This window comes from Oryctolagus cuniculus, chromosome 3 (genome assembly GCF_964237555.1).
Source record: "Oryctolagus cuniculus chromosome 3, mOryCun1.1, whole genome shotgun sequence".
Taxonomy (NCBI): Eukaryota; Metazoa; Chordata; class Mammalia; order Lagomorpha; family Leporidae; genus Oryctolagus; species Oryctolagus cuniculus.
In genome coordinates this window covers 29,133,140-29,386,923 of record NC_091434.1, presented here as the reverse complement: position 1 = coordinate 29,386,923, position 253,784 = coordinate 29,133,140, and the positions used below count along the sequence as shown (strand labels likewise).

The window sequence follows — 253,784 nt, the reverse complement described above, 5'->3', positions numbered from 1 at the left end:
TTTATATGAGTAGAATTGAGAAAGCCAGTGACTCAGAGAAAGTGAAGCATCACAAGGTCAGTCTAACAGGAAAATTGTGCTGGAGCAGAATGGAAGAAGATGATGCAGGGGAAGGAAGTAGGGGGAGAGCAAAGGAAAAGTACATCATGATAGGCGAGAGAGGCAGCCTTCCAAAGAAATATCTACTGCATGGGTAATGTGAGGAGGTAATAAAGGGCTTCTCAGCCTCAGCTCTGTTGACGTTGGAAGAGATTCTTTTTGTTCCAGGAAGCATCCTATTCACTGCAGTATGTTTAGTAGCATCCTTGGCCTCTGCCCACCTGAAGCCAACAGTATCTTGACTCTCCAGCTGGTGACAACCATAAGCTTCTAGATATTGCCATTTGTCCCTTGGGAGGTGAGAGTGGGGCACAATTGCCTCTGGTTGTGAACTACTGAGATAATGTAAACAAAATCATTTAATAAGGTTAGAAGATTTTACTCCAGTATTCCCGTTACATAAATGGCTTGCTGACTCATTAAAATGAATTTGGGAGAAATTTGAGGAGGCAGTGCATGTGTGTGTGTGTGTGTGTGTGTGTGTGTGTTTAAATCTCAGGCACAGAGTTGTGCTAGTTGTACTCCTACTTGTAGTGTAGCACCATCAGTGCATGAAAAGCCCTATTGTATTTTTCCCTGTAAATATTCATTTTTTATCTATTCCTCTCCTCCAGCAGGTAGCAACCACATTGGATTTAATTCATATAGCCTTTGGGAAATAGGTCATACTTACTGTGGGTATGGATTTTAATGGGATGATGCTAGAAATATCCAACAACATGTGCTTTCCATTTGTTTATGTTGCTCTACGTACAGTTTGCTATTTAAGATAATTAAAGAGTATTTTTATAGTATGCTTGCACCTCATGTCACCAATGCTTTCTGCTAATGATGAAAATTCATTTTAAATTCTGTACCACATGAAATACAACCAGAGTCGCTAGGTACCTCTTTTCTTATGGATCTGTGTGTGATTATCTCTGAGATGCATACCTAGAAGTCAACTGATGGATCATAGGTTACTCTAATAATCCCAATTCTTTTAAATTTCTTACCAGAACCACTGTCTCTCCAACAATAACTAAGTTTCTCATCTCCTCTCCAACACTTGATATTATCTAGTTTTCTAAATTTTTTAAAAGATTTTATTTATTTATTTGAGAAGTAGAGCTCCAGACAGGGAAAGGGAGAGATAGGGAGAAAGGTATACCATGAGCTGGTTCACTCCCCAAATGGCCACATAGGCTGGAGCTGGGCCAATCTGAAGCCAGGAGCCAAGAGCCTCTTCGAGGTCTACCACATGGTTGCAGAGGCACTAGGACTTGGGCCATCTTGCACTGCTTTCCAAGGCAATAGCAGAGAGCTGAACTGGAAGAGAAACAGCTAGGATTAGAACCAGTGCCTATATGGGATGCTGGCGCCACAAATGGAGGCTTAGCCCACTATGCCACAGTGCCAGCTTCTAGTTTTCTTTTCTTTTTCTCTTTTTTTAAGTCCTCCCCCCACTGAAACATTTTATTTAAGGTATACAGACTTGCATACATTCCATAAATGTAACCTCAGGAACATATATGATAGTGATTCTTCCCACTGAACCCACTCTCCCACTCTTCTTCCTCTCCCTCTCCTATTCCCATTCTTATTTTTTACTAAGATCTATTTTCAATTAACTTTATACACACAAGATTATAATAAGTAAAGTGTTCAACAAATAGTATTAAAAAAACTGTTCCTTAACAGTTTTTTTTTATTTCTCTTTTGATTTCTTCTATGACCCACTGTTCATTCAGGAGCATGTTGTTCAGTTTCCATGTGTTTGCTTATGTTCTAGAGATTCTTGAGTTGTTGATTTCCAGATTCATTCCATGTGGTCAGAGAAGATGCATGGTATGATTTTGATTTTTTAAAATTTGGGGAGACTTGCTTTATGGCCTGGCCTGTGGTGTATACTAGAGAAAGTTCCATGCACTGGTAAGAAGAATGTGTATTCTGTAACTGTAGGATGAGAAGTTCTGTAGACATCCATTAGGTCCATTTGGTCTATAGTGTTGATTAACTGTTGTTTCTTTGCTGATTTTCTATCTGGTTGATCTGTTCATTGCTGAAAGTGGAGTATTGAAGACCCCCATTACTATTGTATGGTAGTCTATGTCTCCTTTTTTTTTTATTTTTTTTATTTTTTTTTTATCTTTTATTTAATGAATATAAATTTCCAAAGTACGTCTCATGGGTTACAATGGCTTTCCCCCCCATACCGTCCCTCCCACCCACCACCCTCCCCTTTCCCACTCCCTCTCCCCTTCCATTCACATCAAGATTCATTTTCGATTATCTTAGTATACAGAAGATCAGCTTAGTATACCTTAAGTAAGGATTTCAACAGTTTGTTCCCACACAGAAACATAAAGTGAAAAATAATAGATGATTTTTTTTTAAATAATGATGAAATCAGATCAGACCTATTGTCATGTTTAATCCCAGTGAGAGTCAAGTTGGGAATTGATAGTTTCTTTTTTTTTTTTTAACAGAAGATCAGTTTAGTGTACATTAAGTAAAGATTTCAACAGTTTGCACCCCCATAGAAACACAAAGTGAAATATACTGTTTGAGTACTCGTTATAGCATTAAGCCTCAGTGTACAGCACATTAAGGACAGAGATCCTACATGAGGAGTAAGTGCACAGTGACTCCTGTTGTTGACAGGCAGAGTGGACAGTGAGAGAGAGAGACAGAGAGAAATGTCTTCCTTTGCCATTGGTTCACCCTCCAATGGCCGCCTCCACTGGCACACTGCGGCCAGTGCACCACACTGATCTGATGGCAGGAGCCAGGTGCTTCTCCTGGTCTCCCATGCAGGTGCAGGGCCCAAGCACTTGGGCCATCCTCCACTGCTTTCCTGGGCCACAGCAGAGAGCTGGCCTGGAAGAGGGGCAACCGGGAAAGAATCCGGCGCCCCGACCGGGACTAGAACCCAGGGTGCTGGCACCGCAAGGCGGAGGATTAGCCTATTGAGCTGCGGCGCCGGCTATGTCTCCCTTTAGATCCATTAACATTGCTTTTAAATAGCCAGGTGCCTTGTAATTAGGTGCATATATATTTATTATAGTCACATCTTCCTGTTGAATTGATCCCTTAATCAGTAAATAGTGCCCTTCTGTGTCTCTTTTAACAGTTTTTGTGGTAAAGTCTATTTTGCCTAATATTAGGATGGCTATACTAGGTTTGTTTGTTTTTTTTTGGTTTTCATTAGCATAGAATATCTTTTTCCACCCTTTCACTTTTAGTCTGAATGTTTCTTTGTTGCTGAGATGTGTTTTTTATAGGCAGTAAACAGATGGTATTTTTTTCCCCATTCAGCCAATCTGTATCTTTTAACTGGAGAGTTAAGGCCATTTACATTCAAGGTGACTATTGATAAATAATGACTTATTCTGCCATTATCCATAAATATTCCTATTGTTTACTTTGGATTTCCTTTGTACTTTTACTGGGAGCTTTTCTCCCTTCACCTTTCATAGTGCTTACCCTGTTTCTGTGTCTGTGTGTAGCACATCCTTAAACATCTTTTGTAAGGCTGCATGAGTAGTGACAAATTCTTTCAATTTCTCTTTGTTATGGATGGTCTTTATTTCACCTTCATTCATAAATGAGAGCTTTCCTGGGTATGGTATTCTTGGTTGACAGTTTTTTCCTCGTAAGACTTGGACTATCTCTTGCCATTCTCTCCTATCCTATAGGATTTGAATGAGAAGTCAACTGTGAGTCTAATTGAAGATCCTCTGAAAGTAATCTGGCATTTGTCTCATGCACATTTTAGAATCTTTTCTTTATGTTTTACTGTGGAGCATTTGACTACAATGGTGTCTCATGAAGATCTTTTCTGGTCATGTCTATTAGGAATTCTCTGTGCTTCCTGTACTTAAATATCTTTTTCTTTCTCCAAGTTAGAGACGTTTTCTGTAATTATTTCACTAAAAAACCTTCTAATATTTTCTTTCCATGCCTTCAGGAACTCCTATGACCCATATGTTGGGTCATTTGATAGTATCATAAGATATCCAACAGTTTTTTAATTTTCTAATTCCTCCTCTTCCTCATCCTCCTTCTTCCTTCTTTCTACTTTCTTCTTTCCCTTTCCATTCCCCTTCCCCTTCTATTTCTTCTTCTTCTTCTTCTTCTTCTTCTTCTTCTTCTTCTTCTTCTTCTTCTTCTTCTTTTTTGTCTGATGGTAAAATTTTCAGATACTTGTCTTCTAACTCAGATATTCTTTCTTCTGCCTCACTGATTCTGTTGTTAAGGATTTCTACTACATTTTTATTTGTCCTATTGAATTCTTCATTTCCAATACTTTCCTTTGATTTCTCTTTAAAAATCTCAATTTCATGAGAAAAATTTTCTTTCATGTCATGTGCAAATTTCTTTTATTTCATGTATTTGCTTCTGATTTCTTCTAAGTAATCCTACAATCAATTTTTGAATTCAGTTTCTGGCATTTCATTAGTCTCTCCATTTTCACATTCTCGTATTGAAATGTTGTGTTCCTTTGGGGGTGTCATGTTGTCTTCCTTATTCTTGTTTCTTGAATTGCTTCATTTATTCTTAGGCATTTGTGGAGATACTTGTTGGTTTATTTTTTACCCCTGTGATAGCTTTTATCTGTGGACTGTGCTCCAGACACACTGTGGAGTGTCTGCTCTTTCAGTGAATACCCTGAGGCACATGCTGGGTTTGTCCGGGGAGCTCTGTTCACTGCTCCAGGGTGAGGGTAATATCCAAAGTGACTCCCATATTGGGCATGATAAATATCCTCTTTTTTTGTTTTAAATCAGAAGGGAGGTTTATTCAGCTCTGTTGGCATAGTTTCATGCTCACCTCCTCTCTTCTAAGGAGACCAGTGCCTGTGCACTATCCCCGGTGGGTACAGTATTCATCCACACTTCCACAAGAACTACACAAAGGATCTGTGCAGTCCTTGGTGTAAGCACAGATCCTGCAGCAATGACCCTCACCAGGGTATCTGGGAGCCCAGAGTGTGTGGAGCTGCTCACAGTGGCTTCCCAAAGACCCAGCCACATCCTGCACTCTCACACGCAGCCACAGTGTTTTCACATTCCCAGCACACAAGGCTCCCACAGTCACAAGCACCCAGCCCCCTGTCAGTTCTCCTAGCCAGACTCAGACGACTCCTCTTGGCTGGTTGCTGGGCTTGCAGACATGAGCTGGTGCAGCTATTATGTACATCTAAAATGGCACCTGCCTGGCTAGTTACAAGACAGTGGTGCTGGGTGGTCAGGGAGAGAGAAATGTGCCCCCCTTTTTTTCACCTCTAGGTTACAAGGTATATTGTCCCCCACAGGCTCCAATCCAGACTCACGCCAGGCTCTTCCCTCGGCTTTATTGCCAGTGGCTTGAGCTGCTGCAGTCTGGTCTCACCTCACTCTCCATAGCTGGTGCTGAGGCTCTCGGCTACTGGTGTCCTCAGCTGTGAGTGTCTATACCCTCCATGTTGATCCACAGCATCCCTCTAATTTGCTTGGCATTTCCTCTGCCATTTTCTCCCTAACTCTTCCCTGAGATTGCACTCTCTCCACCTTTGTTTTAGCTATCTTTCCCTACCTAGAGCAGTAAACTCCCTTCCTGTTTTGCCATCTTGATTCCTCTTGGAAGTTTTGTAATTTTTGCCATTCTGGTGGATAATGTAGAAAGTTGATGTTTAAACGTTCACTCTTTTGTCGCTAATGATAATAAACTTTATGTACTTGCTAGACAACTGAACTCTACCTGTTCATATTCTTTGCCTGTTTTTCTATTAGTTATTATATTATTTTCATATTAATTTGCAGGAGCTTTTTTTTTTTTCTGGGGGTTATAGTCTAGACATTATTCTTCCTTGGCTTTAGTAACACAAATAATTTCTCAATCTGTTAATTTTTTCTATAGTATTCTTAATTGAACCTCCATTTTGATGAAGATGAACCCATACACTTTTGACACTGATTTGAGGATTTAGCTTTATGTTCAAATGTCTTTGTCTAATCCTGGGCTTCAATGATGATGCCTACATTTTATTTTACTCATTTTCAACTTTTACATTTTAATCTGTTTGGAATTTATTTTGAATATAGTGTTAGATTCAAACTTATTTTGTGAAGACAGGTATAATTTTTATGAAAAATTCAAATATGGTCAAAGCATGAGCAACTGCTCTCTGTTCACTGTAAAAACCCAAAGATTTGAATTCCTGGAAATCATATAAACTTCACTGCCTCTCTTCCCTCCCTCCTTCCTTCTAGTTAGAGAACAAATGCAGATAATCTCTCCTTGACCCGAAAGGAAAGTGCTTGACATTTAGCAACTGTATTTGTTTGTTGGGCTTTCCATAACAGGGTTTCATAGACTGCATGGCTTAAACAGGAAATTTACTGTCTCACTAAAAGTTGGAGATCCAAATGTTGGCAGGATTGGTTTCTGCTGATGTCTGTCTCCTTGGCTTATAGATGGCTTTCTCTTCCTTCTTCCACATTCCTGTGCATCAGCTTGTATTGTCTATGTCCTCATTTCCTCCTCTTATAAGGACACCATCACATTGGATTAGAGCTCTCACAATGACATCATTTGACCTTAATTACCTCTTTACAAACCAGATCTCTAAATGCAGCTAATGCTAAGGTTCTGAGAGTTGGCACTTCAATATATGCATTTTGGGGACAACAATTTAGCCTATACTTGGTAATTATACCATTGTTTTTGCTTGTAGTTGTGGTAGCTGAACAAGCATATTTGTGGTTAACACAGATTTTACTGTAACAAGTTCTCAAGTGCTTTATGGCTTTGCATAAACTCACACACACACACATACACTCTCACATGTTATGGGGTTGCTGGGTCATGATGCCATTAGAGGGACCGGCTTTGTTTGAGTAGTGTGTTAAGCTGCTGCCTGTGGTGCTGGTATCCAGTTCCGGCTGCTCCATGTCTGATCCAGCACCCTGCTATTGCACCTGGGAAAGCAATGGAAGATGGCCCAAGTACCTAAGCTCCTGCACCCAAACGGGAGACCCAGATGAAGCTCTTGGTGTTTAGTTTCTGTCTGGCCTAACCCTGGGTTAGCCATCTGGGGAGCCAATGGAAAAATCTGTGTCTGTCTCTCCTTCCCTCTCTGTAACTTTGCTAAATAAATAAATAAATAAATAAATAAGATTATTGTTACAAGGACTGTCTCTACTGTTGAGGAACAGTGGTTTTTTTTTTTCCTCTTACTATTTGTTGAACACTTTGCTTGATGAAGGGTTAATCTTACGAGCATAAAATAAACTAAAAGTTGATCATTGTAAAAATTAAGAGAGGGAATAGGAGAGGAAGGAGGAGGAAGGGTGGGAGTGTGTGCGGTTGAGAGGGTAGGGCAAGGAGTATCACTATGTTCTTAAATCTATATACATGAAATTTGTATCCCTTAAATAAAATTTTAAAAATAAACAAATAAATAAATCTTCAAAGAAGATGTCATTAGATGTCTGAGTCCAGATTGTCTGTGATTCAAGAAAGAATTTGAGATTGAGACACAAAAGTTAGTAGAGGAACAAAATTTATTTGCATTCAAAGAAAAGTACACATTTGGGAGGGAGTGCAGGCATACTTGAGGGAGAGCAGCACTCCAGGAGGTTCAGGGTCAGCCCTGATCTGTAGTTATAGAGGGTGGTGTCTGGAATGAGGCTTACCTGAATATTCATATGGGTGGATGGAGTTTGGGGCACGGTTTGAGTACCGCTCATTTCCTTGCTTTGTATGGGAAATCTGGAAGTGTCATGGCATCAGGTGTTTGATGGGAGTAGGAACATCAGCCATGTAATTTTATTATAATAATATTATAATTACATAAAGGTCAGCACATGGACATAGTTGGCAGCCATGTAGGTTATTTTTGGCTGGCATCAATTCTAAATGGTGGCTTCCTGCAAATTATGATTTTCCACTGCAGGGAAAGCGTGAGGAGGAGGAAGGATGTTTGAGCAGGGCTCTAGGGAGAGGATGGCAACCTCACCTCCTCCTTGGAGCCATCTCTTTGCCAACAAATCATGTATACAGACACACACACACACATACATACGAGGTTTCGTCTCTTAATTTATGAAGCTGTCTTATGTAAGCTCATATAAAACAATCATTGTATTATTGTCTTTAAAACAAACATCACTTCTAGAAGGCTGATACTGAACAAAAATGTGTTATCTGAGGGCTCTTTTATTCATTTGTAAAATCTCAATTTCAAATATGTAATATGTGTTAGGATGAAAGCTAAGTTACAATGACAAAGAGGATCCAAAACAACTGCTGAAATGTATTTCTCTTAATTCAGATTAGTTTTGCTCCATGTGACCATTTAGGATCACAGATTCCTTCTATTTTGTTCTGATTCTCCCTCTCAGTGTTAATCTTTGTTTGCAAGGTCTATGCTGGTTCGAGATGTGCCTATACTCCAGGCTGTGAGAAGGGCAGGAAAATGGAAGGAGTACAGCCAGGAAGGGGAATCCATCGTTTTACTCATCGTACCACTGGTGAGAGTTTGATACGTGGCCACCTCTGGCTGCACAGGAGGCTGTGGAATAAATTCTTGTCCTGACAGCTCTGTGTCTAGCCACAGTGGAAGAAGGGTTGGTCCGAGTCTGATAGGCGGTTAGTGGTCTATAAGAACAAGTTCTGGTGACTGATACTATGAGATTACTAACAAAGGGACAACATGCTTTAATTTCTGCGGTGTTCCCTTTTCTTCTGACTTTGTAGCAGCCTCACCTTCTCTGTTTCTTCTGACATATTCCCTTAACCCTTGTTAGTAGCTGGATCATTGCCATGGTAGGAGATGGATTATGAACATACATATTAAACATATATGCACAGTTGCAATCATATAAATGCCTTTTACTTTTTCACTTTTCTCCTGAGCTTTCCTTATTCATCTTCTTGTGGAGAGAATGCTATTTCTTTTCCAGTTCAAAAGGAGGTATAAAATAAGAGTCACCCGCACTTAAGTTTAATATTGCCATTTGGTTTAATAACCAGCTGGGACTGTGTACTACTGAAGCAACCCTCTGTTTCATTCATAGTGCGGAATTCATGAGTTGACAGGAGCTATTGCCAGCAGAGGAAACAAGAACGTAAACAGACGTATCCCAGACACTCTACAGTATGTTTTCAATTCCCCAGAGACAGTATTTCCTATGGCCCCAGCAGCAATTCTTCCCTGCCTTGTCAGGACTGTTATTAGTGTGTTGACAGACTCCTTTCTCTCAGTGTACTTGCTGGGGGAGAGCTGCAATAATGTGAAACATAAGTGTGCTGCGTTTCCTGGGTAGATGAAAATGACTGTGAGTACAGAAAGCTGATAAAAGATGCACAAACATTTCAACTGCTTCTTCTTCTCTGCATCTAACACGTGAGCAGGGATCTTGGTCAACAAGGTTAGTTCATTTTTTTTATGAGCAAAAGGAAATGAAACTTTACCCTTTACTACTGCATTGTGAAAATTATGCAGTCCCACCCCCCGACATTTATACTTGAAGGTATAATGATGGTAAGGGCAGAAAGTGTCCCTTAACTGAAGGCCTTCCCACAGTGACACATCTTTAATCAGGTGGACTACATTCATTTACATCCTCACTCAACCGCACAAAACTTACCCATGGAGTGGGAGAGTGTATTACCAAAGGTTTGCATTGTCTGATTAATTTTTTAAAAGATTTATTATTTTATTTGAAAGTCAAAGTTACACAGAGATAGAAGAAGAGGCAGAGGCAGAGGCAGAGGCAGAGGGAGAGAGAGAGAGAGAGAGAGAGAGAGAGAGAGAGAGGTCCTCAATCTGCTGGTTCACTCCCCAGTTAGCCGCAGAGGCCAGAGTTGCGCTAATCCGAAGCCAGGAGCCAGGGGCTTCTTTCAGGTCTCCCACATGGGTGCAGGGGCCCAAAGACTTGGGCTATCTTCAACTGTTTTCTCATGCCATAGCAGAAAGCTGGATCAGAAGTGGAGCACCCAGGACTTGAACTGGTGCCCATATGGGACGCCGGCACTGCAAGTGGCATCTTCATCCACTACACCACAGCGCCGGCCCCTGATTAATTTTTGATTTGAAAGGAGAAAACACACACACACACACACACACACACACAGAGAGATTTTTCCATCTGCTGGTCCACTTCCTAAATGCCCACAACAGCCAAGGCTAGGTAGGCTAAAACCAGGAGCTAAATACTGAATCTGGGCCTCTCATGTGTATAGCAGGAATCCAAATACTGGAACCATCACTTCCCAGGTGACGTGCATTAGCAGGAAGCTGGAATTGGAAGTGGAGCCAGTGCTGAAATCCAGACACTCCCATATGGGATGTCGGTGTCTTAAGCAGTGTCTTAATCTCTATGCCAAATGCCACCTCCACTATCTTGTTGTAAAGTGTTCATTGGCATATCTGATAGTTTTACTCCAGGCAAGAAAAAGTAGCCAACAGAGACACCGTGCCCCATATAGTCCTTTTTTCAAGATTTATTTTACTAGGGGCTGGCGCTGTGGCACAGTGGGTTAACGCCCTGGCTTGAAGCGCCAGCATCCCATATGGGCACCAGTTCTAGTCCCGGCTGCTCCTCTTCCAATTCAGCTCTCTGCTATGGTCTGGGAAAGCAGTAGAAGATGGCACAAGTCCTTGGGTTCCTGCACCCACGTGGGAGACCCTGAAGAAGCTCCTGGCTTCAGATCGGGGCAGCTCCGGCCATTGCAGCCATCTGGGGAGTGAACCATCGGATGGAAGACCTCTTTCTCTGCCTCTCCTCTCTCTGTGTAACTCTGACTTTCAAATAAATATTTCTAAAAAAGATTTATTTTATTTATTTGAAAGGTAGAGTTAGAGAGAGTGAGAGAGAGAGAGAGAGAGGAGAGAAAGAGGTCTTCCATCCACTGGTCACTCCCCAAATGGCTGCAATGGCCAAAGCTGGGTCAGGCTGAAGCCAGGAGCCAGGAGCTTCTTCTGCTTCTCCCATGTAGGTACAGGAGCTCAAGGATTCGGACTATCTTCTGCTGCTTTCCCAGTGCATGAGCAGGGTGCTGGATAGGAAGCGAAGCGACTGGAACTCGAACCGGTGTCCATATGGGATGCTGGCGCTGTAGGCCAGGGCTTTAACTCACTGAGCCACAGTGCTAACCCCCAGCCCCCCACATTTAGTTCTTTTTAGTGTTGAAATTGCTTCCCAGTAGGAATTTATCAATCATTCCAAAGATAAACCTCAAACTTTTCTGACTTGCCTGGTAGCCAAGTTCTTTGTCTCTCATTTTTCTTTCTATGTTCCACGAGAGGCAAGAATTCAAAGGTAAAGGAGAATAGCTGTGCTTAGATTGTGGCTTATGATAAGAGTTGGGAGATGCTGTTGCTTCAGAGCAGTGTGGAATTTATAGACCTTGAAGGACACTTTAAGAATTGAGCTGGGGTTGGCACTGTGGCACAGCGGGTAACGCCCTGGCCTAAAGCGCCGGCATCCCATATGGGCGTCGGTTCTAGTCCCGGCTGCTCCTCTTCTGATCCAGCTCTCTGCTGTGGCCTGGGATAGCAGTAGGAGATGGCCCAAGTTCTTGGGCTCCTGCACCCATATGAGAGACTGGGAGGAAGCTCCTGGCTTTGGATCAGCACAGCTCCAGCTGTTGCCGCTAATTGGGGAGTGAACCATTGGATGGAAGACCTCTCTCTCTCTCTCTGCCTCTCCTCTCTCTCTCTCTGTGTAACTCAGACTTTCAAATAAATAAATAAATCTTTTTTTTTAAAGAATTGTGCTGGTTCAGCTTGCTACCACCGTGTAGGGTCATCCTGCACAGACCTGTGAACCCTCAGCCGTGGGCTGTGGTGCAGGGAGGGGCTGCAATAGGCAGGTCTATCATTAAAAGGAGGTGCTGGATCTCTTGCTGTAATCACAACACCTGGGCCAAGTGTCAAAATCTGGCTTTGTGAAGTCTGCATCAAGCAAATGGTGACACCAGACCTTTTGATCCTAGAGTCTATATACGTAACCTCCTATTACGTCCCTGCTCTGCCTAGGCAGCTCTGGCCTCAGTTTCCTCTCCCTCTTTGGCCCCTACTGGACATCAGGCTCTTTCACTGCCCTGGCTGAGAGACTCTTCCTCAACTCCTTCCCTCTATTATAAATTCCTAGTTTATTCTCAGTATCAAGTTGGCATTTCCCTCACTCTGAATGTAAGGGGAATGTTCAAATAAGTTGATGGACATGTTTATGATAGCCTGCAAAAATCACATTTTGCATTTTTCAGTGCATCCTTTTTATACCGAAGTTTGGGGCTGCCTGGGTATGTAAGGATTGGGCATTTAATGCCTCCAAATTATTTTTTAGGATTAATTTGTTGGTTCTTTTGTTCATTTACTTAACTGCTTGCTAATTCTTCAAATAAGTGTTTCAAATAGATATCTATTGTTAGATTGTATGTTAGGTTTTGAAAATACATAAAGGAAGAGTGTCGTTTTGATCTTCCAGTCAGAAAATGAAGAAGCAAACAAATTATTACAATGTACATAAAGATCATGCTGTAAGACACTAAGGAAACTATGAAAAGTCACAGGAGGGGAACTGAACTGCCCTTGAGACACTCAGGAAGGTTTCCTGGAATGTGATCTTTGGGCTGAGCTTGGAGGGAAATACAGTAATGAGTCAAGTAGAGGTGAGAAGTGGGGTGCGAATCATCTGCACAGAAGGATCAAGGGAGCCAGGCAAAGTCCCACCACTTTCAGAGAAATGCCAATAGCCCAGCTATAGTGCAGAGAGACAGAGTGGAGGCCTGGAAGGAAGGGAAGTTGCGGAGAAACACTGGCCCTGAGAGATCTCACAAAACATGGCGAGAAGATTACACTTTGCCCTAAAGACAATGGAGAGCAGTAGAATAGTTTTTAAAGTACAGTACATGAGATATAATCGGCATAAAACTAATAGTATCTTTTTAAAAATATTTATTTATTTATTTATTTGACAGGCAGAGACATAGAGGGAGACATACACACACACAAAGAGAGAGAGAGGGACTGAGTGAGAGAGAGAGGGAGACAGAGAGAATCTTGCATCCCCTTGTTCACTTCCCATTTGGCTGCGATGGCAGAAGTTGGGCCACTAGGATGCCAGGAGCCAGGAGCTCCTGGATCTCTCACAAGGGTAGCAGGGATCCAAACACTGGGCCATTTTCCATTGCTTTCTAAGGCACATTAGCAGGGAGCTGGATTGGAAGTGGAGCATCCAAGACACAGACCGGCTCCCACATGGGACACTAGTATCGCAGGTGGCAGCTTTACCTGCTAGGCCACAACACCAGCCCTGAATAGTATCTTAAGTATACCATTTGGTAAGTTTTGACTTACATACACACTCATGAAACTATCACAACTGTGAGTGATTACATTCATCATCTCCCAATTTCCTCATGATGCCTTATTGTCCTTCCTTCCCATTCCTACTGACAATCTATGTTCCTCAGCCCTGGGCAATCACTGGTGTGTTATTGTACATATAGAATTTCTGAATTTTGTAGACTGTTACATAAACAGAATTTTATAGTATATACTCTGGCTTTATTCACTTAGCATGATTATTTGATCCTTGTTCATATTACAGGTATCAATACCTCATCCCTTTTTTACTGTTCAGTTGCATTCCATTGCATGGATGTACCACAAATTTGCTTATCCATTCACCTGTTAATGAATGCTTTGATTATTTCCAGTCATTTGCTATTGAATATAAGGCTACTATAATGTGTACAAGTCTTTGTATGAACATATACTTGTATTTATCTTGGATAAAATACCTAGGAATTGAATGACATAGTAGTATGCTAAGCATGTTTAGGAGACTAATAATCAGCTTACCAAAATTGTTGTGCATGACACATTTCCATCAGCAGTATATGAGAGTTCCAATTTTTCCACATACTCACCAACATTTGGTATATTCAGTCTTTTTAATTTTAGCTACCCTAGTGGTTTGTGGCAATACCTCATTGTGGTTTTATTTGTCATTCCCCAAATTAATAATGCTGTTAAACACTTTTTAATGCTTATTTGTCTACAGCCATGCATATTTTTTTGTTTGTTCAAATCTTTTGCTTCCTCCCCCACTTTTTAAAAAATTAGAATGTTTGGATGTTTGTTTTCTTAACATATTTGAACATTCTTTGTATATTCTGAGCAGATGTCCTCTATGTGATATGTGATCTAAAGGTTTTTTCTCCAAATTGTAGCTTGTCTTTTCATTTTCTTAACAATATCTTTGAAGAGTATCCAATGAATGGTCACTTATGGAAATGCAAATGCTGAGTCCCTTTGCAATCTGTGTCCACTGTGAAGGGATATATTAGGTCCAAAGCTTCCATGGCCTGGGCTGGGGGCCTCTTTTGGAAACACATTGTGGGTCACCTTCTCCCTCTGCTCTGTCTCCCTCACCTCCTGCCTCTCCACAGCTCTCATTCCAGAGGGTACACCACCATAAACATGCAAATCTTCATCTTGAGTCAATGTCCAAGAATCAAGCCTAAAACCTGGACCTGTGGCTGGTTTTTCCTGCTTAAAAATCCCTGTTCTGTAAACAAATTGCATCCTCTACACACAGAAAAATGTATATTGAAGCACATGTATGTTTATCCCTAATTACCATTTTTGGAAATAAAGATTAACTCGGGGCTATTCTGAACCTCTCACCATCTTATTTTTTTCTAAGCTACAAGTAACTTTTTCAGAAGGGTCTGCTGACCCACATGCTAGCACGTTTTCTTTTCATGTGTCTAGCTGTGGAGCTCCCCTCATCAATCTCCTGGCAGTCTTCTATCAACTCTCTGCCTCACTGTGACCATAGTGATTTAGATATTCAGTAGGAGGAGCCACTCACTGTTGTGTTACATCTAGACCATGAATTGTCAGATGGAGCTTGACATGTAAATGATTCCAGCTGAGCCTTCTGAATTTTGTAGCAGCCTTGTGATTTACAAACAGGAGAGGCTCAGGCAGATGTCTAGTGGAATGGAGCACTCAATGGGGTCGTCTGAACCTGTATTTGCAAGATAATTTACTAAGACAGAATAGCATCAATAGCGCACATTAAGAAATGAAGGGTGGAGCCAGCATTGTGATATAGCAGGTAAGTCTCTGCCTGTGATGCCAGCATCCCATATGGATGCCAATTCAAGACCCAGCTGTTCCTCTTCCAATCCAGCTCCCTGTTAATGTGCCTGGGAAAGCAGCAGAAGATGACCCAAAGTCCTTGGGCCCTTGCACCCATGTTGGAGACCTGGAAAAAGCTCTTGTCTCCTTGCTTTGGCCTGGCCCAGCCCTGGCAATTGTGGCCATTTGAGAGTGAACCAGCAGATGGAAGATTCTCTCTCTCCCTCCCTCCCTCCCTCTTTCCCTCTCCCTCTCTCTCCTCCTCCTCCTCTTCCCCATCCTCCTTCTCGTTCTCCTCCTCCTCCTTCTGTAACTCTACCTTTAAAATAAATAAAAAATAAGTCCAGGAAAATCCCAAGAAATGAAGGCTGAGAGATTGATGGACATTACAGGAATATTCCACCATGCCATCCCTTGACTTTGGCATGCTTTGCTTTGAATGACTTGCTGTCCTCAGGTTTAAGATTATTTTAGGAGCTGTTGGATATATTGTGATGCCTTCTTTTTTAAGCTAAATAAGATTTCTTGTTTTTAGAATTCTTTCCCCTTCAGATTGGCTTTTCTCATTCAAGCGTTTGGATAGTAAATTTACCTTTACACGTGTTTGTGCTCCCAGCCATAGGTATCAATTTGTAAAAAGTGAAGTAGAGAACAGTTTAGCATCAGTGAAATGTCAGGGAAATGCCCAGAAGGCACCAATGCAATACTGGAGTTTCAAATTTTGAGAATGGAATTAGGCCACTAAATCAGTTTTCCTGCCTGTGTCATGGACCATGGGGATGTGTCCTACTTCTTAAAAAAAAGGGGGGGGGCATCTGAACCTCACTCAGTGCAACTAGAAAGTCTGTTAGAAACCTCTGGGAAACCTTGGGACCTGAAACTAATTGAATCTGCATTGAAATGGCCTTTTCCTTTCTTTATTAAATATCTGATTTGCTATACAACCTTTTTTTTCTTTAGCTTGCTTGCATTATTCTTTTGTAGCTGCATAAATTGGCTCTTCTCTAGGCTAAAAAAGAAGAAAGAAAAAAAAAGAAAAAATTGGGACTGAATCATATTTTTTGTTAGATCCTGGGTATAATTTTGCCTTTTGTATTGGGAGAAAAGGCACACTTCCTCTGGTCTAGAAGAGAGAAGAGCCATTCGTCAGTGAAAAGTATTATTACATCCCCTGTGCCACAGTTGAAGCTAAAACATCCTTTCTATTTGAAAAGTAAGGATGACCACCTATGTCTGGGCCCATGATTATCATTCAGACCCATGCCATGACAACGCTGCCTCTGATTTTAGGCTGAATTTGCTCATGACCACATTTCTTTTCCAGGGCTTGACAGACTGTGGTTTTTCAACTGTCTCCTTATTAGCATGCTGCCTGTTCCTTCTATCTACTTGGGCTGCACCTGCTGAGATAGTGATTGTTTTGTGTATATAGGTACCATTGCCTTCAAAGATTAAGGGCACATTGTGAGCAGAAATAAACCCACGGATTTATCAGTGGCTGTACAAATTCCACCCATCTTTTGGACAATAACAGAAAGATCTCTCCTGGGAAAGTAATTTTTTTTCTATGGGAATTGAGGGTTAAAAACTTATGTTTACAACTATACATATCTCCCTCTTCCCACTCCCTCATTCTTTCTACTTTTTGATTTGCAATAGCATTTCCAGGCCAGAAAAATGGTAAAGAGGTTATTTTTTTCAGTATTCTATAGAATCTTAAATAGGCTTATGGGTGTGGCCTGCAGATTCAGGCTTTTCACAAATATCTTCCTAATCCTTATTTTTACACAAACCTTGGAAATTAGAGATGGAGTATATTGTTTAGAATTATTCAAATTTGTTTACTGGTGAGCTTAGTAAGAGAATTACTTATTTTGACATTTGAAAAAGTATTTTGTCTAACTACACTGCAAATGTACATGATGGGTAACCTTATCTCTGAAGCCTGAATTAGTGCAAACAGCTCTGAAGAAGGAGATCTTAAGTCTGACCTACCTTTTAGTACTGACGGACAGATATTTCAGGTTCTAGAGGGCTAAGGGTCCTCCTTTCTATGTCCTAACACATGCTATTTTCATCCAGGGTCAGTTTGACTTGAGTGGTGAGGTGTTCTTCTGGCTCTGGCTTTGTTTTTAATTTCTGGCTACTGAGCTTTATAGAGAATGGGGCGGATCTCATTTTGTGTGAGGTACAGGGACAATGTATGTTGGTTCCTGCTCCAACAAATTTCATCACTGGCTATTTTCTTCCTGGTACAAGTATTAAGTATGAGTAGAAGATAATTTCTCTTTCCTGGCACATAGACCTGCTGGCACCCTGACATTTCCATTTTGGAGGTCATAGAAACATCTAAATACATACTAGTAAAGAAATCATCAAATATATGGAAACTTGAGCCAACAAGTCACAGAATGTTATTCATACTTGCTTTTCTATACTTTAGGAATGAAAGAAAGAGAGGAAAGTGGGAAGGGACAGGAAGAAGAGGAAGGAAAGAAACAAAAAGGAGGAGCAAATTTTTATATATAACTTCACTAAAAGGCAAGAATGATTCAATTATTGTCAACATTATCTGTGCATACGCAAGAGCACCATTTAGGAAAAGCTCATAGAACCAGAGCGTCATTGCTAATGGGAACAGTGTATAAGATTATGGAGACACATATATGCTACTAGACTTATTTCTATTAATATAGATTGTGAGTGTGCATCAGACCTTTTTCTGCTTCCACAGAGCCATTGTAGATTTCTCCATTTGGAGAAATACATGTATGCTACTTTCATAAATCAATCAAGAATTACGTTCTAAGTGATTTTATGATGACATTTTAATTGCAGAACTGAAATGATGCATATTAATATCTAAACTTAGTCATGACAACTTGAGCGCTTCTTTCAGCTGTACAGTGCATTGCATCTGTAGAGAAAGGATTCCAGAATACTTGAGGAAGATAATGGTCATATAGGAAAGGGCATTCAGCAGCCTAGTTAATGGTGGCAGGGCATATCAAAAATGAAAATAAAAGCGAAGCTCTCATCCTTCAGGGATGAGCCATGCTTATAATTAACAAAAGCAGGATTACTTGGAAAATGGGATGTGGGATTTTACAATTTCTGTACCATCAAACTCTCATCTAAAATTAGGGCAACACAATATACATGTGCACAATGAACTTGTTGATCTGATAATGTAATTCCTGTAAAGCTCAGTTTATGCTTTACATGTGTAAGATAAGAACGGTCTATACAGAGCCCTAACTTAGATGTCTGACTCTGTTCCTGCTTCAAAAGTCACTTATCTCAGAGAAGTCTCTTGAAACGCTATGGTGCTGTATTCTTCATCTGTAAGGTACACAGTGCTCTTGGGGCAACAGTGGAACATCTCCCCTGATGGCTTTGATGCTCCAGTCTGAGATACTTTACGATGCTTCCAGGATGCTAATTTATGAATACCATTAGTAGGTTTGTAAACAAATTCTTTTGAAGTGAAGGTTTGAATTGTGTATTGGCAGAAATTGTTTGAATAATTGACTTGAATTTAAGTTTAATTGGCTAAAAGAGAGTGTTTTGTTCTTTGGATGATGTAATTACTGCCTGTGTTGAGTTCCTGCAGGAATGATTTAAATGTTGGATATTTTGATGTAGGTTAGTTGCAAAAGCATGCATTTCATATCTGGAGAGGTGTCTCGTTCTCTTTGAGTGTCCTGTGACAATGGGAAGTTACTGTCTCACCAGCATTAAGGCACCAAATCACCACTTCTGCTGCCATAACAAGTGAATGCTGCAGATGCCTTTCTCTCACGAGGAATCCTATTCTAAGGATGTGGGGTGATGTCCAATGCCAGTTGGACAAGCAAACCTTGCTTTGAGTCTATTAATTTGGGAAACAGACACATCATTCCACTTTCTTAGTACCTCCTCCTTAACATAGCAGGGGCATAAGTAGAAATGTAGTGGAAGAAATAGTAAAGCCTGCGAGAGTGCCACAGAGGCACTGGCAGCCCTGAACACTGTTGTACAAGGAGTTGATGGAAACACCAAGAATTTGGTGACAAGACCAAAACCAACAAAAATGACTTCTATGAATTGAGGTTGAGGCTGACACAATATACCAGTAGAAAAGAGTGAGTTGAGTCTTCAGTATCCTTCCAGAATTGATTTTCTGTGATAGACCTTTTTATGATTATATAGCATTCATTGTTGGAAATCTCAAAGTATGTTATAAGCAATGGCAACATTTGATGGCTGGAGAATCTGTAGTCACAGTTATATAGTTTAATGACCCACAGCTTTATGTTTCTACATATAGGGAAGTAGAAGTTCCAAAAGGTTGAGTTAATTGCTATAGTCCTCAAGCAAGTCACTATTGACATCACAAATAGGATAGCTACTGCGAATAAGCACTAGGTAATTTCTTTTTTAAGAAAGGCAAGTGAAGATATTTCATGCCATTGAAGTAGATAATCTATAGAAAATAACTTCTATGTACTCTTTGGAATAAAGCATAGAGGATATCCATGTTTTACCTTACACTGAGACCCAGAGGGGTGCTGGCAGTACAGGATCTAATGGAAGACATTTTGTTTCTTGTCTGTCTTACTGGTATGAATTTTAGGATCTGCAAGTTTTTTCTTCTTTCTTTTTCTTTTTATGTTATTTATTTATTTCAAGTGCTTCCATCCACTGGTTCACTTTCTAAATGTCTGTAACAGCAGAGGCTGGGCAAAGCAGAGGCCAGGAGCCAAGAACTCAGACCAGGTGCATCACATGAGTGACAGGAATCCAAGTAGTTGGGTCATCCATCACCTGCTTTCTCCCAGGGTAGGCATAAGCTAGAAGCTGGATCAGAAATAGAGCTGAGACTTGAACCAAAGCACTCTGATACGGGATGTGGCTGAACCAAGTGGTATCTTGACTTAGGCCAATCAACTGCCCTAGCATCTGTGAGTTCTGTGAGAAACATTATGTACTTATGATATATAGAAAGAGTATACAAAAACCTAATTATCAAGAACTAGCCTGGAAAGAGAAATGTCTTTACTGACGGGGCTCTTAAACTTTTTTGTGTCATGACTGCTTTGGCAGTCTACTGAAGCCAATCAACCCCTCCCCAGAATGACATTTTAAAATATAGATTAGGAGGTCAGTGTTGTGGCTCAACAGGTAAAGATTCCTCTTGTGATGCAGACATCCCATATGGGTGCCAGTTCCTATCTCAGCTACTCCACTTCTGACTCAGCTTCTGCTAATGGCCTGGGAAAAGCAGTGGAAGATGAACCAACTGCGGGCCCCTATACCCACATGGGAGACCTGGATGAAGCTCCTGGCTTATGACTTTGGTCTGGCCCAGCCCTGGCCATTGCAGCCATTTGGGGAGTGAAGCAGCAGATGGAAGACTTTTCTCTCCTGCCTCTGTCTTTCCCTCTTTGTAACTCTGCTTTTTGAAAATGAATCCTTAAAAAATTACAAACTTTGTTGTATAGTAATTCATGTATTTCTAGTTTACATATTATATAACAACATCTGGTAGCTGACCAAATACTGCTCATAAAATCAAAGTAATGACATATACAGTTTTTCAAGATATGTGCAATAACTGTTGGATAAATAAAAATATCTGTAAATTCTGTCTGTGATATCATAGTCCCAGGACTTCTAACAGTGCTGTGGTTTGGTTTGGTTATATTTGAAAGAAACGCTTTCAGTTGGATGCTAGTGAAAAGAAAGTACAGACTTTTTTTTTTCATTTCAAGTACATGGGTCCTTTGAATTCCATTCCTGTACCCCTCCCTGTGTGTTCAATATTAAGAACTACTCCTCTGTTAGATTTCCAAATTACCTTTCATAACCTGCTTCTCCAGATGGTGTTCAAATAGGGATTTCAAATAGATTTTCAAGTAGGTTGCAAACTGATAGATTTGTTGGAAGAGAATTGAGTGGACTCAGTGGAAGTTTGCAATAAGAACACAATTCAAGTGAATCCTAGATCAAATGATAAAGTAATAGTTTTTCTTACATTCCATGTACCATCTTTTCTCCTTTCTGTATTATCTTCCTCCAGGTCAAGTGCTCAGTGCTTCTGATATGAAGTGAAGAGTTCAATGAGATGTCTCCATTAATGATACAATATTTTAACCTTCCTATGGATATATGAAATATGTATATTTACATGTTTACTAGAGGTAGATCTGACTTTGATTATTTGATCCAAAAAAAAATCTAGTGCTCAAGATGGATTTTTGGGTTTTCTGGCACCTTAGGAGTTGGGCAAAGGGCTAATTTTGTTTGTTATTGACACCTTTCACTTATCTCAGGATTGGCTATTTCTCTTTCCTACTCTTGAGTCAGTTGCAGATTTTATTTGGCAAACAGGGGTAGTAGTTCTTTTTCATTTTGCTCTTGGATTTCCTTATCCTGGCAGTAACCTTTTCCTAGAGGCAAGCAAATACTTCTTCAAGTTGAACATCTCATTTGCAGAACTGTCATTTGAGGTGATAGTCATTTGTTGTTTGCAGAGGAATGATTTCATTCATATGAGTGAACAGATGGGTTAATAAAGCTGTCTGAAGTTGTAAAATGGTTCACAGGCTGTTTCAAGGACATCCATCACGGTGTCATGATGTTGAACACCAAACTACCAATGATCTAATAGATTATAAGCACCTTGGAAACCAGGGTTAAATCTATTGTAAGCCAGGTCTGGGTTAACACAGGGTAGAGCTATGCTTCTAGACTATAAGCTGCAAGGTGGCTCAGTGTCTGCTGCTATCATGCATACATTAAACTGTCAAGGGAAAACATGTAAGCTGTAATGGAAGTTAATTTCACAAAAAGAGCTAAAATAAGTTTTGTGCTATTTTGTTCTAAGATGTATTTTATTTTCTCACTTTTCTAGTAACAAGATAACTTTGATTTCTTGGAAAAAATCACATAAATACAAACTTTTTAAAAGAATATGTGCAATTTTACATGTCAGCTCAAATAAAAAGATAATTTAAAAATTGCTTTGGATAATACATCCTTACAAAATACTATCATGCTAATAAATTATCTTATTACATATTGATATAAAGAATCTATGTTTGATCTTGTTAAAAGTCATCTTTTCATTTATGAAAAAAGTAAATTTTCCTTCTTATAAACCTTATCACTTGTCCTATGACAACACATTACATTTTTACATTTTTAATATTGAACCACCTTTATATACTTCTGGAATAAACCCTATTTAGCCATAAAAAAAGAATGAGCACTTTGTATATTTTAGGTGAAGGATTATTAGTCATTTTAATTACCCTATGTTTTCTACTTTTTGTTGTGAGCTCCGTTTTATTCTGTATTTCACTTCAGTGTGCAGTGAGATTTGTTTGGAAGCCACATAGAGAAGATAAGGAAGGCAGTGCGGGTGGCTGCCATGATTGCTGTTTCTACTAGATACAACTACCAAAGTGTACATAGGTGGTATGCAGCTTTAATGCTTCATAGTATAAGGCAACGGCTTCATCGCAGACTGCACATTAGAATAACTTGGTGAGTTTTAAAGCATACCAATTGAACCAAAAGCTCTTGGTGTGGGGTTCTGTGTTTAGTACACATTAAAAGCACACTAATAGATTGTAATTTTCAGTCCAGGATGAAAATTAGTAACATGGTTGTGAATATCAATCCGTGAATTCAAATGGGTAAGAAACAACTCAAAATTTTATTCTCAACCTCGATTTTGCTACCAATCAGATTCTTTCTTCTGATTCACAAAACCTAATAGTTAAAATTTCTCACACAATACAAAAATTTGGAGAGTAAGGAGCCTCTTCCTTGTTTGGTCATCTGTCCTCTGAGGTTGCCTTTGTGTCCATCACCCCATGGCACTTTATATCCAGGGGTGCACATGCTTGAGAGAACTGGCATGCTTTAGTGATCTGCCCCACCAGGGACTAGGACAAAAGGAGGTCACAGGTGATTACAACTCAGCGATCATGTGGTATGCTAATGTAACATTAACAACACCTTGTTAATGTAAAAAATCCACAATAAACAAAATAGCAAAAATTCGAGTAAAAGTAGGATTTGTACCCCTTCCATCACCAGGCTGTCTCTTTGTGTGAAAATACAGCCTCTCTAGCAACACGCAGACTGCTTTCTTCATGCCTGTCCCTTCCAGGTGATGAGAATCTCATTTAATATAGGAAAACCTTTCTCCTTCTGGGTTTCTGTCTTACGTACTTAATCTATTCAGGAGAATCTTCATATCCTGTTCCCAGATCAGTCTTATACTCATGGAAATAAAATTGATGAACATAAGTATTTAATAGCCAACTTCCATTTATTGCTTTGTCATACTTCTCTTTGTCACTGAGAACAGAATTCACCACCTGCCTAGGTATGCGTGAATATCTGTATAAGTTGGCATGTGAATGCATGTGAGTGCATGTGTGTGTTTGAGAGAGTATGTGTGTGTATGGTAGGACAGGGGACCAGAATCCCCTCCCTCCCTCCCTCTTTTATTTCCCTTCCCCAATCCCCTCTCCTTTTCTTTTTCTTCTCTTCTCTTCTTTTTCTCTTCCCCACCTCCCCCCTCCCCTCCCCCCTTCCCTTTCCTTCCTTTCTCTCCTTCCTCCCTTCCTTTATCTCTCTTTTTCTTCCCCCAGCCCCCCAAAACAAAGAAAAATTAATGAGAAACTCCAGATATATTTATTATTTCACAAATATTCAGAGCTTGTTGTCGCCAAAATGCCCTGTATCCTACACCAACAATTTTGGAATGGATGTAAAGAAGTTCAGTCCAGTAGAGCAATGACAGTACTCCAGAAGTGTCTATCGCATCTTCCCAGACACTGCGATTTGCATAATGGAATACTTGACTTTCCCACCTCACATTTGTTTTGATATCACAGGAGTCAGCATATATATGTCTCTGCATCTCTAGAGCCTGAGTGGAAATAAGTTCTTCCGGCTCTGCTCATTCAATCTCTCAAGAACTTCCTGGTCTAGGAAGAGCCACCATCTTGATCATGTTTCCTGCATGTGTTATTTGGATGTACTTTAATAAAATCTCCTTCTTCTGGCCACAACTAAGAATGAGTGTAGGAATTAACTCAGGCAAAATGAATCATCTCCAGGAGTCCCTCTGCAAAAATGTCTGAATGTCAGCCAGGACTTGGACTATTTCTGAAATTGGGATGTGAAGCTGTTGAGGGATTCTGGACAGAGAAATGACACAATCTAAGTAAAATAAAAGTAGTTGCAACTACTTTCTGGCTAGCTTCCCTGCTGTTCCTCCAACATGCCAGGCATGCTCCCCACTCAGGGCTGTGGTACTCGGTCTTCTATCTGATTGGGACATTTGCTCCTCAAAGAGCTGCATGGCTCTGTAGCTCACTTCCCAACATCATCATCCCTGGCTCCCCTGTCCAACAATGTAACTCCTAGCCTTCTTCCTGGCTTTATTATCCTTCATAGCACCTATCACCACATAATACTCCTTATTACTAGTCTTATTTTTGGTCAAAGAAAAATATTCTTATTCTGAGCAACTGTTTTTGATTTTTATCAAATAGGGAATGGAAATCTTGAAACGGATCATATCTTTCCTTTTTTGCCCCATTATATCGAATAGGTTTAGTAAGATTTGTGTGAGATGTAATTAAGAAATATGTTCCTCTAAATTAAGTCTTCCTGGCTTCAGCTTATTATCTGGTCATCATTACTTTTCACTCTAGTTTAAAATTTTAAAAAGTATTACTTTTTAGCTCTATTTTTCCACATTTTTATTTGAAGATTTATTTATTTACTTATTTATTTATTTGAAATGCATGTCAATAGAGAAAGCAAGAGACAGCTCTTATATCCATTGGTTCACCCCCAAAATGCCCACAACTACCAGGTCTTGGCCAGGAGCCAAGAACTCTAATCCAGTCTCCAAAGTTGTGGCAAAGACTCAAGGACTTGGGTCATTTTCAGCTGCCTTCCCAGGTGCATTAGCAGGAAGCTGGATTGGAAGCAGAGCAGCTGGGGTTCAAACCAGCACTCTGATGTGGGATGCCAGAAGTAGCAGCTTAAACTGTTACCTAATGCCAACCCCTCTTCATCTTTTTTGAAGTGAGCCAAATTTTAAAGAATTCATCTTTATTCTTTCAAAATTGGTACACATTGAACTTATTTTAAAAATCAACAAATCTAATATGTAGAATGTAATAAAATGTTAAAATACTTTCTTATTTTATGGGGGTTTAACACTTTTGATTATAAAAATTATCTTTTCAAGAATACAGCTTGCATGTGTTGATGTTGTTTGAATAATTTTGAGGTGGATTTTAGGAGAGAAGGGAGCTAAAAGAAAAGAGCAAAACAATTTCACTCTAAAAAGGAAGTCATTACTCCTGGGTCTGGATGGTGCTTCTTGCTCCTTGTTGATTCTTCAGTTTCATTATTTTCACTTGGGCCATAAAAAACATCACAATTTGAGTGAAGGCTTTGGATTCCATTTCTGCTCACTCAGCTTCTGAATGACAAGTGCAATTTCCCCCTCCTTCCTACACTGTAAAACAAAGAAGAATGGATTAGCTCTGTGTTTCTCAAGGCTCCATTCATGGAAAGTTTCTAGTTCTTTGGACCCAACTCCTAGAAACTTTGATTTTGATTTGGCCCAATACCCAAGAACTGATCTTGTGAGGGAGGGAAATCTCTCCATGAGATTTGAGATTTTCTTGTTCAGAGTAGAAACCATTAATATCCATAAGGTCTCTCTAGGGCTGATATCCTGTGAATAAATGGATAATTAAGTTTTCCCAGCTCTACTGAAAATGTTAGAAGCTAAGGCGATTCCGTGGATAACCTCTTGGAGGTTATATCACACGCTGCCACTAGATGGCGCAGGCAATTCTTGGGATGGAGGAGGTTTTGGTTATTTGGGATTTTCATTTTCCCTGCACAATATACTTGAGACACCCAGCTTAGGAAGCTTTGTGGAGACATGACACATTAGCTCCTTTCCCTGAGCAAAGGCCCAGAAGGTGCAGCTGTTTTGCTTGACAAGTTGATAGAGAGAGACTCATTAAATAAACGTTTCCGTGTCAGAAGGGAGAAAGTGAACCCCCTGCATAAATATTAGTTAACATTTTTCTTATTATTTCCAGCAGGTGTGTGCTCCTCCCCTCTCCTCTGTGTCTTTCTCTTATTCCTTATTAGTGGCTTCTTTTTTTTCTTTCTCTCTTCCCTTTTCTTATTTTTTTTTCTTTTATCCGCTAATCATTTAAGAACTTAATGATTGGTTAAATTTTATTTTGCTACTTTCACTGTTGTTAAATATTTCAGGAATTCACAAATGATCCCAACACAACATTCTTAGGTGGGTGAACATATTCAGTACAATGGAAAAATTCTTATTCAAGGGACCTCCTCAGCAAAGTTGTGTTTGTTTTTAGCAGCTGTGGCAGCAGCAGCCAAATCCAGGATGAAAGAAAGAATTTTATGCCCTATCAGGGAAAAACAGAATCCTTTCTTTTTCACAAGCACAATTGGGGTGAGGCCAAAGCTCTTAGTGTATACCTAAGGAGGGGTTTTGCACAAAAATAGGGTGTGCTTCTCTGCTGCTTTTGACTGGAAGATCTCAAAGCACATTTGCTGCTTTATTTTGTAAAGCTGCCCCTTTTCCCCAGCTTGTCCAAATAGGAAGATGTGCTGTGATTTTTTTTTTTTCCCAGAGAGATTCCATTTCTTCCCTGACTTTGTTCCAGCCCAGACGCATGTTGTTCCAGGAGATGCTGTGCTCTCAGTGCCTGGATATACCACTGTGCCTTCTTCTTCCCTGAGCGACTTGCACTGATTGGTCACTGCCTGAACAGGGGAGCAAAGCATGGTGTGTATCCACCGGTGAAGACCCCTGGTTTTCTCTTTCCTGGTTTGCATCAGGCAGTATCAGTTTCCAATACTCATTAAATAAAAAAACAAAAACCCCAAACAATACCAATAAACCAACAACACAAGAAAAGCCTTTCTTTATATTAATAGGTAACGTTTCTTGAATACTTACTAGGTGTTGTTTTAAGCACTTGATCCATGTCATGTCATTTCATCCTTACATCAATACTATGAACTAAGTCCTATTATTATCCTCATTTTACAGCTGAGAAAAATGAGCACAATTCAGGGTTAAGTGAATTTCTCAATGTCACATGGCTGGTAAGTAGCTGAGCCACATTCTGAGTCTACATGATCTAGTAGATCTAGTAGCAGAGCCCATGTTCTCTTAGTCATACATCTGAATCCAAAGGGTTATGTGTTAGAAGTCACATGCAAATAAAGACAGGTCTTCCTACTGGAGAATCATTAGGAAAGGGTATATTTCCTATGAATGTAGCTACATTTCTTTTGGTGTAAGATTGAAAACATGCTCTGAATCCAATTTATCTCTATTCCAGGGAACTTAAATCCATGTGGCAACTCATTTCTTATTGGTGAGGCAATCAAGAGGCAAGACACTTCTTTCCTGTGTTGTGATTGATATGGTGCTTAGGATCTATACAATCCTAAATAAGTTTAGGAAGCAAGACATTGGATGGATTATTCTAACTCCCTTTTATCTGAAAATGACCAGAGATAGGGACCAATATATATGAAACTCTAACAGGTGGCTTTGAAAGCTTTTCCTTCCTAGCCATACACTAAGGACTTTAGGCCAGAAAGAAGTCTAGGGGAAAGAGGCAACCACTCCATCTTCCTAGGAGAATGTGTTGTTATTGTTATTTATGTGATATTGGGCATGAAGAGAAAAGATAGTAATGGTCCTTTGCATGATCTGTTTCCAAGGAAGCATAGTAGTATTTTGTAAATAGGGAATCTGGATGGAAAAAACCATACTATCATTAGGGCTTTGAAATCCCATCAACTATATTTCTTGAAGAGACTGCAGCCATGAAAGAGAGAAGGAGTAGAGCCCTGGCTAGAGAGGAATGATAATATCAGTGGAGAAATCCAATAGCCAAAGGGCTCAGGTTGGAAACAGCAGACATCCATGGGAGTTGAAGAAATGAGACTCAGTGTTAAAAGATTTTCATGACTCTGTAAGCAAAGGCCAAGGCTTAGAAATAAGCTCACTTTACACTTCTGGTCAAACCTAGTGGCAGAAGGTCAACCGCGCCTGGAGCAACATAGAAGGGGCCATGCCTGGAACAAAATAGAAGGGCTCATGGAGAGGTTATTCCTGGAGCCACACTGGAGGAGAATCAATATTAATTCCTTAATGAGGGAAGACTAAACTAAAAACTGACTGATATATTTTACAGATTGGGGCATATATAATATCTTGTGTATGTTTTTTACTTATGTATTATAGTTTCATGACTTGATAAATTTATTCACAATGATATAATTCTTTATTTAAAGAATTTTTCCAGATCTTTCTGAGTCATTATATTATAAATTAAGCTGATTTTCAGAATCAGCAATCAATTGCTTCCAGATATCTGATAATTCACCAGAAGCCCAAATTGAACATTTTATTTTCTTTTTAAAGATTTATTTATTTATTTATTTGCAAGTCAGAGTTATACTGAGAAAGAGAGGGAGAGGGAGAGAAAGATATCTTTCATCTGCTGGTTCACTTCCTAGATGGCCACAATGACCAGCGCTGGGCCAGACTGAAGCCAGGAGCCAGGAGCAAGGAGCCTCATCTGGGTCTCTTATGTGGGTTCAAGAGCCCAAACACCTGTGCCATCTTCCTCTGCATTTCCCATTAGCAGGGAGCTGGATCAGAAGAGAAACATCCAGGACTTGAACTGCCTATATGGAATACCCATGTAACAGCCAGTGGCTTAACACACTGACAGTACCAGCAAACTGAACATTTTCTTTTTTTTTTTTTAAGATTTATTTATTTATTTGAAAAGCAGAGTTACAGACAGCAGAGGCAGGAGGAAAGAGAGAGAGAGAGAGAGAGAGAGAGAGAGAGAGAGAGAAAGGTCTTCCATCCGTCGGTTCACCCCCAGGTGGCTGCAATGGCCGGAGCTACGCAGATCGGAGCTACACCGATCTAAAGCCAGGAGCAAGGAGATTCCTCTGGGTCTCCCATGCAGGTGCAGGGACCCAAGGACTTGGGCCATCTTCTACTGCTTTCCCAGGCCACAGCAGAGAGCTGAATTGGAAGTGGAGCAGCCAGGAATTGAACCAGTGCCCATATGGGATGCAGGCATTGCAGGCAGCAGCTTTACCTGCTACGCCACAGCACCGGCCCCGCAAACTGAACATTTTCAAAGCTGAACTGACCATCTTTCCTGTAGGCTTCTGCGTTTTCCAGGAGATCACATTTCAGAGAACAGCAAATTTAGCTACTCTGTTGCTCAAAGGTGAGAAATGGATGGTGACGTCTTACACCACTTGTTTGCTCCCTTTATCATTGCCTCATCCGGTCAATCCGTCGAATCAGTCTACAAAATCACGGTTTTTATTTTCTAATGTCTCTTGAATCTACTTTCTCTCTTTCCAAATGTCTTTAGGTTCAAGAGCTTGCCACTTCTAATCTGTGTTATTGTCTTTCCATCTTGTCTGTGGCCACGTTCTTGTGTCTTTCTCTTTGGTTTAGTGATTTTTCCAAGATAAATTTCTGTTATCACTTCCCTGCTTAACCTCCTTCAGAAGTTCTCTAGAGCTTTCAGGATTAAGCTAAACTCTGCCTTAGTGCACAAAGCCCTTTACGATGTGAACCCTGCACTTCAGCCTCTGCATGCTGCTCTATGAAAGGGCTGGCACGTCCCATCTTACTATTTTAACATATGTATTTCTCCTGTTAACTTTCCAACTCAGCTTGAGCCACTTCCTCCAGAAAGCTTTAAATGATATGCCTCAGTTGTACGTTAAAAATTAGATTTTAACTTTGTTTCTCTAATAGATTTCCAATTTCTTTCTTTACCATTGTTTTAATGTTAGACTCTTCTTCTTCTTTATCAGCGATTCATTAAAATGTTGTCTTTTTTTGTAATGTCCTTTTTTCTCTACATTCTTTATCTTCATGAGTAAATTACTGTATGTCTATTGTCCCTGAGTTTTGCCCTTCTCTTCTATATTCCCTGCTTTATGTCTCTGCATATTTACTCTATAAATTTTGGTGAAGCAAATAATATTTCATAAAAATCTTGTAATCCTACATCATTAATTATACCAAGCTAAGGAAAACCTAGGGATAAGCACATAGAACTTTTCTACCTGTTTCCTCTCAGTTAGTCTTCTTGCTTTAATAACACTGTTCTCAGCAGTTAAAGGTTTGACTGTATCAAACATTAATATACTTTATTGATGCATAATCTTCAAAGAGAGTCTTAAGGTCTCCAAGCCAGAGAGCTAGCACAGGCATGGGTCAGAAGTCCAGGGCGCGCTCATGTGTATGACTTCATGTATGCTGAAAGTTTATATTTGTTGGTGATAAGACAGGTAGGACAAGAGCAGCCCCATTCATAAATTTGGTGTGGGTCAGATTCAATTCATAGATACCAACCAATAGAAGTGTGAGCTGCAATTGTTAGAGGCCTTGAACCGCCTCACCTTGGTCTTGGGAAATCAATGTGGCTTTGTTCAGCAGTGACTGCCTGAAAGGACCATAAATCAGGAGCTTCCATAGGAAACTTTTATTGTCAAGGTAATGGCAAAGAAAAATGATAGCAGTTATTCCATTTACACAGCTTAGCCTTTTTTCTTCCTCACTGATGTTTCTGCCAATTTTATTTTCTTTTCTTTTTGTATCTGACTAATAGGTTTTTTTCTAAAGTGACATAAAACAGCATTAAGTGCTTAAATAAGTTTATTTATTGAAATTTACACTGGTTATGCTGTGTTTTAATCTGGTCACTTAAGTGAGCATCCAAAATGAGAAGTTTTCATTCTTGACCATTGTAAGCCACCTTTTTGTTTGTTTGTTTTAAAAAGATTTCTTTATTTATTTGAAAGTCAGAGTTACACAGAAAGAGGAAGACACACACACACATACACATACACACACAGGGTGCGGGGGAGAGAGATAGAGAGAAAGAGACAGAGAAATCCTCCATCTACTGGTCCACTCCCCAATGGCCACAATGGCCAGGGCTGGACCAAGTTGAAGCCAGGAGCCAGAACCATCCTCTGGATCTCCGACATGGGTGCAGGGGCCCAAGCACTTGGGCCATCTTCCACTGCTCTCCAGGTGCATTAGCAGGGAGCTGGATCAGAAGTGGAGCAGCTACCTCTTGAACTGGCACCCATATGGAATGCCAGTGTCACAGGCAACTGCTTTACCTGCCACACCACAACGCCAGCCTCTAATTTTATATAATAATATATAATTTTATATATTTTATAATTTTATAAATATAAGTATTTACATAATTATAATTTTATATAATAATCAAATGTCAACCCCAGGACATTACACATGATAACCATATGACTGGGATTTTTTCATTTGCCCCCTATAACAGTGGTTAGTACCAACAGACTTCTGATACTTGTGCTATGATAATTTAACTGTTATTGATAAGATTCTCTGTACTCATTATGCCCCAACACTGATATCTTTTAATCTATGTGTCTTGCAAGTAATTTGATGATAATAATTATTAAGTACCAAAAATTATGAATAATTTTCTGTCTTATGAATTAGACTGAATTTAGAGTGATCACCATGATACTATCATTGTCACTTTCTTTAATGGGAGAGATAATACTGTTAAAGCCACTTGGCCTAGGTTTATGCTAAATAATAGCTATTAGCCAATATCTGTTCTTTTTTTTCCCATGGTAAAAGAAGTCATGATTTTTAGCTGGGTAGATGGATGGTGAGAATAAAGACTGTATTTCCCAACCTCTCGTGCAGATGAGCCTAGCCACGCACTAAGTTCTGGCCAATGGTATGAAGGTTAAAAGTAATGTGCAGTTTATGGGAAGTGTCTCTAAAGGGGGATGGGACATGCTATTTTTGCTTTTTTCTTTACTCCTTTTAATTAGAACATGGATAAGATGGCTAGGGCTCCAGCAGCACTCTTGGATCATGAGATAACTTTGGGACAGGAGGTTACGTAAGAAAAGAAACAGAGTCCCTGATTCTGCGAAGCCTCATAAGCAACTCAACTTCTGGACTTACAGGTTATGAAAAAAGACTAAATCTCTATGTTGTTTAATCACTGGCTACTTTTCTTTGATTCTCATGTTCATTGTTACAAGATCCAAACAAAATAAATGCTGAGAACTGAAACTAATGATTCGTGATTTCTAAATTCCAGTACAAAGTTTCTGATTGCTGAACCTTCCTATGTGGATGGATGTCTCAAAAGTCTTTCAAACTTTAATTTGATGAAACCATCTCATTAACTTACTCTCCATATTTGCTCCTATTTACTTTTAATTTCTGTTAATTTCAAACTTAATCTCTGAAAATGGTCCTCATCTCACCATTTATGTGGGAGAATCCACCACAGTCAAAATTTTATCCTGAAATGATTTTACAAAAATCAGAATACATCCTTTGTTTAAAATATTTTATGTTTTATTTATTTAAAATTTTTTGATTAACATGAAATTGTACATTTTTATAGGACACAATGCAATATTCCAACACATATACACAGTGTAAATCAATCAAGCCACATACATTACCTTATCGCTTCCTTTTCTTTTCTTTTCTTTCTTTCTTTTTTTTTTTTTTTTTTTTTTTTTTGAGCCTGCCAGCTCCTCCTCTCTTCCAGCTAGAATATATTTTTGATAGGTGGTCTGTTTCTGGAGAAAGTTAAATGAGGTTATCGAGTTGTTGTTCCAAGTTATCTTTTCTTCATCATTAATGATTAATTCTGCCCCTTCCAAGTTGCTACTTAATACTTTAATTCAATTTCTGGAGACCTGATTGTATTTTTTCCAGGTGTGACCACCACTTTCTGAAATCACAGATAGATTTCATTTTTTTAAAGCTGTATTTATTTGAAAGGCATAGTTACAGAGTGGAGGGGAGAGGTCTTACATCCATTGATTCACTCCTCAAATGGCTGAAATAGCCAGAGATGGGCCTGTCCAAAGCCAGGAGCCAGGAGTTTCATCCAGGTCTCCCATGTGGGAGCAGGGGCCCAAGCACTTGCGCCATCTTTGCTGCTGTCCAAGGTGCATTAGCAGGGAGCTGGATTAGAAGTGGAGCAGCTGGAGCTCAAACAGGAGCCCATGTGGCCACTATGCCATACACTGGCCCCCATAGATAAGTTTTGTAAAAATTCTTAGAAAATGTAAAGAGTGTGAGCATCTAAAATATTTGCAATATGCTGTATATTATTTTGATTCTTAAAGTAAATTCTGAAAGTAAAACTGTATAATTTGTTTCTTTGTCAGTAATAATATGCATTAAAGTAAGAAAAGTGGTATATCAAGTTTTAAGTCTTGAAGTTTACAGAATTTCCTTTCCTACATAGTTATGTTTAATAAAGACTTAGTTGTTTGGCATGAATCTAACCCCAAATATTGACTGTAGTGGAACATCTGTCATTATTTGTATGGACCTGTTTTGTTCTAAATGGCCTTTCTGTATGTGGAGATACTGATCCATCAAGCATGTGCTGACCTACGTGGGTATTGAACTTAAAACTTTCAGCCTTACTTAGAGCTACTTAGGGGCATGTGACCCAAAGCCAGACCAGTCAGACGAAGTGGAGTGAGGCTTCCATTCCAAAGTGGGCAGTATAAACCTCTGGCATCCTTTTTATTTTTCCACTTTCTTATTCTTTAGCATCATTTCTCCTCCCTGTCTGACAGAAGTTGCGACCAAGGGAAGGTGGTAGACACTGAAAACCTGCAGCAGAACTGCTCTGTACTTCACAACAAGGTGCCTCTGTCCCCCCAAGATTTTGCCCAAGCACTGACTATGGTAGACATTTGTTTCTGTAACCAAGATCTGATTTGTTTTTTCTTTAAACATAAAGATTCCCCCTCAGGCTGTGCTTTACTTTCACACAGCTCTAAAAGCATTCATTTGGGGAAAGGTCTCTGGGCAAGCAAGATTGCTTGCTTCCCTTTTCCACCAGGGAAATTGTAATCATAAAATCAAAGTAACAGCGAATTCCAGATCTCAAAAGCTATGTAGCCTGAACACAGCTGCAATCTAGCAGAGTTTTTCCTGTACAGCTCTAGAATGACTCTTACGTCTCCGTGTCTGTTCTGCTCTTGCTTCGGAACACGGGTAGAAGAATCCTCATTGGATGATGTTGATTATGGACTTCATGGGGAAAGGGATTTCAGTACCATGCTAGGTGCTATTGCTCCCTGATCTTTCCTTAACAATTCATTGTGTGAACTTCCCATCATCTAAAATGTTGCTGGCTTTTGCTTGGGATAAGTGCTCTCTGTTCGTGTCCTGTGGAGTCTCTGAACACACTCCTGTTGTGTTAAGACTTGAAAGATTGATAGATGTGTAATGTTCAAGCACAGGCTGCCCAGAGCTATGTTACCAGTCTTAGTTTGTAAATTGTCCTATTAATGCCATCTTTTTTTTTTTTTTTGGTAGGTATAAATAAAAACACTGTTGACAATAACAAAAAGTGGGCAGTATGTGGCATCAGCGGAGTTTGCATTTTTCTAATTCAAGAGTTGGCAGACATATTTGAGTTTAGGGAGGGGCAGTGATTTATGGAAAAGATGCTATTAAAATGGCATTGTTTCTGGTGATTTCTATAACATTCAGGTTTTTGTTACTATAGTGAAATACAGGAGGTATGTCAACTTTATAAGACAAAAACACTTATTTCGGTTTATGGTTCTTAAGGTTCATAGTTTACGGGGGTTCAGCCACTGGTAAAAGCATTCTTGCCTGCAGAGTCCTGAAGTGGCACAGAGCATCACATGACAAGTGACAGGGCTTATATGTGTTTGTCTATAGCTATTTGATCCCATGAAATGACCAGGATCAATCATGGGTGCTCCACCCTGATGACCTGTCCATTCTAATCACTTCCCAAAGGCCTGTACTCTAAACAGAGTAATTGAGTTGAGTTTCTAATCTCTGAGTAAATTCCTGAGTTCAGGGGACAAACCACAGTTTTAATGGTAGCATTAGAGATGACTTTCAGCAGATAGTACTCTGAGATAGCATGGGGTATGGTTTCTCTATTAGCTCACATCTGCTATGTTCCTAGAAATGCATCCATCTGCTTATTGTTGCATCCTTTAAAGTAGTTCACAGAAAAATAAGTTGTCATTATTTATTGGATTTTTCATACTTTATTAAATATATTCTTTATTTTTAAAAAATTTTTTATTTAGTAAATATAAATTTTCAAAGTACAGTTAATGGATTACAATGGCTTCCCCCCCACATAATTTCCCTCCCACTCACACCCCTCCCATCTCCTGCTCCCTCTCCCATTCCATTCACATCAAGATTCATTTTCAATTCTCTTTACATACAGAAGAACAATTCAGTATATATTAAGTAAAGATTTCATCAGTTTGCACCCACACAGAAACACAAAGTGTAAAATACTGTTTCAGTACTAGTTATAGCATTACTTCACATTGCACAACACACTAAGGACAGATCCATTTTTGTTTTTGTGTATCCTAGTTTATTTTAAGATGGTGATGTACACCTTGGTATTGATTTTTGTTTGAATGTATATAATTGTGATTATATATAAAACATTTTGACATATTTATAGAGCTATAATTGACATCCAATAAACTATACTTATAAAGTATTTAAATGAATGATTTTACATATATGATGTGCATCTGTGAAACTATCATAAAAGTCAAAAAAGATGTTGGATATATCCATTACCCTCCAAATTTTTTCACTCCTATGATCTCTCCCAACTATCTTTCCTGTCACTAGTTAGCTCTTAATCTATTTCTTTCACCATAGATAAGTTTGAATATCTAGTATTTTATATAAATGGAACCATACACTGTGGATTATTTTTTGTCTAGTTTCTTTCACTAAACATTTATCCATGATTCACTAAGATTCATCTGTGTTGTTATATATAGAATCACTTACTACAATTGTTTTCCCATTCCCCTGCATTAAAATCAGAGCATTTGAGTTTGTTTCTAGATTTTGCTATCACAAAAGTAAGTTTATAGGAATGTTTGTGTGCAAGCATTTTAAAAAACATTTATTAATTTATTTATCTGAAAGATAGAGTGACACACAGAGACAGAAGGAGGAACAGAAAGAACTTCTATCCCCTGACTCTCTTCTCAAAGGCCTACAAAAGTCAGATCTGGGCCAGGTAGAAGTCAGGAGCCACGAACTTTATCCTAGCCTCCCATGTGTGTGGCAGACACCTATATACTTGAGCCATCTTCTGCTGCCTTCCCAGGCACATTGGGAAGAAGTTGAAGCATTGGAAGTGGAGTAGTTGTTCCTTGAACTGGCACCCTGATATGGAATGCCAGCATTATAGGCAGTGACTTAACCAATTATGACACAACACTTGCTCCAGTGTACAAGATTTTTATGAATATATGTTTTCATTTCTCTTGAATAAAAATCAATAAAAGGAGTGGATGGATCACATAATAAATGTATATTAAATATTTTATAAAAATCATCGAACTATTTACAAATATGATTGTAATATTTTATGTTTATTAACCATACAAGAGTTCCAGCTTTTTCAAATCCTCACCAATATTTAGTGCAGCCGTCTTTTTAATTTTAGCAATTGTTATAGGTATTTAGTTGCATTTAATTATAGCTATAATTTGTACAATTTGTAGTGACTATTTCATTGGAAAGATTCCTTTGTTACAGAATTCTAGTTTAACAGATTTTTTTCTTTTAGAAGCTCCACTATCTTCTCTCTTACGATATTTGTCAAGAGAAATCTGCTGTTATCCTTTATTCCTTCCTACATAATGTTCCCTTTTTTGTCAGACTGTTTTTTTTTAAGTTTTTCCTTTTTTCATTGGTTTTGAGCAATTTGATTATTATTCTCTCTGGTGTAGATTTATTTATGTTTCCTGTGCTTAAGAATTATTGAAGTTATTTAAATTAAGGGTTTATAGTTTTTATCAAATTCAGAAAATAACCATGATTTACACATATTTTTCTGTTTTTGATAATTCTTTCTTTTGGAGATTCCAATTACTGATACTTCAGGCCACTTGGAGTTGTTTAACAATTCACTTATGCATGATTCATTTTTTCTATTTTTATTTTAGAGAGTTTCTGTTGCAATATTGTTGAGTTCACTGATCTTATTTGCTGTAATAGCTAGTTTGCTATTAATATTATTCAGTGGATTTTTAAATATCAGACATTGTTAATTATCATCTCCATGCAATAAATGTCTGTCTTTTTATATCTCACATGTATCTACTTAACTGTTTGAACATACAAAATAGTGTTGTAATTATTGCTTAAATTTCCTTGTTTGCTAATTCTTTTTTTTTAACTTTTATTTAATAAATATAAATTTCCAAAGTACAACTTTTGGATTACAGTAGCTTTTCCCCACTATAACCTCCCTCCCACCTGCAACCATCCCATCTCCTGCTCCCTCTCCCATTCCATTCACATCAAGATTCACTTTCAATTATATGCAGAAGATCAATTTAGTATATATTAAGTAAAGATTTCAACAGTTTGCACCCACACAGAAACACAAAGTGTAAAGTACTGGTTGAGTGCTAGTTATACTGTTAATTTACATAGTACAATACATTAAGGACAGAGATCCTACATGGGGAGTAAGTGCACAGTGACTCCTGTTGTTGATTTAACAATTGACACTCACTTATGGCATCAGTAATCACCCTAGGCTCTTGTCATGAGTTGCCAAGGCTATGGAAGCCTGTTGAGTTCGCAAACTCCGATCTAATTTAGACAAGGCCATAATCAAAGTGGAAGTTCTCCCTTCAGAGAAAGGTACCTCCTTCTTTGATAGCCCGTTCTTTCCGCTGGGATCTCACTCACAGAGATCATTCATTTAGTTGTTTTTGTTTTGCCACAGTGTCTTGGATTTCCATGCCTGAAATACTCTCATGGGCTTTTAAGCCAAATCCGAATGCCTCAAGGGCTGATTCTGAGGCCAGAGTGCTGTTTAGGACATCTGCCATTCTACGAGTCTGCTGTGTATCCTGCTTCCTATGTTGGATCATTCTCTCCTTTTTAATTCTATCAGTTAGTATTAGCAGACTCTAGTCTTGTTTATGTGATCCCTTTGACTCTTAATCCTATCATTATGATCAATTATGAACTGAAACTGATCACTTTTGACTAGTGAGATGGCATTGGTACATGCCACCTTGATGGGATTGAGTTGGAATCCCCTGGTATGTTTCTAACTCTATAGTTTGGGTCAATATCTAACTCAGTATTGGTTCACTTTTGATTGTCTGATTTTTCTCATCCTTATGAATTTTATTTTACATGCTTGGTCAGTTTTTCTTGGATACTGGATATTTTACTTTTTTTGGTGCTGAAAGTTTTTGTATTCCTGGAAATAGCTCTGACCTTTGTTCTAGGATACAGTTAAATTACTTTGTAGCAGAGTACTAATAAGTTGTGAAATAAATACCATAATTCCACTCACTTAAAATGCACTTTCCAATGAATTCCAATACATTCTGAGTTTTGCAGTATTACTATCATCCAGAAAGATATCATATCTATTCACAATCAATCTTTGTTTCTACCTCTGGCCCACAGAGCTACTGATTTACATTCTGTTTCAGAGAATTGTCTTTTCTGGGCATTTTATCTAAATGGAATCAGAAATATGTAGCTTTTTTTATCTGGCTTCTTTTAGTTAGGATGAGGTTTTAGAGGATTATCTACATGGTCACGTTCATCAGTGTTTTGCTTCTTTTTGTAACTGAGATTTATCCCTTGTTATCCTCCAGTTAATGGGCATTTGAATTGTTTTGACTTTTTGGCTATTATGAATAATCTTTCTATGAATATGTGAGTACAAGTCTTTGTGAAGAAATATGTTTTCATTCCATTTCTCTTTAGTAGATATCTAATAATACTGGAATTTTGGCATCATATAGTGAATTTGTATGTACATTTTTAAGAAACTGGCAAACTGGTTTCAAAGCAGCTGCACTGTTACACAGTCTCACCAGCAATGTATGATGTTCTCAATTTCTCTACATCCTCATCAACACTTACTATTACCCGTCTTTTTGATTGCAGCTTTTGTAGGGTGCATCAAATGGTATCTCATTGTTGCTTTAATTTGCATTTTCCTAGTGATTGCTGTTGTAAAGTATGTGCTTCTTAGCCATTTGTATGTATTATTTGGTGACATATTTATAAGACTTTGTTTCTCCATTTTAAATTGGGTTATTTGTCTTTTCATTGGATTGCAAGAGTTCCCGGTGTAATCTGGAGGTAAGTCCTTTATTAGTAACACAATTTGCAAATATTTTCTGCCACTATATGTCTTTTCTTTTCACTTTCTTAAAGTGAAAGATTTGATGACCAATTCATTTTTTTTTAAATTTTATGAATTATGTTTTGGTATTATCATTTTAAGGAATTTTTTTCCCACTTAAACTAGCAGAATGGAATGGATTTTTTTGGTTTGCAACTAAGAAACTTGACTGGAATGATAATTAATGTATGAAACCTAAAGCATTACATTTCCATTTTCTAGATTTTCTAATTCAAAATCGGAGCAAAATATTTTGGAATCACAGCAGTTTGTTCTATTATACTTTTCGTTGCTTACCTTTGCTTCTGTCAACCAGAGGGTGCTATTGACTCGGCTACTAAGGAATGTCTTTATCTGAATGGATGAAGTTGTTTTGATCAAAAAAAATCTCCATGGAATATATTGAGCATTTGATGCTACTTCTTCCATTCATGGACCTCATCGCCATGAGCTAAGAGGAGCAACCCATCATGTAGAAAGATCATATCATCATTAGGTGAGGGCACGAATAGAGAAATCACACCCTACAGTTAAAACTTCTTGTGACAAAGATATCATTTATATTGAAGGCTCTTTTTTAAAGAATTTTATTTGTTAATTTTTAGAGGTAGAGTTATAAAGAGAGAGGGGGAGACACAGAGAGAATGGTCTTCCATCTGCTGATTCACTCCCCACATGGCCACAATGGCCAGAGCTGGACTGATCTAAAGCCAGGAGCTCTTCCAGGTCTCCCTTGTGGATTCAGGGGCCCAAACACTTGGGCTGTCTTGTACTGCTTTTCCAGGCCATAAGCAGAGAGCTGGAGTAGAAGAGGAGCAGCTGAGACATGAACTGGTGCTCAGAAGGAATGACGGACTGCAGACAGAGACTTAGCCCACTATGCCACAGTGTCAACCCCTTGAAGGCTCTTATAAGAAGGTGAAGGGCTCTGTTGAATTAAGCATTGTTTGGGTTGAGGAAAATGTTCCAAAAGATACAGATGAATAAATAAATCAAATGAAAAATTATTACTTAATCCACAACTAACGTGATTAATGCATTACTTCTTATTGTGAGCCATGTTAAGCTACCAAGGAATCCCAACATCTGAGCAAATTCTGATGAATATGAAAAGGTCTGAATTAGAAAATGGGAGACTCAGGTTAAAGTCCTGGGTCTAAGAGTGACTAGCTGTGAGATATTGAGCAATTGTCGTTTCTTATCTGAGCTTCTGTTTTGACCTCTAAAATAAACATGGACAAGATATTGTAAAGCTCTTTCAGCCCCTTCTAGATCTGTCACTATAGAGAACTGTATAAAAATACCTTTTGTACTTCAAACTAGAAATAGTTTAGAACAATGAGGTGGATTATATGTTCTTTAGGGACTAGAGAGAAGGAATTTCCTGAAAGGATAAGCTGTTTGTAGTGTATGCACATGTTAAAGGAGAGAATGCTCACGTATGTACATATAAAGTGCTCAGTATTATTCGCTATAGAGGGTCTGCTTAAAGTGGTGCAGAGCTGGGTTGGAAAGATTTTGTTTCTCTGGCCAGCTGTGTTGACTTTTTGCTCTTTACCAGAATCAGTGGCCCCATTGTGCAAATGTAATATAAAGTACCTCAGGTTAAGGGCCTCCCAGCCACAATTATGAAGTCAATGAAGTCTGCATTCTCTGACAGTCATTCCTTTTTACATATTCTCTGATGTTTTGTGGTACCATGTTGATGCATCAGCATAGGCAAAAAGTGCTTATCACAGTAGCTGTTAGAATGCAGGCACTCAGTGAATATTACTTGTCTTACCCCATATTTCCTTGTGTTGCTTCCAACAGGTACTATGGTGTATACCTTTCACGAGCCTTTGGAACTTTCTGCAGGTCCTCTGTCCATTCGGGCATCTCAATTAGAGCATACTTCAGGCTTTGGTGTTTCCTAAATTTTTGCTTTTATTGAAAATTTACCAACAATATATATTTTCACTTCTTGGACCTACTACACATCTAGCTAGTGTAACCACAGGGCAATTCATTTAGAGACAAGGTGTTAAATTAATTTAACTAAATACTTATTGATGCTTACTTTATGCTGGTAATAGTTTGAAGGTACAGTAGAAAATGAAATTCTCAATGTTGAAAAGAACTACTGTTTATAAATATAGATTCTTAAAATTTGCTGCTCCCAAGTCCCCATTTTCTAATTTCTATACTCATATTTCTATGGGTAAGCTCATCTTCATTTGATTTGGGTTTTGTGGGACTGTAGTTCAAGTTACTGCAATGTCCTTTAGTCAACTGTGGACACATGACCAGGCTGGAACAATCAGATGCTCTGTTGAGTAACAAAAAAAACCTGAATTCAGCTCAGAGATGGCCTACTGACAAAGGCCATTGACCCCTGTTATCTGGAACCTCAGAGCTTTGGTAATGCTTCTTGGTTCCAAAGGCCTTATTCATTGGCTGCTCCATCTGTGTAAATCCTCCTTTAATATCTTTTTTAAATTATGGAGCTTAATTTCTTGTTACTTGGAACCCACTAATCCTAACTATACAAAATTTCATAAAGTGAAAAGTATCATTTTTTTTTCTCTTTTAACCTATTGAAGTTCAACTTTTTTTTTTTTCTTTTTGACAGGCAGAGTGGACAGTGAGAGAGAGAGAGACAGAGAGAAAGGTCTTCCTTTGCCGTTGGTTCACCCTCCAATGGCCGCTGCGGCCAGCACGCTGCAGCCGATGCACTGCGCTGATCCGATGGCAGGAGCCAGGTACTTCTCCTGGTCTCCCGTGGGGTGCAGGGCCCAAGCACTTGGGCCATCCTCCACTGCACTCCCTGGCCACAACAGAGAGCTGGCCTGGAAGAGGGGCAACCGGGACAGAATCCGGCGCCCCGACCGGGACTAGAACCCGGTGTGCCGGTGCCGCAAGGTGGAGGATTAGCCTACTGAGCCGCGGCGCCGGCCTTGAAGTTCAACTTTTAGCTCTTATTCACTGGGCTAGCAGATAGTGAAATCCGATTTTTATTGAGTGTCCTCTTTTCTTGTTAGGATAAGATATAAACAGTCTCCTTTTGCCATCAGTTATTTTTCTATGTGAGTTGTTGAAATACCCACTGTCACAGCTTTTGTGTCACATCAGGGACAAGGAAACCTTTAGTATGTGTGGACACTGCTGAGCTAGGATTCAGTTTCTACAGGTGCATCACATAAAGCTTGGTATATGTATATAATTATACAGTTTCTTTGAAACTTTGTACTCTCTAGCTAATTATTGTGATGCAAAACCTTCCTCAGACAGCTTATCTGAGAGTCCGTGCTATCTCTTAAGAACAGAGGGCAAACCAGCATGTCCATTCTGTCTTGTTCATTCACCTTCTTCTCAAATGACTCTGGATTCATATGCTGAACTCTAGGGAAAATTAATTTATTTATTCACTTGGCATGTTTATTAAAGTTTTGCTCTGTTCCAGGTCCTATATGTGACTTTGAAACTACAAAGAAGTTATACGGCGCCGTGGCTCACTAGGCTAATCCTCTGCCTTGCGGCGCCGGCACACTGGGTTCTAGTCCCGGTTGGGGCGCCGGATTCTGTCCCGGTTGCCCCCCTTCCAGGCCAGCTCTCTGCTGTGGCCAGGGAGTGCAGTGGAGGATGGCCCAAGTGCTTGGGCCCTGCACCCCACGGGAGACCAGGAGAAGTACCTGGCTCCTGCCATCGGATCAGCGCAGTGCGGCCATTGGAGGGTGAACCAACGGCAAAGGAAGACCTTTCTCTCTGTCTCTCTCTCACTGTCCACTCTGTCTGTCAAAAAGAGAAAAAAAAAGAAGTTATTATAGATTCTGTCTGACTATGACTCAGAGTTGTAGTGGGGAAAGGGAAGGATTAGGGAGCTATGGCTAAGGAATCAAATAATTATGGCAGTGATAAATGCTGAAATAGAGGTATAAAAACAGGAATAATAGGAGCACAGGGAAATAGAAGGAAAGGACAACTTGCAGAGGATAACTGTTCTGAGTCTTAGGGAGTAAATAAGAATTTGTTAATACGCAGAAGTATTACATAGCAAAGCAAGGTGGAGTGAGAGAGAGAGGAAAGAGTGGGGTGGGGGAGAAGAAGGAGGACGAGAATAGCAGCAGCTTACACAAAGGGAGATTGGGTGAGTAAGAGAAAATGGCCTGTACTAGAAAATACAAATAGATAGGAGGAATTGATATGACTGGAATAGAGAGCCCACTGGGGGACACAGAGTAGATGAGCATAAAAAAGTAGGCAAAACACTGGGTAAAAGATGAGTTTTCTAATTAGGCCATATTTACTGTAGGAAAATTCAGGCTCCAATCCTGTGGTGTTGTGAACTTCAGAAAGCTATTTAATTCAGTTTTCTTACCTGAAATAGGGAAAAGGAGCAATAGTTCCATTTGTTGAAAGGACTAAATTGATTTATGAATGAAAAGTACCTAGCACAGTGCCTGTTACAGACCAGAAGTCAAGAATGCTTCTTTCCCACCTTCTCTGCTGCCTCAGCCGAACACCCTGAAATCCATCACAAAGGCCATAAAGCTGATGGTTATTGATAAAAATTCCTTGGTGGTGCATCTGGGATTTAGTGGGAAATTTATAGAAGAGAGGAGATGAAATTGAATTAAAGAGAGCTGGGCAGCAGAGATTATGTTTAAAATCATATATTTAAGCATTGTTTAATTATAAATATGTTAAATGAAAATAGATATAAATGATTCATATCTTGTTACCTACCCAATGGATACTATCATTTAGCCATTGTATTTTTATTTGGTAAAGACCAAAGTTTCTATTATTTTTAATTTTGACAGATATACAGAAAGAGTATGAATGGGATATGTACCTTTGAATTTTTATTTAAAGCTAAACCTTGATATTTTTCAGTTTTTATAGATCCATTTTTCTCCTTGTATATTTCTTCCTACTTCTCTGTTTTTCTTATGAAACCATTTTTAATAGTTTAATGTGCTTTCCTACATGTATTTTTCTCTACTTATAAAACCCTATATTAAAAAAAACACCTATTTTATTTTCCTAAAAATATAATAAAATATATACACTTCTTTATTACTTACTTTTCTTACATAAAAACTCACCAGATATATCCTGCTAATTGAAGGACTACATAAAATATATATTGAAAAATAATTATAGAATCTTCAGAACTATATGAGTACTTAGAAATCACCTGGTCTAGTGGTTCCCAAAGAAAAATCTCTCCAGTTTAATTATTTTCCTAGTAAGTAAAGATTTTGAACACTTGAGCTGTGTTGAAAGTTCTATTAAATACAGTCTCTGTCAATTGGCAGAAAAAACATTTAGAGGAAATAATCTGGGATTATCTCTAAGATACCAACTACAGTATAATTAATTTCTTCAGGGAAGTGTTCCTTGATACCCCAACTAGGACAAGTCCCACCCTTAAGGTACTAAAGTAAGCATTGTATAGGTTCTTTCTTCATTAATAAATCATTAGTCACTAATAGACTAGTTATTTTTCATCTTGGAGCCCACTATACTTTAGTATCTATTGTGTGCTTGACAGATCATAACATTAAAAAGGTGAAAAATGATGAATGATCAGGGGATTTTTTGTGTGGGTAGAGCAGTGTTACCGACATTGAAATTTGCTACAGTGGAGTGGGAGTAGGGGATGAGAGTCCATGATAAGTTGCATCAGGACCTCAGAGACTGGTATTTTCCTTGTGAATTTGTGGCAGTTAATGTTCATTCCTCAGCATTTTAGGATCATACAGTAGCTTTTGTTGCTACTGTCAGTAATAATGAGACTCTTGGAAGAGATTCTCCATTACTTAAATGTATAGGGACATTTGTTACTTTAAAATAGGGGTTGTTCATTTGAAGTGCTTACATCCTCTGCACAGTTGAGGTATGGGGAGTCTTGCAGTTGTATTCAGTTGACTGTTTATTTTGCATATAGTCAAACAAAAAAGAGGGTGGTGGTCTTAAGGAATATTTCTTCTAGGTTGCTTTGTGATCAAATAAAACATATCTTTATCCTGCAGCAGAAATACAGTGACCCGATTGCAATCTCATCTCTAATATACACAGTACTACTTTAGCATCCCCTTAAAAATGTTTTAACATTGGATTCCACTAATATATACAATTTGTTTGTGTTACATGTAATAGTTAAGCTTTAGAAAAACATAGATCTAGATGTTTTTTATTATGTGTTGATTTAATTCTTTTAAATCTAAATATTATTTCTCCTTGAAATGTTCATATTTCTGTGTGAAATCATAGAAATCATTAACTTTAAACAAGGTGATTTATGGGAAATATACCAACATAGCTCAGAAAAGAAAAGGGCAAGTCAAAGAGAGGTGTCTAAGGAAAGGCAGGAACAGTGCACCCTGGGAATCTGTGTGAACTAGGAAACCATCTCAATGGTATCTACTACACTGTATGTAATTCATTTAATTTTCCAAGTACATGGATGTGGGTGAGACAGGTATCTGTCATTCCATTTTATTTCTAACTCTAGTAGATGAAAGAGATGAAAGTAATGGGAATTTGAAATAATGTGTAATTAGTAGTAGAAATTTAGGAGAAATATTTTTATGGGATAAATTCCTTAAGGAGATTTGATAGGATATCATGACTAACTAGATATGAGAAGGGAAACAATAGGTTGAATGAAGAAGATCTTAACTTTCAGATCCTAGGTTGATGGAAGAGCAGTCTTAATCCTATTGTGTTGGTGAATGAGTAACTTTGGAATGTAGAGTGCTTTTTCTGTGAGGGGTAGGAATGATTACCTGTCTGACTTCCAGCATGTTAGAATTTATCATGATGGTGAGATATCCAACTTAAGATTTTTAAAGGGAGTTATAGTAAAAATAGGAATGAAAATATAAAGTTGTTTATAGAACAGCTATAGGAACAGAATAACTTTTTCTGGAGTTAATTTTGTACATCTGCAATTCTTCTTGATTCCTTGAACATGGGAACCATGCCATAATTATCTTTCAGGCTGCTAAGGTTTAGCACTTAATTGGTGATATTGAAATGATGAGGCCTAGAGAAAAAAAAAATAGAGCACCAAGAATAATTTCTATCTTTCTCTTGGGACTAGTTCAAATGTTTGTCTTTAAAAAAATGTTTGTTTTTAAAAAAATTGTGTTTGTTTATTTGAAACTCAGAGAAACAGGGACAGAGCAAGAAAAAGACAGAGAGAATTTGCATCTTCTGGTTCACTCCCCAAATGCCCAGAAGAGCTGGGGCTGGCCAGGCTGAAGCCAAGAGTCTGGAAGTCAATTCAGATCCCCACATGGGTGGCAGGTACCCAAATACTTGAGGCATTACTTGCTGCCTCCCAGGCATGAATTAGCAGGAAGCTGGAATCAAAAGAGGAACAGAAGCTCAAGCCCAGGTGCTAATGTGGGATGTGGGCATCCAAGTGGCATCTTAACTTAACAAATGGTCACCCCTTTTCTTCATGTGTAAGTATCTACCAGAATAAATCTATTTTAGAGGTTACTTCTTTCTATAACCAGAGAATCCAAAAGTAACATTTGTTTTCTCCACTCAAATTTGTAGAACTTGGCAAGAAAATTTTGCTTGCTTTTTCTTGATTACTGGACATCAGATTACAGATGCTTAAGCACTAATTTTAGCATCTTGAGAGAAAAGAATGAGAGAGGTTTATTTATTTATTTATTTTCCCTAGATTTTCCTTGGCCTGTAACAAAAAGAATGAAGACTTGGATTACACAATCCCAGCATATTTTTGCTTACTCTTCACTACTTAGTAAATACTTCCAACACAGGGAAAGGCAGTGTCTTTGTTCACATTGGCAGTACAGACTAGTTAGTCATCTTGATGATATGCAGCAGTATTGAAGAGATGGGTGGTGATGGCTAACATATATACTCTATTTGGTTTTATCCTAACTGCATTTGTTGAATTCCATTTTTATTGTCCATTCATTGTTCCATGTCATTTCTTTTCTTTTCTTTTTTTTTTTTTTTTTTTTTGACAGGCAGAGTGGACAGTGAGAGAGAGAGACAGAGAGAAAGGTCTTCCTTTGCCATTGGTTCACCCTCCAATGGCCGCTGTGGCCAGTGCGCCGCTGCCGGCGCACCGCGCTGATCCGATGGCAGGAGCCAGGTACTTATCCTGGTCTCCCATGGGGTGCAGGGCCCAAGCACTTGGGCCATCCTCCACTGCCTTCCCGGGCCACAGCAGAGAGCTGGCCTGGAAGAGGGGCAACTGGGACAGAATCCGGCGCCCCGACCAGGACTAGAACCTGGTGTGCCGGCGCCGCAAGGCGGAGGATTAGCCTAGTGAGCCGCAGCGCCGGCTCCATGTCATTTCAATTCTACTCTAGCTCTGTTTCAACTTGAGATGTACACACAATGTAATGCTATATATTTTTAGTCAGAAGAAACATTTTCAGATCTTGTCATGAGCTGTCTTCTTTTCTTGTGCATCTCAAGTTTCCTGGAGTAAATTTTAGTGAATTTAAACTCTTAATCATTTTCAATGTATAGACTTTCAACTAGAAGTGTAATACTATAATATCTTGGTAAGGGTACCACTTAATAATTATTTCCATTGCTATGAAGGCTGATCCTGAAGACAATTTAGTGACCTACATAAAAACGTGAAGTGACTTAGCTAAAAGTTGAACAAAATGATCAAATCACAGTTCAAAATCAATTGTTGTATCATTAAGTGTAATACAATTTTTAATGTTTAGAGTTATTGGACTCTTCAAATAAACCAGAGTTTTCTGATTTGGAATCATACTTTGAAAAATGCCAGCAATTTAATTTTGTAAAATTTCATTCATCTTTAAAATAATTTATACCTTTTTTTATCCTCAACATTAAAATAAAACAATACATGCTTCTCCATCAAATCTACTCTCTATTGTTGCAATAATAGAAAACTGTTATGCGTTGCATAAACTTCTACTGATAATAGAAACACATATGTGCTAATTTGCTTAAATAAGTTGTACCATTAAGATGTACATTTAGATGATTTTACCACAGAATTTGCATTTTTAAAAGAGTTATTTGTTTATTTGAAAAAGCAGAGTTACATAAAGAGAGAGAGAGGTTTGCCATCTGTTGTTTCACTTCCCAAAAGGCCACAACAGCCAGAGCTGGACAGATGTGAAGCCAGGAGCCAGGAATTCTTCTGGGTCTCCCATGTGGGTGCAGGGTCCCAAGCACTTGGGCCATCTTCTGTTGCTTTCCCAGGCACATTAGTAGGGAGTTGGATCAGAAGTGGAGCAGCTAGGACTTGAACCTCTGTCCATGTGGGATGCCGGGACCACAGGTGGCAGCTTTACCAAGTATGTCACAGCACTGGCCTCTAGAATTTGCATTTTTAAAATAATATCAGGTAGATCTGGTTTGTGGCCTGAGAATCTGAATTTTAATAATCATTTCTTGCCATTGTTAAATAAAATAAGCTTGGACAACTGTTTTAGTCATTATCAGGAAAATGTTCATAAGAGAGATAATGACTTAACGCTTATTCCTATTTATGTACATTTTGAAAACTAGCTGGCAACATTGCCCTAAAAACCCTTGTCCTGTCATCAGTTGAGTGAAACTATGATGCTTGAAAGCTCTCCTGCACATGACTTAAAATTTCTGGTTTCTGATATAGGGAAAAAATGATGACAGAAGGAGCAACTTATCTGCAAGTTGAAAGACCATGGCCTTGGGGCTGAAAGCCCTGGGGAATCAATCTTAGCCATCACGGACAAAGACAGGGAAAAGAAAAAGTATGAACTCTGCAGAACAGATAATTTTCTGTTCAGTTTGTAATTTTGAACAGTGGTCTTCTGCCAGCCGTAAGCTCCTGTGGTTTCTATTTAGCACTGTGTAATGGTCGTTCAATTGTCAAATGATTTACTAGTTATTTTAGGATTTCTATTTCTTTGGTATTTATCATCGCATGCCTACTGAAAACATGAACAATAAAAATAATCAATTGGGAACATTTTAATGAGGCAATCCAACTCAAAGCTTTGCATTTGAGTATTTGTTCAAATTTGAGGAGGTTATGCCTACAAGCTCTGTTTTACTTGGACTAATTGATGGAAAAAATAAAAATATGATAAGTTTCTGATAACTTTATTTTCAGTTTTTATTTCAGAATAGTTTTCAGTTTACAAAACAAAAATTGTGAAGTAGTAATACAAAGAGTTCCCATATAACTCTCACTTTATTTCCCCTATTAACATTTCATATTAACATCTTTGTCACAATTAATGAACCACACCCAGCTTCCCCTTTTTTTTGGTTCAAACCCCTTTAATTCCTCCCATCCTTCCAGCCTCTGGTAATCAACGTTCTGTGTTCAGACTGATTTTTTTTTTTTTAAATTTTAGCTTCCACATATAAGGGAGAATATGTCGTATTTGTCTTTCCACGTATGACTTATATCCTTTGACATCATGGCCTCCAGTTTCATTCATTTTGCTGCAAATGACAGGATTTCATTTAAATAATATTCCATTGTATAAAAATATCACATTTTCTCCATCTGATGATGAACATCTTGGTTGAATACATATTTTGGCTATTGTGAACAATGCTGCTATAAACATGGTGGAGCAAGTATCACTTTTATACAAAAAGTTTATGTGTTCTGAACAGGTACCTAGTACTGGGATTGCTGTATCATAGGGCAGTTCTATTTCTGGTTTCTAAAGAAATCTCATTATATTAAAAAAATGGTTGCTTACAGGGAAGGGTTTATGATGGAATGCTGTTTGAACAATTAGTTTGCTTAAATTGTTTACAGTACACCAACAAAAAGGATTTGGGAACAATTATAATTTGATCATGATTCAAATTAAAACTAGCTATGTTGTAGAATGTCCTGGATGATAAAATTTAAGTGCAAATGGATAGTCATAACCATATTTTTCTGTTGCCCTGGTAGTAAACAGCTTTCTAGATTGCATTGTTATTGCAGTTTGACAGCTTGAATTTAATTTTGCTTATTATTTACTCAAAAAATGTACACCTCCACACTGAATTGGCATTCAAGGTCTTAAGGTCCATGAAAACAGTTCTCTGATTGGCTCACATGACACTCACTTCCAGGATGCAGATTTGCATTAATTCTGAAAATCCCACAGGTATTCTTCTGTAGTTAGGTTGCCTATTAACACTATTATTTCTGCATCATGTTTTTCATTGGGAATTCCTGAGGTGAAAGTTTAAGTATTTCATTAGTCTTGACTAGGTCACAAAGAATGATGAGGCATTTTCAAGAGTGTTGAAATAATTTTGGAGCGTGCTAAGATGGTTTCTAACTTCAAATGAGTCAATAAGGTCTGCATCATTACCAGATTTCAAGAGAAAAGGTTAATTAGTTTTTGACATTGTAGTCATTTGGAAGAGGATATATTACTTGGAAAATATTAGGATAAAACAATGTAAAGAATGGAGCAAGAAACAGATAACTAGAAAAAAATGGCTTTGGACTTAGTAGTCTTAAATTCTGAATTACTCTTTTGTTTTGAAATAACAATGTGTAAATCTGAAGTAGATGTAGATTTTGCTGTCATTTCCCATTGTTTCTGTTAGAACTAGGGAGGTGACTAGAAAGGGAAACTTGTACATAGGCAATAACTAGTATTCCTGTCTAATTTTTAAATTGAAGTTTGGTAGGTCAAGAAAGACACACAAAAGATTTATATTTTCATTTATTGGTATATACTTTAGTATTTTTAGTTCTAAACTATTCTACTAAATTGCTTAAGTTTAGCTTGAAATTATTTTAAAACTTTGGTTTAGAAGACAACTATTTCTAGATAAACATGGGTATGTATTTACCAGTGACTTTAGTACTAACAAAATGCTTGCTATTCATGGTTCTATCACGTAATTGAGGACTTATGTATAGCCTAAAATGGGAAGATTTTTTGGATGGGCACACTACTCAGTTTTAAAGATCACATTCTTTGGGTACGGGTGACCAAATCTTGTAGGTTAAACATGTCTTCAAGAAGGTAATGTTGCAAGTACTAATCTCAGTTATTATTAATGTGTGATAATCACTGGCCACATAAATTTAGAAAGGTAGGAAGAGCAAAGGGAATAGAGGAAGAAAGCCACTTTCAAGGTATCAGATTTTCTTGGGTAGTAGCATGGCCAAGAAAGACAGTTGAGGCTTGCCACCATCTTCCCTCCACTGTTTCTTATGGATGGAGTATTATGGACTCAAAGAAAATCCTAAGTCATGGGGAAGATTGTTGGTTTTCTGAATGCTTAAATTTAGGTAAGAGGTTTGGAAAACTATAATCTCATCAATAGAGAAGGGTCTTGAGAATGCAAAAAATAACAATATTAACAGCAATAAATAGTAGCTATAACTTCTATTATACTTACCGTAAGTTAGACACTGTTGTAAGTACTCTGCCTAGAAATCATACATTTAATCCTTAGTACAACCATATGATCTACGCAATGTCATTATTCCAAACGTACAGTTAGGAAACCAAGACAAAGAGAAGGCAATTAGGTAATTTTTCCAAGATTTAACATTTAATAAGTGGTGGAGCCAGGAAAAGGGAAAGATATTTAGACTCCAGAATCTGTGTTCTTTTCTACAAGTTTTAGTTTTCTAAGACATGTTTGTGTCCATTGAAGTACATGCCTTGGTACATAGAGTTGGACAGTAATAATAGAGTTTATGTCTAATTGCAAAATAATAAAAATTCTACTACCTGGAAACTAATCACTTTATTTCCTAGTTCACAATTTAGGGGCTTTTTGGATGATTTCTATCTCTGTTTCTGGAAAGAAATTAAGGGATCATGTACCAGATAGTGGCCAGCTGAGGGAAGTCAATCAAATGATCATTAATAAACACTGGGAGACAGTGTATTTCAGGGCAATCAAAAATGCTCATTTGTTCTTTTATCTCCTCGAAAGAAAATTGCTGGGGAACACGGTTAACAGCTTCTAGAACTGTCTCTGCCTGGTTTAATCAGAGAGTTCTTGAATTAGGACAGTGTCTTTAATTGTCCTTTTGTGGATGCTCCTTGATGAGTCAAAGTGTAATTTAAGTGATGGAGCCTTGTAGGGTGTTCCTGCCACATGTTCTGATGAGTTAGCACTCTGCAGCTGCTGTCACATAGATTCTTAAAAGAAGTGTTAGGATATCCTGTGGGGAAATAAGCAATGTTTTGATGGCAGAGACTGCTTGTGGAGGGGCTGCCCATGAATGCACATGTTGCTTAAGTGTGCAGCCAGCCTTGAAGTGATTGATGGATACTCTGCTCTCTTCAGGTGTATTGCTAGGAAAGGGATGAAGGGCACCTTTGAAAGAGGTGGGACCATAATAACCACTTCATCTTTCTTCTTTTTAATGCAAGCTCATTCTGGAAAGATAAATGACTGTTCACTCTCATATCAACTACCCAGCACCATTACTGTATATTGCTGTGGGGCAGATTTGTACATTTCTAGGATTGTTCCACTGTGAGAGTTATTGATTTCAGCATGTAACATTGATTGCATGTTTATGGTCACTTGAAAATATTTTAGAAGGAATAGGATGTGCAAAGAAGGAGGTACCTTTCTCTGAAGGGAGGAGAGAACTTCCACTTTGACTACAACCTTATCTAAATATGATCAGAGTCGGTGAGCTCAAAAGGCTTCCATAGCCTTGGCAACTCATGACAAGAGCCTAGGGTGATTACTGATGCCATAAACAAGAGTGTCAATTTGTTAAGTCAACAACAGGAGTCACTGTGCACTTACTCCTCATGTAGGATCTCTGTCCTTAATGTGCTGTACATTGTGATTTAATGCTATAACTAGTACTCAAACAGTATTTTTCACTTTGTGTTTCTGTGTGGGTGCAAACTGTTGAAATCTTTACTTAATATATGCTAAACTGATCTTCTGTATATAAAGAAAATGAATCTTGATGTGAATGGAAGGGGAGAGGGAGTGGGAAAGGGGAGGGTTGCTGGCGGGAGGGAAGTTAATGGGGGGGAAGCCATTGTAATCCATAAGCTGTACTTTGGCAATTTATATTCATTAAATAAAAGTTAAAAAAGTTATTTATAAAGATAAACCAAGGCTAAAACAATATATAGATTCTGAAAACAAAAGGTTGGAAAAACATTCACTTGGCAAATGAGAACAAAGATGCAAGGAGGCGGGAGTGGGTATCTGGGGCAGTGGTTAAGTTGCCATGTGGGATACCACATCCCATGTCATAGTACCTAGGTTCATGACCCAGCTGTCCTTCCAACTGGAGGCAGTAGGTGCTGGCTCAAGGGCTTGTGTTCCTGGATTCCAGGATCCTCGCTTTGACTGGCCCAACCCCAGTGATTGAGGGTATTTGGGGAGTGAACTGGAGGATAGAAGATCTCTTTATTTCTGTGTCTTTCTCTGCCTTTCAAATAAATTTAAATAAATAAATAACACTTTCAAAAGGTGTAAGGGGAGGCAGCAATATTAATACCATGTCATATGATATGAATAAAGCAACTCTTAGAACAGTGTGTATTATATCTGCTTATATTAAAAATTCATGGGTCTCAAAGAAGGATGTACTTTTCTCTGAAGGAAGGAGAGAACTTCTACTTTGCTTATGGCCTTGTCTAAATACTAACAGAGATTGTGGATTCAAAAGGCTTGCGTAGTCTAGGCAGCTCATGTCAAGAGCCGCAGGTAATCACTAACATCATATATAAGAGGGTTAATTGTTACATTAACAACAGGAGTCACTGTGCACTTACTTCCCCCCATGCAGGACCTCTGTCCTCAATGAGTTGTATTATTAGAATTAACTATAAAACTTGTTCTCAGTTTTGTGTGTGTGTGCATGTGTGTGTGTGCAAATTGTTGAAATCTTTACTTAATGTAGAGTTGGTCATCTGTGTATTAAGTTAATTGAAAATGAATCTTAATGGAGAATGGGACTGGGAATGGGAGAGGGAGGAGGAGGTGGGATGGGAGGGGTGGGTACAGTGGGAAGAATCACTGTATTCCTAAAGTTGTACTCCTTAAATAAAAGGTTTCTTTGAAAAAAATTATGCAGACTAATGATTCATTCATAATAAAATTTTCAAACATCAAAAAAAAAAAAAAAGAAGGAATAGGATGTGAAGTTTCCAAGAAGTCTCAGTGGGTCTGCTTTATATGGAAATGTGTAATTATAAGAGATATAGTAGGTTTAAAATTTACATTCATAACTCAGGTGTACAAAAGTGAAACTCTTTAGTTTTCTGCTACTGAACTTAGGCCAAGTCTTTATTTGCATGGGGCTTAAAGTTAATTCTCTCTTGCCAAGTTAGTTGAGTTACTCCCATTTTACTCCATAAAATTCAAAGTTTTCTTCCAGCCCTTTCATTGATAATCTCTAGAGATGATGTGAGCTGCTGAGTGACTTTCAGGCCATTCAGGCATTGGAGAACACCTTCATTCTTGGGTTGCGGCTAGGTCTCTGGACTGGATGTCCAGATTCTATACCTCATGCCTTAACTATGGCTTGTTTTAGGCATTTCCCTATTTTTTCCTTAGGGATATTGAGAACTCATGGTTTCTTTCTCTGAAAAAAGTAGATTCTGGAACTCTGGGAGGCTTCCTGTGGATCATCTGTCTGGAATCTTTCCCAGCTGCTGTGGCATCCCTTGTGCCATATTGCTTGGTTACCATGATGACAGAGTAGTTTTCCTGAGGGCTTGCAATGTTTTCTGAGTGTTTTGAGACACAAAGATTAGCACACCTATTCTAGATTTTTAGATCCATCTTGGATATTGATTACACAGGTTGAGAGGGTAAAGAACAAGTTAGGCATCTGCCCATGCCAGTATGCTGCAATACAGAATGCAGTCACCTCTCTCACCCCACTTCTTTGCCCCACTAAAATACTTTTATTATACTTTTTAAAAAGATTTATTTACTTATTTGAAAGGTAGAGAGACAGAGATGCAGAGAGAGAGAAAGAGAGAGAGAGAGAGATTGATTCTATCTGCAGATTGACTTCCCTAATTGTCACAATGGCCAGAGCTAGGCTGACCCAAAGCCAGGAGCCAGGAGATTCCTCCAGGTCTGCCACACAGGTGCAGGGGCCCAAGGACTTGGGCCCATCCTCTGCTGCTTTCTTAGGCACACTAGCAGAGAAATGGATCAGCAGAGAGCAGCCAGGATTCAAATTGGTGCCCACATGGGATGCCAGCACTGCAGGTGGTGGCTTCACCAGCTACGCTACAGTGCCAGCCACTTTATTAACCTTTTAAAGTTGGTCTTGAAAAGAGACTAAAGCAGTTTGTTTCATTCCTGCTTTAAGTTTTAAAATATAAATACTATGCTGAGTCATTTGATTTCTAGTCATTGGAACTCACAAATCTGTTTTCTCACAATAATACACGAAAACCTTGCTTTCCAGACTCTTATCTCAGCTGCTGGTTTTAAAAAAAGCCAGATTTGAATATTGAAGCTGAGGAATGACAGTGTGGTTCTCTGCTGTATTCATCCTCTGAGGGGAATAGGTGTGGTGTTGTTTGATTCAACAGGTAGGAGAAGAACCAGGAGGGCATCCTGTGAAAGACAATACAGCAGTTAATATTTGAAAAATGTCATTTCAGCTGTATTTCTTTCTATTTTTCCTGTATACTCGTGATAAAAAACAAACAAAACAAACAAACAAACAAACAAAAAAAAAACTAGAGCTGGGGCCTGCAGGAAAAATTGCTACCTGGTTCAAATCCCAGCTGCTACAGTTCCAATCCCACTCCCTGTTAACATGCCTGTAAAAAGCAGCAGAAGATGGCCCAAGTGCTGGGGCCCCTGCTCCCACAAGGGAGACCTAGAGGAAGCTTCTGGCTCCCAGCTTCAGCCTGTCATAGCCCTGGTCATTGCGGCTATCTAGGGAGTGAAGCAGATGGAAGATCTCACTCTTCCTCTCTCCTCTCTCTCTCTCTTTCTGTCGGTCTGCTTCTCTTTTTGTAATTCTTAATTTAAAAAAAATAAACTTTTAAAGAATAGATTAATCTTTCTTCCCCCCTTTCTTTCTCTATTCTTTGATAATAACATTGAAACTTTCTCATTTGGGGTAAATTTCTGTGGCACCCCTTCCTATACACCAAACCCCCTCTCCCAGGAATCATATTGCTATCCTATATAGATCACTCAGAGTGGGCACCAACTATGAGGAAGGCACTATTTTGATTTTCAATTATAGATGAGAAAATCGATTTGCAGAGATTATGTTCATGTTCCCTTTGCTAGTAAGTGACAAAGATGGGATTTAAATGCAGAGCTGTTGACCTTGTACTGTCACTTCCAATGCAAATCTGTTTCAGACTTATCACACGTATGAGCTAAATCTATTTTAATATGCTACCAGAAGATTAAGTTCCTACAAAAGGATTTTATCAAATTTTATAAAATTTGTAAATTTGAAAGAAAATCAAATTTTCTTATTACTAATAATCTCAAACTCTTTCTCTAGGTGTATTTGTGTATGTGTTTGTGGTGTATGGGGGGTCTTCTAAAGGTTCATGGAAAATGAATACAATGAAAAATTTATGCAAAGACTTCAAAACATTTTTGTTCCAAAATAAAGCTATCTTTTAATTCTGTTTCCATGAATTTTTGAAGCTCTCTTGTATCTATTTTGATTTTATCATGCTCAGGTATTTCTTTGGGTATACACTCAGTAGACTGACAATCCGAAATGAACCAGCAAGTCTCCAGAGGTACTGCAACTCCAAATTCCAAGTGTCAGTATCTGCTGCCCTAACATTTTTGTACAGAATGATTTACTTTGCCTGATGGATCCTCTATCCATTAAGTAGGAAATGAGAGTAAGGGGAAAAGAACCTAAGAATGTGTTTTTGGCTGGAAACATTGCATAGTTTTTAGATTACTTATTAAACTGAAGCTGAATAGTATCAGATAGATAAATAGGAAGAGAAAGAGCTCACCTTGGTGATTTCACTGTTTCTTATGGTAAAGAAATTAGCTATTGAAAGTCTGTGATGAATTTATATCACAGTCACAAATACACCAGAAACTGAGAAAGATAAAAAGTTAACTAGTCCCTGCCTTAATGACACCAGGTACATTTTAATAGAAATTTCTTAAACTTTTGCACTTTGAAATACTGATAAGCCTCAATGGTGTAGCATATATTATCTAAAGGGGAGTTACCGGTTTGAGGTTTCTGTTTCCTGAAACCACCACCAGGTTCAGTCACAGTACTTTGCTAAGGCGTTAATTTTCAAACCAATGATGATGTCTTTGTGCTTAGTCCGTCTTGCACAGAGACTAAAGCAGTATGTTATTCCACAAAACACCACTCTCCAGTACCACTGATCTTCTGTAGCTGAAAGAACAGTACTACATATAGAAATGTATGCTTTTTGTAATGCTATGAATAGGTAGGTTCTCTGCTGCGCAGATCAGGTACAATGATAAAACTTAAATGCACAATTCTTAGTTAACTGTATTTTTCAACTAATGAGCAATGGATTCAATTTCCATATATGTTAGGTCTTTTGATTTCTCTGGCCTTAGAGAATGTGCTATCATTCATTATCTTTTCTACATTAACTATTTTTGTTTGTTTGTGGCAGGATTTGAAACAGGAATAGACATTGTATAATTGTGTGATGAAATTATCTTCAAAATTAAAAAGACACCATTTTCAGAATTTCTGTCTCATCCTGATATGGTTGTCCAAGATATAAAAGCTATTAAAAATGTTACAAGGGCTGATATTTCCTACTATGGTAAATCTTACATTTATTTCAGTTTTATGCATGTATGTACATAATAGTAGTGTCACATTTGAAATATTATACTTTTATATTTTACAGTTACACAATATAGCCAATGATGGGAGTTCAATTGATCTGTAACAGAAATAAAGAAAATAGAATTTTATAGTAGTTAAACTTAACCCATTAAAATGAGATATCCTTATATGTTTTAATTTCAATAATTTACTTCCAATTCTTTTATTTTCAATATAATTTATCTTGTCTACAATAACTACTTTTGTTTTTATTAATGTTATTGAAAAAATGACATTGATCCCTATTTAATTACTACTGCATAATTAAAATCAGTCCTTTGACATCCATTGGGAATGGTCAGGCAACAGTGTGCAGCTTAATAACTGCTGATATTATCCAATGTATTTGTTGTTTTTTTTTAAGTTCCATAATACAAAGATATTGAAGAAAAACAGACAACAAAACATGCTGCATTTCATCATACTTCCAGGCCAACATTTTTGGCACCATATATTTTATCAAATTTTATCAACATGAATAGTGTTCTGCTATATTCTCAATATGAAAAAATTAAAACATTAGAGATAAGGCTAAAATCTTCTCCCTATGTAAAAACGTCTTTCTCATTCTTGGAGAATACTATTGCTAATTTGATAGTACGCTTTCAGACATTTTTCACCATTTTCAGATACAAATTGAATAGCATTGGCTTATATGTGCATATGTGTGAGTGTGTTTTATTAATGTTATATCATGCGCACTATTCTGTCAATTGCTCTTTTTCCCTCACCCGTATATGTCAGAGCTTTTTTACATCTATGCTTTTTCAGTGATTATTAAAGAAATATTGAGAAGACATCTGATCTTCTGTGCCTCAGTTTCCTCATAGGAAAAATGAGAATAACAACAAAATCCATCTCACATAAATATATAGAAGCATGATATGGGTTAACACCTGTAAACATTAAGAAGAGAGTCTCTCATATAGTGAATCCCAAGTCATTGTTTGCTTCTATCTGAAGTATATATGATCTTTTCATCTGCTGTAGAATATTCCAAAGAATTGGCATACTGTTTTTTTTTTTTTGTTTAGTCATGTATCTATTGATTATTTTAAAGCAATGTTTGGATTTACTCAGAATAGGCTCAAATATGCACATTTAATTTACTTTTAAAAAAACTGGTCTGTTTCACCTACTACAAACTAAACACTACAATCTAGTAAATTTTGTCTTACTTCCAATGCTGCAATTCAAATTCACGTTTTAAGTAACTCTGCTTGGTCCTTATTCCCCACCAAGATGGTATCTGGTCACTTGGCTGATATGGCTTAGTAGTGGAAAAGGGAGGGTGGGTGATGCTAGGACTAGTTATTTGTCACTTGTCTGAAATAATGTGCCTCCAGTGGTGTTTTCATATTGCCAGCCAGCCTCTTAATTCCTCTGAATTTCTGTGTTGCTGCAGTGTGGACTTAGACAATTCTGGGTGCCCTGTTTCCAGGCCCTGAGTGCCAGAGACCTTGTTTCAGCTACACGTGTCTGCTGGCCTGCAGCTGTCACTGCTACATCAATCCTTCATGCTCATGAAGAGCAGTGAAGGGTTTTGGGGTCTTGTGTGGTAGCATAAATAAAGGGCACTAATCTAACACCTGTCTTTCCATCCTCTTTCTGCCACGTACATCTCAGGCTACCTACAAGTGGTAGACTTTGGACTGTCCACTTCCTCTATGCCACATCTACTGCTACCTCAATGCCCAGCAATCATAGAATGAAGAGTTAGCCTCTTTGTGATATAAAAAAGTGCAATATAACCTCAATCCTCTAGACTAGGTCATGATAAGTTAATAGTACTATGAGGATTAAAAAAAAACTTTTTACCCAGACAAATCTTATTTTTCTTATAACTTTTGTCTTGCTGCAAAATCTCATTGGTATGTCAGAGTATAAATATTAACTTTTTCTTTTTCTTTGCATTTCTGCTGTGATAATCGTAAAACACTCCAAAAACAAATGAGTATGTGTGCGGAAAAGGTCAGTAATAAGAATTTCAAGACAAAAGAACATTAATACATTTATATAGTCTTCCCACTGGTTCTTTTATGCTGCAATGGATGTCTCTCTATATATGTGTTTATCATTTTGTGCACATGTTTCAGTATTTCTCTCAGTTACATACTGAGAAATGTAATTGCCATAGGCTATGAGCATTTTATAATTTACTATATAATGACAAATAGTGCTACAAAGTGACCAATTTATACTCTTGCCATGAGTGACTGAAAGTACCCTTTACTTACCAAGACTAGACCTTTTAAATAGCTTATTCCATCTAAATTCTGTCATATCCATCCATAGCAGATTTTTTTTAAATTTATTTGATTTATTTGAATGCGTTACAGAGAGAGCTAGAGACAGAAAGAGAGGTCTTCCATCCGCTGGTTCACTCCCCAGATGGCCACAATGGCAGAAGCTGCGCCAATTTGAGGCCAGGAGCCAGGAGTTTCTTCTGGGTCTCCCACGTGGGTGCAGGGGCCCAAGGACTTGGGCCATATTCCGCTGCTTTCCCAGGCCATAGCAGAGAGCTGGATCAGAAGAGGAGCAGTGGGGACTAGAACCGACACCCATATGGGATACTGGTGTTTCAGGCCAGGGCTTTAGCCCGCTATGCCACAGCTCTGGCCCCCATAACAGGTATTATTCCTATTTTATAGAAGAAACTGTGGATCAAAGAGTTAATGTAATTCACTTAAGGTCACAAAGATACCAAAAGGTTAGTATAGGAACTTTTTCAATGTATAAGAAGCCTATTGTTTTTTGTTCCATTCTAGAAATATATCGCCATTTTGAGATAAGCTTTATAATGTTGACGACTATTATTCCCCTTGTGTCCTAGTTAATGATATGGGATAAAATCGAAAATGATTTAACAAATAGTGGTCAAATGATGTGACTTCTTTAGCTCAGTTTAAACACTTGTTTAATGGTTAAGGGCAAGTAGTTGACCTCACATTCTTTGACCTCACAATCATTAGTTACACCAGAAAAAAGGAACAAAACTCAGTTGGATAAAGGGTTAGCTATGCAAGCTGCTTTGGTGCTGGGAATTGTGGGGCCTGAGGCATAGCCGCAAGATTGAAATCATCCCGGGTGTGCTCTGTCCAGGCGAGCTCATGTTCGGAGTCTGCATCACCTACCATTACAAGCATCTTTATTGAGACTGACAGAAGCGAATTCCTTAGGTCAGGAAACAGAATCCTTTCAGCTGAGTTGTGATTTTAAAAAATCTCTCTTTTTGTCTTTTGACTGGCCAATCAGACTGTCCTCCCTTCAGAACAAACTGTTGGATAATGGAATGCATACACTGTCGCTGGAGAATGCTGTCCTATTTGCAGCAGCGGCCTCAGCCCCAGGCACATCTCTCGCTGCTTCTTTCTGTCTATAAGTTAAAGCAACAGCCTCGACAAGCAGTACACCCTGTACAGCAGCTGCAGTTTGTTATCGGCTTTGTCCAGAATAACAAACAGAACAAACACATTTTGCAAGGGATTTCTCCCCCTCTGTGTAGAGGAGGAGGAATTAAGCAATCACTGAAATGCTGATTGATCAGTTGTGCTTACTTAGAGAAGTCCAAGGCCACATTAGTACCATTAACCCCTGAAACAAAATACACTGTTCTTCAACCTTTATTTAAACCAATATTTCTGTGATGTGAAGTTATAGGTCCCCCCAAGGGAAAAAATATTTGTGTTTCACTTAGAGCAATTGACTCATCCTGGTTGCCTTGAAATGTAACGATGCTTAATTATTTTTAAAGAGTCTTGTTATTTCGCAGTGGTTGGCTGACCACAGAGTACTGGAGTTGTGTGAACCAAATGTCTGATGCAAGGCAGCGTCAGCAGGTCATCTCATTCCTCTGCCTCAGCGACAACACTAGCGCCTGCAGTCACATCTAGCTCTCCCTTCGACAGAAGCTATACCGCCTTTACAATTCTGACTTCCTTTCCACACATCCCCTCCCTTATTTTTTTGACCTGGTATACTCTCTGTATAGTTTTTGGAGCAATAACATTTCTTGGAGCATTCTTTCTTGTCTAGCTTAGAATCTGGGACCTACCATCATGCTAATTCTTTCCCAGTTGGTCTCAACTTCTACACTGCTCCTTTCTAACTGCTCTGGTGAAACTCAGACATTTGGTGAACAGTCTTTCCTATCTATGCCTGAACCCATGTGTTTGAAAGTGACTGGGAAGAACCATATACAAGGACATTCTGATGTTACTATAAATTCATGATCACGCATCTCAAATCAGAGTCTAACACTACTGGCTCTCCTTCAATGGTTTTTTAATGGCAACATGGACATGCTTTTCACAGGAATTATTTTAAACCTTCCAATCTTCAACCGAAAACAGTAATCCTACCTCACTCTAAAGTAGGCCTTGCTGCCGTGTTCACACTACCAAATCAGTAAACTCAGCAAGAAGAGGGGACAACTTGTGCACTGATTCCATCTACCTTCCTTTTACAAGGGTGGAAATGCCCGCCTCCAATCACAAACCAATCCTTCCCCGTAGTCTTATATCCTTTTTTGGTGTCTCTTTCTCAGAATCTTTGTTTTTTGGTCATACTCTTTCTCTCATGTACCTTTACACCTCCCTTTCAGGTAGAGCCATCTCATTAACCCTGGTCACCTTGCATCTCAATAACAACAGCAACAACAAATAAAGCATTTTTTGGCTCCTCATTCTCATTCATCTTTTTTTTTTTTTTTTAATTTAACAGCTTCTCTTCCCATGTGTCTCCACTCTTTTTTGCCCCATCCACTTTTATCTGTTTCAAGCACTTAAACATCTGTTCTTAAGTAAATGCAACTCTTGACCTGCTCCACAGAATGGGATCTGCAGCACAAACCACATGGCAAAATTGTACACTCTATAGGTTAAGGAGTATGGCCTATTGTGCTCCAGTAATAGAACAAAGAAACACTGCTCAACCAGGGTAATGTGTCAGGTGTGAGTGATCAGCAGCCAACACTCCCTGAGGATGAGAGATAGGTAACCTGTCTATCACAGTTGGCTTTTTACATGGTCTCTCCTTGCATGTAATGCATCTCTATACAGAAATAAGATTACCCTTTCTTATAACACAAAATAATTGTATTTCCATGTTAAACCCTTCGATGACTTCCTTTTTACACTATGAATTACAAAGCAATATAATTTTAAGATTTATTTATTTGAAAGACAGAGTTGGAGGAAGGGAGGGAGGGAAGGAGAGAGGGAGAGGAAAGGAGAGAAGAGGAGAGGAAGGGAGGGGAGAGGAGGGGAAGGGAGGGGAGAGGAGGGGAAAGGAGAGAAGAGGAGAGGAAGGGAGGGGAGAGGAGAGGAGAGGAGAGGAGAGGAGAGGAGAGGAGAGGAGAGGAGAGGAAGGGAGGGGAGAGGAGAGGAGAGGAGAGGAGAGAGATATGGATCTTCCATCTTCTGGTTCACTTCCCAAATGGCTGCAATGGCCAGGGCTGGGCCAGGCTGAAACCAGGATCCAGGAGCTTCTTCTAGGTCTCCCACATGGGTACAGGGATTCAAATACTTGGGCCATCTTCCACTGTTTTCCCAGCTACATTAATAGGGAATTGGATTGGAAGTGGAGCACCAGACTTGAACCAGTGCTTGTTAAGAGATGCCAGTGTCACAGGCGGTGGCTTTACCTGTCATAGCACAATGACAGCCGCACAAATCAAATCTTTATGCGTCTTTCCAAACCCTACAGGATTTGGGGGTTGACTGCTTCTCAGGTCTCTCCTGGTAATCCTCCCTGAATTTTTCATTATCCTTCTATCCTACCAGTCATCTGTGAAATATCATTAATTCCTAACTCAAAGCCTTCACAAATGATGCTCTTTTTGGCTGGGATGCTTTCCTTCTCACATTACCCATTTAATTAATATAAATCATTCAAATCTCATCTTCCTCACACTGTCTAACCATTCAATTAAAATTTTGTGCCCCAGTCTTATTTTCTATCAAAACACCCTATTTTTTTCCTGCAGAGCTTATAATTATATACTATAATGAAATTTGCAATTATATGTTGTGTGATTGGTTAATAAGCTGTCTTAGTACACTAAAAACTCCCATTCATTTATATTTGTTAAGCATTCTCAGGAGGTATCATGAAAGTTTGGATTGTATCCATTTTTTTACCATTGCTTAATGATATGTAGTCAAAGATGCTCAACTTGTTGAGTGAATAAATAAGTGGATAAATGATGAACAAACTAGATGTATAAAATTGGAGGTCAGGAAACACTCACTTTCCCCCTAGTTATTCGGTTACAATTCTATGAAGGCTATCAGCATGGGCCATTTGAGGTTTAATCAAATTAATATTCCTTTGATGCTCTCTTCTGAGATCCTAGAGTTTGATAGATATCCTCTCATTAAGTGTGACACACCCCTGTCATTTTTGTAGCATTGACTTGCCCAGTTTTTAGTAAAACTGGCTATGGGAAGATTAATTAACTTAATTAAGGATACAAAGATGTTATCAAAGACCCAGGAATAGAATTTACCTCTACTTCTCTACCAGCTTTATGTGTCACATACTTGTAGTAGTTAAAGAACATACACTGGGAATAAATGCATGTTAGCAGGTTTGTAAAACTGGGAACTTTCTCAAACGCATTATTGTAAATATTCCTACTTGGCACAGAGCACATTTGATGAGATTCACCTTTAGGCCAAGAACTCTCTTCTTCATAATCATTAATCTTTCTCAATTTCCTTATGAGAAAATGATGCTCACAAAGGTTAAATAACTCAGCCACTGTTGTGGAATGAATTCATGTCAAAGCTCATTCTGGAGTTTCTAGTTGACTTGTATAAATGCGCATCCTCATTTGAACAACATTTTTGTATACTTAGTATTAAAAACTCCTAATTCAGCTGATTACTAAGATTTAAACATATCAAAGAAAGATTAACAGGAACTAGGACACTTTGTATTCTTCTAGGGAAATATTTTTGTAATGTTTTAGTTAACTTTTTATATCATTTATAATATGCTTACTACTCAAAATGGTTTTAAAGCCTGAAGTCTTTTCAATTGGATTTAATCAGAGATTTCCTCTTACTAGTCTGAGAATGTAGGTATTCCTCCAAATAAAAAAAAATTATATCAGGCCTGAAATAATGCAAATAAAAGTTGGATCATATTTCTGCTGGTTGATTCAAAGTGAGGTATGATATTCTGAAGTGTAACACATCAGAATTGTAAAAGAATGTTTTTCATATTTAATCTTGAAATTACAATATTTTGGACATGTTCCTTGTATCTACTGAGAAAAAGTTAATTTTTACAACTCTTAAATGAATCAAGTGTTTAATACCTCTATCCCTACCCCCTCCATACTAAGTCTAAGTCAGGTGATCTGGCAAGGCGTCTAATCCTATTGGTATTGTGGTATGACCCGTCTCCTGGACTTTGAAGCCATTTCTTTTCTTCAGAGGTGATAAGGTAAAGTGCCTTATCTTAGGTCTGGAAGGGCCAAGGAGCCCGTATCAAGGTAGTGGAGTTTATTTTCCTAGACATAGCACAAGGTTTCAAGCTTGAAGAAAAAGATTAATCTGCTAAAACAAAGGACTTTGTTAACTTGGGCCTGGACATGGCAATCCCGTTTCCAGTCATCCTTTGTATAAACTTTAATAGTGAAAAGTTAGTTGGCCTTTATTTTGATGTGGCTCCTCTTTTCTTAGCTGCTCCGATTCAAGATTTGGAAAAGAAGGAACAGTGGTGAGCTGAGTAATTCCTTGGATTCTGTGAAGTGTTCTTGAGAATTATTTGCAAGTCTTAAAACTTTTAGAACTTTAATATATTTTTGGTATGAGCTTTTACTTCTGTCTCTGATTTACTAACTATATTGTGTTCGTGTTGGGTATAATTGTTGCTGCAGATGTATCATTTCATAAGTGTTTAGAGTTTTATTTATTTGAAAACTTGCAATTTTTATTTTATACTTATATACATATTTATGTGTTAATGCACTTTATAAGCTTATTTTATACTTCTGTACTTCTATATTTTATATGTTAAGTGTACTCAGTATTAATCCAAATATATTTTGAAATGTCTTTAATCATGAATTTACCTTGTGTATGTTTTCAGTAAGCATTTTGTTCTTTTTAAAACATATTTATGTGAGATTTCTTGATTTGAACCTTGTCTCTGTAGTCATAAGTATAGTGGATATTTACAATTCTGTTCCAGTTAATTTATTCACTGTTGATCACCAGATCTTTTAGCCAAAATTGAAAAGTGTGATTCTTTTTCTTTTGAGAAATTGTTGGATGGGAAAGGAATCCTCGGGTGTGGGTCAACTATTTTAGGATATAAAAGATGACATTGGTGGCTCTGTTTTGTAAAGTGCATTAACAGGTAATCATGTTTCATCCTGGAGGAGCTACAAGAGAGGAATATTGATTTGTTCCATTTATACTTGGATCCTTTGGGTCTTGAGTTTCCTAGTTTTCAGTTCTGTTAGTTTTTCTTTATGTTCAGTTTTGAGAATAGAAAGTATGTTTGTGTCTGTTTCTCAAAAGAAAGCTGAAAAGCTATTCTAGAGTGAACTTTTGATGGGGCAAGACTGCATTCCAGTCTTGTTTTTAATTCTCTGGCTTTAGTGAATGTTTGGCACATAAATGTTAAAGAAAGGAATTTGAGAATTAATAATCACTTATGGCCTATGAGAGGAAGTTGTTGCTACTATTTCCAACTTGTTGATATTAAACAGAGACAATAAAGAGGCTAACTCAGGATCATACAATAAGACAGAATGCACATATTGCATTTTTAGTTCTGCACTACAGCCAATAAGCAGTGGGGAATTGTCTACTGATTTTAATCAGGAGACTTTTAGTTATGAAATAAGAGGTGCTAGTATAGCATATTAACTGTGTGGTTCACATGCCTTAGAAGGGTACATAGGCTATAGACAAATGGAGAAATTAATGTTAAATATTCAACAGCTTCAAATTTTTCAGCAGATAAAATATTGAATCATTTTTATGCTGGTTAAGTGAGTCACAATCTATTTTACTTATTATTTAATTCCTATAAAATTTTTATTTATTTTAGGAAAGAGAGAGAGAGAAAGAGAGAGACTGACTTCCCAAATGCCCACAATGGCCAGGGCTTGGCCAGTCTGATATAGGGAGCCAAGAATTCAATCCAGGTCTCCCATGTGGGTGGCAGGAACCCAATTAGTGCAGCCATCAACCTCTGTCTCCCAGGGTCTGCCTTGGCAGGAAGCTGAAATCAGAGGTTAGAGCCAGGTATTGAACCCAGGTATTTTGATACGGGTTGCGGATATCTTAACAGTTCTGTTCATATTTTTATTAATTATTTCTTGTAGCTATCCTTTGTCAACCCCATTTTATAGACAAAACTTCACTCAACAAAAGTGTGTTTGACATTGTTGACTACAGGTCAAGCTGAAGTGCTTTGGATACATATTCTAGATGTCGTCTTTTATGATCCCACATTCCTTCTTTTTATTCCTCTCGTATGTATACCTCTTAGATCATGCCCTACATATTTTCTTTGCTGAACTTTGTGTGGCAGGATGAGGAAAAGAAGATAAAAAAAAGTAGTCAGAGTTGGGGAGTCCTAAGACATGTTGGATTCCAGCCAGCTCCCACAGTGGAAGGGCGGTTAGACTCCTCCCCACCAGCAGTCAGGCTGTTTGACCCTGTCTTCGGGAGCCATCTCAGCTTGTCACCAGCCCTGCCCCACATCATTGTGCTTGTAGAGAAGCTGAGCCAAAGATTCTATTTAGAAACTTCAAGGACTAAAAGTAATAAATTATAAAAAAAAGCTGATACTAATGGACATATTTGCTGGTTTTTTGTCCGTTATTATAGGATAGTTTTCATATAAATGCAAACATTATTTTAAAAAGCACTTCCTCTTGAAAAGTCTGATTTCCATTGAAATTGATTCTGGCCGCCAAGCAGAGTTAGCTACACCAGTACTTTGTAAGTATAGAGAATTCAGGGCTTAATTTGGGGTTGTTAAACGTTTATGCCCACATTTGAGTTCTGTTGTCTCATTTCACTGCAATATTTTAATTTGCTTTTAAATATTAACAAGATAAGTATTGAGGAATTAAGTATCTCATTTTTCTTCCTGTGTAAAATTAAATAATATATGGTCTACTGTATAGCAATTCTTTTTGTTTACAGAATGATAATTAAGGAGCTCTGTTTTGCATGTGAATAAAAACTACAGGTCCTGAAAGACCCTCAATAGGAGGCATCAGTAACTTTCATTGAGTTTTAAGTCCTCCAACCTCATCAATGAATAAGCTTATAAGAAGAAAATTATGACCTAATAAACGACCTTTTACTTAAAGTACTTTTTGTCTTTTATTTAAAGGATCACCAATCAAACAATTTTTCTAAAAAACGTGCAATTCTATGTGTGGATTTAGAGAAGAACTAGACATAATGTTGAGAGAATGCTTGGTTTCAGTTGGGAGTGGCAGAATTTTATAACTGGGCCTTTGCGTTCCTGCTTTGCAACACTCGTCCCTGAAAGCCCTGCTTCTATCTTTCCAATAGTATTGAATAATCCTCCTGGACAAAATTCTTCTGAAAATGGAAGGCCACGGAAGAAATCAGATATAATATGACAAATGTACTATAAAAGAGAGTGGAGTAGGAATGTGCGTAGATGATCTGTTAATAAAAAAGAAAAAAGTACGTCATTCCAGTGTAAACCGCTTGCCTTACTTCATGATGTCGGTAACTTGAAGACACATTGCACAACATGCTTCTCTGGAATCATCAAATATGTTTAATTTACAGAGGATCCAATATTGTCCTGGCATATGACCTGGAGTATCATGGATAACCCCTCCTCATGGCCAGGCTAGGATCGCTCTTTAGATTCTTGCAAAATCAGTTGTATTTACTCTCAAGAAAAGAAAACAAGTCCCTCAGAGCAGCTCGTTCTGTTCATCTTGTCAGAAGCCAGCTTGATCTCATTGTGCAAAAAAGGCTACTGACGAATTTTTAAAACTTTTTCCTAGAAATATTTTACTATTAGAATGAAACATTGTCTAATAATTTAGTCATCCTATTTTGTGACATTTATGTTGTAGGTATGTTTACAGCAATTTTAAGAAAATGGTTTGACTTTTCTTTGATTTTTGTTAGTTTCTTTGCTAATTGTGCCATCATTTACAAAATTATTTCTATTTAAAATGTAGTAATTGTTCATAACTTATGTTTCTATACTGATCTCTACTATAAGCTTTAGATGTAGTTTTAAATAATTCAAAAATAATGAGATGACCTTGGCTTATTTAAATATCTGTTATTAATAACATAATATAAAGGAATTAGAAAACTGATTTTGAAGATTTCGTGCAGCTATATAAAACTGTCTGTCTTTATGATTTTTATATCTTTTGTCTGATAGGAATATAGGCAATAATTTAAAAGATTCAATTTCCTATAGCATCTTTCAGCAGAAAATAATCCCATTTCTTGACCTATAACACCTGATATGAAGAAACTACTTGATAAACACTTTCTGAATTGATTATTCTTTTTGTAATTCTAGATTTCATTCCTGAACAATCATGAAAATTTAAAGGCATTAAATTATTCAGATTCCACAATGCTGGAATATGTAACTTCAAGCAATAGGATATAGCATAGATGTATTTTGCTATTTTAGACAAGTCTAGCCAAATCAGTTAGTTATGTAGAAGTGTGGCTACGAGGTCACTTAGTTCTACTTGATGGATTACTTCAAAAAATTGTGGGTTTCTTTTCCTATATTACCTCCCTTAAGTTTTTTTTATTTTAAACATAACAGTAAATTACAGAATTTATAACTTTATTCTCTGATTTTTACTTTTGCACATATATATATGAATATAATGAATATATACGTATTTCCAGGCAATGTCATAAATACTTCTGAACATCGGAACCTCTACACCCTACATTCTTCTTGTCTTAACCAGCCCACATTTCCCAAGTCATTCCATGTGGTTATCCCTGTTTTCTCAGGATATAATTAACATACTGGACATCAGATGGACTTTGGTTAAAATTTTCATTCTCATTTTGGCTTTGCAATTTATTACCTATGTGATCTTGGACAAGACACCTAATTCTATGGAAATCACCACCATTTTTTATGAAATAGGTATATATGCATTAGCTACCTTCAGATTTTCTTTAAATATTAGGAGATAAGGCATTCCAGGGCCTAGCTGAGCATATCAACAAATGGCAAGTATTTCAATTTTCAGGCAGGGCATTAATTATTATTGGGGCCATTAAAATGGATTTTTAAATATCTATTTGCATTTACTGGTATTCTGTCAAGCAGAGTATATATATATATTTCTCTATTCAGATATAGATAATATGCTAATATATTGTTATTACAAATTTTAATGCTTTAGCTTCTGTTGTAGAATTGATCTGATTTATTACTCAAGAATTTAATTTTTTTTTAACTTTCAGGAAGATTGGAAGACTTGGATTAGGAATCCTGCATAACAGGATTTTAAGTGTAATTGTCATCTCATTATCAAAATTCACTTATGGAATTTTAATTTATTTAATAATTAGCTTTCTTATAAACTTTGAGTTCCTTTTTCTCAAATTTCACTCTAACTTCTGCCTTCTCTCTTTAGGTTTATAATTACATCTTACTATGAGTAGTTTTGGGACTTCTGCTATTCTTTATCATTGTTACATGTTTTTTGCCTCCTTTCCATTTAATCCATCCTTCATGACCTTTATCTGCAGCATTTCTTCTTCTTTTTGGAACAGCTTATACTTGCTTAACTTTGATTGTTTTACTGTGTTTGTATTTCACTATTTTCAGTTTTCCAAGGTCACTGTGAATTCTAAATCAACTTTCTTAGGCATTATTCACTCTCCCCATCTTGCAAATACACCACAAGCTTGACTACACTGACATTCATTTTGTCTTCTGATATTCGCAATAATTCACTTATGAATAATATCTTGCAAACATGTACTTACGTATTATCAGTCTGGAATATACACTCAATGCTCTTGAATTAAGGTAGATTGCATCTAACATTTCTATTTGGTCCAGTAGTCAGGTCTTTTTAAAAGAAGTTACTATTGCAAGATTTACGTTTTATAAGCACATGTTGCTTATAAGGAATAGTCTGTTCTTTTTAAGGCATTTTCAAACTGAGTCTAATAAATGATACCTTTTTAATTATCTTCGGATATAAATCACATGCACCTTGGATTTTAATGTGTGAAATCAATTTTACAAGATCTCTTTTACAGCTTCATTTTTATCTTCTTTTGCATCACTCTAACTTTTATGCTATCCAATGTTAGATTGATAAGCATATTCATCATAATTGGTTCTTCACTTCCTATCCCTCAAAATACCAATTGGATCTAAAGAACATGTCTAATGAATATGCTTTACTTGTCCAAAGAGAGTAGTTATTTTAAAACTCCAATATCTAACAACCTAATATCTGTCTGATATCTTATCAATCTTTGACATATTGGTAAGATGTTCAAGCAATTTATGAACTTCCTCATGACCAAACTTTGAGGGATCCTTCTACCAGTTTATTCTAGTCTGTGATATGAGGAGAAAAACCATGTACTTTTATGTGGTTACAATCCATACCACATTCCTGCAAAGAGTAATCTTCTTTCTGAATCTTTATTTGTTAAAGTGTTCTTTGTTATATGAATTAGGCTAATAGAAATCATAGAAGTGAATCTAAACAGTTATATCTCTATATTCTTTTTTCATAAGCCTTCACTCAAACACAAAATTTTAGAATTTCAGGGAGCTGTTGTCTCTCCTAAGCTGAATTTATTTGCTCTCCAGTCATACTTTGCTTCTTGCTTTAAATCCATCTCTTCAAAATAGACATTTATGGAATTATTGACAGTCTTCTTTTCCACTTCCTTAGGGTCTTTATTTTCTCGTATATTCACCTGACATTTTATTTGTTCCTGCTTAACTAAACATTACTGATGAGTCAGGAATTCAGTACACAGAAATCCATTCATTCAGTCAGTCATTTTTTTCAGAAGCATCTCTTACTTGCTTGCTGTATGAAACATTTATTGACAGACGCATCACTTGTTTAGAGTGGTTTCTGATTCATTACCTGGCAAGACACATTTCATGGGTGGTTGGCAGTTTCCGTACTTTTGAAGAACAAATTACTAACACTATTATTTTCCCTTCATTCTAGAATCTGAGTCTTTAATCTGTAGGATGACCTGCTCTCAATTTTTCCAATTAGTAGCAGGCCTTCCCTCTCTTATGTCAATACACTGTCCAAATGAAAAGGATTCTTGCAATTGGTATATATAGGAATACAGGCTGTTAATCATTGTTGCTTTATGTTTCCTTTAAAGATGACTTTTATCATTAATATGAATGATTTGGTGGACATGAAAAGATGTTAACAGCAGTTGAAAAATAATAATAGTACTAATAAAAAGTACATAGACATATTCAATCTAACCAATAATTAAAAAATTCAATGAAAGTAAAATATGAGTTTTTTTCCCCAAAGCAAATAAATGGTAATACCTAATGGTGATGAGGATGTATTGAAAGGAACAGTATTGTATGAGAGAACTTAAACATTTTGTGGAAAAGTGGAATTAAAAATTGTTTATTCTATTATAAAAATTTATAAATCCATGAATAATTTTTTCATACAATACCTTTTCCATGGAATTTTGAAGACATGCAGTATTGAAGTTTGTTTATAGATAGACACACTGTCTTTGGAAAGAAATGTGTCAGTATTGATAAAAAATGGTAACATTGATATACAATAGCAGCAATAGAGGCAATGAAAATGCAAGGTTTTGCATTTTAACAACTTTTAACAACATTGCTTTTAACAACATTTAAATACTTTCAGTACAATATTACAAAGCAAGAAGATAATTTACATTGGTCACAGTTTTCAAAACTGTGACCTTTGCAAAAACATAGATACTAGAAGAAAATACTCTAAAATATAACTGAGGTTATGGGTTATGTTTGTGGGGTAGGCTATTGTCTATTTTTTATTTTTCAAATTTATATAAAAATCAAATGAAAATAAAGTAATTTTATATTACCATTTTTCAATACCAGAAACAACAAATCTGTAAATTTAAGTGCTCTGGTGATTTAGAAGACTGAATGTTTCCACTTCTTTCAAGAAATTATACATAATTATAATAATTAGGAATGTTTTTCTCTATATCTAGATACAGTTATGGAGAAAGAGTGAGAGGAATAAAAGAGGGGAAGAGAGATCCTATACATAGATATACACTTCAAGTCATTTTTAATTTATGGAATAAATAAAAAACTTTCTTAGCATTAAATAAAAGGACACTAGAATTTTTTTACTCCATCAAATTTGAGAAGTGTTTAGTTTTAAATTTTCTACATAAAACTCTACAGAGGAAAACCACCCAGATCTGTAAACGATGATAGCTAAGGTAAATGTATCAATAGAAAAGTGAGATGAACCTGTGTAAAATAGTTTGCTTTTTCTGAATGAATCACTTATAAATGTTAAGGATTTCTAATGACGGGGCTCACAAAGAATACATCCTCAAACACACAGGTTCCCGCTACCCTCTGAGTATGCATGCCTGTATGCTTGTCATCCAGCCTGGTTGCTTGCAGGCAGCTTATATGAGGAGAGGATTCTATGCATGTGGTCAGCTAAATAACCGTTTCACAATGAAAACCACTTTATTTTAAGTGCATTGATGAAATATATTTGATAGAAGTATAATGTTTCTGCTAATTTTTTTTTTACCTTTGACTTCAATATTCCCTATAAGTCACCTCTCAGAGCCTCATCCCTTTGACTTATTTTACTATAAACTGCGTTACTCAAGGAATAACTCAGTGTAGTTGCAGATTTCAGTGTATCTTGAACACTCACATAAGAAACTATTAACTCTTATTATAGACCTTTCCATCTCCAAGATTATTATGGAATTACAATGGATGAATGTTCCACGTCTCCATTCAGAATATTTAATCAAATTTTTCAAGCCCCCTACCCAATTCCCCTTCATTCTGGTGACTGGAAGCATGGACCATAACTTGCATCCAGGACTTTTACTGATTAAAATGAAAGCCATTACAACTCTCAGGCCTACACATCTCTTTATTTTCTAGAATTGCCGAATTCTATCCTAGAGTTTTTGATATCCATCTGGAAAACCATATTTAGTCTATCATGCTTTTTGGCAACTGTTATAAATGGTGATGTTTTCTCTACAGCTAAACTTTGGACTTCTCAGTACCTCAATTGTTATATTTAATTAAAAAACAAGAAATAAAGAAAGAAATACAGGGGCCAGTATTGTGCCATAGTTCCTTAAGCTGCTGCCTGCAGCACCAGCATCCCATGTGGGTGCTGGTTCAAGTCCTGGCTGCTCCACTTCTTATCCAGCTCCTAATAATGTGCCTAGGGAAGCAGCAGAAGATGGCTCAGCTTGTAGGACCCCTTTACCTGTGCTGGAAACCTGGAGGACGCTCTTGGTTCCTGTCTTTGGTCTGGTCCAGGCTTGACCATTGCAGCCATTTGAAGAGTGTGCCAGCAGGTGGAGGATCTCTCTGTCTCTCTATTTCTCCCTCGGTCTCAAAGAAAGAGAAGGAGAAGAAAATAAACTGCAGTGTTCACTGCATAGATAATTTTTGGGTAATGGGACTACAGTGGATTTTCCATGATGAGTATATGTCATTTTTTAGACAGACAAGTTTCCTTCCCACACCAATGCACACAAATAAAAAACTAAGAGATGAGAGCAAGGCCTAAGCTAGAATTGGCTTAAGCCAACGGGCATTGGTTCCAAGTCCTCAGTTCTCTAAATTTAGAGTTACTCTTTTTTTTTTCAGTTTCATCTACCTCCACTTTAGTTTCTAAGCTCTTTCTTTAATAAAGATTGCACATGTGTTTCTTATTCAAAACAGTTCCACGACTCCAATAACACTATTTATGGATTAAAGCCAACAATTTTAATGCACATATCATCTTCCATGATGTTGTGCCTGCCTGCTCATTTCCCCATCCTGCACCCAGTATCTGGGTCTTATCAGACTCAATTTTTAAAACATATACCATATGACTGAATGTCTTTATGCTGTTGTTCATGCCATTCCTTCTGTTGTTTGCCCCCCTACTATGTTTACTTGATATGCTTGTTTCCATCTATATAATCTCATAATTTAAAATTTACGGGATGTGCACAGAACTTGATATTTTCTTACATCTTTTTTCCCTTCTTATTTTCCCATTACACATGGGCATATTTTCACGACATTTATAATTTTATCAGTTACTTTTGTACACTAATCTAAGGTGATTTTTTTCAGTTTTTTATTTCCAGGAACCATGAAGTTGCCTGACCTCATTAAGTAAGGCAAAAGGTTTAGCTTAAACATTGTTACCAACCCCATTCCTGGCTCCATGTCAGTGAAATTTACAATCTCTATGCCATTCTTTATCAGCTTTTCTGTTAAAGGAAGCCCTAAAAATGTATCGTTATTATCTTTATTTCTTGGACTTTTTTGGAAAAAAATCAAAGGACAATGCTAGAGTTCTTTTTGTTCTTCCATGAGCCAACAAGACTGCTTGATTACATAATTAACCATATGATTTGAAGGTAAAGGTTGAAAAATGAATGCTCAAGGTTTCAAACTTTCAATATTGTATTTCAGTAACCAAAATAGTATCTTTAAAAATTTATAAATTAATATAAAAAGAATAGATTTCATGTATTTTGAAGATACAATTGTAAGAACATAAGGATACTTCCATCTCTCCCTCCCTCCCTCTCTTCTCCTTCCTTTCTTCGTTTCAAGTTTTGCAGTGACATACTTTCAATTTATTTTATAAGCAAAGATTTAATTTACCACTAAATATAGTGTTCCACAAGTTAAAAACAGAAAGACCACTGTTCCACAGAAATAGAGTCAAGGGCTATAAAAAATCATCAAACTTTATAATGTCAATCTTACTCTTATACATTCAGGTTTTTCTGGGAATGTTATTAGCTACCACAAATTAAAGAAAGCATATGATATTTGTCTTTTTGGATCTGGCTTATTTCACTAAACATAATGGTCTCCAGTTGATCCATTTTATTGTACAAGACTTGATTTCATTCTTTTTAATGGCTGAGTAGTATTCCATTATACATTTATACCACATTTTCTCTATACAATCATCAGTTGATGGAGATCTGGGTTGATTCCATATCCTAGCTATTGTGAATTGAGCTGCTGTAAACATGGGGGTACGGATCTTTAAGTAGCAATAGTACATACATTAAAACCAATGTTTTCCAATAGTCCTTCTGTTGAAACCAACATTTGCAAGGGTTATTTAATAGGTTTCTTTGTTCCAATTGTGTTTTGATATTACTGTTTGCTCAGAGATTTTGAACACAGAACAATGCAAAAGTAACAATATACTACCTTGCTGGATGAACTAAAAAAATGCAGATATGTTTTTGAAGAAAAAGCTATTTGTATGTCATTTTTACTATATTTGGCTTCCATTATCTTTTTCCAAGCAGAAAATAGCAAGGTTGCAGGTTTCCTTAGGGATCCAGTTTTTCTCAAGACAAAATAAGCATCACATGTAACATAAGTAAAGCCTCTGATCTTTAGCATTTTTAGAAAGTTGTTACTAGTTAAGAGTGATATTCCTAAAGTTTTCCATTGTGTCTGGGCTGTGCTATTCAGCTGCATAAGCAATTCCTTGATGCTGACTGATTTTTGACAGCATTAGCATTATTTCAGCAAGAGAAAGTAGTACTTGATGTGTTGCAATTTGTATTACATGTCCATAGAACATATCTGGACATCACCTTGGGAGGAGGGGTTAAGAGAAGGAGGAGCTGTGGCTGAAGACATTTAATGGCAGAATGAATGGAAATCAGAGATCACTGTGTGGTCTGGTCTAAACACTGACTGCACTGCATCCCTACCTTGTTCTCACATTAATTCAAACAATCTCATACAATATATGTACTTCATTTAATTTTAGTCACAAATCATCTTCAAAATGACGAGGATTTTGACAGCTTGCAAAGTCGTGAAGACACTGAAGAGTAGTTTTGGCTTTTCCAATGCGGCTTCACAGCAGCAATGGAGATTTTCAAGACCTGGCATCAGGCTCCTTTCTGTCAAGGTAATACATTTATTCATTGTTTCTGATAAAGTCGTGTGGGGTACAGGTTAGCAGTGAAGCAAAGATGTCTTTTGCAGAGCTAAATATGTAGTTCTGAATGCCAATTTATTAATCCTTGCTTTACTATAGAAACTACTAATTTCATAAATGCTCATTCTTACCCCCTCTAAGAAAAATTACAGTAAATTTTGTCCATCATAAAGAATGTTCACAATTCCAGGAAACATGTATAATATAAGTATGCTGCTTAGAAAGCAAACTTTGCAGAAAGCTATAAGAGCTCTATAAGTGCCTAGACACTATTGCTCATAGTTTGGGCTCAATAAATGGAGTTGCTTTTTTGTGCAAGAGCCATTTTACAATATAAGGTGTTTAGCCCATATTCTCTAATGGCTCTCTGAAATACTGTTTAAAAATTTAGAAGGAAAATGACAACATAATTTTTATGTATTTGTAGGTCATCATGTAGACACTACCTTTTAACTTTTCCTTGCCAGCCCTTTTTCTAGAAGTCCACATTTGTTATTTTCACATTGCAGATTAAGGCATTGAGACAAATTGCAGTGGATAATTCTATGCTTCCAAGTGTATCTATAACCGAGGGCACAAGTCCAGGAAAGGAACATTAATGGCCTTCGCCCCCTCCCCACTGGATTATGAAACTGCCGTAGGAACCTCTGCCCCTTCTTATAACTATATGAAGACATTTATTATCAGAAAAGTCCGAAATTACTCCATGGGAATTTGGCCAAAAAAATTCTCTCAAGTGAACATAAAGTTTAAGTAGTCATAGTAGCTTTAAATACAGTATTTCTTTAATGGCAAGAGCAAAACAGCAAGTAGGAAAAAGTATCTGTTGATGTAAAAATAGGTTCTCGGCCCGTGCCGTGGCTCACTAGGCTAATCCTCCGCCTTGCGGCGCCGGCACACTGGGTTCTAGTCCCGGTCGGGGCACCGGATTCTGTCCCAGTTGCCCCCCTTCCAGGCCAGCTCTCTGCTGTGGCCAGGGAGTGCAGTGGAGGATGGCCCAAGTGCTTGGGCCCTGCACCCCATGGGAGACCAGGAGAAGTACCTGGCTCCTGCCATCGGATCAGCGTGGTGTGCCGGCTGCAGCGCGCTGGCCGCGGCGGCCATTGGAGGGTGAACCAACGGCAAAATGAAGACCTTTCTCTCTGTCTCTCTCTCTCACTGTCCACTCTGCCTGTCAAAAAAAAAAAAAAATAGGTTCTCAAGGTTTTGGGTGTTTATCTTATACTTGGGATGTTTACTGGGTTGGCTAAAACATCTTTCAGATGTATCCGTAGGTTCTATTACATAGGTGGCTTAAATTAGGGTTCAGGGAGTAGTTTCCTGACACCTGCAGGGTGAAGTCATGCCATAAATCTTCTGGCCTTTGGGACAGGAGTGGGAAAGGAATAGACATAAAATGGAAGGGAAAGAGAGGGAGAAGGTGAGGGAGAGGGAAAGTAAATGAGAGAAACTAGTTAAAGATTTCAGGAGAAAGGAGAATACATATGGTAGCCTCAGTGGCAAATTAACATTTTCAGCCTTCCACAGTAGTATAAGTTACCATTTTAAATGAATAAAACCAGGGGAAAAACATTTGTTTTGCAATCAGTTAAATTGCAAGAGAGCTGAAAAGAATAATATTCTAATCTATTATCAAAGATAGAGTAACTAGATATAAACTGAGAGAGACAATATTTGGATTCAGTTTAGTATTATTAATGTCCCAGGCATACTCTTTTATGTAATCTTATTTCATCTCAGAGACAATAAATAGCAATGAAAAATAGTATCACCTGTGATTATACATAGTCTCCAAAATGTCAGGTTTCAGTCACTTGGAATATCCTTTGCTTCTCATAGAAGTAGGTGAGTAAAGATAGATGTGTTTCCCCCAAACACTAAAAATGGACACTGAATGACTACTTAAAAGGGTTTAGAAGTGACTGAGATTAGATGCCAATTTCTCAGGATCACAGTAAGTGCTCCATACAACAACAACCACAACCAGAACAAAAAGTTCTAATTATGTGCATGGACTACTGTGAAAACAGTTCTAGCTCATGGTGGCAGATCTGTTTCAAAGGTCTGCCACAGTGCACAGCTAAGAATGACAAAGCTCTATGAGGAATAAGCCATCATTTCACAGTCTAAAAGCCATTACTCACACTCAATCATTACTGGCCAGAGTTTTGGAGGAATGCCCAGGCATGAAAAATAGAAGTTTTTGAACTTCACAATCATGAATTAAAATTCCATACAGTAATCCAAGACAATTTGTGCAATTATTCACTCATTTTAAAAATATTCTTCTACCTACTTTTCTTCTGGTCTTCACTTGGAAAGCTCAACTCTCTTAGAAAGATTTACCTCAATTTTTTTAAGTGGACCTCATTTTTTAAAGAGAGTTAAAATCTTTCTGGTAGCATTGCATAACGGTAAGTGAAGGGAAGTGAAAAAAGTCATGAAAGGTTAGGAACATTGCAGGTAGTTGTAGATAGTGAATGGATTGTGAAAGACAGGCTGCAACACATCTGTTAGCATTGCCCTGTAAACTGGGTTGCTTTTTTAATGGCTTTGGAGGTCACTTTTCCTCTCCCTTAGGTGATAACAGAGAGGGCAGAGGGTGGGTCAGATGACAGAGGTGACACACTGTATTTTTATGTGTTCTTTCCTTGTCTGTTTGTTTGTGGCCAATTTTAAGAGTGTGCCTGGCTAATAGATGCCATTATATTTCACTTATGGGAAAAAGGAAAGAATTTCCAAGTGCTCTGTTTTTCAAAAGTAGTTGTTATCAATGATATAAATGATCAATAACCATAAAATATGAATGTTTTAGAGACTATAATCTTCTTCTACTAATATTGAATTGTTCAGTGCTCATTGTTATACTCATCCAGTTGCAACAATATAGTAAAAAAATACTCTGGATGGGGAAGAAAAAGACTGTGTTTTAACCCCATTATGTGTTTATTACAATTTTGACCTTGTTCACACTACACATTCTCTGAACTAAAGTTTTTCATGTGTAGTGTTGAAAAGTTCTTGATTTCCTAAACTATTTGTTTGATTGTAACAATGTTTTGTTTTCAATGTTGAAAAACTTATAAAGCACTTTAAAGCAAAAATTTGCCAAAAAAGTTCTATTCTATATATGCTACTAGAAGGGCTTAGTAGAAGATTAGATCAGAGTGTCCTAATGTCCTACAAATTATTATGACAAAATACTTGACAAGAATTTTCAAATATTTAGAATGACAAACTCTTTAACCTTTGTTCTATATTAAACCTATTTCTAAGAAGATATTTCTTATGATGAATCATACTCAAAGATGATGAGGCAAATAATTTTTTTTCAACTATGGTGAATTCAATTTTAAAAGGCAGGATGTATGTTATAATATCATAGTTCTTCCATTCATTCATCTATTCCTCTTTTATTTAACATATACCAAACTTCTATAATGGGAGCATATAGGAAGAATAATAACAAGAAATAAGTCAATAGTAAATGGATTGTCTCTGACTTCAGGAAACTCAGATTTAAAAATTCTGAGTTCACACTTCTTGGAAAGTCACCAGAACTAAATAGTTTCATTTTTACTTGCAAATGAATTTGGAAATCAAAGGTATTAAACTGAAAAGGTTAAGTTCCCTCTGAATACAAAATGGTTCAATAAGTACTGCTTCTAACATTAATCCATTCATTAAAAAAAAAAAGGTGACCTGTGTTACAATTAAGCCAGGAACCTAACAGTCCAAGTGTCCTCTCTGATACTTCAGATATAATTTAGTCTCAGGAGTCATTATCCCCTTTGAAAGGCTTTCATTTTACAAGATTTTGTATTCTGTTCCCAACATGGAAGTATCTATTTAGCTCAGTCTTGAGGAGCTATTGTCATTTGATTAGAAATTGGCAACTACAAAAACTCCTACGATTAGAATAATTTAGTTATATTGTAGTAGCTTTAAAAACACTCACAGAAAGTAGAATTCATTATTATATTGAAACGTTTTTATACATATTTCAAGTAGGTGGGTAGGTAGTCTATTTTATTAGACTTTAACTGCATATAGATACATTTAAGACTGGATTTCATCGTGGAAATCCAAATTTTTGAGATGATAACTTACGTTCCAGTGCCAAATCAGTTGCTGCACAATTGGTTTGGATGATGGACCACTTCACATAATTTTGGTGTATATTATTTCTTTAATTGCAAAGTAGCCTCTCTTGTCGCTCCCCCTCTTCGTGGAGGAACGACACAGGACCCTGCGCTGTTCTTTCGTCTGCTCGGCCCTCCCCGGGTTTGCTGCTGGTTCTTCCCGGGTTGGCTACTATCCCTTCCACCTCCGTGGAAGGGCAGTTCCCCCTGGCCACATTCCCCACTTCCGCAGGGGAGCGGCACACCGCCGGCCGGCTCTCTGGGGGGCTGCACGGGTGTTCCTTCAGCTAGATGTTCCCCCTTAGATGTTCCCTGGTGCATGCCGTCTCTCTCCTTCTTTATAGTCCTCCTCTGCCAATCCCAACTCGGCTGCCCACACGCCGAGTACGCTGCTCTCCTCCAATCAGTAGCAAGTCCTACAGTTTATTGGTTGAACTGGAGGCAGCTGTGCGGAAGCTGTCTGCTTCTTTCCCAGCGCCATATTGTGGGAGAGCAGATGCATAGAATAAGTCTTAATTCCAGTAACTCAGTCTAGTCCGGTTTGCTCCCCACACTCTCTTTTGAATATTTTTTGTTTGTTTCACATTTTTTCTATCTTCTTCATTCTATAATATAGACTCAGTCGTTTGTCATCAACAGTGCCTTGATATTTTGAGCTTCTTGACATAAAACTTTAAAAAAAACCCTATTGGTCTTACTGCCTAGACTAGCTATGGCAGCATGAGTGAGGCACCTTATAAGTAAAATTAAAGAAGACTTCCTTCAATGTTATGCCTAAGGCACCTCACTTGCCCCACCCTATTCCCAGTCCTAGCTCAGAAGCTAAGAATTATATGCCTAAAACACTAGCACTAGTCTTGACTTATGCTTTCCTTACCTTTTCCCTCAAATCCCAACTTGCCTAATACCATCAGACTTATTGAGTATCTGCATGTGAAATTAGGTCCTATGGTTATGGAAATGGAGACCATTCCTCAATTCTTCATATTTCCAACCTGTTTCAGTGGCTGAGGGATATAGTGGAGAGTTTTTGATGTCTCTGATGCAATGATCATGCTAGAGCTCACTTCAGTGAGCTTTAGAGGAGTTTGTGACACAAGATTGACTTGCCTTGATATGACAAGTATTTCCCAGGGTCTTTGCAATGATTGAGGCATGAAGAAAGCTGCATGGCCCAGGGTCAGACTCTGTATTGGACTTCTCAGCCATAAAGATCTATAGGTTGTACTTGATTTTTTCATGTGGTCTAAACAATTTTAAATCATAAAAATATTTTCAAGGCTGTCATGTTTTCAACGTAGTAAATGTCACATATTGTTCCCTTAAACTTCATAGGGAAAATATTGGCTAATGTAAAGTTCCCCAAATGAATCAAGAAGATTGTTGCATCATTATAGAATTTTATTGAATAACTGTCTTTTATGATCTAGAACTAAATTAAGACCATAATAATTTACTACCATAAGGTAGAAGTTAGAGCTTAGAGCATTATAGATCCCTCCTGTATTCAGAATAATTTTCCATATAGCAAATGCTCAGTAAGTATCCATTAATAAACCTATACTTTATGAGCATATTTTATAATTAAAGTTTTATAAATACTGTTTTATCATGAGAAATATAACTAGAATGAAACTTAGTGAATTTTTTTGTAAATGTCCAGACCACAGAAAAATTCAAATAAATTAAATTTGTTTTTACCCCTAACATTGGCTTATGTTTAGCTAAAACCAGATGGCTTAGGGTTTTGTGAAGTTTTTAACTTAGGATGTTGTAAGGCTTATTGATTAGTGCTGTTACAGTACTTTCAAATCCTGAAGTGTTAGGCATTGTAAATGCAGAGAAGTCCTATTAAATATTTTAAAGATATAAATTGTTCAATATTTCACTTACCAAAAAAGAACATTTCATGATTCCATCATTTTACTATGTTATCTACACAACAGTTATCTGAAATAAATTCTAGCTTTAAGCTTCCTATATTTCGAAGCTTAGTTCAGTTATCTATCTTTCTTTTTAAGATTTATTTATTTAAAAGTCAGAGTTACAGTAACAGAAGGAGACAAAGATCTTCCATCCATCCTCTGGCTCATTCCCAGATGGCCAAAACAGCCAGGGCTGGGCCAGGCTGAAGCCAGGAGCCAGGAGGTTCTTCCAGGTCTCCCACATGGGTGCAGGGCCCAAAGAACTTGGGCCTTCTGCTGCTGCTTTTCTCAGGCCATCAGCAGGAAGCTGGATCTGAAGTGGAGCAGCTGGGACACAAACTGGTGCCCACGTGGGATGTTGGCATTGCGGAGGACAGCTTTACCTGCTAGGCCACAGCACCAGCTCCCAGATTTAATTAATAGAATGAGTACTGAGATGAACTAATAGCTAAGAATCATTAGGTAAGCCAGAAATCAAAAATATGTTATATAGCTTTCAGCTTTGGTGAAAATGGAAATAAAGACAAGAGGCCTTTACTTTTGCGGATATGCAAGTAATTTACATAGCTAAATAACTCGAGAGCAATGCAGTCATAGTTCCAGAGTAAATCATTATAATTTCCACTTCTAGCTAAAAGGGATTATAATTTCTGTGATGCTTTATATTGAATGTTGTATAGAACTGTTTGCTAATTAACTTAAAGCTTTTCATCCAGAACATTTTATTGGTTTGCTCTCACGTCCAGAAGAAATAGTACTATGCTTCCCATTTCACAGATGTGTACGTGCAGTAATTAACATAGACACATGGACGTCTGTTTTAGTGCGTAAAGTGAAATATACACCAGCAAATCTGGTTAGAATCTTAATTAGGCCCTCAATACAAGCTAGATCTTTTTAATTTGACATTTTGTTACTGAATTTATATATTTGAAGCCATAGTTATTTAACCTGGCTTCAGAGAGTTCTAAATTATTTCTTCTGCTGTAGTTTTATTGCTTACTAAAGAGCCCATTATATATTGAACTTTATCTCAGTGCAACATTAAATTCAATTTTTCATTTCCATTTTCCACAAAGTGAAATATATTGTTTGAGTACTCGTTATAGCATTAAATCTCAATGTACAGCACATTAAGGATAGAGATCCTACATGAGGAGTAAGTGCACAGTGACTCCTGTTGTTGACTTTACCAATTGACACTCCTGTCTATGGCATCAGTAATCTCCCTATGCTCCAGTCATGAGTTTCCAAGGCTATGGAAGCCCTCTGAGTTCTCTGACTCTTATCTTGGGAATGGGAGAGGGAAGAGATGTATAATTTGGGACATGCTCAGGGCTCCTGGCTTCGGCCCAGGAGCTTCGGCCCTGGCTTCGGCAGTCATCTGAGAAGAGAACTCTCTTTCTGTGTAACTCTGAGTTTCAAATAAATAAATACATTTTAAATAAATAAATAAATAAAAGTGATACAGGAATGAGAGGGTCCCATAGATATTTATGTAACTCAGTTTACTTGGTAGAAAAGAGTATTAAATAAAATTATAAAGCAAGGTATTAAAAATGAAGTAATTGCATATACATAGGAAATTCAGTTTTAGTTCATTTAAATATTTTGTGTTAAAAAATACAATCCTATGGGTGTTTTTCCTATAAATTTGCAGATGAAAGTAACATCTGGTATTATTAGGGCATGGAGCCTTTTAATTTCAATCTTCAACTTTTAAATTTATATAAAGTGGTGGATGCATTCAGTCTTATGGTTAAGACACCTGCATTCCAGACTGTAGTGCTTGTATGTGATTCTCTACTCTGGCTCTCGAGTCCAGCTTTCTGCCACTGTGAACCTGCGAGGCAATGGTGATGCCTCAAGAGATTGTAATCCTGGAAGTCACGTGGGAGACCTGGATTGAGTTTCTGGCTCCTGTGTTCCACTCCAGCCCAGCCCAGCCCAAACCACTGCAGGCATATGGAGCATTCCCCAGCAGATGGGAGCTCTGTCTGTCTGTCTGTCTGTCTCATTTGCTTTGCCTCTCAAATAAATTATTTAAAAAATTAAAAAATATATAAGGAAACAAGAAAGCATAATTTTTGTTTCTTTATTTTATAACTTGATTAACTACCAGGCTAAAAGAAGTCAAACTGTGAGTGTACACTAGCTTTAATGCACTTTCCTTGATTTCCATGTTGACAACAATCCTTGGACTACTTTTTTTTTTTGTAGCTTGTTTGTATGTTTTGCAAATATAATTACACAGATGGACAAAGACAGATATGGTGCTAAAGAGTTGGAGATAATATTAATAATTACAAATATAATTTAAACACTGGTTTAAAGTCGAATTGTGAGATTTTTAGAAAGTATAGAAATCTGTGTGTGTATGTGTGAGTGAATTTTATGGTAGACAGTTTCATGCTGAACTTGTGTTTAGTGGCCCAAATACACTGAATGTTCACATGTGGGCTCCCTTCTTGAACACTGGACAATTTGAGAATAACATTAACTTTGACCGATTATTCAGTTGAAGCACGTATCATGAATTGAGTTCTCTAGAAATAGACGTTGAGATGTTGTGAAAGGAGCCTGCTGTTCATTAGGGATCACATTTTGTAAAGAGAAGCTCCGGGAAGTGGGTCTGGGTACAGACATAAATTGTGATGCAGGTTGACAAAGCCTTGATGTATTAGTTTGTTTTTCCATCACTATGTGAAATACCTAAGGTAGATTAAGTTTATAAATAAAATAAGTTTATCTATCTCACAGTTCATATGGGTCAAGGGCATGGTACTAGCATTGGCCCTGCTCTGCTGAGAGCCTTCTTTGCTGTGTCATATCATGGCAGATTGCATCATGGCTGGAGCATGTGAAAGGGAGAGACAACATTGCAAAACAGAAAGCCAGAGTGAAATTGAGGCCTCACAATTCCTTCTGAGGACAAAATTCCAATTGACCTAAGAACCTCCCAGAGGACTCCACCTCTTATAGGTCCCAGCTCCTAATTTCTCACAAGCAAGACTAAGATCTCAACACAAGAAACTGGGGGGACAAACTCAAATGTATCAGGCAGTCTGTTAGGATGCTCCTGTCCCCAAGATGCCCTGCACTGGGCCTGGGTCTTCTTGTTGCTGCCTGGCACCTCTTTGCTGCTGAGATAAGACCTTGAAGAAACTTAACAGCAAAAAATGATCAGCTGAATCACTCCTCCCAGTAGAGCAGTAAATCCTTCCCAGAGGGTGGCTGAAATGGGCTGAAATGTGGATCTTCTTGTCAACTACAGTGTCTATAGTCTATAGTTCTAACAGTCTTGACTTGACTTGAAAACTCAGGGCCTTGAATTGGTGTTAATAGTTTTGCTGTTTCCCTCAGATTGTAAGATAGGGTGCATAATTTAACTTTTTTATTTTTAAAAAGATTTATTTATTTACTTGAAAGAATTACAGAGAAAGAAGGAGTGGCAGAGAGAGAGGGAGAGAGGTTTTTCTATCCCATGGTTTACTCCACAGTTGGCTGCAACAACCAGAGCTGTGCTGATCTAGCCAGGAGCCAGGAGCTTCTTCCCAATCTCCCACATGGGTGCAGGGGCCCAAGGACTTGGGCCATCTTCTACTGTTTTCCCAGGCCATAGCAGAAAGCTGGATTGGAAGTGGAGCAGCCAAGACCTGAACCGGTGCCCATATGGGATGCCAGCACTGCAGGCAGCGGCTTTAATTCTGACAATTTATAGATAGGTAATTCTTGGTTAACCTGAGCCTCTTGTGCTTGTCCATGATAATTTTAAATTAAATTTTATTTATTTTCACTTTATTTTAAAGGGACAGAGAGAGAGAGAGAGAAAAAAAATCTTCCCTCTGCTGGTTCACTTCTCAAATGCTTGCATTAGCAAGGGTTCAGCTAGGCTGAGACCAGGTCTAGAACTCAACCTGGGTCTCCCGTGTGGGTGGCAGGGACCCAGATATATGGGCCATTACCTGCTGCTTTCCAGGGTATACAGAGCAGGAAGCTGGATTGGAATTGGAGTAGCTGAGTTGTGAACACAGGCACTTACGGGGAGTGTCTCAAATGGTGTATTAACTGCTGTACCAAATGACTATCCCTAAATTAAAGTCCTTATAAACAAATTTAAGTAGAGTTTGTGATAGAATTGCTTTCTAGATTCACTTAAAAATTGCAAAGTAGATATAGAAGCTTAGAAAAAGAAAAACAAAGGAGTAATAAATCATAAACTTCAGTTAAGAAATAGCTGTTCTTTCAATTAGTAGTGGAAAGATCTTTGCTTTGCTAAGGCACAGCTAGCTCAAATGCAAAACAGAGATCTTGATATTACCTATCTCATTGTCTTTTGTGAGGTTTAGATGAGAAAACCTGTTAACAGCTTTAGAGGCAGTGCCAAGCACATTCCTGTTAACTATTATGAGACAGGGATAACAGGGAGATAGGGAGATAAGGAGGGGAGGAGGGTGGGATTCTAAAGTGACAATGAGTTGCCAAATCCTATTTAATCCTGTTTTTCTGACATAGCTTCACAACTCTATATGAAATAGAATGTTTCCCCAAAAGAGGAGAAATTAATTATTCAAAAAGAAATACTCTATTTATGCAACTGATATACACTATAATGGACCTTGATAATAGCAGATTCTCATTAAAGTAATGTCAAAGAGTGGAAATAGAATAATGACAGTTTAGTTAGCTCCTACAAGAATTTCTTTAAGAAATTTTAATGTTTTACTTTTTTCAAATGTAAATATTATTCCAGATATTTTCTTTAAAAAGGTGCCTTAACATATGAATACCAGATAGATAAATGTTGAATATACATTATATTTTGTTACTATTTTCAAAATTAGTTATTTTTTAGTGCCATGGATATATTAGCCTTACACATAAATCTGAACAACAGAAATAAAAATACAACAGCCTCAGTTTTTGGTGGGGGGGAGCAAAAATAAACTATTATTTATAAAATTTTTGGAAATTTGGTGTAGAATATCACATTATATGTATAGGACCACTCCAGCTACTTAAAACAAATTTAATGTTGATGTAGGTAAAATTTGGAAAGAATTTTAGATGAAAAATAAAGGAAGAAAAGAGAGCACTCAGTTATATATACTGAGTGCTTCATCTTCCTCAATGATAGATTACCTTTCTAATAACATAGATAATTATTAATATGAATTATTAAAAAATCATGAGGAAATCTAAAGAATGAAATTTAGATATAATTCTGGTCTCTTTGGTAGGTGTTGCCAATATAACACCTGGCTGATATAGAAAGCCTTTGGGTATCTATTGGGTGCTAGTTCCTCCTCAATCTCAACTCATTTTCTACTTTCTTCTCTTACGTTTCAATATTAATCACACCTGTGTAGAATAACTATCCTTACTTTAAAGAGAAGGTAAAAATTTGTAGAAATAACAAGAAATTGGTGGATATCAAATAATAATTTTGAAACACTGTGGTGTCAGCATTGTGATGTGCTAACATCACACAGTGGCCTGAATGTCTATGCATTCACCAATTATGTAGTGACCACAATACTGTCTGAACAACAGTGGGCTATTTCCGTGGGGATACATTGATGAATTAGGCATTACAATTTCTGTGACAAAAGTCACAATCTAGTAGAGTATAAAAATACTTTAAGCAATTAAAACATAAACAGTCTACACCTATGCAATGGTAACATGAAAGAAACTAATTTTAACTTGAGGGATCTTCGAGGTCCTATCATGGGCACTAGGAAGGATGATTAGGGGGTAAACAGGAAACAAGAAAGATGTTTAGCACAATGGACTGGGGGAGCCTAGGTATTACGTATAGGCAATGGGTCAGATGAAGGGGCTGGTATACTGATTGAGGAATTCTTTTGTTGTTGTTGTTGTTGTTAAAGATTTTATTTATTTATTTATTTGAAAGTCAGAGTTACAAAGAGGCAGAAGCAGATGCAGAGGGAGAAAGAGAGAGGTCTCCCAAACGGCCGCAGCAGCCAGAGCTGGCCCAGGCAGAAGCCAGGAGCCAGTATCTCCATTCAGGTCTCCCACTTGGGTGCAGAGGCCCAGCAGTTGCACCATCCTCTGCTGGCTTCCCAGGTGCATCAGCAGGGAACTGGATCTGAAGTGGAGCAGCCTGGACTCAAACTGACACCCATAGGGGATGCCAGTGCTGCAGGTGGATTCTTAACCTGCCGTGTCCCAGCACCAGCCCCTAACTGAGGAATTGGAGAATAATGTTCAAGAAAGAAGCTTGGGGGCCTGAGTTTTGACTTAGCAGGTAAAGCCACTGCCTGCAATGGCGGCATCAGATAAAGGTGCTGGTTTGTGTCCCCATTGCTCCACTTCTGATTCATCTCCCTGCTAATGCATCTAGGAAAAGCAGAAGAAGATGGCCCAAGTGTTTGGGTCCCTGCCATCAATGTGGAAGACCTGGAAAAGGCTCCTGGCTTCCGCCTGCCCCAGCCCTGGAGTTTGCTGCCACCTGGGGAGTGAGGCAGCTGATGGAAGATTTCTCCCTCTCTCTGTCTCTCCCTCTCTCTCTGTAACCTAAATGTCAGATAAAAACAAATCTTTTAAAGGATGGAAAGGAGGGAGGGAGAAGGGGGGAGGGGGAGGGAGAGAGAGAGAGAGAGAGAGAAGAAGAAGGAGGAGGAGGAAGGAAGGAAGGAGAAAGAAAGAAAGAAAAAGGAAGGAAGGAAAGAAGGAAGGAAGGAGAAGGAAGGAAGCAAGGAGAAGGAAGGAAGGAAGGAGAAAGAAGGAAGGAAGGAAGGAAGGAAGGAAGGAAGGAAGGAAGGAAGGAAGGAAGGAAGGAAGGAAGGAAGGAAGGAACCTTAACTTCACAGGCTGGAATGAGTAGAAATAGGGAAATATTTGAGGGAAGCATAATTTGGAGGCAAAGTAAATGGAGATAGGAGATTTTCTCTTGGGTGGTGGCAAAATTTCCTACCATGTGGAGTTCATTCTAAAAGCAAGTAGTTGAGTATCAGTTGTCATAGTCATTAGTATAAATTATTAAATACTTTGTGATGAAGTAGAACTGTTTTTATTTAGAATATTATTCAAATAACTTAATTATAAGACCTAACTACACTGAGTTGAAAGTTGCTACTTCCAAGAGATGTTAGGAAAATATGCCAAGTGCAGAGACTAAAACTCCTTGGAATCTTAGGTTGTTGAGTTTAAAATATTTGTAAGACTAACCACTACTGGAAAATATTGAATTATGTTTGTGTGTGTGCATTGTGTGTATAAAGAACAATTTAACAAAAAAAGAGAAAAATGAATTAAAAATTTGCAATGTGGCTAAAAGTAAAAATTATATCAAACATGGAAAAATAAATGTTCAATATTTCTAATATCAAAAGAAATTATGGGGAAATTGAGTATGGAGTAGAAGAAAATATGCTTACATACCTCTCAAATTTTCCTCTTTTACTAAATTCATTGTTTAAGTGTTTTGTTATACAACTGGTCAAGTATTTGCTGAAAGTAATTTCACAAGATTTGAGCACAGCTTATCCAATTGCCTACTCTGTGCCAGGCACTGAAGTAGGCTAGAGACACATTAGTGAACAACTGGAGCCTACACTCTGCTCACATGAAGTTCACTGCCTGATGAGATAAACTGTGTAAGGCATGAGACGCTAGATGGTATGTTGGAAGGTAATGAATTCTGAGAAGAAAGAGGGATAGCGTGTTTGAGTTACATCATAATTCTAAGTAAAGGAGACCATGTACAGCCACACCAAGAAAATAACATTCAAACAAAGACTTGAAGAAATCTTTAAATTTTCAACCTTAAACTCAAAATTTGTCCAGAGTTGCTTTATCAACGTTTTCATTTTCATTACTTAAAGCATGAGTGGAAAGTAAATGGTAAATTATTTTTTTTAAAAAAGATTTATTTATTTGAAAGGCAGAGTGATAGAGAGAAGAAATGGTGGGGGTTGGGGAGAAAATCTTTCATCTGCTCTCCCAAAGGAAAGGATGCTCTTTCATTTATCCTTGTATTCCCAAGTGGTTCAGTTATGCATCAGTGGCATTCTTCTCAAGATTTCCTTTATTTCACAATTCACTCACATATCTTGTTCTTTTACTACATGGGAGTGCAGGGGAGGTTCTTTCATTTATCTCCAGAGCCTCTCAAGGTTCTTAGAACCTGGTGGGTTCTCAGCGGTCTTTGCGAGTTGAATGTCTAAATGGCCTTTTGGCGTGTACATGTTTATAAAACACATAGGGACCATGTCATGGTAAGCTCCTTTATTTTGTAGAATGAATTTTTGATGATTTTTTTCTGACATTCTGCAAGTGTATGTATTTCTCTTCATTAAGATTTCCTTTGAATTTTCATCTTTCAAACTACCAAAGTGCTCTGGCATTTGTAGGCAGCTAAATTATAATTTAATGTTATAATCTAATTCCTGTATTATGGACCACTCTCCACTAGGACTGAGACTACTAAAACATCTTGCAATGGTAACAAGGTGATTTCTTTTGGACTCATTGGAATGACATAGCATTTGGGGAACTGTTAGCTAGAAGCAGAGATTCCAAATAATATCTCTTTGTTCAGAGCACCCCTTTTCAATCATTTCATGGATAAGGCAATTGGCCCTCATCATTTTAAATTCACTGGAGGCCAATGTAGTTAAGAGGAATATAAAGGGTACTATAGTCAATAAACAGACGCCTTGTAGTGATATAATATGTTGTGAGAAAGCAGATTGGAAGACCTACAAAAACTGCCAAAAGGAACAAAAATATGATTAAAGGAGCAAAAAGGTTGAATACAATCTCAGGAACTAGTTCAGACAACAGTAAATGTCTCCTCAAATATATCTTTACAAGACAGAAAACAATGTGGAAAACCATTTCTGTGGAGACAGGATGAAAAATATTAAATAGGATTGTAGGAACAGGTTAACAAGAGTTGGATTTGTTAATGTTAATTTTTACCTTTCTTTAAAATGATTAGATAGTGTCTAACAGAGATAAGAGGATTTGAGGTAGATGCTTACGCTAGAGAATAGAAGAAAGCAAAATGAAAACATAAACACAGATATTTTAGGAGGCATGACTCAGAGTAGGACAGATAAACTGATAAGTGAAAACAACTGAAATTTGTAGTTCACACTTAAGTTTTGTGAACTAAGTAATTTTTTAATCAAAGTTGCATATTTTCTTTTTTTACTAAAACATATCCTTCCTTCCTTCCATTTTTTTGTAAAGGCATCCCAGTTACAGATAATGTCCTCAAGAACAGTAACATTACCCATAGGGAAAAAAAAATTATACAGGTTTCCATGACTTAAACCAAAGTGCATCGCCTAGTGAAACATGTCACAGTTGCCTGTGGAGTTGTCCCAAAGAACCTGCCCCTGTGGGGACCCAACACAAGAGTCATTGGAATAGCATATAATAATCCTCAGAAATACATTGAACACTATCATTCTTATTTCCTGAAGTTACCAATTTCTGTCTTGAATTATAATTAGACAAAATAATCAGCAAATTAAAACAAAATATAGAATAAGAATAACATGTAATTAAAAGTGACATTCAAAGCTGATTTTCTGGATACACAAGCAGAATTCAGACTTGCATGTTAATCTGATCTTTGTCAAAGAAGTCATGTCATCATTCTTTGTAATTAACTGATTATTGAGGTCACCTTAGTACTGAGTAATTCTGAAATCTTTTTTAGTTTATTGGCTGTGAAGACAACTACAACTATTAAATGTCATGCTTGAGACCGCAAGCATTGGTTCCAAGGCTATAGTTAAAACTCTACTGCAAAGATATTTTGAGAAGCCAATAAAAGAACAAAATTCTTTAGTTAAACCTGTCGCTGGACATACATACACACTCATTCTCTCACACGCAAACGTATATTAAATACACAGTATGACATTTTGTTTAATCATTCTCAGAAACATAAATTTGAAATCCATGTGTTTTACCTCTGATAAACTAATTACTAAGATTATCTGTAGAAATGAAGATCTCAAACATATCCTATCAATTTTAATAGAGAACACCAATATTGTTTTCTATGTAAATATAAACTAATGTATATGCATTCTCACACACAAGCAAGATTTAAAAAAGTAATATATTGGTTTAAAGATAATCAAAATGGGATTTTTACCTTGAAGAATAAACATTCTAATGTCAACAGACTTGAGTACTTTGGATCTAAGAGGCATCTTATTTTTCAGAGATTATTTTAGAAGGTTTTTATTTTAAATATTTTATTTTACTTTATTTTAAAGGTTTTTCCCTTTTTAACGATGGAAAAGCTGAGTGCATGTTATAAGGCTAGAGGAATATAGAGGCAAAAGTCCAGAAGTCATGTGTTGAGCTCCTGTTGCTTGTGGAAGCTGGGACCTCTAAGTGTATGTGTGAGGCGTGGTGGGAGGGTGGGAGCAGAGGTGGACAAGATATGAACTGATTACATAACTCTTAAAACTCTAGTGGAGAGAGTAGAAAATTTGTACATTTCTGTCTTTAATGACTGCACTTAAACCTTTCAGAAAGAATTACACATAAGCTCAACTCACAGCCAAATTTGTTTCATCATCCAGCTACCTGACCCCAGAAAATTTCCGATATCTAATCCTTCAACCTCCAGTATATACCTTTTATTTTATTTATTTATTTATTTTTTTGACAGGCAGAGTGGACAGTAAGAGAGAGACAGGGAGAAAGGTCTTCCTTTTGCCGTTGGTTCACCCTCCAATGGACGCTGTGGCTGGCGTGCAGCACTGATCCTGCAGGAGCCAGGTGCTTCTCCTGGTCTCCCATGGGGTGCAGGGCTCAAACACTTGGGCCATCCTCCACTGCACTCCTGGGCTACAGCAGAGAGCTGGCCTGGAAGAGGGGCAACCGGGACAGAATCTGGCGCCGCGACCGGGACTACAACCCGGTGTGCCGGCGCTGCAGGCAGAGGATTAGCCTATTGGCTGTGGCACCGGCCTCACTATATACCTTTTTTTTTTTTTTTTTTTTTTTACAGGCAGAGTGGACAGTGAGAGAGAGAGAGACAGAGAGAAAGGTCTTCCTTTTGCCGTTAGTTTACCCTCCAATGGCCGCTGTGGCCGGCGCACCACGCTGATCCGATGGCAGGAGCCAGGAGCCAGGTGATTTTCCTGGTCTCCCATGGGGTGCAGGGCCCAAGCACCTGGGCCATCCTCCACTGCACTCCCTGGCCACAGCAGAGGGCTGGCCTGGAAGAGGGGCAACCGGGACAGAATCCAGCGCCCCGACTGGGACTAGAACCCGGTGTGCCGGCGCCGCTAGGTGGAGGATTAGCCTAGTGAGCCGCGGCGCCGGCCTCACTATATACCTTTTCAAAGATACTTTTCTTAAAAGTTTGTTTTTAAAACCATGTTCCAATTAATTTTTCCTAGTTTGAGAGAGATTTTGCCTCTCAAGTTGTAGTTTAACATGCTTAATTTCCTCTGAGTTTTATGGAAATTGGAAATTAAATTTAAATTGTTTCAACAACAGAATTTGGAGTCCTTATGAATGGATGATGTCTGCCTCCTGGATAAGTTTCTCTAATTGTCTTTCATCTTAACCAGGGATTTTACAGAAGCTAGTTCAAAGGTTTATACAATAGAATAACCAAATTCAGAATGCCAACAGTCTAAAGAGGGATCCAGACATGAATATAATTAGCTGCAATAAAAAGCAAAATATTATATACTTTTTTTGAGCAACCCACAGTGCTTGTTTTTTTTTTTTTTTTATCAGTATTAATAGAGTGATAAAGTTTCAGCTTCTTCACAGCCATAAAGCTTCATAGAGACTGCAGCCCTAAGGATAACTCCATCAAACACGGGAGCCCTGTGGAACTCAATTTGATAGATAATCGTGAAGATTCCTACTAGCTCTAAACCTGACAGTGATGTTGAGCTATGTGATACAATTCACAATGTTTTTGCGAACTCATAAACTTCCCTTAAAGCTATACTTAAGCAAAGCTAGGGGAACATTAAGGGAGATAAGATAGACACATAGCATTTCTGCTAAATTGAAGTATTTCTGGCTTGTCAACAACAAGTAGTCTTAGAATAGGCAATGTATCAGCATGCTTCAGTCCCCTTTTCAAGGAAAATAAACGAAATACCTTCCAGTGACAAGAGCCATGTATTTGGAGAAATGGGACAAGTAACAGAAGGGCAACTCCAAATCTGGGAAGTATGCTTCCATTAACTATTCTGTGTATTTACTTAATGTGTTTGTGTATTTTGTCTTTAGAGTGTGTGTGTGTGTGTGCACACGCACACTCGTACTTTGTATTTTGTATACTGCTAAGATTCCTGCAACTGTTCTTTAGGCACAGACAGCACACATTGTCTTGGAAGATGGAACAAAGATGAAAGGTTACTCCTTCGGCCATCCATCCTCTGTTGCTGGTGAAGTGGTTTTTAACACTGGCCTGGGAGGGTAAGTATGCTTCCATTGCAATACTTTATTCCTCCTCTGTGTAGAGGAATATTGGATGATTTTACTCATGGTGGGAAGTTGAAATTATTGCATCAAAATAAGACTAAGCATTGTCCTGAAGTTGCACCATATCTTAGGCATGGCCTACTGCACCCTTTGCTGAAAAGGCATATTGGCACAGACTTCTTTCTACTTTAAATGAAAGAGAATGTGGACACTCTGGTAGTCATCTGGAAAAAGGAACCAAATTAACTATATAAACTTATGCTGTATGTACACAACATGATTTGTGAAGACACTGATTATATGAAATTATGCAGTGGTTTCTTCAAGGGGTGGTATGGATCTGATTAAGGTGAAAATTGGAACAAAAAGGATAGTTAACATAATTTAGTGATATTGTGCTAGTAAAGAATCAACTATGTAATCTAATATGAAATACCATTGAGAGATAAGAAAGTCCATGGGACTTATACTTTTACACTCCAATATGAATGGTGAAATAACAGATATGTTTGTTTCCCTAAAAATCAATGAGAGAGTAGTTCATAGATTGAATACTTTCAATAATTATCATTTGTTACCCAACTTAATATTTAAGATCTGGTAATAAAGAAAGAAGAGTTGCCATAGAAATCATTTGACTGGTCTTATCTACTCAAGAAATGTTTGGTCACTTGAGTACTAGGAGGCTGAAATTCTTGTCTCAGTTCTGATGATAACTGATTATATAATATTCAGAACACTACCTCATCTTTCTGATTCCTAGTTTCCCCATATAAAAAGTGAGGAGCCTAGATTAGATAGTAATTTATAGACAGGGATTTTAAAAAATGTGACTCTTAAAAATGACAAAATTATTTCAAAAGGTTTCCTTTAGAGAGCCAATTGACTAAACCTCAATGAAAAATTTAAATAATCTTTAGGTAAATTTAAGTTAGTGTCATAAATACAAGTGGACATTGGGTTAAATAAGGCTGAAAAAGTTGATTGACCAAACTGCCATTATATTATTAATGTACATTTCCCTCTAAACTTTTGCCTCTCTGTGTGAAATGAAGAATATTAGATGGGTTTTAAAATAGTTACACTGGTGAGAACATTAAATTACAGTGTATGAAACCTGTTTGCAAAGTTTTGCCTCACCAGGCAATTATTTAAGCTTTTCGACAGCACTAATTACTGGCTGTGTTAATATACCTGCCAACAAACAACTGTTTAATATAGATCAGAATGATGGAGGGCACTAGAGTTTTCTTCTCTGTGATGGATTACGGGTAATAAATCTTGTCACATCACAAAAGTCAAACAGGACCTGATGGATTAATTTGCTTCCAACACTGCAGTTCTCTAGGACAAGCTGTATTTATTCATTTACTGCCGAGTATTGTAAGCATATGTTTAAAAGGAACGGCCAGTTCTTTTATGGAAAGAAAAAAGAGGGAGGTAAAATCAAATTAATTAAAGATTTTTTGAAGTAGAAAAAGGCATTCACTTATAAGATTAGTCCTCAGACCCTATTTTCCCATCGAGAAACGCAGCTTTCATTCATTGCATGGCTCACTCAGTAAGGTGGTTGATAATTAAGGGATTTATTTTGTTTTTCATCTTCAAGAAATGCATATATGAGTATATTGTGTGTAAGCCTTGGTTAAAAATTTATTAGTTCCTGACAGGTGAGAGGCATTTGAGAAATTAGCTGATGGAGGCTGTAGATGCATACCATACCACTTGAGTCACCCAGGGATGCAGAACTGAAAGGTTCAGTATTCTGTTAACAAAGTTAGTTCCAGTAGGAGTTAGTCTGGATGGAGCTGAAGAAGTTATGTTGATTACTGCATAAGCTGAACTTCATTAGTTTCGAGGTTATCGATTCTGTCCCCTTCATGCCTAAATTCACTTTCAGGAGTAATCCACAAAAATATTTGGATTAACTGGGTCTTCAGAGTGAACATGTAAGAGGGAAGGAAGAACCCAACTGCAATTGTACTCCAGTGTGTGGAATAAATGTAGATAGTCCCTGATTTTATGGGATACTGTTATTTCTTACTACGAATAAGAAATATCTACACATTACTAGTACTGAATATGCAATACGTATTATTTTTCCCTACCCACACTATAAAATATAGCCTTCTTGCATTCCTCCTTAAAGCCATATTAGTACTTTAAAGTGGTGATTTGGAATTTTTAAATTTAGAAATCAGAAGTGCTTCAGATCATGTTGTTTTTTCCTAAGCTCATGTCACTCATCTTTAGTAGTAAGCTGGAATCAAGAGCTGGAGTCAGGCACTCTGATCTGGCATGCAGGGGTCCTTACAGCTAGGCCAAAACATCCACTCCCAGACCTAATTTTTTGGGACTGATTTTTTTTTCTCAGCTGTTAATTCCTAAGCTTATATACTTTTTTCTAAAATTAAAATATTTTAAAATGGCTTTATTGAGCTTTTCTTTCATATACAATTGCTTATTTTAAATGTTCAATGAATTTTAATAAACATGTACATCCATGCAACTGTCATTGACATAATCAAGATGCCATTCAGTATCCTAAAAATACTTTCAAAATTTGGCAGATAATACCTTGCTGACATTGGTAGCTTTCAATAGTAAACATCAGTTTGGACTTACTGGTAGCATAGAGAATCATCAAGATATCTGTAAACTTGAAATATAGCAGTCACGTTTTGGAAATTAAGATGATACAAGGAATTTTTAAAAGGAATTAAAAATTTTAAGGACTTGAAAACATGAAAATTATATGAAAATATTAATACTTAAGAGGCAGTGTTTCTTTCCATATAGTATGAGATAAATTTCCATATCTGTTTTAAGATTTCTCTAGGTTTGCTAAAATTTAGAGATTTTAAACTCTTATCTCTAATTTTTAAGTATTCAATTGTTCAGAGCATTATGCAGATTGTAGTTTTGTAGTTACTTACATTTCTTTTGTTGATAATGTTTTTATGTGTTTACCCAGGTACCCAGAAGCTCTTACTGACCCTGCCTACAAGGGACAAATTCTCACCATGGCCAATCCTATTATTGGGAATGGTGGAGCCCCGGATACTGCTGCATTGGATGAACTAGGACTTAGCAAATATCTGGAGTCTGATGGGATCAAGGTAAGTGATAACTATTTAAACTGTCTCAATCAATTTGAGGGGGGTAGCTGACTTACTGTTAAGAATCAAGGATGGGAAGTGTTTATCCCTTAATACTGTAGTACAAATGAAATTCATGTACCCAACCTGATTCCTAGGCATATGAGAATAATCTTTAACTTCATAGTATTTCAACTTCATTTCTTGGGGATTTTAGATTTAATGTCTTGATTGAATCAGCACCAAGTCTAAATGACAACTCTGCTTTTAGAATTGGGAAGGAGTTAATTTTTGAAAGAAGTCTGATAATTTACTCTGTAACTCCATATCAGTTACTTGCCTTTCTATTTTATCTTCTTTAGAATATGAATAAAAGATAGTTTATATGCCAGTCTAATAGTTAACACATTAAACTTTCCTAGTCAAGGAAACTTGGATAATATCTTAGTAATAGTGACCATATAAAATACAGATATTTGCACCCTAAATTTACCAGCTTTTTTTTTTTACTATTCTGAATAACTTGGACTGATCATTTATCTTTCACTATTTTAAAAATTCTTCATGTACATTAAAAATTAATTGAATTTAAGCTATTTTTAAATGTTATAGAGAAAATATACATTGTGCAAAAAAATTAGACCTCGTTTAGTCTCTGGATTCAGTAAACTTGATTATCCTGCTTTCCCACAATGTAGTTAAGATAACACTCATATTTTAAAAGAAAATTGTTGATACTCTCTTTTCCTTTATATCTTCAAAATGTTCAGTCTCAAATCAATGTACATAAGATAGCATTTTAAATATTTTATTTCAGAGTAGCTTTAAATTTATAAAATAATAATTATGAAATAGTAATATAAACAGTTTCATGTATCCCTCACCCTGGTTCCCCTATTGTTAGTATCTCATATGAATATATTTGTCACAATTAATGAACAATAGCTAGCTTCCTCTATCTTATCTATTATCTATTTATCTATCTATCATGTTTATCTATATATATTTGGATATAATAAAGCTTTTGTAGAAATGCAAACTGATCCCTTCAGATGAATCACAAAGGTTGTGTAACATTTTGTGCTCGGAAATTTGAAATAACTACCTGTTTTCTAGGTTGCAGGTTTGCTGGTGCTGAATTACAGCAATGACTACAATCACTGGCTGGCCACCAAGAGTCTGGGGCAGTGGCTACAGGAAGAAAAGGTGAGAATTACGAGAGTCTCCAGCAACATCTTGGGATGGTTGGTGGGGGAGTCAGTGAAAGTTGAGAGGGTGTATGTGGATTCAAAGGGCCAAAATGTCTGGAGTCACCCTCTTTTAAATGCTGAGGACCATGTGTCCTTAAGTTGTCCACTAGGTGGCACTCATATATGCTCCGTAGCATTTTTCTTTTGGGAAATGGGGTAGAGAAAATTTTAGATGTTTGCTTCCTTTTGAATAGCCTAAGTTTTACCCACCCTTCATTGGGTCCTCATAGCTAGGATCTATTTATGTGACTTGTTTCATGGGTTCTAGAACCAGCTCTGCCCTAAACTATCTACTGTGCCAACTTTATGCACACAAATACAGTAGTTTCATTCTCTTTAATTCTTATGAGTATGAAGCTTACCATGAACTCTTTTACGGTTTCAATATTATTATATATTTATATTAAAACACAACTATATATTATATATAGCTATATATTTGATTATATAAATATTTTTGAAATATATAGTAAAAAAGTTATATAAAGGTTATCTTATCCTTTCTATATTTTGAACATTAATTCCTTATCAAATAAGAGGATTTTCTTGTTTGAATATTAGAAGTGCTTAATATTAACAGACCTGCTATATTTGGCTTTATGTCCGGTGTTGCTGTGGCTTCTTTTTGATCAACTGTTGCTTGCCCTGAATATAATTCTAAAAAATCTCTGCCTCTCCAATGAGTATCTCCCTGTTGGGACTAATAGATGTTGCCTCTTTCTGACGAATCAGAAGTCTTGATCTTGGTTTCCTAGGTCCCATTATTTGTAAGTCTTAAAATAGAGAAGAGGCATCTGTATTATGTCCTCAGGCATACCTATTTTTCTTGACCATTTTCTGAATTTGTCTTTGTCATCCGCAAAGCTAATTTTTGTAATGGTCATTCCAGAGACCTCTTCTGTTTCCTCCACTCCCCTCCTCCTCCTCATTCTTAATGATTCTTTTGTGTTATTTAAGACCTTTGGTTTTATAGTTTCTCCACGTCAGAAGTAATAGTTTTAGTACAAGCATCATCCAAGCCTTTGCTAGTTTGTTTTTAAAATGTGTTTTTAATCTTCCTTCCTGATCACAGACAGGTAGAGTAGAAAAAGGTCTAAGATAATAACTAATCACCTCTATGAGTATTTTCAATGAGGAAACAGCTTGCCTAAACATTTCTCAAACAACTGGTGGAAATAAAGAAATTAGAACTTATTTTCCTGATTGTTAGCTCACTGCTCTTTGATTATACTATGCCTGTCTCTATCCAACAAAGTCTAAGAAACTAAAACAAATGTGGTGTTGCCTGACCTGATGGGCAAGTCTAGTACAGCATGACTACTAAATAGGGTCTTTCAGAAAGTGTGTTGAGGGCCTACCACATGCCAGTGATACTTGGTTCAAAACATACAAAAACCATAGGCATGCAAATTACGGTATTATTCGTTATGATCTCCCATCAACTCTATTATTTTAGGGTATTTTATATATATTTTTACTTACAAAATGTAAGCAAACTATATACATGTATTTCAAAGATAAATATACATGTGCTCCTTTATATATATTTTTATATATGTAATGCTATATATTATATAAATATATTACATATTTAGCATCCTGGGTTAAAGTCACCAAAACTGTGGCAGAAGATTGATGATCCAAATTTCTCATTTTTTATTCTGAGGAAGGGCCTGTGTATTAAGAGTCCCATGCCCAACTGGAGCAGCAATTTACTGTGTTCTGACAACACAGTCACCCTGGGTCAGAGAAAAGAAGAAGTGGGGAAATTATTTACTGCTCAAGAAGATAGATGAGGCTAAGTTTGTAACTTGAAAACAATATGCTGTATCTAATTTCCTCCAATTTCACTGTCACTATGATTTTTTCTTATAGGTTCCCGCAATTTATGGAGTGGATACAAGAATGCTGACTAAAATAATTCGAGATAAGGTATGAACATCATCTTTTGCCAAATCTGTGTTTCCTCAATTTTTTTCTCACTACCTGATGCAGCCATTAATATGTAAAAGAATGAACCTGGCCAGCTTCTGCTATTGGGATCTCTGTCATTTTCCTTTATTATTTCTGATGTGATTTTCAAGACTGATACTTAAATGGTTGTAACTGGGTGGATTCAAGATTAATTCACCTGGCAGGAGTTAATTGCATGCCCACTATATGTCCAGTATGCCAACAAATTGAGGCATTCATAATTCCACCTCAGTGACAGAACTTCAGTGAAACAGGTGGAGAAAGTAACTAAGGCATACCAATTTTGCTTAAATTGTTCAGCTACATACTAAGAATGCAAACCAGAAAGTGTGGTGCATTTGGTGGTTTGGTTAGACTTCCTAGGGGGGCTGTTTGTGAAGGTAGTGAGTTATATACCATTAGTGTGCCAAAAGAGCCTCGTAAGGATTACCTCAATCATGTCGAATTTCTTGAGGATGTATCAATGGCTAAGTCAATAAAAGGAAAGGGTACTTAGCTTTCATATCTGGTTGCTGCAGCATCTGATCCTTCCTCTGAGAACCTCGTCACCATCTCCTTCTTGTTGTGAAAGGCTGACTTTTTTTTTCTAGATGATACCATAATATCCAAAATCAGGAGAAAAAAACCCTTTTCATCACCATTATTAAGTAAATTTTCCAAGTTCATCTAATGATTTCTTATTGGATATTATTACATAAAAAGCTAAAATTTGAAAATACCTATGTGAAATAAAGTTTTCAGGAAAACCTGTTGTAGAGTCTTTGTTAAGTCAGCTCTCTGTATCTGTGAGTTCTGCAGTATGAGCTTCAACCAGTCATGGATTGAAAATATTCAGAAAGGGGCTGGTGCTGTAGTGTAACAGGTAAATCTACCACCTTTGACACCAGCATCCCATATAGGTGGTGGTTATTGTCCTAGCTGCTCCACTTCTGATCCAGCTCCCTGCTAATGGTCTGAGAAAAGCAGCAGGAGATAATGCAGGTGCTTGTGTCCCTGCCACCCATGTGGGAGACCCGGATGAAGCTCCTGGCTCCTGCTTCAGCCTAGCCCAGCTCTGGCTGTTGCAGACATCTGGGGAGTGATCCAGCAGTTGGAAGATCTCTCTCTCTCTCTCTCTCTCTTTCTCTCTCTCTCTTTCTGTTTCCCCCTTTCTCTCTGCAACTCTGACTTTCAAATAAATAAATAAAAACAACCCTTCCTATAAAAAATTCAGAAAAAGAAATTGCTTCTGTACCAAGCATGTGTGGACTTTTTCCCTTGTCATTATTCTCTGAATGGTATAGTACAGCAATTATTTACAAAGCATCTGTATTGCATTAAGTATCATAAGTAATACAGAGATGATTTTAAGTATGCAGGAGGTTATGTGTAGCTGTTTTTCAAATATCATGCCATTTTGTACAGGGAACTTAGTATCTGCAAGTTTTGGCATTATGAGTGGTCCTGGAATGAGCGCCCCATGGATACTGAGCATCTTCTATATATTAATTCAGGGCGTCTGTAAACAGAAAGCAAAGTGTTTTGAAAATAAAAATAAGACAATGCAACCATGACCAGTGAGAGTTTTCATATTCATTCTATACCACCTCTGATTTTATTATTTCCATCATGATTTTCCTGAGAGTAGATGTTAGTGAGATTACACATGACAAGTAGATTGTTGTATTTTCTTAGCCTAATGGTGTGTGGGAGCGGTAAACAGTGAGGAGACTACCAAAATGAGAAGGAAAATTGGGAAATTCAGTTAAGGTTGTAGAATTGGCAGGTTCGATAGAAGGTTATTAGGTTAATGATTTGGGAAAAGTCTTTACAAGACTGTACTAGTTTTTTCATGTGATTTGTTAAGTGAGAATGAGCTCTTATTTTGTCATAGACAGGTTTTCAAAATTCCACTGAATAGATTAGCAAAGCAAATTAGTAATATTCCCTATTTCTATTTGTGTATGAGTGATGCTGTTCCATATTTAAAGTACATATTGGGAGTGGGTGTTTAGCCTAGCAGGTAAGATGCCCACATCCTGTGTTGGAATACCTGGTTTCAATTTTGGCTCCCACTCTTGACTCTAGTTTCCTGCCAAAGCAGACTGTAGGAGGCAGTGATGATGTTTCAGATAATTGGGTTCTTGCCATCCCTAGGGGAGACCTGGATTGCATTCCTGACTCCCAGTTTCATGCTTGGCCCAGTCCTGACTATTGCAGGCTTTTGGGTCAGTAAATCAGTGAGTGGATGGGAGTTCTCTGTTTCTCTGCCTTCCAAATGAACACATACATACACACACACAAATATTTATATATTATCTTATTTCTGCTAATCTTGAATTGAAAAGTAAGATTGTACTTCATTCAGTACGCTTTAAGAAAAAGGAGAATTGGGAGCCGGTGTTGTAGCTCACTTGGTTAATCCTTTGCCTGCAGTGCCGGCATCCCATGTGGGCACCGGGTTCTAGTCTCAGTTGCTCCTCTTCCAGTCCAGCTCTCTGCTGTGGCCCAGGAAGGCAGTGGAGGATGGCCCAAGTGCTTGGGCCCCTGCACCTGCATGGGAAACCAGGAGGAAGCACCTGGCTCCTGACTTCGGATCAGCGCAGCGTCAGCCGTAATGGCCATTTGGGGAGTGAACCAACGGAAGGAAGACCTTTCTCTCTGTCTCTCTCTCTGAATCTATAACTCTACCTATCAAATAAAAAAAAATTAGGGACCCATAAATGTAGTTGAAAGATTATGTGACTTGTATTCTTAAAGTTAAGACCACCATGAAATCTAGCAAGCCAATTTAGAATTGAAAAAGATTTTATTTTTTGCTTAATATTCCCAGACTTTGTGATAGCACTCTGGTTTAATTTTTAATTTTGATTTACTTATATGAAAGCCAGAGTGTGTGTGGGGAGAGAGAGATAGAGATAGAGATAGAGATAGAGATAGAGAGAGAGAGAGAGAGAAAGAAGAGAGATCTCCCACCCACTGGTATACTTCCTAAATGCTAGTAATGACTGGAGCTAGCTAGGTCAAACTGAAGCTGGGAGCTGGCAACTGGGAAATCCATCCATGTTTCGAGTAAAAGGGACCCAACTACTTGAACCATCACCTACTGCCCCCCCCCCCCCCACCGTGGGAATTACCAGGAAGTTGGAATCAGAGGCAGAGGACTCAGACTGGGGCATTCTGATACAGGATGAGACATCCAAGCAATGTCTTAACCACCATGCCAAATGCTTTCCCAGCAGCCTGCTTTTGGTACTTGAACTGAAATAAATATCTTGTCTGCATGATGCGCTGGTCCTTTCTACCCACACTCACTCCCAAGTGACTTCTCCCCCAAAGAATACATTTGAAAGGGAAATAAATCTTCTGTTTTCTTTAATAAAATAATTACTTCAGAAAAGGTTCAATGGATCAATTATTTTGGCTTTTTCCCCTTAATAATATCTTGATAACTAAATATAGCATGCCATCTTTTCAAGTAGTTCAAAGTAGACTTACTAACAAATATGTAAATCTCAAGATACATCTCATAAAAAGAAGAAAACATTGTGAAAACTTCACAGAGAGTGGAACCTCATTTTAAGTTCAGACCCTTAGAGACTCCTGGACATTAATATGTCTAGGACAGTGAATATTTTCTTTCAACTTTAAGAGATTTAAGACTTATTTTGCATGTCCCCTTTTTTTGTGAGTTAATTTTACCTTCAAAACATGTAATGGATTTTCATTTTAGTTTTCTGCTGTAGTTAGATTTCTTAATTTCTTCTCAATAGATTGTTTTGTCTTCCTCTGCCATGAAGTGTCTTTGGATCATACACACAGAGCAGCATAAATACACAGAATATTCCTCCAATCTGTACCAGGCCGCAACCTGGAGACCTGAATTCTGATGCCCTCTTCTGTGGCCTACACCAGGCAATGAATGGGTTTACCACTTAAAGAACGCATTGTATTTCCCAGAGTGTTTCCCAAAATATTTGTGCAAATAATCTCATCTTTCCAGTTTGATAAGGTGAAGATCTTCTGCGGATGTTATGAGTGGCTATTAAGACATCTAAGCCTGGAAACAGCTGTTTAAAGTCCCTGTGCGTTTATCCTGTCAGCACCTTCATCATTGCTCCCTTTTGATTGTCTAATTTTTTAATTTTTCACAGGGCACCATGCTTGGGAAGATTGAATTTGAAGGCCAATCTGTGGATTTTATGGATCCAAATAAGGAGAATCTGATTGCTCAGGTTTCAACCAAGGTGAGAGTGTTTCCTTCATATTTTGTAGCTTTACATTATTCCCTTTAGACTTACCTTTCTTATAATATCAAAATCTTCATTTAGGCAAAGGTCATCTTTCAGAAGTACCAGAGTTAAGGCAAAAGGCAGTCCCATAATAATGAAACTATATACTACAATATCCGTGCATTTAACATTAGGCACGTTTACTTAAATGGTACTACACAACTCTTTGTGCCCTGATTTAGAGGCTACTTACTAATATTCCAGTGAGTCTCTTTCTAATTTCTCATCTTAAGGCTTTAATAGAATCAAATAAAGGGAGCACTGAACAGCCAATGGGAAGGGTAACAATTACCAGGAGTCAGAGGTATTACTTGCCAGAGAGCTGAGAGAGAGCTTTATAAGAATTAGAGCAATCCATGTGGGGCCAATTTGTGTAAGGAAGATATTTCATCACGCCTAGAGATTTTTGTATTATAGCTTAATTCAGGAGTTAATGCCCATGATGTGCTACCCCAAAGTGAAATATGTTTACTGTACATTTACAGGAAGGTATAGAATATATTTTAGAAAGACATTCATTGGTCTTGATACAAAATCTATTAATGTAGGAGTGGGTGGGTCTGTTGAGCTACAGTCTTTGTCCTTGGGGAGCATGGAGCCTGCTGGGACAAGGAGCAGGTAAATCATCGTGTGTAAAATCAGGAGACACATTCGGTCCTTGGAGTGTGGCCAGGGTGTCGTGGGAGCTCTAAGGGGAAGCACTAACGTGGAATAGATGTGTCAGAGAAGGCTCTGCAGGAGAGATAGGCCTGTTTTGAGACACACAGAGCAGGTAGTAGTACTTAGGTTTGTGGAGAACTAGGAATCCTGTGTTTCAGGCAGAAGGGATGGCATGTGTTGAGAGGCGTTGAGGTGTGAGACAGTAAGTGTATTTGAAGAACTATGCATAGTGTGATATGGTTGAACCAAAGGCTTCACACGCAATGATTTGCACTTTGGCCACTGTTGAGTAGAAATAGAGTGTGGCTAGGTCAAGAGGCCTTCAACAATACTGGAAATTATGGGGAACTCATTTAGTGTCATTTTGGAACAACGTATAATTGGACATGAGAGGAAATCACCAGAGTGGACTGTGACTGATAAGGACAAAACTTAAGAGAGCCTGAACTGAGCAGCACCAGGGAAAAGCGAAGTGAGGTGGCTTGGAGAAATGGGACAAGGAGGAGCTGGACACAGCCAGGTGAAAGACTACCCTGCTTCTTCGGGGGGGATTTCAACTGATTTGGGTTAGCACAGCGATTATTTCACTAGGAATCTAAGAGGTCTGTAGGATACTGTTATGAAGTCCTTTTTTTTTTTTAAGAAAATATTGATATACTTTGAAATTTAAAGAGTGAATTTTTACCTTCTGTTTGTACTACATAAAATATTTTTCTTTTCCTAGTACTATGCATTTGATAACCATTGCACTTTAAATATGGAGAATTCAGTCAATGCAAACGCCATTTAGAGCCATTGCTATTGGCTGGCTCCCCCTTGGGATTTTGCATATAGGCGCTATGGCAACAAACTCCTCTTTCATCACCAGTGTGGCAGTGAAGTCTCTCAGAGGAGCTCTCTATTGTGCAAATAGAAAGTGACTGTTGGTTTCTACAAAGGTGATTGAGATTCTTAGGAAGGAAGCATCAGAAAGGATTTGATTTCATTCCTACAGACAACAAGCATATACAATTTCTTTACTAAGAGAGTCCGTGGTTGTAGCTGTTGATTTTCTGTTACTTTAACTAACATATTGGAGATGAACTTCTTGGGAAGAATAGTTTCTTTTAGCTTGCAGTTTAGAGATTCCCAGCTCAAGATCAAGCAGCCTCATTAGTCGGGCAATGGCAAGTGGCAGCTGAGGAGCAGCCAGTGGGTGAGTAGGGAAGCAGAGAGAGAGAAGCTATGCTGAGCTCAGCTTAAATCAACTCACGAGCACTTCCTTCTGAGGGAAGCCCCCAGTGACCTAAAATCTCCCACCTGGCGCACAGCTCAGACACCATGACTACATCAGTCTTCCTCCCTTACTCCATCAACCCATTAACATAAGACTTCAGAATTTAAACATCTGTATGAGTTTGGGGAGCCAAATTCTGTTCAAGCCATAACAGGTATTAAACTCCTATCAAAGTGGCAGCTCTGGTCTGACTCCAAGGAAAATAATAGTAACCAATCTATTCAGTTAATTCTCAAAGAAACTTCATTTCACAGCTGAGGAAACTGAGGCTTTGCCAGTTAATCTATTTATAAATTGAATGGAACTTGCTCAAAGTTTGGTCAATTTGAACTTAATTTGGAACCTGTGTAGCTAGCCCCAGGCTATTTTGCATTCTAGTCTGCTGGTGGTTTGACAGAAAAGCTTCCAGAAGCTTCTAGGACTCTACATTAAAAAACCTTTTAGATTGGTTCACTCTTCCTCTTCTATTTGTAAACCAAAGATTTGAACATTTCTAAATGGGAGCAGTAAAATATATAATGAGATAGTGGGTGAATGAACTAGAAAACTGACTCTGGTTATATTGAGTATTCTATCCCTAAAGGAACAAACCCTCTCATTGAGATGCAAGATAGCTCCAATCAGAGTAAGTATGAAGAACATTTCCAAAGGAAGAGTTCTAGCCATGTGAGCTTTTTAAAAAGGCATTCTAAAAAAAGGACAAGTTGTTACAAGAATAAAAAAATAGTCTGCTCAGTAGCCTGTAAGAGTCAGAGAAAACACAAGTAGACGCTATGTGACATTCCAGCTTAGACATATGGAAATGGAGATAAGGGCTTCTGGGTGCCTGAGAATTAGTATTGAATTGTAATGTCACTGCTGGGCAGAAAGATGCATTAAACATACTCTGAAGCATAAGAAAATATGTTATTAATAAAAGTCCTAAATTATTTACATATTTATATATTTGGAATTTGATCATGCTATGTACAACACTCAACTCTGATTTTCAGTTCTAAAATTTGTCTGTTCAAGTGGTGTAACTCCCTTGTTATTACACAGTTCCCTGGGAGATGATTTAGTATGAGAGGCAGCGTGGTAGAGGAGTCTCTTCCCTTTTTGAGTGACAGCATTTTAGAGTCGAGAACTATCTTGGTGATCTGTCCAGCATTTCCCAAATGTGAGGAACACTGGCCTGAAGAAACTTACCTTGAAAATTCTGCGGTCAAACAAGGTTGAGAAACGCTTCACAGCATATTCCTCTATTTTGGAAAGTCAAAATGCAAATTCATATATTCATGTGTCCATGATGTCTTACTTAATTTTCATCATTCTGTGTGGAGAGTATACACAATAAATCCTCCATACCTGTGGATTTCATATCTGTGAATTGAATCAAACATGGATAAAAATTTTTAAAAAATTGCATTTTGATAGACATTTATAGACTTTTATTCCCTAAACAACACAGCATGAAACTATATATCATTTACTTTGTATTAGGTATTTTAAGTAATCTTGAGACGACGACTTAAATTATACGAGAGTGTGCATAGGTCATACACAAATACTATACTATTTCATATAAGGGACTTGAGCGTCCACAGCTTTTGATATCTGTGGGGGTCCTGGAGCCAATCCCTTCTGGTTTTGGTGGGACAGTTGTGATCTCTATAGATACCAGAAAAAATGTGCATACCTCTATTTTTATATGTATCAAACCAAGAAGAAGTGAAGCATGCTGATACATTGCTGGCTTTGTTTCTGAATGCCGGTGCAATTATACAATTTCATTATGACTATAATAAAATGTGTCTTTGTGTCAAAATATTACATATTTTTGTGAGTTTTGTTTGGTTACATGCCTTAGAATGTTGATAATTCATTGTCTTGTAATTGCAATTTGATACAGCTTTGACTAGATGGTAATATAGCTTTATTTTATAGCATACACCTAAGGTTCAGAATATATATGCATTTACTAAATACCTGTAGCATAAAACATGGATAAATTCAACAATAATTCCTCCAGATTATAGGAGAACTTGGGTATTTTTTCTCCAGAGTAGTTGATAGCAGGAAAAATATAATGAAATCTTTTTTTGTATTTTATCTCAAGTATAGTTTAAGGATTATGATTTCACATTCTGTTTAGTAGTGGAGTTGCGAAGAGGAAGCATTTCAATTAAAGTAAAATGCTTTTCGGTATCTAAATTGCACCTTGTATCAAAAACCTTTTGCAAACGATGAAGTCATCCTAAGTTCAGAATGTGCCTGCTGACTCCTGAGCAGGAACCGGGTGGGTGCCCAGCCCTCTAGGCTTTCTCTGTCTCCATTTCTGTTCTTTCCCCTTTTATGACTTTGGAGAACTGCTTCTTGGGTAAATGTCTGTGAAAATGGATCTGCCTCCAAGCTGTGCTTAAGACATAGATAATGATTATGATATGCTCTGGGATCCTTTTATGAAATCTACCATTTAAATGCAAACGATTGCACAGTAACCTAAAGGGACCAGTGGTCTACACTGTCTTAGCAATTCCTGTGACTCTCACACTGATTTTATCCATTAGGTTACATTGCATACCTAAGGTACAGTAATTCAGCTCTGCCCCAGCTGATCTTTTTTGAAAGTTGAAGATCAAGTGATATTTAAAGCATGGTATATCTATTACCACATCTGTCTAGTGCTGAATCAGGCAATAATATTTGAAAATTCCATTGTTACTGGTTGTTAATGAGGTAAAACATGGAAATGATGATTGTTAACTGTGGAAGCAATCAGTTTTTTAGAGATTATTGTTATTACTGTAATCAACAGTTTATATAAAGCAGCAATGTACTTTTTCTCTCATAAAAAAATAGTCTGTGGCACTTGCTGTGCCTCTTTTACAAACTGATTGTTAATTGCCAGTCACTCCCTAATAGCTAACAGTCAATATGTTACCAATCTATGTGCACAGCCTCCTCAGATGTATTTATAATACTGGCCTGTTGTTCACAGCTAGGGTTTTCTTCTCACTCTCTATTTTTTAAAAATGGCAGGACGTCAAGGTGTATGGCAAAGGAAATCCCACGAAAGTGGTAGCTGTAGACTGTGGGATAAAAAACAACGTCATCCGCCTACTAGTAAAGGTAAGTAATTTGTTCCTTCTCGAGGGTGAAGGTTCATAATATCGATTGCTGGTGTCCAGCCTGTTCCCTTTGTTTCAGAGAAATCTTGCCTACTCTTTCAGAGTGTCAGGAACCCATCTCTCTCTCTCTCTCGCCTTTGATCTACAAAATAACACATTTATCCTTGTTCACATTACAGATATAGACTGCTATGTTTTTACAAAAATTCTTGAAAGGCTATTGAAACAGAAGAAAATAATGGTACTGTTCTTACCACTTATTGACTGATATTCTGAGATGGTGCCACATTCATTTCAGTGCAGTTTATTTATTTTGTTTTATAAATACTTTAATTTGTTTGCTTATTTATTTGAAAGTCAGAGTTACAGAGAGACAGAGAGAGAGAGAGAGAGGAAGAGACAGAGAAAGAGACCTCTTCCATCTGTTGGTTCACTCACCAGAGGGCCACAAGGCCAGTGCTGGGCCAGCCTGAAGCCAGTAGGCAGGAGCTTCATCATGGTCACCAAGGCACTTGGCAAGGACCTGAGCATTTGGACCATCTTCTGTTGCTTTCCCCAGGCCATTAGCAGGGAGCTGGATTAGAAGTGGAACAGCTGGGACAGATCTGGTGTCTGTAGGGAACGCTGACATCACAAGTGGCAGCTGTATCCATACACCACAGCATTGGCCCCAATTCTGTGGGATTTAGATGTGACAAACAAGCTGGAGTCATTCTGACAACTGCTCCACTGGCCTCCAGTTATGATGCACCACAAGCTTGCAGGGATCCTGCTCTGAAAGAGTACAAACTGTCAGTGCTTTTTATCAACTCTTAGACAACCAGTCAAAATTAAACCTGACAAATTCTCAAGAAGAATTTAAACATTGTAACAATGCTGGTATTGTGGGGCTGGCGCAGACTGTGATGCCAGCATCCCAGATGGGCACAGGTTCAAGTCTCAGTTGCTCCACTTCTGATTTAGCTCCCTGCTAATGGCCTGAGAAAGCAGCAGAAGATAGCCCATGTGCTTGGGCCTCTGCGCCGGCATGGGAGACCTGGAAGAACTTCTGGGCTCCTGGCTTCAGTCTGACACAGCCCCAGCCATTGTGGCCATTTGGGGACCAAACCAGAAGATGGAGATTCTCTCTCTTTCTCTCTCACTCTCTCTCTCTCTCTGTCCCTCTCTGGAACTCTCTGCCTTTCAAAGAAATAAAAATAAATCTTTAAAAATATATATCTTGTAAGGATTGCTCCTTATTCTTTTTCTCTTCCTTCCTGTCTCCGTCTGTCTCTCCAAATCACTTTCTTTCCCCTTCCGCACAGACATTTATGAAACACCAGATTCGAGTGGTATAAGAAAAGTCTCCATTTCAACTTCTCTTCGAGAATATCAGCAATATCCAAATCATGATTTCAAGCTATTGTCAATGTTATTAACAATATTTTGTACAGCCTGTTCTGTAGCAGGTGCTATGAAAGGCCTATCCAAACTCCACTCTCATTTTATCATTGTATTTCAGGTTTCCCATTTCCATTTGTAAGGATGTACATGTCTTTGCCTAATGGCTTTTGTTTCATTTGATTATTGCTTGCCAGTATACAAGAAATGCCGTACAATTAATAATCCTGGAGTAAACCCAGTCAATGACCAGATACTCAATGTATAGCTCCATTGCCTCTCATTGGGCTGTCTCAGAGACTAAGTATTCTACTGGCTCTCAGAGTTCTCCAGTGAGCTTAAGCTCCAGTAGTCCATAGTGGTAACTGCTTGATAACATACACTTTATTGAATGTCTTACAATGTCACTTGCTCTCCATTCTATTGACTTTTCTTGTAATGCCTTCCAAATAAGCTTCTTTCTCTCAAATCCTTGTCTCAGGAATTGTTTCCAGGGAAACCTTCACAGATTCTAAGAACCTTTTATATGGAAAAGTCTATTTTTTTCCTCAGAATACAAATATAATAGATAATATGAGAAAACAAGGTTGATTGCAATTGGTTCACTCTGGGCCAAGTGTTGTGGTAAAGCAAGTTAAGCTGCCACTTGCAATGTTGGCGTACTATATTGGAGTGCCATGGTTTCCAGTACTCTGCTTTCTATCCAGCTCGCTGTTTATGGACCTGGAAAAGCAGTCTAAGACAGACCAAGTACTTGGGCTTTTGCCACCTCTGTGAGAAATTCTAATGGAATTCCTGGCTCCTGGCTTCTGTGCTTTGCCCAGCATTGCTGTTGGGGCCATTTGGGGAGTGAACTCATGGATGGAAGAGCTCTCTCTCTCTCCATCTCTTCCTTGCTGTCTGTGACTACCTTTCAAATAGATAAATAAATATGTCTGAAAAGAAATTAGGTGAAACTTGAGAAGGTGAGAGGTGGACCAACTTAAATTTTGCAGATGTATGTTTATCTCTTTTTCCCCAGCTCTGACTCAGAGCAAGTGGACTACACTCCTGCAAGTCTAGTCCTGAAGCCTTTGGACACTAAAACCTCTACTGAAGTGCAGGATATTCCATTATCTGCTTTTTCAGGGTCCCACATTCAATGGTACTTTCTCCCCTCCACTTTGTGTTGATGATTGGCTCTGTTTAGAGGACATAAAATACAATCAGCCACCAACAGAATTGTTTCCCTTAATATTCATTATTGGAATTATTGTTGGTTTTTGCTTTTTCCTTTCTTTTAAAGAGTGGTTAGTCCAGAGAAAGTCCAGAAAAGTTCACTTTGACAGAGCAAAATGATACTAAATTCCTTATGCTGTGTTTCTGTTACAGCGAGGAGCTGAAGTGCATTTAGTTCCCTGGAATCATGATTTTACCAAGATGGAGTATGATGGGCTTTTGATTGCTGGAGGACCTGGAAACCCAGCTCTTGCACAGCCACTGATTCAGAATGTCAAAAAGGTATGTTGAACCTGAGGGGAGAGTGGGCCTATGTATGAAGTAGAGAGAGAATGTCTGCTGCGTGCTCTGAAGGGCAGCGATACACTTCATTTACCTGGGTATTTGGGGTATTTGTAATTATGAACTCTGAAGTGATGTCACTCGGCACAGCAGTTAGGACCCCTGTATCCCATGTGCAAGCCTAGCTATTCTCTAGGGAAACCAATGAGGAGTGAATACTGGAGGGAACAGAACTTTTTTTTCAGGGTATGCAACTTTGTGATTGTGTCCTCCAGCGAAAAACGCTGGAATCCATTCTCCAAATGTGTCATTCCTCACAGCTGTAAAATGACTGCATACTCCTCACCATGACCCTGGGACCTAGATGAACTTCACGAGTCTAGAAAATATTAAGTTAGAGTTAGTTTAGTCTTAACATCAAACCCATCTCATTGAATTCTATTAGTACAAATTTCTCAATCAAGCCCTTATTTATATCTAATTTTTAATTGTTATTATTATTTTTATCTTGTTAATTATGATAAAACAATGACTCATGTTTTATTCCTTCAGCAACAGCCTATTTTGGGGGAATTGTACTACCAGGCTAATAAGAATTCTCCCTGATTTAGGTTTTGGAGAGTGATCGCAAAGAGCCATTATTTGGAATCAGTACTGGCAATTTAATAACAGGATTGGCTGCTGGTGCCAAATCCTATAAAATGCCCATGGCCAACAGGTAAGGCTGTTATGCTTTTGTTTATCATCAAATCAACTCTGAAATATTAGTGACTAAACACAAAAGGCAGAAAGAGCTTACATGCCATTTCTTCAGAATAAATAGATAACCATACTATTACACGGTTCACAGTTATCTAACTACCTGATACCACTTTACTGCATGTCTGAAAGGCAGCCTTCTCTAACGATAACTTAGCTATAGTTTAAACTTATCTTCCTTCGCTTGGCATAAATTGAGGTTATAATACTCAATCAAATGGTATTCCAAGGGAAATTGTTCTGATTTTAAGCTTGATTTCAGTGCATTGATAATGCTTTAAGAAGCTAGTGTGACTTAAGAAGCGAGAGATCTTCAGATCCCCTTGGTTTCACTTCTTTGCCTCAAATGATGTTAATTTATTCAACATTGTGTGCTCCTCCACAGCCCACCCTCCTCAGGAAGTATAATTCAGAATCATTCAGTCTGAGCAGCCACATCTTCATCACCTCCCAAGAACTCTCCTCTGGCTTTAGAATTACTGTAGCTTCCTTAAAATAAGTCACTTATGTTTGTCTGTTTCTGCTAAGCTAGTGAACTTCTTTCTGTTATTGGTGCAAGCCCCTTTCTAAAACCGATTTTTAGAGTTTAACAAGCCTGATATTTAACACACAACAAAGCTTCCTGAATTGATTTTTGTTGCTAAAATTATCAGGATTAACAATCTGTGACATTCTCAAAGGGTAATTTTCACTAGGCAGTTGTAAGTTTTGAATTTTAATAGACTTTTCTTGTTCCTTACTTTACAGCTAATGCACTTACATTCTTCTCTTCACTTTTCCTTTTCCTGTTCTTTATCTCTTTTTCTTTCCAGAGGGCAGAATCAGCCAGTTTTGAATATCACAAACAGACAGGCTTTCATTACTGCTCAGAATCATGGCTATGCTCTGGACAACACCCTTCCTGCTGGCTGGAAGCCACTCTTTGTGAACGTCAATGATCAAACAAATGAAGTAAGTGCTCTCAATAAACCTGTTCGGTTGGTGATGAGACATGAAGGATTTTTCACAAGCTCTGATGTAGACACCTTTCCTTCCTTTCTATGGAAATTTTTGAGGCGCATGAGTATGGAAGGACTCTGTAAGGTTGTGTACTGTATTTCTCTATGTTATGAAAAAGACGCTTCTCTCTGTCTTGATGTCTCATCACTTGACTCACTAAGATCCATTATTTGAGTCCTCCATCAAGGACAGTGCTACACATTCTTTGTTAATGAAAGGTTGGTCTATATCTGTTGGGGACCAGTCTGCATGTGTTTCTGGGACTCAGCACTAGAGGAAGACCCGAGAAGATCCTTGGAGAAGGAATCTAGGAGATGGAGATAATGTGAGGATTTGAGCTTATTCTGAACAGACCCTACAGGGACTCAAGAGTTACAGACCAACTCTAGTTTTTCTTAAGAGAACCACATCCTGTTGAGTCTCTGTTGTCCCATTTTCTATTCTTATAAGAGTCAGGTCTGTCAATTCCTAAGCTCTCCATTCATGTCCTGTAATAATTACTATGTAGAATGTAATCAGATATTCAAATTCAGCTTTTACTTGAACGATATTATTTACAGAATAGCACATAGTCATACTTGATTGTTATACAAGGACTTTCTTTCTGTTTCTTATTCCTTCAGGGGATAATGCATGAGAGTAAACCATTCTTTGGTGTGCAGTTCCACCCAGAGGTCAGCCCAGGGCCAACAGACACTGAGGTATGTCAGAAAGATGACGCCTATCACATATTAAAAAATAACGGGACATGTATCTGTGTGAAAACCTGGAAATCAAAGTTATCTCCCCTGATAATCCTGGTACAGAACCTTCTTAAGAGGAGTGCTTGTTCATACATTTGGTATTAAAATTTCTCCATCCATATTGCAGAGAAATTTTGATCTTTTAAAAATAAGTGGGAAAGCCCTTAAGAAACCTGAAGCAATTCTATGATGCTATTTTTATTTCAACCCATTATCATTCTAATATATTTAGTTCTGAAATTTACAATTGTTGTACTATGCAAATGAATTCCCTCTTGCTCTCTCTTGTTCTCATAACTGAAATGAAAATTTAATCCTCCATCTGTGACTTCACAAAAATCCCTATGGCAACTGGTTGTGTTGCCACAAAGAGGGGAATAAATAGCAGCAAGAGAAAAGAGAGGGTCAAGAAGGAGAGGGGAAGACAAGGCATGGGCTGAAGGAAAGCGCGTCAGGAATGCTTCGAGGAGTTTCGGTTTTCATCTAAATATGTTTACTTTGCGTGTGAGCTCTTGGTGTAGTGTTCAAGCACATTTTTCCAAACAAGAGTTCTCTGGGACACCCAGGAAAATCTGGGAAGTCTGGTGTGACTTTCCATCTCCCACTAGGGCATCTGGTGGCAGTGCTGACAGCCTTTATAGTCAGCAGATTTGTTTTCTCGGCAAAGATGTCTAGGGGAAAGGAGAACAGGACTTTTTCATGTGTAAACTCTGCTCTTTCATATATGAATTGCCTTTTCAGATTAGTAGGAAATTAGTATTTAACAGGTTCTCATTAACCAAAGTCAGTTAATGTGACCTACCCGTGATGAAACTCAGGTATAAAATTTATTTACATATATCATCTAACACATGCTGAGAATATATTCCTTTTTTTAAAAAAGATTTATTTATTTATTTGAGAGACAGAGTTACAGAGAGAGGGAGAGACAGAGAGACTGATCTTCCATCTGCTGGTTCAGTCCCCAAATGGCCAAAATGGCCAGGGCTGAGCCAATCCAAAGCCAGGAGCCAGGAACCAGGAACCAGGAGCCAGGAGCCAGGAGCCAGGAGCCAGGATTTTCTTCCAGGTCTCCCACATGAGTGCAGGGGCCCAAGCACGTAGATCATCTTCCACTGCTATCCCAGGCCATCAGCAGGGAGCTGGATTGGAATTGGAGCAACTGGGACTTGAACTGGAGTCCATATGGGATGCTGGCACTGCAGGCAGAGGCTTAACCTACTGTGCTACAGTGTTGACCCCAGAGTACATATTCTTTGATTAAAAATTTGAATTGTTGGTCTTTTTTGGTACTACTGCTCAAAAACATTGCAACTCAGATATGTAAATAAAATCTGCTATCAATCATTTTTAAAACCCTGCTTAATAGTTGCAAAATGAATACCCTTTGCTGAAATTTGCCATGTTTAGTAAAACAACAGAAGGAAATTCATTGGTAAAGTTTATAACTTTTGAGGCCTGTGCAATGGCATAGCAGGTGGGGCCACTGCCTTCAGTACCAGCATCCCATGTAGGTGCCAGTTCGGGTCCTGGATGCTCTACTTCCAATCCAGCTCTCTGCTGTGGCCTGGGAAAGCACTAGAAGATGGCCCAAGTCCTTGGGCCCCTGTACCCACCTGGGAGACCCAGAGGAAGCTCCTGGCTCCTGGCTATGGATTGGCACGGCTCCGGCCATTGCGTGCCTCTGGAGAATGAACCAGCGGATGGAAGACCTCTCTCCCCCTCTCTGCCTCTCTGTGTCTCTGCCTCTCTTTAACTCTGCCTTTCAAATAAATAAATAAAATCTTTTAAAAAAAGTTTATAACTTCTTTTTTTAAGAGCTGGTAGAAATTTTTGGAAGGCAATATTTCTTATTTTAGGATGCATACGGTATGTCTTCCACGTTTTTTCTAATTAGAATCTGATTTAGAAGAAGAATATGATATACAATAGGGACTTAAAACCTGACATTATCATAAGGCATTACTGAAATATTTATTTTCTGTTGAAATTTTCCTCTTATAGCATTTGAAGTGATCAGTTGGATGTATTATGTAATCTAATTAATTTAGTAATAGATATTTTGTTGTTGACAAAGAAAAAAATCCAAATATTGCACAGGAATACTTAAACTGATGAATTGTTGCTTACCTGCACTTCAGATTTAACTGGCCCTCCTGCATTTTATCTGGCTGCTTATGAGTTTTGAATTTTCTAATCAGCTTATATGTATTTTTTTCTAGTATCTCTTTGATTCCTTTTTTTCGTTGATAAAGAAGGGAAAAGGTACCACCATTACCTCAGTTCTACCAAAGCCAGCCCTTGTCGCATCCCGAGTTGAGGTCAGTATGTGTGGGCCTTATATTGGGTGTGCATTTTAGACTTTCCCTGTCAGGGAATGGTGCTTTTAAAAGAATCGCATAAACCACACAAATATCTGTGCAAGATGATTGCTGTAACTGTGATTATTTACCGCTTTGTAACTAGTTATGTGGTTCTGGTAATGATCCTTAAAATTTTCATTTTTTGACTTAAAATTATATCTTTTAAAGTTTACTTTGAGTTTGATGATAACATAATTTGGCAAAGGATTGTGTTTAATTTAGTTTAGATTTTGATATGTTTTCCATTGTCCCAAAAGCCATAGCCTGTAATCTTGAGATACAATCAGACAACAAAATCATTATAGATGATAGAACTCCTTTTGTTTCAACTAGAGTTATTGTTCTACAACACTAAGTGAATAATTTTATTCTGTGTCTAAAAGCTAAATGAATAATACAGCATAATACTTGAATCCTTGATTATTTGAATAGGCATGTTAATGTGATAAGATTTCTACCCATTTCCTTCATAAACTAGACAATATCTATACCACTGTTATATAAAATTTAGAAGAGTGTATATGCATTTCAAATATGTATGCATATATACACATAGATTTGTAGATGCAAGTATATTTACGCATATTTAGATATTTATATCTGTTTAAATAAAATACAAAGATCTTCTAAAATTTTTTATTAAATGACAAAAAAAGTAGTGAATTTTGGAGAGTGCTTTGAAATTAGAATTGTTTAAATTGTCTTTCCTCTCATGTAGCATACAGTTTTCAAAACATTATATTTTAAGTTTCTGCATAAACTGAAGTAATATAATTTGTCTTCTCCATGCTTGAAAATATCTTATTTTAACCTCATTATAAATAACAGAAATGTCTTTTTCTATTGCTCATAGGTTTCCAAGGTCCTTATCCTGGGATCAGGAGGTCTGTCCATTGGTCAGGCAGGTGAATTTGATTACTCTGGATCTCAAGCTGTGAAAGCCATGAAGGTGAGAGAACATGATTTTGCGAGAATTAATATACTCTGTAGTGAGTCTAATTAGTATTTTATAATTTAGATTTATGACACTACCTCTTTTCAAAGCCACTGTAATTATTTTCTTTAACTATTTCTTATATATTACAGAAAGCATGATTAAAAACAACATTGTTAACTTTCTCAATTGTGTATGCCTGAAAAGGTTGTATTGATCTCCGATTATTTATTTTATTGCCTACTTACATTGAAAATATATAAAACCACATTTTCAGATACTGCATATTTCTTTTGAGGCAGTGAGCTTTTCAAATATACTTGTCTTTTATGTGAAAGAGAGGGTTTCGGCATTCTTGGTGCTTTAAAGTATTTCAAATACTCTACAAGGTGCTTCAGGCATCTCTATGTTCAAAATGGAAAACTGTAGTTGGGAGAGCAAGGGCAGCATTGCATTTTGTTCCAACTTTAGAAGTTATTACTTATCACTAGGGAACCAAATGCTTTCATTAGTGATTTGGAAAACAGGATAGTATGGCTGATTCTTCAAGTGGAAAAGAGGATTTGATATTCAAATTGGGAAGGACACCCTCTGTTTCTTCAAACCCTCTTGAGATCTCTCAGACCCTCTCATAGTAGTAAAGTATACCGTTAGAAAAATTCCACTGTATCTTTAAGATATTTCTATTGAAGAGCTAACTTGGCCTCTCTTTGGTGTCCTTGTTCCTGATGTAGTCTTCATCTTGGTACTGATCAGGCCATCCAGAGGCAATGGAAGTTCTCCATGACCTTGCCTCAGGCTTTGCAATGTAGTTGTTCACCAGAGACCTCAGCAAGAGATGGGAGCTGCCGCAGTGGAGAAACAGCTGGCCAGAGTTTTCTTTTTTTTTTTTTTCCAGAATTTTACAAATATTTTCACTTGAAAGATGTCTATTGAAGATAGATAGACATTGTTCTGATTACGTTACTCTTTTTCCCATTTCTTCTTATTTTTTTTCTTTTTTTTTCTTTAGTAAATATGAATTTCCAAAGTACAGTTTATGGATTACATTGGCTCCTCCCCCCATAATTTCCCTCCCACTCGCACCCCTCTCATCTCCTGCTCCCTCTCCCATTCCATTCACATCAAGATTCTTTTTCAATTCTCTTTATATGCAGAAGATCAATTCAGTATATATTAAGTAACGATTTCATCAGTTTGCACCCACATAGAAACACAGAGTGTAAAAATACTGTTTCAGTACTAGTTATAGCATTACTTCACATTGGACAGCACATTAAGGACAGACCCCACATGAGAAGTAAGTACACAGTGACTCCTGTTGTTGACTTAACAATTTGACACTCTTGCTTATGGCATCAGTAATCTCCCTAGGCTCTAGCCATGAGTTGCCAAGGCTATGGAAGCTTTTTGGGTTAGCCGACTTCGATCTTATTCTGACAGGGTCATAGTCAAAGTGGAAGTTCTCTCCTCCCTTCAGAGAAAGGAACCTCCTTCTTTGATGGCCCCATTCTTTCCACTGGGATCTCACTCACAGAGATCTTTCATTTAGGTCTTTTTTTTCCCCAGAGTGTCTTGGCTTTCCATGCCTGAAATCCTCTCATGGGCTCTTCAGCCATATCCGAATGCCTTAAGGGCTGATTCTGAGGCCAGAATGCTATTTAGGACATCTGCCATTCTGTGAGTCTGCTGTGTATCCAGCTTCCCATGTTGGATCATTCTCTCCCTTTCTGATTTTATCAGTTAGTATTAGCAGACACTAGTCTTGTTTGTGTGATCCCTTTGACTCTTAGACCTGTCAGTGTGATCAATTGTGAACTGAAATTGATCACTTGGACTAGTGAGATGGCATTGGTACATGCCACCTTGATGGGATTGTATTGGAATCCCCTGGCACGTTTCTAACTCCACCATTTGGGGCAAGTCCGATTGAGCATATCCCAAATTGTACATCTCCTCCCTCTCTTATTCCCACTCTTATATTTAACAGGGATCACTTTTCAGTTAAAGTTTAAACACCTAAGAATAATTGTGTGTTAATTATAGAGTTCAACGAATAGTACTAGAACAAAAAAAAAATACTAAAATGGGTAAAGTATTACGTTGTACATCAACAGTCAGGACAAGGGCCGATCAAGTCACTGTTTCTCATAGTGTCCATTTCACTTCAACAGGTTTCCCCTTTGGTGCTCAGTTAGTTGTCACCGATCAGGGAGAACATATGATATTTGTCCCTTTGGGACTGGCTTAATTCATTCAGCATAATGTTTTCCAGATTCCTCCATCTTGTTGCAAATGACCGGGTTTCATTGTTTTTGACTGCTGTATAGTATTCTATAGAGTACATGTCCCATAATTTCTTTATCCAGTCTACTGCTGATGGGCATTTGGGTTGGTTCCAGGTCTTAGCTATTGTGAATTGAGCTGCAATAGACACTGAGGTGCAGACAGCTTTTTTGTTTGCCAATTTAATTTCCTTTGGATAAATTCCAAGGAGTGGGAAGGCTGGGTTGTATGGTAGGGTTATATTCAGAAACAGATGGATAGACAAATGGAACAGAATAGAAACACCAGAAATCAATCCAAACATCTACAGCCAACTTATATTTGATCAAGGATCCAAAAGCAATCCCTGGAGTAAGGACAGTCCATTTCTTCTTATTTTAAAAATACTCTTCTCTATGAGTACATGGGTATAAGTGTATATGCACATATGTTTCTGTACATATTTCTTTAAATTTTTTTCTATTTATTGATTTGAGAGGTAGAGTTACACACACCCACACCCACACCCCCCCCCCCACACACACACAGAGAGAGAGAGAGAGAGAGAGAAACATGTTTCATCCACTGGTTCACAACTGAGATGGTTGCAACGGCCAGTACAGGGCCAGGCCCAAGCCAGGAGTCAAGAGCTTCCTCTAGGTCTCTCATGTGGGTACAGGGTCCCAAGCACTTGGGCCTTCCTCTGCTGCTTTTCAGGTGCATTAGCAGGGAGCTGGATTGGAAGTGGAGCATCCAGGACTCGTATATGGCACATATGAGATGCCAGTCCCTCAAGCAGTGGCTTTACCTGCTACACCACAGCATCGTCACCTCTTCCCTGTTTTGTGATTTATTTTTTTCCAATGGTTTAGAATCTAAGTGTGTTTAGTGTTTAAAATATATTTAATCATTATATAATTTTTATAGTATTTGGAAATTTTTAAAGGAGGTAATATTTTCATATTTTGTGTTTTTATGTGTTTTATAACCATGGGATAAAGATAAACATTTTAATTGAAAAACAGGAATTGTTAACTGTAATACTATGATGATTTATGAAATTAATAGAGATTCATTCATGAACTAAAAAAGTTAAAAATTATGATGTGTGCTTTATTACCAAAATTAGACGAAAGTTTTAAAATAAATGAACACTCATCACAAGAATATACAAAATATTTGCCTGTGTCATTTAATTTATAAAAATAGCTATATTCATTGAATAGCACCTTCAGAAAAATACTTAAATAAATATGTTTTTTACTACTTTTATTTACTAATGAAACTTTTATAACTTCTGTTTATGTATGTGCTCAGTTTGGATAGAATTATTTACCTTCTAACCCATATTCTAAATGCATTTCCTTATCTATGTTTCTGACATTTTGTTAATAATAATACTTGTATTCTGAACGTTTTCTTAAAACACTGAGAGATGATTGATATTGAGAAAAGAGATGATTGATATTGACTAAAATCCTAATATTGCAACTTATCAGCTATATGACCTTTTGTGAGATATTTAATCTTATTGAGCTTCAGTTTCTTTATCTGAAATGTGAAAATCTTTCTCATGGTCTTAGTATAAAAATCATATAAATTAATAAAAATGTGCATTCCATACAATAAGGAACTGTTGGAATTTAAAGTAATATGAAATATGTTTAATTTTTCATTTGGCTCTTCCCCTGAAGATATTTAGGACTCTCATGGATGATTCCTATACTTCTATCTGAATATTTTGTTGACTTTTGGAGGGAATTTATAATTGGCATGCTAATCTGTGAAATAATAAGAACCATCTGGTCATGTTTCATAATAATGTTTTTGCTAAGTGTCACCCTCATCTTGGTTTATAAAACTATTATCCTTAGTAGCTGACATGAAGAATTATTTAGAAGATCTCTCCAGATGTAAGAAATGAGACAGGGCTATAAATGTCTTTATATATATAGACTGATATGCATATACAATATTTTTTCTGCCTTATGTGTCATTTTTGTTTTATTAAATATATATTAACAGTTGTTTAATGCATTTTGCTAAAGCATTGCTAAGTATTGAAATATCACATGGTATGCTGTAAACATGTATACTTTTTTATCCGTTAACACTGTTTTCAATACAAATATTTTTTAAAAAGAAATATAGCACAAATAAAAATCTAGAAAACAATGAAAAATAGCAGAAGGCTCTCAGTGCTGCCAGCAAGAAGAAAACACATTAACCTATATGTTAAAGCTGCACTCAATGTTCTCAGATGAATAATAGAAGGGGAAGCAACATTGTTGCTGCCTCTCGTTCCATTTCCTGTTTACTCATTTTAAGAGTATGAGAAGATTGTTCCTTTAAGGGTGGTATCAAGTTCTGTAGTGTATTTGTGGATCTCTAGACAAATTTTATAGAAATTGTCTCAGCTTTGGTTGATATCTCTCATGACCAGGGATTCATGGCTATCCTCAGGAGGCAGCTGGTCCTTTTTTGGTAGTTTTATTTGCAAGCAGTTTCTTCCTTCCTTTGACCAAATGTTTGTCTCCTTTGAATGGTGATTCGTCATCTTACTACTGATTTCTGCAGCCCACAGAATGCCCTAAAAGATTTGTTAGCCAATAACCCTTCATTTGAATGTCATCGTTCCGACTTTAGACAACATATTCAGATACTGGATTCTTTTGTTACTTTCAGGAAGAAAATGTCAAAACTGTCCTGATGAACCCTAACATTGCATCAGTCCAGACCAATGAAGTGGGCTTAAAGCAAGCAGATACCGTCTACTTTCTTCCCATCACCCCGCAGTTTGTGACAGAGGTCATCAAGGCAGAGCGGCCAGATGGGTTAATTCTAGGCATGGGTGGCCAGACAGCTTTGAACTGTGGTGGGTTCTTTTAATTGTACTTATGTGTAATATATTTTGTTTGATCTCATCTAACAATTGTGTTCTCTGTGCTTATATAATATTTCCTTTAATGTGTGAGGAAGCATTTAGCAAACAGCCACCTAATAGATTTTTTTTTAAAAGGTGGAAATGATTTGCTGATGGTGGTAATATAAGCAATAGTTGCAATCATAGCATATTTTGTTAGATTGTCTTCAGAATTATGTTTATTTCAATTTTTTCCCTAAGTAAGTACAGGATTCTTAGATTTAATTTTAAGATTAAAGTAAAGCCGCATTCAGGTATCTTTTGAAGATGACACAAGCGTTTGAGATTTGAAAAATGGAAATATTTGTTTTTTCTGTAGGAGTGGAGCTATTCAAGCGAGGTGTGCTCAAGGAGTATGGCGTGAAAGTCCTGGGAACTTCAGTTGAATCCATTATGGCTACAGAAGACAGGCAGCTGTTCTCAGACAAACTAAATGAAATCAATGAAAAGATTGCTCCAAGTTTTGCTGTGGAATCAGTAAGGCGTCTGTTCTGGAAAAATAAGGGGACTCCATGGCCGGCGCCGCGGCTCACTAGGCTAATCCTCCGCCTAGCGGCGCCGGCACACCGGGTTCTAGTCCCAGTCGGGGTGCCGGATTCTGTCCCGGCTGCCCCTCTTCCAGGCCAGCCCTCTGCTGTGGCCAGGGAGTGCAGTGGAGGATGGCCCAGGTGCTTGGGCCCTGCACCCCATGGGAGACCAGGAAAAGCACCTGGCTCCTGGCTCCTGCCATCGGATCAGCGCGGTGCGCCGGCCGCAGCGCGCTGGCCGCGGCGGCCATTGGAGGGTGAACCAACGGCAAAGGAAGACCTTTCTCTCTGTCTCTCTCTCTCACTGTCCACTCTGCCTGTCAAAAAAAAAAAAAAAAAAAAAAAAAAAGAAAAAATAAGGGGACTCCTTGTCATGGGTTGTAGGAAAACTGATTTACCATGCCTTATAATAGTTAAAATTATTATACTCCCATACATTTTATTCAAGAAATATGTTAGTACCTCAGAAACTTTGTATATACATTGTGGAAGTCAATGCTGAAAGGTTAGAGATAGGTGCTAATATTTTATGAATAGGGAAATATAATTCTAGAGTTGAAGTGAGAGATGAATTGTTTTATCAATGGCTGAAGTATCCATGAATCTCGGATCTCCTGGACTGAAGTAAAGAACCAGGCCAAATTGCAATACCATAGTCGTTTTTGCATTCTTCTCAGAATCAGTCATACATCTTGTGCAACAAGATTCAATTTAAAATTTAAAAGAAAAAATTGAATAAGCATTTTAGAATGAAGTGCATCAAGTCAGTAAGATTTATGAGAAAGAAAGCTATGGCTTAGGTTTTTTAAGAGGATGGATTGTTTTGCTTCCCAATTATTCATTTTCCATCATGTTCTATGCCTGTCCATAGGCTATCATCAGTCACCAGGAAAAAGTTAGCTTGCTGTGCATCTGTTGTTGCCTCTGACCTTATTTTTGATTTCAGGTATATACCTGGGGAGGTAGGGGTGCTAGAGGCAGTTTTAAATGCAACTTGCTCATTGTTGCTATAGGTAAATTCATGGAGGATAAGGCAAATACTACTGGGACAACTGAGGATGGGTTGTGTGTGTTTTAGAAAAGAATGCTCTACCAACTACATTCCATGTTACAAAGATGCCAGTCAAGAATAATCCCAAGATAGCTCCGTAGAATGCTTTGGGAAGCTCCTGCCATACATTTATTCTTCCATTGCCAGATTTAATTATGTCCTTGCATTCCCAGGATGAGAAACAGACATATGGGAAAGGTGTAATTACATTCCCATTGGTAGTGTAATAATATTCCATGACAGAAAAATATAGCCACCATATGTTGTATTCTGTAAGTTAAAAAAAAAATTCCAAGCTTCTGGGATTATTCTTGATCTGAGCTTGAAAAATGAAAAATCTCTTTCTATACAATATTTTTAATGGCTTTTTATAGTAGCACCAAGTTAGCTTCATGAAAACCTTGTTTCATTAACAGATAGATTCCTAAAATATAAACTATATTTTAAAATTCAGTAACTTAATGTTTTCCATTCTCAAATGAATGATGATTATTTCTGCTTTGGCTATAATTTTATTTTTAGAGAACAATATAAAATTTACCAGAAAATAATAAAAGTAAGCAGCATACACACATATATAAACTCCCATTTTTATAAAAACACATTTTTCAGAAGGTGAAGGAAAAATAGAACATTTCCATAGCTACTTTCCCCAAATAAATTGATTTACTTGAATTGTCAGACTCTTCATGTTGTGTTTTTCTGCTAGTGTGGTCAGTTTTTAAAATCTGAGGTCCTTGTTCTTGTTGACAGATTGAGGATGCACTGAAGGCAGCAGACAAAATTGGCTACCCTGTGATGATCCGGTCTGCCTATGCCCTGGGTGGGTTGGGCTCAGGCATCTGTCCAAATAGGGAGACATTAATGGACCTCAGCACAAAGGTATGTAGTCTCACTGACTCTGAACCAGAAGGAACTGGCTTGATATTGCTATGTATTGGGAAACGATCTTTTCTGTATTTCTTAAATCACCTACGTTCTCTAAAAGTGTTGTGTAGTAGGTGGTACTTTAGATAGGAAAATGAAGTGCAACTGTCTATGCTGGGAAACCTGCATAAATAAGCTACATGTTTCTAAGTCAGTAAGTAATTGCTCTACCTAAAGGTCCACCTTTATTTTACTCTACTGACTTTGATGATATGAACTTAATCCAACAACATTTTCCTCTTGCATAGTTTACTCCAAAATACTTACAATGCCAAAATATGTTTAGTGTTAAAAAATGCAGATTATCATGCTTCATTTCCATTAGTTTTTGAAATAATGAGTTATGGATGATATTCCAATAAGTCAAACAAAGTACTTTGCATAGTTTGTCCTCAAAATGTAAGTGTTTAAAATATGACTGTATAAACCCCTTAGTATAATCGATGAGTGAACTCTGTCAATGTCCAGACACATGTAAAAAGTGAGATTTAAATGATTGTTATTTATTTTCTATAAAATCACTTTATAATATTGATGAATATTTCTTTTTTTGAGTATTAAAGGAAAAATCTTGAGGAAATACAGATACACTTCAAAAATTATTTAGAGATTAGTACAGAAAACATTGCCTCAGAACCTTTTGTGCTGACTGTATTTTCACAGAATAGAACAGTTCCTGGCAATACTGGTGCCCCAGAATTGCCTTGCATGAATAAATGCATACACAGCCAAGATGCCTGTGTAACTTACATGGCAGTCATGGAGATGAATCTGACAGAATCATAGTGAGAGCTGTTATGTTGAGTGCTTAGTAAATAGCTCAAGCATTACTTTCCCGTTACTTTCTTTTACGACTGCATCAAAATAAGATTCTTGAATTGTTGACATAGGATTTTGAGAGCAGATAAATACAATTAAATAAACTTAAATAACTATAACGATTGAATTACATGTCAACAACTCAGATTTAATCTTTCTAAAGTTGCTAAAATGACAAAGGGAAGGAAAACATGTCTAATATAAATATTTTTATTCCATTATGGACTTTGGAATCGCATATTTAAAATAAAAACTTATTAATAAGGATATAAAATTCTGTTTCCTCTAGATGTTCCAAGTTATTTTGATATTAGCAGTCTCATTATTTCTGCTAATAGTGTCAAGGCATATTTATTCTCTACTAAAAACAGCTTCCCTGTATGAAAATACATTGTGAATACTGAATTTTTCTTGTAAACATTTTACATTGAAGATGATTTGGGATTGAGATAATTTTTCATTTTTTAGATTCTACTAAAACAATTAATAGGCCTTTGCATGACTTTATTGTTGTTGAGAAACCTAGCTTTTCCCTTGGGAAGATTTAGTCCCATCCTGTCCTAGGCTACTTCCTTAAGCTCTTGAAGTTATAATTAGCACCAGTAGGAGGTGTGTTGACTCATCCAGGTCCCTACATTACATTTTGTATAAAATCTGTGATTTGAAAGTAATAGAGTGTAGGAAAAAGGGGAAGACAACCTCAATCTCTCTTTTTCCTAAATATCCATCTACTTCATTAGAAAACAACACCTTCTCTCAACTCATACCCTTTGTTTCCTGGATTTATTCTTTCAGGAGCAACCAATATGCATATTAATCATTATTAAATTGTTAACAGAGTTTTCTAACCACTCTGAGAGCTTCACTGTGGACAGCTGTGGGGACAAATGTGTCTCATTTTCTGTACCATGTGCTGGAGCCTGTAGTGATGCCTGAGTTTAAAAAAGTAGTGTTGAGACACATTATGGAAAAACTCACCCTGAATTATTGCATCATTAAAATGACTGCTAATAATTTGAAACCATTCAAACTACTTCTGTTATCACTGTCTCAAATTAAAAGTATTATGAGGCAAAAGGACATATTTGTCTTGGATTATCACTCACTGTATATATCCCAAGGTTAGAGGTTGCCTCTTTTGTATTTTGGGTTCAGTATTCTATCCACTCTGGGTGTGCAGTAAATAAGAAATGATAATTGCACTAATTCATTTCTGTCTAATCAGGCATACATGATATACGACTCAGAGTATTTAAGCACTTAGGCAGTGATTAACTATAATAATAGTTGCATATGATTCTTCTAATTCCCAAGTTTCATATGCCATCTTGGCTAACTGTTTACAATCATCATCATCTCTTTTCTCCTCCTCATCAACATCAACTAACTTTTATTGTGTGTTCGTTGTATAAAGCACCCTCAGCTATTTTTGAGAAAGCCAGAGTCTTTAGACTTATTTTTCCAAATTTATTCTCACTTATCACATTTTCTGGTTTCACAGAAGCCTCGCTGCTGAAATAATTTCATTTCCCTCTGCCTGATTGCTCAATTATTTTCTCTTTTTCCTAAATTAGTTTGATTTAATGTCATATCAGCACTTTGAATGGCAAGCCTCAATGATGTAAATCAAGCATATTCACTGCGGGATGCTATTCCTGATCTCACTGATTTTCTGACACATTGTGCCTTCTGGAGTGCTGGGAGGATGGAGACTGGATTTAAAACTGCAGGGCTGACCACAATTTGGGCCATGCCATTTCCCCAGATATTCTTGTTTAAGCTCATGACTTTTCTTACTCTTTGATATCTTTCATTACCGATTTCCAGGCCTTTGCAATGACCAATCAGATTCTGGTGGAGAAGTCAGTGACAGGTTGGAAAGAAATAGAATATGAAGTAGTACGAGATGCTGATGACAACTGTGTCACTGTCTGTAACATGGAAAACGTTGATGCCATGGGCGTTCATACAGGTAGGCAAAGATTCTTCAAGAACTACATTAATGCCCTAAAATCATGTCTTTGATGGCATTGCGGTCTTTATGAAGCTTGTTTCTATTTTTAGCTCAGTAGCTTAGTAACAACATCTTACACATGTATAGTATTTTACAATATTAAAAATATTCCCATGGTTAATTTGATTTTCACAAAACCCTATGAAGTATGAAGTATGGCAGATATTAAGAACATAGTTTATTTGAGGAAAGAGTTAAATATAAGCAATGCTCTGAATGTAAAATCTACAAGATTTCATGCTGAGAGAGGTTGAGAGGCAAAAAACAGACTGAAGTATTAGTCACCAAGTGAATTAGAAAATATCCAGAAGTAATAGGAATAGGTTTCTCAGAAAGCTAAGTTAGTTAGGTGATGATATCTATTTTAGAAATGCTAAGCTTGAGGTGTGGGCAGAACTTTCAAGAAGGCAGTTGAAAATGTGGAAGAGGAATTCAAGAAAAGAAGATACCAATAATGAAGTTGAGTAAGTCACTAGAAATCACTTATATAAAGAAAATAATCAAAGCTGGAGGCAGACAAACTGTTCAAGTACATAAGTATAATAAGAGGAGAGACTAAGGTAGAACACTGATTGATGAGAGACATAAATTTACAGGGCAGGAGGAAGAGGAAGAATTAGTGTTGAAGATGAAGAATGGAGGAATACAGAGGAAGAAAACTAGAGTAGTACAGTACCAAGTAAGCCAATATAAGAGCATATTCTATAAAAGGCATTTGTTTTTGGTGGTATAAGTGCTATGGCAAGGTTAAAAATGAGGTCTTAATTTGGCATTTAAATATCCAAGATTTTGAGACATCTAATTTCAATGCAGTGTTAGTTCTGTCATCTTTATTGAAAGGAATTTCATGGTAATTAGTGCTAAGCAGAGAGGACAAAGTTTCAAGAAGTTTTGTCATGCAAAGAATGGGAGAGAAGGTTTGTATGATTGGCCATGTTGAGAGCGGGAATTCTTGAGATAGTAGTGATCTGAGAATCTTTGTAGTCAAAAGAGATAAAAACTACGGGTGATGAGATTGAAGATGAAAAGAGGCAAAGAATAAAGAGAGAATGTAAAAAAATGACGTGCAGCAAAAAAGATGGATGAACCAATGTGGGTAAGGTGAAGATAATATTCTATGGAAGGAAGAAATTAATACCACTCCAATAAGTAGATGATTGAATCCTTGAAGGCAGCATGAGTTTGGGAAAGCTTAGAGGGGCTTCCATAAGTCATAAGTTAGAATAATAAGCATTTTACCTTAGGATAACTATTTTCCCTACAAGTCCTTAGTTTGTTCTGTGTCATGATTCATTCAAGAAGATTAAGTCACTGAAGTTAGTTATTTAAATATACCAGCAAATAACAAGTGCTGTTTGAATGTACAGGTGATTCAGTTGTTGTGGCCCCTGCCCAGACACTTTCAAATGCGGAGTTTCAAATGTTGAGACAATCTTCAATCAATGTTGTTCGCCATTTGGGCATTGTGGGTGAATGCAACATACAATTTGCTCTTCATCCAACCTCAATGGAATATTGCATCATTGAAGTGAATGCCAGACTGTCCCGAAGCTCTGCTCTGGCCTCAAAGGCCACTGGGTAAGACCAGAATAATTGACCATGAGTTTGCAGATCTATCCAAGATAGAAATGGAAAAGTAACAGCTAATGAACGACTGTTCTGCCTTTAGAAGCAATAGCCTCCATTTATGTCTGCGAGCTCCAAGTCATTTTTGGGACCCTAAGGACACACTTATTAATGAGCTTGCTGCCAGGATGAGACAAACGGTATTACTAGCTGACTTTGCTTGCTGGCTAATCATAAACTACTCAAAATCTGGGGGGCCAAAGCAGGCTGTGAAAAATCGGTTTCTTAATTGCACTTTGCAGATGCTGTTAAAAAGTTTAAATTAATCGTCAGTTTTAGTCCTCAGTTGGTTTCTGCAAGTATATAGCTCCATAGCAAGCAGTTGATAAAAAATAAAGTTCACTCAACTCAAGTATTTAATACACATTATTTTTGCTTTAACCGTGTTGTATGTAATAAAATATACAATATGTTCTGTAAATTAAAAGAACAAATTAAAACATCCTAACACCATATCCATTTAACAATTGTTAGCAAGCACAGAGACAATATATTGAAATCTTTTTGTTTTTATTACTGCACTTAGCATCTGGAGTTTAAATGAGCAAAATATTTGCTTATATAGATTTCTTACTAGCTATGGGGTGGGAGAAGGAATGTTGCCCTACATGGGAGTCATAAGACCTGGTTCCTTATTTAATTCCTCACTGACACTGTGACTTTGGATGCATTATCTATTATCTCTATCAGTTTTTTCTGTTGGATGGAATATTGTACTAAAGAACTCATAATTAATTATATAATTCTATGAATTATTTTCTTAAATAAAGTTACAAACATAGTCATGTTCTCAGAGTGTTAGTTTAAAAATTTTATTTATTTATATTTATTTGAAAGGCAGAGAGAGAGAGTTTACATTTGTCAGTTTACTACTCCCTACCCCCTACCCTCACCCAAATGCTCACAACGAGATGCTGGGCCAGGCTAAAACTCAGGGCCTGGAGCTCAATTGGGTCTCTCCAATAGGTGGCAAGAGCCTAAGTGCTTGAGGTTCCTTTTTTTTTTTTTTTTTTTTTTTTTTTTTTTTTTGATAGGCAGAGTGGACAGTGAGAGAGAGAGACAGAGAGAAAGGTCTTCCTTTTGCCATTGGTTCACCCTCCAATGGCCGCTGTGGCCAGCGGGCTGCGGCCGGCGCACCGCGCCTATCAGAAGGCAGGAGCCAGGTGCTTCTCCTGGTCTCCCATGGGGTGCAGGGCCCAAGCACTTGGGCCATCCTCCACTGCACTCCCCGGGCCACAGCAGAGAGCTAGAGAGCTGGCCTGGAAGAGGGGCAACTGAGACAGAATCCGGCACCCCGACCGGGACAAGAACCCAGAGTGCCGGCGCCGCTAGGTGGAGGATTAGCCTATTGAGCCGCAGCGCCGGCCCCAAGCATGTCTTAATTGCTGTGCCACACACCTGCCCATGGAGTGTTAGTTCAAAAATAATTTGGAGACAAAACAAGAACACAAACTCACGATGCCCACATTTTTTGTTCATTACAGTACTCGCTAACACCAGCTAACTCCAGTGTATTCCTAGATGCAGACATATCTAAATGTTTTCAATAGAATATTTTGCAGATTTTCATCTCAGGGGGTGTTAAATACAAGTTGAAGTTAAACCTTATTTATTAAGGAAACTTGATTTTGTGTCAAAGAGGTGAAGTTTGGGAGTTGTAGCAATGCATGTAAAAGCATACAGAGTGAATTCTATGCCTCTATGCTTTATCATAACACACATTATTTTATAAATGGCTATAAATCTGCTTAGAGATAAGAGAATCTGATGTATCTTATATTCTGAAGTGGAATGATACCAGAATTTCTAAGAAGGACCAATTTATGTTTTGGAGCGTTTTCAATATTGCTGCTCAAACAAAATAACCAAAAAATGAATTTGTCTCCCTCCCTATAGTTATCCATTGGCATTCATTGCTGCAAAGATTGCCCTAGGAATTCCACTCCCAGAAATCAAGAATGTTGTATCAGGGAAGACATCTGCCTGCTTTGAACCAAGTCTGGATTACATGGTTACAAAGATTCCTCGCTGGGATCTTGACCGTTTTCATGGAACATCCAGCCGAATTGGTAGCTCTATGAAAAGCGTAGGAGAGGTGAGTTCTTAGTTTATTCCTCTGTTTTGTCCCTCTTCTCAATTACTTTGTCAAATCCTTAGCACCACTGGAAGTCTTAAGGTTGGTTGGAAACGGAGTTCTTGATTGGAGAGTATAACAGAGTTGCACTGTGTTTCATAACCAAATCAAGAAAGTAAGATAATATAAAACACAACATGTTATACCCAAAATGCCACTGAACTGAGCTTAAGAATTACACTTTGTGGGTGAGTGTTTGGCTCAGTGGTCAGGATGCCAATTAAAGTGCCCACATCCCTTACAAAAGTGCCTGGGTTTGAGTCCCAGCTCAATTCTTAATTCCAGTTTCTTGCTAATGCTCACCCTGGGAGAGAGCAGGTGATGGCTCAAGTGCGTCAGTCTATCAGCCCCGGGGGGAACTTTGAATTGAATTCTTGTTTCTGTCTTTGGCTTGGAACGGTTGCAGGCATTTGGAGAGTGTACCAGCAGATGGTAACTGTATCTCTGTCTCTTTGCCTCTCAAATAAATGAATAAATAGAATTCAACTTTAGTTCATTCATGCAAAGTGTGGCTGTAACTTCTTTGGGCTTCACTTTCCAAATCTGTAAGAGAAAGGGCTAGATTAGATGATCTCTCATGGTCCTACTAGCTATATATTTCTAAATTGAGAAGAGCACAGTGGAACATTAAGCTCCATTTTTTTATGCTGAGAAGTTCTAAGCCATTAGCACCTATAGACTATTTTTTTTTATTTTTTATTTTTTTTATTTTTTTATTTTTAAACTTTTATTTAATACATATAAATTTCCAAAGTACGATTTATGGATTACAATGGCTTCCCCCCCATACCGTCCCTCCCACCCACAACCCTCCCCTTTCCCACTCCCTCTCCCCTTCCATTCACATCAAGATTCATTTTCGATTATCTTAATATACAGAAGATCAGCTTAGTATACATTAAGTATGGATTTCAACAGTTTGCTCCCACACAGAAACATAAAGTGAAAAATAATAGATGATTTTTTTTAATGATGATGAAATCAGAGCAGACCTATTGTCATGTTTAATCCCAGTGAGAGTCAAGTTGGGAATTGATAATTTCTTTTTTCTTTTTTTTTTTTTTTTTACAGAGGATCAGTTTAGTATGCATTAAGTAAGGATTTCAACAGTTTGCACCCCCATAGAAACACAAAGTGAAATATATTGTTTGAGTACTCGTTATAGCATTAAATCTCAATGTACAGCACATTAAGGATAGAGATCCTACATGAGGAGTAAGTGCACAGTGACTCCTGTTGTTGACTTTACCAATTGACACTCCTGTCTATGGCATCAGTAATCTCCCTATGCTCCAGTCATGAGTTTCCAAGGCTATGGAAGCCCTCTGAGTTCTCCGACTCTTATCTTGTTTAGACAAGGTCATAGTCAAAGTGGAGGTTCTCTCCTCCCTTCAGAGAAAGGTACCTCCTTCTTTGAAGACCTGTTCTTTCCACTGGGATCTCACTCGCAGAGATCTTTTGCCAGAGTGTCTTGGCTTTCCATGCCTGAAATACTCTCATGAGCTTTTCAGCCAGCTCCGAATGCCTTTAGGGCTGATTCTGAGGCCAGAGTGCTATTTAGGACATCTGCCATTCTATGAGTCTGCTGAGTATCTCACTTCCCATGTTGGATCACTCTCCCCTTTATTTACTCCATCAGTTAGCGTTAGCAAGTACTAGACTTGTCTATGTGCTCCCTTTGACTCCCAGTCCCTCCACCATGACCAACTGTGAACTGAAACTGATCACCTGGAACAGTGAGATGGCATTGGTACATGCCACCTCGATGGGATTGAATTGGAATCCCCTGGTATGCTTCAAACTCCACCACTTGGGGCAAGTCAGCCTGAGCATGTCCCAAATTATACATCTCTTCCCTCTCCCATTCCCACCACCATGTTCAACAGGGATCACATTTCAGTTAATTTTCAACACTTAAGAATAACTGTGCATCAATTACAGATCTAAACCAGTCATATTAAGTAGAACAGATAAAAAAACTACTAAGAGGGATAATGTATTAAGTTGTTCATTAACAGTCAGGGCTATGCTGATCAAACCACCGTTTCCCATAGTGTCCACCTCACTCCAACAGGTTTCCCTGTTGGTGTTCAGTATAGACTATTTTTCATAAAGTTTTATGTTATATTATTTGAAATTAAAGTTAGCTTTTGATTATTCCATCTTCAAGGACACAATGCTCCTCTGTATAGAAGAAAATAGAAGAATTCAGGTCATTGCTTCTGAGATTCAAATCCCTACTTCTCCTAATCAAGACTTTTATCTCTTTTTGTATTCAGAAGTTTGGCATAGTGGAGGGAGCAAGAGCTTTGGAATTAGATGCACTTGGGGGTTGTTGTTGGCATTTCCACTTACTAGAAAAGAATCTCATGCAAGACACTACATCTGAGGATCTGTGGAAGCAGAGATGATAATATCCAATACTTACAGGGTTCTTACAAGGATTAGGATTAGTACATGAAAACAGTTTAGTAATGTCTTTTAAAATAAGTCCATAGTATACTCTCACTCAGTATAATCTAGTATTACTATTGTTATAAAAGTAATACGCAAAAGTATATAGAGGCAGAGTTGAGTAAAAGAAACATCCATGAATCAATCAATCGATCTCATCAATCTACCTTCCTATTTCTCATCTATATTTGTGTCTATCTTACTATATCTCTATATCATCTGTTTCTGTTGTGGCCTTGATGAGAGTTCTAAATCTACATCTAAATATCTAAGCTGGTTATACTGCAGAGAAAAAGTATTATTTAGGATGCATTAGCTCATACTGGCCTTCATTTGTCCATGATGCAACTGACAGCCTAAACTCAGATTAGTGATTTCAGAAGTACATATCACACTGATAATAGGGAATACAGCTTGAATTTACCCACTGATTCAGAAAGAAAGAAAAATGGAATTTTATTGGTACATCATATTCACATATGAAAGAATTATTACTAGTTAGGCTTCTTAATTTCCAAGATATTAGTGTACAACTTTAAAGTAATGACAGATAAGGAACAATATGACCTTTTCATGAAAATATCTTACTAGCTGTTATAAAATACCAAGGTATCTTCCTCCTCCATCATAGTTTTAAACCTTGTTTTTCCTATCTTGCTTTTCAGGGCATAATAGAATTAAGCGCAAATGCCTTAAAAAGCTGCATTGGTGGTGTTTCTGCCAAGTAAACAGCTATAATATTGTTTGTACATCCCAGGGTTTATTCTTTCTCATAATGTCATAGTACCATGTGCAGGTCAAAGAATTTGAGAATTTGAGACAGTTTTGAGATGTTTTCATCTGAGGCTCATTATCTGAGAAATTTTTGTTGTCAGTGAATATTTAGCACGTTATATTTAGTTCAACTCAAGCAAGTAAACATTTCTTGAGTTTTTACTAGACAGAGGGAGAATAAAACAGTGAACAAGCTGGAGATAATTGTAATACATTATCTGTAATTAGTGAGTTCAACATGTATAAACAATATCCTATATGATATGAATTAATGTGTGGTATAAGTTTAAATATAGTGTTAACATACAGGTATTGGGAGAATACAGCAGAGTACTGCCACATAAAACCAGGATGGTTATTCTGTTGAAACATGGTGAAACCTTCACATAGCAAAAATGTATTTTAATAATATAAAACATTGAAAAGCACAAATTCCAAGCACACACTTAGTTATGCAGCCCTTTATTGCTACATAGGTATGCTTTCTTTGGCTTTATTGAATGGACCTCATATACTATCATGTAATAGGAAGCTTCAGAGTAATAAAATGTATAAGGTGTTAATTATAGAGCTGGTTAGTTTATGGCAAAATTATAAATATGGAATACTTCAATTTTCATTAAATATCCCCAAAATATTTTCTTTATTTTATGTCATCATAAAATATCTGATTTCTGTCAGTCTTCTCCATGCCTTGGCTAAATAATCAATAAACATAATGTCTAACACTTCAAGGTAGCACCGTGACTTGTAAATTGTGTATCTGAATTGGACTAACATTTGGTTTATTCCTGCTCTTGTGAATCTTTCCTTATTTCTAATTAAATTTGGAAGAGTTTGAAAAGGTTATCTGTTTGGCTTTAGTGATCTTTGAATATGTATCTTGTCACACAATTGACGTGAAGATTCCTAAACTGACATTAATGGGAATTTGAGTCTATTTGGGGAAATCACAGATTACTGAAGGCAGCATTATAACTGTTATTGTTTTAAATTGAAGGCAAAAAATGCATGGCAATCTATTATTCTGTGGAAATGTTCAAAGACAATGTTTATCCAATGAAAATAACTGGGTAGAATGCAGGGTCAATTTAAGTTTCTGTCTGACTTGTAAGTTGTTCAAAATAAATCACCACATGGGCTCTTCCAATTTATTAGTGTACAATCAGCTGCAAAGATTGAAGGGAAGAAGACACATTGAATTTGTTGTGGGGAATTTAGTCTCTGCCTACATTCAAAATTCTAATATATCAGTATTTGTTGTGATTCTCAAGGTCCTATTAATAATGCTTAGCAATAAAGAAAGCCAATCTGTCTTGGATCTTGACTGAAGGTCCTTTAAAATAAGTTCTTTTTTGTGACTATATATATATATATATATAAAGTTTTTTCCTTATTTTCCTTCTTTTTAAAAGAATATTTGCATGAGAAAGACATTAAGTATGAATCTATATGCTCCAATCAAATATTCGTTTTTTTTAGTATGACTGTGGTCCAGAGTAGATAGAGCCAATTTCCTCTTAAGTTTCAGCAAATACAGCTGAAACAAGTACAACTGGTAAATGCCTAACCTAATGTTAATGTCTCATTCTGCTAAAACCACAAAGAAAGGGAGAGAGGAACACCAGCAACCTAAATACCCAACATCTAAAACTTGAGTTTTATTCTGGTTTCTATTGTATTTCAGGTCATGGCTATTGGTCGCACATTTGAGGAGAGCTTCCAGAAGGCTTTACGAATGTGCCATCCTTCTGTAGATGGTTTCACGTCCCGTCTCCCAATGAACAAAGAATGGCCATCAAACCTGGATCTCCGGACAGAGCTGGCTGAGCCAACCAGCACCCGCATCTATGCCATTGCCAAGGTAACCTGACAAGGGACCCAGAGCCACAGACCCCCCCCCCCCACACTCCCCAAATATAGGTATAGGTAGCCTGGATTTTATAGTAAAACTGAATTACAAAGTGTTATTTGGGGGAAAATTTTAATCCTCTTCAACAAAGACTTCTATAGAAGATTCGAGACATCCATGTATATCATTAGGTATTTATAATTAATGAAAATTATTCTTTTTTATTTAGCTTTGAGCCTGGACTTAAGAGCACTTTGCAATTCTAAAAGATTATCGTTTAGATAAAATGCCTCTTCCTTGTAGTATGTGTAGTATTAATTCTCCTGAGTAGATTAGACAATATTGACTTGTCCTTTCCTATAACCTTCATTACTTGTTCTTTAAAAATGTGTAAAGTTGTATTTTAGAGAAGAGGATTCATAAAATGCTACTACTGCATATGTGCCACCTCTGATCCTAGAATTATCTTCGTTTATTTGCTTCCCTTTCTGTGTTTAAACAACAACAGATTCTGCTGAAAGTCCATGAACAAAAAGCATCACACTTCTCACTCCCACCCACCGGTCACTTTTCATGCAAATTAAATGCCATATTAATCTCCTTTCATATTTACTGTGCTTAGGGTTTTGAAGTTTGAGCTCATTTGATTTTATAAAAGGTGACTTGGGCTGCTGGATTCTGTCCGGTCAGAAATCCCTGACTGGCTTTTTGATATTTAAGGAAGCTCAGGCATTAATCCTTCAACAGTATCAATTCACATTTTGGTCCTGCAAAGCCCTGCTGACCATTTTATGTGTACATGTGGGTTGCATGGATGAAATATGAGTTTTACCATTAAATGCTGTTGATGGTTTAGAATTCATCATAACTGTGTGCATATACTGAACATTCTGAAGAGAGGAGAAGGGGATGAAAGAGTATTTCCTTCATTGCACCTAATCAATACTCTTCATTTTTATGTTTTCTAAGCACAGAATATGTAAATCCCATTGAAATTCTGAGAGGTACTTTTATCTTTTGATACACATGTTTCAATGTTCAGTTTCAAGGCAATTAGAATGTTCCCATGGGAGTTATTGCAGGTACTAGCATTGAGAGGCTGTTCTCCTAAGCCGTCTCATCTTTGTTTATTGCTCTTATGTTGGTCTTCTGTTTGAAAGCAATTCGTGGCATTCATATTTGTGTGTGTGTACGTGTGTGGAGTCATTATATGTGTGTGTGTGTGTGTGTGTGTATTATTTTCAGGCAAAGTGCAACAAATGGATCTTTTCCTTAAGTCTAGCAATCATGTTCTTGCTATTTTGAGGCAGATGAAAAAGGGAAGCATTTCCAAGTTCCCAGCTAGGCTTTTAAACTCAAGCAAGTCTCTCATTCCTTTCTAACAGCCTTTTAAAGGATGAGAATTCAGGGAAAATGTGTGGAGCTTCTTTCTTGCACAGAATGCCCTGTGTACAAGCAAGAAGTCTAGCGTCTGAGATATAAATTATTGTTGGCCAGAGTCCATGAGAAGAAACTGATTTCTGTTTGTTAGAGGTCATCATTACTGCTCATTTCCACAGCAACGGGAACTTGGTGATTTTGACAAACAGTGTAAGGACCCTGTAGGGCTGAAGCAAAAGAGAGTGAAGGGAGTGTGTAAATCTTCGCCAGCTCTCATGATTCTTAGAAAGGGCAACTTGCTCTGAGGTCTGATTCCCGCAGCAGTCTTATTTCAGGATGACTGGATCATCACCTCTTTTGATGCATGGCTTTATTTTTGATTTAAGGACAATAAAGAACCTCAAACTGGTGTGGGGTTGTTATGGACTTCATGACAGCAGTGTACCACAGCAAAGCTGCAGCACTTGAGATGCAGTTTCAAGACTGGCAGGATTCTTGCCTTCTGTTAGAATTTTCTGGGTGTGCCTGTTCTTGGTCTTTCTTACAGTGAACGGACTACAAGATTCCAGACTGATCTTCACTATGTGTGACTGTGTGAAAATCTCATTTAATCAGTCAAAAATATCAACATAAGATTGTATCCACCTCACTGTGTTGATAGCTGATTGCTAATTGTGCCTTTAATTTCACAGAAAGTAAGACAGAATACTAAGTCCTTGAAAATCAGACTGTGCTGACAGGAAGAATTAGACAAAAGAAACATAAATGGATTTAGGAAATGAACATGGCTTTGAGTATTCCCATTAGATATCTAGTCAAAAAAATTGAATCATGCTATATCTCAACTCTTATATCGTGGTCTGGTCTCTCTGATCCTACAAATAAGTAAAAGCATTAAGAACACTGAGCTCCCTGGGTTGAAAGTAACAGTAGAGTTATGAATTATCTATATTTCTTAATGGGACTTAAAATATAAAGTATTATTCTAAAATATGTTATCCTGTAATATTCTCTGATTATTTTTTACTGGATATATATATATATATACACACACACATATAGTCTTCTTACATATGGGCCAAAATTCTGCCTCAATGATATAAATAGTGCCAACACTGGAAAATAGGAGCTGTAGCCAGGAGACACATAGCAGTTTTTGAAATGCTTATCTTTGAAAGGTATTTATTAATATTTTAATCATCTTTTATTGCCTGCATTACCATAAAACATACAGACATGTAACACATTCATATATACAGATATGTATGAAACAATAATAGACATTTTTTTTATTTGTAAGTTTAGGTTTTGAGAGTTTATCTCTTTCAGTTTATTTTCTATTCAGCTTAATGATCCACAGTTAAATTTTTATTTTTGAGAAACTTCTAAAGTAAGCTTTGAGTTCAGAAGAGCTACGTGTCAGAAAATAAGGTACTACAACATTGTTTTGGAATATATCAGAATTTTATAAAATACCTGTCTTGGCACAAAATCTATAGTGATTTTCTGTTTGAAGTCTTCTGTGAGAAACCATTCTAGAGAAGTAGTGTCAAGTCAAATTTAACCCAAAAATTCTCACTGTCTATTATATGTTTGTGTGAAATGTAAAATGAGGTGATAAGAATATGCTATTTGTTAAAGGATAGCTGTCAAAAATACAAACTAAGTGGTCATTATATTGATTCTAGGTTTCCTCACCAATTTATCTTAACTGTAGTTTCAAGAGATTCTCTTTAGTTCCAAAGAGATATACTAAATTCAGGATATAGTTTATTGGTAACACGGTCAAATAAAGAGAAGGGAGACAGAGACGGTTAAAGCACCAGTCCCCCCACCATTCCCAGATCACTCAAGACAGGTACTTCTTCTGTAAGCCATTCTTGGCTGTAGCTGGCAGCACCTTTAGGTTTCTTGGCAAGAACATCAGCGATGCCAGTTTCATGTTTAATATTTCGGTCAATAACCGCAGGCTCTCTAACATGGGTGTTACTGGTTTTCCACCAAAGATGTTTATAAATGTTTGCTAATCGAAGCCTCTCTTCTCCTTTTGACAGGCCTTAGAAGACAACATGTCCCTTGATGAAATTGTGAAGCTCACATCCATTGATAAGTGGTTTTTGTATAAAATGCGAGACATTTTAAACATGGAAAAGACATTGAAAGGGCTCAGCAGGTAAGGTAACCTTGCTCTGATTCACTGTAAGGATCTGTTGGGCGATTTTTTGAGTGGTCTTCTTGCTCTGAAGCCTTGGGCTAAGATTTGGCCTCTGAAGTGAATGGGGCCAATTGCAAAACAGGAGCCGTAACCAGAAGATGCATGGTGGTTTTGAATTGTGTATTTTTTTTTTTTTTTGACAGGCAGAGTGGACAGTGAGAGAGAGAGAGAGACAGAGAGAAAGGTCTTCCTTTGCCGTTGGTTCACCCTCCAATGGCCGCTGCGGCCAGCGTGCTGCGGCCGGCGGACCACACTGATCGGATGGCAGGAGCCAGGTACTTCTCCTGGTCTCCCATGGGGTGCAGGGCCCAAGCACTTGGGCCATCCTCCACTGCACTCCCGGGCCACAGCAAAGAGCTGGCCTGGAAGAGGGGCAACCGGGACAGAATCCGGCACCCCGACTGGGACTAGAACCCGGTGTGCCGGCGCCGCAAGGCGGAGGATTAGCCCAGTGAGCCGCGGTGCCGGCGAGTTGTGTATCTTTTAAAAGATGTCTATTATTACTGCCACCCTTCCCATAAAACATCGTGATGATGTCATTAGGTCTCTTGAATTTATGAAAATTGGTGTGCATTAATGGATTCATATGTTATTTAATCATAAAATATTACCTAGATTTAAATTTTATTAGTCAACAATTAAATGAAGAATGTTTCTGTTGTCTATGAAATTGAAATTCTGAAGCCTATTTTTCCCTTTTAACATAAACCTACACATTGCCATATAGTGATAAGAAAATGCATTCCTCTTTCATTCTACTGATATTTTTAACATTGAGACTTTTCATTCAGCATACAAATAAGCCACATTCAAGTTTCTGTTAATAGACTCTTTACCTCTCACTAATTTACATTTTTATCTCCTTCATGGCCAATTATATTTAAATTTCATTTCATGTTGAGAATATTCTGATAATGTCAGTGTGTTAAAATCTACTTTTTAATTTTTCACTGGAAGGCCATTTAGTGGGGTCCCTCAGGTTTATGAAATCATGGATGGGTTTTAAACATGTTATCTTTGAAGATGTGATTGGGTTGCTATATTTGGCTAAACTAGATATGCATAAACTGGGTAATAAAGCCACCTACTTTTCTTTTTGAGAAAAATAGGTTCTTTTTCCTCTATTTAATAATTGCACATGTCGAGTACCTAGTTTTGAACACTGGGATTCCTTCCTGACAAGTATGAAATTAACTACAGTTGCTAATAAATCATCCTTTCTAAAGATCACATAAAATGAACACTAGATAGCAAATAAGTTAGGAACTGAACCTATACATTTGTCTTAGAATTTTGCTGACTTAAGCTTTTCTTTCTTGGTTTATGATGCCAGCAGAACTCCCATGTTGAATTATAGCAGGTTCCACTGTTTTCAATTTCAGGCAACTGATTTCAAATGCCAATGAAACCACTCCAATTAAACCACATGAGGGTGCTAGAAACTTACACTACACCAAATATAGCAGTGGAAGAGAACTGGGGTAGAAAATACCAGATGTTACCGTGATTTAAATTTTCACTAGAGCTACTTTCTGGTATTGGGATAAATTTTAATGTTTTAATTGAGTAATTCTGTTGTAGCCAGAAGGCAGGTTGAGATTGTAAGTAAGTAGAAATAAGTCTATATTGATAGTGAAAAAGGTCTTTGGAGAATTAGAACCAATCACTTTAATAGACTATATATAGTGTTTTTCTGACTTCCACATTCTGTTGTATGTATTTGTTGATAATTTGACATTTTCAGGCACACAGCTAAATAAAGATATTTTCTGTTCATAATGATCCACATTAAAAACACTTTAAATAAACTAAATAATTAATAAGATTCTAAAAGTTTGCCCCTCCTGTGTATAGGTTTCTTGTGATTCAGGTGTGCTAAAGTGTCCATTATAGAGTGAAAGGTAAAGCAAACCTGGAGTGGGACTTGAGAGATGATCCATGGCACTAGTAAACTTAAACCTGAACACATTATCTGAGACATTTCATCCCTTTTTGGAGTGTCACGGGGGCACACAGAGCAATTTGGTTGTTCCCATTATTTAGAAGTGTTAGATAAAGACATAGAAGGGATGGTCACCACAGCTATCTGTCTCAATCTTTCTGTGGCACACAGGGGTCTGATGCTCAAGGGGCAGCAAAGGTGTTGGGATGTAAGTGTGAAAGACCTGAGTTTCCTTTTCCTGTTTTGATTAACCTCACCATTAGGCTGGACCATGAAACCTGCTTTTTGTCAGCCTGTAAATATACAGAGAGGCTTAGTCATTATTGTTGCACCAGTCCAACAGTAATAGGAGCTCTCTATGAATACTTTGCACTATATAGCTGACTTAGGTATTGCTTGTTTGGAGAAGGGTTGAGAAGATCACTTCTTTGTTTTTTGTACTTATATGTGGTTCACTCTGTTTCAAGATCTCAGTTACTTATTTACTGGAAATTCTGGCTTTAGAAGGAGGCCCAGGAGGTAGGTATTTGGTGTTTATTAAGAAGATCACAGCATTATCCTGGTTGAGCATAACTCTAGATCCAATGAGCCCCAGTCCTTCTGCACTTTTCATAAATGTCCTTCAGGAAATAGGCAAAGGGAAACTGACTTGGGAGGAGAAGAAACTTAATGAGAGGATGAAGTACAGAATGCTAGAGGTGGGTTCTGTTTCAGGATATTCCTTCCTTGTGCATTGGAATGGGCACAGGCTGTGCAAGCAGATAGATTGCCATGTAGTGCTATCCACTGTGGACCTTCTTCACTTGTCTAGCCTCAGATGTTTCCTGCTGATGTGCACTTCATAGTTTTGTGGTGAACTTAAATGATATAACCATAAGTGACATCTGGCATATGATGAGTGTCCAGGAAGGTTTTTTCCTCTTTTCCCCTGCAATCAAAGTGTTACTTATCATAATAAAAAAGTATTTCATGATTTTTATATATATGCATGCAAAGATTCATATTCAAAACCACAGTTTGCATTTGCTTCTGTATTTTATAATATATCATTTTAAAATTTTTCTTATTATTTTTCATCACATTTTTGGACATCAAATCTATTTGTAAGGAAAACAATGATATTATCAATAGCACTCCATTATGCTAATGAAGAGACATTCATAGTCTATAGTTGTTAACAATGTTAAAGTTCTTTGAAAACCCAGTAAAAACAATCAGTAACACATAATGGGAGTATCACTGAAACTGATGACCATTCTGTGGCTTGTATTTATATATAACATCAGAAACAAAGTCCAAAATTGATTGACAAATGCAATACCTATTTACTATACATATGTGGATATTCACAGACTGGAATAAGGGAAAACAATGATTATAATATGCCAGGAATTATGGGAATAACTGATGAGTTTTCTAAGCCTGTGTGAAAGTGAAAATTATAGTGAAAAATCTTTTTCCTTGAAAGGTAAATAGAAACAAGTATCCTGAAATCCATCCTGTTGCAGGAGAGAGTCACAGTGAATGGGACAGGTGTTAGAATAATTGACTCTGTCCAAACTCTGGGTGCTTGACCAATTTGAATTCAGTTTGCAGTCTCAAACACACAAACTTAGTGATGAAAACTCTCACAAAGATTCCAGAGAAATACCTGTTCTTACCAACTTGGGTGATAAACATTATTCACCCAACTTCAGCAAAAATTTTCTTTTCCACTTCAGTTTAACGACTTCTCCCCTTTCCTCTTAAATTGTTTATTGCTGCTCTAGGGCATGCTAGGGAAGCTAACCATTCTAGGCAGTTCCCCGAATTTATAAAGGTGGTAAAGTGGCATTAATTGACTCAGGGTGGTAACATATTTACAGTAGACTTCTTTAGGGTTTGTGAATTTTATCTTTTTTCAATGTAACATGGGTTGTACTTTGTAGGGTTCCAATTTCTGTTACACAAATGTGTTGAAATTTAGATGTTTAATGATCAACAATGATCTATTAACTTCGTATTATGAGATTACCCTGCAAGGAGTTTAAGAAAGGTGAAACATGTCTGAATTTTTAGTGGACCTCAAATATGTGTGCAAACTCTATCCATTGGTCTTTGCTGCTGAGCTGTGCAGACTTTGTATAGTTTTCTCATCTTACTTATTCTACTGACTAATATACTTCTCCTGGATGACACTTTATAAAATACTCAGGAAAGGAAGAATCAGCTTATGCTTATCTTTTAGACATTTGCAAAATCTCATCTATAGCGTTTTCTCTTGTTATTATGTAGATTCAGTTTTGGTCATGAAAAGGATTCCAGCCTGGGGAGTAAACATACCAAATATCTTCATCAATTATATTCTTTTCTTTTTTTTTTTTTTTTTTTGACAGGCAGAGTGGACAGTGAGAGAGAGAGACAGAGAGAAAGGTCTTCCTTTGCCGTTGGTTCACCCTCCAATGGCCGCCGCGGTCGGCGCACTACGGCCGGCACACCGCGCTGATCCGATGGCAGGAGCCAGGTGCTTCTCCTGGTCTCCCATGGGGTGCAGGGCCCAAGCACTTGGGCCATCCTCCACTGCACTCCCTGGCCACAGCAGAGAGCTGGTCTGGAAGAGGGGCAACCAGGACAGAATCCGGTGCCCCGAGCAGGACTACAACCCGGTGTGCCAGCGCCGCAAGGCGGAGGATTAGCCTAGTGAGCCGCTGCGCCGGCCCAACTATATTCTCTTGAGGTAGCCAATTGCCTAGAGTTAAAAATAGGGAAAAGAATGCACTTGGAATTCTGTTAATGCAGAAATTTAAATTTTGATTCAATTCGGTAATTCTGAAAGTCTTTTCAGTGTAGGACAATAATCACTAAAATGTACGACTACATGTTGGTGCTCTTCTAAGAACATTATTTATTTAATCCTTACCACAAATGAAGGATGCAGTAACTGCCCTCATTGTATATCAGTAGTGAGCTGGAGGTGGAGAGATTCAGCAGCTTCCTCCATATTACATGCTAATAAATGGCAGAACTGAGGAGAACCCGAGGAGATCTCCACAGCCTAGAATATTTGCCATTTAATTGCTTATATTCAATATGTAATATATAAGCATTTGGTTATATAAAAGGGCCCTTCAAAGAATTTATGGAAAGCGGAATTAGAAAATAAATTTATTTTAGGGGCAAAAATTATGCAATACATGCATAGTTTTTTAAATCTATATAATATAAATTCCCAAACTTTTAGGACTTCTCAAATGCATGATCCAAAGGCTACTTTAAAATGTTCATGGAAAAATGAATTAAAACATTTTAATGATTTTTTTCATAATGCATGGAAAATGTTTATTAAGGAAAAGTATGCATGAATTTTAAAATTGTTTTTGCAACCAAAGATACACTCATACTATTAATTCTATTTTTCCATAAACTTTTGAAGTACATTTTTATACACATACAGAAATTTATATATGTTTGGAGGAGGGAATTTGAATTAGTTAACATCTGGAGAAAACAAAAACTACATATAGTAGACATTTTCAGTATAAACGTGGTAGTCCTGTCACTGTGGAGCCAGATTGTATGATAAAAGGCTACAAATTTAAAACTAATTAATAGGTACATAGATCCTGTATTTAGGCCCTGATCGCTGTAATTTGGATAGGAGGTCAAATATAATAGAGTTTGTTTGTGAGTAGAAGCATTTTGGGGCTTCTCATATGGGATATTTTATTTAAAATTCAAATTGGATTAATAATTTTATATTGAAAGATAACCCTGATATTTAAAAAAATAGAAAAAAAACATGGACAGACATAAAAAGTGGTGAGAGCACTAATTGCCAGTGGGAAATATCTGCTTCCTTGTCTGTGAGTTATTTCAATTTTTAAGTTTTAAAATTTTGGTTATTGAGCTTTTTGGCTATTTCCAACTGACATACCTAGCTCAAGGATTTTATTATACTTGCCGAAGTTTTATTATTTTGCTCTTTATTAATAATAATTAAATTGAATTAAATTTTAAATTTGTGCTTCAAATGATTAGCTTAAAGAAAACAGCCAGCTCCTGGTCATGTTATGTCATGTTAAATTACAAATTGAAAGGTTTTCCATAATTTATGATAATTTTTTTGCATTCCTTTCAATTTGGGAAATTTTCCTGAAATGGACCATTGTACTCTCTGGATTTTATGTACAAGACATATTTGTGTAAGCAAAGTGTAGATGATGGTTTAAAAAGAATTTGTTTTATCCATTTTAGATGTTCAAAAGTAGGAGATATAATTATTGAGGCATAGTTTATAGTTAATCCTTGGAAGCTAATATTTGGTTTCATTTCTCTATTAATAATTGACATAAGCTTAATTTACTGCGTATTTCTATACAAATTATCCAGAAATCATTTTTGTCCAAGATCCTATTTCCTTTTTTAGCTATCAAATTCCAATAATAATGTTATATTCTCTTCCCCCTTCACTTCCACTTACTGCTGTAGTCAGGCAGTGAAGAAGAGTACAGCACAGTTCTGAAGGGCCCGATTTCCAGCTGAACATCTCTGTGTTCAGTGTGATAAACTACACCCACTGGCGAGTGCTGAAAAGTCATAGGCATGCCTATTGCTTAGGAAAACAATCTAAGGAAAGCCTGAGTTCCACTTGAGCATTCAAGTGCTAAATTGAGCTCAGTAAAGTTAGTCATTTCCCTGCAGCCACAAACTTCTGGCAGATGTAATAATGCAGGTGTCACCTTAGCTGGAACACTCCCTTTGAATGTCCTCTCCTACACATGCTAGTTTCTATTGACTTTTTATTTAACTTGCTCACAAGGCATGGCAAAACCAGACAGGATGTTTTGTACTAAGATTTGATTGAAGCTTCCAGGGGAAAAGTATCACCCAAGAGTTGTTAGAGCTTAAGATGTAAAAAGAGAATGGTCAGTACTTTTACCTTCTGATGATAATTTATACTTCGTGGCAGAAAACGTTAAAAGCTTCAGCCTCAAAATATTAAACATAGAAGTAATATAGGGCAAGAAATATATATACATATAATATATATTTAATATATAAAATATATAATACATAATTGCATGCTCTATTTTTTATCATACGCTACTATGACAGGTGTTTTTGATTTATTGTTTGGATATAGAAATGGGAATGAAGATGACTAGTTATTTTAGTGGAACACACTGATTTGATTAGTAGTAATGGTCTGTGTCATTTTAAATCACAACCAACTCACACCATATTGCTAAGTCTTAGTTTCACCATAATTTAAAAAAAATCCCATTCTTATTTTACTAGGCAACCATGCAGCTAGTTGACTATTTGAGAGTATTTTTAAAAGTTCATGGAAAATGGAATTAAACAGTAAGTATATCTTGTTGCAAAATAATTTTGAAATCCAATCCTATGAAAGGTCTTCAAAAAGTTCATGAAATTGCATATAATGAAAAAATGATGCATAGAATTCAAAGTGATTTGCAATAAATGAATCAATGTTTTAATTCCATTTTCTACAAACTTTTGAAGTTCTGTCATATAGCATACTACATGTGAAGTAATTAACTTTAGAGGAAAACAACTTTACCAGTTACTACATATTACCATTCAATGGTTTTCATCTCTATCAACCACACATATAATTAAAATAATCAAAGATACAAAAAATTGGGGCTTATATAAGCAAGAAATTTTTCCCTGTGGGAAATTCTCTATTTCTGTTAACTCATGATGAAAATACATTTTATATTTAATTTACTTCTATATTCTATGTGATAAGATATTTCAGGTGATATAATAGATTGATAGGCCTCTTATTTTTCAAGTTATAGATTTATTGCATTAGATATAACATAGTTTTACAATAGATATTTATGATTCTGAGAACTCTTGTTTATTGGTTAGTGTTTCCATGGTTTTTACAAATAATAGTGAATTTTTTTAAAGATTCATTTATTTATTTGAAAGGCAGAGTCACAGAGAAGCACAGGCAGAGAGAGATAAAACAAAAGAGAGAGAGAGAGAGAGAGGTCTTTCATCCACTGGTTTGCTCCTTAGATGGCTACAATGGCTGGAGTTGAGCCAATCTGAAGCCAGGAGCCAGGAGCTTCTTCTGGGTCTCCCATGCAGGTGCAGGGGCCCAACCACTTGGGCCATCTTCTATTGCTTTCCCAGGCCATATTAGAGAGCTGGATAGGAAGTGGAGCATCTGGCACTTGAACCAGCATCCATATTGGATGCCAGCATGGCAAATGGCAGCTTTACCTGTTACGCCACATTGCCACCCCAAGTGAATTTTTATTAGTGTTGGAGAGTACTTAAGAATCTGGGATAGGCAAGAGGACTGTTTCACATAAATGGCTTTCAGAGTGATATTCAGGTTGTCCATAAAGTACATTTTATATAATTTTCCTTTATTTTTATGCTGAATAGTTCCAAAAATCTTTTTTACTTAAAATAGCATATACTCAGGATGTTTCTATGTGTCAACCAATAGGAAATGATTAATAGATTATATCATGTAAATATCTCTGATGTCAATGCTTGATAGGCTATGTATGCGTTTGAAGGCATTTCTCTTTATTAAATGCTTTTATGAGACCAAATGTTCATCTATTCAATCAATAATATTTATTAAAGACTCACTATATGCAGGCCATTCTACTAGATCCAACAGCATTTGCTGATGAATAATTGTTAGCCATTAACATGCCTTCGATGCGTTTATATTCTATACAGCCAGCTGTACATAGAGTGGATGCACTAATGGACATATGAAAAGCAGGAACATGAATTCCTGAAAGGTCACTGGGGGTTAAAAGCAAAAGCTTTAAGACTTTTGCACATGTAATCTCATATAAATCTCAGCGTGATTACTTGGAAAGTATATATTCCTACATCATATTTATAGAAGAAACCATGGCTTAGAATGCTTAAATTAAGTCTCCAAGGTTTCACTGGTACTAGATGTTGGAGCTAGAATTTAAGTTCAGGATTTGTTCAACCCAAGAACAGAATTCTTTCCTTTGATATATCCCGGTGTCATGGAAACTGAAGGAAGAGAGAATGTAAAACAAAGTCAGTAAAATAGGGAGCCAATTTCAATAGTATTGCATGTTTTAGATAGAGAAGAGGGGAAGAGAATTGAGCAAGCCCACTAAATGTGGTGATAGGCGGGTAGGAGTAGATGCTGCACTACCATGACAGTGAGAAACAGGAAGTAGATTCTACCCAGGAACTGATCAGTTGTTTTTGTTCTTGTTACATTTATGCTGCTTCATAAAAGTGAGAATTTTACTATGAAAAAATTATAACAGCTTAATCACATAAATTAAAGTGGATATTATTTACTTATTTGGTCATTGTATGTAGTAGTAGAAATCACATAGCTTCATTCCTATAATTATTACCTACACGCTGGTATCATTTGCCAATTAAATAGCTAATTCCATTAGCATAGATGTCAAATACCATAATGTCTTAATATACTTTTATTGTAAATCTTAGTAGGAACTTTTTGTTGGATTGTATGAGTTCAGAATACAATTTACCTTCCTAAGAACATCATTAGTTCTGAAACAGAAAAAAAATGAACTCCAATTCACTTACCCGATCTTTTCTTAGGAAATAGCATTTGGTATATTGCACAGAATAAACACTGAACAATATTTACATGATAATACATTGATTACATAAGGAAATAAATGTTATTGGAAGAAAGGCAAAAGGGAACAATCGGAATTTCTGTCATAACAAAGGATGGAGAATTGTAGTGCAGGAAAATGCATTATAATTCTTGATTGGTCAAAAGGACCCACAAAATTATTAACTGGAATACATACAATTGTCCAAGATATAATTGGACTCTGTTGTAAGACATCGTTAATCAGCATCTCTAGGTTTAAATTTTTTTTCCAAGTGGCTATAAATTTACTAATTAGCTAAGAAGTTTCAGAATAGACAGTTTTCTAATAAAAAGAGATTTTATTAATTTTTATACTGTCAAATAATGACTATATATATAAAGGTATTATAAATTATATCACCTGTTGAAAACAAGATAGCACTAGTCCATTTGATAAAAAGTCTTCAAATTTGTATATTTTCTGAAAAGTTTTCAAGAGAAATATTCTTTTTTTAACTTTTATTTAATAAATACAAATTTCTAAAGTACAGCTTTTGGATTACAGTGGCTTTTTCCCACCATAACTTCCCTCCCACCTGCAACGCTCCCATCTCCCACTTTTCTCCCATTCCATTCACATCAAGATTCATTTTCAATCATCTTTATATATAGAAGATCAATTTAGTATATAATAAGTAAAGATTTCAACAGTTTGCCCCCACACAGAAACACAAAGTGTAAAGTACTATTTGAGTACCAGTTATAGCATTAATTTACATTGTACAACACATTAAGGACAGAGATCCTACATGGAGAGTAACTGCACAGTGACTCCTGTTGTTGACTTAACAATTGACACTCTTGTTTATGGTGTCAGTAATCACCCTAGGCTCTTGTCATGAGCTGCCAAGTCTATGGAAGACTTCTGAGTTAGCCAACTCTGATCTTATTTAGACAAGGTCATAATCTCTCCTTCCTTCAGAGAAAGGTACCTCCTTCTTTGATGGCCCATTCTTTCAGCTGGGATCCCACTCACAGAGATCTTTCATTTAGGTCTTTTTTTTCCCCCCAGAGTGTCTTGGCTTTCCATGCCTGAGAAACTCTCATTGGATTTTTAGCCAGATCCGCATGCCTTAAGGGCTGATTCTGAGGCCAGAGTGCTATTTAGGACATCTGCCATTCTACAAGTCTGCTGTGTATCCCGCTTCTCATGTTGGATCATTCTCTCCTTTTTAATTCTTTCAGTTAGTATTAGCAGACACTAGTCTTGTTTATGTGATCCCTTTGACTCTTAGACCTATCAGTGTGATCAATTGTGAACTGAAACTGATCATTGGGACTAGTGAGATGGCATTGGTACATGCCACCTTGATGGGATTGTATTGGAATCCCCTGGCATGTTTCTAACTCTACCATTTGGGGCAAATCCGATTGAGCATGTTCCAAATTGTACATCTCCTCTCTCTCTTATTCCCACTCTTAGCTTTAACAGGGATCACTTTTCAGTTAAAATTTAAACACCTAAGAATAATTGTGTGCTAATTAAAGAGTTCAACCAATCATATTAAGTAGAACAAAAAAATACTAAAAGGAATAAAATAGTAAGTTGTTCCTTGACAGTCAGGACAAGGGCTGATCAAGTCATTGTTTCTCATAGTGTTCATTTCACTTCAACAGGTTTCCTTTTAGGTGCTCAGTTAGTTGTCGCCATTCAGGGAGAACATATGATATTTGTCCCTTTGGGACTGGCTTATTTCACTCAGCATATTTTCCAGATTCCTTCATTTTGTTGCAAATGACCTGATTTCATTATTTTTTTTTACTGCTGTATAGTATTCTATAGAGTACATGTCCCATAATTTCTTTATCCAGTCTACTGTTGATGGGCATTTAGGTTGATTCCAGGTCTTAGCTATTGTGAATTGAGCTGCAATAAACACTGAGGTGCAGACAACTCTTTTATTTGCCAATTTAATTTCCTTTGGGTAATGCCAAGGAGTGGGATGGCTGGGTTGTATGGTAGGGTTATATTCAGGTTTCTGAGGAATCTCCAGACTGACTTCCATAGTGGCTTTACAAGTTTGCATTCCCACCAACAGTGGGTTAGTGTCCCTTTTTCTCCCACATCCACGCCAGCATCTGTTGTTGGTAGATTTCTGCATGTGAGCCATTCTAACCGGGGTGAGGTGAAACCTCATTGTGGTTTTGATTTGCATTTCCCTGATGGCTAGTGATCCTGAATATTTTTTCATGTGTCTGTTGGCCATTTGGATTTCCTCTTTTGAAAAATGTCTATTGAGGTCCTTGGCCCATTTCTTATATAGGTTGTTTGTTTTGTTGTTGTGGAGTTTCTTGATCTATTTGTAGATTTTGTATATTAATCCTTTATCTGTTGCATAGTTTGCAAATAGTTTTTTCCCTTTTTTTTTGGTTGCCTCTTCACTTTCCTGACTGTTTCTTTTGCAGTACAGAAACTTCATGAGAAATATTCTTAAATACTTGTAAAAGAGATGATTTAATTACAGAGGAAGGAAAGTTAATGCAAAGAAACATGTACTTGAGAATTTTTATAATAGAAAAATCTATACTCGTATGTCTCTGGTGACCTTAAGGTGCATTTCTATTATGATACAGGTGGAAAACGCCACTGTTCTATTTTTATGGATGGTGAAACTGAGTCACACTGAGGTGTGTGTCATCCGTTATGTCACACCAGTCAGAGGAAATCAGGGAATCTAGCCCAAGGCTTCTTTCTGCCTCAGTTCTAGTCACTACCCCTTTTCAAAAGCTTCTTTTTACAGATATGACTTTTAAATCAGACAGCTGGATATCAGCTCTTCCTTAGCTGTCAGGTTGTGAGCTGCATGTTTTCCTGCCTGAGTTGTTGACCCTATTTAGGGTAGGGGCAGTGTGAGGACTGTGCCCTTTTCAAGAACACTTGTGGAGAAAACTTTGGGGGCCTGGCAGCAAAAAGGCCCCTGTAAGTCACCTGTGAAGTGTGAGAACAATTTTCAAGAGTACAGACATCTTAGGATTTTCTCTTTAAATTTTGCTTCATGTATAATAAAACACTATTTATAAGTATACACACATATATTTTTATTTCTTTATGCACATATATCTTTCTCTAAGATATATACATACCTTCTGTGTTCATGCAGGTATGAGCAAATAACTCCTGAGTGTGGAATGGAAATTAAATTTAGGCAAGCAGGATGTCGGAGCTATAGTTACAGAAGCTAGATCATCAATTTCTGACCCACAGAACTTTTTCACCTGCTAGTTCTTGTCTGCAATGCCTTTATGGAAGCATAAAGCCTCCATGTGTGACCTTGGAGATGAAATGTGTGATTCCATCCCAAGGAGCAAAATGCAGCCACCATACAGTGGGGTGCAGGCTCGTGAGCACATGCTCTTCAGATCAACTCTATTTGCAAGGAATAAAGTGTGTGTTGGCCCTCCCATCTCAAGGTGTGGGTGCATGAATGCTCTGCAGGAAGGGGACTAGCTATGCTGCCAGGCAAAACACAGGTGATCTGTCAGTGCCTTCTGCTGAACTCCTGCTCCTTCTCTTCCCCTCTCTTCCCCCTTAGTCCTTTTCCTTCCGTCCTTTTCCTCCATCATTTGTGTTGGTGAAGCACTGTTTACCTCCTTGACATTGTGCTAAACGCTTTACACATTTATCATTTCATCTGAGTGATGCATATTATTTTAAGGATAGTTGGAGCCTGACACTAAAATATGGCCAGTTTCTAGAAATCAAAGAAAGTTATGTAAAGAAAGTTATGCATTTGAGTTTTTTTGTTGGTCATGAATAGTTTATGCATTTAATTTTTTTGAGGTTCATTTCTTTCCTCTGTTACTACACAAAATATTCTGTTTCTTTGATAAAAAAATCATGCAAAACATCTCTTTATGTTGTGTCATAAAAATCCATGGACATTTAAAATAATCTTTTAATTTCTTTGTCATACATTTAAGGTTACAGTTCTTTTTTTGTACATTTTTCTAAATTTTTCCATTATCATTAGAAAACTTTAATGTATGCATTCTTTAAATTGAAAATGGTTTGAGGATATACCAAAATTAAATTCCAAAAGACTCATTTAGTTCATAGCCAAAATAAAATATTTGTATGAGCTTTTAAACTTCTTGATCTCTCTTGTTAAGTAAGGTCACTCTTTTATTTTTCTTTTTCTAAAAATTTTTTGTTATATAGGTTTCATGTATTTCACATATGTAGATTAAGAAACATAGTGATACTTCCCACCCAATCCTCCCTCCTGCCCAAGCTCTAACCATTTGTTGCTTTGGACAACAAATCCAATGTTTGGAAAAGTGCTGTTTGGAAATGACTTAATTTTTAAAACATAATATATGTGCTATTTTTTGAACAAATTTAATTTTTTTATTTCATTTCATTTGAAGCACACATACATACACACACACACTCACACACACAGAGATTTTTCACCTGGTGGTTTACCCCCCAAATGCCAGAAACAGCCAAGGTTGGGTCAGGCTAAAACCTGGAGCCTAGAACTCAATCCAGTGTGGACAAGATGTAGGTAACTGAGTCATCACCTACTGCCTCCCAGTGCGCATATTAGCAGGAAGGTGTATTCAAGCAGAGTAGCCAGATCTTGAACCAGGCACTCCTATATAGATGCAGGTGTCCCTAGGAGAAAATTCTGTTATTTCAAATGCCTGCCTCAGACTGAATTTAAACAACAATGATACAGATCTCTAAATATAGGAGAGTTTTCAAATGAACTTATTTGTGAAGTGGATTTTAATACAAAAAAGAATGCTTATTCAATCTCAGTTCTACTGAAGCTTTATAATGTTTCTACCTGTGAGATTTAAATTCTGAATTTATATTCATGAGAAAACCTTGCATTTCCTTACTGACTATGTCTTTATTTGCGGAGATTTGATGGATTTAAAATTGTAAATAAGCATATTAATCAGGAATAACAGAAGCAATATTCCATAGTAAGGACTTTACCTTTTTCTCAGTCTAATTAAGTGAAACTTATGTGATTAGAAATTTCTTTTTCTAATGTAATAATAACAAAACTTTTTTTTATTTTATGATTTATTTATTTATTTGGAAAGCAGAGTTAGAGAGAGAGAGAGAGAGAGAATATTTCATCTGTTGATTCATTCTCCAAATGGCCACAACAGCCAGTGTTGTTATAAAGCCAGGAGTCTGGAACTCCATCCAGGTCTCCCATGACAAAACATTTTCTTCTACACTGATATGATTTATTACTTTGATCAAGTGGTTTGCCTTTGTTTTTCATCTTTGCTATATCAACAGAAGTGAAAGAAAGAGTCCTAGTATTTTCAATAAAAAAAAAAAGCTATAATAAACTGTGATCTGTTGAGGCTTAAGTATTATAAATAATTAGGCTATTTGTCCATTGTTAGTCAATTCTAATACTATATTCAATAGTAAATGAATAATAATGAATTGAAAGTAAGATCATAATATTTATGAATTATTATAGTCCTTAAAGATTGATAAAAATGAATTTAATATTCAGGAAATTAAAATTACATCTTTTAAAATATCTACAATATAAATTTATTATTACATTTTATTTTTACTCTTGTTAATATCCTTTTAAATAGAATATGGTTTTAAGTATTTCATCTCTTGAAAACCAATACTTGACACATTACAGCATTTTGGTGACAGTGCTGTGGTGATAGAGCATAGATCCTGATTCTGTTAGATAATTTTTATGATGCCATACTTTTCCCTGAAGTTTGAGCTAGTTATTGCTCATCTTGTACATAAAAGAGAAATATCAAAGTCTTCCTTAATTTCTTCAAAGACCTCTTTGCTATTTAGAAATAAATCGTGGAGCTCTCAAAAATTAAGTGAAATTTCTAAGCATTTACCCAATTGCCTAGACTTTTTAATTTGACTTTTTTTTTTTAAAGTTTTATTTATTTATTTATTTGAAAGAGTTACAATGAGAGAAGGAGAGACAGAGAGAGAGATCTTCCATTCACTGGTTCACTCCCCAAATGGCTGCAACCACCAGGGCTGGGCCAAGGCAAAGCCAGGAGCCAGGTGCTTCATCTAGGTCTCCCACGTGGGTGCAGGCATGCATACACTTGGGCTATCTTCCACTGCTTTTCCCAGGTGCATTAGCAGGGAGCTGGATCAGAAATGGAGCTGCCAGGACTCAGACTGGTGCCTATATGGGATAACGGCACTGCAGATGGTGGCTTAACCAGCTGCGCCACAGAGCCAGCCCCATTTGCCTTGATTTTTATTCTTTTGCTTGTCTAAATACCTCTGCTGTTTTTGAAAATATCTTGTTCATTTCTTTAAGGGAATAGGTAACAACCTTTCTTTTTATGATAAAAATGAGAAGACAAATAACTTCTCTACAGATGGCATTATTGTGACTGTGGCATGGTCTGTGAAATGCCAAAAACAATCAGTGAAGCCCTGCAAAACTCAGAGGAGGGCGTGGTGAGGTGTTGCGAGGCAGAGAACATGTATCTTCATTCTTTTTCCTTTTTAATAAAGCAAGAATCACTTCTGAGTATCAGGTGTAGCAGCTTTTTCTGCTTCTGTTTTTTGGGGGATTTTTTTTTAAAGAGGATAATAATAAAATTGCAAGCCCATTCCATAATTGTAGGCCAAGTGGAGTGCTCATTTTCACATTAGAGCTTGTGCAATCTGGAGGGAAATTTGTTTAGTATTACTTGTGAGTTGGTGGATCAGATAAAAGCCAGTCAAGTGGAAGAGAGGACTGTGTGAAGTGCGCCGGCTCCCTTGGTAATTGCAATGCTGCAGGCGTTCCTCCAGTCAGTTAATAGATTTCCCCAGCTCCTCTGTGCCAGGTGAAAATTTCCTCATTAAGGGGAATTTATTCCATTTCCTTTTATCATTTATTATTGAAGCCTAAGTGTGAGTGGAGAAAGTTTCAGAGAAGACGTAGAATGCTAAACAACAACAAAAATCTACATTGGAAGTTGAAGAGGGGAGAAGAGAAAGGCTTGTGTTGTTTATCAACCAGCGAACACACAGGAGACTTCTCGCTGTGGAAGCTGAGCCATGATATCTAACCATTAAACGATTATGGCAGAGTGTGCAAAAGTCTGATTGTCTGATTTTAAGATCTTTATTCTTCCTCTAAAATTTCAGAATGTCATTTTATCCTGCTAAGTAGAAAGAAACAAGATTATGAAAAGGCTAGTTGATGTGTCTTTATTTGATTGTTTAGATTCTGTTAAGCAATGGTGAAGTCTACCATTTTATGAGTTTGTCCTTGAACTCTGAAAGCAAAGAAAGCTGGTAGGAGAAAGAAAAATTGCATATATAGCATATTTTAGCGGACACACTTCTAAGTGTGGGTTTCATATGTATATATTTTAAAAGTAAAAATAAATAGAATGCCAGTACACAAAAAGACATACCAAACAACAGAAGGGTAATTTATTATACATATTTCAAAATTGTGGGGTTTTGTGCAATATGTTCTATTCAGCTGAACACATTTCTTGCCTGGTATAATGCTCCCTTGACGGATGATATAATATAAATGGAGCATTCCCTATTGAGTTTTCAAAAAGCAGTTTTGAATTATGAATTCAGCATTTATATTTCTTATAGTGATTATTGTGCTTTAAGTTTGCTTCAAATTAAGGTATGTATTTTCCTTTGGAAAAATAAAAATATTAGAGCCCTGTTCTTAAAATAAGCTTTTACATAGCTTGACTTAAAAAAAAAAATTTCCAACTTACTCTGATGGAAATTCTTTTTTAGCAAACAAAATGGAGGGTAGCCTAATATGGGCAGATAAAAATGAGGAGCATGTATCTGAGTCTTCACGTTGTTAAATGAGCTTTGTGTTCACTTAAGATTATTCATCTTGTATTTGACTCTGAAGAGGTTTAACCTTATCTAAATCACTGGTCCAGAGCTAATGAATCGTGTCTTCAAACTGTCTCTTCTTTTATATTATTATAATGGGACACAAAATAAAATTTTGTATCTGAACAAGTTGGGAACAAAGTCAATTTTTCTTCTGTGTGTAATGACATGCCAGCCAGCCTTGTATTATGCAGAAGCCAAGAGAAATGCTGAGCAAGTCAGCCTAGCTCTCTGTCTTGGAGTTAGGAGTGCCCTGCAGAACTGGAGAGCATTCAGTGTGGAAACTGTTCTGACTTACCTGTGTCTTTGGACTGCCACAGTGCGTCAGGGCCAGCTTTGTACCTTAGTGAGGAGGATTGCAAAATGCTTTGCACAATTTCATGAGCATTTCTAAAGAGTGGAAATTAATAACCAAAGGGACAGAAAATACATTACTTTGAGCTTTATGGGAACTCACCTACCCACTATTTGTATTTAAGTTAAGGTAGATGAACATGAATATACTAATATGCCATTCAATTTAATATACTCTAATTTCCAATGTATTTAACAAGATCTAGATTTTTGGACATTGTGTAAAAGGTAAAGCCATTTCTCACTCACCAGGAAAATGTCCTAAGAATCAGGTAATGAGTTCAAAATATGTGTTGTGGAGGTGTAGTTCAATGTGCCTGCTTTAAAATTCTCACCTGGTATGATTTGATGGGACACCTGTTTAGAAAAAGTTTTCATTTCCATTTTGAATTAGCATTCACAATCATTATTTTATGCTACTGTTGCTCTTCTCAGAAATCTTTAAATAATCAGTTTTCTAGGGTGTGAGATATTATGGGGGAACAGCAACAATTGAGGTCATCTTTATGATTGTTAACTCTTTTTCTTGCCTCAAAAGCTGGGCACATATTAACTAACTTCACATTTTTACACAGTTGGCCAATTCTGTCAATCATTCTTTCTAGTCTAGTGAAAGTGATCAGTTTCAGCTCATAATTGATCATAATGATAGGATTAAGTGTCAAAGAGATCACATAAACAAGACTAGTGTCTGCTAATACTAACTGATAGAATTAAAAAGGAGAGAATGATCCAACATGGGAAGTGGGATACACAGCAGACTCGTAGAATGGCAGATGTCCTAAACAGCACTCTGGCCTCAGAATCTGCCCTCAAGGCATTTGGATCTGGTTGAAGCACCCATGAGCAATAGATTTAATTCAATTATATTCCTCTAATAGAATTTCATGAAAATGTTTTATTTAGTACAAGTTAAATCTTCTAACACCACATTGTTATATATTTTAATTTCATTGTATTGACTATCAGACTAATATAATTGAATTTTATTATGTTGAATATTGCTTGAAATAGCATGCCCACAGGTATTTGTTTAGAGATGTTTTGCAGGATTATTGTATTCTGTTCTTAGCTCTTTAAAATTTATTTTTGTATGCATTTTGAAATCCAGTTATAAATCTATTTCAATCACTACTTCACCTTTTCTATAAAATAAAATAATTAGAATGCTGAAGATTCTTTAATTCAATTAATAAATATTTATAGAATGACATCTGTGGGTGAGATAATATGCTAGGCTTTGAAATAATCTGGCAAATGAGTCAAATATATTCTGTGCCTATATGGAATTTAAGTCCTGCAGAAAAAACTTCAGTGGTGGGTAAAAGTTAAGAAACGTTAAATATATCAGGTCATGAGGATATATTAAACTGTATGGTTCTTCCTATGCCCAAAGTTCCAAGTAAAAGATACAGGAGCCAAGAAAGGTCAGTGCAGGTGAGGGCAAGATGGGAGGCTACACAGATAAGACTTTGGTTTAGTTGAGCTTTGAAGGTGACTGGGAGTTGGGGCAAAGTTGAACAGGTAAAAGGTATATCAAAGGCAATATAAGGGAGGGGAACAGAACAAATAAAATCTATACTCCAGAAATGCACATGGGGGAAGTGAAGAAATGAATCCAGTTTGAATGGGGCATAATCACAGAACCACAAAATAATCTGATATTGGTAAGTGGAGGCAATTTATAGAGATTAAGTCTATTATGATGGTTGGGATACCCAAGTGAAAAAAGATTCTCAAAATTATACACATAAAGACCCAGATCAGAAGTACACAATAGACAAGAGGCAACAGATTTTAGATTTATCAACCAACGATGCTACTTGAGCCAATGACAGTGGCTAAATTTATGGAGGAATAGAAGGTAGCCAGACTAAAACAGGTAACAGTAGGTAGAGCCGTGGGGAAACAGAACAGTAAATGGTTATTTTGAGTAATAAAGTAGGTGACAAGCAGCTTAGTAAAAGCCAGAGGGGATATCTTTCTAAAAAATGAAATATTAAAAAGGTCATATAATGACAGTCTGAAGAAAATTAAAATTAAGAAAATGTTTCTGTGTGTATAGAAACTCTATGATTATTGTTGAATAAGCATACTCGTTAGGATGGTAAATGCCGAAGCCATTTTTAGAAAATAAACATGGAAGGTGGTCCGCAGACTGTCAAAGTAGGAGGTTACAGAAAGTGTTAGCATTGCAAATGTAGACTTCATAGCAGTTAGAGGATTTAGTGGGCTATTTATTTGTGTACTTTTAAAAGATAAGGAGGCCCAAATGTATTCTAAGGTAGAAAATAAGGAGCCTTGGGTGTTTTTGAAATTGAACAGTTCACTGCTTCTTACTGTGTTTGATACAGACTTGAATCTCTCTTTTCCATTAAATTCTAGTGATTCCATTACAGAAGAAACACTGAGAAAGGCAAAGGAGATTGGGTTCTCTGACAAGCAAATTTCAAAATGCCTGGGACTGACTGAAGCCCAGACAAGGGAGCTGAGGTTAAAGAAAAACATCCACCCTTGGGTTAAACAGGTAAAGGAATATCCTTTTTACTATAGAATTTCTGTGATGAAATATAGGTAGCCACTCAAAAAGCCATGGTTAATAAAAAGAAGGCTGGAACTAGAAAGTGACTCTACTTGTCCACTTGATGCCCCAGGTGTCAACAATTTTACTCAACACAGATTTATTTATGCTTAAAGTACAGAAGATGAAGGAAAAGCTTGGATCTAAACATAAGAAAATTTACCTGATTTTCTTGGTTTTAAATGAAAAAAAAAAAACAGCAACAGGCCAAAAATGTCCTCTCCTCTGCTTTTTGACTTGTGTTCAGATATCTTTCCTGTGTGCTTTGAGAGAAATCCTAAGTGTAATAAAAGGACTTGCAATACCATAGGAGCTGACCCTCTTGAAAAGGATGGTTATCTCCTTCAGCTCTAACATTTTACGGAGTAATACTTTATTTTAAGTGCTCTATCATTATGGTTCATTTAGTATTCATTGTGATAGGGCTGGGCATAATGAGCTAATCTAGTATTCATTACAATCACACATGAACATTCATAGGTGTGCCACTGTGATCTTCTTTTTTCTCTCCTGCCTTTAATGGAGGGGATGTCTTGGTGTAAAGTACCACCAGCTGGTTTTTGTCCTTTAAAATCATTGACTTTTCTCTGTGTGCTCAGGGGGCAAATGCATACCCTTAGGTCTCAAGTTTAATGCTAAATATTTTCTATTCAGCAATTATTATCTTTCTTCCTTTTCACCTATTTTATACCAGCTTGCACTGTCTGCCCTTCATTCTTGCTCACTAAGCTGAGATACTGGCCCTGGAGAGATGAATCGATTTACTTTTTCTAAATATGTTCCATGAGATCCTGTTCTCTCACCCTTGCTCATGCTCTATGGTATTTTTGTCATCCCATTTTCTGTGCCATAGGTCTCTTAAATCCTATATATGAGTTTACAAACCAAAGACACCCTTACATATAGGTCATTTTGCTCTGATTTCAGAATGCACACACAGCTGCTTTAGACAGCAGGCTGCGTAAGTCTTCCTGGTAACTGGTTGACCATATGACCACTTTTTCTGTTTTGGATAGGTTATTACTACATTGATGGTTTAATGATGTCTGGGTATGTGTGTGACCACTTATTACTCAAGTGTTAACTATATCATCACCATTTTATTCTCTCATTTTCAGAATTTGAAAGCAATTAGACTGTAGATATATATGTCTGTATTTGATGGTAACACATTAAAAGAATATCAATACAATATCAAAATGCAGTTTTGAAAACAATATGATACAAGGTAGACATATTTATTTATTTTCTCTTGCAGATTGATACACTGGCTGCAGAATACCCATCTGTAACAAATTACCTCTATGTTACCTACAATGGTCAGGTAAGAACTATCGAACTGTTGTACTTAGAGAGTTCTAGATTTAGTAGATGATCCACATTAGGAAATATATAATTTTTTGCATTTTTTGATTGTTCAGTGATCTCAGAGTAAAAATGGAACCATGTGGATTAGGTATAATGATGTGGTTCTGTATTCAGTCTTTTGAGAAATGCCTTAGATATTGAAGTCAAACAAGTGAAAAGGTGAGGACAATGCTTATATGAGCATATAACTATGCTCTTCTCATGACTATTTAATTTTATATTAGTGAGCTGGACCTATTTTTTTTTACAAACAAGTAGAGTTTATGTAATACTTTATGAGTTCCCAGAGACCAGTAGAGAATGCACATGAACAAGAATTAAAAAGACACACTTAAAGACACAACAGATAGTAAAATTAAATGGGAGAATAAATAATAATTACTTCAACTTCTGTTTTTTATTTCCCTTTAGGAACATGATATCCAGTTTGATGATCATGGAATGATGGTGCTGGGCTGTGGCCCATATCACATTGGTAAAGTGATGAATGATGTTTACATTGAACTTTAAAATTTTAGATAGCTATTCTCCCACACTGAGATAAAATGATTTAAACAGCTATTTAGTGCCATAATCTAGACTCAAACACAGATCTCAATGAGAAATTCCATTTCCTTTCATTCACTGATCTCACTTGTTTATCATTTTCATCCTCATAAATGGATTCACTGGGGTTGGAGAATGGATTGACTTTCACTATTTTCTGCTAACGTAGTTTTTGAAAATAAGGACCTGCATTTACTCAGGGACATTATACATCGTTCTGAAATTGAATTGCAGGTACAATCTGCCAAATATATGAATTTTGTTTATATCAATGCAGAGGTTATCTCATTGGTAAATCTATAGAGCATTATATCATCTAGTTAAAACATACTCATTGGGGTCATTGCTGTGTTTTAGTGAGTTAAGGAACCACCTGCAGAGCCAGCATCCCATATGGACACTGGTCCACGACCAGGTTGCTCTGCTTCCTATCCAACTCTCTGCTGATGTGCCTGGTAAAGCAACGAAGAATAGCCCAAGTGCTTGGGATCCTGCACACACATGGGAGACCTGGAGGAAGCTCTTGGCTCCTAATTTCAGCTTGTGCCAGCCCCAACCTTTGTGGCCATTTAGGGAGTGAACTAATGGATGGACGACCTCTCTCTCTCCCTCTCTCTCTAGCTCTCTCTCTCCCTGTCTCTCTCTCTCTCTCTGTAACTCTACCTTTCAAATAAATGAAATAAATCTTAAAAAAATACCCTTCAGAGATTGTGACAATTCCCTAGTCAATGAAAATTTGTATATAGTATGATATATTATAGTTGCAAGATACATGTTTAAATGTGGTGATATTGAGAAATGTACTTAATATTTAATCCCTACAAAGCATTCTGTTATGGAGAGATAAAATATATGATTTAAATGTATTTAGTCTTACTGTGTTACTTCAAGCACAGTTTTTTTAGTATTTACAATGAAGTAACTATTCCTAGAAGTACTTGAAGTAGGCCAAAAGTGTTATATATTCACCACTTTAGTTATTATCTTGGTCTATTTGTGATATTTTAACAAAATATCTGAGCACATATAAGTTATAAAGAATAGAACTTTCGTTTCCCTCAGAGCCCTGGAAGCTGGAGAATGTGATCTCAAAATGCTATGGAGTTCTGTTGTCTGTTGGGGATTAGTTCTCTGCTTCCAAGATGGTGCCTTGAAACAGTCATCCTACAGCTTAACATGGCAGAAGGCAGAAGGGAACAAGGGGCCCTGTGTTAAGGTGTTTTATAACAGCATTAATCAGTTAATGAGGACTCCAGCTAAACACTTTCCCAAAGAACCCTCCTCTTTCTACTGCGTCAGGGATTCGGTTTCCCACATGTGAATCTGAATTTTGACACTTTCAGACCATAGCAATTTTCTTATGGCCAAAGGGCCTTAGCATTCACCAACCTCTATCCTTCTCTTCCTTCTGGTCATTTTTGCCATCCTCTTCAAATGTAACCTAATTTATGTAATAATTCTGTATTACATTAGGGTCAAGGAAGGACTAACAGCGGATAATCAAATGTGTACTTTTTAGAGTGAGAATTAACGTGCTACTGTATTTGGGTTACAGATTTTGACAGGAATTTTTAGGAGATGATGTACTAATGTAAAGAATTAATATTAAATCTCTGGACTTGGAGTTGTATGGCATCCCAGTAGAGGTGATATTTTGAGGCATTTAGGCCATTATTATACTCCAGATTAGCTCATTGAAGGTCACTCACTCTTCATGGGATGGTCTTGCCAATTTTAGAAGGATCTGCTTAGAAAGAGCAGGATTTTCCATCGGTGAAGATATGACAGAACTCCTGGGTTCCTTGGGGCTCACCGGGGTTAATCCTCAGATGTCAGATGAAGTGGGAGGACTGAACAAAACACTCAAAGTATTTTGATCACAGGCTTACCTATTTTGTGTATTGAAGTCAAGTGTGTTCACTTTGAGTGTCTTCTCAGGAAAGAGAAGGCTATTTTTATCATTAAAATTATCCCCCATTAACATTGAAGATGTGACTGCTTCAAATGTGGAGATTATACACTCTGGCTCTCAGTGTATAGAACAAGCTAATCTTTCTTTATTGTTTAACTAGTCCCTTTCCCCCCTGCTATTAATGTATTGTGTATCAGTGTCTGAAATGTATAGTTGGGAGTTTTAAAAATTGAATTGAAGGAGATTAGTTTCCTTAACCTAGACTATCAGTGCCTTTCAGCTTCTTTTTGTGCTGTAACTGTGCTTTCCTTACCCCTTTTCCCAATCTCATTGTCTCTGCAGGCAGCAGTGTAGAATTTGATTGGTGTGCTGTCTCCAGTATCCGCACACTGCGTCAACTTGGTAAGAAGACGGTGGTGGTGAATTGCAACCCTGAGACTGTGAGCACAGACTTTGATGAGTGTGACAAACTGTACTTTGAAGAGTTGTCTTTGGAGAGAATCCTAGACATCTACCATCAGGAGGTAAAAAAAGAAAAAGAAAAGAAATAAAATGAATGAAAGAAAAAAATATACGCAGGGCACACTTTGTGTATGTGTATTCATGTATGTAGATTTATATTATAATTTCCCTCAAGAGAAAGTGCTGCCAGTGTCTTCTATTACCTAGTTTTGTGGTTAAACTTGAAAAAAAAATCACTGCAGCTTTTTTTTTTTTTTTGAGGTCCTTGTCACAGAGTGGTATGTTCTCTTTCTAATGTGATATGTTTTTCTTTCTAAGTGTTCAAGGTATCTTGAAAACTGTGGTAACTTGTGCCAGCCACAATATATTAACTAGGACAAGGTAGCCACTGATAAATATTTTACAGAATTATTTAAGTGGCCATCTAGATATATAATAAACATTCTCTTTACAGTTCATGTGATGTGGTTTCAGGATGAACAGTTCTCAAAGGAGAAAAGTCAACTGTTCACCAAGGACCAATTAATTCTTTCTTCCATCAGATGAAGCCATGAGCCTTCTATAAGATCAATGAGTTCATTCTGAATGATTCTGATTCTTTCATAGCCTTCTCTTACAGTTGTCCTCTGTGCTTATGCCAATATTATTGAGTGTACCTTCACCATGTATTCTTGGTAGCTAAACAGTAGGTTACTGTAAATCTGTAGAACAAGTTAAGTTTTTTGTAATTAAAACAAACTGCTAGAAAGTTCCAGAATAGTTTCCATAATTGTGCCTTCATCATCATTGTATTTATTTTCTTACCACAGAGAATTATCCTGATCTGCAAAATATGATCAATTAGATATGGAAAAGTGCTGAATTAGAGCCACAATATGAAAATTATACTTCTGACTTGAAAATTCATTGACTTGGCCAGCGCTGCTGCTCACTAGGCTAATCCTCCACCTTGCAGCGCCGGCATACCAGGTTCTAGTCCCGGTTGGGACTAGTTCTAGTCCCGGTTGGGCCGGATTCTGTCCCAGTTGCCCCTCTTCCAGGCCAGCTCTCTGCTGTGGCCAGGGAGTGCAGTGGAGGATGGCCCAAGTACTTGGACCCTGCACCCCATGGGAGACCAGGATAAGTACCTGGCTCCTGCCATCATCGGATCAGTGCAGTGCGCTGGCTGCAGCGCGCCAGCCGCAGCGGCCATTGGAGGGTGAACCAACAGCAAAGGAGGACCTTTCTCTCTGTCTCTCTCTCTCACTGTCCACTCTGCCTGTCAAAAAAATTCATTGACTTATGCAAATTTCTTAAATTTTTTCTGTTGTATCTTCTTTTTTAATTGATAGGTCCTATGTGTATAAGAAACATGTTACATGCAGGTATTTGAAAATAATATGGAATTATGATTCATGTTACATTGTAAAGTATATCACATATAGTACTACAACAGCATCATAATTTTATTACTATAAAGAAAAAAAGACACATCAAAACAAACGTGCTTTTACAAATACTTCTTAGCACTTGATAAATTCCAGGTTCAGCCAGATAGATAACTATTTAAACAGGTCGCCATTTTCAAGACATTAACAAATAAAGATCCCCCAAAATACATAAGCAAATCAAATACGTATAAAACTATTATACACAATAGCAACAGGATTATACCCATACTTATTTCCCCCATGAAATGATTTATGGAAAAATCCGCAACTCCTGTGACCTCTTTTGGATGCACTTACAGATGGCTATTAATTTTTTTTACTATAATTACAATCTGCATGATAGAAAGAAGGAAGCTATACCTTCTTTGAAGCCAACTGGCATTTGAAATGATACAGTGGACTACTTATTATGACATCATTTAGTTATTTAATTTAAGTTTTTTTTTAAACAAGATTTATTTCTTTACTTGAAAGTCAGAGTTACAGAAGGAGAGGGGGACACAGAGACAGATTGATCTTCCATTTGCTGGTTCACTCCCCAAATGATTGCATTGGCTAGGGCTACGGCAGGCCATAGCCAGGAGCCAGGAGGTTTATCCAGGTCTCCCGTGTGGACAATAGGGGCCCAAACACTTGGGCCATCTGCTACTGCCTTTCCCAGGCCTTTAGCAGGGAGCTGGGTCAGAAGTGTAGCAACTGAGATGTGAACTGGTGCCCATATGAGATGCTGGCATCACAAGCGGCAGCATTATCTGCTATGCCACAATGCTGGCCCCTATTTTGAACTTTTGGTAATAAGACTAAATTTTTTAAATACTCTAGTATTTTGATTAAAAATAGGCAGCAGTAGTAAAAATTCAAGACAGGTGTGTAGATTTCTGATATATCTGTGCAAAGTATGTGAATGCATATAGTACATATTATAGGCAAAGAGAGGTGGAAGGGGGAAAAGAAGACTCATTGAGATCTTGATAAAAATAAATAAATAAAATAAGACTCATATTGTAGGATATTTTACTACCAATACTTTAGCCAAAATGTAAAGAGTAATCTGGGAGCATGATAATGGCTGGGGTGATGTAACACATCTCAAAGTGTTTGGGAGAGCTGACACAAATCACAGTGTGGTCAGTGCATAGGGTGGCTTAGAGCATGCAGACCTTTTTCCAAAAGGTGAAATACAAAATGTCACATTTACATTAAGAGCTGTATAACCCTAGGATGCCCTTAAAAAGTGACTTGATCCTTATTGTTCTAATATTTAAGTTTTAAATTCAATTTTACAAATAAATACTGTCATGTTGTTATAAGGCAGGCAGATAATTTTTATAATTTTTGTTAGAAACCAGAAAAATAATACTGTATAATTTATTCTATAGCATTTATATATGCACGTATATATGTGTGTGTTTCCTTTTGTGAGAATGCTGTGTGTCTCCTCAGAGCAAGCTCCTCAAATGGTGCTCTGTTGTCTCTGATAATGAGCTTGCCTCCACCTGTCCTTATTCTACCAGGGATGCCCTAAGCGGTGCTGAGGACCCCAAACATTCAGTAATAAATTTCTAGAGAATGGGAAAGATGTCTAAATGTATTCAAAAGCACATATTTGAGTCACAAGAGCAATAGGCTTTCCCAGTGACATAAGAGGTAAATTTGATGATGCAAAAATATCATAGATCTCTGTCTAGATATCTTGTTGGAGTTCTGGACCATGGCATCAGGGCAGATTCTCTAAAGAAACTATCAAGGGGGCAGTCAGAGAAGTAATGTGCCATGTAGGTAAAGCAGGCATCTTAGAAGAGGTCTTTGCTAGCAGTTAAGTGAGAAGTGCTGAAATCTCCTCGTCATATGTTTTAATTTTTATTTATTGATTTGACAGGCAGAGAGACAGAGACAGAAATAGAGGAAGAAAGACAGACAGAGACAGATCTAACATCAATTGGTTTACTCTTCCAATTGCCTGAAATAGCCAGGGCTGGACCAGGATCAAACCAGTAGCCAGGAGATCAATCCAGGTCTCCCATGTGGGTGGCAGAAACCCAACTACTAGAACCATCAATGCTGCCTCCCAGGGTGTGCACTAGCAGGAACCTGGAATTGGAAGCAGTGTCAGGACTCAAGCATTCTGATATGGGATGTGAGTGTCCCAAGTGGCCTTTTAACTACTGCACCTAATGCTTGCCCTAACACAATAACAGAATGTTAGAATGATATATTCTTTGGTTGTAGATATTTTTTACACTCTTTCAAGTGGCCCTTTTAGATTAGTCATCTATTCATTGTGATTGTGTTCAAAGGTTTTACTTCCTGTTAAGAGATTTGAATTGTGATTTTATTTGTTTGTTTGGCTTGTGGGGAATTCAAGAAAGAAAGAGACTGATGTCTGACACCTATAAGGCTTTGATTAGTGATACTTTCCCCAGTTCACAATTTTGCTTAGGACACTTTTTTATTTTTTTGACAGGCAGAGTGGACAGTGAGAGAGAGAGACAGAGACAGAGAGAAAGGTCTTCATTTGCCATTGGTTCACCCTCCAATGGCCGCCGCGGCCGGTGCGCTGCCGAGCTGATCCGAAGGCAGGAGCCAGGTGCTTATCCTGGTCTCCCATGGGGTGCAGAGCCCAAGCACTTGGGCCATCCTCCACTGCACTCCCTGGCCACAGCAGAGAGCTGGCCTGGAAGAGGAGCAACCGGGACAGAATCCGGCGCCCCGACCGGGACTAGAACGCGGTGTACCAGCACCGCAATACGGAGGATTAGCTTAGTGAGCCACGGAGCCGGCTTAGGACACTTTTTTAAAAAAGATTTTTTATTTTGAAAGGCAGAGTTGCAGAGAGAGAAGGACACACACACACACACACACAGAGAGAGAGAGAGAGAGAGAGAGAGAAAGAGAGAGCAAAAGAGCTCGATTTTCCATTTGTCAGTTCACTCCCCAAATGGCTGCAATGGCTGGTGCTGGGCCAGGCTGAAGCCAAGAGCCTGGAACTCCATGTGGGTCTCCCATGAGTGTAACAGGAACACAAGCACTTGGCAATCTTCTGGTGCTTTCCAGGCACATTATCAGGAAGCTTGATCAGAAGTGGAACAGCTAGGATTGCAACCTGTATCCGTAAGGAATGTTGGCATCACAGGCACTGCCCTAACCCGTTGAGCCATGGTGTCAGCCCCAAGAGACTTCTTATAAAGGAAAAGTATATTCTTAACTTACGCCAAGATATATGAATTGGGCCGGCACTGTGGCACAATAGGCTAATCCTCCACCTACGGCACCAGCACCCCGGATTCTGTCCTGGTCGCTCCTCTTCCTGTCCAGCTCTCTGCTGTGGCCTGGGAATGCAGTGGAGGATGGCCCAAGTGCTTGGGCCCTGCACCTGCATGGGAGACCAGGAGAAGCACCTGGTTCCTGGCTTTGGATCAGTGCGGTGCGCCGGCCGCAGCGCGCTGGCCACAGAGGCTATTGGGGGGTGAACCAACGGAAAAGACCTTTCTCTCTGTCTCTCTCACTGTCCACTCTGCCTGTCAAAAAAAAAAAAGATATATGAACTGAAAATTACACATTGTTTATAGAAGTTGTGACACTTTCATTCTCTTTTATTCGATATATATTTGCTGAGAATAAACTTATTCAGTACTCTTTACAGGCTAACATGAGTAAGAATTTCATTGACCTGGTCCTAACTTAAAATTTTCCCCTTTATCCTTTAGAGAATCATGGTTTGAAATGTTACATAAATAAACAGCATGAATTTTCTTCTGGATTCAAGTCCCATTTAGACCTATTTTTCAGTTCTCTTTATGTCAGTTCACTAAAAAATCGAATTTGGTTCAAAAATATCAGGCAACATATTTGAAAGCTTTTAGTGTTCCTGCCTGGCTTGAACCTGCTTGAATTTTTTTTTTTTTTTTTTTTTTTGCTTTTACGGTGCATATTTTCCTGACTATATCCCACAAAAATATACTCTGCTTAGTGATTTAAGTACACTGTTTCTAACATTTAACACTAGATAGCATTGTAACACCACTTGAGTTAAATAAATGAATGAAATACAGACATTAGTAATAGGGAAAACCCACTGGGCAATGCATGATGCTAAATAGGGTTGGAGTTCATTTCTAGCATTCAATTTAATCAATTGTTTTAGGTCTAAACATTTTAGAAATCTATTAGAAAGTATGAATTTAAGACTTTTATTTCAGCTGGCGCCGCAGCTCACTAGGCTAATCCTCTGCCTTGCGGTGCCGGCACGCCGGGTTCTAGTCCCGGTCGGGGCACCGTATTCTGTCCTGGTTGCCCCTCTTCCAGGCCAGCTCTCTGCTGTGGCCAGGGAGTGCAGTGGAGGATGGCCCAAGTGCTTGGGCCCTGCACCCGCATGGGAGACCAGGAGAAGTACCTGGCTCCTGCCTTCAGATTAGTGCGGTGCGCCGGCCGCGGCGGCCATTGGAGGGTGAACCAACGGCAAAAAAGAAAACCTTTCTCTCTCTTTCTCTCTCTCTCTCTCTCTCTCACTGTCCACTCTGCCTGTCAAAAAAAAAAAAAAAAGGCTTTTGTTTCAGTAGATTACTTGAAACTATTGAGACATCAGTAACTAGGATAATGTTGGTAATTTACTTGTGTGGGATACCAGGTTCCTATCTCTATGTCCATAGAAGTCCCTGCTTGAGACTGTGAACAATTTAAAGTTGCATTTGTACAGGAAACTGTCCTATGTAGCTTCAGCCTACGCAATATAGTGAATTCCTTTTACTGAATGGGCAAAACCTGCCCTACACCATCACACTGTTACTCTAAAACATCCTGCAGATGTGACTATCTGTAGTTCTCGAGATCAATGATGAGCATTTGGTTGTACCCTGAACAGGTTTCTATCTGCCACCCTTCCAGTAGACTGTTTTAGAAATAGTTCTCTTCTCTAACGTTAACCATGTCTGAAATCAGCCAAGAAATTTGAGATCCGAGTATTTGCCATTTTATTTAAACATTGTTACTTTAAAATCTTTAGAGTGGAGTTTGCAGAACTGTCTGTGCTAACCAGACCCATCTAGATTACAGATGTGTGAAATCTCTTAATCTCCAGATGCTCAGTTTCTTGGTCTGTAAAATTGGGATAGTAATAATCACTTCAGAAGGATACTGTGATTGTCAAAAACAGGCAGTCCAGGGTACCCAGAAAAGTCTATATTAAAGAATAGCTGCTATTATCTTATTGCTTGGAAAGTTATTAATTTCTTGAGAAATAGGAATCAGTTTCATAGAGCTTCTTTAAAAAATATTGATGTGTTTATTAGGTAAGGCCTTTTGCCACAACTTTGAGCTCAATTTAGTCTGATTAACTAATTAACTTTTGCTCTAAAAAGCTACTCCTCTCTTAACTTAAAAAAAAAATTGTGGAGCCTTTCACATAAATGTCTTTTTTGTATGCATGTAATTGAGAATTTGCTTTAAGTTACTAAAACCTTAACAACACTGGAAATAAAAGAAATTAAAAGGATATTACAGCAAAGAGAATAATTCTTTTTAAAGGTCTCACAAAAATGTATATTGAGCATATTGTTAAATGATGAAACATAGCTTAAATACACTTATAAATATGTGGTTCATTACTTCAGTGTTTCTTATAATGTCTAAGCATTCAAATACAGGATGTTTGTTTAGGTAGTATTACAAATATAATCACTCTCATCAGAGAGAAATTGGCTTCATCCATTATAAAAATATTTCAGAATGATACAAATAACTTCAGCAACTATTATATTAGTAAATATTAAATAAATAAATATTAAATATTAGTAAATAAATATTAAATATTAGTAAATATTTTTAGTGAATCATTAGGTAATCATATCTATGCCAAGCTCAATGCTCTGTCAAATACTATACTCTTTTTGAAATTGATAGACATGTTTGTTTGTCTATATTCTCACAGTGCATAGGATCTTTATTGTTTCAAATGTTTACTAGCTTATTTAATCTACATAGAAACCTTGTGAAGTAAGTAGGTATTATCCTAAAGTTACAGACATGAAGCCTGAACTTGGTATGTGTCAGGAGGGGATGCACAGAGGGATCCAAGATGGGAAGGGACTTCCAAGTGTAAGTGCAGTACCCCCATCCCACATCCTCACTACCACAACACTGGTCTGGAGAAGATTTTGTGGACTCAATCTTTTTTGTTTTGCAGTTCTGATTTTAAATAAGAATACTTACACTAATCAAACATATGAATTAAGGCTAAAGATCCAGGCACTGTGTGTAAAACAGTGGTAAGAAAATAACAACTAATGTCAGCTAATGGGAACCACAGTCAGTGCCAAGGTAGCAGTAACTGGGATGGTGGCCTGGGTTGTCAGAGTGAGAAGTCAGATGTAGACTGGACTCTAGAGGTGGTTAGAGGTTAAATAAGTGAAAAGAGAGAGCAAAGAAACAATGGACCAGCAATCTTCTGCAGGGATGTTCAGAGTTAGAGATAATGAGTAGTGATCTTCCTGGGACTGCTGTCAGTAGTCAGTAGATGAGACTAGAATGTCTAAGTGTCCTGAGGGTAGAGAGTTTATGCTTTATCCTCTAGGCGGTGAGGACCTTTGGGGAACCCTGAGTATAGTTATGTACCACTTGTTGAAGCAGTTTTACAGAATGCTTAATCTGAATGTGAATGACAAGGTGGAAGGGTATAGGAGAAGTGAGTTTTGGAAGAGAAATCTGTATTCATTTACAGAATCATAACAGTGAGCCAGGTATTAATGCATTTTAGAGTGGAGTACATGGTGCAGTTTCATTAACTTGATTTTCTCTTCTAATTGCTGCATATGTAAGTGTTGCAAAGAATGTGAATCTGTAGTTGTGTGGAAGTATTGCATAGATTTTTTACATGTTAAATGCCTAAAAGTCAAAACAAGTCTATTTATCTCTTTGTGGTATAATTTAATGTTGTCCTCTGATAAGAGAGACAAACATATTGCAATCACGTCCAGCACAATTAGTGAGGAAATGAAAACAATATCAGCAGAGTTGCCCATTCGTGATGAACTTACTTCAATGGTAGAAATTGTGGATGTCTTTTCCAGGCATGTGGTGGCTGCATCATATCAGTCGGGGGCCAGATTCCGAACAACCTGGCTGTCCCTCTGTACAAGAATGGTGTCAAGATCATGGGCACAAGCCCCCTGCAGATTGACAGGGCTGAGGATCGCTCCATCTTCTCTGCTGTCCTGGATGAGTTGAAGGTGGCTCAGGCACCATGGAAAGCTGTTAATACTTTGGTAAGAGGAACAAGTGTATGTTTTTAATGTTCTCTTTTGAAGAATTGTATTCTGAATGTTAACTACTGGAGATGTGAACCAGAGGGCAGGTAGAATATACCATGCTTAGTGGATTTACTTCAAAGTTGCTGTGTTTCCATGATTGCAGTTAAACGCTGATTATAAATTGATAGCAGTATTCTCATTAAGATTCATACAATGAATAGAAGTTCAAACTATTTTTGAACTAGATTTGATATTTAGAATTAGAAACTACGAATTTTATGTAATTCAATGTCCAATTTACATTTTAATGGTGTCTTTTGAGAGAGAGAATAAAAAGACTTGGGTTATCACTTGATCTAGCAGTATCGTGCAGCATTTTTATTGCATATTTTAAACTAGTCATATAATTTTTGTTGTTGTTTCTATTAATTAGAATGAAGCACTGGAATTTGCAAAATCTGTGGGCTACCCTTGCTTATTGAGACCGTCTTATGTTTTGAGGTAATACATTATTTTCTAAAACAATGATTTAACAATCAGGAGATACAGAAATACATGCTGTATGCTAGCAGCACTAGGCTTTGATGTGTAGTAATTTGTAAATCCACCCACAATCCCCAAACCCTCACAGCCAGTTTGAGGATGGATCTCCTTCAGCTTAATGCATTTTCTTCATGAGGTGACTGTAGAAAGAGATTACAGTTTTGTATCTTCAGATGTAGCTTAAGATTCCTTGCGAAGCTGAGGGTAGCTTTACTTTAGAGAACAAGACAATTGAAGAAAAAACACAAAAATTGATCTCTTTCCAGCATCTGTTTTCTGATATCCAGAAAGGGCAGCTTGGCTTTGACTATGTCAGTATCTTCTGATAGTGCCTTTGTTTTAACATTTTTAGTTTTTGAGATCTCAGTCGATGAATTGTAATGGTGAGGAATATGGAGAGTGAGGGTATTTTATATTAAACTCTGAGACTGTTCTATCATCAAAAGAGGAGTTGTGAATTATCACTTACTCTCTTCAGATGTTACCACATGTAAGGAACAATTTTTTGAACAGGGGATAATAAGAGAAAGACAATTTGCTGTGCACAATTTGAAAGTGTAAATGGAATTTGAAATGGGATCCTTTAAAATAATGAAAAATTTCAATGACATGGAAAACTTTCCTTTTCATTTAAATGACATTTTATGTAAACCACAGCCTAATAATAATACTACTATGAGGAGTTAATATAAATTAGTTTAAGCAACAGTCATATATTTAAGGAAGAATTGGAAAAAAACAGCTTTGACTATTGTCCTTCTCAATCATATTTTTGTTCCAGCTTTGTAGACCTTGAATTTTCAGTACTAGCCCTAGACTTCCTCCTTAAAAAAGATAAAGTATGTGAAAGCTTTATTTGCAGAAATTTGTAGTATAGTAGAGCAGGTAAAATTACTACTTTTAAAAAGGATATAAAAATATTATTTCTCTATTATTTCTTCCCTTTCTCCTATTTCTCCTCCCTTACCTCCCTCCTACCTCATTTTGTAAATGTCAAAATTCAGAGTAAATTAATTTCAGGTAGCATTATTTCTTCTTTTTTTTTTTTTTTTTTTTTGACAGGCAGAGTGGACAGTGAGAGAGAGAGACAGAGAGAAAGGTCTTCCTTTGCCGTTGGTTCACCCTCCAATGGCCGCCGCAGCCAGCGCGCTGCGGCCGGCGCATGCACTGATCTGATGGCAGGAGCCAGGAGCCAGGTGCTTTTCCTGGTCTCCCATGGGGTGCAGGGCCCAAGCACCTGGGCCATCCTCCACTGCACTCCCTGGCCACAGCAGAGGGCTGGCCTGGAAGAGGGGCAACCGGGACAGAATCCGGCACCCCGACCGGGACTAGAACCCGGTGTGCCAGTGCCGCTAAGCAGAGGATTAGCCTAGTGAGCCGCGGCGCCGGCCCAGGAAGCATTATTTCTGAAGCATTTAGGAGGAAGAACACAGCTCAGTAAGCTTCAGTCAGATGCTATACGTTGTTTGCAAATGTTACTAAAATTTATTTTCTTTTTGTATTTTGGTTGAGTAAATAGAATAACCTACTTTAAAATCATACTGGTGGCTTAAAACCAGCTGTTGGTAATGAACTCTAAAGAAACAACATTAGAGAAATTATGATCTGGGTGGAATCCCCTTAAGGTTTAAGAATTCCCTGGACCTGGTAAGGCATTAAAACAGTGTATCAAGCATGAGCATTTGGCACAGTGGTTAAGGCACCTCTTGGGTTGTCTGCATCCCATACTGGAGTTCTGGCTCGAGACCAAGCTCTTCTTGGCTTGAGACCAAGCTCTTCAATCCAGCTTCTTGCTAATTCCCACTCCAACAGGCATCAAGTGATGATTCAAGTACTTGGGTCCCTGCCACCCATGTAGCATACCTGGGTTTGAGTTCTAGGCTGCTGCCTTTGTCCTGGCCCAACCCAGTAGATGGAAGACCTCTCTCTTTCTGCCTTTCTAATAAAATGAAAATAAATTCTTAGAAGTTTAAAAAAAATCATCTATTATTTCTCACTTTATGTTTCTGTGTGAGAGCAAACTGTTGAAATCCTTACTTAATGTATACTAAGCTGATCTTCTGTATATTAAGATAATCGAAAATGAATCTTGATGTGAATGGAAGGGGGGAGGGAGTGGGAAAGGGGAGGGTAGTGGGTGGGAGGGACGGTATGTGGGGGAAGCCATTGTAATCCATAAATCGTACTTTGGAAATTTATATTCATTAAATAAAAGTTAAAAAAAAAACAAACAAACAAACAGAAAGGGCAAACTTGGGGGAAAATCTCTAGAGCTACCTGAGTTCCTTCTGGGCATTAATAGAGGTCTCTGTCCTTCCCATCCCTAACTCTGGGGACATTTACTTTGGTTGATTGTCCTAGTGAATAAATGGAGTAAAGTGCCCATTTGAGGAAAAAAAAGGAGCTAGAGGTTGCCTACTCTGATTTGAGAATCAGTGACGCCTAGCACACTTCATGTCTGAAGTGGTGAAAGAAGCTAACCTGATTTTGTTTTCTTCTCCTCTCCTAGTGGGTCCGCCATGAATGTGGTGTTTTCTGAGGATGAGATGAAAAAATTCCTAGAGGAGGCCACTAGAGTCTCTCAGGTAATATCCATTTGTTTTCCCCTGGTGACTTTGAACTCATCTTTTATTGCTACCCTACTTTATATGCTGTATTTTTCATATAATGTTAGAAAGATTTTCCTCCTTCCCACTAGTCTGAACAGGTAAAAATAAAATCACTCAAAAGCATTAAATTGTAACTAGAACTTTAGGGTTAGTTGAAGAAAAGGGAGACCTGTATATAATTAACAGAAATTTACACATTCTTAGGCTCTAGAAGTCTAAAATGATAAGCATGGATGTTGGATGTTGGCTGCTGGATGCTGGACAAGCACCCTTGTTCTTCTAATGATTTAGATGTTGATCTAGTTATTCCTGGGATTCCCATCCTCAAGGGGGGCCCAACCATGCTTACCATTAACCAGTGGTAGCTTTCCTCATTTTAATTCTCACACCCAAGGACTTTGCTCTGGTCAACCATGCAAACTTAAATAGTAAGTCCACTTGCACACCTATCATTTTTATTTTCATTTTACTGCATTCCATTTGTAAGTTAATAGACATGTTTATAATCTTGTGGTAACTCAGACACCTTCCTCCATTGCCCCCAGCTTTTACTTTCTCCTTTGGCCTTTACCTCAGTCTGATACATTTAAAATTTACCCGGTGGAATTATTGATCTGCAGATCTTGTACTGTAGAGGATGAAAATAATGTTTTCCTTGTAAAAGCTTTCAAAAGCTAGTTGGGGTTAAAAAAAAAAAAAAAAAAAAACAATTCCTGGAGAAGAGTTTGATGCTAGGCAAGTAGAATTCAGAAGGAGCTGGAGAGTGAAATCAGAGGCATCTCAAAAGCAATGGAGAGTGTAGATTGTCCCTGCACACTTGAAACCAGATCCCTATTCTGTATGACAGTTGCAACCCAAGGTTTCTTGAGCAGTGAAGAAAATGGACAAGCAGTAAAAAGCGAGAATAGTAAAGCGTGTTAAAAAAGAAAACCAAGTGAAGATGTGTACAACTTGGAAAACAGGCAGCATTCTCTCTAGTTTTCATTACTGTGCTCTGTAGTGAAGCACCAACTCTCCTCTCCTTGACCTATTCCCTGCCAGGGGTCCTGCCATGCTTCCACTTTGGGAAGCCAGCAGTTATACCCAGCTGGTCTCATGTAGGTCATGATGCAAGTCACCTCTCTTTTCTGCCTGGAACACTGGACCTCTATTCAGTGGAATACTTAGTAGAATTCCTGTGGCATGCAAATAGAACACGAACATGATATTTTATAATAAAGTAGTGCTGATTGAATATTTTCTCATTCAAATGTCCCTATCAAACTACAGCAGAATCTGTGATACTCAAGTCAATATATTTAGTTATTTTTTAAAAAAACCCTTTTAAAGCCAATAAAACTGCATTTACTGGGAGAGTTATGCCAGCCCCTATCAATTATTCATCTATTTATGAATTCATTCATAAATGGCACATACTATCTATTGACATTGTTCTCATTACTAGGAATTACACTCATGAAAAGATACATATAATCTCTGCTCTCACAAATAACTTGGTTAGGAATAATAGACATCCAATTACAATTAAATTTGAGAGGCAAAGAACATTATAATGGAGAAAATACCATATTTCAAGGGAGAATAGAAAAATCCTGGAGTCAGTCTGTGAGAAAGAGCTTTTAAATTTGTATCTGATGGTTGATTCAGAGTTTCCTGGGTAAATGACTTATATTGTGGGTATGAGGAAAAAGTAAGAAACACCATTAGTAAGGGCCTGAAGGTGAGAAAGAGGGTGGCGTTCCTAGACACTGTTATGGCATTCCTTATATTTCTAGGGCACCAAATATGGTGGGAAGTATTGATTGTAATAATGGTGGAGAATACAATATAGTAGAAAGGTACCAGATAAAAAGGAACTTGTGAACCATTATAACAAATTTGTTATTTTAGTCATATTTTCTGTTTTCAAAAAATCAGACTGTTAACATGTAATGAAAGTGAATTATTACACTCGTGAATTTTGGTCAAGACCAAATTCACAGACAGACATTTGTGGGATGTTGCTTTGACTCAGGGTGAGAAAACATTGCTTGGGATAAGAGTAATGACAGCAAAGATGGAGTGAAATTTGAAGTGTCTGAAAGTGAATGAGTGGAAGTGGAGGGTGAAAGAGGATGACTCAGGAGTCATCCTTGGACAAATGGAAGGATGATGGTGCCATTTATTGAAATAGGGGATGCTTGAGAAGAAGAAAATTTTAAAGGGGAAATCATACATCAGATTTTTCATGTCTGAATGTGCGTTGCCTGTGAGCAATCCCAGTGGAGATAATTTGAAAGCAAAGGACTTTTTAGATTTGGAGTTGAAGACCAAGATCAGTGCTAGAAAGAACCATGAAGAAAACTAAGACGGAAGCATGAAAATTCAGTTTGTAGATGCCAAAGAAGAAAGTGTTACATGGAGCCAGCAATGCACAATGCTGCTGACTGTTGAAAAGTAATGAGCTTTACTTCCTCATCACAGAAAGGATTATTTAATAAATTTGTTCAGTGAGTCAGAGTCGTGGATGCTGCTGCTGTCCTACTCAGAGCCTGCTGTCTGGAGGAGCACTCAGCTCTTGGCTGTTGTGGTAACTGGTGACACCTCCTGCCCAAACTCTTCTCTTGATAACTGTTCTGGGCCCAGTGAGCCTTGTCAATCAAGAGACAAAGCCCCTTACCTCACCCCTATCCTCAAAACCCTAGGCAATCTTTGGCCTTTGCTTTAAGGTGGACTTAATTCTGCAGTGTAAAGCCTGTTCCAGAGTTTCCTATGATAAGGCTGAATCCATTTCTACTGTGACCACAAATATACTAGTTTTTTCCATTGCTCCATCTTTTCTCACCGCCTCAATAAATCATTGAACAAGAATCTCTAGCTTAACCTTGGCAAGAGAACCTGACAGCTGATTAAATTTATCTTTTTTTTTGAAGTTATGTATTATCATCGTGAGATAGGAAAACTACACATCATATGCTGTTTTTTTCATAATACATATTTTCATTAACTTTTTGAAGACCTTTCATGGACATGAATTGCAAATTTCTTTGCTACACAACAACCTTATCTTTTAATTTCATTTTTCATGAACTCTTTGAAGTAGTCTCATAGTATTCAGCAACCCTCAACTACTAGGATCACTATAGGAATCATGCAATATTTTTTTTTTTTGACAAGCAGAATGGACAGTGAGAGAGAGAGAGAGAGAGAGAGAGAGAGAAAGGTCTTCCTTTTGCCGTTGGTTCACCCTCCAGTGGCCACCGCGGCCGGCGCGCTGCGGCCGGCGCACTGCGCTGATCCGATGGCAGGAGCCAGGTACTTATCCTGGTCTCCCATGGGGTGCAGGGCCCAAGGACTTGGGCCATCCTCTACTGCACTCCCTGGCCACAGCAGAGAGCTGGCCTGGAAGAGGGGCAACCGGGACAGAATCCGGCGCCCTGGCTGGGACTAGAACCCGGTGTGCCAGCACTGCTAGGTGAATTAGCCTAGTGAGCTGCGGCGCCGGCCATCATGCAATATTTTTAAAAGAGAGAATGGACATTGAGACAATTCTACAGTTTCTTTAGTCTAATAAACAGTTGCCTGTTCAATAGTTTTTTTTTTTTTTTTTTTTTTTTTTTTGACAGGCAGAGTGGACAGTGAGAGAGAGAGACAGAGAGAAAGGTCTTGCTTTTTGCCGTTGGTTCACCCTCCAATGGCCACCGCAGCCGGCGCGCTGCAGCCGGCGCACTGCGCTGATCCAATGGCAGGAGCCAGGAGCCAGGTACTTCTCCTGGTCTCCCATGGGGTGCAGGGCCCAAGCACTTGGGCCATCCTCTACTGCACTCCCTGGCCACAGCAGAGAGCTGGCCTGGAAGAGAGGCAACCGGGACAGAATTCGGCGCCCTGGCTGGGACTAGAACCCGGTGTGCCAGCGCTGCAAGGTGGATTAGCCTAGTGAGCCGCGGCGCCGGCCTCAATAGGTTTTTGAAGAGAAACAGGCAAATTTACATTTCATAATTTTAATTTATTAATACATTTTAAGAAGAAACATTTATGACAGAAAAATTTGTTTTTCTTTTCCGTGAAATTCAATTCTATTTTAAGTGTTCTATTCAAGGAGATACGATAAACTTCACATGTATACACAAGATACGCAATTCCACCACACGGCCAAAAGGGACCTGTATTCGGAGGAAAAAAGATACGTTGTGAGAATGCCCCAACAAGGAGATAGCGTCTGAAGTTGACTTTTTAAAAAATATTTATTTATTTATTTGAAAAGCAGAGTTACACAAAGAGAGAAGGAGAGGCAGAGAGAGAGAGAGAGAGAGAGAGACAGAGAGAGATAAAGGGAGAGGTCTTCCATCTGCTGGTTCACTAACACAATTGGCCTCAATGGCAAGAGCTGGGCCAATCCAAAGCCAGGAGCCAGGAGCTTCTTCCAGGTCTCCCATGTGGGCGCTGGGGCCCATCTTCTACTGCTTTCCCAGGCCATAGCAGGGAGCTGGATCAAAAGTGAAGCAGACGTGACTCAAATTGGCACCCCTATGGATGCAGGCACTGCAGGCAGCAGCTTTACCCACTATGCCACAGCGCTGGTCACTGAAGTTGTCTTTGAAAGATGAGTTCAGATTTCAGAGATGTAACTGAGTTTACATGTGGCAAAAAAGGCACGGAGAGAGGCAGGGAATAACAAGAACTCCAGGTTTCTAGAGTCTGTGCCATAGAAGAGATGATATCCAGACCCTGCAGATCTTCAGCCAATTTATTCTGGAAAAATCAAGTGCTAGTCAGGTTGTGGAGGCATCTTGAGGGGGAAGCCCTTCAATTATTCTTAGGTGTTTAAATTTTAACTAAAAAGTGATCCCTGTTAAATATAAGAGTGGGAATAAGAGAGGGAGGAGATGTACAATTTGGGACATGCTCAATCGGATTTGCCCCAAATGGTGGAGTTAGAAACATGCCAGGGGATTCCAATACAATCCCATCAAGGTGGCATGTACCAATGCCATCTCACTAGCCCAAGTGATCAATTTCAGTTCACAATTGATCACACTGATAGGTCTAAGAGTCAAAGGGATCACACAAACAAGGCTAGTGTCTAATACTAACTGATAGAATCAAAAAGGGAGAGAACAATCCAGCATGGGAAGCGGGATACACAGCAGACTTGTAGAATGGCAGATGTCCTAAACAGCACTCTGGCCTCAGAATCAGCCCTTAAGGCATGCGGATCTGGCTAAAAGTCCGATGAGAGTTTCTCAGGCATGGAAAGCCAAGACACTCTGGAAAAAAAAAAAAAAAAACAAAAAACAAAAACAAAAACCTAAATGAAAGATCTCTGCGAGTGAGATCCCAGTGGAAAGAACGGGGCCATCAAAGAAGGAGGTAGCTTTCTCTGAAAGGAGGAGAGAACTTCCACTTTGACTATGACCCTGTCAGAATAAGATTGAAGTTGACAAACTCAAAAGGCTTCCATAGTCTTGGCAACTCATGACTAGAGCCTAGGGAGATTACTGACGCCATAAACCAGAGTGTCAAATTGTTAACAACAGGAGTTACGGTGTACTTACTTCTCATGTGGGATCTGTCCTTAATGTGTTGTCCAATGTGAAGTAATGCTATAACTAGTACTGAAACAGTATTTTACACTTTATGTTCTGTGTGGGTGTAAACTGATGAAATCTTTACTTAATATATACTAAATCAATCTTCTGTATATAAAGAGAATTGAAAATGAATCTTGATGTGAATGGAATGGGAGAGGGAGCGGGAGATGGGAGAGGTGCAAGCAGGAGGGAAATTATGGGGGGGGGAAGCCATTGTAATCTATAAACTGTACTTTGGAAATTTATATTTACTAAATAAAAAAATTTAAAAAAGAAATGATAACATTTCGTTAACCTTTAAAAAAAAGAATGATAAGATGCCTAAAACTGCTAAGAAACAATGGATGCTTTATAATCACCATAGAAATATTTTTGATTTTACAGTTGCAAATGTCATCACCTAGAAATATTACAGAGCATATCAATGCTAAGCAAAGGATTTAACTTCACCTAAGAAAGACAAAATGAAATGCTACTCTGTCTTTTTACAAGCTCACATAGAGAACTGATTTAGGAAGTTGTGGTGCTTGGAAAAGAAGAGAAGAGAAAGAGAGGGAAAACACTACCTGCACAAATAACATTATATGATTATAGATAGTATAGAGAAATATTTTTCATTATTTCATTAAATATAATATATTTCATTGTTCTGGTCAGTGAAGGAAGACTCATTGTGCTTTCTCCCTAGCTCCCTCTTTAACTGAGATTGGAGACTATTTTAGATCTCAGAACTTAAGTTCAGTGTACTGAGCCTCAAAGTTGAAGAAAGACTCTGCCTCACTATAAGCATGGAATGAACTTGTTACAAAACAGATTGCCTAATGCATTTATGTACATGCTTAGCCTTACAATTTTTTCAAATATCTCCCTGATACTTACTCAAGGTACATAACTCACTAGACACCATGCACATGATTTCAGCTAAAAGTTCTGCTGTTTTGTTTCCTTTGTAACAGGAGCACCCAGTGGTGTTGACGAAATTTATTGAAGGGGCCCGAGAAGTGGAAATGGATGCTGTAGGCAAAGATGGAAGGGTAAGTGCTTTATCCTTATTTCCCCGTTCTTGTCTTCCCGTCATTTATCTTCTTAACAATCTTGAAACGTTTGCAGGTTACGATCATGACTTCTATAAAACAAGTCTCCAATAATATTGGAGAAGCTGTTCAGTCAAAAAAATTAAAATTCACTGTCAATTCAGCCAATATGTCATGGGTATCATATTTCCTGTGTTGAGTACTGTTAGAATTTCTCTTTGATGATATTCAAAATTAATTATTACCCTGCACTCATCATTTTTTCTGAATAGATCCTCTCATTTTCTTTTGTCTGTGGTTTTCCTTTTATGTTTCGGTAGATATAAAAACATCCAATACTTTCCTTTCTGAAGTTTCTAATTGAATTCCTGGTTTGTCTTCTCTCTTCATTTTCCACCATCCCCCCTTTATTGAGCTAATAAAGGCAAAACTAAACAGAATAGGGTGGGTAAGGATAATAACATAAAATTGGCTTACCATATCACATCTTGTATTGTGAATACAATGACAGCCTCTAACTTCAGAGAGAAATGAAATTTGAAGAATGCTCTACTTTAGTTTGCTGGTTGTGTTAATAAAGCTTTTGTGACTTATCTTGAAATACAGGAAGTTATGTTTTAGGAGCCCATGCCATTTTATTTGCTTTAAGCAAAAATTAAAAATTAGCATTTATCTTCTATATTGCAATACCCCAAAACACTACGGTAGATGTTAAATCTTTTTCATTTTTATTTTTCCAGAGTAACAATTCAGCATAGATTTTTTTCTCTTTTTAGGTAGTAATAGTGTTTACTTACCATAAAATCATATAATCTTGAGTATGAAAGTCTTTCAGAAAATTTATTCCAGCCTCCAACCCCTAAGGACAGGGATTTTTCTTTATAGTATACCTTTATAGTATAGCCATCTGTTGGATTTTCTACAGAATACAATATTTAATATTGTAGTTTTTTTCTTTTTTGTCTTGGACAACTTAGGTATTCTTTATATTTTTTTTGAAAAATTATTTATTTACTTGAGAGGCAGAGTTACAGACAGAGAGAGGGAGAGAGAGGAAGAGACAGAGAGGCAAATCTTCCATCCACTGGTTCACTCCCCGAAAGGCCACAATGGCAGGAGCTGGGCAGATCCAAAGCCAGGAGGCAGGAGCTTCTTCCTGGTCTCCCAAGTGGGTACAGAGGCCCAAGCACTTGGGCCATCTTCTATTGCTTTCTCAGGCCATGAGCAGGAGCAGGATAGGAAGTGGAGCAGCCAGGATTCAAACTGGCACCCATATGGGATGCCAGTATCTCAGGTGGATGCTTAACCTACTACGTCACAGCACCAGTCCCGGTATTCTCTATCCAGAACCAAGCATCTCTTCCGTGGGAATCTCAGCTCTGACATCTTAAGTTTCAGAAAATAAATTTAGTCTTTCCCTTTAAAAAATAATTTAAGTGTTTAAAAATTGTGATATAAAGCAAGAAGAATGTGATTATACTTATATGGGAATGGGGAATATGACTAGTTTCATACCTTTAAAAATAATTTTAAAAGTTATTTATTAGAGAGCTTTTTTCCTCTGATTCATTCCTCAAATGCCACAATGGCCTGGGCCAGGAGCCAAAACTGTGAGCCAAGAACTCAATCCAGATCTCTCATGGGTGGCTGGAACCCAATCATTTGAACATCAGAGACTCTAGAGTCTGCACTAGCAGGAAGCTGGAGTCAGGAACCAGAACTGAGTATGGAACCCAAGTATTCCAATATGGGAGTTGCTTTCTTAACTGCTAGAGATTCATGTCTTTTTTTAAGATTTATTTTATTTATTTGAAAGACAGCATTACAAAGAGAGAAGTAGAGACAGAGAGAAGGTTCTCCATCCGCTGGTTCACTCTCCAGTTGGCTGCAACAGCCAGAGCTGTGCCGATCCAAAGCCAGGAGCCAGGAGCTTCCTCCAGGTTTCCCACATGGGTGTAGGGGCCCAAGGACTTGGGCCATCTTGTACTGCTTTCCCAGGCCGTAGCAGAGAGCTGGATCAGAAGAGGAGCAGCTGGGACTAGAACCAGTGCCCATATGGGATGCTGGCGCTTCAGGCCAGGGCTTTATCCCGCTGCACCACAGCGCCGCCCCCTAGATTCGTGTCTTAACTGCTAGACTTAACCCCTGTCTTAACTGCTAGACTCAAAGCCTATCCTATCATTTGCATGTTTTAAATTACTGTGCTGTAAAGAATGCTGGTCAGTTGGCCTCTTCTGTCTCTGGAATGGCAGTTTATGAACTTGCCCAAGATGTGTCTCACATATTGACCATGGCACATTAGACTCTCCTCCCCTCTTTGGAAATCTGCCAGGTTATTCATGTAATTTTTAAATTGTCATTCTCAGAAATGGGTGCAGTATTTCAAATATATTGTGATTGTGTTAGAACTTAGTAGGACCATTTTGCCCCTTTTGTAGACACCATACCAAAAAATAATTGAGCTCTTATTATGTAACAAGTATCAAACCAGATACTTTATTTGTATTCTCTTTTATCATTGCATTCTATTACACAGGTGGCACAGTTGATCCCATTTTATTAGAAACCAAGACTAAGCAAGTTAATCACCTTGTCCAGGTCACAGAACTCAGAAGTGACAACAGAAAGATGGAGACTTAAATATCACTCAGTATTAAGTAATTTAAAAATTTGATGTGTAAATCTGCTATGCAATTTATCTAAGTCTTTTACAACTTCCCAAGTATTTTTCCCCACTCTCAGTCTCATTGTCTCACAATGACACACATTTTATTAACATGTGGGAGCCTTCAAAAATTAATGAAAAATGTATATCTTGAAAAACTATGCATTGATTTCAAAACTTTTGAAAAATAAATATCTTTTATTCCATTTTCCATGAACATGAACTTCCAAAACTACACAGTGATTGAGACCATTGATTGGAATCTGAGAGATAAGTTTTCAAAATCCTAAGTCAGTCACAAAGTAGGTACTTGAACTTGGGTTATTTATTCCTACTTTTCCTAAAGAGGTTAAGAATATTTTCCTTTCTCTATCTGTCTCTCACTCAAACTTCAATTTACAGGATCTGTTGATCAGATTCTCACAGGTAATCTTTGTACTCATACCCTTTACCTAGTGTGATGGTCATTTTTCCCATCTTTTGTAGTGTGTGAAAAAATATAAAGTTATCTGAAGTGCCTTCCAAATTCCTATCCATTCTAATAAGATAATATGAGTTGGTTTGGTTTCCTAATTTTTCCTGTTATTTCTACCCCTACCAACCAGGGAAAGAGAGCATTAAGCTCTCACCTGCCCCTGGAGGCATCTGTAATTGTCCAGGGAGGCCTGGAAGTCTGTGTGCAGCTGTTTCTATTGCTCTCATCTGAAACACAGCAAAGGAATTGGTCAATGCTTCAGGCATCTGTTAGAATCAAAGGGATGGGTAAAGGAGTAGCTTCATTCAAGTAGATGCCTGACAACTCCTTCTACAATCTTCTATTGAGCAGGTCATCTCCCATGCCATCTCCGAACACGTGGAAGATGCAGGCGTCCACTCAGGTGATGCTACCCTGATGCTGCCGACACAAACCATCAGCCAAGGAGCCATTGAAAAGGTCATCATTTATAAATGAAAGTGGAAGGGAAACAGCAAAATAGTTTTTTTTTTTTTTTTTTTTTTTAAAGAAAAGAAAAAACTAGGTTGCAATGTAAGACATGCCCCAGGCTAAATTTAATGATGTGGGGGGACTTCCACGCTCTGAGTCAGCTGAGTGTTTTAAAGATAGCAGTCTCCTTACCTACTCTCTAGAGTTCTCTTTGGTTGTATGCTATCTAGGACAGTGGTTCTCAAACTTCAGTCTGCATGAAAACTACCCAGGGAGCCTCTCAAAATACAGATTGCTGGGTTACACCCCCGTATCTACCCTCCAGTTTCTGATTCCATAGTTCTGAGTAGGACTCTAGAATTTGTATTTATTAAAGTAATTTATTTGAAAGTCAGGGTTGCAGTGAAAGAGATAGAGAGAGAGAGAGTGAGAAAGAGAGAGAGAAAGAAACAGAAAGAGAGAGAAACAAAGGTCTTCCATCCACTGGTTCACTCCTCAGATGGATGCAACAGCCAGGGCTGGACTCGGCTGAAGCCAGGAGCTTCTTCTGGGTATCCCACATGAATGCAGGGACCCAAGCACCCAGAACATACTCCGCTGCTTTCTCAGGCCACTAGCAGGCAGCTGGATTGAAAATGGAGCAACTGCAAAACAAATCAGCACCCTATGGGATGCCATTGTCACGGCTTTACCAGCTAGGCCACAATGCCGCCCCATAGATTTGTACTTTTAACAAATTCCTAGCTTTTGCTGCTGATCTAGGGACCACATTTAGAGGATTATCACAGCAGGTGAGTCTGCATTCAAGAACCATTTTCAGGTAAGCAGCATGGAAACCAGTGCTTCTCAGGAGTGATGAAACAGCTGTGTAGCAGTCACTTGAGAACTTTCTTGAACCTATGCTTTCACTCTGCACTTACCCTCGTCTCAAACCAACACTTTTTGAAATGTCTTCTTCAACCTCTCTTTGAGAGCCACTCCTTAAAATAACGTGCCATAAAATTTGACTTTGCCTCAGTACTCAATACGCAGAGTAAGGTGTCCATCAGAGCCTTTAATTTTAAATAATCTTTGAGAATGTTCTAGTAATCTTCAGGTTTGTGAAACCAAACCAGGTTTTTACAGAAAGCATTTGCAAAGATCCTGTCATTGGATTCCATGCAGGCATGTCTTTCTGGTTGTACACTGGACTGCATTCAGGTCTTGCTTTGTTCCCAAAGGTAGAGGGAACAGGATTTTGTAATACCAGCAGCATAAAAGAAGAAAGATCCCGGATTTCAAATGTCTAGTATTTCAATTTCTCATGTCAGGAGACATGACCTCAAGAACTCAGATTTTTCCAAATCTCTCAGAACTCAGTGTCCTACAGACTCTACTTTGTTTTATACTCAATTAAGCTGCTGAACAACTCTTGTAAGTGTAATGTGTGAGGACCTCTTGCTTCTTGTAATCAGTGCCCCCTCTTGGCATAAAAACCTCCTGGCTTTGGTTGGATACAGGAATTCCTATATGTGGCATGCAGACATTCAGGACCTCCCTGCAGGGAAACGCCATTTCCTTCTGACCATAATAGCAACCCTTGTAGAGTTTAGGGCAACAGAAAAGCGACATAAAGGAAATCTCCCTGGTCTCTTTGCAGTAGCATGTAATTTCAGGGTCTGCACCTCTCAGCAGGTAGGTCATTAGATTGATATAGAGTTTGGATGGCAGTTTCTGGTGCTGTGGCAACTAGACAGAAAGGATTCTATTTTGTCCTCGAAAAAAACACGGGTACATAATTGTAGGTAGGTGTGGGCATTTGGCAGAGAGATAATCTTATGAAATTATTTGTTCTTTCTCCTGTTATCTTGCTGTGATTATTTTCAGTACATGTTATTATTCTGTTACTAGAAGCCTTATGGTGCTTCCTGCTATTATTCTTATTCTTATCCTTATTTTTATTCTTATTAATGTATGTGTAGTTTTATGTAAAGAGAAATGAAAGCAATCTAAATGTAAGGGGCTGTACCTTTCTGTTTGTTTTTTATGCTCTTCAGCTCTATGTTATTGTCCTTTTGCTGTAGGTGAAGGATGCTACCCGCAAGATCGCAAAAGCTTTTGCCATTTCTGGTCCATTCAATGTCCAGTTCCTTGTCAAAGGAAACGATGTCTTGGTAAGAAATGCCAAGGTGCTTGAGAGGACATTGCCACTGTGTTAGGGTATTTTGGTTTGTGTTTCTCTTATAATCTTCTTTGTGAACACCAGCCACAGAACAACTGGGACCCCTGCAGTGGTTCATGTCTGAATGCGTGATGTTGTACAGCATATAAAGCCTGCCTTGTTGAAAGGCACAGCCTCTTAGTGTCACTAATATGTCAGTCACAGCTTTATAAAGCACTCTGATCCACTGGAATGAAGATCGCTGTATGCCATTCACAGTATACTCTAGACAGATCATGCATGTCTTCAACTAAATTCAATGTGTTGTGTCGTCATAAATTCTATGTACCAAAGTTCTGCTTTACCCCCAACCCTGAGAAGAAAGCTGTTTTGGATACCATCTGCAAGAAAAAAAAAATATTTAATTTAAATCAGTAAGATTAGTCTTAATTAATTTAGTCCATTTAACCAATTAGCAACCAATAGTTATGTACCACTTTCAATGCAGTCATATGGTGGCTATGGAGACATATAAAGCACAGTCTGTACTCTGAAAGACCTTTTAATTGAGTGAGGAATAAGAGGAAGAGAAATTTGTAGATAAATATAAGGTATAGTACCTGCTAGATAGGTTGTACAAATGAAATGCTATAGGAGTTATAGAATAAAGAGATTATATTTCCTAGTGTGTGCATTCATTTATGTGAATACTTTTTGCAATATCATGTGCCTGGTCTGTAGTGGATCATTAAAGACTTCAAAGAAAATTTGTATGGTAATCTAGACTTTATAGAATTTCTAGGCTTTGACAATTTGAAGAAAGTATTGACAATATAATATACAGAATATTATATTCTAAGTGAGGAACAGCACATTTTAGGAGATGGTGAGATCATTTTTCTAGATAAATAATGGAAAATAAAATTGGAATGTAAGAATGGGGCCAGGAAAGTGACAAGCGAGAACATGTGTTGCGAGAAAGACAAGGAAGAAACGTGTGTTGAGGCAAGAGGATAGAGAACCTACAGGGACTAGACTTAGCTTGATCCCAATGGAAATCCAAGGAAGGCTCTTCAGTAGGAGTGTTATCTGAGCTGTACATTATGCTAAATCTGTTGGCTGTATGTAGGAAGGAGATTAGGGAAAAGGGATGGATCAAAGTCAGTGTTCAAAGATACTGACTTAAAGCCAACCATTTAGAAAAAGTCCAAGCAGTGCAGAGACAAGTGGGATAGCAAAAGCAAGAACTGGTCACCAGTTAATAATAGCCAGTATCCAATGGCAAAGAGACTATTAACATTATTGTTATTGGCTCTCATTATTCTTCTTTTGAATTTTATCTTGTTAGGTGATTGAGTGCAACCTGAGAGCTTCTCGATCCTTCCCCTTTGTTTCCAAGACTCTTGGGGTAGACTTCATTGATGTGGCCACTAAAGTGATGATTGGAGAAAACATTGATGAGAAATATCTTCCAACACTGGAGAATCCCATAATTCCCGCTGACTATGTCGCAATTAAGGTAACATTTTCAAAAATCTGTAAATCATTTTATAAAGGCCAGTGAAATTAAAGGCACAAATTTGATCAAAAATCTTATGTGACTTCTAACTAAAGTGCTAAATTGAGAACTTATATTTCCTTTCAAAATAATACAATGAAATTATCCTTGGGAAACTATAGGAAAACTATGCACATTTCAAAAAATTTAAAAAATCACTTAGAATTGCATGGCTTCAAAACCAATTAAAAAAAGATTTATAAGCAATGGTTGTAAAACTGACACATGATGGTGCTAATTTAGTTGGTAAACAGAAATTCTGGAATATTTTGTTAGGATAAGGCTCGAATTGTGCCAAGTCTTCACAAATATGTAACTCTTGTAAAAGTTGCTATAATGAGGGTTTGGTAAAATTCCTACCATCTTGGCTGCCTTTGTTTAGCTTATAGTTTCTTCGGTGACACCATTTTTCTATGTGAAAAATGGAGATAGAAGTTTCTTTGTATAGTGGTGCTTTAAGAGATTATCAGTTTGATGACACATTTATCAAATGTAAAGTGACCAGGAAAATGTAAAGATAGTTCACTGATTTCATGTATATATGTATATACAATTAATATTTTAATTAGATTATATATGTTAAATTATATATGTGTGTGTGTGTGTATGTGTGCTTTTTGAAGCTGCTTTTATCTGATTCGCTTGTGCATGGTGAACTTTAACCTCTAATTACTCCACTGGAAAGGCACTGGGATAATGAGATATTATATAGATATATTTGATTTTCTTAGATGAAGCATCCAGTGAAATTGATTTATATTGTGTGATATATTTAGGGAACATATTTCTAATGCCTTCAAAAAGTTCCTGATTCTATGTTTAAGTGACCTCAGCCATAATTGTGCTATCGCTAACTTCTTACTTTCATAGTGGATGTTTTTCCTTGAAGCTGTGAATGAAAAAGGTTATCAATCTTCCTTAAGTTGATAATTTAGGATGCCATAGGTTACAGCACATTGAGATAGAATGTCATGTTTTATGATATGGCTAGGGTGGTATTTTATTCCTAGAGACTATGACACAAACATAAATTGTTAATGCTCTTAATAGGGATATGTAGTATTTTTTGTTTCTTTGAGACCAATAGGTAGTAGACACTGAAAAATAATTGTCTAATGAAGATTTTAGATATGAACTTTAAATTCATCTTTCTTTATTCATAGACAGAAGGATATACACTTCTTAATTTTTCTTCTAAATTGGTATGAAAAAGAGTAATTCGAATCTTTTATGGAAAATAGAATTAAAAGATAGCTTGTTTTGGTGCAAAAAAATTGAAATCTATGCTTAGCTCTGAATAACATGCATTTTCTATTAGCTTTTTGGAGGCACCTCATATGCATTGATTTCAAAAATTTCTTGCACCAAAACAAACTTATCTTTTGAATCTGTTTTCCACAATCTTGATGTACCTTCATACTGACATAATATACCACTGAAAGTGATAGTGATGGGTGGACATACATTTTTTGAAATGCCCTCCATCTTCCAACTTACTTCTTTCCTAGTTATCATTGTATATAAATCTTGAATTTTTAAGGTTATCTTTTTATTATCAATAGCCCTAGTGAAGCAATGGGTATCAACAGATGGAGGGATAGGGAATCTGGAGGCAAGAATATATAATACCTTGACTGAGATGACTCAGTGAAATGAACTTAAGCTAGAATGCCCATGACAACTCTGAGGATTGCCAGAATCAATACAAGAATAGTCTAGACCAGATAAACGGACATATGCAAGAAATAAGAACTTGGTTCTTTGTGAATTGCACTGATAAAATAAATGTAAAAGAGTCACTCCCATGCTTTAGTTCATAGGAAAGCTCTGGGAAAAAGTGTCTCAAACAGAGTGTTTTTCAAAGCTTTAAGAGGTGTCAACAGCAGTTTAATGTCTCAGAAGTCAGCTTACAGACAGCCGTTTCTGGCAAGGTGACTTGTTGCAAGTTCAAATAATCATAATGAAAAGAGGAATGTTCCAAAATACTATCAAAGAAAAAAAATGCGTTTGAACTCTGTATTTGGGGAGTCCAATGCCCAATAGACTTTGTTTGAAATCATTCCAATAAGAATATGTGTAGGGCAGATTAGAAATACTAGTCTAGACTGGTCACAGGGGCCCTATTTACAGAAATAATTTGTGATTATTTAACCCAAGATTTTGGCCAAGAGCTCAGGAATTTCTTGGAACACTATTTTAAAGCTATTTTTCAAATCAAATGCTTGGACCAAAGAGATTTCTTACGTGTCTAACATAGCCTAAATGGATCTTGTGAGAGATGATTCACTAAGGATATTTTTCTTATTTTTTGCCTTTTATACGTTTCTCTCTTGTATTTTTTCTTCCTGTTATTTTTGACAGGCTCCAATGTTTTCCTGGCCCCGGCTGAGGGATGCTGACCCCATTCTGAGATGTGAGATGGCTTCCACTGGAGAGGTAAGTGGGTTAATAATCCATGAATATTTTCATTAAATCTACTTTGAAATCTTTGGTTTTATGATCTTAGTAAAGTAAGTAGACTAGTAAGTAGTAAGGGAACACAAAATTCTATCAGTTAAATCTCAAAGGTCTTAAGAATTTTAAGGCGAAGAAAAAAATCTAAATTTTCATTTATATTTTAACATGGGAATATAATTCATGTATTCCTTTCAAATAAATCCCTAAACATCTACATAAATCTCTTCTTGTCTTTCTTTTTACTTTAAGGTCTTCAAGTCTGTAATAGCACCTCATTCCTCCACCTTGTTACCATGGAAATTAGATCTTTGAATTTTTATTAGCAATGTGTTGAATGGCTGCATTAGAAAAATCATAGGTGTAAATATTGTGGAACCTTCAGATAGAGGCAGGATCACGTAAAGCAATCTTAACCTCTTGAGGATTATCTAAAAACTATAATGGAACTGGCCACTGGATGTCCCTGTTCACTTGTATTGGTACTGTATCAGCTGAAGGTTTCTTTAAGAATGTGAAATGTGTTTCTGTAGAAAGCTGTCAGATTCTAGAAAGTTCTCTACATGTCAAAGTCAGGACGTTTTATGAATCACCTAGCCCTTGACAGACATGTGCAACCTTCAGATTCTCATCAGTGCACATTGGAGTGGCAACATCAGACCAGGCAGTGTCATGGTTTCCTCTTGGTACTAAGGAAAACCTGAAAGGGGAAAATATTTAATTGCAACAAATACATGATATTTTATATGGTTGCCTGGTTACAAGCAAGATCTGTGATGAGAAGCCAAGCCTGACAAAATGCAGGCAGTGAAGAACAAATCCTGTTTGTATTTGGACTCTTAGGAAGGGGGGCTCTTAGCACTTTTGTTGCTTCTTTTAAATTAATAGGCAAGAAAACCCAACTTTAAAATGAGTGTACAACATTTCATTTCCAGGCACTATAAAGTGGCTTTCTTTAGGTTCTTCTTGAACCCATGGTTACTAGTAGCTGGCTGTGTTTTCAGTTGGTCTGGAGTTCAGAATGAGGAGGAAAATATTTCCCCTGATGCCATCTGTTTTCTCTTGTGTGGCAAATTTGTCTTCAGTGCTTACATCCCTTCTACCTCAATAATCCATTACTGGAGTTGTTGAAATATGAAAATATGAAAAATTAGAAATTTAGCTTTCATTTTTTGTATCTACTTTAAAGTATTAAAGAGGTACTTCTTTTGTTAGATTTATATTCAAGTGTGATGATATAAGGTGTGTTTCATACCTGAAATCAGAATAAGAATTCTCAATTGTGCATCAAAGATACATTTTAAGTCTCAAAGGGGCTTGTGGTAGGATAGCTGAAATCTCTAGCCCCTGATCCTAGTAAGAAACATTTTCTTAGAGGTAAAGTAGGGCTGATAGTCCTAATCTTTAGTGGAAGAGTTGACTACGTTCCATTATTCAGTACAAAATTGCTGAAATCTCTTTTAATGTCACACACTTAGGTTAGGATTGCTCAATTCCTCTCAGTAGACATTGAGACCCATTAAGTTGGTTAATTAACCCATTAACGGGTTAATATTACTTATTAGGTATCCAGAACTTGACTGGTTAAAATTCTCATTGTGGGTTAAAAAGCAGCATGCATCTGTGCTCAACTGAAGGTTGTAGTCCTGAGGAGTTTTATTGCACTGGAAGGGAGTCATTTGCTTAAAGGACGAATTTAAGCCATGAATGTTGTTTACTATTATGGTGGATCTATAGTTGTTCCAATTGATGATTTGCATTGCAGAGCTGATTCTCATCATGTTCAGATGTGGCCATTGTTCAATAGCTATGGTAGCAACTTCACTTATAGTTTATATTGTATCACAACAATGCTAGATGAAGCCACTATGTTCTCTTACATTGTATGTTAGTTTGGAACTGTTAGTTTGGAATTAGTTTAGAATTGTGTTGTTATATATGGCTGTGGTATTTAGGACTTGTAGTGGGGTATTTTGGTTCATTTTAAGAAAATAATCATAAAAGATTACAGGTTCCTTTGAGATTTTCATGAAATTATTTTATTTTTTAGAAGGCTATAAAACTGTATAAAATGATGCCTAACCAATTGATCAGCAGCTAGTCATTTCTGCTACTGACCTATGAATTAATGTACAGCTGCATACTGTATATGACATATAGTGTTATTTAAGCCTTTTATTTATTTATTTCAACTTGTATTTAATAAATATAAAAGTCTTATTTCAACTTGTATTTAATAAATATAAATTTCCGAAGTACAACTTTTGGATTATAGCTGCTTTTTGCCCCATAACCTCCCTCCCACCTGCAACCATCCCGTCTCCCACTCCCTCTCCCATCACATACTTCATCCAGATTCATTTTCAATATCTTTATATACAGAAGATCAATTTAGTATATACTAAGTAAAGATTTCAACAGTTTGCACCCACACAGACACACAAAGTATAGAGTACTGTTTGAGTAGTAGTTTTACCGTTAATTTTCATAGTACAACACATTAAGGACAGAGATCCTACATGGGGAGTTAAGTGCACAGTGAATCCCGTTGTTGATTTAATAATTGACACTCTTACCTATGATGTCAGTAATCACCTGAGGCTCTTGTCATGAGCTGCCAAGGCTATGGAAGCCTCTTGAGTTCACAAACTCTAATCTTATTTAGACAAGGCCATAATCAAAGTGGAAGTTCTCTCCTCCCTTCAGAGAAAGGTACCTCCTTTGATGGCCGGTTCTTTCTGCTGGGATTTCACTCACAGAGATTTTTTTTTTTTGTCACAGTGTCTTGGCTTTCCATGCCTGAGAAACTCTTATAAACATGAGTCTTATTAACACTTGGAAACTTACCACATTATGGACCAGAAGCTGTGATTTGTAACAAATAACTCACAGCAGAATCCATTTTGTTGCTCCACTGAGTATTGTTGGTTAGAGAAAGAATTGCTTATTCATTCATTATGCTTAATTAAAAACATAAGATACATCAACCCTGGCCAGCCTTTTAATCCCTGGATTCAGATTGCAAGGTCTTTGAGCAATGTCAATAAAATGTAGAGAAGCAGTCTATGAGTAAAGTACTTTTCATTTATATTTTTGTTTGTGTTGTGACTGGGTTAGAGTGGTTGACTATTATCTGTTTCCTCTATTTTATTTTGTCTTTAAATTCCACATAGGTGGCTTGCTTTGGTGAAGGTATTCACACAGCCTTCCTAAAGGCAATGCTTTCCACCGGATTTAAGATACCCCAGAAAGGCATCCTGATTGGAATCCAGGTAGGTGGGTGTGTCTGTGTGCCTATGATCACATGCTATGAGTGCCTGGGAAAACAGAAGTTTGTTATGCTTAAAAGACAGGAGATTTGTATCACAGTCCACTAAGGGGAATAGTGACTTATAGTAAGAATGGATATTTGATTCCTGTTTGTTCCCAAAGTTTTGCTTTCTGCTATTGCAGCAACCAGTAAAATATAAAATAAAATACAGAAAGAACAATAGGTAGTGAGGGAGTATTTGTTCTGAAAGGGATAGGGATTCAGGGTACCTTAAAAAAAGAATCTTTCCTATTCCTTTATTTTGTGTTTTTATATGTTATGCTATGGATATTCTCTCTCTCTCTCTCTCTCTCTCTCACACACACACACACACACTCTCACTCTCTCTCTCTGTCTCCAACTTAACCATGTCCACAATATCTAATATCCATCAGCCATCCCATAATTCTAGCAATCTGCTGGATACCTCCCTCTAGATGTCTAGAATCCAACATTTCTCAAACTGAAGTCATAACTGTCTTCTCCTGGCCACTGCTTCTTCCTCCCTCCTTCCCTCCATTGAGTCCTTCAGAATGACTACTAAACATCAAGGTTTTAAAGTTGATGAAGACAGAGACAAAGGACCTGAATGGGCATTTTTCAAAAAACGGAATTCAAATGGCCAACACACATGAAAACATGCTCAGCAGCACTAGTCATCAGGGAAATGCAAATCAGAACCACCATGAGGTCTCACCCCTCACAAGTTAGATTGGCTATCATACAGAAATCAGCAAACAAAAAGTGCTGGCGAGGATATGGGGACAAAGGTACTCTAACCCATTGTTGGTGGTTGCAGTCAGTCATTGTGGAAGACAGTATAGAGATACCTCAAAAGTCTGAATGTAGACCTATCAGAAGATCCAGCCATGCCAGCTCCTGGGGATTTATGCAAATGAAATGAAATCAGCATATCAAGGAGTTATCTGTATCCCCATGTTTATTGCAGCTCAATTCAAAATTATTAAGATATGGGATCAACCCATATGCCCATCAGCTCAAGACTGGATAAAGAAATTGTGCTATTATATATATATATATGTGTGTGTGTGTGTGTGTGTGTGTGTGTAAAGGAATACTATTCATCCATAAAAAATGAAATCTTGCCTTCTGCAACAAAATGGATGCAACTGGAAATGATTGTGCTTAGTGAAATAAGCCAGTCCAAAAAAAAAATCATATGTTTTGCCTTGATCTGTGATAACTAATAGAGTACCTACAATTTAATGTATATGAGTGAAATTGACATTTTGAGATTCAATAATTATTTAGCCCCTGTCTTAACTGTTTAGGAATAGTGGGTTTTTATTTTTTATTATTATTTGTTGAATATGCTACTTAGTGTAGGGTTAATCTTATTGTTACAAAGTAAACTGAAAGTATGTCATTGTAAAAATTAAAAGAAGCAATAAAGAAGAAAGGAGGAGGGAGGGTAGTATCATGAGTAGGAGGGAGGGTACGGTGGGAAGTACTTCCATGCTCCTAAACCAATATATATGAAATACATGAAATTTTTCCCCTTAAAACTGTCAGGAAAAGAGAATACAGAAGCATTATTTTAGAACTTTTCTCACCCTGACATTTCAGAGTGGAAGTTCTTGATAGGCAGTGAATTTGTGGACCTAAGAAAGTCAGATATTATGACAACTTTTTAGAATGTTATTATTTGATAAACTTTCTAGGAGAAAACAGAGAAAGATATTGATAAATAAACAGCTTATACAATGAAAAGAGCATTATTGGCTTATTATTAAAAGGAAAATGTAATACTGGAGTAAAATGGCAGACTGGAAACTTCTATTAGCCCTTGGAGTGAGTTTTGCAAGAATTTACACACGTTCTGTTCTGTTTATAAGTTCCCTGAAAAAGGGCTAGATGCTTCCCCACTGGTCATTCACTTTCATTTGATAATAGGAATTCTGGGGCCCTATAAGAACTATGGATAGTATTATATCACACCTCTGCTGTGCTTTTAATAAACGCACACCCTGCATGCTTACATAAAGATCAATAAAAATATAATTAGTACAGTTCCAGGTATTCTCAAGCTAGTGGGTGATTATTGTAGATACTATCTCTGTAGGGTGTCTTAATACAAGCAAGACAGATACTGGAGACTGTATGAGTACTAGCATTGGAGAAGTTTCTGCGAGCAGCCTCTTGGGATTTTGCTTCATAAAAGTGCTAGAAGGTCAGTGGTGAATAGCCAGAACGGAGACTAACAAGATGACTTGTAATCGTGAAGCTTAATGGCAGTTTAGAGACAAATCACTCCATATGAGAGACTCATCACATTATAAGTGGGTATTAAGTATTATTAAGTCCCAAGTTTGAAACTATGTGCCCAACTTCCAGTTGTGCTTAAAGTTTAATGTGAGACCTGGGGGCATTGAGAGGAGACCATGCCCTTAGTCCTCCTCTTCACAACTAATCATAATAGTGCTAACATTTCAAATACCAGATTGGGAAGGCAGTGATGTATAAAATTGTGCTTTGTTTGGTTCTAGTGCTGCAGGGAAATGTGAGGCAAAAATTAATTTGATCCCTGTGAAGTATTTGTGTGATTTTGGCATCAGTGAACAGAATTTTGCTTTGTAGGAAGAAAGGGTTTTATAGGGAAAAAGAGTTTTCTTAAAGCAAAAAGGATCTGGCTCTTGAAGTTTTACTTCTCAATGCATTCTTATTTTTTTTAAGAAGTCAGTGTTCCAGCAGCTTCATAAGTTGTTGCAAAGAACCACTCACTCTGTACATGAGTGCACAATGTTGAAAATTAAAAATGTATATATTTGAATGACAAGGTCAAAAACTACTTTAAAAATATTTAATAACATCATACTCGACAAAATGCTTATAGCTGTGGCAAAATTAAGGAGCAAGACTCCAAGCCTTTAGGAATAAATAACAATCAGTTTTCAGGCCTATTTTAGACAGGAGGCAAGGGAAACATGCCATCCTTGACAGTTAATGCAGAACTTTTCCATCATTATATAAAAGATGTTCATTCATAGAGATTTTAAAAATGCTTAAATAAATTGAACTGAAATTAAAGCAGAATATACTAACTAGAGAGGTAATTGCTGTAAAATTCACTGGATATCTTCATAGTTAAATAAATCCAAATCTAATCTCAAGTTTTTACAAAGCTTGATAGCATCTGCTGATTAAGTGATTAGGATTTTATCCTTCAGGATAACATTGTACTTCTATAAAAGCATTTTATTTAACATAATTCTCCTTGGTCAGAAGAACTCACAAACTTGTTCAAGTATGTAAAGCTACAACTAGAAAGGACATAACATAGTATGGCAATCTATGGGTGTATTTCAAGATATTCATGGAAAAATGAAATTCAAAGATAAGCTTATATTGGTGCAAACATTTTTCAAATCAATGCATAGTTTTCCATAATACACATGTTCTGCAAACCTTATGAAGACCTCTCATAAATAGAGATTAGTGCTAGAAATACAGTGGAAGGCATCTAGTTGAGGGTCAATTATGTGATGAAGTTCTGAGAGGAAGTCCTCACTGTATTTTTGATTTCTTAGAGTAGTAATCTATTTATTATGAGGCTATGTGAAAGTCACTGACAGAATGACATTGACAATTAGTACTATTTCAGTTAATTTGCTTTTCTTATTCATGTATGAATGAGGACAGAGATCAATATCTATCCCATTTCTTTGAGTTAAAGGTCTTTTTAAAAAAATTTTAAGACTTATTTATTCATTTGAAAGTCAAGAGTTACAGAGAGGCAGAAGCAGAGGCGGAGAGAGAAAGATCTTCCACGCACTGGTTCACTCCCCAAATGGCTACAACAGCTGGAGCTAAGCAAATCCAAAACCAGGAGCCAGGAGCTTCCATGTAGGTACAGAGACCCAAGTACTTGGGCCATCCTCTGCTGCTTTCTCAGGTGCATTAGCAGGGATCTGGATCCAAAGTGGAACAGCTAGGACTTGAATCAGGGCCCATACGGGATGCTGGCACTCAGGCGGCAGCTTTATGTGCTATGCCACCATGCTGACCTCACGGTCTTGTTGTTTCTACACTTTCTGACCCTGAACCAGTGTCTGTTAGGAACTGGAGGATTTGATGTGGATACCTTAACTCATTAATTTTGCACAACAGGTTGCAAGAGAAAACTGAAGAAATATGGAGTAATAGGAAAAGAGACTCAGTCAGGCAATATTTGTAATTATTTTTAGAAGCTTAATAAACATTTAAAAAAGTCTTTTACTACTAATAAATGCCAACCAGTTATCAAAATTTAGTAAGCATACTGTGTTTATGCACCAAATTAGTATTTCTCTCTCTTCCTCATCCTAATCATCTTTACATTCAGGCTTTTTTTTTTTTTTTAATGTCCCTCCACCCCTGCCATGTTAAATCCCAAGGGTTAAATTACCTGGGTAATTTGAAAAAATGCATAACATCAATATTAGCTAGGACTTAGGAGGCAAAAGGATGGAGGTTTAGATTTTGTCCCAGGATCCTTGTCAACTTAATATGTCTTGTGTTTCTACCAAGAGGCTTTCTGCATATCGAGGCATTTCTATTGTTAATAAGGGCACAAAGCAGGTTTATGTGGCAACACAATCATCCTTGATTTCCTTGCAGTGGTTCCAGCTACCTTTGATTCCATAACAACATATTTTTAGCTGCTATGTGTAGGCAATCTGCCCTGTTTTGAAGTTTTCTGGAACATCGCTAACAATAACGGATTTGCTCTAGAGTAGATCAAGAGCACTCACTGCCTTTTGCCATCTGATTGGGCTATTCAGTGATGCTTGTGGAGTGGCAAGCACCCACCTGACATCTGCGTTTTCAGCCTTGCTCAGAAACACACAGCAAGCATTTTATTTGAAAAGACAACTCCAAGTGACATGAATAACCTTTTGTCTTCAATATGGAATCATTAGGGACAACCATAGAGTTGTCAATCCAGACGTCCCTGTAGATTCCACAGGCATCACAGAGCATTAACTTGGCTTTCTTTTCTGTAGCCAGAACTTGGATTAATGTGAAAAATAATCATTGGAGGAGATATATATATATATTTCATTTTAAAGGATTTCCTTCCTTATAAACATTTCTACAAGAATAAATCAGCTTGTACTTTTCACCTTTAGTAACAAATGGTTTCTTATACAGGTATTTTCAATCAGCTTTTAAATCTGAGGCTACTCAGATGCAAGCTGACAGCTGTAATTTCTTTTTGTAGAGAGGCTGTTTTATGTGTCACAAGTGTTCAATACATGTTTGATAGGAGTTTATAATGTGCTTATGGAAGCCAACACCCCAGACCAGAAGGCAGACTAGTTCCCTGGCTGGGAACTGCCAATACTGTCATGTCAGATATTTATCTTTTCCACTTGGGGGACAGCATGAAACAGCTCCATAATGAGGTTCTGCCTGTTATCTACAGGTCTTGGAGGACTTGCTGACTTATTTTACTTTAAAACAATGAAGAAAAAAATATTAAATTCTAGTACTCCTCCCTCAACATTTTTCATTGTGACTTTAGCCAAAGTTAATGCGTTTTGACCTTGAATTACAATGAGTGAAGGATCCATTTGTTACCCTCTATGTCCTCCCATTCTTAATTTTAAGTGTGCATCAGAAGCACCTGTAGGGTTTATGAAGCTATAGATTTCTTGGATCCCCTCCTGCAGTTACTAATTCTTGATCTGGGGTGGGGCCCACATTTTCATATTTTAAACAAATTCACAGGTGACACTGACACTGTTGGCCTGGGGACCACAGTCTGAGAAACACTATGCTTTTTTTTTTTTTGACAGACGAAGTTAGACAGTGAAGAGAGAGAGACAGAGAGAAAGGTCTTCCTTTTTCCGTTGGTTCACCCTAGCAATGGCCACTACGGCCGGCGCGTTGCGGTCGGCGCACCGCGCCGATCCGAAGCCAGGAGCCAGGTGCCTCCTCCTGGTCTCTCTTGTGGGTGCAGGGGCCCAAGGACTTGGGCCATCCTCCACTGCACTCCCTGGCCACAGCAGAGAGCTGGACTGGAAGAAGAGCAACCTGGACAGAATCCGGCGCCCCAACCGGGACTAGAACCCGGGGTGCCGGTGCCGCAGGTGGAGGATTAGCCTAGTGAGCCAAGGCACCGGCTACAGTATACTTCTGAAATGACATTTTAGAAACTAGCATAAAAGTCTTGGTGCTACTTATTGTAATCACATATTAGTGACTTCTTTTTCCTTTTTAAATAATTATCCATTTGAAAGAGTTACACAGGAAGAGGGAGGGAGGGAGGTAATAAGGGAGAGAGAGAGAAAGAGAGAGACAGAGAGAGAGAAAATCTTCCATCTGCTGATTCACTCTGGAGGTGGTGGCTGCAATGGCCAGGTCTGGGCCAGGCTGTATCCAGGAGCCAGCAGCCAGGAATGAGGAGTCAGGAGCTTCATCTGAGTCTGCCATATGAGTGGCAGGGCCCCAAACACTTGGGTCATCCTCTACTGTTTTTCTGAGGACACCAGCTGAGAGCTGGATCAGAAATCGAGCCACCTGGACACGAACAGGCACTCATATGGGATGCCAGCATCACAGTGGCAGCTTTACCCACTAGGACACAATGCTGGCCCCTCAGTGACTTTTTATATTTAAGAGATTGAGAATAGATAGTTCAATGCATTATCAATCTATCAATCATATGTAAATCAGTCAATCAGTCAATAAATATTTGTTGGGAAGCTTTGTTAAGTCTTATGTGATACAGCATTTATTAAAGTCTGTTCTGTGTTTAGCAAAATGTCATAATGTAACATTCCTAAATAGTGGGACTTAACAGACTAATTAATTTTGCATACTTCATGTATATTGAAGAATTCAAATATGCAATCTAATTCAGTCCCATGCTTTCCAAAAAGGATGCAAACTTGAACATATGATTGTTCTATTCTGCATAACCTATTCTTAAAGAGACTACCACATACCACATTAAATTGTCGGAATATCATTGTTATTTTCTTGTATTTGTACTTTTTTATATTTATGTCTGGCTACGAGCTTCTTTCATCCAAACTCATTTCTTCTTGTTGATCCTAAGTAGAAATGGAAAGCTACTATCCTGGGCATGGTTACAATTCATGTTCTAGCAGACGGTTGTGAATAACCTCTGAGCCTGCCTTAGCTGAGATTCATCCAGTTGCATTTATCTTTTCTATTTGCCAATAGTTTCCTCTCATAAAACTGCAGTTCTGGGATTCAGAGGGCAGAATCTGAAAGAATTTTATATTTGAACATAGTCTTTGGGGCCTTTTCCTGGGATTTAGATCTGTTCTCAGAGAGCCTCTACAAGTCAATATTAGGAGGTTTTCTGCACTGAACATTATCAAAATTGTGCAAGGAGTTTGACATGTTTTGTTATCACAATTCTTAGTTTCTGACTCTGAAATAGGATAATACTCATGATTTGTTTCTACCATCACTAACATGTTTACAAGCAGATTGCAATATATTTGTTTAAGTAGTCAACTTATGTCATCTATTTAAAAATGTTTACAAAACTAATGAGCAAAAATGCTCCCATTTAAGGAAGAATGGATATGCTTTTGTTTTCATGTGATTTTAAATATTTAATTTAGCTCAATTACATCCTCATATTAATAAAATCAAGGTCAGCATTTGATATTTGTTTTCTTTCAATAACCACGGTCTTGTAAATACTAGATCTTGGTTACAAGAGGTAGAATAGGGGCTGGGAATCTCTGTAGGCAAGTGGAAGGGTCTAGAGAAGCTAGGACCTGTATGCTAGGCAGGTCTAGCTGGGGTGCTAAGGACACAGCAATGAGCTATACCAAAATATCGAGGGATGGCTGTTAAACATATCACAAGTTAAAATTGCCACTCTGGACACCTGCATCTATCTTGGAGTGTCTGGATTCTAGTCTTGCCTCTGTTTCTGATCCAGCTTCCTGCTAATGCACACCCTGGGAGGCAGCAGATAATGACTCACATGTGTGAGTCCCTGCCACCCAAGTGGGAAATATGGATGGGGTTCCTGGTTCATAGCTGTGTCCTTGCCTGGTCTGGCTGTTTGAGGATGGGCCTCTCTCTCTCTCACTTCCTTTCTATTTCTGTCTTACTCTTTCACTCTACTTTTCAAAGAAGTAAAATTAAGTGAAGAAACATGAAAAAAAAAAAAAAACAAGAGAAAACATCTAAGCAGTAAATCTGCATTTAGGGAAATCTGCACAGAAGTAAAATGCATATATATAGAAGGGAAAGTTGGTTTGGGCTGCATTGGTAACAGTGGGATTTTCTGGGATCAAGTCTCACCTCTGTAGGACTCTTGCCTCCTAGGTTTAGAAACAAAGATGCTGGGGTAGAAGTTAGTTTTTGAGAGGCTGAAAATAATAATTATGTGATAGTTAGCATTTATGAGAACCATTCATGGGCCAGTCGCTGCTAAGTTATAGTGCTAGCACTTTAGTAGTGTTTACTTATAATTAGCTGTTGACCGTTCCCAGCGCTCCTATACCAGACACCGTTACTATCCCCATGTGACAGATGAGGGAACTCCATTGCAGGTTATGTTACTACTGGCAATACAGGTTGGCAAATTGTGGAGAACACTATTGTCATCTCTGATTTAGAAGTGACCTAAAGGCTTTGACTTTCTTCAGCACACACTGCTAATGGTCAGTAAAGCCAGGATTTCTAATGCAATTTAGTTACTCCATTTCATTCTTTAATCACAGACATTATTGTCTCAGAGTAAATTCAAAAGATTGAGTTACAGCAGGAACCCATGCATGTGTTCCTAGGACATAGTGGAGTTATTGTAGGGGCAGTGCAAAGGTGGAACTCAGCAGTTAGGGCCAGGTGAAGAGGCCAAACAGTCAGTAAGATTGACATGGTGGGGAATTCCTAATCTAGGAGTCTTATAAATTCTCCCTGGTCAGGAAAAGAATCCATACAGAACTGAAGTAGATTTAGACCTACAGAGACTAAGTAGACTAAACAGAGAGAGAGAGAGAGAGAGAAAGAGAGAGAGAGAATGGAGATTTGGGGCTACAGTAAAAAAGGAAAGAGCATGACAATGTGGAAGGACTTTCATTTATACTAGAAAATAATTGAGAAGTCATACTCACTATAGGAGGATAAAGGGATAAGGCTGCTCAGTAAATATAAGACACCCAGCAACAATGGTATAAGGGAATACCATATAGCATAAGATTGAATAAGGAGCATTGTGTATCCAAAAAGTGATTTTGTTAAATTCCTTTCAGCAATCATTCCGTCCAAGATTCCTTGGTGTGGCTGAACAATTACACAATGAAGGCTTCAAGGTATGTTATGTTAATTTTTAAGTGGTTTTTTGGTCAGCATTGAAATCTTTCCACAAAACAAAATATTTCAGACATTTAGGAAAGGAAATAGCTCAAGATATGTCCTTTCATCCTGAAAGGTTTAATTAACTTTGTAATTTCAAAACTCATATAGACTAAAATAATTAGAATGTCTAGTTTTAAGTTTTAACATTACCACAAAGTGAATAGAAGTTGTCAGTTAAAAACTTAGAAAGTTTAACTTATGTATAATTGGGATAAATCTTCAATGCATTTCCATATATTTTCTCTTTCTCCTTTCCTGTTTCTATGTAAAGTTACATTATAGGCAAACCTTTGTAGTGAATTCCTGCATGCAATGTCTGGTTTAGCAAACTTGTTGCCAAGACACAGCATGGGTCTATCATGGGGCTTTTTTGACCTGGTAACAGTGAATTCTCAGCTACGAATAATTTTGTATTTTTCCTTTACAAAAGCAGTTATAATTGAGGTGGTTAAATTTTTCCTCAATGCAAATATTTAAAAATATTTAAATAATCCTTGTCTCCAGAAAGTTAGTCCCTGTGTATCCACAGCACCATCTTACTGCTCATGTTCAATGATTTCTTCTGCTTTATGTTTCAAATGGCATGTGACCCCAGCAAGCTTTCTTGATTCTTGGAAGCCTTCCCTGTGACCCAATAACTGGTCTTTCCATTTTCGATGCAGCTCTTTGCCACTGAAGCCACATCGGACTGGCTCAACGCCAACAATGTTCCTGCCACCCCTGTGGCATGGCCGTCTCAGGAAGGACAGAATCCCAGCCTCTCTTCCATCAGAAAGTAAGGACTGGACAGACTGTTCTCTGAGTTAGTCAAATAGAGGATTAATTTGTACAACTAGTAGGATATGGCTATTTCCCATAATCAAATGCAGGTATTTTCAAAGTCCTCTTAGCTAATTTAAAAGTGAATAAGTTGTTGGAAGATAGTAATGTTTTACTCTTGTGAGATTTACTTTATTACTATAGAACACACACTGTCACATATGTTCATGGTGATAGGTAACGTCTTTCAAAACACTTTTTTTTTAAAGATTAATTTATTTGAAGGCAGAGTTACAGAGAGGTAGAGGGAGGGAGGGAGAGAGAGAAAGAAAGAGAGAGAGAGGGAGAGGGAGAGAGAAAGTCTTCCATCCTCTGGTTCATTCCCCAGATGGATGAAAGGGCTAGAGCTACACCAATCCAAAGCCAGGAGCCAGGAGCTTCTTCCGGGTCTCCCACATGGGTGCAGGGGCCCAAGCACTTGGGCCATCTTCTACTGCTTTCCCAGGCCACAGCAGAGTGCTAGATCAGAAGCAGAGCAGCCAGGACCCAAACCAGTGCCCATATGGGATGCCAACACTGCAGGAAGCAGCTTTACCTACTAAGCCATAGTGTGGCCCCTCAAAAACACTTCTTAGTAAAGACACTTTGCCCTGTTGGATATAAGAAGGCATGAAGAATGTAATGCAGCTCTTTATCTTTCATATCAAATTTGTACTGTGTATGAGGGCACTTTAAAAAGTTCATGGAAATGGAATTTAAAGTGATTTATTTTGGTGCAAACATATTTTAAATCCATATACTTTTTTTATAATACACATTTCCCACAAACTTTTTGATGACTACACACATACACTACATATACACACACTCAGATGGTATAAGATTGATTAGCTACATTACACTGAGGTTGTATATCTGTGGATCAATTTATTGAGCAATTACTACATGCAAGAAACTGTGGCGAGCAGTGTGATAACCTTGTCCACTGGATTACTTACATGGCTCTTTCTTGATCTGGTTTTTATGCCTCAGACAATATCACCATTAAATTTTGTAAGATATAATCTTTTAGCACATTGTGTGAACATTCAGGAAAACTGTTGCATCAACATTTAAGAAGTGAGACATAAGTGCATAGGGAAGCCTTTTCAGTTGTTCCAGGATAAAACAGCTTACTCAATGACTACATCAAACCAAAATCTGTGCAATATACTATTTGTTAGGGTTCATAAGAAGTCAACCTATAAATCATTATCAAATTAGCACTAGAAAGGCATTGTGTTCAGACCTTAGAGGGCTTCCAGGAATCCTATAAGTGCCTTGCTTGTGGCTTTGTAAAACAGTAATTAGCACTACTTCATGCTTTTGACATTTAAATGTCTCAGTGTTTTTAGGAACCCAGCAACAGAATGTCAAATGACTTGATTCAAAATCAGGTGATGGCATTCTTATCTCATCTGCTGAGAGGCACGGGAAGCCAGGATGCCTGAAGTAAAGTTAGTGTGGGGGTGGGAGTGTGGAAGTGGAAGCAACTTCAGCACTGGAGTGACCACCTCTTTGTAAAACATTGTCCATTCTTACTAAGGAGCAATAGTATTTTGAAGATAAAATAACTCTGCATTCCATTGATTAGACTTTCATAGAATTCTTTCAAATACACAATGAAAAATTATAATTCCCCGGTGAGTGCAATTTGAATTACTTAGGCATAGAGGAAAGCAGGTGGTAGTCATCACAGGCAACAACACTGACTTGAGTGGCTAAGGCAGTGATTTATGTTAGAATTCTGAAAACTCAGCCGGCGCCGTGGCTCAATAGGCTAATCCTCCACCTTGCGGCGCCGGCACACCGGGTTCTAGTCCCGGTTGGGGCGCCGGATTCTGTCCCGGTCGCCCCTCTTCCAGGCCAGCTCTCTGCTATGGCCAGGGAGTGCAGTGGAGGATGGCCCAGGTGCTTGGGCCCTGCACCCCATGGGAGACCAGGAAAAGCACCTGGCTCCTGGCTCCTGCCAGGATCAGCGCGGTGCGCCGGCTGCAGCGGCGGCCATTGGAGGGTGAACCAACGGCAAAGGAAGACCTTTCTCTCTCTGTCTCTCTCTCACTGTCCACTCTGCCTGTCAAAAAAAAAAAAAAAAAAAAAAAGAATTCTGAAAACTCATCATAAAATATACATTGTCACCTGCAAATTTTTTTTGTTTATTTTGTGTATTCTTTCAGATTGATCAAAGATGGCAGCATCGACCTGGTGATTAACCTCCCCAATAACAACACTAAGTTTGTCCATGATAATTATGTTATTCGGAGAACAGCTGTTGACAGTGGAATTGCTCTCCTCACTAATTTTCAGGTATTTTCTTCACCTTATATATAGACTGCATGTGTGGTTTATTTCTGTGTTTTCCTTACTCATTAACATGCAAGATATCCAGGACTTTTTCTGACAGACTCCAAAATAATGGTGTGAACATGGTTGGTCATGGCTTAAATGGGACAGTTGTTATCAAGTGCTGAAAGTAATCAAAAACCTGTATAGCCATGATTGTCTCATTTTCCATACACTTATATGTTGTATAAGACAACACAGTGTGGCATGGACTAAAAATAAAATCTTTTATTTCATTGTCTTTCAATGAAAGTCACTACATAAAAGCAGCAGCTTAATGAAAATTGATGTGATAAAAGCACTTGTCCAACTCACAGGAAATGATTGCATGAAACATGTGTGGTTTCATTTGTGTGTGACCCACCAAATTTATCATAGGGAAATCCAATGCTTTGAGACCCATTAGATTTCTGCCCATCATGTTTTTGTTTCCTGAGTCAATTTTAATCCCTAAGGTTGGGGGCAGATATGCTTGTTCATGGAGAGGTCTCAGATATAAGAGATAGTTCCCATTAAATAAAAAAAATTGTATGCCTTTCATCCCCTGGCCCTTTGAAAATTGGGAGCAGACACATGACTTTTCACTACTGACTCATTAGACACTCACTTTCATCTCATGTGGCTTGCTAACATTCTTACCATTATATTTTCAGGTGACCAAACTTTTTGCTGAAGCTGTGCAGAAATCTCGCAATGTGGACTCCAAGAGTCTTTTCCACTACAGGCAGTATGCTGGAAAAGCAGCATAGAGAAGAAGACATTCACGACCCACTCTTCAATCAACCTGAGCCACTTTTCTATAGGAACTGATTCCCAGCTTTGTTTCCCAGAGATGCATATTGAAACCAAACTTTATTTCAGTTCACTCTGTTATGTCTTAATATCATACACCTTTCACAATTAACTTGTTGTTACTTTTTTCCCCAAAATGTACTTAGAGTTCTTCCTAAGTTTGTTCTTTATGATATTTCATCCATTTACTAATTCCTTATTTTTGGTGGACTCAGCTTCCCTATGTGTTTATTTGAAGCCAGCAAGCATTTTATGGTGCTGATTAAAGATGATCAAGGTAGAAAAGTTGCTGCTGTGTTTTTTACATTCTCTTCATACTTTAAATATATTGTCATTATTTTTAAATAGGATCTGCCACACACAAGACACATTGCTAGAGCAGAATAGTATAAAAATTTGGTAAAATAACATACAAATTTAATTTATGAACCCCTTCATCATATTTGTGTATTTCCTTTTTGGATAATTATTCTCACCTGCCTGGCCTGGCTAATCCATACATTTTATTATCTTTTTCCATGATACTGAATCTGATCAGTGACAGAGTTCTTTAACAGGTTTGTAGTTTTGAAGTATATCAGCAGATGGTAGAAAACACTGAGGTGGCTTTGTTCTTGGTTTTTACATTGAATTTTAATTCAGGCCAAATGAAATCTTCAGATTTGTGCCATTTCATCCTCTCCCTAATTTTTGGAATAACTTAGAAGTTGTGTTCCTTCCATACAAATGATGGATTGTTGACCTACACAGTCACCCTCTGCACCATGATTTCCATACATTTTAAACTCAAGGGCATCATTCATTCTACATTCAAGAAAAGTTCTCCCTCAAATGGCAGCCTTGGTTGCTTTTAAATGTTCTGTGTTATTACAGGTGCTGTAATTGTGAACTTTTAAATAAAACACTATGGAGAGAAAATGCAGTTATAGTCTTGCATTCATTCATTTATTTGTTTTATGTGTGTCTACGGAAGTTGGTTTAATTCCATGATAAAACAGAGTTTGGGGCCAGGATTGCATTGCTGACTTATTTTGTCATTACATACCCCTAAAGGATATGTACGAGTTAATGTTAAAACCAATGAAGTTTTGATAGCTATATTTTTCATTTTTATAAAATCCATTCCTTGATTATAAGTCATTGTAAAATGTATTATGTAGTTATATACCCCTTTGTTTTTTTTTTTTTTTATTTTTTTGACAGGCAGAATTAGACAGTGAGAGAGAGAGAGACAGAGAAAAAGGTCTTCCTTCCGTTGGTTCGCCCCCAAAATGGCTGCTACAGCTGGCGTTGCACTGATCCAAAGCCAGGAGCCAGGTGCCTCCTCCTGGTCTCCCATGTGGGTGCAGGGGCAAGCACTTGGGCCATCCTCCACTGCCTTCCCAGGCCACAGCAGAGAGCTGGACTGGAAGAGGAGCAACTGGGACAGAACCCGGCAACCCGACCAGGACTAGAACCCAGGGTGCCGGTGCCACAGGTGGAGGATTAGCCTAGTGAGCCACGGCGCTGGCCCATGAAAGTTTTTAAAATTTGTTTTCTCCTTTCTTCATCATGTTGAGACTTTCATTACCTCTTCCCTGAACTCTTCTAATCCAGGATTAATCATTCATTCACCTAAAAATATTTAATAAGTTTCTGCAATCTTTGTGCAGGATGTATCATGGTCTCTGCTCCTCCTAGTATCTTGGCACTTTCCTGTGACAATACTTCTTCTCAGAAGTACCAACATCGCCATCACCACCATCACCATCACCATCATCACAATAATAATTAACATTGTGTACCACTTGTTATTTTTTTCAGTCAGTTCTGAATATTTTACATGAATTAGCTCATTTAATCCCCAGAATACCCTTATTAATAGGGGCTGCTATCTCCATATTATAAATAAGGAGTAGTAAGCATACAGAAGTTGAATAGTGAAGTCCATTCAAATTGCATATTTCTTTTTTGGCATTCCATATCCTGATGAAGGTAGACATGTAAAAATAAATCAGTTGGGTTGGTGCTGTGGCGTAGTGAGTAACCTGCAGTGCCAGCATCCCATATGAGCACGGATTTGTGTCCTGGCTTCTCCACTTCTGATCTACCTCTCTGCTATGGCCTGGGAAAGCAGTAAAGGATGACCCAAGTCTTTATGCCACTGCGCCTGTGCAGGAGACCCAGAAGAAGCTCCTGGCTTCTGGCTCTTGATCGGTCCAGCTCTGGCATTGGTGGCCATTTGGAGAGTGAACCAGTGGATGGAAGACCTCTCTCTCTCTCTCTCTGTCTCTCAAATAAATCATTAAAAAATAAATTTTCACAAAGAAGAAACTACAAACTTTGAGTGCAGAGATCTGGGAAAGGCATTATGTGCTGATGAATTCATTTACTGTCTTGAGTAACATTTTGTAGTTTTTGAGCAACCACAGAGCTAGGACATTCATTTAAGAAAATTTCCAGTAATTTGATATGATTGAAGCTAAAGGTAAATGTGAAGAGAAAGGGCGAGGAGTAAAAACTGATCTTGGGCTTAAGTTGTAAATGTTTAAACCAGATAGAAGTTCAAAAATTTTTATTTGAAAGTAATTTTGAACTTAAAAATTTTCAAGAACGCATTTACCCAGATTTACCTCAATTTTTTTTAATTTATTTATATTGCTAACTAAACACACAGACACATCACGTTTTCAAAACCAGTGAGCAGGATATTAGTGACCAATATAGAAATGTAACTTACAGTTTGAAAGTAACAGAATTGCTGGCTGAAACTACCAAAACTTTGAATACACAGTAATTTTGTACTGTGAAAATCCTACCTTTGCTAATTTTGTGTTAATTTAAACATGCTATTTCTAAAATACAGTAAAATTAGAAAAGTTTTAGTAATTAATCAGACAACATTTTCTAAATAGTTTGTATGTTTTTGTCAGTTTGGTAAAAGATCCTTGGATAACAAGAAGTCCAGATACTCTCTCCATGGTGCTGAAAATTTTGTTGCCTTTCCATTTTATGTTTTTCTAAAGTTTAAAAGTACTTAAATACAAACAAACAAAGCACAGAAGTCCTTTTATTGGAGTATGAAAATGAAAAAAAATTGAAACCTATTTATGTTCATGATTGACAATCTTTTTGCAGCATTTAAACTGTTATTTAAATAGGTTAACATGTTTTTTAAATGTCTGAATCTGTTATAAATCACAAGTACAGATAAGTAAGGGACTGCATTTTTACAGCTGAATAGTAAATCGAAGTTACTTTTTCCATGTAAGAATGATGGATTCTACTGGATTGGAAGAAAGGAGCTCAGCCAGTTTGTGAAGTGAAGAAGAAGGATAAAGAATGATCCATTTATAGATTTAAAATTTTATAACTGTGGAAAGGTCCACAGAATCTTTCAACTATACTTTTGTCAAACTTTCCTCTTAAACAGCATTCCTCCTGGACACTTAAAAACAGTTATAACATTCATTTATCTCAACAGCTGCAGGTACTTGAACCTCAGCTTCTACAGTGTCCACAGTCTCTTGAACAATGGAAGTGGAAATTATTAGAGAAACAAACCATGACTGAATGCAGTAAAGTGCTCTGTAATTACACACCAGCATTACCATTTGGCTGCTGGTTCGGCTCCCTGTGGGCACAGGTGCCATAAATGCTCACACACACCCAATCAAATCTGCAAAGACCTTTCATTACATATCATTTGAGACACCCTTAGCTAAAGACTAAGTGAGAAAGACTAACTCAACTTTATTTCTTTTCCTTATTTCTCTTACCATTTATGTTTCCTTTGTTATATATAAAAATTTGATTTTTTCTTATGAATATTACTGTGCTACTTTATGAGAAGCTATTCCAGTTGGTGAATGTGAAGGTAATACAGCAGGAGGAAGAATGCCTATCCTCTGAGTGGCTCCCTGGGCTCTGCGAAAGATTGGGAATAATTGCCCCTATTTCTTCTCTTGTGCATAATGTAGGGTGCAAGGTCTCCAGAAAGATTATTTAAGTACCTGCAGCTGTTGAGATCAATGCAGCAACAGGCAAAAAACTCAGTAAGTAAAAATTAGCACCATTTGTGCTTGCTTCTGGTTACTGAAAGATCATTTTTGAGTTTTTACAATTTTCATTTTATAGAGGGCTTGTATCCACAAAGGAAACTATTGGTTGTTGACCAAAACAAAACAAAAATAAATAGGCTTTTTCAGTAGCAGTAAAGGTCCACTTTCTCCTCAACCTACCAGCCTGCCTAATTATTTCTTTAAGGTGTTCCCTAGAAAAAAATACACAAACCATAGACAAGCACTTTTGTTCGTCAAAGGAAGCAACATCAGCAGTTTCACCAAAAGGTCAGGGAGGCTTGTGCCCTAATGGACAATTCCCTACACAAAGTTTAATGCTGTTATGAAGTTGTAATGAAGATGGACAAGACATTGTCAACATGTGGATTTTGCAAATCAAACAAGTTAAACTGTGCTGTTAAAGGAAATAAACAAGTTGAAAATATGTTCTATTTTATTAATAAAGAATAACTCTAAGACTCATTGCCCAGATAACTGCGTTTTCATTTCCAAAATTTAAGGGCAAAGAGGTAATCTCTTTAACAGTACTTATTCTTACCTCTCATTGCAAGGTTGAAATATGGCAGGATTTTATGGCTGTTTGCATAACAGAAATATTATGCTAAGTGTTTTCCATAACTCTTTATAAATTTCCTCATAGAATACTGCAAATGAAATTTATATGGAATAATTTAATTAGGCTGTAACATTTACTTAATCTCCTCATTCAAGGGGATTTACAAATGGATCCTTTTTAAAAAAGGTTTTCTAATTAAATTGAGGACATAATGTTGTCTCATTTGCCAGGTTTGTTACAATTCCTTTCCCACTCATAACTGAAATATATAGGAACTGCAAGGATAAACAGTGTTGCTGGTAAATATAAGTGGGAGTTTGTGGAGACTTTTTATTTAACGATGAAGTGTACTTCATCTAAATTAGTCTGACATTTTACTTGTTTTTTATTTTTATGACTTTGGATTATTCAGAGATATTTTAGAAGACTATTTATTTATTTATTTATTTAAAGGCAGAGCAACAGAGAAATAGGGAGACACTCACACACATACACATATTTTCCATCTGCTGGTTCACTCTCCAAACAGCTGCAATAGCCAGAGCTGGTCAGGCTGAAGCCAGAAGTCAGGAATTCCATCCAGTGCTTCCATATGGATAGCAAGGGTCAAGCACTTGAGCTATCTTCCACTGCTTTCCTAGGTACATTAGCAGGAAGCAGGATCAGAAGTAGAGAAGCCAGGGCTCCAACCAGCACTCTGATAAGGGATACTGTTCTTGCTCAACCTGCTAAGGCACAATGATAGTCCCACGCCTCACATTTTAATTATGGATCAGATCAAGATAAAACAACATTGAATTGGCTTTATTCACATTGGGGAAGCACCCAGAGCAAAATTCATATGGTGCTAGGTCTATTATTACTTGAATTCAATCATGTTCAAAGTCTTGTTTGCTTCATTAGTATCTAGTCCTGTTGTAATCTGTGGATCTGTGGAGACTCCCAAGGACTTACGAATGAAAACAGTGGAACCTCTCCCAGAATGGTCCTTGGTTTACTTATTGGTTTTAATTTTTGTTTTAATTTCAGAGATGGAGAGGGAGAGAGAGAGAGAGGATCACTTTCCTGTTGCCTCTCAGTGTGTACATTAGTCAAGAGTTGCAGCTGGGTATGTAACCCAGCCACTCCAATGTGGGATGCAGCCATGCTGACTAGCTGCTTTGACTCATGTTGATGTGATGGAATTGGTTTTAATCAATGACTATTTACTTTGATGTATTAAGTAGGTCATTCTAAATAATTTTAGATAACCTGAGCATTTTTTCCCTTCAAATCTGGTATCTAGTCTCAGAGATGATCATGAGTCTCTGATACTTACACAAGTTTATAGAAGGTACAGATATATTTATCTCATTGACTATTGTATTCTCAGATTTTATTTATTTTTTTTTAAGGGAAAGGGTTTATTGGGGAACACCCAACAGACTGGAGTGAAGGGGCAGTGAAGGGAAAGAGAGAGAAAGAGAGTATAAGAGAAACAGAGAGGAGAGGAGATAGCAAGGAGAGAAGAGAGCAGAGAGGAGCCAAGAGAGAGGAGAGAGCAGAGAGGAGATGAGAGAGAGAGCCAAGAGACCAGAGGAGGCTAGAGAGAGCCATGTGTTCAGGAACAGGCCCTTTTAAAACTTTGCCTGAGGGCGGGCAGGGAAGCTGGAGCAGCAAATCCCATTAGGATGGGGGTGGAGTTTGGCACAGGTAGCTGGGCCATGTGGCCACTTGGCTTCCAGCAATGGAGGCGGGAACTGGGGTATAGATAATGCCATGGATAAAACTGTTCCAGTTTCCTAACATTCCCCCCTTTTGTTTTTTATAAAGCAGGGTTTATATGGGATTACATTAGTCCCAAAAGTCCAGGAGGGGTAGAGGGACGATGATCTGTCTTTAGAGCTACTTCCTGCTGACATGGGGCGATGTCTCAAGCCACTGTCTCCTGGGTGGGGAGCGGAGTATATCCCTGTAGCAGCATTTGGTTGACAGCCTGGTTGCTGAAGGTCTTGGTTCATTCCATTATCACCTGCTGTAAACACTTAAACAGACACAGTAGTATAAAAGACAGGGTAAGAATAGTAACCAATGATCATTAGAGTAGCATTAACCAGTTAATGAGAGGATTTCATAGAGGAGAGGAAATGGGGGGTCTCTGGACCCTTATGGGGACACTTTGATGGATGTGGTTTAAAGTTGATTCCAGCCAAGACTGGGAGAGAGGCCACTTTTGCAGGTAACAGGGTTTGTAGAAAAATTCTGAACAATCATACAACATTAAGTTGAGAGGACTATCAGTACACACAGGTTGGGAGTAGAGACATTGATGTTAGAGTAGAGGCTATGATTACAAAGGAATGAGACCCAAGTGGGCTAGACAGGGTCTAGAACAAAGGACAGAGTCATTATTAGAGGAGCTAAGAAAGGTGCTAAGCTACAAATAAGTTTTCTGATTGAGAGGCCAATAGAAACTGACAGAAGGGGCTTGATAATAATCTGGTGGGCTTTAGGCCTTGTAAGTTAAGAGGCGCAGACTTATTTATCTCTTCACATAGGGTACATCCTAAGAGAGGTAGGAACCTCCTTGGGGAAGGCACCTTGTTGACTTCCATTACCTACCTGGCCTGGGAGGAGAGCTGGCCAGGTAAAGGCAGGTGGCATCTCTAACAGGAAATTCACAGCTCTGCCTGCAACGTTGCTGACCCTACTTGGCCGTCCCCTCAGCTGTGGTGGTCACTTTGGAAGCTGGGCTGAGTGAGGGGCTTTTCAGCTTACAGCCAATAAGATCTGTGGCTCTGACCTGAAGTCCTTAGACTCCAGGGCAGTTCCACTTCCAGAGATCTAACTCTTGGCTGGCAGAGCTGCCAGGGCTCTTCATAAGCTGACTTCTGCTGAAGCCCAGGCTTACCACATTGCAAGCCACTGCAGTGGACTGGCCTGTTGGGTCTCCCTGATGGCAGATCACTATACAGAGCAGCCTTTAATAGGCCTGCCACCTATCTTTACATTCCTGATGCCTAGCTTTTTTCCTCCTGATTTTTGTTAAAGCAGACCAGAGGATGCAAGTCAAGGGGGTGCTCGAGTCCCATCTCTAATCTTTGTGGCCTAAACTAGAAGTCTATAGTCATAGGCATGTTCTGTAGTAGTTTTTCTGAGGTAGACAATGCCCATGAGGAAAATTAAATTCTCACTTTAAAACTTTCTTTCCCTTTTTTTGGTCTGAAAGGGAGGTTTTCCCTATTTACTTCAATTATGGAGAAGTAAATCTAGCTGTGAAATTATAATTTAAGCTTTCATTTTGGCTATGCCATTATTACAGAAAATGTTAGCCATCCCTTTTATAAGAACTAAAAATCAAATTGTGCGTCTTAGAGTATTCTTAGATTTTAAATTGGAGTTCATATTCAAAACTGTTGAATCCACAAAACTTTGAAACTAAAAAATATCATGGTGAGAAATATTTGATAAGGATGATTTTCTTTCCTTCTTTTATTTGAGTTACAGAGTTTTAGTTCCTTTCTTGGCTACATAGAGCATTTAGGCTGAGCCTCCAGTATCAACCTCAGCTTTCAATATTAAAGAAGCTACAGCAGTTTGTGATAAGAATTAATTGTTCCAAATTTTCTATCTACTTTCTCTTCAAGACTATTACAGATCATTATATATTATCTCCAATCTTAGCTACTGTTTTGCTCATATAATGGATGCTTGGATATATTTCCATGCCTATGGTATTAAACAAAATGAATGTGTAGATTTATTAAAATGTACTCATACCTTCATTTATAATTCTCAGTTGTAGCTTTCAAACAAGCACTTACTAATTCTTCCACTTTTTAGAACTCTCCTGCAAATCTACTCTTTGTTGGAAGGTAGGCAATTTAGGGGTATTTAGTTGCATGTTTATATTTCCATAGTTTTCTTAGACACAGTTTTTATTAATTCGTTTTACAAATATTTACTGAGTACTTATTTTAGATAAATTCAAACAGTTTTGCACTTATAAAGTTTACAAGTCTGGTGATTGAATGAGAATGTAAAAAGAAACTTTTATAATATCTCTTGATTAATAAAGTATTGAGGGAATTTAGGAGGTGATATGTATCAAATGACAAGAGTAAACCAGGGCAAACTTCCATGAGAATGTAACATTGAGAGATAAATAAGTCTTTGCCAGACAAAGAAATATGGGATGGAGACAATGTGCATGAAGACCCTGAAGCAAGATAAACATACTGCGTTTGATTCGAAGGAGGCTGAGTATGGCTGGACCATTGAGCATACTATATTGATGTTGTGGTGGGGAAATAGCAAGAATTCAGTCACAGGAGCTTTGTAAACCATGGAAGGAGTTTGAACTTTGCTAAGGATGATCAGAGGTGGTGAAAGTGTTAGAAGTGATACAATTTTGCATTTTGGGAAAACTCACTCTGATTGAAGGATGAAGAATGTTTTGAATGAACTGGGGTTGGAGGCAAAGAGACTAGTTATTAGGCTATTACAGTGATTCAAGGGAGACAGAAGTATTGTTTGATTTAGAATAGGAAAGAGAAATCAATATGAGAAATGATTTTTTTGGAGGAAAAACTGTGTTTGGAGGAGAGAAAAGGAGTACTCTGTTTCAGAGTTTTATGTTGTAGTCTAGAAAAATAGTTGAGTGGTTACATAATTTTTTTGGCTCTACAAAGCCTGGGAGTTAAAAAGGCTTGCAGATGGTAAGTTTTGCTTTAGGTATGTGAATTTCAGGTGTCCAAGAGAAGAAGAATGGAAATTGTACAGTTGGTGATGAAAAGCTGGACACTGGAGTGAGTCTTGTGTTGGAATCCAGGCTCTGATAGTTAAGATCTGAGGTATCTTGATTCAGTTATTTAAATTTCCTGTACCTGAGTTTCATCTGTAAACTGTGAAAAATGATATAAATTCATTATGTTATTGTGACAATCACAACATATACATCCGTTATTTTGCACAGGGCTGAATACACAGTAAATTCTGTGATAAGTGCTAGCCATGATTGATATTGTTGTTATTGTGAAGGAGCATTAAAATGGAGAAGTCAATTAGCAGGTGTCTATTTACTTTTAAAGATCAGAAAGAGATGGTTTATTAGTAAGTATGTATCTTGTTAAATATCTGTTATATTCTGGGGTAAAATGAGTCATAAAAAGGAAAGTCCTGGTAATCACAACAGGGTTTTTGTTTTTTAAAAAGCATTTATTAAAATATAGCATAAATACCAAGAAATGCACATATGTGTAGAGATAAAGGAGAGTTTTTTCATCTGAGGATACTAATAACCAATAAGCAATTTAAGAACAAAGCAGTACTAGTACCCCAAGAGTCTTCACTATTTTCCCCTTTCCATTCCTTTTTTAAAATAATGTGAAATAAAAGTATGTTGTAATTTATATGATATGATTCAGTGAAACAAAAATTATAATTATATACCAAATGATCTGACATCACAGAATTTTTATCTTTATTTATTAATTACAACAAATAAGAGAAAACTTACACAAAGAAAAGAAAACTACCAAGAAATAAGAAAATACTTGTCTTTTGTGGTCTGGTTTATTTCAGTAAGAATAATCAGCTCTAGCTGCATCCATTTTGTTGCAAATGTCAGGATTTCATTCCTTTTGGTAGCTGAGAAATATTCCATTGTGTATATATACCACATTTTGTTTATGTAGTCATTTGTTCATGAAAATCTAGGTAGATTCCATTTCTTAGCTATTGTGCATTGAGTTGCTATAATCATGGAAGTGTAAGTTAGTTAGTGATTTCATTTTCTTTGGACATATTCCCAGAAGTGGGATAGTGATTCACTTAGATCTATTTTCAATTTTCTGAGGAAACTCCATGTTGTCTTCCATAATGGTTGTACCAGTTTAATTTCCTACCAGCAATTTATTAGGATACCTTTTCCCCCAAGCCTTTATTAGCATCTATTATTTTTTGTTTATAGATAATAGCCATTCTAACTGGGGTGACATGGTACCTGACTGTGGTCGTTATTTGAATTTCCCTGATGGCTCATGATCCTGAGCACTTTTTGATGTGTCCATTGGCCATTTGTGTTTTCTGTTTTGAAAAATGCCTAACCCTATCCTTTGACCATTTCTTAACTGGATTTTTGTTGTTGTTGTTGTTGAATTTCTTGAGCTCCTTATGTATTCTGGATTTTGATAATATATTGGATGTATTATTTGTAAATACTTTCTTCCATTCTGCAGGTTATCTCTACACTTTGATAATCTATTCCTTTGCTAAGTAGAAGCTTCTTAGCTTGATGCAATCACATTTGTCTATTTTTTTTTTCTTTTATTGCCTGTGCTTCTGGTGTCTTATCCAAGTCTTTGCCAATGTCAGTGTCCTTTAATGATTCCTTGAGGTCTTTCCTTAATAATTTGAAAGTTTCAGCTCCTTAATCCATTATAGGTTGATTTTTGTGTAGTGTACAAGTTAGGGATCATGTTTCAAAGTAGACATCCAATTTTCCTAACACCATCTGTTGAAGAGACAGTCCTTTCTCCAGGGAGTGATTTTAGTTCTTTTGTCAAAGATTCATTGGTTGTAGATGCATGGATTAATTTCTGGGGTTTCCATTTTGTTTCTTTGATCCACAGGACTATTTTTGTGCTATTATCAGGTAGTTTTGATTATAACTTTCCTGCAATATGTCTTGAAATCTGGCATGGTGATAACTCTGCTTTGTTTTACTGTTTAATATTGCTTGGTTGTTTCCATATTAATTTTGGAATTGTTTTTTCTAGATATGTGAAGAATGTCCTTTACACATTGAACACGTAAATTGCTTTGGGTAGTATGGATATTTTGATTACATTAATTCTTTTGATCTAAGAACATGGATGATTTCCCCATTTTTTTTTTTTTGGTGTGTTTTCCTATTTCTGTCTCAACGTTTTGTAATTTTCATTGTAGAGGACTTTCACATCCTTAGTTAAATTTATTCCAATGTATTTAATTTTTTGTAGCTTTTGTGAATGGGACTGATCTTACAAGTTCTTTCTCAACCAAAGCATTCTTGGTATATAAGAATGCTATTCCTTTTTATGTGTTTATATCCTACAACTTTGCCAATTATGATCATGTTGTTTGCAAACAGTGATGATTTGGCTTCTTCCATTTCAATTTACATTACTTTGATTTCTTTTTCTTGCCTAATGTCTCTGGCCAAAACTTCCAGAACTATAACAAATAGCAATGATAAAAGTGTACATCCTTTTCTGGTTCCAAATCTTAGTGGAAATGCTTCTACATTTCCTCATTCAATATGATGCTGGCTAAAGGTTTGTCATATATTGTTTTGATTGCATTGAGGTATATTCCTTCTATACCCAATTTGCTTAAGTTTTTTTTTTTTTAATCATGAAAGGATATTGTATTTTTTTTCTTTTTTTTAACTTTTATTTAATGAATATAAATTTCCAAAGTATGATTTATGCATTACAATGGCTTCCCCCACATACCGTCCCTCCCACCCACTACCCTCCTCTTTCCCACTCCCTCTCCCCTTCCATTCACATCAAGATTCATTTTCGATTATCTTAATATACAGAAGATCAGCATAGTATACATTAAGTAAAGATTTCAACAGTTTGCTCTCACACAGAAACATAAAGTGAAAAATAATAGATGATTTTTTTTAAATGATGATGAAATCAGATCAGACCTATTGTCATGTTTAATCCCAGTGAGAGTCAAATTGGGAGTTGATAATTTCTTTTTTTTTTTTTTTTACAGAGGATCACTTTAGTATACATTAAGTAAAGATTTCAACAGTTTGCACCCACATAGAAACACAAAGTGAAATATATTGTTTGAGTACTCGTTATAGCTTTAAATCTCAATACACAGCACATTAAGGACAGAGATCCTACATGAGGAGTAAGTGCACAGTGACTCCTGTTGTTGACTTTACCAATTGACACTCCTGTCTATGGCATCAGTAATCTCCCTATGCTCCAGTCATGAGTTTCCAAGGCTATGGAAGCCCTCTGAGTTCTCCGATTCTTATCTTGTTTAGACAAGGTCATAGTCAAAGTGGAGGTTCTCTCCTCCCTTCAGAGAAAGGTACCTCCTTCTTTGATGGCCTGTTCTTTCCACTGGAATCTCACTCACAGAGATCTTTTGCCAGAGTGTCTTGGCTTTCCATGCCTGAAATACTCTCATGGGCTTTTCAGCCAGATCCGAATGCCTTTAGGGCTGATTCTGAGGCCAGAGTGCTATTTAGGACATCTGCCATTCTATGAGTCTGCTGAGTATCTCACTTCCCATGTTGGATCACTCTCCCCTTTATTTACTCCATCGGTTAGTGTTAGCAGGTACTAGACTTGTTTATGTGCTCCCTTTGACTCTTAGTCCTTTCATTATGATCAATTGTGAACTGAAATTGATGACTTGGACTGGTGAGATGGCATTGGTACATGCCACCTTGATGGGATTGAATTGGAATCCCCTGGTATGCTTTTAACTCTACCATTTGGGGCAAGTCAGCTTGAGCATGTCCCAAATTATACATCTCTTCCCTCTCTTATTCCCACTCTTATGTTTAACAGGGATCACATTTCAGTTCATTTTTAACACTTAAGAATAACTGTGTATTAATTACAGAATTAAACCAGTCGTATTAAGTAGAACAGACAAAAAAACTACTAAGAGGGATAATGTATTAAGTTGTTCATTAACAGTCAGGGCTATGCTGATCAAGTCACCGTTTCCCATAGTGTCCATTTCACTTCAGGAGGTTTCCTTTTTGGTGTTCAGTCAGTTGTCACCGATCAGGGAGAACATATGGTATTTGTCCCTTTGGGACTGGCTTATTTCACTCAGCATGATGTGTTCCAGATTCCTCCATTTTGTTGCAAATGACTGGATTTCGTTGTTTCTTACTGCGGTATAGTATTCTAAAGAGTACATATCCCATAATTTCTTTATCCAGTCTACCGTTGATGGGCTTTTAGGTCGGTTCCAGGTCTTAGCTATTGTGAATTGAGCTGCAATAAAAATTAGGGTGCAGACCTCTTTTTTGTTTGCCAATTTAAATTCCTTTGGGTAAATTCCAAGGAGTGGGATGGCTGGGTCGAACGGTAGGGTTATCTTCAGGTTTCTGAGGAATCTCCAGACTGACTTCCATAGTGGCTTGACCAGTTTGCATTCCCACCAACAGTGGGTTAGTGTCCCTTTTTCCCCACATCCTCGCCAGCATCTGTTGTTGGTAGATTTCTGAATGTGAGCCATTCTAACCGGGGTGAGGTGAAACCTCATTGTGGTTTTGATTTGCATTTCCCTGATTGCTAGTGATCTTGAACATTTTTTCATTTGCCTGTTGGCCATTTGGATTTCCTCTTTTGAAAAATGTCTATTGAGGTCCTTGGCCCATCTCTTAATTGGGTTGTTGGTTTTGTTTTTGTGGAGTTTCTTGATCTCTTTGTAGATTCTGGTTATTAACCCTTTATCTGTTGCATAGTTTGCAAATATTTTTTCCCATTCTGTCGGTTGTCTCTTCACTCTCCTGACTGTTTCTTTTGCAGTACAGAAACTTCTCAATTTGATGCAATCCCAATAGTTAATTTTGGCTTTGACTGCCTGTGCCTCCTGGGTCTTTTCCAGAAACTCTTTACCTGTGCCAATATCTTGAAGGGTTTCTCCAATGTTCTCTAGTAACTTGATGGTGTCAGGTCGTAGATTTAGGTCTTTAATCCATGTTGAGTGGATTTTTGTGTAAGGCGTAAGGTAGGGGTCTTGCTTCATGCTTCTGCACGTGGAAATCCAGTTTTCCCAGCACCATTTATTGAATAGACTGTCCTTGCTCCAGGAATTGGTTTTAGATCCTTGATCAAATATAAGTTGGCTGTAGATGTTTGGGTTGATTTCTGGTGTTTCAATTCTGTTCCATTGGTCTATCCATCTGTATCTGTACCAGTACCATGCTGTTTTGATTACAACTGCCCTGTAGTACATCCTGAAATCTGGTATTGTGATGCCTCCGGCTTTGTTTTTGTTGTACAAGATTGCTTTAGCTATTCGAGGTCTCTTGTGCCTCCATATAAATTTCAGCACCAATTTTTCCAGATCTGAGAAGAAGGTCTTCGGTATCTTGATTGGTATTGCATTGAATTTATAAATTGCTTTTGGGAGAATGGACATTTTGATGATGTTGATTCTTCCAATCCATGAGCATGGAAGATTTTTCCATTTCTTGGTATCCTCTTCTACTTCTGTCTTTAAGGTTTTGTAATTTTTATCGTAGAGATCTTTAACATCCTTGGTTAAGTTTATTCAAAGGTATTTGATTGTTTTTGTGGCTATTGTGAATGGGATTGATCTTAGAAGTTCTTCCTCAGCCATGGCATTGTCTGTGTATACAAAGGCTGTTGATTTTTGTGCATTGATTTTATACCCTGCTACTTTGCCAAAATCTTCTATGAGTTCCAATAGTCTCTTAGTAGAGTTGTTTGGGTCCCCTAAATAAAGAATCATGTCATCTGCAAAGAGGGATAGTTTGAGTTCTTCCTTCCCAATTTGTATCCCTTTAATTTCTTTTTCTTGCCTAATAGCTCTGGCTAGAACTTCCAGAACTATATTGAATAGCAGTGGTGAGAGTGGGCATCCCTGTCTGGTACCAGATCTCAGTGGAAATGCTTCCAGCTTTTCCCCATTCAATAGGATGTTGGCTGTGGGTTTTTCATAGATTGCTTTGATTGTATTGAGGAATGTTCCTTCCAAACCCAGTTTGCTTAGAGTTTTCATCATGAACGGGTGTTGTATTTTATCAAATGCTTTCTCGGCATCTATTGAGATAATCATATGGTTTTTCTTCTGCAGTCTGTTAATGTGGTGTATCACATTGATTGTCTTGCACACATTAAACCATCCCTGCATACCAGGGATAAATCCCACTTGGTCTGGGTGGATGATCTTTCTGATGTGTTGTTGCATTCTATTGGCGAGAATTTTATTGAGGATTTTTGCATCTATGTTCATCAGGGATATTGGTCTGTAATTCTCTTTCAGTGCTGCATCTTTTTCCGGCTTAGGAATTGAGGTGATGCTGGCTTCATAGAAAGAATTTGGGAGGATTCCCTCTTCTTCGATTGTTCTGAATAGTTTGAGAAGAATTGGAGTTAGTTCTTCTTTAAATGTCTGGTAGAATTCAGCAGTGAATCCATCTGGTCCTGGGCTTTTCTTTGTTGGGAGGGCCTTTATTACTGTTTCAATTTCTGTCTCAGTTATGGGTCTGTTTAGGTTTTCGATGTCTTCCTGGTTCAATTTAGGTAGGTTGCATGTGTCCAGGAATCTATCCATTTCTGATAGGTTTCCCTGTTTGCTGGCATACAAGTCCTTGTAGTAATTTCCGATGATTCTTTTTATTTCTGTGGTATCTGTTGTTATGTTTCCTTTTTCATCTCTGATTTTATTGATTTGGGTCTTTTCTCTTCTTTTTTTAGTTAGTTGGGCCAATGGGGTGTCAATTTTGCTTATTTTTTCAAAAAACCAGCTCTTCGTTTGGCTGATTTTTTGTAATGTTTTTCTTGATTCAATCCTGTTGATTTCTTCTCTGATTTTAATTATTTCTCTTCTCCTACTAGATTTGGGTCTGGTTTGCTGTAGGTTTTCTAGATCCTTGAGGTGAATTGAAAGCTCATCTATTTGGTGCCTTTCCAATTTCTTGATGTAGGCACCTATTGATATAAACTTTCCTCTTAACACTGCTTTTGCTGCGTCCCATAAGTTTTGGTATGTTGTGCTGTTATCCTCATTTACTTCCAGAAAGTTTTTGATTTCTCTTTTGATTTCTTCTATGACCCATTGTTCATTCAGGAGCATGTTGTTCAATCTCCATGTGTTTGCGTATGCTCTAGGGATTCCTGAGTTGCTAATTTCCAACTTCATTCCTTTATGGTCTGAGAAGCTGCATGGTATGATTCTAATTCTTTTGAATTTGCTGAGACTTGCTTTATGGCCTAGTATGTGGTCAATCCTAGAGAAGGTTCCATGTACTGCTGAGAAGAATGTAAAATCTTTAGCTGTAGGATTGAAAGTTCTGTATATATCTGTTAGATCCATTTGGGCTATAGTGTCATTTAAATCTACTGTATCCTTGTTGATCTTCTGTCCTATTGATCTGTCTATTTCTGAGAGTGGAGTATTGAAGTCCCCCAGTACTATTGTATTGGGGTCTAAGTCTCCCTTTAAGTCCGTTAACAAATCTTTTAGATAAACCGGTGCCCTGTAGTTAGGTGCATATACATTGATAATTGTTATATCTTCCTGTTGAATTGATCCCTTAATCATTATGTAGTGTCCCTCTTTGTCTCTCTTAACGGTTTTTGTGGTAAAGTTTATGTTGTCTGAAATTAAGATGGCTACGCCCGCTCTTTTTTCATTTCTGTTGGCATGGTATATCTTTTTCCAGCCTTTCACTTTCAGTCTGTATGGATCTTTGTTGGAAAGATGTGTTTCTTGTAAGCAGCAAATAGATGGGTTTTGTTCCTTAACCCAATCAGCCAATTGGTGTCTTTTAACTGGACAGCTCAGGCCATTCACGTTCAATGTGACTAATGATAAGTGGTAACTTTGCCCTGCCATTTGCCAAAGATAAGTTCTAATATATGCTTTGAATTCCCTGTGATCTTTTGCTGTGAGCTTTCCTTCCTTGGTTTCCTTCCTTTACCTTCTTTCATATTGATGACCGTGTTTCTTTGTTTCTGTGTGTAACACATCTTTAAGCATCTTTTGCAGGGCTGGACGAGTGGCGACAAATTCTTTCAATTTCTGTTTGCTATGAAAAGTCTTTATTTCACCTTCATTCACAAATGATAGCCATTGGAGGGTGAACCAACGGCAAAGGAAGACCTTTCTCTCTGTCTCTCTCTCTCACTGTCCACTCTGCCTGTCAAAAAAAAAATAAAAAAAAAATAAAAAAAGAAAAAGAAAAAGAAAAAGAAAAATAATTTGAATGGGGGCTGGAGCTGTGGTGTAGTGGGTAAAGCCGCTGCCTGCTGTGCCAGCATCCCATATGGATGCTGGTTCGAGTCCCTGCTTCTCCACTTCTGATCCCTGTCCCTGATAATATACCTGGGAAAATAGAAGGTGGCTCAAGTCCTTGGGCCCCTGCACCCATGTGAGAAATCGGAAAAAGCCCCTGCTCCTGGCTTCAGCCAGGCCCAGCTCTAGTTGTTGCAGATGGAAGACCGCACCCACCCACCCACCCACCCAACCTCTCTCTCTCTGCCTCTCTATAAGTTGCCTTTCAAATAACTAAATAAATCTTTAAAAATAATCATTTGAATTGATTCATGAGTCTGACGTTCTCTGTACAGAGGTTTATAAACACCATTTACAAGTAAACTTCACACAAGCAGTTTATTAACAGTTTTTCTTCTTATTTGAAGAAGCACCTAGCTCTCCTAGAGCACAAAGTAATATTTTGCTGCTGAGGGCTAGGTAATACTTTAAAGCCAATTGTGGTCAAAATTTGTTGTGATAGTAATTCTGATGGACTCAAAAGCAAAACAGCATCATTGCTGGAAGGATCTGTTTGGATGAGACCTAGAGGAAAGACAGGCAGGAAATTCTGGAGTAGTTGCATGGCTACATAGACTATAACTAAGGCTCAAACTATCACCTTGGACATGCTCTTCTAAAGAGGCACTTACACAAAGTGTGCACACATGTAAGAGTTCTTGGTGTCAATCACAGTGGCTTGAACCAGTCAGCCCAAGATATGCTTTAAAAAAATGAGTACACATGTTATTGTGCACACAATCTTTACCATCTATAAAGTGAGACTACTGGAAGATAATTATTAAAATCCAGGCTTTTTGAATTTAAATTCTGTCTATACCACTGCCATATTGTACAACTTTGGGTATGCTATTAAAATCCCTTGTGGTTCAGTTTCTTCAGCAGTGAGGTGGGAGTAATAGTAGCTAGGCTACAGAACTGTAGTGTAAGTGAATAAGACAATCAGTGCAGGTTGTTATAGAAAAATACTTGAAACATAGCAAAAACTCAAGAAATATTAATTCTTAAAATTACGTTTTAAAAATAAACTACTGATTTCTGAGGAGAGCTTAATCATTTGTGGATAGAGGGGTCAATAAATCCATAACATCCTTGTTAATACACATTCTAGGGATTAAACAACAATTGACCCACCATAAGATCTGACAAAATCAGAATGAACTTTGAAATATCTTGTCATGTTTGCACTCTCAAATACAAAGCTATGTAAAAATCAATGTAGAGACAGATATCCAGCTGTTCAGAAATGAAAGCAAAATACTTTTCTTAATAATACAGATGGAAGGTCTCTAAGATGCAGAAAATGCCAATTATATAAAAGCATAGGAACTCAGCTGAAGTTAGTGGAGTATTTGGTCCACCGTTACAAAGCATTGCTATACCAAAGCTTCTTAACTAAAAATATGGTGATTTTTTGGGGGGGTTTGGAATTAACTATTGTAAAAATATCCCCAACAAATTTGACTCACTAGCTACAATCAAGGAATAGCCTATTATCAATAATTGGTGGGTTCTTAGAAACTAAGAACCCATAATTAAATTTTATTGTCTTGTAAGTGATTTGGATTAATTACATCCATAATAGACTGATGCTTATTCGCCACTTTAAGAAGGGGATGGCAGTTTCACAGAATCCAGTCATTTACTGCAATCCTGAAGCATTTTGTTTCCTGCCAAGACAAATTTCCTACAAAGCCTCGTTTCTCTTAGGATTTACTGAAAAGTGACAGGTGTTGATTTGCTGGTATCTCTCTCAACAGATCCAGATGAGCTAAACAAAATGACTTCTCTACCCATTTAGGCAGAAAAATAAATGGGGGCACCAGTTAATGAGGGAACGTAGAGTTAGCCAGACTCAAAGCATTCTAAGTTGTTGGCAGCTGGAATCAAAAGAGGAATCATGCAGACAGTTGCTCATGTTTATTGCTGAACATGAAATTAGAAAGATGCTTCATCTTCTCCACAGGTGCAGGAGCATATAGTTATTAATTACAGCAAAACACATTTATTGACAACCTCACGCCTACAAATCCCACACTCAGCAAATGGCTTTCAAAGTTCATCCAAAAAGCACTTTAGAATCAATATAAAGCGAGGCATAGTTGAAGATTCTGTGCCTAGCAAAATTCTGCATCCTGAAAGCATGGCATAGACTGTCTCTTAGTATTTATGTAACTGAAAACCATCAATGCTTTCTTTGTTGCAAAAAAAAAAAAAATTAGACAAAAAGAAATCCCTAATTTCCCATTGCTTTGATGGGTATAATTCCAGAACATTAAATGAATTGAACTGGTTTCACTCTTCTCTAGAAGTTTTAAAAGCAAGTTTCTACTTCTTCATTGGGACACATGTCACATTAGACCATTTGTCTATTTTTTACTTTATCAGAGATCTATTGAATGTTAGTTATATGGCAACTGCTAGTATAGATGGTGGGGAGAACAGTATAAATACATAAGGACATAAAGACTTTTGAGATTTGCATCATGAAATAATTAGAATATGCTGTAAGGGAGTATTTGACTAAATGCTGAATTGTAACAAGTGAACTTTAAGAGTCACCTTAGCTGTGAGGGAGATGGACACCTGTAGGATTCACAAAGAGAGGATCCTGATCAAAGCTGCCTATGGGTATTAAATGGAAATACATATTTTAAGTAGATATTTTTTCAAACTTGTCTTATACCACATAGAATGTCATATCACTTACAGATATGTCTACAATACATCAAGATAAAACAAAATAAAAAAGAAAAAGACAAACAATTACTATGCAGTTACTCTAGAGGCAAGTTTAGTACTCCATACATGTACCATAAATGCCTGGATGGCTTTTGGGGGTGGTATTCAAATTTGTGCCAGAGTCTCTAGGAAGCCATTAATACAAGCAAAATTGGGAACCAAACTATAAAGATTATATATGACAAACCAATGGCCTATTTATGTGGAAAAGGGAAAAGCCGAAAGCATTTTCCCTCAGAACTGGAACAAGACAAGGATGTCCACTTTTATCCCTTTTATTCAATATACTATTGGACATATTAGCAAGAACACTTAGGGAGGAGAAAGAAATAAAAGACATTAAACATGGAAAGTAGGAAGTAAAAATATCCATGTTTGCAGAGGACATGATGTTGTATATGGGAGAACCTAAATACTCCACCAAAAAGCTGTTTGAACTGATAAACCAATTCAGTAAACTTGCAGGTTACAAAATGAATACACAAAAAACATTTTATATGCTAATGAAGAACTCCCTGAAAGAAAAATCAAAAAAGAAATGACATTCACAGTAACCAAAAAAATCAAATATTTAGGAATGAATAAATAATAAATAAATAAAGTGAAAGATCACTACAATGAAAAATAAAACATTGATGAAAGAAATCATGAAGTTCACAAAGAAGTAGAAAGACATTCCTTGTTCATGGATTGGAAGAATTAATATCATTAAAATGTCTATATTACCTAAAGTAATCTACAGATTCAATGGAATTCCTATCAAATATCAATGACATTCATCAAAGAATTCGAAAAAAAAAAAACCCTAAAATTCATATGGAATCACAAAAGACCAAGAAAAGCCAGAGCAATCCTGAGGAAAAAAAAAAAAAAACAAAACAAGGAGGAATCACAGTATCTGACTTCAAAACATACTACAAAGCTATTGTAATTAAAACAATATGGGGCCGGCGCCGCGGCTCACTAGGCTAATCCTCCGCCTAGCGGCGCCGGCACACCGGGTTCTAGTCCCGGTTGGGGCGCCGGATTCTGTCCCGGTTGCCCCTCTTCCAGGCCAGCCCTCTGCTGTGGCCAGGGAGTGCAGTGGAGGATGGCCCAGGTGCTTGGGCCCTGCACCCCATGGGAGACCAGGAAAAGCACCTGGCTCCTGGCTCCTGCCATTGGATCAGCGCGGTGCGCCGGCCGCAGCGCGCCGGCCGCGGCGGCCATTGGAGGGTGAACCAACGGCAAAGGAAGACCTTTCTCTCTGTCTCTCTCTCTCACTGTCCACTCTGCCTGTCAAAAAAAAAAAAAAAAAAAAAAAAAAAAGAAAAAAAACAATATGGTCCTCTTTTTCATTTTTTATTTTATATTTATTTTATTTTTTAAAGATTTATTTATTTATTTGAAAGGCAGAGAGGCAGAGGCAGAGGTAGAGAGAGAGGTCTTCCATCTGTTGGTTCATTCCCCAAATGTCTGCCAAGACCAGAGCCAGGCCAATCTGAAGCTGGGGGCTCAGAGCTTCTTCTGGGTATTCCATATGGGTGCAGGGGCCCAAGTAGAACCTTCTTCCATTGCTTTCCCAGGCACATTATCAGGGAGCTGGATCAGAAGTTTAGCAGCAGGGACTCAAACTGACACCCATATGGGATGCCAGCACTCTAGGAAATAGCTTTACCCACTATGCTACAGTGCCAGAATCGTATGTTCTCTCTTATATGAAGGAGATAAAATTAAAGAACAAAAACAAAACATGAAAAAATGCCTGTGTGTCTCAATATTGCTGTCAAAATATAGTTTTGTCAAGCTTTATTTTATATCTCTGATCAACCAATAGTTAAGGATTATATACTACAATGTTAATTGACTTGTGATTATGTTAAAAATTACTGTATATGAGTAAAATCGGCATCTTTTCATTTGATTATTGTTTATAGTGATTGCTCATATTCATGCTGAACTATGGTCTTTTTACTTTTTACTTGTTGAACTCATTATTTAGTGTAGCATTAAGTTTTTGATTATAACATAAATTAAAATATGTTATCTCAAAAATTAAAAAGAAGGAAGGAAAGAAAGAAAAAAGAAAGAAAATGGGAGGGAGGGTGCAAGGAAGGGTAGCAGAGAGTGAGGGAGGAATTGAAGTATCATTCTTAGAATTTTATCTATGAACTATATTGACTCTGTTTTCTTTGTATTAATATCATTAACATGAGAATTTTGTTGTAATAATTATTATGCATTTGTTGTGGCCCTAAGAATCCAATATATTAATAAATTCCTTAAAATAAATTAAAAAATTGAATACCCATTATAAAAAAAAAGGTTGGGTATAAGAAACCTATGATCCCAGATCAAAAGATATATGGTGCTGGGGCACACTAGGCTAATCCTCTGCCTGCGGTGCCGGCACATCGGGTTCTAGTCCCAGTCGGGGCGCCGGATTCTGTCCTGGCTGCCCCTCTTCCAGGCCAGCTCTCTGCTGTGGCCCGGGAGTGCAGTGGAGGATGGCCCAAGTCCTTGGGCCCTGCACCCCATGGGAGACCAGGAGAAGCACCTGGCTCCTGCCTTCGGGTCAGCGCGGTGCGCTGGCCGTGGCGGCCATTGGAGGGTGAACCAATGGCAAAGAAGACCTTCCTCTCTGTCTCTCTCTCTCACTGTCCACTTTGCCTGTCAAAAAAAAAAAAAAATAAGAAGAAGAAGAAGAAGAAGATATATGGTGCTAGTGGTCTTGTATATGAATACCTGAGATAAATATCTCATATAAATAATTATAAAATCTTCTAAGTAGTTTGCATAATAAAAACTAAACTTTATGGCTCTTGTTCCTCCACTACTCTTATAATCTAGCTTCACTTATCTATTGTTATGAAATATTTATTGAAAACTTTCTTTGTACTGAACACCCTTCCAGGCACTGGACATAAACTGGTAAGAAAGATAGCTAAGGTGTCAGAGGTGACATCTCTGAGGAAGACAGATGATAAACAAATAAATGTAAATAATAAATAAACCTAAATAATGAAGATGGTAACAAGAGTTATGCTACTGATAGTAGTTAGGAGGATGAGCAGGACTTCTCTGAAAGATTATTCTGGAGGGTCATAAAAAGAATGAAAAGGAATTAGTTATGGTAAGATTAGGAGGAAAGACTTATAGGCAGAGAGCAGTTACTTTGCAAGGTGTGTGGATGAAGCAGTCTTGTTGTGTTGGAGACAAAAGGAACCTGGAATATGGTTAGTGAAAGGGAGCAGAGTTAGTACGAGGAGAGAAGGCACAGTAACCCATGGTAAGATGCACAGGTTTTACACTAAGGACGATGGGATGCAGTTACCTGATTTAGGATATCTAGAGAGCTGAGTAATGGCATCCTCTTTGAGTTTTATCTTTTGTCAGATAATTTATAATAAAAATTAACATCAGATAATCTGAAAATAATGTCTCCAGAAAAGCATGAACTAAGAAAATCATTTAAGTCAGTTCTGTCCCTCACCACTAATTGCTATCTGAATTTGGGTAGAATATTTGAAAAGCCAGTGATTGAAAATCACTTTTTAGCCTCAAGTTCATTTCAACAGGTTAATCAAAATGTACTCAAGTTCCCAAAATTCCAGAGAGTGGAATTTGGCACAAAATTTATATAACATGAGCAGAACAATTTTATTCTGTAGATAAACAGTAAAGTGGTTTACCTGATTGTTAAGGCAACAACAGAATGCCTAATATTAATCAAAGATATTTCCAGATACATCTCCAGGATAAACTGGTTATGAAAATATACCCCTAGGTAACTAAATGAATTGTCCTATGATAAAACGTTGTTAACTAAAAACCAATTGGGCTTTGGGGGCCTTGCCAACATGATCGCTAGAGCTTTGGAGTGGGTGCTATTAGGCCACACTTTTTTTAACAGTAACTAGCGGACAGATTCAGTTGTCTACTGATGCCATTCTTACTTGATGGCAATGAAGCATGTGGTCAGCATGTTCAGCCACCCCACCCCATTCTTTGTTATTTTCCTTAGGGTGAAGAGAAGAATGACTTTCTCACCAGTCAAGTCAGCCAGTCGAAATGTCTGCTGCCTACAACCTGGATTCTTGAGCCTTCTGGAAGCGAGCTGCTTAGAGTGAGTTTGATAATTATTTCAGTTTAGTAAAGATATTCAACAAATGAGAGGACTTACGCTGCTTGACATCCTTACCAAGCCAGTTGAGAGGATGGAAAATTTTAGCCATGTAGGTCCACAGTGACAAGATAGGACAGTCCAGATTAGTCCAGATTTGGTATTTGTGTTTGTTTTGTGAAGATCCAGCCATGTTTCTGGGTTTCCTCCTGTAGTAAAAATGGGAGCTATTTGTTGCTAGATGGATTTTTAGTTACTGCTGGTTATGTTTCTGGATGGTGGTCTTTGGATCAGGGTTACTAACATGGCTTTTGGTGAATTTTTGTGTTAATTATGTTGAACATTTATCTGGAAGGAGAATTGCTGAATCTGAGAGTGTATATACACAGCTAGTTTTAGTAGGTGTCACCAGATTTTCAAAGTTGTTGTATCAATGTATACTTGCACTAGTGATAAATTTAATTGTTTCACAACTTTATCTGCACTGGTCTGTTTTCTGTTGTGGTGTTTTAGCTATTGTAGTGGCTGTGTCATGATATTTCAGTATGTTTTAAATTGGTATTTCTGTGAAGGCTAAATAAGCTGAAGAGCTTTTCAAATGCTTCTTGGTTATTTGGACAGCATCTAGTGTGAAATGTTCAATTAAGTCTTTTACCCCATCCCCTTTAGCTCATCTGTTTATTTTCTTACTGATTTTGGGTGGGTTTCATATATGTTCTGGATTTGAGCCCTTTATTGAATATAGCTGAATATATGTATGCCTGTGTATGTATTGCAAATTTTTTCTATTTAAAATTTGCTATTTTTAAAAGAATTGGAACAATGTATTTTGATAGATAAATTTACATGTGAACTATCAAATTTAACAATATTTTACTTTTTGGTTGGCATGGTTTTTATACCACTTAAGAAATTTTTGCCTGCCCACCCAAATATCATGATGTGGAGGCCTGCTTTTCATTTAAGAACTTTAATATTTCCTCTTACACATTCACATTTGAAATCCATGCAGCATTTGCATTTACATGTGGTGTGAAGTTAAGAGGTAATATTTATTGCTTTTCAGGTCAGATCATTGAAAATGACAATCCTTTTTACACTGTACTGATTTTTGTTTAACTTTTGAGGTTACTTTAAATTAATGTATTTATTTTAAGATTTATTTACTTATTTGAAAGGTTGTGAGAGAGAGAGAAAGAGAGAAAGAGAGAGAGAGAGAAAATGAGAATGAGAATGACAGAGATTCTTTCAATGGCTGGTATACTATCCAAATGGCCGCCATGCTTAGGGCTGGGCCAGTCCTAAGACATTGTCCTGAAACTCCATCCAGGTTTCTCATGTGGGTGCTGCTTTCCCAGGTCCAATAGCAGGGGATCGGATAAGAAATTAAGTAGCTGGGACTTAAACCAGCACACATATGGGATGCTGTTGTCTTCATAGGCAGCAAATTAGCCCACTGTGCCACACACGAGCCCTGGCTACTTAAAATGTACATAGTAACATGGAGCTTTGACTTTGAAGAACTGGATTCCTGTTTTTATTTATTCTAGTCTTTGGCTTTTTCAATAACATTTTAGTCTTTTCCACATAAAGATCTTGTACCTTTCCTATATTTATTCCTACTTATGTAATTTTTTCCAAAATTACCTTTACAAATGACAGATTTTCTTCCATTATCTCCTCTAATAGGCTTTTATTTGTGCATATTGAGGCTATTACTTTTGTATATTGATTTTGTACTCAGCCATTTTACTGAAGCCTTTTATGGATTGTTGCTATCAGTTATTCCTGTTGGGTTTTCTAAGATTTAATCTGCAAATAATTATTTTTGCTTTCTGTTGAAGTTTTTACTTCCTCTTTTATTCACTGATCTTTCTTTGTGCTAGTTCTTCTGAAAGAATTACAAATAGTGGTGGTGGTAGCTTATCTATTTGCCGTGTTTCTGATCTTACAGGGATGCTTCTAGGCTTTTTCTTTTAAGTATAGTCATGTTAAGAAAATGACCGTCAGTTTCTTATTGCATTTAGACGATCATAACTATATTTATAAATGAGATAAGTCTATTTTATTCTTTTCTGTTAACTTTAGTCTGCTTTAGTATCTATGGTATGTGACAGGTTTAAAAATTATGACATGAGAGTGATCCTTTATGAAGTTGTACAGACCTGATGATTTTCATTGAAAAGGAAATGACTCAAAAACCATTTAATATAAAATAACTGGTCTGTTTAGATTTTTTTCTCTTTTTGTGTTAGTTTAAGATATTTGCTTTTCTAGAAAAATTAGTCTAATTTAGGCTTTAAAATAAATTTGTATGGAGGTAAGCAAATTACCTACATGCTTGTTAATATCATACATTGTTTGATCTTCAACCATATTATTATTTTGTATATTTTCATTTTTAATATTTGTGCTGTCCTCCCCATTCTTTTTTTTCTTCATTAGGTAAGTTATAGTTTATTTATTTGGTGGATTGTTTTTGTATATTTCCTTTATTTTTCTTATAGACTTTGTGGTTGGAAATGGAATACTATATTCAGTACAATGATATAACATTAGCTTATTTATTTTATAGTGTACCCTTTATCATTAAAAGTGCCTTACATTGCTTTGCAAATTTTGTCTCTATATTCATCTTTTTTATAATCAAATGCTGATTTTCTTCCTTTCGTGGGTTTTTTTTTTTTTATTTGACAGGTAGAGTTATAGACAGTGAGAGAAAGAGACAGAGAGAAAGGTCTTCCTTCCATTTTTCCATTGGTTCACTCCCCAAATGGCTGCTAAGGCCGGAGCTACGCTGATCTGAAGCCAGGAGCCAGGTGCTTCCTCCTGGTCTCCCATGTGGGTGCAGGCACCCAAGCACTTGTGCCATCCTCCACTGCCTTCCTGGGCCACAGCAGAGAGTGGGACAGGAAGAGGAGCAACTGGGACAGAATCCGGCACCCATATGGGATGCCGGTGCCACAGGCGGAGGATTAACCAAGTGAGCCATAGCACCGGCCCCCCTTCCTTTCATTTACTTATTGTTTTTCAATTTTTGTGTGTTCAGTAATTTTACTTATCTTTTCAACTATCAAAGTCAAATGTGTTTACATTCATGGACATTTCACAGAGCTCACATTTGGTTTTAGTTTTATGATCCAGTTTGTGAGTCTATCAAATGTGCCTATTTTTACATCAACTTTTTATTTTATGACTCTTTCAGGTTTGCAGAAAAATAATGAAGGTAGTAAAGACAGTTCCCATACAACCTGTAATATTTCCCCAATTCTGTTTCACATGTGTGCAGTACGTTTGTTACAGTTAATAAGTCTATCTTGATGCTCTATTCATACTTTCCTAGTTTCACCTAATGCTCTTTTCCTTTCCAGGATCCCATTTGGGTGGCTACACAGTACTTTTAGTCGTCTTGGTTCCTTTGGGAATTTTTGGCTATGGAAGTTCCTTAGACTGTCCTAGTTTTTGAGGACTTAGTCATTTTTTTTTTGAGGAATACTGGTCAAGTACTTCACAGAGTCTTTCAACTTGGATTTATCTGGAATTTCCCTCATGATTAGATTGAAGTTACATGCAAAGCAGAGGAGGACCTAAAGGTTAAGTGTCACCTTCATCACATCCTCACTATAAAATTACTCTACTTATATAAATGATTTCAGAGTTATTTTGTATAAAAATAGACATATTTTAATTAAAATTTTCTACAAACTCTTTGAAGTCGCTAATTTCTTCTACTTCATGCTGGGCTCTTTGGAAGAAAAGCACTGTGTGTAACCCACAGTTAAGGAGTGAAGGGCCAAGCCCCTCATCGTTGAGAACAAAGGATCTACATATTGTTTGGATTTCTGCACTGAACATTCATCTCTTCTCCAAAGTTTATTTACTAATGTAGTCAGTCATTCATTACATCAATCTAGCTTCATAGGTGACAGACATTCCAAGAGGCAATTTAACAGCTGTGACAAGACATCTATCCTCCACCTCTGCTGCTTTTATTTGGAAGTCAGAGAGACAGAGAGATAGGCAGAAGCAGAGACAAAGATCTTCCATACATTGGTTCAGTCTTCTGTGTGTCACAACTGGGGCTGGGCCAGGCAAAAACTGGGACCTGGTGAATCAATTTGTGTTCCCAGTATTGGTGACAGGGATCCAAGTACTTGAGCTATGATCTGTTGCATCCTACAGTGCATGTTAGCAAAGAGGCTGGTGTGGCAAATGGAGGCACTCTGATGTGAAAGGTGGACCTTCAGAGGCATATTTTGCTTTAAATATTTTGAATATTGCATTCTTTGCCTGAATTATTTCACAGGAAAAGTTGTAATTTTCATCCCTCTGTTGGCAAGGTATTTTTAAGTCTTATTTCAAGATTTTCTTTTTGTGTTCTTGTTTCTGCAGTTTGAATATGACATAATTAAGTACAGATTTATTTTGGTATTTTCCTGCTTGATATTCTCTGAGTTTACTAGATCTGTGATTTGTTTTCTAACATTAATTTTGGAAAATTCTAGGGAAAATTAGGTTTTCAAATATATTATCCTTTTTTGTTTCCTTCTGTTATTCTTATTATACATGTATTATGGTTTTGAAGTTGTTTGACAATTTTTGAATGTTTCATTTTCTTCTGTGTTATTTTTGCTTCTTTATCTTTTCATTTGACAAATTTCCATTGGTTGTGCATCCCCAGTTTTCTAGTTTTTTAAAAAATAATATATCTGTCTTCACATCATATATTTATAGATATATAGATGCATTGGTATCATGTAGCCATATATTTAATTATACTCTACTTCTTTAGTCTTATGCATTCACCTTTCAGAATGAGCAGTAACGAAATGGGTGTGTATTTCCTTCTTTGTACTGCTTTCTGGTTATGAAATGATTTTCATGGATTTCATTATTTTCTCAGGTTTTTTTATTGTTTACTTCTTATATCCCTTACTTGACTTATTTGAATATATTTAGATGTAATATTTGATATTTTGTATATGAAATTTGAAGCTATCAGTGTTATATACATCTCTCACTTCTTACCGTGTTAATTTCAACTATTTTCAATTCAGTTTGTTTTCCCCAAACCACCTCTTCATATATATTACTGTGCTTTTAGTAGTATTGACTTCTTTTTGTGGCTTCCCTGATAGATTTCACTTTTGTAACTCTTTTTCATTTCTTCCTGAGCTATTTAAGATTATGTTTCATCTCCCTCTGTTGTCTCACTGTATTTTTTTTCCTAGTTCTTTGAACTGTTTGATTAATTCACTTGGTTATTTTGAATTCATGGCAATGTTTCTGGCCAAGATTATCAGCTTGGTGGCAATATTTTTTCTAGTTATTATTGTTCTTGGTCTACAATTCCTTTTCCCTGTTCCTTTCTTCCTAAAGTATTTTTAAATGATTCTTGACTGAGGTGACTAATCACATTTGAGTCAGCTATTTGCACAAAGCCTAGGCAAGGCAGCACCTGCACAATATAATTGGCAGAGGTTTATTTGTATGTGAGTTATTTAATCTATTTGTCATCATGTCCCACACCAACCACTCACTTTTCAGCAGCCAAAATTGTCTGTAAATGCATCCTTCCTAGATTCAACTATAGACTACTTTCTGCAAAGGTGATGTATCTATGTTTTCTCACTCTGTGGAACCAAATTTATCCTAAGGAAAGTTCAATTCCCAGTCCTTTCACCCTGTTCGTATCATTTTAAGCAATACACATCAATCAGAATCAGAGTAGAAAGACAGCAGTCCATTTATATTGCATAACTGAGGCGAACTTAACAGTCTGTAAGGATATAGTCATACACAAATGTAATTACTAAGAAATAATGAAGTATTGGTGGCATAGTGGGCTAAGCTCCTATGGCTCTGGCATCCTGGATGGGCCCTTGTTTGAGTCCCATCCACTCCTCTTCTGATCCAGCTCTCCTGCTAAGGCTTGGGATAGCTGTAGAGGATGGCCCAAGTGCTTGGACCCCTGAACCTACATGGGAGATCCAGAAGAAGCTCCTGGCTCCTGGCTTTGGATTGGCTCAGCTCTGGCCATTGCTGATATTTTGGGAGTGAACCAGAGGATAGAAGACCTTTCTCTCTGTCTCTCCCTCTCTCTGTAACTCTACCTCTCAAATAAACAAATAAAATCTTTTAAAATAGCAGTAATGAAATCTCATTCAGTAAAGAAAACAGGGAGGCTGAACCTCCAAAGGACAAAGTATAGGAGATAGAGTTGTTATGAAAAGCAAGCTTTAGTGTGAGACTGAAAGTGAGAGAGAGAGTGAGAGAGAACAAGAGAGAGAGAGAGCGCAAATGAGAAGCAGAGAGAGAAACCAACTATAGGAGTAAGAGTTGACCTTCCAACAGGATCTGTGTCTTTTAGTAAAAGAATAGCATTCTATTTTTAGTAAAATAATAGCATTCAGTAGAAAAGAGCTGGGGAAAAAATGTTTCAATCATACTTTCAACCTATTCTACAATTTCCTGAGGTGATTCACATTGGTCAAATGTATTTAGAAGCTGAAAGTAAACACACATGGTTAACGTAGTACTTTATTTACTAGAAAGGCTTAGTTACAGAGAGAGAAGGTGAGAATGAGAGGAAGGTACAGGGGTGGGGGCAGACAGTAAGAGAAATCTCCCAGACAGTAAGAGTTCACTCCCCAAATGGCTGAGATAGTCAGGGCTGGTCCAGGCCAAAGCCAGTGAAAGGAACTCTACCCTAAGCTCCCACATGTGTAGCTGGGGCCCAAGTACTTGGGCCATTTTCTGCAGCTTTTTCAAGGCATATTAGCATGGAACTGGGTCAGAAGTGGAGCAGTCAGTACTCAAATTGGCACTCATATGGGATGTAGCATAACTAGCTAAGCCACAGAGCTGGCCCCAAGCAACAACTCCTAAAGTATCATTAACATTCTTCTAAACATAATTTGATAAGGAAGTAGCTCAAGAAGATTAAGCCTTTAAAGTCAGATATGCCTAAAAACTGTATTTTTTCTTCTAGATTATGTTGGTGGAATCTTCCTTCATGTTCTCTACTTTGTAATCTAAAATTTCCTCTTGTCTCAATATAACAGTGGAAATGAGAGAAATAAAGAATGACTTAACCATGCCAGAAGATGTCTTATAAGGGAATAAAGCTTAAAGAGAGATGATGCCTCTGAGAGAGGATAGGGAGATATTCTCTCTACGAGTGATGAAGGAGTGTGAGCTCATTGGTCACCTCTAAACATCATATGCGTAATGAAATTTACTGTGCTAATAAGACTAGATATTACATTCCTCATACCCTCCTTGACCTGAAGCTAGGCACTTAACTGGGATTCGAGATTTTGTGTATCTGGATGCATTGAGGAGTTTTGCATGTGCATGTGATTTAGAAAAATCTGTGCAAGAGGATAGACCATACTTCATAAACTGCACCTCCCACCCCTCTGTCAACAATAGGTGTAGGTAAGATATATGTAATTTCCTGTGGACTCACATTAGTTATCTAGGAAGAATGTTTTGTTATCCTGGTGTGTCCTGACTTCCTCATGTAAGATATAAGATATAATGCTCAGGTTACACAGAAAACATTTATGAGAAGCAGGATTTGGATGAAAGTTTTGGCAGTATTGAGTTTCAGGTAATATGAGTTATCTAAAGTGTAGACTTCAGTTAAGTTTTGGAATAGATAATCTTGGCTCAGTAGGGAGGTATGAGGTGGAGATGTAATTTGGGGTATTACTGTCATATAGAGCGTAATTAAAGCTGTAAAAATGGGTGAGATGGACTAGGAATAGAGTTCAAAATGGAAGAGAAGTACTTTGGATAATCAGGGATTACTTCTCCCACCACTGTCCACACACTAACTACATTTAAAGGGTGTTAGAAAAGAATGGTATTGGGGTTGGCACTGTGGCATAGCAGGTAAAGCCTCTGCCTGCAGTGCTGGCTTCCTATATGAGTGCCGGTTCAAGTTCTGGCTGCTCCACTTCCTATGTAGCTTTGTGCTATGCCTGGAAAAGCAGTAGAAGATGGCCCAAGTCCTTGGGCTTCTGCAACTGGTTGGGAGACCCAGAAGAAGCTCCTGGCTCCTGGCTTTGAATTGGCCCAGCTCTGGCAGTTGTGGCCAATTGGGAAATGAACCAGTGGATGGAAGGTGTCTCTCTCTTTCTCTCTCTCTCTCTCTTTTTGTGATTCTGGATTTAAAATAATAAATAAATAAATATTTTATTGTATTTTATTTTTTTAAATTTTTTTGACAGGCTGGGTGGACAGTGAGAGAGAGAGAAACAGAGAGAAAGGTCTTCCTTTGCCGTTGGTTCACCCTCCAATGGCCGCCGTGGCCAGCACGCTGCGGCCAGTGCACCGCGCTGATCCAAAGCCAGGAACCGGGTGCTTCTCCTGGTCTCCCATGGGTTGCAGGGCCCAAGCACTTGGGCCATCCTCCACTGCACTCCCGGGCCACAGCAGAGAGCTGGCCTGGAAGAGGGGCAACCGGGACAGAATCCGGTGCCCCAACCGGGACTAGAACCCGGTGTGCCGGCGCCGCAAGGCGGAGGATTAGCCTAGTGAGCCGCGGCGCTGGCCAATAAATAAATATTTTTTAAAAAGAAAAGAATGGGATTCATTCTTATCATTGGAGAGTGAGAAGAAAACTAGAATACAGTGTCACAGAATCCGAGGAAAATGTATCTTAAAAGGTACAGAAAAGCCAAGTATGCCGAATATTGTTACACATTTCTGTAAAAGAAACAAACAAAACTTTCTTTGAGCCACAAATATTACTGCTTTATTGGTGTTTGTTTTCATGGACACATACAGGAATGAATTAGATAAGCAACAGCAAGTAGACAGTTAAGATGGAGAACTGTTTACAAGAGACAAAGGGAGAGAAGAGATGGAAGAATAGCTTAGGACACCATGAGTTTCAAGGACTCTTTTATTTTTAAGGGAATGATTACATTACATTTAAGTGCTAATAGAATCTGGCGGAGGAAAAGATTCAGTATTGAGGTGGAGGAAGACAAACTCTGGACATGGGATCTTGAGAAGGTGACAGGTGAGAGACACATTTGGCCTTTTTAGGGATGCTTCCTCCATTTTCAAAGTTGAGAAAGAGACTAATTTGAGTGCCTTTGAGTGTAGACCTGTGTAGTTGATGATAGACCTCATAAAATTTCTTATGATTGTCCTAATTTATAAACAGAAATAGAGAGGATCAATCCCTCGCAGGATTGAGAGGCATCAGTAGAATACAGCAGGCTTGACATGGTCATTGTCAAGAGTTGGAGAGCAAGCCTGAAAATCTTGAGAGTCCTGGCGAGTTGGGGGAAATATGAGTCTGTCCCCCATATTCTTCTGGAAATTCTGGAAAACTGGAGCCATCCGTAAAGAAAAAATCAAAGTTATAACCCAGGCCTCTCTGCCTGGCAGAAGACTGTTTCTGAGTTTTCTCTCTAGTGTACTGAACATGTGACCACAGGCAAACCAGCCTTATCTCTGCATTCCATCCCAACTGTCTCTGTTATTTCACAGCAGAATCTTTCCTGGTAGATACTCCATGTCAGGCAATTCTATTCTCATCAAAGAATCTCCCTGGCAACAATGATTTGAAAGGGCAATAGGTCGATTTTGAAGTAGGGGCTTAATGTCTACTTTCTATAATTATACAGCCATTTGAATGCAAATTTCTTTAAAAAACTAAAAATATGACTACATTTATGGGAAATGCAATATATAAACAAAAAACACAAAATAAGGATTCCACTTCAGAAAAATTACAATGTCCTCAGCTTAGTTTGAAGAGGCAATTTTCTTACTATGTTAACTCTTCAGTATTTTCATATGTATAAATCTGGTGTCAGTGAAAATTTACTCTGACAGATTTTACTTAAGAATTTCTTGCTTTGCTGCTATTCTGATAGCATTTCTCTTTCAAAGAAAGAGCCAATGCCTTCATATATCTAGACCAAGAAAAATTGAAGAATGTAGTTAAAGGCATTGATATACAGAGAATTTTTAAAAAAATATTGAAGAAGAAATTCTATTTTCCAAAATTCGATTTTTTCTTATCTTTATTAGAACTTGAACTCCTTTAACTTTCTCTATCTCTCCACCAATGTTGAGGAATGTCACAAAGGTTAAGAGGCACTTAAAAGCTAAACTTCCAAGATGGCTGAATAGAGTGTAGCCACACTCACGTTAGCTGCTCTGAAATACAAACGAACCAAGGAAGGACTATGTTTCCAGGGTTCCGACTGACAGAAATCTTTGGTAAGGATGTGAAATCACAATGCAGACTCTATGAAAAGAGAAGAGAAGAGACCCTGTTGCTTTCTGCCATGCGGCACAGCCAGCTGCTGGCTGTGAGCCTCGATCTTACCACGTCAACGTAGTGAGAAATTGCTGCGTGCCCTGCCAACAGTTTTAGCTGAGAGGAAATTCCACGGCCACACACTAGCTTTCACTTCAGCCTGAAGAACTGACTGGAGTCTCAGCAACTGCCAGGTTTGGAGCAGGAAAGCTCCCTTGCTAGCTTCTCCTCCCCTACTCCCACAGATACCATACTCAGCAGTGCAAAGTTAGGCAGTGAGCTTTTATTCCACTTCTACCACCATCAGAATCAGCATTAGGATGAGACAAAATCTCCTTGGAGAGAACTGATAGAAGTTTCTGCACCCTGTGTCATTGCTAATATTGCCTTGCAATCCACACTGACTTTGCGTCTAGCTAGTGGGCAGCAGGGTGCTCTACCAACCCCCTACCACGGCTCTAGGTTACTAGCTGGGAGGAGGCTGCATCTTGATAAGGTGAGTGCATCCCTGGCTCATGCAGTAGTGAATAGGGAATTTTATCTGAAGGATAAATCCATATTCCCTGCTGCCTTTAAGTCTGGCTTCAAGGGGTTGGTAGGAGCAGGGTACCCACTTAAGCCTGTGGCAGGTGTTCCTTGCCTCATTCTATGGTGGGAGACTGTACTCAAACTGCTCTGTGAATGTCTCAGCTTTATCCATGGGCAGAGTAAGCTCACAGGGCCGAGAGTAGATCCTCTGCTCCCCGTGACTGTGGGGACCTGTCGCTCGCCCTCTTCGCGGAGGAACGACACAGGACTCTGCGCTGTTCTTTTGTCTGCTCGGCCCTTCCCGGGTTTGCTGCTGGTTCTTCCCGGGTTGGCTACCGACCCTTCCACCTCCGTGGAAGGGCGGTTCCCCCTGCCACTTTCCCCACTTCCGCGGGGGAGTGGCACACCGCCGGCCGGCTCTCTCGGGGGCTGCTCAGGTGTTCCTTCAGATAGATGTTCCTGGTGCATGTTGTCTCTCTCCTCCTTTATAGTCCTCTTCCACCAATCCCAACTCTGCTACCCACACGCCGAGTACGCTGCTCTCCTCCAATGAGGAGCAGGATCAGCTCCTGCAGTTTACTGGTCGAACTGGAGGCAGCTGTGTAGAAGCTGTTTCCTCCTCTCCCAGCGCCATATTGTGGGAGAGCAGATGCATAGAATAAGTCTTAATTCCAGTAACTTAGTCTAGTCCGAGTTGCTCCCCACAGGGACCCTGCTCACTATGACTGGGAATTCTAGACTGCATGATAGGGCATGGAGTCTACCTGGATCTCTAGGCAATCACTGTGTCTGGTGTCAGATTCTCAGAGTTCCCTCGGTGCCTGAGGTGGGCCATTACAGAGGGGTCTGTGCTCACACTGAGGACTGCGCAGACTTTTTGGGCAGTTCATATGCCTATGTGGGTGGGGTGGGTAACTACTGTTGGCTCACCCTGGGCATTGATCTCCTTGGTGGAGAGAAGGTGAAGCAGTGCTCACATTAGCTGATGTGATCATAGACCCCACCATGCTGACCATAGAGGTAATCTATCATGCCAAATTGGGTGTCACCCTGGACCCTTGCCCCACTCCTGAGCACAGACTGGAGCTCCTGTCCCAACCTAGTACATGCCTCTAAATATTCACCAAAGGAGCAAACACTCAACTAAGCCACAGAGGCATACTTCATAGATAAAAGCCATCAGAGGAGAAAACCAACAAGCTGTTACACGAATGTTACTAAAATTAAAATTAAAATACAAGAAACATGATCAAGGAAGACAAAATGACTCCCCAAAAGGAACACAATGACACATCAGTATTAGAGTGTGAAGATAAAGATATTGATAAAATGTCTGAAAAGGAATTTAAAAAATTGATGATTACTCAGATAGATTGAGAAGCAAATTTATGAGTTAAAGAAATCCATACATGATATGGTTGTAAAATCTTGCTGAGAGTTAGATATGTTGAAATCAATCAATATTGGAAATGAAAAATTCACTATGTCAAATAAAAACTACAGTGGAAAGCCTTAACAACAGACTTGGTGAGATAGAAGAAAGAATATCTGAGTGAGACGATAAATGTTTGTAAATATTTTAGACAAAGAAGAATATAAAAAAGAATTAAGGAGAAGGAGGAGGAACAGGAAGAAGAGGATGAATTAGTAAAAATGAAAACCGTTTGAGATTTATGGAACACTAATTAATGGCCTAGCATATGAATTTTAGGTGTTCCTGAAGATGTGGAAAGGGAGAATGGATTGGAAGGCACATTCACTGAAATAATAGCAGAAAAATGCCAGAATACCTTCAAAGGATCTTCGATTTCTCATGAAAAATCCTATAGGATAGGAGAGAATGGAGAAACATAGTCCAACTCCTAATGTACCCTGCAAAACTCTCATTAATAAACGAAGATGAAATAAAGACTTTCCAAAACAAATAGAAATTGAAAGAATTTGTCATTACTTGTCCAGACTTACAAGTAATACTTAAGGATGTGTTATACACAGAAACATAGAAAAATAGCCATCATTTTGAAAGAATGTGAAGGCAGAAAAATCTCCTAGTAAAAGTACAAAAGAAATCAAAACAAACAATAGGAATATTTATGGAAAAATGACATGACCAAGCCATCACTTATCAATAACGAACTTGAATGTAAATGGGCTAAATTCTCCCATTGAGAGATACAGATAGATTGAATGGATTAAAAAACATTACCAATTTAATTTCTGTCTGCAAGAAAACACACCTCATAAACAGATATACACAGACTGAATGTGAAAGGATAGAAAAAGATATTTCATGCTAATGGAAAGTAAAAAAGATTAGAAGTAGCCAACCTAATTTTAGATAATATAGATTATAACACAAAATCTGTTAAAAGAGACAAAGGAGGACATGTAATGATTAAGGGATCAATTCAACAGGAAGATATTACTATAGTATGTGTATATGCACCCAGTGCCAGGACACCTAGCTATTTAAAACAAATATTAATGGATCAGAAGGGAGACATACACTTCAATAGAATAATATTGTGGAACATCAATATCAAACTTTCATCAATGGACAGATCAATCAGAAAGAAAATCAACAAAGAAACAATAGAGTTAATCTGTTAATCTACACTATGGACCAAATGAACTTAATTTGATATCTACAAAACATTTCATCCTACAGTTGAAGAAAACATATTCTTTTCATCAGTGCATGGAACTTTCTCCAGTTCAGACCATATGCTAGGCCAAAAAAGTAAGTCTCAACAAATAAAAAAATTGAAATCCCACCATGTAGCTTTTCTGACTTTAATGAAATGAAGGTGGACATTAACAACGTAAGGAACTGCAGAAAATATGCAAACACTTAAAGATTGAGCAATATGCTTTTTAATGAACAGTGGGTTGTAGAAGAACTCAAAAGGAAAATCAAAAAAATTATGAAACTAATTAAGGTGACAATACAACATATCAAAACCTATGGGATACAGCAAAAACAATGTAAAAATGGAAGTTTATAGCAATTTGTGAGTTTGGAAAGGCTGAAATAAATTATCTAAAATGCATCTCAAGGCTCAACAAATAAAAGAATAAACCAAATCCAAAATTAGTAGGAGGAAAGAAATAATTAAAGTTAGAGAACTAAACAAATTTAAAAACAAAGAATACAAAATATCAGTGAAATGAAAAGCTGTTTTTTTTTTTGAAAAAAAAAAAACAAACAAAATTCATATAACTTTCTCAACTAACCAAATAAAATAAGTGACAAGACCCAAATTAATAAAATCAGAGATGAAAAAGGAAATGTTGCAATGGCTACCACAGAAATAAAAAAAAAAAAAACCAAGAATTACTATAAGGAGTTGTATGCCAACAAATTGGAAAATTAGAAAATTGGATAGATTTCTGGACACATACAATCTAATGAAATTGAATAAATCATGAATACATAGAAAACCTAAATGTACCAATAACCAAGGTGGAGAATTAATCAGTAATAAAGACCCTCCTGACAAAGACAAGCCTAGGATCAGATGGCTTCACTACTGAAATCTACCAGGCTTTTAAAGAATTAATTCCAATTCTTGAACTATTCAAGACAATTGAAATGTAGGGATTCCCCCCAAACTCCTTCTATGAGGCCAACATTACCTTAATTCCAAAACCAGCAAAAGATATAAAAAGAAATAGAAATATAGACCGATATCTTTGATGAGCATAGATGCAAAAATCATCAACAAAATACTGGATAATCTAATGCAACAATACATTAGAAAAATCATTCACCTGGACAAAATTGTGGTTTATCCCTAATATACAGCAGTGGTTCAACAGATGCAAATCAGTCAATGTGATATACCACATTAATACATTGAAGAACAAAAATAATGATTATCTCCATAGATGCAGAGAAAACATTTGATATAATACAATATCCTTTCATGATGAAAACCTTAAGCAAATTGGGTATAGAAGTAATATTCCTCAGCATAATTATGGTAATTTATGACAAACCCACAGCCAGCATCTTATTGAATGGAGAGAAATTGGAGGCATTTCCACTAAGATACCCATTCTAATCATTGCTATTTAATATATTCCTGGAAGTTTTAGCCAGAATCATTAGGCAAGAAAAAGAATTCAATGGGATACAAATTGGAAAGGATGAAGTTAAATTATCCATTTTGCCATTGACATGATCCTATATATATATATATAGGGAAACCAAAAGACTCTACTAAGAGATCATTGGAACTCATAAGAAAATTTGGTATAGATGCAGGATACAAAACAATACACAAAAATCAATAGCCTTTTGTATACATAGACAATGCCATGGCAAAGGAAGAACTTGTATGATAAGTACTATTCATAATAGGTACAAAAAACTTAAATACCTTGGGATAAATTTAACCAAGGATGTGAAAGATCTGTACAATGAAAATTACAGAACATTAAAGAAAGAAATAGAAGAAGGAAAAATTGGAAAAATATTTCATGTTTGTGGATTAAAAGAATTAATATCATTAAAATATCCATATGAACAAAACAATTTACAGAGGAAACGCAAATCCAATCAAAATACCAAGAATATTCTTCTTAGATCTAGAGAAAACAGTACTGAAATTCATATGGAAGACAAGTGATGCTGAATAGGTAAAGCAATCTTAGGCAACAAAAACAAAGCTGGAGGCATCACAACACCAGATTTCAGGACATACTAATGGGCAGTTATAATCAAAACAGCCTGTTACTGGCACAAAAATAAGCATATAAACCAATGGAACAGATTAGAAACCTGAGAAGTTAATCCACACATCTAAAACCAACTAATCATTGACAAAGAAGCTAAAATCAGTCCCTGGAAAAGGACAATCTGTTCAACAAATTGTACTGGAAAAACTGCATCTTCATGGGCAGAAGCATGAAACAAGACCCCTACTTACACTTACTACAAAAAACAACTAAAAATGTATCAAAGAACTAAATCTATGACCAGATCCCTCCAAATTATTAGGTGAAAACATTGGAGAAACTCTGTAAGACATTGGCATAGTCAAAGATGTCTTAGAAAAGACCCCTGAAACATAGACAATAAAAGCAAAAATAGACAAATGGGATCACATCAAGCTAATACGTTTCCGCACTGCAGAAAGAACATTCAACGTTGTGAAGAGGCAACTGACAGAATGGGCAAAAATGTTTGCAAACTATGTAACTGATAAGGGATTAATATCCAGATATAAAGAGCTCAAGATACTCAATAATAACAATGCTAACAATCCAGTTAAAAGATGGGCAAGGACATGAACACACAGTTTTCAAAGGATGAAATTCAAATGGCCAACAGACATGAAAAAATGCTCAGGATCACTAGCCATTAGGGAAATCCAAGCCAAAACGACAATGAGATTTCATCTCACCCTAGTTAGAATGGCTTTCACCTAAAAATCAAAAAACAATGAATGTTGGCAAGGATGTGAGGAAAAGGTACCCTAGTACACTGTTACTGGGAATGTAAACTAATGCAACCATTATGAAAGATAGGGTGGAGATTCCTCAGAATCTGAAAGCAGATCTATCATATGACCCAGCCATCTCTCTCCTGTAAAACCACCAAAA

General features: G+C 37.5%; 1 protein-coding gene across 1 annotated transcript; it reads left to right on the top strand.

Moving 5' to 3' along the window:
- The first annotated feature begins 77,351 nt into the window (after positions 1 to 77,351).
- Positions 77,352 to 213,787, top strand: CPS1 (carbamoyl-phosphate synthase 1). The gene is made up of 38 exons (XM_002712455.5): positions 77,352 to 77,606; positions 96,038 to 96,147; positions 99,128 to 99,272; positions 100,368 to 100,457; positions 102,377 to 102,433; positions 106,609 to 106,701; positions 111,704 to 111,793; positions 114,544 to 114,672; positions 115,284 to 115,390; positions 116,244 to 116,382; positions 117,054 to 117,131; positions 119,396 to 119,494; positions 120,390 to 120,485; positions 125,421 to 125,610; positions 125,978 to 126,135; positions 127,990 to 128,118; positions 130,810 to 130,954; positions 132,364 to 132,574; positions 134,519 to 134,717; positions 139,672 to 139,848; positions 143,271 to 143,389; positions 163,613 to 163,754; positions 165,067 to 165,132; positions 165,588 to 165,651; positions 167,977 to 168,158; positions 176,591 to 176,785; positions 177,204 to 177,271; positions 179,823 to 179,898; positions 186,449 to 186,526; positions 190,018 to 190,125; positions 192,180 to 192,269; positions 193,605 to 193,775; positions 196,176 to 196,250; positions 199,442 to 199,540; positions 208,827 to 208,886; positions 209,595 to 209,707; positions 211,908 to 212,037; positions 212,727 to 213,787. The coding sequence occupies exons 1-38, from the start codon at positions 77,481 to 77,483 to the stop codon at positions 212,820 to 212,822; spliced, it is 4,500 nt and encodes a 1,499-aa protein (XP_002712501.1). The 5' UTR covers positions 77,352 to 77,480; the 3' UTR covers positions 212,823 to 213,787.
- Positions 213,788 to 253,784: the final 39,997 nt, after the last annotated feature.

Coding starts and splice junctions, on each gene's coding strand:
- CPS1 (XM_002712455.5), top strand. CDS start 77,481: ATGACGAGGATTTTGACAGCTTGCAAAGTCGTGAAGACACTGAAGAGT. Junction 117,132..119,395: donor CAGGGCCAACAGACACTGAG/GTATGTCAGAAA, acceptor ATTTTTTTCTAG/TATCTCTTTGATTCCTTTTT. Junction 208,887..209,594: donor TACACAATGAAGGCTTCAAG/GTATGTTATGTT, acceptor TTTTCGATGCAG/CTCTTTGCCACTGAAGCCAC.